This window comes from Somniosus microcephalus, chromosome 21 (assembly GCF_052327205.1).
Source record: "Somniosus microcephalus isolate GS21.2 chromosome 21, FLI_Smic_1.0, whole genome shotgun sequence".
NCBI classification, from domain to species: Eukaryota; Metazoa; Chordata; class Chondrichthyes; order Squaliformes; family Somniosidae; genus Somniosus; species Somniosus microcephalus.
The window spans coordinates 35,295,456-35,513,148 of record NC_141007.1 but is presented as its reverse complement, the minus strand read 5'-3'; the positions used below and the strand labels follow the sequence as shown (position 1 = coordinate 35,513,148).

The window sequence follows — 217,693 nt, the reverse complement described above, 5'->3', positions numbered from 1 at the left end:
GAGGGAGGGGGGCGCGCGGGAGAGGGGGGAGGGAGGGGGGGCGCGCGGGAGAGGGGGAGGGAGGGGGGCGCGCGGGAGAGGGGGGAGGGAGGGGGCGCGCGGAGAGGGGGAGGGAGGGGGGCGCGCGGGAGAGGGGGGAGGGAGGGGGGCGCGCGGAGAGGGGGAGGGAGGGGGGCGCGCGGGAGAGGGGGGAGGGAGGGGGGCGCGCGGGAGAGGGGGGGAGGGAGGGGGGCGCGCGGGAGAGGGGGGAGGGAGGGGGGGCGCGCGGGAGAGGGGGGAGGGAGGGGGGCGCGCGGGAGAGGGGGGAGGGAGGGGGCGCGCGGGAGAGGGGGGGAGGGGAGGGGGGAGCGCGCGGGAGAGGGGGAGGGAGGGGGGCGCGCGGGAGAGGGGGGAGGGAGGGGGGCGCGCGGGAGAGGGGGGAGGGAGGGGGGCGCGCGGGAGAGGGGGGAGGGAGGGGGGCGCGCGGGAGAGGGGGGAGGGAGGGGGGCGCGCGGGAGAGGGGGGAGGGAGGGGGGCGCGCGGGAGAGGGGGGGAGGGGCGCGCGGGAGAGGGGGAGGAGGGCGCGCGGGAGAGGGGGGAGGGAGGGGGGCGCGCGGGAGAGGGGGGAGGGAGGGGGGCGCGCGGGAGAGGGGGGAGGGAGGAGGGAGGGGGCGCGCGGGAGAGGGGGAGGGAGGGGGGCGCGCGGGAGAGGGGGAGGCGCGCGGGAGAGGGGGGAGGGAGGGGGCGCGCGGGAGAGGGGGAGGGGGGGGGCGCGCGGGAGAGGGGGGAGGGAGGGGGAGGCGCGCGGGAGAGGGGGGAGGGAGGGGGGGCGCGCGGGAGAGGGGGGAGGGAGGGGGGCGCGCGGGAGAGGGGGGAGGGAGGGGGGCGCGCGGGGAGAGGGGGGAGGGAGGGGGGGCGCGCGGGAGAGGGGGGAGGGAGGGGGCGCGCGGGAGAGGGGGGAGGGAGGGGGCGCGCGGGAGAGGGGGGAGGGAGGGGGGCGCGCGGGAGAGGGGGAGGGAGGGGGCGCGCGGGAGAGGGGGAGGGAGGGGGCGCGCGGGAGAGGGGGGAGGGAGGGGGGCGCGCGGGAGAGGGGGGAGGGAGGGGGGCGCGCGGGAGAGGGGGGAGGGAGGGGGGCGCGCGGGAGAGGGGGGAGGGAGGGGGCGCGCGGAGAGGGGGAGGGAGGGGGGCGCGCGGGAGAGGGGGGAGGGAGGGGGGCGCGCGGGAGAGGGGGGAGGGAGGGGGTGCGCGCGGGAGAGGGGGGAGGGAGGGGGCGCGCGGGAGAGGGGGGAGGGAGGGGGGCGCGCGGGAGAGGGGGGAGGGAGGGGGCGCGCGGGAGAGGGGGGAGGGAGGGGGGCGCGCGGGAGAGGGGGGGAGGGAGGGGGGCGCGCGGGAGAGGGGGGAGGGAGGGGGGCGCGCGGGAGAGGGGGGAGGGAGGGGGGCGCGCGGGAGAGGGGGGAGGGAGGGGGGCGCGCGGGAGAGGGGGGAGGGAGGGGGGCGCGCGGGAGAGGGGGGAGGGAGGGGGGCGCGCGGGAGAGGGGGGAGGGAGGGGGGCGCGCGGGAGAGGGGGAGGGAGGGGGGCGCGCGGGAGAGGGGGGAGGGAGGGGGGCGCGCGGGAGAGGGGGGAGGGAGGGGGGCGCGCGGGAGAGGGGGGAGGGAGGGGGTGCGCGCGGGAGAGGGGGGAGGGAGGGGGGCGCGCGGGAGAGGGGGGAGGGAGGGGGGCGCGCGGAGAGGGGGGAGGGAGGGGGCGCGCGGAGAGGGGGGAGGGAGGGGGCGCGCGGGAGAGGGGGAGGGAGGGGGGCGCGCGGGAGAGGGGGAGGGAGGGGGGCGCGCGGGAGAGGGGGGAGGGAGGGGGGCGCGCGGGAGAGGGGGGAGGGAGGGGGGCGCGCGGGAGAGGGGGGAGGGAGGGGGCGCGCGGGAGAGGGGGGAGGGAGGGGGGCGCGCGGGAGAGGGGGAGGGAGGGGGGCGCGCGGGAGAGGGGGAGGGAGGGGGGCGCGCGGGAGAGGGGGAGGGAGGGGGCGCGCGGGAGAGGGGGAGGGAGGGGGGCGCGCGGGAGAGGGGGGAGGGAGGGGGGCGCGCGGGAGAGGGGGGAGGGAGGGGGGCGCGCGGAGAGGGGGGAGGGAGGGGGGCGCGCGGGAGAGGGGGGAGGGAGGGGGGCGCGCGGGAGAGGGGGGAGGGAGGGGGGCGCGCGGGAGAGGGGGGAGGGAGGGGGGCGCGCGGGAGAGGGGGGAGGGAGGGGGGCGCGCGGGAGAGGGGGGAGGGAGGGGGGCGCGCGGGAGAGGGGGGAGGGAGGGGGGCGCGCGGGAGAGGGGGGGAGGGGGGCGCGCGGGAGAGGGGGGAGCGCGCGGGAGAGGGGGGGGGAGGGGGGGCGCGCGGGAGAGGGGGGAGGGAGGGGGGCGCGCGGGAGAGGGGGGAGGGAGGGGGGCGCGCGGGAGAGGGGTGGCGCGCGGGAGAGGGGGGAGGGAGCGCGGGAGAGGGGAGAGGGGGGGAGGGGCGCGCGGGAGAGGGGGGAGGGAGGGGGGCGCGCGGGAGAGGGGGGAGGGAGGGGGGCGCGCGGGAGAGGGGGGAGGGAGCGGGGCGCGCGGGAGAGGGGGGAGGGAGGGGGTGCGCGCGGAGAGGGGGAGGGAGGGGGGCGCGCGGGAGAGGGGGAGGGAGGGGGCGCGCGGGAGAGGGGGGAGGGAGGGGGGCGCGCGGGAGAGGGGGGAGGGAGGGGGGCGCGCGGGAGAGGGGGGAGGGAGGGGGGCGCGCGGGAGAGGGGGGAGGGAGGGGGGCGCGCGGGAGAGGGGGGAGGAGGGGGGCGCGCGGGAGAGGGGGGAGGGAGGGGGGCGCGCGGGAGAGGGGGGAGGGAGGGGGGCGCGCGGGAGAGGGGGGAGGGAGGGGGGCGCGCGGGAGAGGGGGAGGGAGGGGGGCGCGCGGGAGAGGGGGGAGGGAGGGGGGCGCGCGGGAGAGGGGGGAGGGAGGGGGGCGCGCGGGAGAGGGGGGAGGGAGGGGGGGCGCGCGGGAGAGGGGGGAGGGAGGGGGGCGCGCGGGAGAGGGGGGAGGGAGGGGGGCGCGCGGGAGAGGGGGGAGGGAGGGGTGCGCGCGGGAGAGGGGGAGGGAGGGGTGCGCGCGGGAGAGGGGGGAGGGAGGGGTGCGCGCGGGAGAGGGGGGAGGGAGGGGTGCGCGCGGGAGAGGGGGGAGGGAGGGGGGCGCGCGGGAGAGGGGGGAGGGAGGGGGGCGCGCGGTAGAGGGGGAGGGAGGGGGGCGCGCGGGAGACGGGGGAGGAGGGGGGCGCGCGGGAGACGGGGGAGGGAGGGGGGCGCGCGGGAGAGGGGGGAGGAGGGGGCGCGCGGGAGAGGGGGGAGGGAGGGGGCGCGCGGGAGAGGGGGAGGGAGGGGGCGCGCGGGAGAGGGGGGAGGGAGGGGGGCGCGCGGAGAGGGGGAGGGAGGGGGCGCGCGGGAGAGGGGGGAGGGCGCGCGGGAGAGGGGGGAGGGAGGGGGGCGCGCGGGAGAGGGGGGAGGGAGGGGGGCGCGCGGGAGAGGGGGGAGGGAGGGGGGCGCGCGGGAGAGGGGGGAGGGAGGGGGGGCGCGCGGGAGAGGGGGGAGGGAGGGGGGCGCGCGGGAGAGGGGGGAGGGAGGGGGGCGCGCGGGAGAGGGGGGAGGGAGGGGGGCGCGCGGGAGAGGGGGGAGGGAGGGGGGCGCGCGGGAGAGGGGGGAGGGAGGGGGGCGCGCGGGAGAGGGGGGAGGGAGGGGGGCGCGCGGGAGAGGGGGAGGGAGGGGGGCGCGCGGGAGAGGGGGGAGGGAGGGGGGCGCGCGGGAGAGGGGGGAGGGAGGGGGGCGCGCGGGAGAGGGGGGAGGGAGGGGGGCGCGCGGGAGAGGGGGGAGGGGGCGCGCGGGAGAGGGGGGGAGGCGCGGGAGGGGGGGGGAGGGGGGCGCGCGGGAGAGGGGGGAGGGAGGGGGGCGCGCGGGAGAGGGGGAGGGAGGGGGGCGCGCGGGAGAGGGGGGAGGCGCGGGAGAGGGGGGAGGCGCGCGGGAGGGGGGCGCGCGGGAGGGGGGGAGGGAGGGGGGCGCGCGGGAGAGGGGGGAGGGCGCGCGGGAGAGGGGGGAGGGGGGAGGGCGCGCGGGAGAGGGGGGAGGGAGGGGGCGCGCGGAGAGGGGGAGGGAGGGGGCGCGCGGGAGAGGGGGGAGGGAGGGGGGCGCGCGGGAGAGGGGGGAGGGAGGGGGGCGCGCGGGAGAGGGGGGAGGGAGGGGGGCGCGCGGGAGAGGGGGAGGGAGGGGGGCGCGCGGGAGGGGGGAGGAGGGGGGCGCGCGGGAGGGGGGAGGGAGGGGGGCGCGCGGGAGAGGGGGGAGGGAGGGGGGCGCGCGGGAGAGGGGGGAGGAGGGGGGCGCGCGGGAGAGGGGGGAGGGAGGGGGGCGCGCGGGAGAGGGGGGAGGGAGGGGTGCGCGCGGGAGAGGGGGGAGGCGCGCGGGAGAGGGGGGAGGCGCGCGGGAGAGGGGGGAGGGAGGGGGGGCGCGCGGGAGAGGGGGAGGGAGGGGGGCGCGCGGGAGAGGGGGGAGGGAGGGGGGCGCGCGGGAGAGGGGGGAGGGAGGGGGGCGCGCGGGAGAGGGGGGAGGGAGGGGGGCGCGCGGGAGAAGGGGGAGGGAGGGGGGCGCGCGGGAGAAGGGGGAGGGAGGGGGGCGCGCGGGGGGGGCGCGCGGGGGAGGGAGGGGGCGCGCGGGGGAGGGGGGAGGGAGGGGGCGCGCGGGGGAGGGGGGAGGGAGGGAGGAGGGAGGGGGCGCGCGGGGGAGGGGGAGGGCGCGCGGGGGAGGGGGGCGCGCGGGGGAGGGGGGAGGGAGGGGGCGCGGGGGAGGGGGGAGGGAGGGGGGCGCGGGGGAGGGAGGGGGGCGCGCGGGGGAGGAGGGAGGGAGGGGGGCGCGCGGGGAGGAGGGGGGCGCGCGGGGAGGGGGGAGGGAGGGGGGCGCGCGGGGGAGGAGGGGGGCGCGCGGGAGAGGGGGGAGGGAGGGGGGCGCGCGGGGGAGGGAGGGGGATGCGCGGGGGAGGGTGCGCGCGGGGGAGGGGGGAGGTGCGCGGGAGAGGGGGGGAGCAGGGGCACGAGGGAGGGGAGGGGCACGAGGGAGGGGGGGGGAGGGAGGGAGGGGAGGGGAGGGGGGGGCACGAGGGAGGGAGGGGAGGGGAGGGGAGGGGGGGGCACGAGGGAGGGAGGGGAGGGGAGGGGAGGGAGGGGAGGGGCTGGGAAGGCCGGGAGCGGATCTTTCACTTGCAGCTGGATTGATTGGGCGGCAGAGGCGGGAGGAAGATGACAGGAGGCGCTGACCATGTGTGAGCCAGACTGGAGCTGAGGCCCGGGGCGAGGAGAGCCGCGCGGCCCGCCGAAAATCGCCTCTCCTCTCCTACCCATGAATTTCTGTATGAGGATCTCGCTGGCTATGCTGTCGCCGCTGGCGGCTCTCAGGCCCAGCAGCAGGCTCCGGGCCTCCTCGCTCTCGCTGAAGGCTTGCAGCGAGTTGGTTTTGGCGATCACGTCGGGCTCGCCGCCCGCCCTTTCGTCCTGTTCCATCTCGGCCGCTTCGGGGCGGCTGTCGCTGAAAGCCATGTCGGGGCGGAGGCTGAAGCTGAAGCTCGGGCTGATAGCGGCCGCTGCGCTCCGACACCCTGCGCTGCGCTGGCAACGGCTGGCGTCACCGTGAACTCTCACCTCGCCGGCCCCTACTGCGCTCAGAGAGGGACAGAAAGCGCGGGGCCTCGCAGCGCGTTTCCAAACAGCGCCACCCTGCCGGCAACAGCAAGCACCAGGTCAACAAATACAGGAGGGAAAATACTGCTCCAACTCAAAGCTGACTACACTGCTGTGGGGAATGAGGGGTGTAATGTATATACCTTTAAGGGGGGAACTATCTTTTACAGCACATGTATACTGCAGTACCGGCAGTGACCACACCTGTAGATAGCACTGAGTAGTAATCTGTACAGATCAGTTCCACTGTGAGCCACTTTGAGTAAACACCTGTTGTACCGTTCTCCTGCAGTCTGTGTCTTATTATACACGGACACAACATTGGCGACAAGGCAAGTTCGAACCTACCTGCAACTCTGCATCACCTCCCAGGGAATCGTTCCTGGAGATCAGTGGATTGGAGGTCAAGGCCAGAGACTCGGGCGTCGACCACAGGCAACCGCCCAGTCAGCCAGCAGAAACTCGAGAATTGCGGGGGAGGCTGTCGAGAGCCAGGCTTGGCTTTCCAGTCGAGGTGGTCCAGCGAACGGGCTGGCAACAGGTAGTGCGCAGACCCTTCCCGGACAGCGGCGGGTTAGAGCCCGACTGAGCGGCACAGCAAAGGGCGGAGCAGCGTCGACGGGGGAGAGAGAGAGAGAGAGAGAGAGAGGGCAGAGCGCACAGGGCGCAGCCGGTGTTCAGGGGCCGAGCAGCGTCGAAGAGAGGGAGAGAGAGACGCGCAGAAACCCGCGAGGCGCCGCCATTGCCACGAGGACCGCCGAGAGCGGTGTTGGCAGCAGCGCAGGAGAAGCGCGCGAAACCTACAGGGCGCCGCCATTGCCACGAGAACCGCCGGGAGCGGCGTTGGCAGCAGCGGGGGAGGAAGGGAAGCGCGGGAGACGCCATTTTAAACCACACCCAAAATGCCGAAGAGTGGCAGTATCACCACATTTGACAATGAAGTCGAAGACTGGACTACATAAGTCGAACGAATAGAGGTGTACTGCAAGGCAAATGAGGTGTCAGATGACAAGAAAGCGTCGGTATTGTTAAATTTAATGGGTGCAAAGACGTATGGTTTATTACGAAATCCAGTAACCCCAACGAAGCCAATGGAAAAGAGTTTTGAAGACATAGTAACGATACTACAGGAACATTTAAACCCCACACCGCTGCTGATAGCAGAAAGATTCAAGTTTCACAAACGGAACCAGCATAAGGATGAAAGCAATGCTGATTATTTAACAGAACTGCGCAAACTATCGAAACACTGCCAGTTTGGAGCGGGACTGGCAGATACCTTAAGGGACAAGTTTGTGTGTGGGCTTCAAAGTGAAGGAACCCAGAAACGGCTTTTATCTGAAAAGGACCTTACGCTGGAAAAGGCTTTCAGCATTGCGGTATCATATGAAGCAGCAGCACGGGGCGCTGCAGAGATACAACAGAGACCGCAAGAATATGGCACAAACGAAATGTCACATAGAACAGAAAAGTGCTATCGCTGCGGCAGAACAACACACGACCAGAAGGATTGCTGGTTCAAAGACAAAGTGTGCAGACAGTGTGGAAAAGTAGGACACATAGCACGAGTCTGCAGGTCGGGAAAAAAAACCAGCAATAAGAAACCTACCAAAGAAAAGTACAAGAAGGTACATAAGATGACGGAGAATAGTTCAGACGAACAAAAGAGTGATAACGACTCCGAAAGCAGGGAACTGAGTTGTCTGAAACTACATAATGTGATCACAACGGAGGATCACCAAACCATTTGGGTCACTCTCAAGATAGCAGGAGTCCAGGTAAAGATGGAATTGGACACAGGATCAGCCCTAACAGTCATAAACCGACGGGACTACGAGCGGCTATTCTCACACATACCCTTGAGAGACACAAAAATTATTTTGAAGACGTACACGGGGCAAAAAGTCTACCCCAGAAACAGTAGCATCGGAAGCTGATGAACCAACCGACGACAGGGGGCCAGAATCGCCTCCGCACCAAGAGCAAGACACTCGGGAAAGGCGCTATCCAGAAAGGATCAGGAAGCCTCCCCAAAGACTGAATATATAAATAGACTATTTTCAGCTAATGTTGCATGTTAAAAGTGTTAATTGTAATTAGTTTGATATTTAATTGTTAAATGAGTGTTATGGTACTGTTAATCTAAAAGGGGAGGAATTGTAATGTATATACCTTTTAAGGGGGGAACTATCTTTTACAGCTCATGTATACTGCAGTACCAGCAGTGACCACACCTGTATATAGCACTGAGTAGTAATCTGTACAGATCAGTTCCAGTGTGAGCCACGTTGAGTAAACACCTGTTGTACCGTTCTCCTGCAGTCTGTGTCTTATTATACACAGACACAACAAGGGGGAAAATGGATTTTCAAACAACCTGTTTGAATGGTCGAAAGCAATGAGCACTCGTTAGAGGAAGTGAGGGCGAACATTTTGTAATATTCATTGGAATGTAGGTGTCGCTGGCAAGGCTGGCATTTATTATCCATCCCTGATTTTTATGATAGAACTAACTGGCATTCTGGACCACATCAGAATTGTCCTGGAGTCTCCAGGAAATAAAGATTAATCTCCAGGACACTGCTGTGAGCAACCCACAATAAAAATCCTAGGTACATCAAAAAGTGTGATTTCCCCCACCCCACCATTTTATTTTCAAATAGTGGAGACGGGATAAACAGGATGTTTTGACGGACAGTGAGGCATCATTCAATCGGGTAATTAAGGGCCTGTTTGCTTTCCAATTGGCACGGGAAGGCTGGATGCGTCGGGGATCAATGGTGGGGAGAAGGTGGTTGTGTGATGAATCCTCCAGGAATATGTCTAACCAGAGTTGGCAACCCTATTCAGAGGGCAGTTAAATGTCAACCACGTTGGTGTGAGACTGGAGACACATATAGACCAGACCGGGTACGGACGGCATGTTTCCTTCCCAAAAGGACATAAGTGAACCAGTTGAGTTTTTACGACAATCCCGAGAGCCTCATGGTCACTTTTACTGATACCAGCTTTTTTATTTCTTTTTAAACTGATTTCAAATTCTCAAACTGCTATGGTGGGATTTAAACACATTCTCTGAATTATTAGTCTAGGCCTTTGGTTTACTAGTCCAGTTGCATAACCACAACACTACCCTCCCCACCGAATGATGTGCCAGGGCTCGGTGTTGGAACCACGACTGCTTCTCATTTACATAAATGACCTGGACTCAGAAATTCAATAGTAATCAAATTTGCCGCTACCAAACTAGGAGGGGCAGTGGAATCAGAGGAGGCAACACAGAAATTACATTTGGACAAAATTAGTACAATGGGCAGAGAAATAGCAGACAAAATCTAATGCTCACAAGCAATGTTCCCTCTAATTTTTTTTTGGCTCGCGCAGCCCCTTTAACGGGCCGCATGGGCCATTCAAAATTCCGCACATGCACGCTTTTTCTATTTAAAGGCCCGCTCACTGGCTGTGCAGGACCTGCAGAGTGCTGCACACAGCTTAAAGGGAATGTTGCACACAAGTGTAAAGTACTGTTCACAGTTTAGAAAAAAGGCAGCGTAAGCTGAAATAGCTAAGGATGAAGTGGATAGAGAGACCTAGGCGTCTTAGTAGACTGGACACTAAGCATATCCAACTAAAGCAGCACAGCAGTCAACAAAGCTAACAGAACACTAAGTCAGAGTTGTTACAAAACTGTACAGTGCACGAGTCAGACCACACCTTGAGTACTGCATTCAGTACTGAGCACAAGGAAGACACTCAACCACTAGAGACAGTACAGAGAACAGCCACAAAGCTGATCCTCAGAACGTAATTTTAACCGATCTCACTGGACAGGAAACCCACAGGATCGGGTGGAATGCCGGTTTTGCACCCCGCCCAATATGAAGTACTTTTTGAAGTGTAGTCACTTGTACTGGAGGAAACGTGGCAGCCAGTTTTGGGCTAGTAGTTTATTACATTATCTGAACTCCTCAATGAGATTAGTGGTTTATAAAACTTAGAGAAAGAGCGGGCGAGAGAAAACCCACGGAACTCAGTCTTCATTAGACACATATGTCTATTAGGTGTGGTGTTGATCCTGGTTTCTCTTTCATTCATTATAATATATGGAATATGTGGTCATCCATTTATATTTCCTGATAAGGATGTGCCAATATAATTTCTGGCCTAATCACATGGCACACAAAAAATACGTTCATAACTGCAATGACACGCCAAAAAGAAAATCCCAAAATGTTAAAAGCACACTCTAGAGTATGTTCCTAGGCAGCAACAACTCCACGATTTTTAGCACACTCATTATTGCATTGGCATAAGTTGATGCCAGTGGTATTATATTTGCATTAAAATAGCTCAGACAAAAACTCATGCAAATGCATCAATGGGTGTAATAAAAATAGTGCACAGCAGGGATTGTAAGCTGACAGCACATCAAAGTAAAGCATTTAGGGAGGGACGATTAGTTTTCCAAGTACGTACCCAACAGTGGGAGCTTTGTCCATTACCAGTACATGTTGGGCAATTGCAGGCACACTGCCCACAGATCTCCAAAATGCACCAATGGTGGTCTAGGCTCCCTACCACCAGCGCCTACACAGAAAATGATCCCTTAGTAGTTTAGGTTGTCATCTCAGTCCCTCATGTTACTGCCTTGTGGCGCACATCAGACTGTGTCTCGGGATATTTGGGGTGTATTACATCCTGGCTGTCCATTACTTCCTTTAATATTTTAGTAAAATATGAGAATTTCTTATTCACAGATGCTTTGTCAGTTATATTTTGTTCACAGTTAGATACAGACATGTCAATTAATTTTTAAAACCGATGTCTTACTCCTCAACATAGTAAATAATTAAGATCCAGTACTACTTGTAATGATCAGTAACATGTCATTCTAGAATGGTACACTAGGTGGAGCTGTATGTATATAAGAGTGGGGCTACCCACGAGGCACTAGGCTACCCACAAGGCAGTAGTCAAGATGGATGCTGTATACTAGTCCACATGGCTGAATAAAGTGACTAGCTCAAGCTAGCTGTTCATAATGAAAACGTCTATTTATTTATGAACATAACATGGTACCAGGATTGGTAAAATCTGCTGAATATTGTGAAACACGACATGGAGAATTTAAAGCCACCGGAGGGTTTGAAACTCACGGGGAATGTTGACTGCAATTGGCGGACTTTCAAACAACAATTCGAACTCTACATTGCTGCCATCGGGTTCGGTACGAAGCCAGACACAAGGAAAATAGCGTTGCTGCTCACGGTTGCAGGCCCACCGGCGATAGAGGTATTTAATACATGTGTATTTGATCAAGAGGAGGACAGAGAAAAAATGGACGATGTGCTAAAGAAATTTGATACACATTGTTCTCCCAAAAAGAACGAGACCTATGAGAGGTACGTGTTCCATTCACAGACACAGCAGCAAAATGAGACTTTTGATAGCTTTATGACCGATCTGAAACTGAAAGCACAGACAGGTAATTTCTCTGAACTGAAATCATCCATGATTCGTGACCAGATTGTGTTTGGTATTCATGATAAAAAGGTCAGGGAACGTCTGTTGAGAGAAACCGAACTAACACTGGAGAATGCTGTGAAAATATGCCATGCCAGTGAGCTAGCTCAAAAGCACGCGAAGACTTTCAGTGAAATTAATAATGATGCGACTGTAATGAGTGACTGTGCTGCTGTCGGTGCTGTGTCCTACAAGTGGAAGAAATGTGGGCAGAACAGAAATGAAAAGCAATCGGAGGAAGGAATTTTTAATTGTAAACGCTGTGGTTATAAACACCAGTCAAGATAATGCCCAGCATTTGGAAAAATGTGCACAAAATGTAATGGCAAGAATCACTTTGCCAAACTATGCTTTTCAAAAGTAAAAACGAAGAAAGGGCAACAAATCAATGTGATTGAGGACACTGATTTAAGTGAGACATTTTTTGTAGGAATGGTGTCATGTGACAATATCAAAAAGGATACAGAAAATGTGCAGCCCTCAGGAATGGACAATGCTGAACATAAAATTAATGCAGTAAAACAGGACAAATGGATGATGACACTGCAGGTAAATGGAGCATTAGTTACATTGAAACTAGACACTGGGCAAAAGCAAACTTAATAAGTATGAGTAACATTAAAAATATGAAAGAAAGCCCAAAATACAGAAAAAGTCAGTACTACTAAAAAACTATAATGGACAGAAAATAGATAGCTTAGGTGTATGCAGACTTAAAGTGACAGTCAAAAACAAAGTGCATCATCTCATGTTTTCTGTTGTGGCTGAAGGACTTGATTCACTACTAGGTGACAAAGCTTGCGAGGACTTAGAGCTGGTCAAGAGAGTCTACCGTATAAACTGTGCCATAAGCAGACCAGATGACTCAGTGGATTCAGTAGTGAGTAATTTCCAGGATGTGTTCAAAGGATTTGGAGTTCCACCATTCACTTACAAGATCCAGCTAAAGGAGGATGCTCAGCCAGTGGTACATGCTCCATGGAGAGTCCCAGCACCCCTGCGTGACCGGCTCAAGAAAGAACTGGACAGAATGACCACACTAGGGGTCATCAGGAAAGTCGAAGAGCCAACAGACTGGGTTAACTCCATGGTATGTGTAAAGAAAAAGAACAATGATCTAAGAGTATGCATGGATCCAAAGGACTTAAATGCAAACATAAAACGTGAACACTACCAGATCCCAAGCGAGAAGAAATCACCAGTGAAATGTCAGGTGCCAGGTACTTCACAAAGCTCGATGCCTCACAAGGATTTTGGCAACTAAAACTGGATGAAGAGAGCACCAAATACTGTACCTTCAACACACCATTTGGCAGGTATTGTTTCCTCAGAATGCCTTTCGGGGTAATATCTGCATCTGAAATCTTTCATCGAGCGATGGAACACATAATTGAAGTTCTGGAAGGAGTTCGGGTCTATGTTGATGACATCATCATCTGGGGCTCCGCACTGAAAGAACACAATGAGAGACTGACTAAAGTGCTACAGAGCATACGCCGGAATGGACTGAAGCTCAACAAAGCCAAGTGTCAGTTTGGCATCCAGGAAGTCACTTTCCTAGGAGATAATCTATCTGGTAAAGGAATAGAGCCAGATATGGAAAAAGTAAACGCCATACTCAAAATGCCCCGACCCACTGACAAAAAATGAGTGCTATGCATCATGGGGATGATAAACTTCATTGGAACGTTCATCCCTAACTTGTCAGCCAAGACAGCCTGTCTGCGAGACCTGCTACATAAAACAAATGAGTTCGCATGGACAGAAAGACATGAACAAGAGTGGATGAACCTCAAAACAGTGCTGACAACCATACCTGTACTCACCTTCTTTGACCCAACAAAGAGAATCAAAGTGTCAACAGATGCATCAAAAGATGGCCTAGGCGCGGTCTTGCTACAAGCAGAGCGTGAAGCTTGGAAGCCTGTTGCCTATGCCTCCAGGTCTATGACTGACTCTGAGTGTCAATACGCCCAGATTGAAAAGGAATGTCCAGGCTTGGTAGTTGGACTAGAAAAGTTCCATGGCTACATATATGGACTTCCTCCCTTCACAGTTGAGACAGACCACTGCCCACTGGTTGCCATCATAAAAAAGAACCTGAATGAGATGTCTCCAAGGATTCAACGACTCATGATGAAGCTGCAAAGATATGACTTTGAACTGATCTACGCACCAGGCAAACACATAGTGTTAGCAGATGCACTATCCCGAGCACCCACAATGAGTCATGTGAGCTCTACTGAGGAAGACGTGGATGTTCATGTGAGTATGGTCACTGCTGCGCTGCCCGTGTCAGACACAAATTCAAAGCAAATAGCAGAGGAAACAGTAAAAGATACAGTGTTACAAACAGTAATAGAGAACATTCATCATGGTTGGCCAAAAGGTTCCTGTCCAAAGTACTATCACATCAGGTCAGAGTTGAGTGTCGCAAGTGGACAATTACTAAAGCAGAACAGAATAGTCATTCCACAGGCTCTACGTCAAGACATGCTGAAAAGGATTCATGAGGGATACCTCGGATTTGAAAAATGCAAAAGGAGAGCAAGAGACACTGTTTATTGGCCTGGCATAAGTAAGGACATTGAGAACATGATAGGCAAATGTGAGACATGTCAGAAACACCAAAACAAACAAGCAAAGGAACCAATGATAGTAGCTGACTTAGCAACAGCACCATGGCAAAAGGTTGGTATGGACCACTTTCATTTGAATGGTAAAGACTATCTAATAGTGATTGATTACTATTCTAACTATCCTGAAATGGCGCTGCCCTCAAGCACATCAGCAAGCAGTGTCATAATGCATGTTAATCCATCTTCGCCAGACATGGAATTCCCAGGGTTGTCGTTAGCGACAATGGTCCGTGCTTCAACTGTAAGGAGTGGCAACGGTTTGCAGCACAGTATGACTTTCAGCACATCACATCCAGTCCTTTGTATGCTCAGTCGAATGGTAAGGCAGAGAAATGTGTTCAAGTTCTCAAACAGCTACTGAAGAAAGCAACAGAAAGCAAGTCTGATCCTTATCTCGCCCTGCTGAGCTACCGAGCCTCACCTTTAGACTCTGGTTCTTCACCTGCTGAACTCCTAATGGGTCGCAAGTTGCGTACCACGCTACTCTGCTATGCAAAAGAAAAGCAGAGTAAGGAACTGAGACAGCGACTTCAACTGTTAAAGCTGAAACAGAAATCATACTATGACAAGTCATCCAAAACTCTGAAACCATTGACAAGGGATGATGTTGTCAGGATTGAGGATCCAGATGCATGGAACAGGAAAGCTACAGTTCTTGAAGAAGTAGGACCAAGGTCATACACTGTTAGAACTGAGGAAGGACAGATTCTCAGGAGGAACCGCCACTCCCTCCTGAAAACACAAGAAACCATCCAAGAGCAAATCGATGACAATGCCGCAACTGAATCTTGTCACTCACCACCAGAACAATCTAACACAAACACACATACAGGCTCTCATGAAAACACATCAGACTTACCTGTGCTGAGAAGATCTACACGTGAAGTAAAAAAGCCTGATAGACTTAATGTTTGAGTATAAAGTAAAGCTTTGAAAATGTGTTGACTGTTGTGAAAATGTTTATGTTTATAGAGCACTAACAAAAGTGTTACTGATATCATCTTTATCGTGTTTCTTGAAAGTTGATTGATATTGATTGATATTGATTTTGTTTAACCTCAAAGGGGGATGTAATGATCAGTAACATGTCATTCTAGAATGGTACACTAGGTGGAGCTGTATGTATATAAGAGTGGGGCTACCCATGAGGCACTAGGCTACCCACAAGGCAGTAGTCAAGATGGATGCTGTATACTAGTCCACATGGCTGAATAAAGTGACTAGCTCAAGCTAGCTGTTCATAATGAAAACGTCTATTTATTTATGAACATAATAACACTACTGACAGCAAAAAATGCCACAAAGTACCGCGATTACCTCGAGCCACTGGCTAACACAGCATAACTCTGAGAATATCACTTACCTTCCAATTTTCAGCCTGACTGAGACCTTAATATTGAAAAGAGCCATGAACATATTAAGAAAGAGTGATATTGCATTTATATAGTGCCTTTCACTACCTCAGGATGTCCCAATGCGCTTTACAGCCAATGAAGTACTTTTGAAGTGTAGTCGCTGTTGTAATGTAGGAAATGTGGCATCCAATTTGGATACAGCAAGGTCCCACAAATAGCAATGAGATAATGACTGGATAATCTGTTTTCTCAGTAATGTTAGTTGGGGAATAGATATTGGCCAGGACACCTGGAAGAACTCCCCTGCTTTTCTTCGAAATAATGCCATGGGATCCTTTACGTCCAAGTGAGAGGTCAGAAGGAGTCTCGGTTTAACGTCTCATCTGAAATGTCTGAATGGCCGATTGTCCTCTACCCTATAACCTTGCTTCATCTGACACATAGACCACGATTTTGCCAGCGCTCAGAGGGCGGGTTTGGAGGCAGGTCAGAGGTTAAAGTCGTTTTGATTGACGGCGGGTTCCGCACCCACCGTCATCCTGCCTCCACACAACCTTCACAAGTGTCGGGTCCCCGATTTGCGAATGGACCCGACACCTAGCGGCGGAAAACGGATTAAAGGCAATTAACTGCCTATTAACAGGTACTTGTGATCAGTTTTCAGGGTCTTTTTAGATTTTCCAGCTTCTGGGTCGGGCTTCACGACGTCCGGACAACACGCCAGGTAAGTGTGGCGTGTTGTGAGTCTGCTCTGATGTTTGTGAAAAGATGACAGCTGCAGAAGTGGTGTCAAGGATGCCATGTTGCTCATGGTGAGTTTCAGAGCAAAGAAAATGTTGGTTACTGCATTTTTAGTACATATACAGATTTCTTTAGCTTACAAGTTTTTAAATCCAACTGTATGTCCAGTGCCACCTCATTGGGAGAACCTGTCTCACCAGTGACAGATCACTTCTGTCATCTCACCTGCAGCTGCCATCTATTCCAGCAACATCGGAGCCAATGAAACAATCAGACCTTGGTCCTCCGAATCCTTCCACGATCATCCCCAACACCAACATCACCAACCTCATCACTAACCTTCTCCGCCATCACCTGATGCTGCACTGGACACAGGACATCAGTCCCTGACAAAATTGCTGGCCAGGAGGCCAGCGATGGCATCACCATGGCCAGACTTTCTTCACTTGATGCAGTAAACCCTGGCTGCCACATGATGCGCCAGGTTGACACCATCCCACGCCAGCACCGTGAAGCATCCCTTTAATGTCCAAGCCATTCCATGCACACACATCACTATAGTGGGGCGGGGTGGGGGGGAGTTATGACTGAACAATCACTAGAATTCAGTAAGAAACTTCTCAAAGTGCGCTCAGATTTGTCCAATAAGGGGCACTTTTTGAAAAAGAGATTTCACTGTATGACAACACATTACCAGAAACTTCACATGGACATCAGCTAAACCTTTCAAAGTGCCTACCCTTGTGTGTTGTTAGTTGGTATGCTTGCAGTAGAATGAGGGTGAGTGTGAGGGGTGGCTAGTGAGATGGGGAAGTGATAAAGTAGATAGAGAAGGTTGGGTGGAGTTGCAAGGTAAGTTGGTGTCCTGGGGAGGTCTCTTCCGCCCTTGGAAGGGAAGAGAACCTCCCTGCGTACTGTGACTTCCTCCATAAGCATACGGAGGGAGTCATTGGAGAGCCTGGGTGCAAGAGTTCACCTTTGTGCAGTGATTGTGTCAGTGTTTTCAGCACCTCAATGCTGTCAAACACTGAAAAATCAACTGTCAAAATAAAATTGTGCATGGTTCCTTTAAGGAAACCGGCAGATGACGCATCATCAAATGACATCATCAGACCCGCTTCCTGTTAATTGTCTGGTAAGCCCGCAGGAGGCCAATCAATGGAAAATCACGTCTGCAGAGCGGAGGCAGCTGGGGGCGGGACTGGAACCCGGAAACCAGCTGACCCGCCCCCATCCTAACACCGAGGAGAAAATCGCGGCCTTAGTCTTGACTCTCTGTTTAATACACCACAGGAGATCGACTAGTGTTATTATAAAAATCCCACAATATCAAATCAAAGTAAATCCAATCTGTATGCCATCATTTTTACTATAGCTCAACACTTTACTTATATAAGGAGGAAGGAACTTACACATAGCTGTGTTTAACAGATGACAATGAACCTTTCAAAGAAACATAGAAACATAGAACACATAGAAGATAGGAGCAGGAGTAGGCCATTCGGCCCCTTGAGCCTGCTCCGCCATTCAATGCGATCATGGCTGATCATCCAAATTCAGTACCCGGTCCCTGCTTTCTCCCCATATCCCTTTGATCCCTTTAGCCTTAAGAAATATATCCAACTTGAATATATTTAATGAATTGGCCTCTAGTGCCTTCTGTGGTAGAGAATTCCACAGGTTCACCACTCTCTGGGTGAAGAAATTCCTCCTCATTTCTGTCCTAAATGGCTTACCCCTTATCCTTAGACTGTGAACCCTGGTTCTGGACTCCCCCGCCATCGGGAACATCCTTCCTGCATCTAGTCTGTCCAGTCCTGTCAGAAGGGAGAAAAAGACCATAAATGGAAAGATAAATTACCTCTCTAAGATCGATTACATAGGAACAGATGTAGGCCACTGAGCCCCTCAAGCCTGTTCACTGAGATCATGGCTGATCTGTGACCTAACTCCATATATTGGCCCATATCCCTGAATATCTTTGGTTTACAAAAATCTATCAATCTCCAATTTAAAATGAACAATTGATCTAGCATCAATCGTTGTTTGCGGAGGAGTTTTCTAAACTTCTATCACCCTTTGTGTGTAGAAGTGTTTCCTAATTTCACTCCTGAAAGGCCTGGCTCTAATTTTTAGACTATGCCCCCTAGTCCTAGAATCCCCAACCAGCGGAAATAGTTTCTAAATATCTACCCTATCAGTTCACCTTAATATCTTGAAAACATAAATCAAATCACCCCATTACCTTTCAAATTCCAGGGAATACAACCCTAGTTTGTGTAATCTCTCTTTGTAATTTAACCCTTGGAGTCCAGGTATCCTGGTAAATCTACACTGCACTCCCTCCAAGGCCAATATATCCTTCCTAAGGTGTGGTGCCCAGAACTGCTCACGGTACTCCAGGTGTGGTCTAACCAGGGCTTTGTATAGCTGTAGCATAATGTCTACTCCCTTGTGTCATGAATCTTACCATTCATGTAGAAATGACTCATGAGATAACACTGGGTGGCCAGCTGGTGGCGCCGTCCAAGGAAAGTATAAATACTCGGGCATGGGCCCAGCTTGCTCAGGATGTTTTTGTAACCAGGAACTAGTGATGTAATTAGAGCTCATGGTTGTGAAACAGTTGATTAAAGCCTTGTTTTATACTCAACCAAGTGCTTAGTAGTTTTCTTACGTCACCTTATATTCTAGACCTCTAGATATAAAGGCCAACATTCCATTAGCTTTTTAAAAATTATTTTCTCAACCTGTCCACGACATTTTAATAATCTATCTGTGCGGTCTGCACAGAGCGGGATTAAAACGGAGTGTACTTAAGCAGAATGTATTATTTGGGAATTTGGAAAGAGTGCGAATTTGGAGAAGAGAGGGAAGGAGTTGCTGCTTTTTGCCTACACTACTTGTAGTGCTTTGTGTTACAGGTAGATATTTAATTTCAGTACCCATAACTTAATCTAGATCAAGTAAGTAGTCAAGAAACTACACTGTAAACTAAGTTACCTAATTACAAATTGAATTAAATAAAACAAGGTCATATAGGGAGGGCAGTGCAGGTGGTGTGCCGCAACTGTAGCATGTGGGAGTTTGTGGGGAGCATTGTGATCCTGGACAACCACGTTTGCAGTAAGTGCCTGCATCTTGAGGAACTTCAGCTAAGAGTTTTTGAGCTGGAGTCTGAGGTGCAGACATTGCAGGGCATCAGGGATGGGGAGAATTACCTGGACACTTTGATCTAGGAGGCATTCGCACCCCTTAGGTTAGGCAGTGGTACAGGTCTGGTTAGTGGTCAGGGACAGGAGGGTGTGACTGCAGCTCAAGCAGGTAAGGGGGCCCCAGGTGCAGTGCTGGAGGAGCCTCAGCCTTTGCCCTTGTCCAACAGGTATGAGGTTCTTGCTGCCTGTGTGGATGAGGGAAAAGCCTGCAGGATGGATGAGAAAGCTGAACATGGCACCTTCGTGCAGGAAGCCATTCAAGTGGGGGGAGTGAAAGAGAATGTAGTTGTGGTAGAGGATAGTATAGCCAGGGGGATAGATACTGTTCTCTGCAGCCACGACCGAGAGTGCCGAAGGTTGTGTTGCCTGCCCGGTGCCAGGGTTAAAGACATCTCCTCACGGCTGGAGGAGAACTTGGAGTGGGGGGTGGGAGATCCAGTTGTCGTGGTCCACATAGGAACTAACAACATAGGTAGAACTAGGAATGAGGTTCTGCTGAGGGAGTTTGAGGAGCTAGGATCCAAATTAAAAAGCAGAACCTCAAAGGCAATAATCTCTAGGTTGTTACCTGAGCCACGCGCAAATTGGCAAAGGGATAAACAGATTCGAGGTTTAAATGCTTGGCTCAAAGATTGGTCACAGCGAGCAGCCGAGGAGGAGCGGACCTAGCCGGGAACTGGAGCAGAGGCCAGTAAATAAAGAGCGCGGTCGGAGAGGGGCCTGAACTCACTGCGAGCAACCGAGGAGCAGCGAACCTAGCCGGGAACCGGAGCAGAGAGGAAAAAAATCCAGGAGTCCAAAAAACCAAGGAGTGACGTCACAGGACAGCAGGTAGGTGATTGTTTGGTGAGTATTAAGGTTTTTTTCTCTCTAACCTAGGACAGTAGTTTAAACTAGGAGCGGGAAACTATAACATACTGTATTAAATTTATAGCTCAACTAGTTAAACTAATTAATATAACTACAAATAATCGTTGATTAAAGACTAATTAAATAAATAAAATAAGTCTAGACTTATTTGGGAGGAGGCAGCGGAGCTGGGTGAGGCCAGAGTGGGAGAGGCAGCAACTCAACAGAGGCAGAATCCGAAAGAGTGATGTCAGAGTATAAAAAGTGACGTTGGCACAAGGGAAGGAGCTGATTGGTGAGTAGCTGGTGAGTGTTTTTTGTTAAGTTTTAAGTTTATTTCTGCTAAGTTAGTTCTTAGTCTATTAAATAGAGGCATGGCAGAGCAGCTCAGTCCCGTGGAGTGCACATCCTGTGCCATGTGGGAAGTCCTGGACGCTTCACGAAGCCTGGACGACCACATGTGTGGGAAGTGTCGCCAGCTGCAGCAACTCGAGCTCCGTGTTTCGGAGCTTGAGTGGCGGCTGGAGTCGCTGCGGTGCATCCGCGAGGCTGAGAGTTACGTGGATCGCACATTTCTAGAGATGGTCACCCCGCAGCTTAAGAGTATGCAGGCAGAGAGGGAATGGGTGACCACCAGACAGAAGAGGAGGACCAGGCAGGAAGTGCAGGAGTCCCCGGAGTGCATCGCGCTCTCCAACCAGTATTCTGTTCTGAGTACTGGTGGGGGCGATGGTTCCTCTGGGGAGTGCAGCCAGAGTCAAGTCCACGGCACCACGGGTGGCTCAGCTGCACAGGGGGGGAGGAAAAAGAGTGGAAGAGCAATAGTGGTAGGGGATTCGATAGTTAGGGGAGCAGACAGGCGTTTCTGCGGCCGTAGATGTGATTCCAGGATGGTATGTTGCCTCCCTGGTGCCAGGGTCAAGGATGTCACTGAGCGGCTGCAGGACACTCTGAGGGTGGAGGGTGAGCAGCCAGAGGTCGTTGTCCATATCGGTACCAACGACATAAGCAAAAAGAGGGATGAGGTCCTGCAGGCAGAGTTTAGGGAGCTAGGAGAGAGATTAAAAAGCAGGACCTCAAAGGTAGTAATCTCTGGATTACTCCCGGTGCCACGTGCTAGTGAGTACAGGAATAGGAGGATAGAAGAGATGAATGAGTGGCTGGAGAGATGGTGTAGGAGGGAGGGCTTTAGATTCCTGAGGCATTGGGACTGTTTCTGGGGAAGGTTGGACTGGTACAAGCCGGACGGGTTACACCTCAACAGAGCCGGGACCAATATTCTTGCGGGGGAGGTTTGTTAGTGCTGTTGTTGGGGAGGGTTTAAACTAGCTTGGCAGGGGGATGGGCACCAGCATATAGGAGTAGAAAAGAGGAATAAAGTGCATAAAAGAGTGAGTGTGTTGGATAGTACTAGAGAAGATAGTACTAGAGGCGGTAGTAGTGCCATATTAGAGAGGAGTAGATTAAGAAAGACTACGAAAAATTCAACAATGGGTTTAGAATGCATGTACGTAAACGCACAAAGTGTGGTGAATAAGGTTGGTGAGCTACAAGCACAATTAGCAGCGTGGCAATATGATGTTGTGGCAATAACGGAAATGTGGCTTAAAAACGGTGAGGACTGGGCACTTAATATTCAAGGGTACAAGGTATTCAGAAAAGATAGGGAAGGAAAAAAGGGAGGTGGGGTGGCAGTGCTGATTAAGGAAGACATTGTAGTATTGGAAAGGGAGGATGTTCTTGAGGGGACAAAGACAGAATCCATTTGGTTAGAGTTGAGGAGCCTATAAGCCTCCAAATAGTGAGAGGGAGGTAGAGGAGCAAATCTGCAGGGAAATCGCAGCAATATGCAAGAGCTATAGAGTGGTGATATTGGGGGACTTTAATTACCCAAATTATCGATTGGGATAATGCTAAGGTAAAGGGAAAAGAGGGGGAGGAATTTCTGAAATGTGTTCAGCAGAATTTCCTCGACCAGTATGTTCTTGGCCCAACTAGGAAGGAGGCATTGCTGGATCTGGTGCTGGGGAATGAGCTGGGCCAGGTCAACCAAGAGTCTGTGGGAGAACACTTGGGTACGAGTGATCATCGTATCATAAGATTTAGATTAGCAATGGAGAGGAACAAGGAACAATCTAGAGTGGAACTTCTAAACTGGAATAGGGCTAGGATCTAGCCAGGGTAAAATGGAACCAAAGACTGACAGGAAAAACTGTAACAGAACAATGGGTGATCTTTAAGGAGGAGATGTTCCAAGTACAGGCTAGGTACATTCCAACAAGAGGGAAGGGTAAATGGCTGTTTTTCAGACTGGAGGATGGTAGACAGTGGTGTTCACCAAGGGTCGGTGCTGAGGCCACTGCTTTTTTTGATATATATAAATTACCTGGATATTGAAATACTGAGTAGAATTTCTAAATTTGACGATGACACCAAACTTGGGGGTGTGGCAAACAGTGATGATGATACCAATCGACTGCAACAGGACATAGAAAGGCTAGCAGAATGGGCAGACAAGTGGCAGATGGAATTTAATACAGAGAAGTGTGAGGTGATGCATTTTGGCAGAAGGAACAGGGAGAGGTAATATACACTTAATGGCACAGTTTTAAAGAGTGTGCAGGGACAGAGGGACCTGGGAGTTAATATGCATAGGTCCCTGAAGGTGGCAGGACATATTGAGAGAGTGGTTAACAAAGCATATGGGATCTTCATAAATAGAGGTATTGAGTACAAAAGTAGAGAAGTTATGCTGAACCTTTATAAAGCGCTGGTTAGGCCACAACTGGAGTATTGTGTCCAGTTCTGGTCACCACACTTTAGGAAGGATATGAAGGCCCTTGAGAAGGTGCAGAGGAGATTTACCAGAATGGTTCCGGGGATGGGGTTCTTAGCTACAAGGACAGGTTGGACAAGCTGGATTTGTTTTCATTAGAGCAAACGAGGCTGAGGGGTGATTTGATAGAGGTGTACAAGATTATGATGGGTTTGGATAGGCTAAACGGGGAAAGGCTGTTCCCACTAGTTGATGGTACAAGGACTAGGGGACACAGATTTAGGGTTTTGGGCAAGCGATACAGGGGGGGCGTGAGGAAAAACATTTTTACGCAGCGAGTGGTGATGACCTGGAATTCACTGCCGACGGAAGTGGTGGAAGCGGAGACACTCGATGTTTTCAAGGGGAGACTGGATAGGCACTTGAGGGAAATAAACTTGCAGGGCTACGGGGATAGAGCAGGGCAATGGGACTGACTGGATTGCTCTAGAGAGAGCTGGCATGGACTCGATAGGCCGAATGGCCTCTTTCTGTGCCATTATGACTCTATGGCCTAGAAATTCGGTGGAGGCCCAAACGGGGCGCCAAGCTCGCCTGGGTGCCGGAATTACCGCTGCGAACGGAGCAGTTGCGCCCGCCGGAAATTCAGCTTGAGCGCCCCAAGAGGGACGCGGGGCGCTGCTCGAGGTGCCCCGCGTCCATCTTGGGGCGCTGAAACTGAATATCGCAGCGCAACATGCCACAGCACCACACGCTGTGGCACAGCGCGCTGCGGTACTGCAGGCCTTCCTCCCCTTCTTAAGGGGGAGGGGCCTGCACCAGCGCGATGACCGATCGCGAGTGCCGGCAAAAGAGTCCGGCACCGAGGAGAAGTGCCGGGCTCTCGGGACACAGCCGGCACTGCCCGGGTGGGGGGGGGGGGGATCAGGAGGCCGGGGACGGAGGTGCTGGCAGGCGGCCACCGAAAAAAATGGTCGCCCCGCACCTCCACCTTCATTTGCGCCACTACCGCCACAGGTAGGCCCCGTGAACCGGGCGCGATTTGCGAACGGCGTTACAGAGGCGGGCGCTACCAAATATCGCAATCGGGGCGGTAGCGGGGCGCTGCGCACACCGATGATGTCATCGGTGGCGGCGCAGCGCTACGGGCTAACGCCGTCATTAGCGCCCCACTAAATATCGCAGGAGGCATGACCAGTGGCGCTAAAGCCACTGAGTGCCGTCTTTAGGTGCTAACTGGTGGCGCAGCCCACCGAATTTCTAGGCCTATGACTCATAGAACAGGACACTCAGGCAATAATGAAAGGAGAATTTAAATATAGTACTCTGAGATGTGGATGGAAGGATTTAAGATATCATTGTCAATAATCTAGGATTCCAAAAATTATATTTGGGAGGAGGGCCACTGCGGGGAAGCTTCAAAGAAGCTTACTTATGGCTCAACTTGTATTTTACCCTTTTGTTCGTTAAATGTTTCTACAGCGATTTCCATTGTTGGGTGAGGTGGAGGGGAAAAGCATGAGTCAGTGTTCGCTGGATAATATATGTCAGGAATAAAATTTGTCTGTTCCATGTTAATAGGTATTTTGATACACTTATCATTCTGTCATGCGAGAAATATGCGAGCAGGCCAGAAAGGCATAATGTGTGGTGATCCAATTTCCATGAATCAGTTGGAATATTTAAAAAAAAATTTTGAACAAGAAATGATGAATTGCAAAACACAGGCTTGTCAACAACCAAAAGAACAGCAAACGTGTAATTTTCTGGGCCAAGCCTGGCAAGTAAGTACCACTGCACAACTCAACACCAGAAAGCAAGAGCTTCTGACAGGCTGCCATCATCCCAGTGAAAACAAGCTTTACTTGCTGCTTGACAGCATTGGTATTATTTCTGCTTTAATGTCTTGCCTGCAGGTGTGATGTTTGACCTTATTTGGCTTGTATAGGTTAAGTTTGACAATTATTATATACACTACCCTAACGATTAATCGAAGGAAGAAGTGATAATCCTGGCGGAATGAACACTGGAAGCATGCTTTTCTGGAAGAAGAATGTTAAATAGGACAAAATATAGATTTTTTGTTATAACTGTAATTTTAATCTAAAGATTAAGGATAGATAATTATCAATAGAACCAAATATAACAGTGAAGAGCTGAGGTTTGAGGTCAGGACTGCCTCTCCTCTGTCCTGTGCACACTGCATTAATCTTTATTAAGTGTTAGCTACAGCAGCCTGTTTTCTCTTCATTAAATGCAAACTTTATATTCTTTCAAGATCGCTTTATTCTGTATGATTTTCCATTTTTCACATCTTCTCTGATTAATACTAAAAGCTATCTATAGACAAACATCCGCCTATCAGTGAAGTTACTTTGCAGATATCAGAGTTTACAATTATGAAGACTTGGTAAGTGTGTTATTAAAACATTTCTTACCTCTCTTTACAGGTACACCTCTATATGTTTGCTGGCACTGTGGTGTTTATACCAGTGACAATTTGATTTAAATAGGCAAGACCATTCAATTCTGAATGCTGGAGTTCAGCTGGATAAACACTTGAACACTGCAAAATACATATGCTACAAGCAGACAGTAAACACAATGAAGAGGTCAAAAAGCATAATGTGATCCTGAGTACAGTCTAGGTTATTGCAACTGCTTCCGCAAGCCCAAATACCCCACCGAGTAGCCCAACTGGAGACTGTAAAAATGTCTGACTTGGGAATGTAGTAGTAAGTGTGACTGGGTCTCCAGCCCTCTCTGGAGGTGTGAGGCAAAAACATCAACATATCCAGTTTGCCTGTATTATTTCCATGCCTGTATATTTTTCGACATAAATACACACAAGTGAGATCACACAAAGACAAGTATGGAAACAATTTAAGTGCTTAGATATCCAGGGTGTGTGCAGAAAGCAAAACCACTAAGGAAATAAAGGCAGTGGGGGGGTGGGCGGGGGTTAGGGAATACACAGTATACAGGGAAAATACATTTAGTGATTCAGGTGCTGGAAGTGGTTGGAAGAAAATGATTCTCATTGACATCATGAGCCACAAGAGTTAAATGTCAAGCAGTTTGTCATCTGAACCACAGGAGATTACTTTCATTTTATCCAATCTTTCACTTCCACATATGCATAGAGAGAATGGCTCCACTTTTGAGTTAACCTACCCAGTGTAAACAGGGCAATCAATAGTGGGCCATAAATTGGGTTGAATCGCTTACCGCTCTGTTTCTGCTGGTGCTTCAGCTGCCGCCATCTTCGAAAGGGTCTTCCAATGGACGGCTGGAGCGACCACCTGTTTGGGTCCTTTTAGTATGCAAATCAGGATCCAATGCTATACATATGCACGCTCCGCCCATTTGTCCCAAGCAATAATTTCAGAAAATGGCCCCAAATCTGTTACTATGAATTTAATTTGACTAATGCAAAAGACAGACACAGGTTTACTCTCTTAAGAAAGACGTATGGCATTTGATACTTAAGAGACCTGTATGAAGCACCTGATAGAACATATAGTTTACGTGTTTGCTTTAGAAAGACAGCAATATCATAAACGCAGCACATGGTTTGGCACTGAGCCTCTCAGACCTGGAAGGTGACAGGTTCAGTCCCTGGTCTGTGCAGAGTTAACTGATCACAGTGGGATGTTACAACTGCTCTCATTGACACCAGACCAAGGAACAAAATAAAAATATTGGCCAGGAATCTTGCTCATGGTGCTATCAAGTCACCCATGCTGGAAATGCACGCATTGCTGGTAAATGAGGACAGGATTGGGTTCTGTAATGTATATACCTTTAAGTGGGGAACTATCTTTTACATCTCATGTATACTGCAGTACCGGCAGTGACCACACCTGTATATAGTCCTGAGTATTAATCTGTACAGATCAGTTGCAGTGTGAGCCACGTTGAGTAAACACCTGTTGTACCGTTCTCCGCAGTCTGTGTCTTATTATACATGGACACAACATTGGCGACGAGGCAGGTTCAAACCTACCTGCAACTCTGCATCACCTCCCGGGGATTCGTTCCTGGAGATCAGTGGATTGGAGGTCAAGGCCAGAGACTCGGGCGTCGACCACGGGCAACCGCCCAGTCATCCAGCAGAGACTCGAGAATTGCGGGGGAGGCTGTCGAGAGCCAGGCTTGGCTTTCCAGTCGAGGTGGTCCAGCGAAACGGGCTGGCAACAGGTAGTGCGCAGACCCTTCCCGGACAGCGGCGGGCTAGAGCCCGACCGAGCGGCACAGCAAAGGGCCGAGCAGCGTCGACGGGGGAGAGAGAGAGAGGGCAGAGCGCACAGGGCGCAGCCGGTGTTCAGGGGCCGAGCAGCATCGGAGAGAGGGTGAGAGAGATGCGCAGAAACCCGCGAGGCGCCGCCATTGCCACGAGGACCGCCGAGAGCGGCGCTGGCAGCAGCGCAGGAGAAGCGCGCGAAACCTACAGGGTGCCGCCATTGCCACGAGAACCGCCGGGAGCGGCGTTGGCAGCAGCGGGGGAGGAAGGAAAGCGCGGGAGACGCCATTTTAAGCCATTGGGAGACGCCATTTTAAACCACACCCAAAATGCCGAAGAGTGGCAGTATCACCGCATTTGACAATGAAGTCGAAGATTGGACTACATATGTCGAACGAATAGAGGTGTACTGCAAGGCAAATGAGGTGTCAGATGACAAGAAAGCGTCGGTATTGTTAAATTTAATGGGTGCAAAGACGTATGGTTTATTACGAAATCTAGTAACCCCAACGAAGCCAATGGAAAAGAGTTTTGAAGACATAGTAACGATACCTTAAGGGACAAGTTTGTGTGTGGGCTTCAAAGTGAAGGAACCCAGAAACGGCTTTTATCTGAAAAGGACCTTACGCTGGAAAAGGCTTTCAGCATTGCGGTATCATATGAAGCAGCAGCACGGGGCGCTGCAGAGATACAACAGAGACCGCAAGAATATGGCACAAACAAAATGTCATATGGAACAGAGAAGTGCTATCACTGCGGCAGAACAACACACGACCAGAATGATTGCTGGTTCAAAGACAAAGTGTGCAAACAGTGTGGAAAAGTAGGACACATAGCACGAGTCTGCAGGTCGGGAAAGAAAACCAGCAATAAGAAACCTATCAAAGAAAAGTACAAGAAGGTACATAAGATGACGGAGAATAGTTCAGATGAACAAAAGAGTGATAACGACTCCGAAAGCAGGGAACTGAGTTGTCTGAAACTACATAATGTGATCACAATGGAGGATCACCGAACCATTTGGGTCACTCTCAAGATAGCAGGAGTCCAGGTAAAGATGGAATTGGACACAGGATCAGCCCTAACAGTCATAAACCGACGGGACTACGAGCGGCTATTCTCACACATACCCTTGAGAGACACAAAAATTATTTTGAAGACGTACACGGGGCAAAAAGTCTACCCCAAAGGAAAAATAAGGGTGACCGTTATATATAACGGTAAGGAAACACCAAAACTAGACCTGTATGTATTGCAAGATGGAGGACCACCATTACTGGGATGTGAATGGATCCGGAAAATACAACTGGATTGGCATTCCATACAGGCACTGACTGTGGCTGACAAAAAGGATGACGACGTCACACCTGGGCGACTGTCAAAGATCCTAACTGACGCGAAAGAAGTGTTCCAGCAAGGACTCGGAACACTAAAAGGCATGACAGCGATGATTAAAATTGAAGAAAACGCAAGCCCAAAATTTTTTAAGGCCAGACCGGTACCTTATGCGATCCGCCCATCCGTCGAAGCAGAGCTGGAGTGTCTGGAACGTTCAGGTGTACTGTCCAAGGTAGACTGGAGTGAGTGGGCTACACCCATCGTCCCTGTGATGAAAAAGTCGTTCAGCAGCACGCCTGAGGAACCAAGGAAGGTTCGCATCTGTGGGGACTTTAAGGTAACAGTGAACCCGGTCCTTCACACCGTACAATATCCACGTCCGCGGATTGAAGATATTTTCGCCTCGCTATCTGGAGGGAAACGCTTCACTAAGATTGATCTGGCCCAGGCGTATCTGCAAATGGAGGTAGAAGAAGCATCAAAAAAATACCTCACAATCAACACCCATAAAGGTCTCTACCAATACAACCGGCTGGTATTCGGGGTAGCATCAGCTCCGGCTATTTGGCAGAGGGCAATGGAACAAGTCCTGCAAGGGATCCCAGGGACCCAGTGTTATTTGGACGAGATCCTGGTCACGGGCGAAAATGACAGTGATCACCTTGCCAACCTGGAGCAGGTGCTCACTAGATTGCAGGAATATGGGCTCCGAGCTAACCGCCCCAAATGCGAGTTTTTTAGAAAACTGATCGCGTATTGTGGCCACGTTATCGATAAAGAGGGGTTACATAAGTCCCCAGAGAAGATTGAGGCAGTAGTCAAGGCTCCAGCACTGGAAAATGTGTCACAACTGAAGTCGTTCCTCGGGCTGGTAAACTACTACCATAAGTTCTTGCCAAATTTGTCTACAATACTACACCCACTGAACACCCTACTGCAAACTGGGGTGCCATGGAAGTGGAGTGACGAATGTAGACTAGCTTTCCAGAAGAGCAAAACACTAATCACATCGAAAGAGGTATTGGCCCATTACAACCCGGCATTACCAATTCGGTTGGCATGTGATGCGTCACCCTACGGCATTGGAGCGGTGCTGTCGCACAAATTCTCGGACGGCTCAGAGAGACCAATAGCCTTTGCGTCACGATCACTAACCTCAGCCGAGCGTAACTACGCCCAGATTGACAGGGAGGCCCTCAGCCTAGTGTGGGGAGTGAAAAAGTTCAATCACTATCTGCACGGGCAGAAATTCACCTTGCTGACTGATCACCAGCCTCTTGTCTCCATTTTTAATCTGAAGAAGGGCGTTCCGGTGATGACTGCGCAACGACTACAAAGATGGTCACATTTTCTAGGGGCGCACCACTATGAGATTGAATATAAGGGCACGAAACAGCATGGAAATGCTGATGGGCTATCACGCCTGCCACTGCCTACTGCGGAGGAAGCACCAGCAGTGGATCCTGTCGAAATATTCCATTCGACTATAGTGGAATACCTACCGGTAACTAACGCTTGTATCAAAAAGGAAACCCGAAATTACCTGACACTGTCTCGGGTATATGATTTGACGGTGAAGGGATGGCCAGCACATGGCGACTCACTGTTGCCAGCATTCTCGACAAGGAGAGAACAGCTGTCAGTGTGCCGGGGGACCTTGGTGTGTGGATCCCGAGTGGTAATTCCACCCAAGTTAAGGGATAGAGTGCTCAATGAGCTTCATGAGGGTCATCTGGGAGGGGTAAAAATGAAAAGCCTAGCCAGGGCTTATGTGTGGTGGCCGGGAATCGATAAACAAATCGAGGACCTGACCAAGAGCTGCTCAGGATGCCAGAAAGTCCAAAATGCACCACCACAGGCCCCTCTACACCCATGGGAGTGGCCCTCATCTCCACGGCAACGGGTGCATATTGATTTTGCTGGTCCATTCATGGGCTCAATGTTTTTAATAGCCGTGGATGCGCACTCGAAATGGCCTGAGGTCATCAAAATGTCCTCCACCACCACGGAGAAAACTATTGCAGTCCTACGGACCATTTTTGCCAGGAATGGCTTGCCAGAACAGATTTGCTCCGACAACGGACCACAGTGTGTCCAAGAGTTCCGGAGGTTCTTGTAAAAGAATGGGGTAAGGCATTACACATCCGCCCGTATCATCCAGCCACAAATGGATTGGCTGAGAGGTTCGTACAAACCTTTAAGAAGGCAATAAAGGCTATGTACAATGACAACATTCCGCTGCAGCACAAGGTGGACAATTTCCTGTTCGCCTACCGGAATGCGACACATGCAGTCACCAACCAGGCCCCAGCCATGATGTTCTTTAACCGAAGGTTAAGATCTCGCCTGGATTTGCTCAGACCAAACATACGAAGAGATGTTGAGAGTAAGCAATTCCAGCACATCCATGAGAAGCCAACAAGGAACTTCAATGTAGGGCAACCAGTCTTGGCCTGCGACTACCGAACAGAAAAATGGCAGCCAGGAACGATATGCACATGGCAGGGCCCACTAATGTACACAGTGGACATTGAGGAGAGCATCGTGAGACGCCATGCTGACCAGATCCTAGAGTCACAGGAACAAGTCAATCCCATGCCTCGCCCATACGTACCTGGTGATGAACCCGACGTACAGGTCGCATCTACCCCAGAAACAGTAGCATCGGAAGCTGATGAACCAACCGACGACAGGGGGCCAGAATCGCCTCCGCACCAAGAGCAAGACACTCGGGAAAGGCGCTATCCAGAAAGGATCAGGAAGCCTCCCCAAAGACTGAATATATAAATAGACTATTTTCAGCTAATGTTGCATGTTAAAAGTGTTAATTGTAATTAGTTTGATATTTAATTGTTAAATGAGTGTTATGGTACTGTTAATCTAAAAGGGGAGGAATTGTAATGTATATACCTTTAAGTGGGGAACTATCTTTTGCAGTTCATGTATACTGCAGTACCGGCAGTGACCACACCTGTATATAGCCCTGAGTAGTAATCTGTACAGATCAGTTGCAGTGTGAGCCACGTTGAGTAAACACCTGTTGTACCGTTCTCCGCAGTCTGTGTCTTATTATACACGGACACAACAGGTTCAGCTGTGATATTGCCTTGTCGAATAGTCCACTGACACTGTTCAGGCTCACACATGAAGAAGAGCTATCTAGGCAGAATAATGAGGCTTGTGAGTAGACATGAAACCTTACCCCATCCCTGGTATATTACTATTTTCAGGAGGGATGAGGAATAATGGGAGAAAACTGAGGTGGAAAAATAAGCGGTTTCTTAAATTTGTTCACCAGTTTACCTTTATTACAATTCCCACATTACAACAGTGACTACACTCCAAAAAGTACTTAATTGGCTGTAAAGCGCTTTGAGACGTCTGGTGGTCATGAAAGGCGCTATATAAATGCAAGACTTTCTTTCTTTATGGGTTCTTATTCTTTCAAATAAAATACATGTAGTAATGGTGAGCTCAAATTTCTTTTTCTATTTGAAATGGCTACTAATTGGTTTGTGGGTCAGTGTGACAGCAATGAAGTATTTTTCTCTTGTTTTGTTCTGGCGGCTGTCTCTTTAAATCTAGTCATAATACACAAGGTGTTAACAGCCAGTTAAGCCAGTATCTTATACTAAGCCTATCCCAATGTAATGTTGCAACTTTTGCTCATGAGAGAAATTATTTAAACTTTAACAATGCTCTGTGGTTGGTTCAGTTTGTAGATGAGTGACAGTTCTTTATTTGAACGTCTGAATAGTCATACATTCAAAAGTCTCTTTTCCAGGGTATAAGAATAACGGTTCTGTTTAAATCAAGTCTGTTTGAAAAGCTCAGTGAAGAAACTGATCTGTTTGAAATCCTGAAAAACAGAAAAATCAGTTTGAATGACTAAAAAAACTGCTTAGATTAATTAGGTTCCCACAATGGTAAGCAAATCAAGGAAAAGAAACATTATTATTTAAAGGTTATTCACAAAGGATGTATTTTGTCCACCCGAGCATTAAGGTAGAAGGATATCTACTGCAAATAAATAAGTATTACATGACTTACTTATTTGCTCACTTATCTTTTATAAAATAAATTTACTTGATATTTGAAACTCAAAAAGATGCTCTCTTTCATTCAAAGTGAGCATCTTATGGAGGCACAGTCTCGCAGTTAAAAGCAATTACCAGACAAGATTTTCTGTTTGTTTCCTGGGTACATTACCGAAAGCTTACTTAAATGTCAAGGCAAAGTCAGGCACTCTCATGTATGGAGGGTTGAGAATCCTCCATGAGAGTGAACTAAAAGAAAAATAAAGAAAGACTTGCATTTATATAGTGCCTTTCACAACCTCAGGATGTCCCAAAGCACTTTACAGCCAATTAAGTACTTTTGAACTGTCATCACTGCTGTAATGTAGGAAATGCACTAAGCCTATCCCAGGCACAGCAAGGTCCCACAAACAGCAATGAGACAAATGACCAGATCATCTGTTTTTGATATTGGTTGATAGATAAATATTGGCCAGGACACCAGGGAGAACTTCCCTGCTCTTCTTCAATATAGTGCTATGGAATCTTTTATGTCCACCTGAGAGGGCAGATAGGGCCTCGATTTAATGTTTTATCCAAAAGACGGCACCTCCCAACAGTGTAGCACTCCCTCAGTACTGCACTGAAGTGTCAGCTTAGATTTTTGTACTTATTTCTGGAATGGGACTTGAACCCACAACCTTCTGACTCTGAGATGAGAGCGCTACCCACTGAGCCACAGCTGACAAATATAACAGCTGAAATAATCTAGGCTAGGGTAATGAGGAGAGAAAAGACCCCAAAAATGTCAGCATCAGCCATCTACTCTTCATATCATAAAAACTGGTCTCATTTTCTTGTTTACATTGCAGAATTGTAAAAGAAAATGGAATGTAACAAGTTACTGTAGGGTTTAGTAGATTGCGCACTATGAGCCGGATCTTGCTGTAAAAATAATGGCGTGTTAACAACGTATGCTGTTATTAATGTGCAAATCAGCCAGCAAGTTTAGGGGATTAAGAGATATGCTGTGAGTTGTGAATATCTACAACTTGCTGGTCAATTTACGCCGCTCCGCCGTTAGCTTTGCACAAGCGGCATCTCACCCTTAACCTCCCTATTGTTTTTAAGAACTTGTTGGATTTGCCCATTAAACTCACCACAGAAAGTTAAGTCTTGTAATTAACAGCGTAAGTACCTTTTTAATGATGTGATAATTGTTAATGCAATGCCAATCAACCTCTCTGGCCAGAAATTGAACAATTTAAACTGTGGAGTCTCATTCCATCAGGTAGCAGATTCTTCTTAGAGATTAAAAAAAAGCCAAATATAAAATTGTTCAATTTTTTCTTACTTTTCCTTTCTTTCTCTTTTTTCTCTCTCTCAAATCCAATCTTTCTTTCCCTCTCTTTATTTCTCTTTCTGTACCTGATTTGATTCTAATTCACCCTATTTCCTTCTGCACCATTACTCTGTTTATTTCTCAATCCTTAAATCTCATTGGTTAAGGTGATACACTGCTGGTCCCACCGTTCACTGAGGCCCCAGATGCCCTGTCGCCCATGCCATATCAGCTTGCACTTCCATCAAGTTATGGTAGAAAAAATGTTTCATATGCAACTCTGAATTGCACTGCAGACAACAGTGAGATTTGACCTTGTACTAAGTGCTAAAGCTACCCACTTGCTGCAGTTCACTCATAATTCGATTGGGATGTAACTGCCCATTAATTATCCTAAATATCCAACTGAAATACAAGACACCACAATTGTCAATACAAAATACATTAATCTAAAGCTCTTCCTAGCATCCAAACACAAGGTAAAGATTCAAGAGCATTTTTGCAAAGGGGACAGCATATGAAGGAGAAGAAAAGACGTCAAATCATTGAACCTCATATTTTATTCATGTGGTATCTTATTTTTCTTGCCATATTCTAGCATCTGGTGGAAGCCCTAATCTGTAAGAAACATAGAATCATAGAATAATACAACACAGAAGGAGGCTATTCGGCCCATCGCGTCCTTGCTGGCCCTTTCAAAGAACAATCCAGATAGTCCCACTCCCCCTGCTCTTTCCCCATATCCCAGCAATTTTTTGCAATTATGCCTCAAGTTAAACCTTGAGGAGCATCACAGGAGTAAGCCATATGGCCCCTCGAGTCTGCTCCGCCATTCATAAGTTCATGGCTGATCTTCAACCTCAACTCCACTTTCCCACTCGATCTCCATATCCCTTGATTCCCCTAGAGTCCAAAAATCTATCTATCTCCGCCTTGAATATACTCAAAGACAGCATTCACAGCCCTCTGGGGCAGAGAATTCCAAAGATTCACCACCCTCTGAGTGAAGAAATTCTTCCTCATCTCGGTCTTAAATAGCCGATCCTTTATTCTGAGACTATGCCCCCTAGTCCGAGACACTCCAGTCAGGGGAAACAACCTCTCAGCATCTATGCTGTCAATCCCCTTCAGAATCTTGTATGTTTCAATGAGATTACCTCTCATTCTGCTAAACTCCAGAGAGTATAGGCCCATTCTACACAATCTCTCATCATAGGGCAGCCCTATCATCCCATGAATCAATCTAGTGAACCTTCATTGCACCACCTCCAAGGCAAGTATATCCTTCCTTAGATAAGGAGACCAACACTGTGCACAGTACGCCAGGTGTGGTCTCACCAAGGCCCTGTACAATTGTAGCAAGACTTCCTTACTCTTATACTCCAACTCCCTTTCAATAAAGGCCCACATGCCATATGCCTTCCGTATTGCTTGCTGTACCTGCGTGCTAGCTTTCTGTGTTTTTTGCACGAGGACACCCAAATATCTCTGAACACCAACATTTAAAAGTTTCTCACCATTTAAAAAATATTCTGTTTTTCTATTCCTCCTACCAAAGTGAATAACCTCACATTTCCCTACATTATACTCCATCTGCCACCTTACTGCCCACTCACTTAGTCTATCTATATCCCTTTGCAGACTCTTTGGGCTCGAATTTCCAAGCCCCGTGGAGGCGGGTTTGGAGGCGGGAGTGGGGGGAAAATTGCAGAATCGGGGGGCACGAACCCTTCCTGCCCCCAACCCGCCTCCATGCCTGTTTCCCAGGAGGCGGGTACCCGACCTGTGCTGGGAGCCACCTCCCTGAGGCAGGAAGGGAATCAGTGCCAATTAACTGCCTGTTAACAGGCCTAATCCCTATTTTTAGCCCTGAAGTGTGGGCTGCCCAACGGGTCCAAACCACGCCAAGTTAGCGAGGCGGGCCGTCGGGCTGAAGGGCTTGGAGGGTTCGAGATGTCCGGTGTTCAGGTGAGTGATGGGTGCATGAGTGCAGAGGTAAGTGTGTTTGGTGTGTGTAAAGTGTTTAAATAAGTTTTACTTACCTTTACTTACTAATGCAGGCTTCCTTCCTTCAGGTCTCGGGAGTCCCTCATCACACCGGCACAGAAAGCAGAATGGCCGCGAGCTATCAAAAGTTGCAGCATTCTGCTTTCTGTTCTGGAGTGATTTCTAAATGAGTCTGTGGAGAAGGACACCATTCAGGATAAAGCAGCCTGCTTGATTGGCACTCCATCCACCACCTTCAACATTCACTCCCTCCACCACCGGCGCACTGTGGCTGCAGTGTGTACCATCTACAAGATGCACTGCAGCAACTCACCAAAGCTCCTTCAACAGCACCTTCCAAACCCGCGACCTCTACCACTTAGAAGGACAAGGGCAGCAGACGCATGGGAACATCACCACCTACAAGTTCCCCTCCAAGCCACACACCATCCTGACTTGGACCTGTATCGCCGTTCCTTCACTGTCGCTGGGCCAAAATCCTGGAACTCCCTTCCTAACAGCATTGTGGGTGTACCTACACCATATGGACTGCAGCGGTTCAAGAAGGCGGCTCACCACCATCTTCTCAAGGGCAATTAGGGATGGGCACTAAATGCAGGCCTAGCCAGCGACGCCCACATCCCATCAATGAATTAAAAAAAAGTCAGATTGTCAGTGTTTGACAGCTTCACAGAGCTGTCAAACGCTGATATTTCATCTGTCAAAAGCTCTTGACAGATGAAATGTCAATCCCTGACATCACCTGTAACCGGGTGTCCCTTAATTGGCCTGCTGAGCCCGCTGGGTGGGCTCAACAAGGTCAATCAAGGGAAAATCGCATGGGTTGGCCATAAATCGATGGAGGCAGGGCTACAACCCAAAAAGTGGGAGTCCCGCCTCCATCACGTCACCATTGACAAAATCCAGCCCTTTGTGTTCTCCTCACAGCTTACTGTCACACCTAGCTTTGTATCATCAGAAAACTTGGATACATTACACTTGGTCCCTTCATCTACGTCATTAATATAGATTGTAAATAGCTGAGGCCCCAGCACTGATCCTTGTGGCACCCCACTAGTTACAGCCTGCCAACCTGAAAAAGACCCGTTTATCCCTACTCTCTGTTTTCTGTCCGTTAGCCAATCTTCAATCCATGCTAGTATATTACACCCAATCACATGAGCCCTAATTTTGTTTAATAACCTCTTGTCTGGCACCTTATCGAATGCCTTCTGAAAATTCAAATACACCACATCTACCCTGTTAGTTACATCCTCAAAAAACTCTAATAAATTTGTCAAACACAATTTCCCTTTCATAAAACCATGTTGACTCTGCCTAATCATGTTATGATTTTCTAAGTGTCCTGATACCACTTCCTTAACAATGGATTCCAGCATTTTCCTGATGACTGATGTCAGGCTAACTGGCCTGTAGTTCCCTGTTTTCTCTCTCCCTCCTTTCTTGAATAGCGGTGTTACATTTGCTACCTTCCAATCCGCTGGGACCATTCTAGAATCTAGGGAATTTTGGAAGATCAAAACCAATGCATCCATTATCTCTGCAGCCACTTCTTTTAGAACCCTAGGCTGTAGGCCCTCAGGTCCAGGGGATTTGTTGGCTTTTAGTCCCTTTAATTTCTCTAGTACTTTTTCTCTACTTATATTAATTACGTTAAGTTCCTCACCCTCATTAGACCCTTGGTTCCCCACCAGTTTTGGTATGCTTTTTGTGTCTTCTACTGTGAAGACAGATACAAAATATTTGTTTAACGTTTCTGCCATTTCCTTATTCCCCATAATAATTTCTCCTGTCTCAGCCTCTAAGGGACCAATGTTTACTTTTGCTACTCTCTTCCTTTTTACATACTTGTAGAAGCTCTTACAATCTGTTTTTATATTTCTTGCTAGTTTTCTCTCATTCTATTTTTTCCTTTTTTATCAATTTTTTGGTCATCCTTTGCTGGTTTCTGAAACTCTCCCAATCCTTAGGCTTACTACTATTCTTCGCAACATTATAAGTTTCTTCTTTCAATCTAATGCTATCCTTAACTTCTTTCGTTAACCACAGATGGATCACTTTTCCCATGGAGTTTTTGTTTCTCAATGGAATGTATTTTTGTTGAGAATTATGAAATATTTCTTTAAAAAGCTAGCCACTGCTTATCTACCGCCATACCTTTTAATCTAATTTTCCAATCTACCTTAGCCAACTCACCCCTCATACCTATGTAATTGGCTTTATTTAAGTTTAAGACTCTAGTTTTGGACTTAGGCAAGTCACTCACAAACTTAAGGTGAAATTCTATCATATTATGATCACTCTGCCCCAGAGGATCTTTTACCATGAGATTATTAATTAACCCTGTCTCATTACACATTACATGATCTAAAATAGCCTGTTCCCTGGTTGGTCCCATAATGTATTGTTCTAGGAAACTGTCCCGAATGTAGTCCATGAACTCGTCCTCCAGACCACCTTTGCCAATTTGATTTGTCCAGTCTATATGAAGGTTAAAGTCCCCCACGATTATTGTATTACCTTTGTTACAAGCTCCTACTTTTTCAAGATTAATATTCTGTCCAACGGTATAGCTGCTATTAGGGGGCCTATATATTACTCCCACCAGTTTTCTGCCCCTTGTTATTCCTTATCGCCACCCATACTGATTCAACTTCCTGACCGTCCGAGCCAAGATCCTTTCTCTCTACTGTCCTTATATCATCCTTTATTATCAGGGCTACCCACCCTCCTTTTCCATTCTGCCTGTCTTTTCGAAACGTCAGGTACCCTGGAACATTTAGTTCACAACCTTGGTCACCTTGCAACCACGTCTCTGTAATGGCTATTAGATCAAACCCATTTATCTCTATTTGTGCCATTAGTTCATTTATCTTGTTACGAATGCTTCAAGCTTTCAGATAAAGAACTTTTAATTTAAATTTTTTACCATTATTCCCTGTTTTGACCTTATTCTCTGCTGCACTGCTACTGTTAAACTCTCTGTCCCTTCCTGTCACACTCTGCTTATTTTTACCCAAATTGCTACACTGCTCTATTGCCTTGATCTTTCTCTTTCTAACATTCCCCTCGCCTAACCGCTCCCCTCACTTTTTTAGTTTAAAGTCCTATCTACAGCCCTAGTTATTCGATTTGCCAGAACGCTGGTCCCAGGCCGGTTAAAGCGGAGTCATGCCAGTGCCCCATGAATTGAAATCCCTTCTTCCCACACCACTCTTTGAGCCACGCATTTAACTCTCTGATCTGCTTGACCCTATGCCAATTTGTGCGTGGCTCAGGTAGTAATCCAAAGATTATTACCCTTGTGGTTCTGCTTTTGAATTTAGACCCTAGCTCCTCAAACTCCCTCAGCAAAACCGCATTCTTAGTTCTACCTATGTCATTGGTTCCTACTTGGATTATGACAACTGGATCCTCCCCCTCCCACTCCAAGTTCTTCTCCAGCCGTGAGGAGATGTCTTTAACCCTGTGTAATGAAATCTGTTTGTCTTGCCTGTATTCATTTTGCACTCATGTATATTACCCTCCCCCACACTGTGTATAGTTTCACTTACACTTTCCTGACTAACCTGGAAGGTTCCAGGTCTTGGCTCTTGGCTCCGCCCCTGACTTCTCTTACATAAAGATCCCCGGATCTGTATGACTCATTCCTGTGAGCCAGTCGGTGTGTTGAGATGTTAGCTCTGATCTTAGTGATTAAAAGCCAACTTGTTAAAGTCTATAACTTCTAGTTTTGTGGTTATTGAAGGCACATCAATTTTAATCACTAAAGAATACTAGGATGGATCGACTCCTAAAACCAGAGCGTCTGGACTTGGATCCACATTCTGCTGAAGCATCAAATCAATTTGGACACTGGCTCAAATGCTTCGAACTCTTCGCGAGGGCCTCATCCGCTAGCGAGGTAGATAAACTGAGTCTACTGACTACTCGCGTTAGTCATCGGATTTATTCGTTCATCCGGGACGCCACCTCTTACACGAAGGCCATCACTATCCTGAAGGCCCAATACCAGAGGCCAGTAAACGAAGTGTACGCCAGACATCTGCTGGCTACACGCAGGCAGCGACCTGAGGAATCAATGGACGATTTCTTACAGGGCCTAAAGGACTTGGTCCGGGACTGTAACTGCAAGGCCGTGACGGCCAACGTGTACTCTGACGAATTGGTCTGCGATTCCTTCATCACGGGCCTCAAATCGAATTATATCCGGCAGAGACTGCTGGAGAAGGAGGTCCTGGACTTAAAAAAGGCAGTGGCCACTGTGCGATCGCTGGACGTGGCCCAGAAAAACTCTGACTCTTATTCTTCCGGCCATGCGGCCCTCACCGCCTCGTGCGCGCCGAGCGGGCCGCCATCTTGGAATCAGCCATCTTCCCCATCCAGGTCTCAGACCAGCTCTACACCACCAGAGTCCCCACACAGAAGTTCACCCAGGAGTCCTACTACAGCAGCAATGTCTCGAGGCCCGAAATGCTACTTCTATGGTCAGGCCAAGCACCCCAGACAACGATGCCCAGCGAAGGACGCTACATGCTTCAAATGTAAAAAAAAGGGGCATTTTAGCAAAGTCTGCAGGGGGAATCCGATTTCCAACTCCGTCACCACCTCGTGCGGGCCGCCATCTTGGGATCCGCCATCTTTTCCCGACTCAACGGCCGCCCAGGGCCCAACAGTCGCTTCGACCATGGTGGATCAATCCAGGCCACACCCGTTGACAAAATCCATGATGGACATACAGGTAAACGGGAATTTAACGAAATGTTTAATTGACTGTGGGAGTACCAAGAGTTTTATCCACCCTAGCCTGGTACGGCGGCACTCATTAACGGTAACCCCTACACGGAGCAGAATTGCTATGGCTGCTAAGCCCCACACTTCGGACATTTTGGGCTACTGTGTGGTAACACTGACTGTAAAAGGCACGGACTACAAGGATTTTAAACTCCTCGTGATGCCAGAACTCTGTGTTAATGTAATCTTGGGCCTGGACTTCCAGTGCCACCACGAAAGTGTCACGCCAGCATATGGCGGGTCCCAGCCGCCACTCACAGTCTGTGGCCTATCAACCTTAAAAATCAGCCCGCCCTCTTTATTCGCTAATCTCGCTCCGAACTGTAGGCCCATAGCGACCAAAAGTAGACGGTACAGTCTGGAAGACAGACACTTTATCAAGGCGGAAGTGGACAGACTCCTGCGGGAAGGCATTATTGAATGCAGTACCAGTCCGTGGCGTGCCCAAGTAGTCATAGTTAAAAATAGCGAAAAGAAACGGATGGTAATTGACTACAGCCAGACTGTTAATATTTATACCCAGCTGGACGCCTACCCTTTACCCCGCATATCAGAAATGGTCAACCAGATTGCGCAATACCGAGTCTTCTCGACTATCGACCTCAAATCCGCGTATCACCAGCTGCCCATTAGAACAGAGGACCACCCATACACCGCCTTTGAGGCGAACGGACGCCTCTACCATTTTCTCAGAGTGCCCTTCGGGGTAACAAATGGGGTCTCGGTCTTCCAACGTGAGATGGACCGCATGGTTGATGAGAATAAACTACAAGCTACCTACCCCTATCTGGACAATGTCACTATCTGCGGGCACAACCAGCAAGACCACGATCTAAATCTTGCGAGATTTTTAAAAACTGCCCTAAAGCTGAATCTAACCTACAACGAAGACAAATGTGTCTTCAACACAACTCGTCTCTGTATCCTCGGCTGTGTGGTGGAAGATGGGGTAATTGGACCGGACCCTGACCGATTACGCCCCCTAAAGGAACTGCCCCTGCCACACAATCCCAAAGCTTTAAAAAGGTGCCTGGGATTTTTTTCGTACTATGCCCAATGGGTGCCCAATTACTCTGATAAGGCCCGACCCCTCATTAAATCGACGTCCTTCCCACTATCAGCTGAAGCTCGGGAGGTTTTCACCAGTATCAAACAGGACATTGAAAGGGCTGCACTGTGTGCAGTGGACGAAAGCATTCCCTTTCAAGTCGAAAGCGATGCGTCAGACTTTGCCTTAGCTGCGACCCTCAATCAGGCTGGGAGACCTGTGGCCTTCTTCTCCCGAACCCTTCAGGGACCTGAAATCAGGCACTCTTCTGTCGAGAAGGAGGCACAGGCTATAGTGGAGGCAGTGCGGCACTGGAGACACTACCTAGCCGGCAAACGTTTCACCCTGCTCACCGACCAGCGGTCGGTGGCTTTCATGTTTAATAACAAACAAAGGGGGAAAATCAAGAATGACAAAATACTCAGGTGGAGGATCGAACTATCCACGTTCGACTATGATATTATGTACAGGCCGGGAGCCCTTAATGAACCCCCAGACGCCCTATCGCGGGGAATGTGTGCCAGCATTCATACGGACAAATTACAGGGTCTCCACAACGACCTCTGTCACCCAGGGGTCACCCGACTATACCATTTTATAAAGTCCCACAATCTGCCCCACTCCATCGAGGAGGTCAGGGCAATGACCAGAGCCTGCCGCATCTGTGCGGAATGCAAGCCTCATTTCTACAGGCCTGACCGTGCACACCTTATCAAAGCCACACGGCCATTCGAGCGCCTAAGTCTGGACTTCAAGGGACCCCTTCCCTCTGCCGACCGTAACGTATACTTCCTCAATATCATCGATGAATATTCCCGCTTCCCCTTCGCCATTCCCTGCCCAGACATGACCAGTGCCACGGTCATCAAGTGTCTCTGTAATCTATTCTGCATGTTTGGCATGCCGAACTACATACACAGCGATAGGGGGACGTCATTTATGAGTGACGAACTGCGCCAGTTCTTGCTCTCAAAGGGGATAGCCACTAGCAGAACCACTAGCTACAACCCCCGGGGTAATGGGCAAGTGGAAAGGGAGAATGCTACTGTTTGGAAGGCTGTCACGTTAGGCTTAAAGTCAAAAGGCCTTCCGACCTCCCGCTGGCAGGAAGTCCTCCCAGACGTGCTCCACTCCATAAGGTCTCTGTTATGTACAGCCACTAACGTTACCCCTCACGAAAAGATGTTCGTTTCCCCCCGGAAATCCACCTCGGGCATATCTCTACCCACGTGGCTGACGTCTCCGGGGACAGTACTATTGCGGAAGCACGTGAGAGGCCATAAAACGGACCCCCTTGTGGAAAAGGTACAGCTCCTCCATGCAAACCCTCAGTACGCCTATATCGAATACTCTGACGGGCGAGAGGACACTGTTTCCATAAAAGACCTCGCTCCCTCGGGGAGCGGAGAGAACGATGAGAGACTACCCGAGGAAGACCTACACCAAAAAGAGACAGGGCGCCCAGAGGTATCAATACCCAACTTTAACCTGGAGGACACTGCAGATAAACTGGAAGACACTGCGGAGGTCCGGACAGCGGAGGAACCAGAATCCACTCCCCTAGAGGCACCGCAACCGGCTTTGCGCTGATCACTGAGAACCGCAAAACCTCCTGACAGACTCACTTTTTCCAACTTTTAAGAAACATCACCCCGATGGACTAAATCTAAAGAAGGGGTGAATGTAATGAAATCTGTTTGTCTTGCCTGTATTCGTTTTGCACTCATGTATATTACCCTCCCCCACACGGTGTATAGTTTCACTTCCTCTTTCCTGACTAACCTGGAAGGTTCCAGGTCTTGGCTCTTGGCTCCGCCCCTGACTTCTCTTACATAAAGATCCCCGGATCTGTATGACTCATTCCTGTGAGCCAGTCGGTGTGTTGAGATGTTAGCTCTGATCTTAGTGATTAAAAGCCAACTTGTTAAAGTCTATAACTTCTAGTTTTGTGGTTATTGAAGGCACATCACCCTGGCACCGGGCAGGCAACACAGCCTTCGGGACTCTCTTTCGCAGCTGCAGAGAACAGTGTCTATCCCCCTGACTATACTGTTCCCTACTACTAGCACATTCCTTCCTTCTCCCCCCACTTGGATGGCCCCATATACCAGGGTGTCGTGGTCAAGTTGCCCATCCTCCCTGCAGTCCTTTTCCTCATCCATACAGGTAGGAAGTACCTCGTACCTGTTGGACAAGGTCAAGGCTCCTCCATCATTACATCCTGGGTCCACATACCTTCCAGACTCGCAGTCACACCCTCCTGACCCTGACCACTGACAACCTCTAAAGTATTACTTAACCTAAAGGGTGTGACTGCCTCCTGGAACAAAGTGTCCAGGTAAGTCTCCCCCTCCCTGATGCATCGCAATGTCTGCAGCTCGACTCCAGCTCAACAACTCTGAGCCGAAGTTCCTCGAGTTGCAGCCACTTACTGCAGATGTGGTTGCTCGGGATCGCAATGCTCTCCACAAACTCCCATATGCTGCAGTTACGATACACCACCTGCCCTGCTATCTCTAACCTTGTTTTATTTATTAATTAATAAAAGCTTTTATTCAATCGATATTTTAGTTTTATTGTTTGATTATTTTATCTAGTTTAAGTTATTAACTTAACAAGTACTAGCAAGTTACAGTTTCTCAGCACTTAAGGTAACCCCCTTCCCTAACTTAGAGAGCAAAGAAAAAGCTGTAATGCTCACCAACCAATCACCAATCTGCTCTCCTGTGATGTCACTCTTTGATTTTTTTTGTTGTTGTTTTTGAATCAGAGCCTCGCCACTGCCGCTGCTTTAATTCAGGTCTGTCCTCGGGCCGCTCTTTATCCTCTCACCGCTGCTGCAGCTTTAATTCAGGTCTGTCCTCGGGCCGCTCTTTATCCTCTCGCCACTGCCGCTGCTTTAATTCAGGTCAGTTCTCAGGCCGCTCTTTATCCTCTCGCCACTGCCGCTGCTTTAATTCAGGTCTGTCCTCGAGCCGCTCTTTATCCTCTCGCCGCTGCTGCAGCTTTAATTCAGGTCTGTCCTCGGGCCGCTCTTTATCCTCTCGCCGCTCCCACTGCTTTAATTCAGGTCAGTTCTCAGGCCGCTCTTTATCCTCTCGCCACTGCCGCTGCTTTAATTCAGGTCCGCTCTCAGGCCGCTCTTTATCCTCTCGCCACTGCTGCTGCTTTAATTCAGGTCTGTCCTCGGGCCGCTCTTTATCCTCTCGCCGCTGCTTTAATTCAGGTCCGCTCTCAGGCCGCTCTTTATCCTCTCGGCACTGCCTCTGCTTTAATTCAGGTCCGCTCTCGGGCCGCTCTTTATCCTCTCGCCGCTGCTTTAATTCAGGTCCGCTCTTGGGCCGCTCTTTATCCTCTCGCCACTGCCTCTGCTTTAATTCAGGTCCACTCTCAGGCCGCTCTTTATCCTCTCGCCACTGCCGCTGCTTTAATTCAGGTCTGTCCTCGGGCCACTCTTTATCCTCTCGCCGCTGCTTTAATTCAGGTCAGTTCTCGGGTCGCTCTTTATCCTCTTGCCGCTGCCGCTGCTTTAATTCAGGTCCGCTCTCGGGCTGCTCTTTATCCTCTCGCCACTGCTTTAATTCAGGTCCGCTCTCGGGCCACTCTTTATCCTCTCGCCGCTGCCGCTGCTTAATATAGTCAGCGAGGATGGGGTGATGGGCAAGTGGGATTTGATGTAGACAGATGCAGTTGGATCCGGACATCGGTTTTGAAGGCGGGGCAGGAGAGTATTGGAATAGTTATGTCTCTGTGAAGTGCCTTGGGATCTTTGTCTATGTTAAAGGCACTGTATGAATGGAAGTTACTGTTTTTTGTTGTCTGTTGTTGATGTTCTCAATATCTGGATGTTCGAAGAACGTCAGCAGCTGAGGAGCTGAGCTAAGGATGGAGATCGGCAATGTTACTGGGGTGGAAGTAGGCGGTCTTTGTAATGGAGTGGACGGAAGGACTCCAAGGACTCTGAACAGAGGCAGGTCGAGCAAATTTCATGTAGAAATTCATGCATTGCTCTGACTATGGAAATAACACAAAGTGAAAGTCACTTAACAACAACTTGCATTTATATAGCGCCTTTAACGTAGTAAAACGTCCGAAGGCACCTCACAGGAACGTCATCAGACAGAAATTGATACCAAGCCAAAGAAGAAGATCTGAGGACAGGCGACCAAACACTTGGTCAAAGAGGTAGGTTTTAAGCAGCCTCTTAAAGGAGAGAGTGGTGGAGTGGCGAACAGGTTTCGGGAGGGAATTTGAGCTTAGACGGCTGAAGGCATGCCTGCCAATGGTGGGGTGAAGGAAATGGGGGATACCAAGAGGCCAGAGTTGAAGGAACAGTGTTGAAGGAAGATTGTAGGGCTGAAGGAGGTTACAGAAATAGGGCAAGGCGAGGCGAGGCCAAGGATGAATTTGAACACGAGGATAAGAATTTTAAATTCTAACATTTATTTTCATATGATTTTATCTAATTGACTCTACCACAGAATTTCAGCTTAACACAACAGCTCTCCTGATGACTGGGTGATATTATCCACTGGGTAGCTGAGACTTTGGATGATTTTGCCAATGGGGGTGCGTCAGTGGCGGGACTGCTGCTTGTCAGGTTTTAGTCCCGCCTCCATCGACTTGAGGCAAACCCACGCTATTTTCCCTTGATTGACCTTGTTAAGCCTGCCCAGTGGGCTTAGCAGGCCAATTAAGTGGAAGCCGGTTACAGAGAACGTCAGCGTATGACATTTCATCTGTCAAAATTTGACAGATGAATTGTCATCGTTTGACAGCTTTGAGAAGCTGTCAAACACTGACATTCTCTGTTGTTTGGTGAGTTCTTGTACTCAAGGCTCACCAAACCTATTTCCTGAGCAGAAAGCAGGTGGTTGTTGCCTCGGAGAATGCAGCAGCCATTCTCTCATCTCTGCCATTGAGATGCCGGAGCCTCCAGATCCCCAACGATTGAAGCCTGCAGGAAGAAACAAAGGTAAGGAAACTTTCCACTCACCTCACATACTTACCTCTCCACACTTGCACCCATCACTCACCTCCACAACGCACTTTTGGATCCCTCCAACCCCCGCAGACCCACTGTTCACCTCGCTGACCCTGGCGGGGTTTCCCAACATCGGGAAGCCTGCACCTATGTTGGAAAAATGGGGATAATCCTCTTAACTTCCTGTTAACTACCTGTTGACAGGCAGTTAAGTGGCTGTAATCCCCTACCCGCCTCCAGGAGACGGGACTCAGCGCGGGTCGGGTACCCACCTCCTGGGAAGATGGCACAGAGGCAGGTTGGGGGCGGGATGGATACCCGCCCCCAGATGTTACCACTTTCCCGGCAGTCCCGCCTCCAAACCCACCTCCCCAGGGCTGGCAAAATCGCCCCCATTCAGACTAGAAAGTCCTCGGTTCGGTTTCCAGTCCCCAATTCCAGTTTGGTCATTGGATAGCTCTTCTTAGCCATTATGGCAGCAGAAGTCCTCCAGTGGACAGTGCACATGAGTTAGGAAAGGGAAAATTGTCTTATTTTCCTCTTCCTAATTACTAACCCTTTGGAAAGTGCAATGTCTGGACGTCAGGTGAAGCTAGGACCAGGCTCAGCTGTAATACCCCACAGGAAAAACGTGTGCCAACATTCACTTTCAATGCCAACACAGAGGTTGTGGCCACTTGAGGTACCAGAGCATGTCCGGTGCCTCAGCCAGTACACTCAGGAGGTGAGGGGAAGTAAATTGTCAGGTTAAAACAACTACCTTTTTCAAAACTTATTTCTAATAACACTTTTACATATAATAAATGTACTATGTTTAAAGCCATAAAATGTTTAGCTGCCAAACAACAAAACTAAGCAGAATATGTTATTTAAACACACCTAAATTCTTATTCCATCTAACCCAGCTGTGAGTGAATGGCATCAGCCTCATCAAACATTAGCACATAAATTACTGAGACCATGGAGCTGAACTGTTAATCCTTTTATACCTTGTTGATTATGTTGAACACAGAGCTGATTCAGCACAAGCAAAAATGGTGATTCAGCTCCAGTTAGCCAGTATTGTAAAAATATTGACGCATAATTTGCTGTCAAAATAATGGCAAGGCTAATAGCACTCGCCGTTATTTATGCACAAATGCTACCACAACTTCAGGCAGGGGCAGATGCATGGTTAAACACAGAAATCTAAAAGGTGCTGTCCAAGATGTACTGCTCCGTCATTAGCTTCAGGAAAACGGCATCTTGCTGTCTGCCTCACCATTGAAATGCATTGAACGGCGTGAAGTTTCTGTGCTTGCATGGTAGATACAAACTAGCCACAGAAAGTTAAGTCTTGTCAATTTCAGTCTAAGTATCCTTTTAACAACGTGATAAGTAGCAATTACTGCCAGTCAACCTCCCTGGCACTGAAAGTTAACTATTACAAATCTGGAGTCTCATTCCTTCAGGTTTTAATTGTTGTTGGAGATTTTAAAAATGTAATATTTAAAATTTATTTTCTGTCACTTTTTTCTCTCTCTAAATCAAATCTTCCTTTCCCTCTCTTTATGTATCTGATTTGACATTGCATTCACCCACTCATTTTACACTTCCTTTCAGTCATTGCATTGATAATTTCACAATCTTTTAATCTGGTTAAGTAGATACTGTACACAGTTCCTTGCCCTGTTCACTCCGGTCCCAGATGTCTCGCTGCAACATTTATCAGCTCATAATTTCAGCAATTTATCATGCAAAAAATTAAAAAACCTAAATGTGCAAGGGCAAGACTAACAGCAGACACCGTTAGATGCCCTGCCACAGCAAATTATGGCCCATTCTGCATTTATGATTAATTCAGAATAAATGAATTCCACCATTATTGTGGCTTTCATTTACATCAAGTGAACTCTAGCTCATGGGATTTCAAAAACTGGCTCTGCAAGAGTGAGAAAACACAGCTGTCATAATCCAGTCTACTTTCTGCCCTAGTGCTTCAATAGTGAAATAAATATTCTCTGATGGTCAGATTAAAATCAGATTGAAAAGGTCAGAACTTTTACAAAAAACATCTGATCATATACACCGGATGTTGGTATGAGTAGGTTTCTATGATATTGTTTTTGCATTTGCCAGCATTATTTCAGTACGAGCAGAACAGAAAGCTGAATTGAGGTTTGGGGTATAAAAACCCTAAAGTAAGAAGGTGGGACTAGTAGGGAGAGCAGTAAGTGAGGGAGGAATGTTGGCTGGGCCGCAGGGAGAATGTCCTACTCTTCTTCAAAGAGTTCCAAGGGATCTTTAATGTCCACCTTACAAGTTAAGTTTGCATTATGACAATGCATAACTCCCTCAGTATATCAATAAGGTATCAGCTATGTGCTCAAATCCAGAAACAGGGTTTGAACCCACAACCTTCTGACTCGGATAACGGTGCTACCAACTGAACCAAACTGGCACTTGTATGGGTTGTAAAAGTTAGGCCTCATATTATTCCCTCCTTACTGTATAAGCATCTGTTCTGCCTCTCGTCTATTGGCACATTTGAGATCACAAATCTAGCTTTTGGAGAATTAAAGTGCTACACCATGTGTTACAACTCCATCCCACATTAGATTGGAGCATTAAACTGCAGCCAAAAAAAAATTAAAATGGGCAGCAAATTGCATCCCCCAAACAAACAGTGGGTTGGATCTTGCTGGAAAAATAATGATGTGTTAAAGACACATGCCGTTATTAATGTGCAAACCGGCCAGCAAATTCAGGGAATGAAGATACGCCCTGAGTTGCAAATTTCCCGAACTTGCTGGTCGATTTACGCCATTTGTTTTGCACAAACGACATCTCACCAGTAGCCTTCCTATTATTTTTAAGAACTTGCTGGAATTGTACATTAATTGACCATTAAACCCGCCACAGAAAGGTAAGTCTGGTAAATAATAGCATAGGTACCCTTTTAACGACGTGTTAATTGTTATTGTAATGCTACTTAACCTCTCTGGCCCAGAAAAAGAACAATTGAAATTGTGGAGTCTCATTCCTTCAAGTAGTGAATTGTTCTTAGAGATTTAAAAAAAATTAAATTTAAGAAGAAAATTGTTACTTTTCCTTTCTCTCTTAATCCAATCTTTCTTTCCTTCTCTTTATTTCTATTCCTGTACCTGATTTGACTCTAATTTGAAAGGAATCATTACTAGTCCTAGCCCCTTTCAGGCTACCCCAGATCAGGTGTATTCCCCAGACGTTCACTTTCAACTAAAGTTAGAGGTAGCCGAATCCTAAAGATGCTTAATTGGGTCTAAAGATCCAGACTATCTCTCCCTAAAGGAAAGGAATGACCTGAAGATGTTACCGTCCTCCAGATAGCACGTTTAATAAGTTTAGCTAGACTGTAACCTTCCGGATATTATGAGGGTCCTGAAAACTCCCCCAGAATTCTGCAACTCCTCACTAAAGAGTGTACAGAGATTGAGTTTGCAAGTTTGATACAGAAGTACTATGTGAGACAATTCTAAAAAAAATATAAATTTATTAAAGAACCGACATGTAATTACAATAGGTATTTCAATCACAACATTAACAGTTCCAAATACAAAAAGCATACAATTCTTATCAGAGATCCTTATTCTCAAATCTTAACTTTTGTTACATTTTTACATTTCTTAGTCTTATTCCAAGATATCCATCAACATCAAATACAAGTACCTTTTTCCTCGAGATACAAAGAGTTGAAGACTTACAGAGCTTGCCTCTGAAGCCTGAGAATCACTTTGCCCCTTCAAGCGAACCTGTCTTCCCATTTGAAAGTCAAATTTTTATACCCTTTCTCAGTGGTATTTCCTTTGAAGTTTTCTGCTGATGTAAGCTAATTATCTCTAGTCATTTTTCAATTGACCCCTTCTATTCTTACAGTTATTTCAGCTTGTAGCATTAAGAATTACGTCTCCTGTGTAGGTGTCTCAAGCTTAACACAAAAACAATGTGATGGCTGTGCATCTATTTGATGTCATTCTTATGAAGGTCTTCTGTTTGTATCTTTTGCATTTAGAACACTTCAGCTGGTTGCACCATTGTCTTTTTAGTTACCTCAGTTGGTTGCAACACATAATCATGTCTCCGTGTTTCATTTGATGTCATTTTTACGAAGGCATGTTTCTTTAATTTTACGTGATTCTTTCCAAAGTGTTGGTTTAAAACACCTAACTGGGTATAGCATTGTGTACTTTCCAAGGCTTCAGACTTCCTGGAACCTTTACCCTTCTGCTTCAATAAGGCTATTGTCTCAGTGTCAACAACTTATCTTATCTCAACAGCCTGTATGCTGTTTACAGCTTTAGATTGTTGAGGCTTCCAGATTTTCAAACCCAGTTTGTCATGTTTTAATAAAGTCAGAATATTTCATAGAATGGTATATTTTTCTGAATATGGCATATTCCTTCACAGATTCACCCTAGATTCTTCACCATCATTCCTGTTTATTTCTCAATCCTTAAATATCATTGGTTAAGGAGATGCACTGTTGGTCCCATCATTCACCGAGGTCCCAGATGCCCTGATGCCCTCGCCACACCATTATCAGTTCACAGTTCCAGCAAGTTATGGCACAAAACATTTTCGAGCTGAAGGGTGCAAAAAAAAGTCTAACTTATGGCGTACACCATGAGATGTCCTGCTCCAGCAAGATTTGGCCCCTTCTGTTTATATTTGTGTGTCTCGTCTAGAATGACATTAGCATAAACTACACATGGCAGAACACATGTTTTTTTTGAAAATGTCCTCCCTTCTTCCACTCCTGGCATGGATTCATGGATACTGTGGTTTAGAAAGCAGTCAGAAATTATTTCAAAAGAAAGGGGCCAGTAAAAGGTTTATACAAATTACATTAGAGTCAGTGGCTGCTAAACATTAAGTAATGATCAGGCATGGGAGCTAACACATCATCACACTTAGAGTACTGTGCACAGTTCTGGTTTCCATATTATAAAAATGATTGAGGCACTGGAGAAGGTGTAAAAAAGATTCACAAGTATGATAACAGAACTGAGAGGATGTACTTATCAGGAAAGGCTGAGAAGGCTGGGTCTCTTTTTTCCAGAAAAGAGAAGGCTGAGGGGTGACCTATTAGAGGTCTTTAGATTATGAAGGGATTTGATAAGGTAGACTAGAGAAGATATTTCCACTTGCCCTATCACTTATATTAATAATAATTTATTAACCTGGATTCTTCCAATAAATTAAATCATTTACCACTATGAAAATTAATTGCATTGGAGTCCATCTTATTTGAATGCCATTCTGAGAAGCATGTAGATCAGTAAGTATGATCCCTATGAAATAACTCACCTCAAAAAAAGGCATCTTCTGTGCACTGTTTGTTGCAAAATCATGTGTTCTTTAAAACCATTTACAATTTCACTACAAAAGAACGAAGGAAATAACTTGTATTTATATAGCGCCCTTCACAACCTCTGGATGTTCCAAAGCATTTCAGAGATAATTAAGTACTTTTGAAGTGTAGTTACTGCTGTAATGCAGGGAAATGCAGCAGCCAATCTGCCTACAGCAAGGTCCCACAAACAGCAATGAAGAAATGACCAGTTAATCTGTTTCAGTGCTGTTGGCTGAGGGATAACTGGTGGCCGGGACACCAAGAGAATTCCTCCTGCTCTTCTTCCAACAGTGGAATGGGATCTTTTATATCCACCTGAGAGGGCAGACAGGATTTCGGTTTAGTGTCTCATCCAAAAGACGGCAATTCCAGCAGCACTGCACTGAAGTATCAGCCTACTTTATACGCTCAAGAGTCCCGAGTGGGGTTTGAAATAACAACCTTATGACTCAAAGGCAAGAGTGCTACCACCGAGCCAAGGCTGACATCTAATAACAGAGGAAACCTTTCCTCCAGGACCTTACATCCATTCTCTCCATTAGGTGGTACATTTTTCTTGTACAACCGAGTTGAATGATGTAATTGCAGAGCTTTTGCGTTCTATTTTCCCAAAACTAAGAAAATGCGAGTGACATGAATCAGTCATTCATGAAAGAAAGACTTATGAAATAATACTGAGTGGCCTACGGGTGGCGCTGTCCAGGGAGAGTATAAATACTCGGGCACGGGCCCAGCTTGCGCAGGACATTCTTAACAGGAACTAGTGAAGGACACAACTAGACCTCCATGTTGTAAAACAGTTGATTAAAGCTGTGTTTAACGCTTAGACCAAGTGCCGAGTAGTTTTCTTACGACAGTGAGTCAACAAGTTTTGCTGGGTGTGTTTTAATTCTAAAACTCAGCTCATTATAGTTCAAAAAGATGAAGCAAACCTTTGAGCATTTCTTTCATGAGATTACAAAACAGGTTTCAAGAAGCAGATTAGGACGTGGTTCCATAGGCGCTGATGACAACTTTAAAACGTTGAAAACATTTAGGAACATGCTCGGCAGCCAGTCAGCCTCTAACATTAGCAGGTATGACAAATGATGGGCCTTTTCCTTGCTGGCTATGATTTTCCTCTCCCTGTCACTTTATTGGATTCACATAGATTTATGATAGCTGCAATAATGTCCTGCTCTTCGCCCTTCAATGGCACCAATTGAAGTGAAAAAAGAAATAAGAGGGGCAAAGATGGAGTATGAGAATAGACTGGCAGCTAACAAAAAAGGGAATCCAAAAGTCTTCTGTAGGCATATAAATAGTAAATGGGTAGTAAGAGGAGGGGTGGGCCAATTAGTGACCAAAAAGGAGACCTACGCATGGAGGAAGATGGCATGGCTGAGGTACTAATTGAGGAGTTTGCATCTGTCTTTACCAAGGAAGAAGATGCTGCCAAAGTCATAGTGAAAGAGGAGGTAGTGGAGATACTGGATGGGATAAAAATTGATAAAGAGGTGACACTAGAAAGGCTGACTGTACTTAAAGTAGATAAGTCACCAGGACCGGCACGGACTCGATTCTATGAATTACAGCAAACCCTGAGCAAAACCTCTCTCAAATTACTTGAGAAAATAATGCCAGACCTATGTCCCCTTACAATAAGCCTGAAGCATTATTGGGGAGTGCTGGGGAGGCTAGCAAGCCTAATCACACAATTTGTCCTGTTTTTGCAAGTAAAAAGTTTTGCCAAAGTAGAGAGTCTAAAACATGCTGTGTTTGTTCAGTCCTCTTTCTAGTGGTGTGAAGAAACAGCAACGTGTCCCAATATCTCTGAGCCTTGAAAAGCTCCATCCTGAAGGGTGGGGTGAGCAAAACAAAAACAAAATAGAAAATACTATTTCCCAGGGCGGCTGAAAACAAAATCATACCCTGGTGTCCTTTCATCCAACTTGAGCGCTCCACAAAAATGCAAAAAAATTAACAATGGTTAAAAATAGTAAATGGAAACAAAATCAAAATAAGTAGAAAAAAATGCCTATTAGATGGGCATGCTCATGGCACAATGACAGTGATCAGGAAAAATAGTCACTGCAGCACATTACCAGCTTGACGGACATTGAAAGTAGTTACAGACAAGATTGCCATCTGCAAAGTTAAAATATGGATTTTGGTGGTCGTGTATTTTTAACCAATTGCAATTGCAGGGGAAAACTGTGCCCCATATGGCAACTAGTTGAGATGTTTGTTCAGCATAGAATGCTTTGCTCACCAACAACAGGCTTGTAACAAGTTGTTACTATGGACACGTGTCCGAGTAGACTCCAAGTATGAATCAGTTTTCTGTTACCCTCACCTTCCACATGTACCAACTCTCAACCCAACAAGACCACCCATTCCCCTCTTATCTCTGCAACATGAATGGCCCCAAGTGTCAAGTAATACATAGGTGTACAAGACACTCCCATGTTTATATCTGCAAAGCACAATGTATCCTGTTATTCTGTGTTCTAACAAGACATAAAGAAAACACAAATTGTTGTATAAGCCAATAATAATAAGTTATTTTGGAAAAGTGTATTTTTTAAAACAATCAAGAGCACACAATTACTTTCATAACTACTCTGTGCAACATTCAAAGGGGTTTGTTAAAACTGAAGAATTTTATGCAACTAGGTCAAAGAAAGAGAGGCTGAGATTTCCACCAAGTAGACAAGCACAATGCTGCCAAATAAAAGCACCCAGTCACTGCTGACTATCAAAATATCACATACAACACCCTGAAAATAGGTTGCTGCACACAGCAATTAAAGCAACATGAATTATTACAGATACAATGCCAATGGTATTTCTTGTGGGTTTATTTGCATGATTGAGCTGCTTTAGACACTAATACAACCAGTGAAAGCATGCTGCTGTGCGATAAAACCATTTGAACCATTTTATATGGGTTAATGAAAAATAGTCGGCTCCTGATAATTCAATGTCATTCCTTGAACATAAAAAATATTAAATTATCCAACATTATGAATTAGGCAGCTCTGAATTTACTTTTTCTTTTTAACATGTTCCCACACAACGTCATTTCTTTTAACAGAAATGCATACCCAGTTATTAAATTTCTTCTTCTTCTTTCTTCTTAGGCAGTCCCTCGGAACCGAGGATGACTTGCTTCCACATTAAAAATGAGTTCTCAGGTAACTGATGAGTCCAATGCGGGACCTACAGTTTCTGTCACAGGTGGGGCAGATGGTGGTTGAAGGGACGGGTGGGTGGGGTGCTTGGGTTGACGTGCGCTCCTTCCGCTGTTTGTGCTTGGCTTCGGCTTGCTCCCGGCGAAGAGACTCGAGGTATTCGGCGCCTTCCCGGATGCTTCTCCTCCACATTGTGCGGTCTTGGGCCAGGGATTCCCAGGTGTCGGTGGGGATGTTACACTTTTTCAAGGAGGCTTTGAGGGTGTCCTTGAAGCATTTCCTCTGCCCACCTGGGGCTCTCTTGCCGTGTCGGAGCTCCGAGTAGAGCGCTTGTTTTGGGAGTCTCGTATTGGGCATGCGGATGATGTGACCCATCCATCGGAGCTGATCGAGCGTGGTCAAAGCTTCAATGCTGGGGATGTTGGCCTGAGCGAGAACACGGACGTTGGTGCGCCTATCCTGTCAATGGATTTGCAGGATCTTGCGGAGGCAGCGTTGGTGGTACCTCTCCAGTGCTTTGAGGTGCCTGCTGTACATGGTCCATGTCTCTGAAGCATACAGGAGGGCGGGTATTACTACTGCTCTGTAGACCATGAGCTTGGTGCCGGGTTTGAGGTCCTGGCCTTCAAACACTCTCTTCCTCAGGCGACCGAAGGCTGCACTGGCACACTGAAGGCGGTGTTGGACTTCGTCATCGACGTCTGCTCTTGTTGACAGTAGGCTCCCGAGGTATGGAAAGTGGTCCACGTTGTCCAAGGCCTTGTCATGGGGGCAGTACTGTGTGGTGGGGGCAGGTTGGTAGAGGACCTTTGTCTTACGGATGTTTAGTGTAAGGCCTATGCTCTCGTACGCTTCGGTGAAGGTGTTAACGATGGTTTGGAGTTCGACCTCAGAGTGTGCACAGACGCAAGCGTCATCTGCATACTGTAATTCGACGACAGAGGAAGGGATGACCTTGGATCTGGACTGGAGGCGACGGAGGTTGAACAGTTTCCCGTTTGTTCTGTAAATTAGCTCCACTCTAGCGGGGAGCTTACTGAGGGTGAGATGGAGCATTGCCGCAAGGAAGATCAAGAAGAGCGTTGGTGCGATAACACAGCCTTGCTTGACCCCGGTCCCTACATGAATTGGGTCTGTGGTGTCAGGATCACGGCTTGCATGTCGTCATGAAGCAGGCGGAGGATGGTGACAAACTTTTGAGGGCAGCCGAATTTGAGGAGGACACTCCATAATCTCTCATGGTTGACAGTGTCAAAGGTCTTTGTGAGGTCAAAGGCGGCCATGTACAGCGGTTGGTGCTGTTCCCTGCATTTCTCTTGTAATTGGCACGTGGTGAAGTTGGTCTTGACTGCACTAAAGCACGTCGTGGTTGTCGGCTAGCTGCTGGATCTCCTGCGCTTTCTCCACCCACCACCTGTTCTTTAGGTCGCGTGTTTTTTGTTAGACCTCGGCCTTCAGGCATCTGTAGAGCTGCTTTCTTGCTCTCGAGTTGTGTAGCTGTTTCCAGATCAGGAATGCCTTGTGCTTGCGGCTTATTAGTTCCTGGATCTCCTGGTCATTCTCGTCAAACCATGCTGGTGTTTCCTGGTCGAGTGATCGAGCGTATCTTCACAGGTGCTGATTATGGAGGCCTTGAGTGCAGACCAGGCGCTGTGGACACTCTGTGAGTCGTCAGGTTGTTTGTGAGGCGCAGGCTGAATAGGGCATTTCTTAGAGGGGTATTTGAGTGCTTTGTGGCTACATTGATGGAGATGACAGAGTGGATTAGGCAGTGGTCTGTCCAGCAGTCGTCAGCTCCTGTCCTGGCGTGGAAGACCTTGCGGTCCCTTGCTCGGACAATGACGTAGTCCAACAGATGCCAGTACTTGGAGCGAGGGTGCTACCATGAAGCCTTGTACTTGTCTCTCTGCCGGAAGAAGATGTTGGTTATGACAAGGCCATGTTCTAAGCATTTTGTCAGGAGGAGGGTACCGTTGGAGTTGGCTTTCCCTACCCCCTCTCTGCCGATCACACCTCCCCAGAGGTCTGTGCCCTTTCCAACACTGGCGTTAAAGTCACCAGGGAGGATCAGCTCGTCACCCGTTGGGACTCGGGACAGGGATTGTTCGAGGCTGGAGTAGAATTCCTCTTTGGTCTCGTCTGTGGCTTCCAGTGTTGGGGCATACGCACTGATGACCGTAGCGCACTGGTTCCGGGCTAGGGTGAGCCGAAGAGTCATGAGGCGCTCGTTTATACCGCTAGGGGAGCCTCTGAGATGCCTAACTAGTTCATTTTTTATGGCGAATCCTACCCCATGGAGGCGGCGTTCTTCTTCAGGTTTGCCTTTCCAGAAGGTGTAGCCACCACCTTGCTCCTTGAGCTGGTCTTCCCCTGCCCGCCGGGTCTCACTTAGGGTGGTGATGTCAATGTCGAAACGTCTGAGCTCCCGTGCAATGATAGCAGTACGGCGTTCCGATCTGTCACTGTTGGGGTTGTCCATGAGGGTCCTGACGTTCCAGGTCCCGAACTTCATTTTAAAGGGTGGAAAATGCCTGTGCATGAATTCTTTTAACGTAGGGTGGCTGTTGCACACCAACTACCACATGGCTTGACAGAGCAAGGTCTTGCTCCAATGGCAAGGGGATCCAAGACGATTGGAGACCAGGCTCTGCTACAACGGCCTAGCACACACACACACATACTGCTACTGTCCTCCTCCCTCCGGTCTCTCTGACTGGGTTTTGAAGGAATGTATTGTGGTCCTCCCGACCTCGCTGTTGGCCCGTGCCGCACCTTCCCTGGGCCCCAACCCCGCTGCTGGTCCCTGACAAGATGGCTCCTGGGCTGGCAACTCCCTAGGGAGCTCCTTTGCCATCCTTAGCGCTTTCTCCCCTAGTCTCCTCTCTTCTGCTGTTTAAGTTCCCCTGCCTCGAACAGTGGGTGCATTTTATCCCTAACTGAAAGTTCAAGCTGCAAGGTTAAAGTTACCTGAGCCCACTGCCCATCCCCGACCTTGCCTGTTCTTTGTTCTCAGTGAGCACTGGCTCTTCACTTAAACTTAGCTCCCAAATTCCCAGACCTCTCTTCCATCAAGACTACGCTTCTCCACTGGACTAGTGGATCGCAAGTGGAGCTCGGGACCAGGGATCGCAAGAATATCAGTGCTAATTTAATCCTGTGAGAGACAACATCACTCATGTCCGAGGCCGGGACCCAAGAGCGAGGACAAGCCCAGCAGCAAGGTCAAGGCCCAGGAGTGGCACAGTGTGTATTAAATTTAACACTTCGGGCACACTACTAGAAAAATGTGGCAACATTTCTGCTCTACCTTGCAGATGATTTATTTTCATAAGTTAACTGTTTCAAAGATTAGACAGGAAAAGTTAACATTTTCATCTGTGCTGAGGAATATAAACTGTTGCTGCCACGTGGTCAACATACCATAGTCATGGACAGATGGTAAAGTGATATCGATAGCTTGTAATCAACATCAAAAACCACAATTTAGAAAAACTGATGCACATACTCAAAAGAACAACCACATACATTTTTGTTTAAAAACATGTTAGTCACTAATTAAGTACTAAAATTGTTATGAAGGATTTTTATTCTCATTGTAACTTTCAGCGGATGCCCATCCAGAAATAAACATTGTACAAATGTCCAATGTCAGAAATGCATTTTCGAATATAGGAAACTTTGCAGAATTTTCAACAAGCTTACAATTATAGATCAAACTACAGCACAAAACAACAGTATATACTTCACAAGTCTGATAGCAAAATACTGCGGATGTTGGAAATCCGAAATAACAACAGAAAATGCTGGAAAAACTCAGGTCAGGCAACATCCGTGGACAGAAATTTGAGTTGACGTTTCGGGTCGAACCCTTCTTCAAAACTGGAAAGAAAAGATAGATCGGAGGCAGGGCTGTGATCGGACAAAAGAATAAAAGAAACAAAAGAAGTAAAAAAGAGACAATAAAAGGTATTAGAAGCTAGACGAGATGGTAATAGGCTGAGATTGGGTGTAAAGTGTACTGGCAGGGCAAGAGATAGCTGCCAGGTGTGAGAGAGAAACAAAAGGAAAGGGGGAGGGAAAGGAGTGGAAAAATTACAAGAAAATTGTAAATTTGTAAAAAAGCTGCCACACCTGGCAGCTATCTCTTGCCCTGCCAGTACACTTTACACCCAATCTCAGCCTATTACCATCTCGTCTAGCTTCTAATACCTTTTATTGTCTCTTTTTTACTTCTTTTGTTTCTTTTATTCTTTTGTCCGATCGCAGCCCTGCCTCCGATCTATCTTTTCTTTCCAGTTTTGAAGAAGGGTTCGACCCGAAACGTCAACTCAAATTTCTGTCCTCGGATGTTGCCTGACCTGCTGAGTTTTTCCAGCATTTTCTGTTGTTATTACTTCACAAGTCTGCTTGATTCTGATGTTGATCCGCACGCTAGATAAAGCATCAAACCCGATGAAACAGAAACTGCTAAAAAGGCTTGCTCAGGAAAACAAATGATAAGCAACATGGATACATTCATAGCCTTTGAATACCAGAATAATTTTAGTTTCGCAATAACTCAGTTTCCAGTTGACGTATTATTAAATATTAAATCCTTTTATTTAATTTGTGAATACTGTTACAATAAACATTACAATCTACATTTCAACCTCCTGATATCTAAGATAGCTATTACATAGAGAACATTCGTATGTTACAAACTATGAAATAAAAAGGACTGAAATAATTATCTTCAATACTGGTTACAGGCAGTGGCTCTCAAAGGGTAACTGGTTTATTGTTACGCCATCTATGTACTAAGTAGAAAATGCTGGAAATACTCAGCAGGTCAGGCAGCATCTGTGAAGAGAGAAACAGAGTTAACGTTTCAGGTCGATGACCTTTCGTCACGGTGGCATAGTGGTTAGCACTGTTGCCTCACAGCGCCAGGGACCCGGGTTCGAATCCGGCCTCGGGTGACTGTCTGTGTGGAGTTTGCACATTCTCCCCGTGTTTGCGTGGGTTTCCTCCGGGTGCTCTGGTTTCCTCCCACAGTCCAAAGATGTGCGGGTTAGGGTGATTGGCTATGATAAAATTGACCCTTAGTGTTAGGGGGATTAAATACGTGGGGTTACGGGGATAGGGTGGGATATGTGTTGGTGTAGGGGGATCGGGTGGGATATGTGTCGGTGCAGGCTCGATGGGCCGAAATGGCCTCTATCTGCACTGTGGGGTTTCTGTGATTCTGTGAACAGTGGATTTGACTGTATAGGCTTGTTGGAATGAACGTCCTGTTTTTGTACTGCAATTCTGTATGATCATAGCGCACAAAAGCTTTCTCCCTATTTCTTTAACAAATTGGAGATTCCATCCGATCTTTCAAGCGCTCTGCTAACTTTTCCCCACAAAATTCAATGCACCCTATTGACCCTCATAGACATGCTCCAACCTCAGGTATAACTTCCCCTGGTACTTCACGACTCTGCCCACAGACCTGAGCTCTGGCTTGAGAATGTGTACATGGAGAGATCTGTTCGTTCCCTCTCCAGGCTGACGACAGCTTGTGCTGGAAAAACTCAGCAGATCAGGCAACATCCGTGGACAGAAATTTGAGTTGACGTTTCGAGTCGAACCCTTCTTCAAAACTGGAAAGAAAAGATAGATCGGAGGCAGGGCTGCGATCGGACAAAAGAATAAAAGAAACAAAAGAAGTAAAAAAGAGACAATAAAAGGTGTTAGACCTGATCAAACACGAGAAGGGAAACTGAAAGTAATGAAGATGAACAAGGTTGAAGAGCTAAACGGAGATCCCGTCGAAGAGCAGAACTTCTTCAAGGTAGGCATTCCTAGAAGAGGTGTGGCAGTGAACCAAACACTCTTCGACGGGATCTCCGTTTGGCTCTTCAACCTTGTTCATCTTCATTACTTTCAGTTTCCCTTCTCGTGTTTGATCAGGTCTAATACCTTTTATTGTCTCTTTTTTACTTCTTTTGTTTCTTTTATTCTTTTGTCTGATCGCAGCCCTGCCTCCGATCTATCTTTTCTTTCAAGTTTTGAAGAAGGGTTCGACCCGAAACGTCAACTCAAATTTCTGTCCACGGATGTTGCCTGATCTGCTGAGTTTTTCCAGCATTTTCTGTTGTTATTTCGGATTTCCAACATCCGCAGTATTTTGCTATCGTACTAGTGTTTGGTTCACTGCCACACCTCTTCTAGGAATGCCTACCTTGAAGAAGTTCTGCTCTTCTCTTCGACGGGATCTCCGTTTGGCTCTTCAACCTTGTTCATCTTCATTACTTTCAGTTTCCCTTCTCGTGTTTGATCAGGTCTAACACCTTTTATTGTCTCTTTTTTACTTCTTTTGTTTCTTTTATTCTTTTGTCCGATCACAGCCCTGGCTCCGATCTCTTTTCTTTCCAGTTTTGAAGAAGGGTTCGACCCGAAACGTCAACTCAAATTTCTGTCCATGGATGTTGCCTGATCTGCTGAGTTTTTCCAGCATTTTCTGTTGTTATGACGACAGCTTGTGCCTGTATTAGTAAATAACACGTGAACAATAGCCTTTCTGTTGTTTTTCAGCATCTTGAGAACAGAGCTCCAGTGGAGCAAAGTGATGCAGATACCGGTGTGCAACAAAGATGCACGCTCCAAAGTGAGGTTCCTGGACTCTCCAACATGTCTGAATTTAACAGTCTGAGGCTGTGACCCTCCTGCCTGCTATGAGTGTTCCGGCTCCCTAGTCTCAGGCCTCTCACTGTCTCACCACTTACACTTGCATGAAGAAGGGCACTACATAGTGTGGGAACTCATCATTGGGCACAGAATCATTCAGTCCACTGTCTTTCCCCTCTGAGGGACTTAGAAACTCTGCTGCCTAATAATAACAGCAAATTAAGTGAAAGCAACTCTCATTATCGAAAACTGACGTGTGACTTTATGTGCTGTCTATATATAGTGAGTATACACAGTATTTATAATTTATTTCTAATCACTCCTCTGTAAAGTACCTTGGGATATCTTACTATGTTAAAGGCATTATATACGTACACGTTGTTGCTGTTTAATACCGTGTTTAATACTTTAAAAAAATACTTGCATTTATATAGCAGTATGTCAATCACATTGAAAAGCCTCAGCGATGCACACAATTAATTACCTTTGGAATGCTATTTCCCACTTTTCGAAACAGACTTCGATAGAACTATCTTCATTCATACACCTTCCTTATATTTTTATTCACCCATGACAAACATAGGCCGATAATTTAGTCCTATTCTAATAAGACCTAACAACTCATATAGCTGAGATACCAGTCTTATCTATCAGAGTAAGAAAGTAAACAAAATGATGTACAGTTGAATTTTGTGAAAAAGATATTAAGACAGAAGTTAATATTTCAAACTTGCAAGTTATCACACTTTATTTGCTTGACAGCTACATTGTTATTGCAAATGTTATTTTGAAGTGTGAAATCACAGCTAAATTTCAAGCTTTAATGTTCAATGAAATCAGTCAGTAATAAGTATATTATTCATTTCTTAATTCACATTAAATAATATGACTTCTTTCAAATGCTAGTTTCTTGCTGTGTCATTTTTTTAAAGTCATTTAAAGCACAGATATTATTTGTGATGAGACAGGGACTATTTTTAGTGCTATGTGATCCAACAGTAGGATTGTCATTTATATGATTACTTAACTAAAGCTTTCATGATGCTTACTGATGATCCTCTGTACCCTGTCCCAAAATGATTCCAATGATTCAGGTAATGGAAGAGCTGGTAAAGTTTCAGTCGCTTCTCAAACCCCGCTACTTTGGGAATTTTGTTATGGTATGCTGTATAGAAGGCTGTGCTGAACCCTCCAAATATTCCAGATATTGCCAGTTCATACTCAGAGTGGCCATAGAAAGAGGCGGGATCAAAAATGACTGGACCATCTTCTACTTGTCCAATATTTCCTCCCCATAGGTCTCCATGAAGAAGAGCTGACGTAATTTCGATGTCATGAAATAGAGCAGGTATCTTCAACTGGAAAGCAAAATGTCAACAGTTAATGCCATGTAAAGAGGAGGCATGAATTGTGGTCTGGGGGTGTAGCTCATTGATGCATCCATGAACTGTGGTAAGTTTGGGTGTAAGCTTATGATTCCTCCACACAGCGAGTCCCCAAGCTCAGTTGGGCTGTAAGGTATCGGAATCAATCCCCCAATAGGAGGAGGTAATAGAGGAGGAGTCTAAATGAGCTGCTACCATGGACAGCCCAGTACAGGAAACTTTGGTTTATCCGGAGGTTAACTGTCCGGAATGCTCGAGCCACCGGCAAAAATCAGGAGCCGTTTCGTTAGTTTTTTTTTCTTTTCGTTGCTTTTTTTTCACCAGTCAGACTCTGCAAGGTCTCGCTGAAGCTGTTGCTAAGCTACAGAGACGCTTGCAAGGTACGGCCGACTGTTTAGAACCTGTTGCTAAGCAACAGGGTTTGTTGCCAGATACGGAGCTCAAAATCTCCGTATGTTTCAACATTAGCGCTGGTTTGTCCGGCAGTTTTGATGGGACAGCAACAGCTCGGTCCCGTCGGTGCTGGATAGCACAAAGTTTCCTGTACTTGGTCCAGTATTAGGGCTTGAACTCACAAACTTCTGACTCTGAGGTGAGCGTGTTCCCAACTGAGCCAAGTTTTAATGATGGCCATCACAATTATACAGTCTGTAAGAATCAATAAATAATTTGGCACAATAATCCTCTGAGCTTGTTGAGATTATTGTATCGCATTTACTTAAGTCGCTTGGTCAGGTTGCAGTATTAAAGATTTGTGTGTCACTGTATCTGTACCTGAAGCTTTGACCAGAGATCCCTTGCTTCACGGTCACCATATTCCTTTTCAATTAAATCCATCTGGATCTGAAGTCGTTGCCGAGCAAAGAAGTTAACCCAGTCACTCTGCCAGTCATTATTCTGATGAAAGAAAATTGAAGATTATAAAACAAAATGCCCAAATAATTTATTTTACTTCAATATTTGTCTTACAATTAGTGTTTTCCTGTTGGGCAAAAAATGAAACATTTTCTATCCACAGAGTTGTTACAATACTGCCAATCTGAATTTTGTATTATATACATAATCTTTGTACTTTCAGAAAATACAGACCACAATACCAGAACTGAGGTATTAAATTTGATGATAGTGGTGTGGTAGTATTATGTTTATCTATTCTGCAGACCGTAAGTAAGCATGGAACGAAAAAAAACCAGAGCTTCACAGAACATGTACAATTGCCCAATTGTTGTATTTAAACAATCTATGAAAATTCTTGAAGACAGATTCTTTCATAATGCACTTGGAGACCAGTATAATATCCTTGGACTGAACAGCTATCACGTGTGCAGTTTTTGTTCACCTGGATTACTTCGAAAGTCTTCACTGAATAAAATCACCAATCAAAGGATCAGAAGCTACTTCTCAATGACACCACAACGCACAGGTTGTAAAAAGCAGTAATAACATCCCCACTAATGCACTGCCACACTAGCACTAGGCATCAGTTCTAAAATCTTTTGATCTGTCAATACTGTAGACATGAAAACACCATTCATCTTGTTTCTGGTGCAGTCTTATATCTTAAATGCAGTCAACAGACTCCCTTCCTGGTGCTTCAGAATCATAGAGACATAGAATCATAGAACAGTACAGCACAGGAGGCGGCCATTCAGCACATCGCGTCTGTGCCGGCTCTTTCAAGAGCAATCCATTTAGTCTCACTCCCTGGCTCTTTCCCCATATCTGTGCAATTTTTCCCCTTTTGAGTATTTATCCAATTCCCTTTTGAAAACTACGACGGAGTCTGTTTCTACCACCCTATCAGGCAGTACATTCCAAATCCTAACCACTTGTTGCGTAAAAAAGTTTTTCCTCCTGTCACCTCTGCTTCTTTTGCCAATCACCTTAAATCTGTGCCCACTGGTTATTGATCCTTCAGCCATTGGAAGTTTCTCTTTAGTTACTCTATCTAAACCCTTCATGAATTTAAATGCCTCTATCAAACCTCCTCTTAACCTTCTCTGCTCTAAGGAGAACAACCCCAGCTTCTCCATTCTATCCACGTAACTGTAATCGCTCATCCCTGGAACTATATTACAAGGTCCTGGCAAAAGACTCTCTGCTCAGACATTGGAAAGCTTGCCTCAATTTCTGATTTCAAAGGAAGTAGGGTTGGACAATACTTCATAACAACATAAGAAACAGGAGCAGGAGTAGGCCATACGGCCCATTGAGCCTGCCCACAACCCTCTATTTATTGCTGAATTAGGATTCATTTTCTATTTGAATTCATTGACCAAGTCAGCATTCACTGCGTACGGTGGCAATTTATTCCAAAAGTATCAAGTTGTTGCTAAAAGAAAAAGCTATTCTGCTAATTGCCCCCTAATTTTAAATGTTAGAAAGGAAGATCGCTAATCATTGACCACTGTCACAGACCTCACTCATTCTGTGTTTTGTTTCAAAACTCCCAACAGGAAGCAATCTGAGAGTATTCTGAACTAAACCTTTTCTGATGCAACATCACAAGGTTCCATTTCTGTGACACTATAAATGGGTCCTACACCTGAATTTTGTCCCTAAATTGGTAATGTAATTCAGAATGGCACATAGATCACTAGTGTGAGAAATAGAAATACAGGTACACTATCCCTTATCCGAAAGCCTTGGGACCAGCTGAGTTTCGGTTTTCAGAATTTTTTCGGATTTCAGAAGGTATTATTATAAGACTGGGAAATTTGTATTTAATATAAATTTTAAAAGTTCAGGCTACCTCTTGCGACTGTTCCGTGTCTCATTCCCCTTCCTGCTTCTCTGGAAAGCCGGATATCGGCTGACTCCTACTAAACTGGCCCGCAAATCAGGTCGGGGGTCGGGTGGGGGGGAGAAAAGAATATCGGACGGGCCGCGGTTCAGGTCGGGGGGGGTGGTCGGGTCGGGTCAGGTGGGGGGAGAAGAAAAGAATATCGGACGGGTCGGGGGTCGGGTCGGGTGGGGGGGAGAAAAGAATATCGGATGGGCCGCGGTTCGGGTCGGGTCGGGGGGAGAAAAGAATATCAGACGGGCCGCTGCAGCTATCGGACTGGCCGCTGTGTTGTTGGGTTCACTCTCCCGGTACCTCCTTCACACTGCCCGGCTCGACCTGCAATCTTCTACCCAGGAGGGAACTCTGTGACCCTCTGCCCTGCTCAGCGTAAGTCATGCGCCACTCTGGTCATGTCGTGCGCACGACTTACGATGAATGAAAAAACTTTCGGTTTTTAGAGGTTTTCGGAAGTTCGGATAAAGGATAGTCTACCTGTACCACAATAACACAGTGAATGGGGTGGGGTGGCAGAAAGTGAGAGAGAGGGTTCCTGTAGGTTGGGACTAAGGCATTGTGGGGGCAGAGTAGAGCAAGCTTTACTTTATAGCTGATTAGCCTGCGAGTGTTTAATGTTGACATGATGCACAAAACAGCACAATATTCCACCTCTCATTACCAAGTCCCTCACCTTGCTGTACACAGAAAAAATGAAATATGAAAATAACCTTAGCTTGATGGATTGGGCTTCTGCAAATAGACCACGGAGATGATGTCAGCGCTCCTTGCAAAATGCCAGTTTCACAACATTAAAAAAGTAAAGGCAGTGTATTTATGGTCTAAGAAACTCAATGCAAAGCAGTCAAATTTGCTTATAATACCAAACTGGTAAGACAGTGGAAATGGAAGCAGCAGAATGAGTTGGACAAAATGAGGATATGGCAGATGATTAGCAGCTGAAATTCAGTGCAGATAAATGCAAAGTACTACTTATATGTATTCCATGAATTATATTGAAAATAGCTAAGGATAAAACTGAGAGACGTAGGGATTTTAGTGGACTCAATGCTAAATATGTCCAAACAATAGATCACAGCATTAATCAACAAAGACAATAGAATGTTGATCTACATAGCCATAACAACAGTTTAGTATTGCCTGTAAATTTAGAGGTAAGAAACAGCATGAAGTCCCAGTACCGAGTCCTGGGGCACTCTCCTGAGTTCATCACCCTAGCCTGACATTATTCCTCTAACTAGTGCCTGATGCTTCCTCTCTTTCAGCCAATTCCTTATTCACCTCCAGGTTTTACTGAATATATCTATTTTGGAAAGCTTGTGTAGCAGCCTTTCATGTGGAACTTTTGAGGTCCAGGTACATTGCATCATAGGAGGACAAAGGGATTAATTAAGAAAGGGAAAATAGAATATGAGAGTAAGCGTGCAAAATTAAGGCACATGGGATTGGGGGCAAGGTATTGACTTGGATAGAGAACTGGTTGGCAGACAGAAAGCAAAGAGTTGGAATAAACGGGTCTTTTTCCGAGTGGCAGGCAGTGACTAGTGGGGTACTGCAGGGATCGGTCCTTGGGCCCCAGCTATTTACAATATATATTAATGATCTAGACAAGGGAACTAGATGTAATATCTCCAAATTTGCAGACGACACAAAGCTGGGTGGGCGTGTGTGCTGTGAGGAGGATGCCGAGAAACTCCAGGATGATTTGAACAGGTTGGGTGATTGGGCAAAAGCATGGCAGATGCAATATAATGTAGATAAATGCGAGGTTATCCACTTTGGTGGCAAAAACAGGAAGGCAGATTATTATCTGAATGGCAATAGATTGGGAGAAGGGGAAGTGCAACGGGACCTGGGTGTCCTTGTGCACCAGTCGCTGAAGGTAAGCATGCAGGTGCAGCAGGCGGTTAAGAAGGCAAATGGCATGTTGGCCTTCGTAGCGAGAGGGTTTGAGTACAGGAACAAGGATGTCTTGCTGCAGTTATACAGGGCCTTGGTGAGACCACATCTTGAGTATTGTGTGCAGTTTTGGTCGCCTTATCTGAGGAAGGATGTTCTTGCCATGGAAGGAGTTCAGCGAAGATTTACCAGGCTGATACCTGGGATGGCAGGAATGATGTATGAGGAGAGATTGGGTCGATTGGGCTTGTACTCGCTGGAGTTTAGAAGAATGAGAGGGGATCTCATTGAAACTTATAAAATTCTGACAGGACTGGACAGACTAGATGCAGGAAGGATGTTCCCGATGGTCGGGGAGTCCAGAACCAAGGGTCACAGTCTAAGGATAAGGGGTAAGCCATTTAGGACAGAAATGAGGAGGAATTTCTTCACCCAGAGAGTGGTGAACCTGTGGAATTCTCTACCACAGAAGGCAGTAGAGGCCAATACATTAAATATATTCAAGAAGGAGTTGGATATATTTCTTAAGGCTAAAGGGATCAAGGGATATGGGGAGAAGGCAGGGACAGGGTGCTGAATTTGGATGATCAGCCAGGATCGCATTGAATGGCGGAGCGGGCTCGAGGGGCCGAATGGCCTACTCCTGCTCCTATCTTCTATGTTTCTATAGAGCTTTTCAAATTCTATCTGGCATGGCACATCCTTAGGGAAAATCAAGCTGATTTGTCAGGCAGGATTTGCCCTTTGGCTACTACTTATTGGTTTATTTCCATCAGGAGTTCATAGATTTCATCCACACCCTCAACAATATAGCATCAGTCTCTGGGGATGTGTTGGTTTTGAGCCTGACTTTCTTGTAGAACCTGCAGTGATGGCTTGCACACTACCAGTGTCTTCTCTAATGGCACTTCCATAAAGTAATCATTTAGTTTATGTTAACTATATTTTTAGTTTATCCTGTTCCAACCTTGTTTCCATCCTTTTGCGATCTCAATTCTTCTGTGATAATCCTCTCTTGCTACAACAAATTGATTTGAAGATCCTGGTCCTGATTTTCAGACCCCGCCACTACCCCTTCCCTACTTAAGGATTCTTTTCCAACCATATACCCCAGCCTTCAATTTAAGTTCCTGTAACTCGGGATTGTGGCTTTCTCACCATTAGAAGCCATCCTTTCAGTAGTTACATGCCCCCAAAATGTATCCATCTTGCATGTGTCAACTTCGCTCAATTGATAACACTCTTGCTAGTATCAGGAAGTTGTGCTTTCCCAGCTTTCTCCGGAACTTGAGCATGGAGTGATGTATTGTTGGAAATGCCGTTATTCAGAAAAGATGTCAAACATGGTCCTGCCTGTCTGTTCATATTAATGTAAAAGATACCATGGCACTATTCAAAGAGAAGCAGAGAGTTCTCCTAGGGTCCTGACCAACATGTACCCCTCAAGCAACACCTGAGAAAACAGATTAACTGATCATTTATTCTTTTGTTGTTTGTGCAACCTTGCTTGTACAAATGGGCTCTCACGTTTGTCTACAAAGCAACAGGATGTACTTCAGAAATTAGTTGTAAAGTGCTTTGGGATATCGTAAGGCACCATCAATGCAAGTGTTTTTTCTTAAGTCTCCTTCCTTGCTTTAAAAAGACTCCAAAAATTCTAACTTTTCAAATGTGCCTTGGTCTCCCCTCCTACCTCCCCACCCACCCACCCCTTTTCCAAATTCACTTGCTTCTTACTTGGAATCCTTCTTGCCATGCACCCCCCTCCCCCACCTCACCGTTGTTCCTTTGGTTTATGTAGCATATATCACATATTACTGTTTCATATTAAATACAAAGATAACAGGTACGTTGAGTGCTCTTTCCCCAGAATTAACCTTGATCCACCATTATTAAAATGCAGTGCTTTAAAGAAAATTCAGGAGTCTTTGCTTGTTTCAAAATTCTTTCCATTTTCCAGATGACGTCTACTTTGAATGCTATGTATATATACCATTTCAACATTCATAGTTATACTATTTCAACATTCATAGTTGTTCTCAGTCTGTTTGATCTTCTGCTATCAAGGAAGATCAAAAGTAAAATTGATATCTAAGCAACTGATGCACTGCCGCTGATCATTTTAGTGTGGGTAGTATATATTATTAAGGCTAGTGCATATGAAGTTTGTAAAGTAGTGTAGTAAGTCAAAAACAAAATCCATTTCACAAGATAAATACAGATGACAAAGATCTTAGGCTGATCTTAGCTCATCCATCCAGAAGCACCCGAAACTTCCCCCTCCAAGATGGCATTTAATTATTTCTTAAATGATTCTGGAGTTTTTGCCTCCACTACTTTACTTGTAAATCTATTCCATGTGTTGATCACATTTCGTGTTATCATCTTTGCTTGAAGAACTTTCTGACATTAGTCCTAAATTAGCCTTTTACTGCACGAACCTGTGCCCCTTGTCCTACTCTCCTGGTTTAGATTGAAGTAATTTTCTGAATCTACCTTTTCCATACCTTTTTACTGTCTTGTATATCTCTATAAGGTGATCTCTCGGCCACCCACTTTTAAGACTGAATAGCTCATAACTCTAGTCATCTGACGTCAAGAATCAGCTTTGTGGCTTTTTTCTGAACTGCCTCCAAAGCGTGAATGATTTCCTCGCTAACCAGTGCTCAAGTCTGACCATTGCACTATACAATCTTAGCATGGCTTCCTCTGACTTGTGTTCTACCTTGTTAGCGCTATAGTTCAGCATTCGATTTGCTTTGTTGATTGCTACTCCTCAGTGATTGGATGTGTTTGATCTGGGTCTTCTGGCCTAACTGAAATCATGCTGAATCCTGGTTCTGCAATCCAGACATTTGCGACCAAATTCAGACATTACGTCATGTCTGCTCCCTCAAGGCCCATTGTTGGGTTTTCAAACCCATACGAGAATCATTCACAATGGAAATCATAAATCAGCAGCAGTTTCTCAGGCTCGTTTGATTATTTCTGGAACATTTACACACGCATCAAATGCGATACGTTTTCTGATCCTGACCAATGCTTTTTATTTTGAATATTAACCAGACAACTCACTTCCCTTTCCTGTACTTTTTAAACCTATTCTTGATGGCCCCGTGTTTCGTACTTAATATTTTCTCCCAAGAATGGCATTCCAAGAATCGTTACACTCTTGTAACAGCATTTCATTGACCAATTCAGATATTAGGTATTTACAAAGTAAACACGTAAAAGTATTAAAGTCCCCACCACTTACAATGTCCATGTTTAAAATGGGCAATCGCTTATATCAGCCAAAAAGCGATAACCATTATCCATTTGCATTAATGTCAATTTCAAAGTTGTCGATTATAGCATCTTATATGCTCTGTTTATTTCAGGTAGAAACAGCTGTGTTTACTAACATTCGCACTGAATGTAATAAAAGAGCCTCTGGCAGTCTTTAATAAAGTATACTCTTTTGAAAAAATAACTTTTTATTTTCATCCCATTGAAATTATGGCCAATATAATTTTAAACTAATGACGGGCATATTGCTCAAAGCTGAAGGCATTAAAAGCGACTGTGATTTACTGCAGTGGTACACAACAGTGCTGGATAATCTCGCTAAGACTCCGCAAGAGCTTGCATAAAACTACTGCACATATTAAGGGTTGATCAATTTAATTTTTGCATAAAATCTTCTACAGGAAATCTATTAAACACTTCATTGATAATTTATCGTACAAAACAGGTCTCGATCAGTTAATGTTATTTCTCTTACTTGCTGCCCACCCGTGGAGGTGGTAAAAGAGTTTAAAAGTCTTTTTGGCAAATGTTTAGGCTAATAAGGGTTAGTAAGCAATGCTTTGATTTTAAAATTCTCATCCTTGTTTTCAAAGCTCTCTATGGCCTCGCGCCTCCCTATCTCTGTAATCTCCTCTAGCCCTATAACCTCCCAAAATATCTGCACTCCTCCAATTCTGGCCTCTTGAACATCCCCGATTTTAATCGCTCCACTATTGGCAGCCGTGCCTTCAGCTGCCAAGGCCCTACACTCTGGAATTCCCTCCCTAAACCTCTTCGTCTCTCTACCTCTCGTTCCTCCCTTAAGGCATTCCTTAAAACATATCTTTTTGCCCTAATGTCCTCCTGATTTGAATCGGTGTCAAATTTTGTTTGATAACGCTCCTGTGAAGCGCCGTAGGATGTTTTACTACGTTAAAGATGCTATATAAATACACGTTGTTGTTGTTGTAGTCTAGACTGTGTCTGGCCATCAGTGCTATTCGTGCAATGATTTTTAATTTTATTAACGCTGCCGCGTTATACTGGCTGTCACGTGTGTCGGGTAAATCGTGTTTGCACGAACACACCAGCTATAAGCAGTAGGGACTGTAATGACATTCTATGCTTAACTATATTTGGTAAAGTTATTTCCATATATACTGTACGAAGGCTTGTAGATATATAAAACACACAAAAACACCACACAAAGAGGTTACATTTTTACTTGAAGAAAATCAAAATAAACAAGCACTACCTTTACAAATACTTACTTTACACTGTGTGAGGACCATTTAAATATTTTCCTGTTTTATTTTTCTGTAAGCTGTGATGGGCATACTGTGAGTAACTGATTCTTTCAACAGGCTGCAATGGCTGTCCTCTATGGCCAGTTCCTGTAATGCAGTTGATTAATTTTGAACTTGTAATTTTCTTCCTTCCCTATTATAAGACACCCTTCAATCATGCTGCAGCCGCAGCTCCCAAGTTATTTCTCCCATCCTCATTCTGTTCAAAATCTTTTAGTGTGGATACTATCTCGATTGCAATTTTCAAATGACAAAACACATTTCAGTAGATATTTCAGAATGTAAGTAAGCCTAGAATAATTTGCCCACTTTGCCCAATAATAATAGCAAGAATTTGATAGGTGTGGCAAATCTCTGATATGAATCCACATCGCATCACTCTGCAATGGTCACTTGTGCTCCAAAGTCATACAACAGTATATTTATCTCAATTTATTATTTATTCAACTTATTATGTTCTTTACTAAAGTACACTAATCAAAGTTAGCTTATTGAGATGTACGATTATTCTACAAGATTCATAAAGAGAAGGCATTTACATTTGCAATTCAGAGGAGTCTATTCTGCAGTTACCTTATTTGTAATTCATTTCTAGATATGATTGCTATCCATATATTAGAATAATAATCTGCTAGTGTAAAAGGCAAGGACTTGTTCTTGTTTGAACAAATAAAAATGTACTCTGACACCACTTGTTTATCCTTATATTCCCTGTTATTCTGTCGTTCAGATGAGGTGTTAAACCGAGACCCCGTCTGCCCTCTCAGTTAAAGGATCCCACGGCAATACTTGAAGCGCAAGGGAGTTCCTCCAGCGCCCTGACCAACATTTGCCCCTCAACCAGCATCACTAAAACAGATTAGCTGGCCATTTATCTTATCGCTGTTGTGGGACCATGCTGTGCTCAAATTGGCTGCCGCATTTTCCTACATTATAACCGTGACTACACTTCACAAGTACTACGTAGGCTGTGAAGTGATTTGGGATATCCTGAGGTCATGAAAGCCACAAGTTTTTCTTTGATATCTAAATGTGTATATTTTATTTTTAAATGCACACTATTTTTACAGTATTTTTTGAAGAATCCATCTGAGCATATTAAAGTTTTAAATGAGTGCAAGGAAAAGAAAAATTAGCCTACCTGAGGAAGGTAACCACAGCAGGTAGTGATATGAAACCCAAACTTGTCCACATACTGGATTTCAGTGTGTCCTGGCCCCTTGCCTACCTCAGACAGAAAAAAATACATATTTAGACCAGTGCCTTTATACTTTTTATATGTGGTACAACCATGTTCATCTAATCATCTACTATTATTTTCCAAACACGATAGTGTGTTATCTACCTCTGCTCAACAGTTATTTAGACAATTATATATTTGTGTTCACTTAAACAATTCAGATGCATTAAACCATTATAAAAACAGTACAATCCCCTGTTCATAAATAGCATTCCATGTCTTGTGTTAATACCATGCTAAATAACTCTAGCTCATTCAGTTCAAACTAAAACATACATTTCAGTGTTACTTTGAACCGGTAAGGATTTCAGTCTTCTGTAAAGCAGAGCAATGTGCCAACGAGTAACCTTTCCCCAAGTTTCATAAACAAAAACAAGAACTACTTTAATATGCCATTTACAGTTCCTCACCTGCTCAGTGGTAAATTACTGTATTTCAGTCAGAGATAACTGTACCCTTTCCTCAGATGATTCTACATATTGTGATTAATCAATGAAAATAAATCTTACTCTCTTAAAGAGGGACAAAGTGTACTTAACTCTTAAAGTGCCAGCATCCTACAATGTATCCTCCCCTTTTGTACAAAAAGGAATGCAGAGCTTCAAAAGTCATAGAAACATAGAAGATAGGAGCAGTAGTAGGCCATTTGGCCCCTCGAGCCTGCTCCGCCATTCAATGCGATCATGGCTGATCATCCAATTTCAGTACCCGGTCCCTGCTTTCTCTCCATAGCCCTTGATCCCTTTAGCCTTAAGAAATATATCCAACTCCTTCTTGAATATATTTAATGAATTGGCCTCAACTGCCTTCTGTGGTAGAGAATTCCACAGGTTCACCTCTCTCTGGGTGAAGAAATTCCTCCTCATTTCTGTCCTAAATGGCCTACCCCTTATCCTTAGACTGTGACCCCTGGTTCTGGACTCCCCGACCATCGGGAACATCCTTCCTGCATCTAGTCTGTCCAGTCCTGTCAGAATTTTGTAAGTTTCAATGAGATCCCCTCTCATTCTTCTAAACTTCAGCGAGTACAAGCCCAATCGTCCCAATCTCTCCTCATACGTCATTCCTGCCATCCCAGGTATCAGTCTGGTGAATCTTCGCTGAACTCCTTCCATGGCAAGAACATCCTTCCACAGATAAGGCGACCAAAACTGCACACAATACTCAAGATGTGGTCTCACCAAGGCCCTGTACAACTGCAGCAAGACATTCTTGTTCCTGTACTCCAACCCTGTCATCCACAACCACCAGGTGTGATTTTTCCCCATTTTTAGCTGTTGGTGTCACTAAAAGATATATAGGAATCCAGGTTATGTAATTTATCAAGCTGAAAGCATTACATAGATTAGAGCAAAGTTAAATACTTTACCAACAGTCTGTGCATCTTTCTGCTGCTGCTCCTTAAGCTTTGCATTGTGAAGATGCAGATCTGCCAGCTGTTCTCCTAATGTAGCCATGTATCTAGAAGAAAAAACACCAGCACTGGAAATAGCATTTTCGAAAAGTATTTGAAACAAGCAAACCAAGAAGAAACATCATTTTTTTCACCTTGAGCAAATGATGCAGCTAAGATAAAGGTATTGTTGTTGATTGGCTATTTGGTACTATTTATAAGACACAAAGAATCAAAAAGAATTTTTTAAAGTCTAGTGCATGTCCACCATACTTTGTCACATGTATAAATATGTCATACTTACACTTCCAACCTTAGCCCCAGGAACTACTCTGCTTCCAGTTACCTGATAATAGAAAACGGAACCACTCCACGCCCGTTTTCACATTCCACCTCCCACTTTGCCCAACTGCTCTACTCCCAGGCTCCATGTTGCATCCCTGACCCGTCTCTCCCGAGTGCTCCCCAACTTACTGCTCCACAGATTACCTGTGATTAAATCACAGCAGATCGAATACCTTAGTGCAACTACACTATTATACAAATATCAATCCAAAGAAATCAGAGCTCTGAAATCACTCTCGATACCTAGAGTTATAGTACACATTTTAGCTATTTTTTCCACTATTTCTAAGCTACTTTTACGACAACAGTTGCTATCTTGTGCACCATACTGTTTTAACCTAATTAAAATCACACTGAAAAATTAAGGACTGAGACATCATTACAGATTTATGAATAAATCCTATGCAGCTGATCACTGAAATTCCAAAAACAATTATATATAACGGAGAGAAAAGAAACTCATATTACAGGGCAGTAATCTGATCAAAGGGTGTGAATAATGTCATGAACCAAGAGTTTGAAGCTTCAGTGGTTCTAAGGCACCTGAACCCCAAAACAATGCTGTATGGTTGAAATCGCTCTTCCATATACTTAAAAACAAATACACACTAAGGAGTTGGAAAAGGTTTTATTCCATTTTCACATTTTTGTGCAGATATAATTGCATGGAACATTCCAGCCATTAATTCATAATCATATAGCCAAATAGTTAATACCTGTGATGCAATCATTACGAGCTTATTAGAAAATAATTTATTCTGAGCATGGTATTAACCATAATAACATGTTTCTGTATTCACAAATAATAAAATGGAGGCATACATGTCTACAACTTTTTCTTTTCATTGTAATTGTGTCATTAAGAGTGAAATCCCAACTTTTACTTCCAGGCGCACATTAGCTTTCCAACTCTTGAAACAAAAATCAGCTTTTTACTTGGAAACGATGTTTTTAGTTTCCATTAATAAATTGGCTAGTTCAGATTGGACTTATGAAGGCGAGAGATGATAAGGAACGTTTTCAGTTTTATAGCTTACTTGTTTAAACTGTGAATATCTAAATGCTCCATAACAAACATTGCTCCACCGTCCGAAAGGCCGATCACTTTCACTGGTTTTGGTACTTTCACCGTGCTGGTTTTCAAGATCGTCTCCAGACTTGCCATTTCACCATCAAACATTCTTCTGGCCTGTTTCAAATAATGTGGATAGTGAAACCATGTTGATCACCAACACTGTCAAGAACAAAAGTACTTAAAGCATCACCAACAAACTAGAAAAGCTCAAGAGGCCCAATTGCAAAATTTAATATATATCTGCCTTTGGAACTCTCAGCCATGCAGTCTCACTGCCTGGAACTCTTGCCTCTTGTCATTCAAATGCAGAGTTAATTGCTTGCTGAAGCTTGCACAAGACAAACAAAAATCTGTAGATTTGTATGTTCACAGCAGCCACAATTGCTCTGAAGTTTTTCTCTGCTCCTAGCAACCACTAAGCGCAAATTTGTGAGACAGCTGTCCTTATTACAATTGTTTACACCCATTACACATTCTTATAAATTTTTTAAAAAGGGATTTAGATTGTTGCTTGAAAAAGAGGATTATTAAAGGTGACTGCGCAGCTTGCCGCTGACCTCGAAGAAAGCTGCCCACAAAGATTTAGCAGGCTCTGTGGCATCGATTTCCCCTGTTACGCATCAATTTTATTCAGGCACCATCTATAGGGGATCTGTGGTGTCCAGGAACAGTGAAGTCATCAAGCAGATTGAGCAGCCAATCACATTTAAGAATTCACAGACAGCAAACCAGGAAGTAAAAAGCATTGATTATCATTCACTTTTTAATCATTTTACAGAGAGCGAAATAAAGATTGGGACATAAGTAAGGTAGAAGGTGAAATATCATAAACTTAAAAAAACAATTAATCTATGGAATTTTTCTCGTGGAATGGAGGGAATGACACTCCAAACTAATAAAAATAGTTTTTCAGGCCCAGGGAGGTTGTTCAGCAGTAATTATGACTTAGTACGCCACTAAAAACTCAGCTACACCTTATTTAACAATGCATAACTTTTTCAATGGTTTTAACAGCAAGAATAGTGTGTAAAAAGTTGAAGTTCACGTCAAATCACTAATTCTGTGTTGATTGCTTCGTAAAAACTGCAACAGCACACTCTGTGGAGGAGCAGGGTATCAGTACAGCAACTTCCGGATTTCTGTGTTTAACTGCGCATGTGCAAACGCCAGAAGTTGCTGTCAGTTTTACACAGTAATGACGGCGTACGCGGACAGTTTTATCATCAACTGCAAATTCCGGGCCATAGAATTAACAGAATGTTACAATACAGCCAATTGATGGTTCCACCCAATCAATGTGAGGCACCTAATCTAATCCCACTCTCCTGCGCACTCGCCTTTAATAATCCTCTTTTTCAAGCAACAACCTAAATCCTTTTTAAAAGAATTTATAGATCAGCTTTGAAAGTTTGTGGCCAAGAATTCCATATTTTAATCACCCTATGTATTTTACTAACCTTTCCTTTAATTACATAGAATTTACAGCACAGAAACAGGCCTATTCCGGTGTTTATGTTCCACACAAGCTTCCTCCCACCCTACTTCATCTAGCCCTACCAGCATAGCCTTCTATTCCTTTCTCTGTCATGTACTTATCCAGCTTCCCCTTAAATGCATCTCTCTGGGTAAAGAGGTTTTTTGTGAATTCCTTATTGGGTTTATTAGTGACTACTTTATAGTTATGACCCCTAGTTTTAGATTCCCTCTTTGAATTTATTCTTGTGAAATGGATATGAATTATTGGCTGTATAATAGACTCCAATGTTTTTCCTATGATTCACGTCAAACTAACAGGCCTGTAATTACCAGTACTATTCATCTGACCTGAACTTGGAACATTAGCTACTTTTCTAGTACTACCCTTGTGTCAGCTGTGGCTCAGTTGGTAGCACCCTCGCCTCGGAGTCAGAAGGTTGTGGGTTCAAGTCCCACTCCAGGAACTTGAGCACAGAAAGCTAGGCTGACACTCCAGTGCAGTGCTGAGGGAGTGCTGCACTGTCGGAGGTGCCGCCTTTCGGATGAGACGTTAAACCGAGGCCCCGTCTGCGCTCTCAGGTGGATGTAAAAGATCCCATCGCACTATTTCGAAGAAGAGTAGGGGTGTTAGCCCCAGTGTCCTGGCCAATAGTTATCCCTCAACCAACATAACAAAAACAGATTATCTGGTCATTTTCACATTGCTGTTTGTGGGAGCTTGCTGTGTGGAAATTGGCTGCTGCTGTGTTTCCCACATTATAACAGCGATGCTACTTCGTTGGCTGTAAAGCGCTTTGAGGCATCCAGTGGCCATGAAAGGCGCTATATAAATGTCTGTCTTTCTTTCAATGAGCTGTGAAAAAGAACACCGTTCAAACTACCTCATTTCCTTAATTTTATTTGGCTTACAAATGTTGAAACACTCTTGTTTTTATTTTAACCATTTCATTACTGATCTCCATTCTTTCCATTATCTTGAATGCACACCCAAGCAGTGTGGGAAAGTTTTGGGTTAGAATTAATTCTCTACTATTCTGTAGCTAAGTATGAGAGCAGAGAGTGCCTTCACTACAAAACTAAAACCAACTTGTGATTGAGTCACCTAATGATAGATTAGAAGCAAATTCAATTTTACAGGTATTTCATTCTTGCTCCAATGCACTGTCTTCTGCTATTAGTAACTAAGTAAATTTTATAGAAAGTACTGCAACATACTGCTTGTTTTGAGCACTGGTTGAAATACTAAAAGCTCTTAGAAAATGTGGTTGTTTTTAGTTATAGAATCTTCCCAGTAGTCAAAAATTGCATTTATATAGTGCTTATAACGTCTTTCAGAAACATCTCAATATTTTATACACAATTAATGACCTTAAAATGCTTGTTTTTGGCTAGAAAGGTGACTGACAAATGCAGAAACCCATCACCAGTTTTGGGTGAGCTGCCCAACCTACTGAGAAGTCTACATCTGCAGCATTTCTGATTTCCGAGTTCAGAGTGTACATAGTCTTCCTAGCAGGACACTCCTAACCTAAGTCTAGAGAGGTATAAATGCAGGTTGGCAGAACCAAGGCTTAGGGGTTCCCAAGTGTGTATATGGGTACAGGATCTTAACTAGCAAGAAGCACATTTCTTACCAGTACAGAGCCTTCCACTGCTTGTCCAGCTACAAGAAGCCTACCTGTTGGGAAACTGGCTTGCAACATTATCTGGAACTGAGTGGGATTATTTGTTTCTAGTGATAGGATGACTCCTTCAGAATCCATTAGTGAGCCAGGCTAGCTGGCCAGTCGTTCATCAGCAGTGTCCTGAAGTCATGCAAATCTGCTGGTTTGGATATCAGATTAGAGAGTCTGTCCCAGAGAGCCAACTTGGTCCCAAACTTCCATCACCAGGCATGTCATCTTGGAGTTACTTCACTCCAAAGAGAGTCTCTGCAAATATAGCCACTTCTCTCCCTCCAAGGAGTACAGTCACTAATTGGCCATTAAACAACTGATAAGATCAGCCATAATCTTACTGAATGGCGGAGCAGGCTCGAAGGGCCAAATGGCCTACTTCTGCACCTATTTCTTATGTTCTAAGTGCAGGTATGAGCCCTCACCAGTTGGACAGCAAGCACTAGGTCCTCCTTATGAGCAGAACGCAGCGACTGCTGTCCTAATAAATCAAATTTAAAAATTAAGAGCTAAGTATAATGTTTGTGACGGAATATTGTCAAACAAGGACTTTATGGCTATAATTGCAGACAATGTACAATTTGCCATAATACAAATTCTGACTGGATGTCTTCTGAAAATCCAAGAAAATGTTTTCATTGGATAGCCCTTATCAACTGACTTAGTTACATCTTTATAGAATTCCAGCAATTTATGAGGCACATTTCAGTGGTTTTTAGATAAGCATTGATAACATCCAGTATGGTGTCTTTAGTTGTGATCCCCATTACCGATGTAGGCTGGGATTCCTTGCTTCACGATTCACTCCACTTTTGAATAGCTGGATAACAATTCTCCAGATTACGTTACAACTCCTTGGTTTATGGAACTCCAAAAACGATTAACCACCCACATCTTTTCCCTCTTCTTCACTGAGGAATCAAAAGTGTATCCCATTTAGTCCAGGTGTCTTGCAGACATTTAAATCCTTATGCAGAGGTCAGTAAAAAAAAAACACATGCCAAAATGCAATATTTTCTAGAACCAAACTACAATAACAACTTGCATTAGTAGTAAAACGTCAGAGGAGCATTATCAAACAAAAATTGACACCGAGCCTCAGAAGGAGATACAGGAAACTTTGTGCTATCCGGCACCGACGGGACCAAGCTGTTGCCGTCCCATCAAAACTGCCGGACAAACCAGCGCTAATGTTGAAACATACGGAGATTTTGAGCTCCGTATCTGGCAACAAACCCTGTTGCTTAGCAACAGCTTCTAAACAGTCGGCCGTACCTTGCAAGCGTCTCTGTAGCTTAGCAACAGCTTCAGCGAGACCTTGCAGAGCCTGGCTGGTGAAAAAAAAGCAACGAAAAGAAAAAAAACCTAACGAAACGGCTCCTGATTTTTGCCGGTGGCTCGAGCATTCCGGACAGTTAACCTCTGGATAAACCAAAGTTTCCTGTATTAGGGAAGGTGACCAAAAGCTTCATCAAAGAGGAAGATTTTAAGGAGTGTCTTAAAGGAGGCGAGATAGAGAGGTTTCGAGAGGGAATTCCAGAGCTTAGGGCCTAGGTGGAGCAATGAAACTCAGTGATGTGCAAAAGGTCAGAATTGGAGGAGTGCAAGGATCTCGGAGAGTTGTAGAGCCGGAGGAGGTTATTATTCAGTTTCTGGAATAGTTGTGGGAATAACTGTTTTAAACAGAGTTTCATCTTATTTTTAAACTAGTTAATCTCCTGTGGCATTGCTTACAGGAAGATGACAAGAGGTGAGCAGGGGCCTGGAGAACTGAGAACAGGCGCCAAGTGCGGGAAAACCAGGGCCTGATAATGAGAACATTAGGGGTACTTAGAGTGTGCAAGATGCCAGGGAAAGTGAGGCTACTGGGCCAGGAATAGATAGACTAGGTTTGGAGTCAGTTGGGGAGCTAGCGCAAAATTGTCTACTATTTTGGTTCTCATAGCTGACGGTCCTTGCTATCCGCATGACTGATAATGCAATGTGGTTTCCACAGACTAACAAGCTCACCAAAAGTGGTAATTTTTGAAAATAAATATAGCTAGAAATTAATTATTTTATGCATGGAGGGTGTTATATCATGTTCTTGCCTCTCTCCAGATGCGATTGGTTGCACCTTGTAAATTCCTTAAGCAGTGAAGTACTGTGAAATTAAATTCACAGCACAAACTTGGATTCCGTTACTAACACATTGACAAGTGAGTCAGGGAGTGAGTTTGAATATTCACCATTGTTACAAATAAGCTTTTTTTTAAAGAATAATACTGTCATCTCTTTCAATAGTGGTATCTGTGAGCAGACCTTCTTCCCAAAATCCAGAAATGCTTACTCTGCCCTTGCAGGGGTTCCAAAACCGAGATCTAAAAATTAACCCAATTCTGATATACTCTATTTTGGACTTTACATAGGTTCATACTGAATTTAGTCTATTCAACAAACAAAACATCACCACAGCTCTGAACTATCACAAACTAGAATTAGCTACAGTACTTATTTACAAATTGAACACAGAGAAACATCATGATTACATTAATACTAAGGGCAGAGATGCTGAACCTAATAAACTAAATACTCAGCCTACATAGGGCTTTTTATAATCCGTTCAAATCTTCTCATGACAAAGTGAAAATTAAGTGTCTGTTTTGCTAAGTTCTCGATAAAGTACTTGTGAATGCAGCCTCCAATTCTCACTTTAGCACAGGCTTGGTGTTCCTGAGATCTTCTCTACTTCGGTTTTTGGTAAAAGAGCAAGGAAAGACAGTCGATAAGCCCAAATTCTCCTTGATGTTTAAACCTACTGACATGCTGGAGGTTGCTGCACACCAACAAAGCAACACGAGTCTATTTTCACATAGAACAATGATAATATCTTAACGCTACTCTGGACAAAATTAAATTTTAAAAAACCATTATGAAAGACACGACAGACCATAACATATGGCTCGACAAACATTATCCTGATAAGAAAGGCAGGCACACCTGCCTATCAATGTTTATATATCTCCAGCCAACAATTAAGCATGCAGAGCAGCTGTCTCTCGCACATAAATTCGCACTTCACCCCATCAACCTGACTCTATTGCAGATCAAAGGATAAGACTATCTAAATTCTGCAACCATTTCAGATTTTAAAACCATAGTTCAGAACAGTTGGTTATATTTCATTTTAAACATAATGCAACCACAAATAATAGCTCGTTTCCATCACAAGATGGGTTCAGATGGAAGAGGCCCTTCAGCCCATTTTTTCTCATCCTTCCAGATTACCAACCCTGCCACCTTTCTATTCCATCTGACCAAATTGTTAAAAAGAGTAGGACCAGAGATGAAGCAGGTCATCTCGTACTCAAAAGTGAGGGACAGGCAGAAATGCTGAATGAGTATTTTGCCTCAGTTTTTACAGAGGAAGGTGAAAGTGGGAGTACTGCAGGAGTACCTGAGGAGGACATGAAAGAGTGACTAGTGGAGATAAATATTCAAAAGCTAATGAGGACTAAAAGAAGATAAATCAACAGGCCCAGAGGTATGCATCTCAGAATATGGAAGAAAGTTGAGATGACACGTGTACAAATTATAATTTTTCAAAATTCTTTGGAAAGGGGATTGGGCCAAAGAATTGGAAGGTTGCAACTGTTGCACCGCTGTCCAACAAAGGGGAAAGAGATAAGCTGGGAAAACAACAATGACTATACATTTAAAAAAACTTTTGAATATTTATCTCTCGTAGTCACTCTTCCACATTCTCACCAGGTACTCCTGCAGTCACACTTTCACCTTCCTTGTAAAAACTGAAGCAAACTACTCATTAAGCAAGCAAGGTCTCACAAACATCGAAATAGATAAATAGCCAGTTCATTTCTTTTACTGGTGGTGGTAGATCGATGAATGCTGCCCAGAACAACTGAGAGAGCTCCCTGTACTTCTTTGAAAACATGCCATAAAATGTTTTACGTTCACCTGAACAGGATGGTGGGTCTTGAACTTAACGTCTCATCTAAATGAGGGTGCTGCCAGCAATGCAGAACTGCCTCAATACTACACGAAATGGTCAGCCTAGATTACATGCGCAAGTTCTGGAGTGGGACTTGAAACCACAACCTTCTGACTCAAGAGGTGTCGCTGCTACGATTGAGCCATGCAGGCACATCATTTATTTAAGTAATGTGAGCATAGGCAAAAGAAAAACGATATAGAAGTTTGATAATACCAAATTTGGGGGAATGGCAAACCTTGAGGAAGAATGCACAAGATAGGTGGCAAAAGCAATCCAATGCAGCAGAGTAACATAGAGCATTAGGGATTCTAAGTACAGATATACAGATCTTTAAAAGTAGGAATGCAAGTAGAAAATGTCTTAAAAAGTCGCATTGAATTCTGGGTTTTATATACATAGAACCATGAATATAAAAGCAAATGAAGTGAAGCTAAATTTTTACAAGACATTAGTTAGGTACTGTGTGCATTACTGGGCATCCCATTATAATAACATTTTGCATTATAAGGTGGAAAAACATCCTTCAGTGCTTCACAGAGACGTATTAAAAAAAGCCACAGAAGTTATTAGAAGGGGCGACCAATGCTTGCTCAGAGGTGGATCTTAAGGAAGGTCTTAAAGGAGGAGAGGGAAGTGGAGAAGAGAAGGGGTTTAGGGAGGGAATTCAAGGTAATGTTGCAGGAGCAGAAAGACAAGCCATTGTTGGAGATGCTCTGCTACAATCGGATTGGTATGAATGGAACCAATCACTTGGCTGGAAAGACTTTGGGAGAAGGATGATGTGATCAACAGTTGATACTGAAGAAGGAAGCTGTAGACTGCAGGAAGATGTCAATAAATTGGTCAGGTGGGCAGAACAGTGACAAATGGAATTCAATCCGGAGAAGTGTGAGGTAATGCATTTGGGGAGGGCTAACAAGGAACGGGAATACACATTAAATGGTAGGACACTGAGTAGTGCAGAGGAACAAAGGGACCTTGGAGTACATGTCCACAGATCCCTGAAGGTAGCAGGCCAAGTAGATAAGGTGGTTAAGAAGGCAAACGGAATGCTTGCCTTTATTAGCCATGGTATAGAATACAAGAGCAGGGGGGGTTATGCTTCAACTGTATAAAACACTAGTTAGGCCTCAGCTCGAGTACTGCGTGCAGTTCTGGTCACCACATTACAGGAAAGATGTGATTGCACTAGAGAGGGTACAGAGGAGATTTACAAGGATGTTGCCGGGAGTAGAGAATCTTAGCTATGAGAAAAGACTGGATAGGCTAGGTCTGTTTTCCTTGGAACAGAGGAGGCTGAGGGGAGACCTTACTGAGGTGTATAAAATTATGAGGGGCCTAGATAAAGTGGATAGAAAGGACCTATTTCCCTTAGCAGAGGGGTCAAAAACCAGGGGGCACAGATTTAAAGTAATTGGTGGAAGGTTTAGAGGGGATTTGAAGGGAAATTTCTTCACCCAGAGGGTTGTGGGGGTCTGGAACTCACTGCCTGAGAGGGTGGTAGAGGCAGGAACCCTAACCACATTTAAAAAGTACTTGGATGTGCACTTGGGATGCTCTAACCTGCAGGGCTATGGACCAAGAGCTGGGAAGTGGGATTAGGCTGGATAGCTCTTTGTTGGCCGGCGCGGACACGATGGGCCAAAATGGCCTCCTTCCGTGCTATAACTTTCTATAATTCTATGAACTCTATTAAGGATGCAAAGAGGTGGTGGAGGGATAATGCACCAGTCACAGAAACTGCCATTTGTGACTTTGGTTAGGGCCATTCCAGTGGTGTGGGAGGAGCAAAAACCCGATTAGAAAGATTTAGTCATGGAGTTGCAGGGAAAGATGGCTGAGAATTGGGAGGAGTAACACATTCAAGCACTTTGAAGATGAAAGAAAGGTTGGAAATGTGGCACTAATTTACAAGCACAGAGGGGTTGAGGGTGTTTTTTTGAGGAAAGGTTGATGACAGCAGTTTTGAAAGGGAGGGGGGATAGTACCTGAGAAATGTCAGCTGGCATGGAAACTAGGAAAGGAAGTTGGGTGGTTACAATTTATAGGGAATGGGGTTAGGAGAGCAGGGGGTGGGTTCAGAGCTAGTTTGATTGGAGCTTCGTGGACAAGGGGAATGGAGGCACTCAGCAGCGATAGCTGAATGGATGGTCTCAATATTAGTCACACAGAATCCATCAGCTCCTTGCAAGTTGTTGGAGGCAAGGATGGTGGGAGTAAGAAAGAGGGATTTAAGGAGACGGTTGGCGGTAGAGAAAAGAAGCTGGTGATATCTTTGCTCTCTTGGATAATTTTGGAGTAGCATGTGGTTTTGGCAGAAGAGAGTGAGGTCCAACCAGAGCAGGCCTCTTTGGACGAGCAAACAAAGAGAGGCCCACGCCAGGGGTAATGACTGGATGGGATGGAGTAACGCTGTTGCTGGGGACAAGGACAACAAGGGTGGAGGTGAAGGTGTAGCTGAGCAAAATCAACAGCTGAAGAAATATTGTAGTGAATGGAAGGCCAAAGACTAGGCAGTTGAGACTTTGAAAAGTGCAGTTGTAAGTAATTTGGGGGTGAGCTTTTGCCAGGGACAGACGCAGAAGGAAGTGGGCCTGGAAGAGGGAGAAGGGATGTGGGTGGTGAAGGATACAAGGAAGTGGGTGATTGAGACCATTGGAGAGGCTATGGGAGATGGCCTGGTTGAGGGGTTGGCCATGAATATAGGTAGGAGAATTTATATGGAGCGAGTGATTGGAGGACAGTGAATTCAGAAGAAAGGGGAGCAGAGATGGAGAGTGAAATCAGTGAGGATGAAGAGTTGCTCAGTGCAGGAGCTGAGGGAGGATATCTTGGGGAGAAACTCAGTGTGTGCTGCTTCAGAGGCATCTGCCTGTCTTCCTGTCAATGGGATGGCCACGATGCAGATACATGTGCATAATAAAGAATTACAGCCACAAACTTGTATCCTAGCAGTTTCAAGCAGAAACACCCTTGGATTATGTATTTGTTTTTTACTATAACTTTGTAGGCTTACAAAGATTCCTTGTACCGGTTCAGTTTATTGTAAAAATTTACATTAGGTGACACTGAATATAATGCGGTTTGACTTGGCAAACATGACAGATCAAAGTGTTGATGGGTTCTGTAGTTTTTTATTCTGGTTATGAAACACCATCTTCATAGCAAAGATTTTAGTAATTCATTGGTTTTACTATTTAAGAATCTTTCTTAGTGACTAAATAAATGCGTTAATCGGTTGTGAATTCAAGAATTAGTTGCACAAAATAAAACTGGTATTTATTGAGTTGGTGCCAATCATTCTGAATATTTTTAAGTCATTAGTGGATCTTCTGGGTTGCCCACAGATCGACAGTACAAACTTCTCTCACAGTGTATTAGTGATGCTATGGGTATGAGTATGGGAATGTACAGCTTCCAGATCTTATGAAGTTCTACTTAGAAGCGTGCAGCTGCAGCAGTGATGTGGTGGGTAGCCTTACAATGGAAAAATCCGATTGAGACTCACTCAGAGGTAAATCAGCAGGGGCTTGTTGAGTAGTAGCCAGGAATAGGAACCCTGGTGAATTTTTCCCTCCCTAACTTGAAGGCCAAATGTAATTCTAAGATCTACTTGGCTCAGCTCATCACTGGATAAACTCGCTCAGCCATCAAGGAATGCTCTCGGTGTGTTTGTAACTAACTGAAATATTCTCAAGATAAAAGAAAACATTAGGTCACAAAAGAAACAGAAAAGGCAACAGTAACTTAAAAGGGCGATCACATTTTAAATTTGTTAGGAAAGGTTTTTGCCCTCTTGTAGATAAATCTTGTGGCTAAATTTTGTATTGCTTGTATTTAACTTCATCTTGATGCACAAATCTTTCCTTTCCCAAAAATGACAACCTGCCATTAAGCCCAGTGAAACTGCAGCTGAGCAACAGTCACGAACTTCAGGAGAGGAGGCAAAAAAAAACTAACTTTATTCCATAGAAATTTGCAGCACAGAAGCAAAAAAAATCCATCTTCTATTGTGACTGTCTGGAAAATGATTATATCTGCATTGTTTCTGCATCGTCACATCCAAAATAAAATGTGACCGAACCATTACTACCTGTAGAACAGGGTACACAAATGAAAGCCATAGGATTAAATCCATTTTTACAGACCTACATTTTACATTAATTTACAAACATACAAAAATGATGGGCAGGAAAAGACCAGCTGGTCCATCAAGCCTGCCTCACACTTGTGATGTCTGGAGCATCGGGACTAGACAAAGACTTGAATTTCACATTTCCCATTTACTTGCACATTCCTATTTTCGCCAAACCTCAATTAACAGGAAGTGTTACGCACTGATCTAAGAAATCCATTTCTGTTGCTGAAAAAACATACCTACTAATTTACCAAGATGGTTGTTGCCAGTACCACAGAAACGAAACACACAGAAACAAACATAACAAGGTTTATGTTTTCAATGAGGCACACAAACCTTTTTGAAGTATATATATATTTAAGTACAAAAAGAGGCTATTTTGGGCCATTGTAGCTCTGCCATTGCTGACTCCACACTAGTGATCTACTTTAGTCCTGTTTTCTTGCTTTTTCCTCATACCCTTTAATATTTTAATGTAAAAAAATGTTTTTATCTCTTTCATTTTGTGATTTAATCAGCTTCAATAGCCACTTGTGGTACTGTATTCCATATTTTAAATCTTTTGCACAAAACAATTTTTTTCCAACTTCCCGCTTGATATTGTGCTATTCCTAAGTGTACAAATACACGCATTAGAGTATTTTACACTAATTAAGTATTGTATTTACTGAAAGAGTACACAGCTGTGGCATGCTAGTTCTTCTCCCCAGATTCTCTCAGCCTAAAACACACCTGCTATGTAGCACTATTTCCCTCCCATTTTTATGTCACCATTCAAACATCACAGCCTAGTTGTAGATGAAAGCGGCTATTCGACCTAGGGTTGCCAACTCTCCAGGATTGCCCTGCAGTCTCCAGGAATTGAAGATTAATCGCCTGGACACAGCTGCAAGCATCCCAGGATAAAAATCACAGGGGCATTGAAAAAATTGTATTTTTTTCCCCATTTTCTTTGAACACTTTTATTTATTAGTTATAGTTACAGAAATATTGGAAATGGGAAAAATGCTGTTTGAGTACAGAGGATCATTGGAGATGGGAGGTGTAATCAAACCTCCAGGAATACATCCAACCAAAGCTGGCAACCCTAATTTTGCCCCATCTAAATTTATCCATCTAGAAAACCCCTAAACGTCCCCACTGCAGCACCTATTATTTTTCAAATGCTTCCAGGGTTTTCCCCCCTCCTATCTGGAAGTTTATTCCATACGTTGATCATTCCCTGTGTGAAGAAAGTATTGATATCAATCCTAAATTTGCTTTAACTAGTTTTGAACCTGTGCCCCCTTGTCTTACTCCCACAATTTAAAGTGATATTCAAGTTTTCCCTTCTCTAATTATCTTGTGTACCTCTACCTCTTTTCCAGGCTACCTCGCTTACCCTTCCCGGCAGTTCAGACCTTTTGACAGGAGATATTTGCTGTAATTAGTGTCACGGTTCTTTGCACTGCCTCCGGCACTCGAATGTCTCAAACAGGCCCTCCTCCCTCCCCATCCCCATCCCATCCCCATTGCGCACGCCATAGCAACATTCATACAAACCATAAAGGAAATGCATTAACCTGGCTTTTGTGATTGACTTTGACAAACACTCTTCCTGAATCCGTCTCATAACTCTGCCCTTGGCTAATACACCCGCCCCCTGCATAGCCCAGCTCTCTCAGACCAACTGTGTTCAGCTCCTGCTTCAGCAAACTCTCCATCTTCGCTCGCCAGGCCACGGGGACTTCGACAAGAAGCTGTCCATAGAACGCCTGACGCTAATATATATATATATTAAAACATTATTAATCCGATAAGAAATATTAAGACCCTGTATTCAAAAACTGTTCCGGTTAATTTTCTGGCGGCTGGCGGACGTTTTGATTTAAAACAGGCGCGATTTAAGATCCTACTCGTTGCCAGGTGAACGGCTTCTGAGAAACTACAGTTCCCACGATCCACCGCGGCTGCCGAGGACCCGAGCGATATGTAAACAACAGAGCCGAGGGGCGGGGCTGAATGTGATTGATAGAGAACTGGTCCAATCAACGAGCGGAAAAGGGGGGGAAGGGAGAGTATGAGCAGCAGGGCCCGCCTACATCGGACGGTGACCAATGAGGGAAGAGCCCGGGGGCCGGCTCAAGACGCCAAAGGGGCGTTGAAGCATCAGAGGAGGAGGAGGGGAAAAAAAAGAGCTATCGATGGAGTGACGGAGGAGCGTCTCAATCCGACTTTTAAAGTGGGGTTTTAGCCTGTCAGATAGATTGGGGAAAAAATATGTGCGACTATTTAAAATAGTTAGCGATATTAAAAAACAACAATCGGGGGTTGGGGGAGGAGTGGGGATTGAAGGGTTTTTGGGGGGATATTGGACGGCGAGTGCTGCCAGCGCGAGCTCCCAGAGGAATTTTTTCTCTGGAAAGTGAATGGTGGCGGCGCAGGGCGAGCTGAAACTTGTTTCATCAATTTTTACTTTTGTTTAACGAAAGGGAACTGTCGCCAGTCCGTGCCGACATGGAGCGCTGCCCGTGAGAGGATGAGCAACAAAGGCAGCCCGGTGAAGGCTTACGACTTTCTGCTGAAATTCCTGCTGGTCGGCGACAGCGATGTGGGGAAGGGAGAGATCCTGGCCAGCCTGCAGGATGGAGCCAGCGAGTCACCGTATGGCTACAACATGGGTGAGTAAACAGCAGCTCCCGTCAAACACAAACACACAACACACGCAGTTAGCACAGCGCTGACAGACAAATAGTACCTTTACCGTTTCAGGCTGTGGACTCGCTTTAAAGGCATTTAGAGTTGACTGGTCTCCCACTCAATTCGTTTTATTTGAGTACCAAAGACGCAATCTGCCACTTAATTTTTTTATTTTTTTTATTTTTATGAATGTAACCCATCTTTATTTTGCCCCAGATTGTGTTTTCATGCTTAAGCTGGACAATTTAAGCAAACAAATTACGTTTGAAAGGAGCATCCTTAATTTCTAAAATCAAGTTGTGTAATTCAAAACTTTGGTTTAATCAAAGACAACATATTTTACAGTGTTAATAGATGTTGGTACCAGATCAGTGCGGTAAACCACCTCACTGGCTTGGTATCTTGAGCATTTCTACAGCGTTAAATTAAAGTGAAAGGTTATCCAAAAAAAGAAAACTTGGTCTATTTCTCTTCATATCAATTTTACAGTGAAGCTATTTGCATGCAAAGTATTACTTACTGTTTAGTGGTGTAAGGACTCTATACATTTGCGTTCTTGGTGGAGCTTGGAAATCATACCTATTTCAATAAAAATATTTACATGTGCTTTGATTTTGGTTATTTAATGTGTTAGTGGAAACAGACTTTGTCATCTCTCTTTCCCAAGGTATTGCATTCAAATCTAGGTTTTAGAAAGCAAAAATGGGAAGGAACTGCATCACAATGTATATATTAACAACTTATAAATGGCATTATTGTAAGATTAAAGTGCAAGTGTGCTTATTCAAGACAATTAGTTGTAATGGGAAAAAGGTATCAATGTGTAACAGTGTGACTGTTATTTGTATCTGTTGGATTGTAGAATCTTGGTGCTATTTATCCTGAAAACCGCTTTATTTGGGAGAGCATTGCTTTCATTGCAATGTATATTTACTTTGAAAATTGACATTTCATTGGAATGGCATTCCTGATGTTTTTCAAATGTCAGACTTGTCTCATTGGAAGCAGCACTCTTGCTTCTAAGACAGAAAGTCATGGGTTCAAGCCCAATTAAGAGATTTGAGCACATGATCTTGGCTGACACTAAGGGAGTGACATATTGTTGGAGGTGCCGTCTTTCTGATGAGATGTTAAATTGAGACACCTCAGGTGGATGCAAGGTCCCCATGCACTATTTGAAGAGCGGGCGGGTGGAGTTCACCTGGTGTCCTGGCCCACTTTCTTTCCTCAATCAACACCAGCAAACACAGATTGTCCAATCACGTATCTCATTGCTGTTTGTGGGACCTTGCTGTGCACAAGTTGGCTGCTGCATTTCCCTACATTACAACAGTGACTACACTTCAAGGGTATTTAATTGGCTTTGAATCGCTTTGGTACAGCCTGACGTAGTGACAGACACTCCATAAATGCAGGTTTGTTCTTTTATAGCATTGACTAGCTGAGGAAATGTAGAATTATTCCACAACAATAATACTTGTGATTTAAAAATAAGTAGTTTTCAGAGATTTAAAATTTCCTTTTCACAGTGATATGTTGATGCGAATTTAAGTCTGTGTAACTACATTTGTTTAAATTGATTTTAATTTGGAGCAATTTCTGTGTATCAAAAATGTTGAACTGGTTAGCTTCTAACAATCTTCTAACTGTGATTCACACAGATTACAGAGGTTGATCCATTGTGAATTTGTGAACCAAATCTAAGTAAATTAAAATAAAAAGGATCTTTCAGATGGAATGAAGAATTCTGTAGTAATTTGATGGAACATGAGCTTTCGTTGACTTTCACATTTTCACTGTTCTATTTAGGAAGCATCACAGACAGATACACAATTGGTTGAATTTAAAGTCTCACAATTTGGCTGAAGTTTTGCAATCTAAATTGTATGAACTGCAATATTGCCAGCTTTAAATAAAACACAAATATGCTGGAAATAACAGGTTAGCAAACCTGTTTTTAATTTTTTTTTAATTTTTAGTATTTTTGCTGTTGTCAAAACAGATTGTATTTGAGGATCCAAGCTGAAGTAGCTTTTTACAATGTTGAAGATTTAACCTATACCATTCGATGGAAAGGGGATAAGATTCACTACCTTGATAACAATAGAAGAAAAACATGTGTTGATAACAATCAAAATGCAAAATTTATTAAGTCTGTTATTGTGATGCAAGTTGGGAAATCGACTGAACTTTTATGGACTGATGTATTGGTTTTTAAAGTTATGCCATTGATGTATTTTAAAAATATTGGTTTTCAATATGTCTCGTCTGGAATGTGTTGGTACATACTGAATTCAGATGATGAAACATGCCCATGTGACTCCAGTCAGCGGTGAACGAACGGCGCTTGCCATTCATTATGCTTACAGCTGCTCACAGACTTTTTGTGGGCTTTTGAGCATCAACTTGTGGTTATTGGGAGTCTGATATAGCGTGGCGTCCTCCACACAGAATCTGGGACCTGTATGAACAGGGCAAGCAACAGCATGTCTCTACAACCAATCCGATTGAAGAATCCTTACTGAGGCACGCAGAGTCTAAACCAGGAAGTGTAAGTTAGAATATTTAATTCAATATAAAATCATAAAAAGAGAGGGAAAGAAAGATGGGATTAAGAGACGGATAGAAAATGTAAAAAAAAAGTTTTTTATTTTAATTAAAAAAAAATCTCCAACAATAATCAAAATCTGAAGGAATGCGACTCCACACTTGTAAAAGTAAAATTTCAGTATCAGAGAGGTTGTTTGGCAATAATTAAGACTGATCACATTATTAAAAATTTACTTCCACTTGAATGGACAAGCCCTAACTTTTTCTGGCGTGTTTAGTGGGCACTATCGCCTAAGTACAGTAACTTCACGTCATTCTATGTATTTCAATACCGAATCTCTTGGAGAGATACCAGTGTAGTGAAGCTTGTGGAGGAGTTGGGCAAATTTGACAGCAACTTCCTGATTTTCGTGTTTAACTGCGCATGTGCGGATGCTGGAAGTTGCAAAATCTGGGTAAATGTGGTTGACTCTTAAAGCCCTTGGGGCAACTCTGGATCGGAAGTAAATACTGCCTTGCCAGTGTTGCCCACATCCCATGACACTCCATCAATTGTTTTGTGTTAGCAAACATCAACAAGTATTTAAAGCAATTTGTTTTGATAGAAAATAGAGAGCCAGTGTATACTGTAAAATTTGTTATTTTGTATTTACTTTTATAAGAATTCATTAATGATACTGTGCCATGGATATTTACTACAATGCATTTTGCTGAACCTGCAAATATCATTAGTTCATGTCAAGTCATGTCTTTGTGGTCGCTTATTCAAGATCTGTTTCTGATACTCAAGTCAACAAGAAATAGGCTACTTGATGTTGATGCTAAGGTACAACAAATCCTCTCCAAGGCTGGGAACTAATAGAGAAGAACATTTCCCCTGTTGATTGTCAAGTTTCAGATACTGGGAGCAGTTGGTAGCTGGCTTGTTTTTCCTGCCCCAGCTTCTGGATCTTTAATGGAGGCAAGTACCTGTTAAAGAAAAAGTCAAGGTTTATTTATATGGCTTTTTTTTTAGTGTCACTGCCTTTATTCAGTGTAATGGAAGGAAAATGCACTTCATCATCTAATATTGTGTGATGCTCTTAAGTCATTACCTCAAATTTGCTTCCACCACTACCATCGCCAGTGACTGACCTTTACTTCACTCGAGTGTTAACTGGAAATACTATCTCCAGCTACAACCACTATTGGAAGGGCAAATTCTTTAATTGCACTGTTGGGTAATTTTCACAGTTGAAGTGGCCATGAAATGAAAATTTCACATACCTACCGAAACAGTTTATATAAAAACAATCCTAGTGACCATACTGAAAAGGCATACGTGAGGAATTACAGTAATACTCTATTGCAAAATTCAATATTTGATACTGTGCTACACGTTGAAATATCTTGAGATTTATACTGGGACAGCAGATCTTGGGTTTTGGGTATGTTTAAATTTTACTATTATGATTGTATTGACCAATAAGTAATTTTTAAAAATTAGCAAACAGCAACTTTTTTTTGTTGCTATAAATGAGAATAGAGAAAATCCACCATAGTATGATATTGTTTCGAGTATAATAGCATATAATTTAATAATCCAAATGGAAATACACTTGTGTTATTGAATTATTAAATTGAAATGGTGTCATTTAACATTTGGCAATAAAATACCAAAGTTATGTTTATTACAAATTCCACAGTAACTGCTCATAACACTGTATTACCGGATCTTTATTTAATAATTGTACATTAAGCTTTCAGGGATGCAGAAGTACCTCTGTAACCAAACACAAAGATAACTTTAAAAAAAAAAGTTTCCTTTTAATTTGCTGCAAACTCTGACCTCTTAAGTGGTGCAGCATGCTGTTTCTCTTCAGATTTTGATTGTTGCAGCTTCCAGTTTACTTGCCAAACAGTGACATAATATAAAGTGAAACTGACAGGATTTTAGTTCAATACAATGTTCCTATTCCAGAGAACCATTGAAGGTGATGCATTTTGCAATACAATCTCATGTAAACAAGATGTTCATTTTTTTGTAGCTACTGTCAAATGCAGTTTTGATTGTAATTATCCATTTAGAGCATTACGGCTGAAGTGCTGAAGTTTTTTGTAACTACTGACAAAATAAATTTGAACTGCTCGTAAGGAGGCAGCAACGAGTGCCTCGATGGGCCCTTCAGAGGATGCCAAGAAGAGAATGGATCACCTTGGAAGTCCTTCTGTGCTTCACAATGGTCACTTATTGGCAGAACATGTGACTAAGTATGACAACTGGCCACTAGAAAGAAAAGTTTAACCAAATAGTATTTTTTTTTTTTCTTCGGCCAATTTGATTGTTCAAGCATTTGAGGAGTTGACTGAATCAGGGGGTTTGATCTTTGTGGACCCTCTGTAGCTCCGATATGTTTGTTTTTAATTAAGTCTTGGTCACACTGCTAGGTGAATTGATGAGGGGAAAAATAACTCCCAGTTGTGCAGCTGATGCCACCAATTGCATTAGATTTCCTTCTAGTTGGTCATGATGAAGCATCACTGTTCTTCAGTGAATCATATGTTTTATTCTGTTTTCAAAATCCTGTAGAACATATTTTCAAAAATATATCCTCTTACATGAAGAGGGACAATTTCACCTGGTGATTCAATATATAAGCTATCAATGGAAAAGGAGTAATGTTTTGTCGAACCTATTTCCTGAAGGGGATATTTGAATTTAAATATTTATATTGGGTTCGAACAATCTGCAATTCACAAAACATTGCTGCGTTATGTAGCATCAGTCGCCACTAAATTCCTGAAGTTAAGTATTTTGTTACTTCTGTTATAGGCAGGCATGAAGCATTCCTCAACTTCATAATTTACTCTCGACCTAATTGAATGAATCACTTAACATTGTTCATACACAAGACCATTTTAGCATGTTTGATACTTTAATGGATAGCTAGCTGGCTTCAAGTCAGAAAGCAGAGAGTAGGGGTAAAAGGTAGCTATTCACTGTGGCAGAAGGTGGGTAGTGGTGTTCACAATTTATATTAACAATTTAGACTTTGGAATCAAAAACACAATTTCTAAATTTGCGGACGACACCAAATTGGGGTGGATAGTCAATACTAAGGAGGACTGCAACAAATTACAGGAGGACATCAATAAACTTGCAGAATGGGCATATAATTGGTAAATTAAGTTCAACACAGATAAATGTGAGGTATTACATTTTGGTAGGAAGAATAGGGAGGTCAATTATCACTTGGAGGGTGCGAGTGTAGGTGGGATAGAGGGCTAAAAGGATCTCTAAGTACAAATACACAAATCACTAAAAGTTGCAACACAGGTTAGCAAGGCCATTTATAAAAAAAAAAGCAAACCTAGCACTAGGGTTTCTTTCTAGAAGTATAGAATTAAAAAGTAGGGAAGTTATGCTAAACCTGTATCGAACCTCACTTGGAGTACTGCGTAAAGTTCTGGTTGTCCTATTATAAAAAGGATATAGAGGCACTGGAGAGGGTGCAGAGAAGATTTATACGGGTGATACCAAAAATATGAGCGTATACATATCGGCAAAGAAGAACAGGCTGGGTCTCTTTTCTCTTGAAAAAAGAAGGCTGAGGGGTGACCTAATTGAGGCCTTTAAAATTATGAAAGGTTTTGATAGAGTGGATACAGAGAGAATGTTTCCACTTGTGGGGAAGAGCATAACTAGAGGCCATCAATATAAGATAGTCACCAAGAAATCAAATAGGGTATTCAGAAGAAACTTCTTTACCCAGAGAGTGGTGAGAATGTGGAACTCGCTACCACAGGGAGTGGTTGAAGCGAATAGTATAGATGTATTTAAGGGGAGACTAGACAAGCATATGAGGGAGAAGGGAATAGAGGGTTATGCTGATAAATTTAGATGAAAGATAGAAGGAGGCTCGAGTGGAGCATAAACACCGGCATGGACTGATTGGGCCGAATGGCCTGTTTCTGTGCCGTATATCCTATGTAATTTTCTGCCTGCCTAGGCAAGCAGTAGTAATATGTTCAAGTCTTTGGGAGTTTTGTTAAATATACTGGCAAACGGTAGTGATTCCAACTTACAGAGCAAGGTTACAGCAAATATTTTCAGCTTCTAAATGATGAAATCTTCACTATTATTCTAAATGGATTTATAGGCACTGCAGAAAGGTACAAGCCTTTATGTAAAGCTTTTTCAAAATCTTTGAATTGGAAATACAGACATGCATGCTTGTTTTCATTGAGGAATTTAAGATCAATAAACGGAATCGGGAATTAAGAGTACTCCGATACGGAATTTCAGTTATGAAAATGGATGTTGTTTGTTCCCACTTAGGAAGTCTTAATTTCATTGAATTGGTCCATAAAATTATGCATTTATAGCAGTCTTTTTAAAAAAAAGTTAGTACATAATAAAAATATTCTATGAATTGACCGTAGTATGCTAGGATAGATGTATACTGTTGGGCTAACTGTACAAAGGGTTTCAAAGCATGATCTATTTATCTGTGTTAAATTACTCTTAAGCAGTGCAATATTTCAGATGCACTGAAAATATAATGTGCTTTTGGGATATTTAGTTAGGGGGAAGCCATAAAAGTACAGATTTTCTATTGGAAGGACCCAAAGTCTTTTCTTGTTTTGTACTTTAAATGTAGAGCAGTGCTGGCTACAGCCTTTCAGGCAGAGGGTATTCAGTTTGAATGCATGAGTTGGCTGTCATTTAAATTCACTTGGCTCTATAGACTGAATTTTGTTAAGTGCTCAGCCAGGTTGCTAGATGGAACCCTTTGTGCTTTTGGAGAAGAGACAGCACTCCTTTTGTAGGCCACTTGCATTGACGACAGCTGTTCCATGTCCTAGCTGAAGGAGGAAGCTCGGTGTCAGAAGCCAGGATCGTGGGATTTAAAGGAGAAGCTTGGTTATAGGTGGGAATGTTTTTAATATAAATTACTCATCACCCTCCCTTTTTAGTATGACTCTTTTCTCTCCAGTCTCAAGATAATCCAAAAAAATGGGAACTTTCAGTTTCCAAGGTACCTTGGTGGATTTCGACACTACCCACTCGGGTGCTGAGCTACAGAAAGCACAAAGGTTTCCGATTCAATCACCTGTCTGTTCTCTGATGTGATGGTCTTCAGGGTACTACAGTTGGCTTCCATCCTCCTAAGCTTGCAAGGGGTAAAATCAACTGTGGTTTCTATTACTGATAGCTATCCAGTTGACCCCAACTAAAATGGCCAGCTGTGCATTCCATGTGATGACCGATTTTGGACTTGGCTATCATGTCCTCCATGGTCAATTAGCATGCTGACTCTCACTGTCCACACAGCCACTTAGGCAAGGTAATGGCTGCTGATGCATATGGAACTGTACTCCAGCATAAGCCACCAACTTGCAATAAAAATTGGAAGAAGAGATTTGTAGATTGTCTTTTTTTCCTCCTTTTGGTGATGTGTTATTTTGGTACTGCACTAAATGTTCTCATTTAGACATGACGTTATCAGTATTCAGGCCTGGAAAGAATGCCGATCTACTTAATTTCCAATGGAACTTCACCTAGCTGGTATCAGCTGAGCAGCTCCCAGCTGAGTTAGGAAATCAGAAAACGCCTTTTAATAAGAACCACGGATGAATAGTAGTTTATGAAAGGGAATAGAATGGAGCTTGGCATAATTATGTAGCTTGTAATCAAAGCTTCCTGGTCTTGTACAATCTGGGGTGAAAACAACATCTGCAGTTTTCCAAAAATCTAGGTGTCCGGCATTCTGATCTGTTTTCAGCTCTGTGACATGGTGATGTCATAATTATTTATAACACTGTTGTACCTTTTTGCTTTTTTGCTGTGTAACTATGACAACCCTGGTAATGTATGAGCACTTGTAGTAGTTGCATGATTGATGATGTACAAATTGTATTAGTAGTAGCTGTATGATCCTGCAATACCACTTTTTGTAAATTGGGAAAAAGGAAATGAATAGTTAGGAAAACTAATGATTTTCCTTTTGTAAGAGCTGCTTGGGAGACAGGGATTAAGTTGCCGGTGGGACTATAAATATGGCTGCAGCTTCCGTTAATGACCTCATCTTTACCAATCTGTCACAGATGAATCTGTCTGTGACAGTATTGGTAGGAGTGACCACCCTGTGGAGACAGTCCCATCTTCATACTCTCCACACTCTCCATTGTGTTACGTGGCACGATCACCGTGCTAAATGGGATAGATTTAGAACAGATTGAGCAGCTCAAAACTGGGCACTGTGGGCCATCAGCAGCAGAATTGTATTCGACTACAATCTGTCAACTCATGGCTTCCAACCCCGGTTCAATCAAAAGTGGAGCAGAGCATGCCAGGAGCAGCACCAGGCTTGCCTTAAAAATGAGGTACTAACCTGGGGAAGCCGCAACACAAGACTACATACATACATGATAAACAGCAGAAGCAGCATGCTATCGGCAGAGCTAAGTGATCCCACAACCAACAGTTCTGCCTCAACCAGTCATGAATGGTGGTGGACATTTAAACAATATGGGGGGAGGAGGAGGCTCCATGAACATCCCCATCCCCAAGGATGGGGGAACCCACGTGAGTGCAAAAGACCGGACTGAAGCATTCGCCATCATCTTCAGCCAGACGTACCAAGTGGATAATCCATCTCGGCCTCCCACCATCACAGGAGCCAGTCTTCAGCCAATTCGATTCACTCCATGTGATCGCAAGAAACGGCTGAGCGCACTGGATACAGCAAAGGCTGTGGGCCCCAACAACATCTTGGCTGTCGTGCTGAAGACTTGTGCTGCAGAAGTAGCCGCGCCCCTAGCCAAGCTGTTCCAGTACAGCTACAACACTGGCATCTACCTGACCATGTGGAAAACTGCCCAGGTATGCCCTGTCCACAAAGGGCAGGCCAAATCCAATCCGGCCAATTACTGCTCCAACAGCCTACCCTCAATCAGCAGCAAAGTGATGGAAGGTGTCGTCGACGGTGCTATCAAGCGGCACTTACAAATAGCCCAGTTTGAGTTCTGCCAGGATCACTCGGCTCCAGGCCTCATTATAGCTGTGGTCCAAATATGGACAAAAGAGCTGAATTCCGGAGGTGAGGTGAGAGTGACTGCCCTTGACATCAAGGCAGCATTTGAGCGAGGGTAGCATCAAGGAGCCCTAGTAAAACTGAAGTCAATGGGAATCGGGGGGGGGAACTCTCGACTGGTTGGAGTCTTACCTAGCACAAAGGAAGATGATTGTAGTTGTTGGAGGTCAATCATCTCAGCCCCAGGACATCGCTGCAGGAGTTCCTCAGGGCAGTGTCCTCGGCACAACCATCTTCAGCTGCTTCATCAATGACCTTCCCTCCACCATAAGGTCAGAAGTGGGGATGTTCGCTGATGATTGCACAGTGTTCAATTCCATTTGTAAGTCTTCAGATAATGAAGCAGTCGTGCCCACATGCAACAAGACCTGGACAACGGCCAGGTTTTGACTGAAGAGTGACGAGCAATGTTTGCTCTTTTTTTGGCCCACAAGGCCAATCAAAATTCCCTGCATGCGCAGTTTTTCTATTCATAAGCCAGCTCACCGGCTGGGCAGGACCTACAGAGAGCTGCGTGGCCGCGCAGCTAATAGGGAACATTGGTAACCAGTAAGATTCGTGCCACACAAGTGCCAGTTAATCTCCAACAAGAGAGAGTCTTAACTACCTCCCCTTGACATTCAATGGCATTAACCTCATCAAATCCCCCCACCATCAACATCCTGAGGGGGGTCACCATTGGCCAGAAACTTAACTGGACCAGCCACATAAATACTGTGGCTACAAGAGCAGGTCAGAGGGTGGGTATTCGGTGATGGAATACTCTCCACTTATCTGGATGAGTGCAGCTTGACACCATCCAGGACAAAGCAGCCCATTTGATTGGCACCCCATCCACCACCTTAAACATTCACTCACTCCCTCCACCACCGGCGTACCATGGCTGCAGTGTGTACCATCTGCAAGATGCACTACAGCAACTTGCCAAGGCTTCTTCGACAGTACCTCCCAAACCCGCGATCTATACCACCTAGAAGGACGAGGGTAACCGGTGCGTGGGAACACCAGCGCCTCCAAGTTTGTCTCCAAGTCACACACCATCCTGACTTGGAAATATAGTGCCATTCTTTCATTGTTGCTGGAAATCCTGGAACTCCCTAACAGAACTGTGGGAGTACATTCATCACACAGACTGCAGCGGTTCAACAAGGAGGCTCATCACCAACTTCTCAAGGCCAATTAGGGATGGGCAATAAACATTGGCCTTGCCAGCGACGCCCACACCCCGTGAATTAATTTAAAAAAAAACATGCTAAATTAATGCTGATACACTGTGGAAATTTGATGCAGAATTCATACTGGTATTGACATAATTTCAGCACCATGATCATATCAAATTGGCACACCAGCAGTGGTGGTTTACACTTGTCAGCAGTGGCTCTTGTGGAGGGAACAAGTCACATTTTTGTTTGGTCCCTGCCTTTTGGAGACCTCCTTCTGCCTCGCCTAATAAATGTAAAATAAATGAGGATCAGTATGGCCCAGATTTCGCGGAAAAATAACGGTGAGGCTATCGGTGCACACCGTTATTGAAGTGTAAATTGGACAGCAACTTCCAGTGACCGCACAAGCGCAATTAAACACAGAAATCGGGAAGTTGCTGTCCAAGTTGTCCTGCTTCCCCAGAAGCTTTGTTTGTTATATAAGATTGGGGGTAATATATTAGCATGGATGGATTGGTTAACAAACAGGAAAGAGAGAGTAGGAATAAACTGGTCATTTTCGGGATGGCAGGGTGTAACTAGTGCAGTGCCGCAAGGATCAGTGCTTGGGCCTCCGCTATTTACAATCTATATCACTGACTTTGATGATGGGACCGAGTGTAATATATTCAAGTTTGCTGACAGTACAAAACTAGGTGTGAAAAGAAGCTTTGAGGAGGCTGTATAGGAACATAGAAGTACGATAGCAAAATACTGCAGATGCTGGAAATCCGAAATAACAACAGAAAATGCTGGAAACACTCAGCAGGTCAGGCAGCATCGTGGAGAGAGAAACAGAGTTAACGTTTCAGGTCGATGACATTTCGTCAGAACTGGAAAAAGTTGGAGAAGTAACAGATATTTAAGCAAGTGTGAGGCAGGGAAAGGGTGGAGGAGAAGAAAGAACAAAGTAAAGTGTCTAATCGAAAGATGAGGTGCTGTTCCTCGGGCTTACGTTGAGCTTCGTTGGAGCAGTGCAAGTGGCTGAGGGCGGAGAGGTCAGAGTGGGAGTGGAGTGGAGAATTAAAGTGACAGGCGACCGGAAGCTCGGGGTCACGCTTACGGACTGAACGGAGGTGTTGCCGCAAAGCGGTCACCCAATCTGCATTTGGTCTCCCCAATGTAGAGGAGACCGCATCATGAGCAGCGAATACAGTATACTAAATTGCAAGAAGTACAAGTAAATCGCTGTTTCACCTGGAAGGAGTGTTTGGGGCTCGTGACTGTGGGAAGAGAGGAGATCAAAGGGCAGGTGTTGCATCTCCTGCGCTTGCACGGGAAGGTGCCGTGGGAAGGGGAAGGGGTGTTGGGGGTGATAGAGGAGTGGACCAAGGTGTCGCGGAGGGAGTGGTCCCTTCGGATTGCTGAAAGGGGGGGGGTGGAAGATGTGTTTGGTGGTGGGATCAAGCTGGAGGTGGCGGAAATGGCGGAGGATGATCCATTGAATGTGGAGGCTGGTGGGGTGAAAGGTGAGGACAATGGGAACCCTAATGTGGTTCTGGGAGGGAGGGGAAGGGGTGAGAGCAGACGTGCGGGAAATGGAACGGACACAGTCGAGGGCCATGTCAATCACGGTAGAGGGGAATCCTCAGTTGAGGAAAAAGGAAGACATATCTGAAGCACTAGTGTGGAAGGTGGCATCAGAGCAGATGCGATGGAGATGGAGAAACTGGAAGAATGGAATAGAGTCCTTACAGGAGCGGGGTGGGAGGAAGTGTAGTCCAGGTAGCTGTGCGAGTCAGTGGGCTTATAGTGGATATTTGTCGATAGCCTATCCCCAGAAATGGAGAAGTCAGAGAAGGGAAGAGTCGGAGATGGACCATGTGAAGGTGAGGGAAGGGTGGAAATTGGAAGCAAAGTGTATGAAATTATCTAGTTCCGGGTGAGAGCAGGAAACGGCACCAATGCAGTCCTCGATGTACCGGATAAAGACGTGAGGGAAGGGATGTGAGTAGGACTGGAACAAAGAATGTTCCACGTATCCCACGAAAAGGCTAGTTAATGTTGGTATTCAGAGGGATTTGCGTGTCCTTGTACACGAATCACAAAGTTGATGTGCAGGTACAGCAAGCAATTAGGAAGGCAAATGGTATGTTAGCCTTTATTATAAGGGGGTTGGAGTGTAAAGGAATGAGCCATACCTATTCAGAAAAATACACCATCCTATGAACAGAATTCTGACTTTATTAAAACATGACAAACTGGGTTTAAAAATCTAAAAGCCTCAACGACACAAAGCTGTAAACCGAATACAGGCTTTTGAGATAAGATGAGTTGTTAACACAAAGCTGTAAACACTATACAGGCTTTTGAAATGGGAATCGGTTGTTGACACTGAAACAATGGCCCTATTGAAGCAAAGGGTTGGAGCTTCCAGAAAGTCTGAGCTTTGGGAAGAACACAATAGCATAACCCAGTTAAATTGTTTTAAACCAACACTTTGTAAACAGGCACATGAAAGAGCACAATAGTATAATGTTAAGGTGTCATAAACCAACACTTCGGGAAACAGAAACACAGAACATTAAAGAATCATATGCCTTCATAAATATGACATCAATAGATGCACCAAGCAATCACATGGTTTTTGCATTGAACTTGGAACACATAGGAGACGTGAAGTCTGCTTACACCCAGCTAAGGTGATTTAAGAATTGAATACAAGTTCTTCGTAAATATGACCTCAATAGATGCACCACTACTGTCATATTGTTTTTATGATAAGTTTTGAACACCTACACAGCAGACCGAATTCTGCAAGCTACCAGCTGAACTGACTGTAAGAATAGCAGGGGTCAACAGAAATATGATTAGAGATAATTAGCTTACATCAGCAGAAAACTTCAAAGGATATATGTCGAAGTCTCGACTCCCGAGTAAGACTCTTTAAACACAAAGTATCGTTAAAGACAGGCTTTATTTGCTTGCAAGGGAAGAGTTGTGTAGTCAAGGGCTACATCAGACCTCTTCAAAGTAATACAGAAGTTGTAACATATTTATACAGTACAGAAACAAAACAGGCTTTCTATGCCACATGATATAGTATTGAATCATACCTGATTACAAAGGCACAGACCTTGCGAATTATTGAAACAACGTATTCCGGGCTGCGTTAGAATAACGAACAGAAATACCTTGGGATAAGATTAACTAATCCTTTATTATGGGATCCCTCTGTTCCTTCTGTTCTCTCACCTGTACCAACTGGGCCTGTGGGCCGATGTTTACCTTATCATGTCCTTGGCTATTTGTTTGGTGAATGAGGCTCTTTGTAAGCTTATTACAGATAAGGAGTACGTATGTAGCATTCCTAAATTGTCTTATTTCCTAGAGACTGGTTAGTGAATCATGCTGTCGGCCATTTAAGTTTTTATTCTATGCCCAGGAAGCCATTTTGTGTCTAAGTGAGAAACTGTACTTCCACATATACCACTGAAAAAGGTATAAAATCTAGAACTTTCAAATAGGAAGACAGAAGTCGCTGGAAGGGGCAAAGCGATTCTCGGCTTCAGAACCACTCTGTAAGCCTACAACTCTTTTGAGTCTCGGGTAATCAAAGATATTTGATTTTGGTGGATATCCTGGATTAGAAATAAGTAAGAAATGTAAAAATGTAACAAAGTTAAGATTTGAGAATAAGGATCTCTGATGATAAGAACTGTAAGCTATTTGTTTTTGGTACTGTTAAAGTTGCGATTGACCCACCAGCTGTTAATTGCATGTTGGTTCTTTAATAAATCTATATATTTTTAGAATTGTCTCACATAATACTTCTGCATCAAACTCGCAAACTCAATCTCTGTACACTCTTTGGTGAGGAGTTGCAGAATTCTGGAGGAGTTTTCCAGACCCTCATAATATCCGGAAAGTTACAGTCTAGTTAAACTTATTAAAAGTGCTATCTGGAGGATGGTAACATCTTCAGGTTGTTCCTTTCCTTTAGGGAGAGAGAGTCTGGACCTTTAGACCCAATTAAGCGTCTTCTAGGATTCAGCTATGTCTAACTTTAGTTGAAGGTGAACGTCTGGGGAATACGCCTGATCCGGGGTAGCCCAAAAGGGGCTAGGACTAGTAATTAGTACAGGAGCTAGGAAGTCTTGCTGCAATTATATAGGGCTTTGGTAAGACCACACCTGGAGTACTGTGCACAGTTTTGGTCTCCTTAATTAAGGAAGGATATACTTGCCTTAGAGGGGATGCACCAAAGGTCCACTAGATTGATCCCTGGGATCAGAGGGCTGTCCTATGAGGAGAGATTGAGTAGAATGGGCTTATATTCTCTGGAGTTTAGAAGAATGAGAGGTCATCTCATTGAAACGTATAAAATTCTTAGAGGGCTTGACGGGGTAGATGTTGAGAGGCTGTTTCCCTTGGCTGGAGAGTCTAGAACTAGGAGTCATTAGGGGGTGATTTTGCCGGCGCTCGGGTCAGGTTTGGAGGCGGGACTGCTGGCAAAATCAAAAAGATTGGCAGCGGGTCCCGAACCCGCTTCCAACCCGCCTCCAATCAATCTTCCCGGGAGTCGGGTCCCCGATTTGCGCAGGGACCCGACTCCTAGCGGCGGGAAGAGGATTATAGCCACTTAACTGCTTGTTAACGGGCAGTTAAGAGGGTTTTTCCAATTTTGACACTTCTGCGGGCTTCCTGACGTCAGGGAAACCTCGCCAGGGTAAGTGTGGCATGCTGTGGGCCTACTGTAATGTTTGTGTATAGATGACAGCTGCAGAAGTGGTGTGAAGGATCCAATGGGACACTGGTGAGTTGCAGAGGTAAGAAAATGTTGGGAAAGTAATTTTTAATGTGTTTAGAATTTTCTGTACGTGACAAGCTTTGAAGTGTTTGTGTAGTCCCACTTCATTGGGAGAACCTCTCTCACCAGTGACAGATCACTTCTGTAACCTCACCTGCAGCTGCCATCTGTTTTAGCCTAAGGAGAGAGTCACTCGAGAGTCTGAGTGCAAGGGCTCACCTTTGTGCAGTGATTGTCAGTGTTTGCAGCACCTCAATGCTGTCAAACACTGAAAAAGTCATCTGTCAAAAAGAAATGGTGGTGGCCCCTGAAAACCAGCAGATGACGCATCATCAACTGACGTCATCTGACACCGGCTTTCTCTTAATTGGCTGGTAAGCCCGCAGGGCGGGTTTAACGAGGCCAATTGACGCAAAATCGCGTCTGTGCGTCGGACGTCGCTGGGGGTGGGACAAGAACTCGAAAGGCAGCAGTCCTGCCCACAACACGCTTCTTCAGGTAAAATCTCGGCCATAGTCTCAGGATAAGGGGTCAGCCATTTAGGACTGAGCTAAGGGAAAAATTGTTCACTCAGCGTTGTGAATCTTTGGAAGTTTCTATCCAGGGGGCTGTGGATGCTCAGTCATTGTGTATATTCCAGACTGAGATCGTTAGATTTTTGGGCACTAAGGGATTCAAGGAATAGGGGATAGGGCGGTAAAGTGGAGTTGAGGTCGAAGTTGAGCCATGATCTTACTGAATGGTAGAGCAGGCTCGATGGGCCGCATGGCCTACTCATGCTCCTATTTCTTGTGTTCTTATAATGGTATTTCACCGAGAAAATCGGCATTGAAACACGTGTAAGGGCGTGAAGTTGCGGTACTTGCGTGATAGATACCCACTAAACTTGACAGAAAAAGTTAGGGCTTGCCCATTCCAGTGTAAGTAACTTTTTAATGGCATGATAAGTCTTAATTGCCAAACAACCCCTCTGGCACTGAAAATGAACTTTTTTTGCAAGAATTAAGTCTCGTTCTTTCAGATTTTAATTGTTGTTGGAGATTTTAAATAATTTTTTATAACTTTTTTGTTCTGTCTCTTTTATCTCTCTCAATCCCATCTTTCTTTCCCTCGCTTTATTTAGCTTTCTGTACATGATTTAGCATTGAATTAAGTATTCTAACCTGCATTTCCTGGTTCAGTCTGCGCGTGTCTCAGTAAGGATTCTTCAATCTGATTTGGTTATGGAGATACACAGTTGCTTGCCCTGTTCACACAGGTCACAGATTCCCTGTAAAGGGAACAGCACCAAAATGGCATTCTAATCACCGCAAGTTCCAGTGCAAATGCCCATAGAATGTCCACGGGCAAGTGTAAGTGTAATGAATGGCTGGCGCCGTTTGTTTGCCACTGAAAGCAAAATCCGGGCATATATGTTGGTTATTGCACCTGGTCCACTTCACCAAGTTGTACCTTCTAAAATGTGATCACCTCATTTATGCTTGCTCACATATCTAGTGTCTTTCCAAGTTTCAGAAGAAATCCGAGCACCCCTGGCTAGTTTAAGTATAACTTGTGATGAGCATTAAATGATATTGCTTATTGTGTTTCATCCACACTGACTCCCTTTCTATAATAAGAGCATGATGCCTTTGAAGAATCAGTTGTCATCATTTCTAGCCCTTATTATAAATCACAAAGTTTAAAGGAATCATTAGTTGCTTCTGATGTTTTTTATTTATATAATTTCATTCTAACAATGCTTTTTGTAACTGCATCTTTGGAGAACTGGTTTGGAACACTGAGCTCAATAGGAGTTGAAATTACATGTACAGGTAACGCTGAAATACCAAGATTAATGAGGATAACCCCTGCTGCTGATTTTGCTATGGCTCCAGTTACTCATCCATGTCAGGCCCCCATCATCAGCTCTTAATATTAAACAAATAAATTCAACTGGATTAGGCAGGTAAAGGAAACCAAAATATTTTTGATTACTTAGGTAACTTTAATTTTTTTTAAATGGTGCTGATGGCACTCTGAGTGTAAATGGTTTTGGTATTTCCTTTCTCCCACTTTTGTACATATACACCTCATAGATTTAATTTAACACTGCATTCTCAAGCACATTCTCTTCATAGGGCCTGCATCCTATTTAATATGAGCAACGCAGGACATCTGTTAATATCTATCTACCGCCCCATTAACCTGTGACGGAGACTGTAGGTCCCGCATTGGATTCATCAGTCACCTGAGAACTCATTTTTAGTGTGGAAGCAAGTCATCCTCGGTTCCGAGGGACTGCCTAAGAAGAAGATAATATAAAAACGATACTGTGGTCTGCATTTACTGGCTGTCACAAATTTTGTTTGACTCAAATAATAACAAACTACCCAGGACTCTGTAACTGATTACTCATAAAACTGTATCAATTGAACACAGTAGGCCCATCCAATCACTTAAAAGAAAATAAATAATCATAAATGGACAGCTTTTGTGACAAGATAGGACAGTGAGGTAGTGTAGATTGTTGATTTGGCAGTGCTGACAGTGGGAGCTGCGATTGGGTTTAGCAGGATATGCTGATAAAAGGAGAAATGGAGGGGATGGATGTTGAGCCCAGTAGTGGAGGCATTGATCAAGCGAACTACTTGCCTTGGATGGTGTTGAGCTTCTTGAGTGTTGTGGTTGCACTCATCCATGCAAGTGGTGAGTATTCTATCACACACGTGACGTGCATTGTAGGTAGTGGAGAGGCTTTGAAGGGTGAGGAGGTGAGTTACTCATTGCAGAGTCCCGAGCCTTTGCCCTGCTATTGTAGCCATGGTCTCATATGGCTGGTCTAGTTATGTTTCAAGTGATGTAGGGATTTCGTCCCCTGTCCAATAATTCGACCTGATCCCAAATTGGTTAGAGTGGTATATTATTAGTTCCACACCAGGATTAACACATGTAAGTGTGTAAGCAGTAGTTAACAGCACAATACAAGAATCGTAATGCTCGTTTCTGTGCTGGGTAAAGGTCGTGTTCGCTGCGCTCTGCTTCTGATTCGGCTCTGCTACCGGCCCTCGGCCAGGCATCTCTTTGTCCAGATTTCCCCTCTACCACCAGTCCGCTCGCACTAGTCTTTTTTTATACAGACGTTCGTAATATACACAACAGCAGTTTCTGCCAAATAAACACGACAGTTTTGCCAATCAGCAGGTGTTGCTCGTATTCAGCAGAGTGTCTGGGTTCCAAGTGACCGACTTTAGCCATGGCTGGTTTCACAAATGACTGAGTAATTTGTCCCAAATAGAAAAAAAACCTTGCGGGTAATAAAGATAAAAAGACAGGTTTTGCCTCCGCCCTGTTCCACATTGTTTGGTTAACAACTCTTGCTTAGTAGCAACTGTCAGTATAACAGAATTAACCCTTTTACCCTTGTGTTTCAATACGTACACTGCACACAATAAAAAGAATAACAGCCCATGATTTAAGACTACAGCAGTAACCCCAGGATTGTTAATGGTGGGGGACTCTGACGGTAGTGGCGCTGAAGGTCGGGGAAATAGTTGGACTTTCTCTTGCTCAAGCTGGCCATTACCTGGCACTTAGCTGGTGTGAGTGCTACCTTGCTGGATTTTTCCCAAGCCTTGTTGTGACTGGAGCTGAACACTGAAATTGCAGTGTACAGCCCTAATCCTGGCCTTATGAAGGGATGGTCATTGAAACTGCTGAAGATGGTTGGACCAACAACACTCCCCTGAGAACTCTTGCAGTGATGTTCTGGGGCTGTCTCTGCCACTCTTAAACCACCTGCAAGGCAGTATACAAAAGTAGAATTAAAATAACTACAAACAGATCACTTGGCTCTTTTGTTGACCAGAGAATGGTGTGTAATACATGATCTAAGATGATTTTTTTTTAAATATCTGGAATTGCTGTTATAGAAACTAGATAGATCACTTTTTTTGTTTCATAAATTGTGTGTTAGCTTTGTAATTTGTCAGTATTGTAGTTTATATCTTTGGTGTTGCAAATGTGGCCTCTTTGTAAATGTGTTATTTAAACATATCAATTATCTTAGATTAGTTTTCCTTTTTAAAAAAAAAAAAAATGGTTGTGCATTATCTGGAAATTATCCTTTTTTAAAGTGGTCTGTTACTGTGTACAAATTTAGAGAGTAGATGAATATGTAATGCATGCTTGTCTTGCTGTAATTCTTCCCTTTCCAGATTGATGAGCGTTTTATGATTTATGGACATTTTTGTTGGCTTATTTTAGAAGAGTGAGGGAACGTGCCAAGTTTTGAACGAACTTTACGGATATTTGTTGGTTAAACTTTGTTTTGTTCTTTCCTCTCTTTCAAATCTTCTTCCCCACCCCCCCCATGACAATTTTTAAGTAGCTTAAGGAATGAGTTGCCCCCTCATTTATTCCCTGAAAGAAGCCTTCAGATTTACGAGAATTGCAATGAGAGGATGTTGATGCTGTTTCTATCTGTGTGTGCAGTGTCCTGCAATTTTGTCAAGCACCATGTAGAGTATGGCAGAAAATCTCAGCACTGTAATTTTGCCTTTGCAGTCTGACAGGTAATATTATACACTGGTAAAGAAATGATTGGGGGCGGGGGGGGTGCGCGGATCAGCTTAGTTGTCTGGTTCCATGGATTTTCAAATCTCTTGGGATGAGTGCTAGGCAAATTCTGAAAATATTACTGATATGTAGCTTTTGTATTAAAATTTGCACTGTTGTGTGAACATATTAAAAATTCTGATTCAAAATGAAAGAGGAACTGGCTTGCAGCAATACAATATTATTGTGTTATAGATAACACCACTGCATGGTTATTACACAGTACAAGGAACTCTATTATCCGGCACCAACGGGACCGGCGTGGTGCCGGTTTATCAAAAAGTCCGGATTACAGAGAGGTATAGTTAAAAAGGTACGAGAGCTCCGTACACAGCAACAAATCCAGGCTTCCCTGTTGCTTAGCAACATGTGCAGGAACTCCGGCCACAGACCAAGCGTCCCTGTTGCTTAGCAACAAGTGCAGAAACCCCTGCTTACACAGCCAAGAATCAAGAAACGGCCACTAATATGAAGAAAAACTTAACTGAACCTACTCCTGAATTTTGCCGGTTAACCGAGATTCCTGGTTGTTTGGGTGCTGGTAAATCGAGAGTTTCCTGTATTTACAACAGTGACTACACTTTAGGACATCCGGTGGTTGTGAAAGGTGCTTTTTCTTTTTTTTCTCTCTCTCTTCTCTCTGGACTGGGTTCGGAGTTGGCTCACCTGCATGTGGCTTTTCTTGTTCTAACTGAAGGCTATTTCAAGCGGTTCAACTTTACTAACTTGGTTTTAATTACAAATTTGCGAATTATAACAATGATGTAATTTCCTGGTTTAACAGACTCTCCATTGGAGTACTAGTCTGGGAGGCAAATTGGAGGCAAGCTCCGTTTACTTCAAAGCAATGTGAACTCCTCCAGTCTGTTCAGCAAGCAGTTCCAAAAGTCATATCACTCATCATTTAAAGCTCTTTGTTAATACAAAATATAGGAATGGTGCACTCTAGATTTCAATTGTTCAGGGTTATTTTCAAGCTGCCAGAATTTGCTGTTTGGGATTATGTCATTGAGATAATAATTGCCAAGAAATCTCATATAACCCTAAATGTTTCTGTGAACCAGCAAGTCAAGGCTGATTTTAAAGCAGCATTTTGTTTCCCGGTCTAAGATGGCATGTCATCTCGTTATTCTGAAGCTGGTTCTTTCATCTGACCCTTTTCTAAGAATGTGTGTGTGTGTGTGTGCAGAACTGGTAATTGGATGGTCTGCTGATGGCTTGCAGAAAGCCAAAAGTTGACACTGGGCAGTTTTGTCAGTTTTTTTACAAAAAAAAACTTCAGAAAAACATATTGGCCCAGAAATTCAGGTCTCCACGGGTGAGTACGCATGGGGTACTCACCCGTAAGCCCAATGGAAGTGCCGGTTTCGTGCATGCGTGGGAAACCGGCACTTCCGTTCCCCTGAAAGAAGGGGTTCAGAGGTGGAACGCGTGCGCAGGAGAGGCTGCGCTGGCGCATCAAACTTACATTTTTTTTTGCAGGTTTTCCCGGCAGGGTAAGTCTCCAGAAGTTAGACATGTAAAAAGCAGTCGCAAGGCCTGCTTTTTACAAGGTAAGTGGTGAATTAATTAAAATTAAAACATTTTATCCACAGGTTTATTATTTTTAAATACTTTAAAGAAAGGTAAGTTTATTCTTAGCCCCATTAGAAAATGTAATTAATTTTTTCAAAAATTTAAATTATTGTTTCATGTAATTTATAGTTTATTTTAAAAATGTGATTTAAAAAAAAAATGAGGTTTTAGTGATGTTTTGGGCTTATAGTATTTATAGGTTTGACAGCCCTTCCTGTCAAACTTATGAATGAAGCATTCCATTGGCTCTCCATGGCTCATGTGATCCCAGGGGACGCATCGAACTAACTGCGCCCCTGGGATACGCAAGCACTGCGCGCCGGCATTTGGAGGAGGCCCAGGATCGCAATTCCACGGGGGCCCCAGCTCAACGGCCGGCATGCTAGGCAAGTGCAGGTCGGAGGCTTGCACCCGCGGGAAGCCTCCGACCCGAATTTCTGGGCCATTATCAAGGGTTGTTCTAGATTATCTGTGATTTTTTTTCTACTCAGAAGTATGGTTTCTATTCTACATTATGTAGAAATAGTATAAAAATCATAGTAAAATCCAGAGCACGTTAAGCTTCATGCAAGTTTTTAATACTCTGGAGATATAGAAAAGAATGAATGAACTTGCATTTATATAGAGCCTTTCACGATTTCCGGTCATCCCAAGATGCTTCACAGCCAATTAAGTACTTTTTGAAGTGTAGACACTGCTGTAATGTAAGGAAACATGGCAGCCAGTCTTTGCACAACAAGGTCCCACAAACAACAATGAGATAAATGACCAGATACAGGAAACTTTGATATCCGGCACCGATGGGACTGGCGTGTTGCCGATCTATCAAAACTGCCGGACATACAAAGTTAATGTTGAAGCATATGGAGGTTTTCATCTCCGTATCTGACGACAAACACTTGCTTAGCAACAGCTTCTCAAGAGTCGGCTGAAGCTGTTGCTATAGCTACAGACCTTGCAGTGCCTGACTGGGGGGAAAAAAAAGAACGAGAACTAAAAAAACTTATAGAAAACGGCTCCTGATTTTTGCCGTTAGATTGAGTATTCCGGACATACAACCTCCAGATAAACCAAAGTTTCCTGTAATCTGTTTTTGGTGTTGGTTAAGGGATAAAAGTTGGCCGGGACACCAGGCGAACTCCTCAGCTCCTCTTCAAATAGTGCCATGGGATTTTTTATGTCCACGTGAGGGGGCAGACAGCACTTTAGTTTGATGTCTCATCCAAAAGATGGTACCTCAAATACTGCACTGTAGTGGTGACTTGTATACCACTGCAAATTACATATTCAGTTTATAATGAAGCAGCCTAGAAATGATTACTTGAATGTGTCTCTGCTGATTTTTTTTTTTGTATAATTTTTTAGCCAATGCATGCCAGTTGTCAAGGGAAAAAACCTCAAAGCACATTAGATTATCCCAGTGATTGCAACAGTCTTTTTGTAGAGCAGGTTCTGAACAACCGGATAAGTTGTGTGTATAATAGTCTTCCTCACCCATATCAGCTGGCTTGGTGATAGAATGATTCATTGCTTTTGAAAGCTGGCTGCTCAAAATCAGTTTGACTGTTTTGGAATATCTCAGTTTTCAAGGAAATAAATATAAAATGCAACATACGCTGAAGTTCCTGAGCAAAAATATTGGTACAGTGTCAATTTCTAATAGTTTGATATATAACCCTGGTGATTGTAGTAAACAAAATAAAAGATTGTATTAGTGGACTTTGATTCAGCTACACTATTATTTAGCACTTTGTATTTTGCACTTGTATAGATAGAAATTCCTCCCTAGGTTAACTTTATCCTATGGGCAAAGTGAAGATTAAGGTGCAGTAAGCTGTTACTTGAGCAATAGTCTGTGCGTGGCCCATTGATTAAAATTCCACCCTGGTGTCTGGATTGAGAACCAAGATTCTCTAGGCGACCACAGTAAAGTTTATTAAAAGGCCAGTTAAGGGCACTTCAAATTAAATTCCATGTAATTTTGAAATGATTTTACTGTAAAACTGCATAAAGAACTATTATATTGCACCTCGTACATCCTCCGGACATCCCAAAGTGCTTCAGTAAATTACTTTTTGAAGTGCAGTTACTGTTCTGTAGGTGAACAGAATGTTGAATACTTCAATATTTGTAAAAGGTTTAGTTGCCATTTGTATAAGACCTGTTGGTAAAATAAAACATGCAGAATACTATACTGTACAAATATATTTAGGACCTGACAAACTCTCGTAGCTTTATCGTACAGTAATAATGTTTTTCTCTAACCATAAATCATCACCCTGGTACAGTGACTGAAAACTGGTCAATATAATTTCAGTTGGACCAAGATTGCTATCTAGGGACTGTCGAGTGACTGTCATCTTATTTTTACTGTAATGATTGTTTAACTGTTGATAAAATCGTATCGTGATGGAAAGGATGCCATCCTCAAATTGCCTGTCATTGACTCTTTTTGTTTACAAAATAACTTAGTGATTTTATTTATTTGTTAGGATAGTGTTTTAAAGTACTATATACATCTGATATCTCCTTTGCAAATTGGAAGTCTTTTTAATGGAATACTTGCTGAGGCACCAATTTGTTCCTCATACAGTACACAAATCTTGCTAAATGGTTATGATTGGATAAGTAGTGGCATCTTTCTTAACATTAGTAGATTTCTCGCATGTAGCCTGAGACCTAGGGCTCGATTTTAATAGCCCTGAGGAGGCGGGTTTGGAGGTGGGTCGGCAGCGAAAATCAGAAAAAATGGCTTCAGACACCCATCCCGCCCCCACGTGATTTTCGTGAGTGTCTGGTCAGATGTTCCCAAACTGACCTGACGGAAACCGGTGGGACAGGTAGTTAAGGCAGTTTACGAGCCTGTTAACTGCCTTGCTAATCCTATTTTTATAGTGGTTTCCCATTTTTGTGCTTCTGGCTCCTGTTTCCCGTCTTGTCAGAAACACGGCAGCTGCAGGAGACGAGTTTCTCGGACATGAATTGTAGTCATTTTAAAAGCGCTCCTGTAACGCGGCTGACATTCAAATGCAACAACTTTGTTGTTGGAGGTTTGGGATAAGATTTTGCAAATCTACTGACCTTGTGACTGTTCAAGCTGACATCCATCTGCAGTGTTACCTGATTGGAATAATTTCAGGCCACTTTGTGCGCTTGCAAGCTTCTTGCCTCAACTGAAATCTATAGCAACGGGATGGGAACCATTTACATCCTCTCATCCTGGTCGTCAGATTCGGAGGAAGAGCAGCTGTGGCAGCACCACAACCAGCCAACCTCCTCCTCACCCACCTGATGCTGCACTGGACTCGGGGCCTCAGTTCCTGACAAAATTGCTGGCTGGGAGGCCAGCGATGGCATCACCATGGCCAGTTTTTCTTCACTTGATGCTGTAAACCCTGGCTGCCATATGATGCGCTAGGTTGACACCATCCCACACCAGCACCGTGACTTTAAGGTCCAAGACATTCCATGTACACACATCACTATAGCCGGGGGGGGGGTGTGGTGGGTGGGGGAGGGAGTTATGACTGAACAATCACTGGAACTCAGTAAGACACTTCTCAATGTGCGCTCTGTCCAATAAGGGACAGTTTTAGAAAAATAGATTTCACTGTATGACTACACATTACCAGAAACTTCACATGGACATTGGCTAAACCTCTCAAATGCCTACCCTTGTGTGTTGTTAGTTGGTATGCTTGCAGTAGGATGAGGGTGAGTGTGAGGGGTGGCTAGTGAGATGGGGAAGTGATAAAGTAGATAGAGAGGGTTGGGTGGAGGTTCAAGGTAAGTTGGTGTCCTGGGGAGGGAAGAGAACCTCTGTGCATGCTGTAACTCCCTCCATAAGCATATGGAGGGAGTCATTGGAGAGCCTGGGTGCAAGTGTTCACCTTTGTGCACCGATTGTCAGTGTTTGCAGCACCTCGATGCTGTCAAACACTGACAGATCAACTGTCAAAATAAAATTGTGCATGGTCCCTTTAAGGAAACCGGCAGATGACGCGTCATCAGATGACTCCATCAGACCCGCTTCCTGTTAATTGGCTGGGGCGGGCTTAATGAGGCCAATCAAGGGAAAATCACGTCTGCAGAGCGGAGGCAGCTGCGGGCGGGACCGGAACCCAGAAACCAGCTGACCCGCCCCCATCCTGCCTTCAGAATTAAATTTGTGGCCCTAGTATGCAGTTTCTGATTATTACTGTGACTTTTAGTCTCTAGGACTTGAATCTATCCCAATTCTCTCCTAAGTAAAATTCTGCAGATGCTGGAAATCTGAAAAACAAACAGAAAATGCTGGAAACACTCAGTACGTCAGGCAGCATCTGTGGAGGGAGAAACAGGGTTAACGTTTCAGATTGATGACCTCTCGTCAGAACCAATTCTCTTTACTGGCTTTAATGGTCCCAAATGCAATGATTGTGTACAAGGCTATCCAGTTTGCAGTAGATAAGAATCTATAGCATAAAAGCACCATCATTTGGCAGTAAATTTACACTTTCTCTTCGAGAGGCAATACGAAATACCCGCTGCAGAAAATTGAAATAAAAATAGAAAATTGTGCAGCACAAAAGACTCTTCTAACAGGTTCTGTGCAATTTAAGTCTTGCCTTCCCAATTTAATTTTCCGAGGGAGATGAATAATCACGTGTAATTTAGAAAGAGTCCTTGTAAAAAGGTAAAACTGAAGGTAATTATCTGTTTAATAATTCAACCCAGGTTCATATCTAATCTAAAAGAGGCTTGTGCTGAATGCTATCAGTATCACTCTGGGTGCCACAGTTGCAAGACTGTCATTTTCCAGCACCTACATACTTCAAAAAAAAGTAGGAAAAATTGTTCCATTTTTGAGTTACTTAGTCTTTTTACACATTGATGCCTAAGAGGCAGAAAATGGTGTTTTACTGGGACTTGTGCTTTTGTTATCTTTGAAACACGTTCATTCAATTAATAATTATAGAGCATTGTTGCTTTAAATAAAAACTGTACGTCATCTAGTTTCCTTTGTACTTTGGCAGCAATCTGGAGTCATGTTTGTAGAAGAACATCATGGGACGCCAAACAAGTTTATTATAGTTCAGTTGATTCTATTGTATTTGTATAGAAGGCTGACTCGTAAGTATTCATAATTACGGTCACCATTTATACAATATTATATACAATACAAATAAATCTATATCCGGAATTATTGACTTATGGATAGCAAACTGCTGATTGGCACCAACCTCTGACTCGGTAAACAGGCAGGAGTGAGCTGCAGCTGTAATTGGTCTATTTTAGGTAAACCACCACTTTATGATGTGTGTTTTGTTTAGATACTTTCAACGTAAAAAGTAATTTTTTTGTAGTAGGGTAGAGCACCAATTTACAATCCTGGGGGTTGCGAGATTCTAACTGAAACCAGTTAATCATAAACAAAACCCATGTAATGAATTGGGTGGCTTATGGAAAAAATTAGAGTTTTGACATCTCAATTGGAAAAAATATTGCAATGTTTAAACCCACCAACCAATTTATTACAATAAATTATTCTATTCCATTGCCTTGAAATAACCAAATATAAATATGAAGTATTCATGCATAGTATGTTTCTGTTTACCATTTCTTGACCAGCAGAACTGGCAGGCAGCCATTTCCCTGCTCTTCGCTCATGCTGCTGTTGAGCCAACTAAGTAAACAGGATTCCATCAGATGATGAATTATGTTGAATAGTGTCTACATTGCAACATAGAACATTAAAAAGAACTGCGTAGTTGTAATATAACAATTTACAGTGTCCTGACAGTATTTTGAAGCATTATCAATCACTGCAAAAATGTCTATTTGGTCCAGTTTTCCCACACCACTGAGTTACTGATCTCAGCCCTGTCTCTGTGGTGACATGCTATGCACTTAACCTGATAAATGGAGGAAGAAAAATTCTATGGGGACATTTTAAGAATACCCTGTAAGCTGCACTTTGTTCTGCGTGACCTGTTTCTTTAAATGCGTGGTCCCATTAAATTTCTGCGCATGCGCGTTTTGTGTACCTCCTAGAAGCTGGTCCTGAATATTATTGGCTGAGGCCACAGAGGGTTGCTCACTTGACTCCGAGACAACACTTATTATGAGGTTTGGGAAGTAAAAGAAATGAAATTAAATGTCAAATAAAAAGAAAGAGTTAAAAGTAGGAAGAGTCTATTAACTGCAGCAGAGCTGCACTGAATATATTGCCTGTTAATGTCAGATGGTTCTCTTGTGTCACACATTTCGGAAGATTGATAACCCAGTACCTGATTTTCGACACATTTTTTGAAAAGGCTCAAAATTCAATTCCTTGTCCCATCGAAATAAATGAATATATAATGTTTATGGTTGATATAGCTACAGTCGTTGTTTATCCGGGAGAAAATTAACAGCCACTTGGACAAGCATGGACTAATCAAGGAGAGACAGATTTGTTGAGGGCAAATCGTGTTTGACTAACTTGATCGAGTTTTTTGATGAGGTAACAGAGAGGGTGGATGAGGGCAGTGCGGTTAATGTTGAGTATATGGACTTTCAAAAGGTGTTTGATAAAGTACCACATATTAGACTTGTTAGCAGAATTGAAGCCCATGGGATAACATGGATACAAAATTGGCTATGGGATAGAAATGTGTTTTTCGGACTGGAGGGAGGTATACAGTGGAGTTCCCCAGGGTTCAGTACTAGGAGCACTGCTGTTTTTGATATACATTAATGACTTGGACTTGGGGGTACAGGGCACAATTTCAAAATTTGCAGATGAGACAAAATTTGGAAGTGTAGTAAACACTGAAGAAGATAGTAATAGACTTCAAGAGAACATAGACCAGCTGGTGGAATGGGCAGACACATGGCAGATGAAATTCAATGCAGAAAAGTTTGAGGTGATACATTTTAGTAGAAAGAATGAGGAAAGACAATACAAGCTAAAGGGTACAATTTTAAACATAGAAGATAGGAGCAGGAGTAGGCCATTCGGCCCTTCGAGCCTGCTCCGCCATTCAGTGAGATCATGGCTGATCATCCAAATTCAGTACCCTGTCCCTGCCTTCTCCCCATATCCCTTGATCCCTTTAGCCTTAAGAAACATATCCAACTCTTTTTTGAATATATTTAATGAACTGGCCTCCACCGCCCTCTGTGGCAGAGAATTCCACAGGTTCACCACTCTCTGGGTGAAGAAATTCCTCCTCATTTCTGTCCTAAATGGCTTACCCCTTATCCTTAGACTATGACCCCTGGTTCTGGACTCCCCGGCCATCATAAACATCCTTCCTGCATCTAGTCTGTCCAGGCCTGACAGAATTTTATAGGTTTCGATGAGATCCCCTCTCAATCTTCTAAACTCCAGTGAGTATAAGCCCAATCGACACAATCTCTCCTCATACGTCATTCCTGCCATCCCAGGTATCAGCCTGGTGAATCTTCGCTGCACTCCTTCCATGGCAAGAACGTCCTTCCTCAGATAAGGCGACCAAAACTGCACACAATACTCAAGATGTGGTCTCACCAAGGCCCTGTACAACTGTAGCAAGACATCCTTGTTCCTGTACTCGAACCCTCTTGCTACGAAGGCCAACATACCATTTGCCTTCTTAACCGCCTGCATGCTTACCTTCAGCGACTGGTGCACAAGAACACCCAGGTCTCTTTGCACTTCCCCTTCTCCCAATCTATTGCCATTCAAATAATCTGCCTTCCTGTTTTTGCCACCAAAGTGGATAACCTCACATTTATCCACATTATAGTGCATTTGCCATGTTTCTGCCCAATCACCCAATCTGTCCAAATCGTACTGGAGTTTCACGACATCCTCCTCACAGCTTACCCTCCCACCCAGCTTTGTGTCGTCTGCAAATTTGGAGATATTACATCCAATTCCCTCGTCCAGATCATCATTAATATATATTGTGAACAGCTGGGGTCCTAGGACCGATCCTTGTGGTACCCCACTAGTCACTGCCTGCCACTTGGAAAACGACCCGTTTATTCCAACTCTTTGCTTTCTGTCTGCCAACCAGTTCTCTATCCAAGTCAATACCTTGCCCCCAATCCCATGTGCCTTAATTTTGCACGCTAATCTCTTATGCGGGACCTTATCGAAAGCCTTCTGAAAGTCCAAATACACCACATCCACTGGTTCTCCCTTATCTATTTTATCAATTACATCCTCAAAAAATTCCAGTAGATTAGTCAAGCATGATTTACCTTTTGTAAATCCATGTTGACTTTGTCCAATCCTGTCACTGCTTACCAAGTGCTCTGCTATTACATCTTTTATAATAGATTCTAGCATTTTCCCCACTACCGATGTCCGGCTTACCGGTCTATAATTCCCCGCTTTTTCTCGACCACCTTTTTTGAATAGTGGGGTAACATTAGCTACCCTCCAATCCATGGGTACTGTTCCAGAGTCTATCGAGTTCTGGAAGATGACCAGCAATGCATCTACTATTTCCAGGGCCACTTCCTTAAGTACCCTGGGATGTAGATTATCAGGCCCTGGGGATTTATCGGCCTTTAGTCCCATCAATTTTCCTAACACCATTTCCCTACAAATACTGATTTCTTTCAGTTCCACCCTTTCATCAGGCCCTATGTTCCCCAGCATCTCTGGGAGGTTATTTGTGTCCTCCTTTGTGAAGACAGAACCAAAGTATGAATTTAGTTGGTCTGCCATTTCTTTTGTTTCCCATTATAAATTCCCCTGATTCTGACTGTAAGGGACCTACGCTTGACTTCACCAATCTTTTTCTCTTCACATATCTATAAAAGCTTTTACAGTCAGTTTTTATGTTCTCTGCTAGCTTACTCTCATATTCTATTTTCCCTTTCTTAATTAATCCCTTTGTCCTCCTTTGTTGACTCCTAAACTGCTCCCAATCCTCAGGATTATTGCTTTTTCTGGCCAATTTACATGTCGTCTCCTTGGATCTTATGCTATCCCTAATTTCCCTTGTTAGCCACGGTTGAGTCACCTTTTTTGTTTTATTTTTATGCCAAACTGGGATGAACAAATTCTGTAGTTCATCCATTCGGTCTTTGAATGTTTGCCATTGCCTATCCACCGTCAACCCTTTGAGTGCCATTCCCCAATCAATCCTACCCAACTCGCTCCTCAGACCATCGTAGTTTCCTTTATTTAAATTGAGGACCCTAGTCTCTGAGTCAACTACTTCATTCTCCATCTTAATGAAGAATTCGATCATATTATGATCGCTCAGACCCAAGGGGCCTCGTACAACAAGATTGCTAATTAATCCTTTGTCGTTACATAATACCCAGTCTAAGATGGCCTGATCTCTGGTTGGTTCCTCGACATATTGGTCCAGGAAACCATCCCGTAAACGCTCCAGGAATTCCTCCTCCACAGTATTGTTACTAATTTGGTTGGCCCAATCTATATGTAGATTAAAGTCACCCATTATTGCACGCTTCTTTAATTTCCCTTTTAATGCCATCCCCAACCTTCGCCTTACTGTTTGGAGGTCTATATATCACTCCCACTAATGTTTTTTTCCCCTTAGTATTTCTCAATTCTACCCATACAGATTCCACATCATCAGAGCTAATATCCTTCATTACAATTGTGTTAATCCCTTCTTTAACCAGTAATGCTACCCCACCTCCCTTTCCTTTTTGCCTATCTTTCCTGAATATCGAATACCCCTGGATGTTGAGTTCCCAGTCTTGGCCATCCTTGAGCCACGTTTCCGTAATCCCAACCAAATCATATTCGTTTACCTCTATTTGCGCAGCCAATTTGTCCACCTTATTACAAATGCTCCTCGCATTAAGACACAAAGCCTTCAGGCTTGTTTTTTTTAACGCACTTAGACCTATTAGAATTATTATTTACTGTGGCCACGTTTGATTTAAACCGTTGATTTCTCTGACTGCCACTTTTGTTTTTCTCCTTCCTATCTTTTGTTTTTAATCCCTGTTTCCCTTTCCTCTGTCTCCCTGCTCAGGTTCCCAACCCCCTGCCATTTTAGTTTAAACCCCCCCCCCGAACAGTGCTAGCAAACCAAGGGGTGCAAGAAGAGGGAGACCTGGGGGTGTTTGTACACAAATCTTTGAAGGTGGCAGGACAAGTTAACAAAGCAGTTAATAAAGCATATGGGATCCTGGGCTTTATAAATAAAGGCACAGAGTACAAAAGCCAGGAAGTTATGCTAAACCTATATGAAACACTAGTTCAGCCCTAACTGGAGTATTGTGTCCAATTCTTGGCACCACACTTTAGGAAGGATATGAAAGGCTTTGGAGAGGATACAGAAGAGATTTCCTAGAATGGTTCTAGGGATGAGTGATTGCAGTTACACGGCTAGATTGGAGAAGCTGGGGTTGTTCTCCTTGGAGCAGAGAAGGCTAAGAGGAGCTTTAATGAAGGGTTTAGCTAGAGTAAATAAAGAGAAACGGTTTCCAGTGGCTGAAGGGTTGATAATGAGAGGACACAGATTTAAGGTAATTGGCAAAACCATCAGACATTTTTTACGCAATGTGTGGTTAGAATTTGGAATGCACTGCCTGATATGGTGGTGCATACAGATTCAGTAGTAGCCTTCAAAAGGGAATTCGATGAATACTTGAAGGAGAAAACATTGCAGGGCTATGGGGAGGGAGCAGGGGAGTGATACTAACTGGATTGCTCTTTGAAATAGCCAGCGCTGACTTGATGGGCCGAATGGCCTCCTTCTGTGCTGCACTATTATATGATTCTATAGGTGTAGTTATTGTAATCTAGCTGAACCTTCAAGGGAAACTAAAGCTCAATTGTGTGGACAGACTGAAACATTACTGACTACTGTATTATGATGTATTTTTATTTTGAATCTACATCGCAGCAGTAACTGAAGTTTTCCTACATTTCTACAAATGCAGTTGTGGTCATTTTAGTAATTCTTGGGATGAAGTGAAAGCAGGAAATTCCTGTTGCATATACTTCCTGTAATGGACACTGACATTCATACAAGTAGTGTTTTGTTTCAGTCCTTTTTGGAGAACATTTTTTGTGCTACTTAACATTGTATGACCAGAGAACATCATGAATTGCAGCATTTGGATATTGTTTACGTCCACAAAGAACTTGTAAAGGAAAGGTCTGTCCTTAGTTATGTTATCCAAGCACAATTGCCTCTCTTCTTGCAGTTCCCAGCAATACCTCCATTAGACAATTGAACGTCCGTTGGGTGGAAGTCCTTTCCCAACCCACCTCAGCAGTGATCTCACTCTTAAGGAAAATCTTTTTTTTTCAATTGAGAACAGCCCGTTGTTGTTTCAAATCGAATTTTAAAAGCAAGCAAGGCCTCTGAAGGGAACAGATAGAAAGGAAGGTAGGAGGGGGGCCCTCTGGCCGTTCGCCCCATTGGGGGTGGGGGCTGGTGCGGAAGTGGGGGAGGAGGAGTGGATGGATGGTTTATACCAGTGAAATACTACCCTGTCAAACTGCCTAAGGGCAATCTCTAAAATGTAAATGTTTACCATGTACAAAAGAAAAAATCCTGTCTTGGAGATTTGCAATGTAACCTCAAATAGCTTTCACTCCGTCGCCCCCATTAATCTGGTTATGAAGCTTATATGAATGTTTCCTATTGTACTGTATCCATGTACAGACTTGCTTCCTCATTTTTCATTATTGTTGATCTGCAATGTGTCTTTTTGGTATGCATGGCATTGATCTGGAATGCTACCTCCAAGTGCTTGATGAAAAGGAAACCTGTGGTCAATTTTTGATTATGGAGGGTATGGAAGATTGGAAGATAAGACTCCCACTTTTTAAGATATTTCTCTCTTCCCTAATTCCTCCTGATCTCCCCATGCCACATTCCATCCACTGCTGCAAAGGTGGGCAAGTTGCTGCTAGTCTTTCACCTACATTGCTCTGAAACCAGCTGTTGGGAGATACGAGAGCAGCTAGGGAATGACTCTTGCTCCATTGACGTGTTTGGTCTGCTCTTGCTGCCTTCACCCAACAGCGTTTTGAAATTGCTAACTCAACACGTGCAACAATGCTGGAACCAATCTGTGTCTCCCAAGCGTGTTGGTACTGCAGCATGCTATGCATCAGTATAATTTCTTCACAAGCATGTGACAGAATTGCAATAAAAATGATTCATGGCTATTTTCCCCCTCCCAAAATGAGAGTGATCATCTTTAATGTAACAGTTTGTTAACCATGCCTGAAACATTATTTTTGACTCAAATAATACAATTGCAAATTGGTGTTGAAATGTAATGTTCTGCGTGTTTCAGTAGATCCGATGTATGAGCGGCATCCTCTCGTCAGTCCAATATAAGTGCCATATGTGGACTGATTGTTCAAGATTCTATGAGTTCAGTCTGAGCTCTGTTGTGTCTTGAAAATTAACTTGTAGCGTGTAAAATATGCTTTGTGTTCCTGTTGTGCGGTGCAGATGCTCTGCTTTTTGTTAGCAGGTGGCTTTTCCTTGTATTGAAGTTTTATAATAGGATTGGAAAACCATATGAGCCAGCTGTCTTGTGTATTTTTTCAGTTCATTTATTAGTTGTGTTAGTTAAAGTAAAATCAGAAAAAGTCTGCGTGTGTGTGTGTGCGTGTGTGCGTGCGTGCGTGTGTGTGTAGAATGCATCCAAATAATTAGTGTACAATATTGGTAGCATTTAGCTGATCCCTAACGTGTAATGGGAAAACCTGATCCCTAACGTGTAATGGGAAAACCGTATCTGCCATGCGGGGGGAAAGGGGTCTTTTGCCAAATTCAAATGCTGGTTTGTTTAACCTGCCATCCTTATAACCCCGAAGTGCTTTAATTTCAGATTAATTTGCTCTCCTTTATAAAAAAATAAAAAATAAAAATTAAAAAAGTTACATAGGGCAAGATTCATATTTTGAGGTAATTACTATGTTTTTGAGTCTATGGGAGGAGGTGGGTCATGTCCTCCTGGATCACAACTCTATAGTTTTCAGACAAGCTGTCTAAGTATTTCTGAAATAATTTAGTTACTTCAACAAAATATCCTAGTGAAATGTAAATTTAGGACATCTGTAGTTCAAGTAAAATCATAAACACCTACATTTACAACTATTAAATGGCCTAAGATTTTGATCATTCAGCTACTTATGTCTAACATTGCCCCTATTGGTTATATTTTTGACTTTTTTAGCAAAATTATTGACTGGCTAAAAAAAATAACATTGTTTCAACTTTACTGCCTATTCATGCACAAGAAGGCGAGCCTTTCATTTTGAAACTGGAGTGAAGAAATCCAGATTTTGTTTCATTTTTGTGTGAACTTGCTTTTTGGTTATCTTTTATATTTATTATGAATGCCATCTTTAATATAAACAAGGAAGATCTGAAACAATACAGGTAAATAACTTACAATCTGGAGTTATTTATTCAAACTTTTTAAACGTAGTTCTCAAATTTTGGCGAGTTCAGTAATGTATGGACGATTGGGACACCACATTACATTCCTAGAGATAAGTGAACAAATATATGCTGGAAATTTGATTTATTTCCTCATTGTTTGGTTGGTTTAGCCTGTTCATTTAGATTGCTACAAGCTAATGGTAAGCTGTGCAGTGACATCTGTTTTATTTTAGGCTATTATTTTTCATTAGCATGATTTAAATCTGGGTTTAAATGGCAACTTTATTTCCAAATCTTTGGCTGTTAATTAAACAGGACTGCTTGTGGTATCAACCGAGCTCATTTGGGATAACGGCGCTATCTGTGACCTTTTTACTGTACAGTATTTAATGGTATTTCTTGATTGGGGAAAATCAGATAATTTTGGCTTTAGTCACAACACCAGTTAATACTGTTTGGGCTCGAGTTGTTTAGTTTATGGTGCTCTTTGACATCTTTATATGCGCAGTACAAAGATTAAAGTAAAATTGCATACATGCCATATTTGCATGTTTATAATGAGCCTGAATTGGCCTCTTGGCTACAGTTAGTGTGTGGTTATGAGACCAGGAAAAAAAGGGAGTGGTGATATTTTGAAAGACGTTTTCGTACCCTCGGCCAAAAAAGTGTAATTTAACCATGATTTTTAAGTGGTTATGTTTGTTTTATTCCACACTGGGCCGCTTTCATCAGACTTGTGTACACCGTGCAGTAACTTTGTCCATACTAATGGTTTCCTAAATTGAAATCGCAGTCTTGACTGGCATTGACTTTACAGTATGTCTTTTTGTGAGAAGGCGCAAAAAAACCATCTATTTGAGAACTGCACAAGAGAAAATCTTAGCTGATCAACCAAGAAGCGGACTTAAAAATATCCACTTAAGTTAAATGTGGACAGTATCATTCTGCCCTGTTGCATGCACAGGAAAAATAGTTCTTGAATCTTTTTATATATTCCGCATAAATGAAGTCCGAATTCCTGCCTTTAACATGAAAATATGCTGAAAGAACAGGTTGTTAACCTGATCCCAGACCAAAGCCAGTCTTCAGCCATCTGCCAGATGGTGTATAATGATTTTCCTCCTTCACACTGCCACACTCCACACTGCTTTATTAAATTTTGGCTTCTTTCAAAAATGAGCAGAGGTTTCTGTTTTTTTAAATTTACGTCCCCAAAAATACTGAGGTATCACTTAACAAATTTAGCTCTTATTTTATTTCTCCGACTCGGCATTATTCCCCAGCTGACCCCATTAGATGATATTTGGGCTCCATAACCTGGGTGACTTCAGAGGTATGGAGAAATATGACAATCTATAAAGTTGAATGACCATCGAATATTTTTCTCGGTCTTTCCATCATTGCCAGTAGCACTAGCACACAAAGGAGAAACTCTTTATAGATCAGTATGATTGTTTGTTTATTCCTGCATGGCTGCCCCTAAGTAAATGGAGAAAATTTAGTAACATTAGTGTATTTTATTACTGCCGCCAAATAAAATACCCGTTTATCACTGGAGGTAACTATGTTTGCTCTGTAGGAGGGTATGTTGTTTGGCAACAGTATGTGTGTGCTGAACAGAGCTACTCTTGGAATGTGCAGCCCTTTAGTTTGCTGCATTCGCAGCAGTGGTTCTTCGAACTATTCTCCAGAACAGTACAGCTTTCCACATATGGAGCTTTTGCAGGAACCTGATCTGATTAGGTGGAAAATTGAAATTAGTGCTATGCTTTGCAGTTTTACTATATGCACTGATTAGAAACCTGCCAGGCCACTGTTCCACGTTTCTTGGAAACTAACTGAAGAACATAGGCCAAGGAGCAAGTTGCCCACTTGTGCTCTAGGCCACAGGATGCTTATGGCCTGGCAGCCTGTACAGAGAAAGGAAAACATAAGAATAGAGGGATTTCTCCCCCTTCAGAAGAGCTGGGGAGTTATCCCTGGTGTCCTGGCCAATATTTATCCCACAATCAACATAACAAAAACAAATTATCTGATCATTATCATATTGTTGTTTGTGGGAGCTTATTGTGCAATTGGCTGCTGCGTTTCCTATATTACAACAGTGACTACACTTCAAAAGTGCTTCAATGGCTATAAAGCACTTTGGGAAGTCCTGAGGTCATGAAAGGCGCTATATAAATGCAAGTCTTTCTTTCTGTCTGTCTTTCATTGCCCTGCAAGTGGAAATATCATCTCTACGTCTATCCTATCAAACACTTTTATAATCCTAAAGACCTCTATCCGGTCACGCCTCAGTCTTTTTTTTTCTAGATTGTTCTTTCGTTGAATACTGTATTGTAGGTTTCTGTATATGGATTACAGCAATAAATGGACTTTGTAAAGAAAAATGATTGGGCACATAAATTACAGATTTTAATTGAGGTATCCTAGACATCGACGTCTGCCCTTGTTGACATTAGGCTCCCGAGGTATGGAAAGTGGTCCACGTTGTCCAAGACCTTGTCGTGGATTTTGATAATCCGGGGCAGGTTGGTAGAGGACCTTTGTCTTACGGATGTTTAGTGTGAGGCCCATGCTCTCGTACGCTTTGGTGAAGGTGTTGCTGATTGTTTGGAGTTCGACCTCCGAGTGTGCGCAGATGCAAGTGTTGTCTGCATAATGTAATTCGACAACAGAGGATGGGACGACCTTGGATCTGGACTGGAGGCGACGGAGGTTGAATAGTTTCCCGTTTGTTCTGTAAATTAGCTCCAGCTCCACTCCAGCGGGAAGCTTACTGAGGGTGAGATGGAGCATTGCAGCCAGGAAGATCGAGAAGAGCGTTGGTGCGATGACACAGCCTTGCTTGACCCCGGTCCATATGTGATTTGGGTCATAAGAACATAAGAATTAGGAGCAGGAGTAGGCCATTTGGCCCTTCGAGCCTGCTCCGCCATTCGATGAGCTCATGGCTGATCTTCTGCCTCAACTCCATTCACCGGCCCTATCGCCACATCCCTTGATGCCTTTACTAGTCAGAAATCTATCGACTTCTGTTTTGAATATACCCAATGACTGAGCCTCCCCAGCCCTCTGGGGTAGAGAATTCCAAAGATTCACCACCCTCTGTGTGAAGAAGTTTCTTCTCATCTCAGTCCTGAGTGGCCTACCCTTTATCCTGAGGCTGTGGCCCCTGGTTCTAGACTCCCCAGCCAAGGGAAACATTCTCCCAGCATCCACCCTATCAAGCCCTGTAATAATTTTGTATTCTTCAATGAGATCCCCTCTCATTCTTCTGAATTCAAGAGAATACAGGCCTAGTTTACTAAATCTCTTCTCATACGACAGTCCCGCCATCCCAGGAATCAATCTCGTGAACCTTCATTGCACTCCCTCTGGTGGAACCGTTGGTCAGGATCACGGCTTGCATGTTGTCGTGAAGCAGGCGGAGGATGGTGACAAACTTTTGAAGGCAGCCGAATTTGTGGAGGACCCTCCATAATCCCTCACGGTTGACAGTGTCGAAGGCCTTTGTGAGGTCAAAGAAGGCCATGTACAACGGTTGGCGCTGTTCCCTGCATTTCTCTTTTGTAATTGACGTGCAGTGAAGATCATGTCCATTGTGCCCCTTAGTGGGCAGAATCCGCATTGCGACTCTGGGAGGAGCTCTTCAGCCACCGGGAGAAGGCGATTGAGGACTGACGTTGCAAGGGCAGACATCGATGACTAAGTCCAACACCGCCTTCAGTGTGCCAGTGCAGCCTTTGGTCACCTGAGGAAGATAGTGTTTGAAGACCAGGACCTCAAATCCAGCACCAAGCTCCTGCTCTACAGAGCAGTAGTGATACCCGCCCTCCTGTATGCCTCAGAGACATGGACCATTTACAGCAGACACCTCGAAGCACTGGAGAGGTACTACCAACGCTGCCTCCGCAAGATCCTGCAAATCCATTGGCAGGATAGGCGCACCAACGTCTGTGTTCTCGCTCAGGCCAACATCCCCAGCATCGAAGCTTTGACCATGCTCGATCAGCTCCGATGGACGGGTCACATCGTCCGCATGCCCAATATGTGAGACTCCCAAAACAAGCGCTCTACTCGGAACTCCGACACGGCAAGAGAGCCCCAGGTGGGCAGAGGAAATGCTTCAAGGACACCTCAAAGCCTCCTTGAAAAAGTGCAACATCCCCACTGACACCTGGGAATCCCTGGCCCAAGACCACACAAAGTGGAGGGGAAGTATCTGGGAAGGCACCGAACACCTCGAGGCCTAGAAATTCACTATAGCCCCGTTTGGGACACCAGCCTCGCCAGGGCGCTAAAAGTAGCGCCCCGGAAGCAGTCGCGACCGCCCGCTGGAAATTCAGCTGGAGCGCCCCAGAGGGAAGCGCGGTGCTACTGGAGACCTTCCTCCCCTTCTTCAAGGGGAGGGGCCTTGTGCAGCGCGATCTGGGGCCCAGCTGGGCCCCCGAGGATCGAGTGCCGGCAAAAGAGCCTGGCACCGAGGAGAAGTGCCGGGCTCTTGGAACGCAGTCGGCACTCCGTTGGGGGGGGGGGGGGGCTCAGGAGGCTGGGGACGGCAGCGCGGAAAGGTGCTGGCAGGCGGCCAGCAACAAAAATGGCCGCCCTGCACCTCCTTTAATTAGCGCCTCTACCGCCGCAGGTAGGCCCCCCCTGAACCGGTCGCACATAGCGTCCGGCGTTAAAGCAGGGGGCGCATCTAAATATCGCGATCAGGGCGTCGGGGCACTGCGCACACCGATGACGTCATCGGTAGCGGCGCAGCGCTAACGGCTAACGCCGCCATTAGCGTCCTGCTGAATTTAGCGGGAGGCATGGCCAGTGGCTTCCGACCCACTTAGCGCCCTCTTAAGGCGCTAACGGGTGGCGCAGCCCACTGAATTTCTAGGCCCAAGTCTCTTCACTGGGAGCAAGTGGAAGCCAAGCACCCCACCCACCCCTTCCCCCACCTGTGACAGAGACTGTAGGTCCTGCATTGGACTCGTCAGTCACCTAAGAACTCATATTTTTAATGTGGAAGCAAGTCATCCTCTGTTCCGAGGGACTGCCTAAGAAGAAGGATCCTAAACAGTTATGATGCACATAAATGCATTCATAGACGTTACAACACTGAAACCGGCCATTCAGTGCAACCAGTCTGTTGGTGTTCACCCTCTATGTGAACAAATAATTCTAATCACATTTACCTACCCTGTTCTCGTATCCCTTCAACCTCTTTTCCTTCATCCACCTATCCAATGTTAACATAGTTTCTGCCTCAACCACCAACCCTGAAAGTAAATTCCACAGCGCCTCAATTCTCTGAAGTTTCTCCTGCTCTCTGTTCTAAATCTCTGATATTTACAGAACAATATTTGTAGAGTAGTGGGGCATGGAACACACCTGAAGTTCCCGACATGGTGAATTTTGTCATTGTGGAGATGGAGAAAAGGACCTCAACAAAGTGGCAGTTAGTAAAAATGTAAAACTGGAATGAAATTAAAAAATATATTTTATTTCACGTTTAGAATTAAATCAGTTATATTTTTCCAGGAAGATCATTAAAAACTGTTAAAATAGAGTTAAGCAGCTTTAAAGAAATCATAACTACAGTATTATTGTTCATTTGTTTTGGTTTTGCAGATTTGCTGGTGCATATTGGTATTTTGTAGAAAAACTCCTGCTAAAGTTGTACCCTTAATAGAATAAGGACTTTGTGGCGGTACCACTGGTTGTCCCTTACATTGAGACACATAATTCCCTTTAACTTACTTATGTATGTATAACTTACCTGTTGGGGCCGTTGCCCCTTTAACTTACCTGTTAGGTCGCCTCTTAAAGGGGCAACGGCCGAACGCGCTGACGGCACGCATCACGTGACGCATGCGCGCCGGCCGCCGACCCGACTCCGTCTTCCAAGACGGCCGCCGGCACAGCCCGGCCTACTGCGACTTCGGCTGCATCGGCCAGCCGACGGGAGCGACGCAATCTTCCGCCCCCGCGGCAAGCACCGGCACAGCCCGGCCTCGCGACCTCGGCCTCAGCGGCCAGCCTCCGTACCGGGAGACGCGCTGACGCAACGACGCGGTCACGTGACGCCCCAAGCGCGGGCAAATGCGACGACGCGATCACGTGACGCCCAAGGCGCGGGAACACACAGCAGAGCGTGATGACGTCATCACGCTCTCCACAGGACTGCGAACTCAGTCCTCGTGGAGTCCCCGCTGGGACAAGACCTACACCACGGTGCTCCTACAGTCAGCCATCTTACCTGCTATCTTACCTGCTGTAATTAGCCTGTTCCTGTAAGTAAACAACTTATTTATAGTTCGTCGAAGTCAAACTCTCTTATTTAGTGGCGATCTACACGAACCGCTACAACTTAATAGAATATACGTGAATGTACACCTGCATGTACCGCTTTTTAAAATACTTATCTATATACTCTTGCATGTGTAATAGCTTCATAAAATGTGAATGTACTTTCTTGCGAATCCATTTTTTTTAAAACCCACTAAGTAGCTTAATGTTGGCACTGGGCCTTGCATTTCTCCAGGCAAATTGGTTAAAGTTTGACTTTCTTTATGTGCAAAGTAACCAACTAATATCAAAAGCACTGGATATAAAGTGTGGGGCAAAAGTGATTTGCTTTGAAGTACTTGCAGAGGTTTGCTGCTAAATCAGAGGTCGCAGTATAAGCCATGTGGTCTTTAGTTGGTACCAACCTTTGTCTCGAGCTCACCGATTTCATGGTGAAGCGTAGCAATGTGCAACACTAGCAGACTGCATCTGTTTCAGTACAGCCATATGCTAAAAATACAATCGTGGGAAAAGCTTAAAGGCTAAACTTCAACTCCAAACATAATACATAAAATGAAATCAAATAAATTATATAAATAACTGACTGTATCACCCAACATCTGCTTTAAAGGGATTTTCCCTGGTCCTGACTGAAGCACAATCTCTGAAATCCTGATAATGAACTTTTTTGTCCCATTAGTAAATAACAATAAGGCCCAACTCTATAAGGAATAGTTCAGAATAATAACAAAAGGTGAATGTGGATGAAAAACTAAGGAACAGAATTTAACATAAGCCTTGCAACAAAAAATCAAAAACAAACCACCAAATTACATAAAAATCCTTTTTTAATGACTTTTTATCATCTGCTTTTCCAGAATTGGCGCATTTGCCTTAACCTCCAGTCTACTTACATTTAAGTGGTTCACAGCTGCTACAGTGAAGACGGATTGGGATAAGGTGCCTGTGGCTATTCTTAAATAAATGAAATAGTTTCTTTACCAACATCTTGGGATTACTCGTGCAGCTCAAAAGTCTTTCCAAGTAATCAAGAGAATCTTTGGTAGGACAATGGAGCTACTGTGAATCTTGAAAGTGACTGCCAGGAAAAAAACTTTCTTGAAGCATAGTTAGAATCTGCCACAAACCGTGGAAACCACAACAAGAACCACTGTAACCGACAATAGTGATGTTAACTGGAACAGAAACCTGGCTGTAAAGTATGCAATTTAAAAAATGCTAAATGATTAAATGTAAAGATGTACATGACAGTAGAATGGTGCATCATCATTAAATAGTATCCCATAATTGTGGCACAAAGTTAGTAACATAGCTATTGGATTATTAGTGAATTGGATGCTTTTGGTGGTACATCAGTAAAATGCTTTGTCTGCTATTAAACCAGTATTTAGGTTTGAACAAATTCCACTGGTGCATTTGTCGGTGGACCATGCAACCTCTTGACTAAGGAAGATAATTTGGATGTAGATTGATTTCGGGAAACAAAAGTCATCCTAATTGAAGTTTTTTTAGGATTATTTTTAAATCAATGTTTGCAAAATGAGTTACACAGATGAATCAATTTAATATTTGCCGTAGTAAACTATAGGGGTAGAGAAAATTGTCACAGAAAATTTACTATATTATTGGACCTGATTTCTCCCCCCTTCACTACAGTCTAGTTTTTTTTATTCCTTTCCTCATCCTTGGAGAGTAAACAAGCTGTAGAGAGTTGAAGCAAATGAATGTAAACATTTAACTTAATAAAGCCAATGATTGTGTTTCTGTTTCAGCACCCAGCTACACCTGCCAAACTAATCCTGCTTTACTAAAACCAGCAACAAATGCACACCTCCTTCGTTGCTCCTTAATTTCTACATCACCGTATTTATGACCTTAACTTTTAATAATGGCAGATTTAGTTACCATTTGAATAACTAACCACAACATTTTGTGGAACTAGATCAAGTCACTAATGGTGTTTTTTTTTTCTCCCCTTCCCCTCCTTTCAGGCTGTCCTGTGCCATGCAGCATTTCTTAACCTGCTCCCAGATCTCTGCCAGTGTGTCACTTAAATCAGCTGCCAAGAAGCAGCAGAGTAGCCTGGGACCGGTGGTCAAGGGATATGAAGATAGTGCAGGAAGGTGGAGTTGAAGTACAGGAAACTCTTTGGTATCCGGCACCGACGGGACCGGCGTGTTGCCGGTTGATCAAAAATTCCGGATGACGGAGAGGGTTATCTACCGAGGCTATTTTTAACAAAGAAAAATAATTTAAAAAAATCAAGAAATGTGCAGTATACAGTAATTGGGTACTCACCTACAGAATGTTGTGTTAAATGGATGGTGGAAGATGCTTGATTAAGTACAGTACTGCCAGTTGAGGGTAATGCAATGCAATGACTACCAGCAGCGTGGGAGACACACAGTATCCCTGTAAAATGGCAGATCAGAAGAGACTACCGGCAGCGCGGGAGAATCGGACTCCTGTTACAGGGGTATTGAGGTGTTCCGACTTCCGACAGTGCCAAGAAGCCGAGTAGTGGCAATTTGGAGAACTTCCCCCACTGACTAACTCGGCCACCGCGGGAGACTCGGACTCGGCAACATTGCCAGTTATTGAGGTGTTGTTTTTGGAGTGAGAATTTTGCCGTTTAAACGAGAGTTTCCTGTATAAGATCAGCCATGATCTTATTGAATGGGAGAGCAGGCTCGAGGGGCCATATGGCCTATTCCTGCTCCCATTTCTTATGTTCTTATGAGTGTAGACTGTAGGGCAGAGTTTTGAAGCCTCAAAATGGTGCAGCACCAAAAATACATGATCCAGTGTTGCTGACGCAGTTTTACCTAATCATGATGGCATCAGACACATTATTTGAAGGCTGTAACTATTTGTAACACCAAAGTTCTGATTGGTCCCCTTGGAGGGCAAGACCAGATTTCTGATTGGTCCCCTTGGAGGACAAGACACACCCAGCAGTTTGTTTGGGATGTGTAATTAGATCCTGCCCCCCCTGCTGGCCACCAACTGATCCCCTGACCTTCTCCACACGGAGCCGAGGAAAGCGTGGCGCTGCAGGCCGCAACTGCAGCGCGGTTGGGTACTGCGCATGCGCAGCTCCGGTATACAGCGCACATGCGCAGAATGCCACAGTGGTGTTCGTGCAAATAATCACAGCATTATTTGAAAGCAAGAAACCAAATCCATCTTTCATGAATCCTGAAAAATATTTTTGCTTATAAATTAGTCTCTTATAATAACATGATGAATAAAGAATGTCCCCAAAGAAATAAATGTGATTATCAAGCTGTTGTTTGTGTGATTTTAATTACTAAACTGTGATAGTAAAAATTGATCTCAGTCCTTTTATTTTAGGAAAACACTTATAGGCCACAGAATTCTCCAAATTTCTAATTAAATTTATTTGTCAGATACTGTAAGAAATTTCTTTGAGAGTGATGTAACTGTCACAGCGACTGAAATACTCAGTTTAGACCTGGTGCAATGCTACTAGTTCAACCACAGAAGCTCACACAAAGAAGTGCACGCACACACACGCCAAATGCGACTTTGAGCAGCCACTTTGGCCTCAACACTGGCAGAAGACAGAAAAAAAAATCTGAATTATAACAATCTACATTTATATAACGTTCCTCATGCAAAAGAGAATCTCCAAGGGGCAGCAAGAGACACGGAAGGAAATTAAGAACTTTAGGTAAGGAGACTGCATGCATGATCAGAGAAGCTTTTAGGAGGCTTTTAAAGGCAGAGAGAGGTTTTCTAAAACCACTCTGCCTCGCTCTCTGTCCCTCAACAGGAAAACACGGCAGTGATTTCATATACAGCAGTGCTCCCACCCACCCCCCAAACAACCGTGAGATGAATTACTGGTTAGTAGTGTTGGTTGAGGGAAGGTCTAGCTAGTCATGTTTGCAGCAAATAGCTCCTGTTTCCTTATTGATTTATGTTGTTGAGTGTAGTATAATCAAACCCATTCCAGGTAAAAAGTTCTATGAATAACACTTGTATTTTTCTTTCCTGACAGGTATTGATTACAAGACGACAACAATTCTGTTAGATGGACGTCGGGTGAAATTACAACTCTGGTAGGTGCCTTGCAACAGTGATGGATAGAAGCTAATTCTTGCATCTATCTTCTTGCAGCCTGAGGATTTGTTTCACACACTCTCCAATCAGGTTTATACTGCCTAAGTGTAATGAAGAGGTTTCCAAACATAGTAGAAGGGGAGCTGTTTCAGGAAGGAGCTTTTTATAGAAGTCAGCCAGGAATTCTTCCAGGCCTGGAACCTTGCCACATTGTAAGGACTGAAAACCTGAATAACCTTCTTCAAGGTGATGGGAAAATTCAGCAGAGCAGAGTTTTAATCACGGCAAGTGGAGCTGTACGTTGCAACTTATAGAGCTCATAACAGAAATTACAAAATTCAGAGTTAATGTCTAAAGACTCTGAGATCACCATTAGGATAGTTCCACTCGAGGCATGGGGAAGGAGCCGATCCAGCTTATCTCCATGCTCGTAAAAGCTTTCCAGTTAGACCTTCCAAAAGCAAGTTCAATGCCATCTAGAAAACATCAAACAATTCTCAAGTCCAGCTAGCTTCATAGGTAGATTTTAACCTTTGAATCCATTCTCTGAAATTGATCTTTCCACACAAACCTACCTTCTCTGGGAGCATGCTCTGTCCCAGGGGTACGGTTAAACTCCAGAAATGAAGGCAGACTTTCCTGAATCTCCTGCAGATCTCAAAGAATGTAGACATTAAATCACCATCTACTAGACTTTTCTAGAAGCTCCAGTATATCCAGACTAAAGGCCACTGGAGCATGATCTGAAAACCCTATTAAGCCAATTGACCAGGAGGTACCCATAGAGACCAGGACTCAAGTCAATCCTACAGTGGATTGGAATAAACCATTGTGTTGAAAGGGGTTGGATTAAATTTACAGTACACATCCGCAAAGGTAAATGCCCCACTCCTGCAAGAAAGCAGCACCATTCACAGAGGAGGTGAACTACTCCCTGATAGTTCATCTAATCTGGGATTTAAGACGGTCAAAATTGCCACCCACTGTTGTAGTTGAACAAAGGAGCAAAACGAACAAAGTGCTCTGAGATCAATGTGAGAGAATTGCTGTTAGCAACATAGATATTAGGAAGTCTATTGGGCATGTTCGACAGACAGGCAAAAGACCACAAAGTAACAATTCTGCTTGTTTACTTAGACACAACCCCAAAAGAGAGGTTTAAATAAGCATAGTGATTCCTCCCCCTGCCTCCCTCTAACTTGGATGAGTGACGAGAAGCAAAAATGAGTGGCTACTCCGCTATGATGGAGCTTCTCGCATTTTTCTTCCTTGGTAAAGACAGATGCAAAGTACTCATTTAGTACCTCAGCCATGCCCTCTGCCTCCATGCATAGGTCTCCTTTCTGGTCCCTAATTGGCTCCACCCCTCCTCCTACTACCCATTTACGATTTATATGCCTATAGAAGACTTGGATTCCCTTTTATGTTAGACTGGCCAGGAGAACATTGGCGTAGTCGAGTCTGGAGGTTTAAAAAAAAAAAGATGGATGATGGGCTGAGGCAAGGTCGGAGATGAGCGATATTACAGAGGTGGAAGTAGGCGGTTTTGGTGATAGTGAGGATATGGGGTTGAAATATGGATGTAGGATGCCGAGGTTGCAATCATTCAGGCTCCGCCTCAGACAGTGGCCAGGGAGGGGGATGGAATCGGTGTGTAGAGTTTGTGGCGAGGGCCGAAGACGATGGCTTTGGTGTTCTCTATATTTAATTGGAGGCAATTTCTGCTCATCCAATACTGGATGTCAGACAAGCAGTGTGTCAAATCAGAGGCAGTCATTTCCCCTCTTGTTCCTAATCCCCTTATCTGCAGCCATATAGGAAGGCCATGATGGTCATTGAGCTGCTGAAAGTTGAGGGAGGCTAAAAAAATATATAAAATAAACTGCTGACAAGGAAGCTTTTTAAATCCTTTCGATACCTTCTGTATCTTAGCCTTGTGGCAGTGGGGGAAGGGAATGCAAGCTTTCACTTTTCACTCTCCTTTCTTGGTTCATTTTTATTTTATCTTTACCTTCTCGCTTGCTTCTCCTATCCTATATATTTTATTCCTTTTGATTTTTATTAAAATTTCCTTTTCCTGATCTTTCAGCAATGTCACTGCCACATATGGAGGTTTGCAGAAAGGAGGGAGCAGTGCACTGAAGCAGTGGGATGCCACTGACATTATTCTATCTCACGCTGAACTCCAGATGCTGAGTTGGAGAAGGCCAGGAGAGACTGCTGAGTTTGTTGGAGACCACAGACAGAATAGGAAGTAGGCCACTGGGGGGGATGTAGAGAAGATTTTTTTTTAATGCAGTGTTGTAAATAAATACAATTCCCAACTGGGGATGCTTGGCTGCAAAAAAAAAAAAATGAAAAAACAGCAAAGCTGCCAGGTTGGCAACGGCTCAGCATAGCTTAACAAAACAGTGTGGTACTGATTTTATACAATAGCAAATATCTATCATTTTTGTTTGTTGCCACCCAGACCACTGGATTGAATTATAGATTTGTTGTGCTATTAGCTATCTGTTCTGTGATTTGGATGTTGTGATTGGATTTGACTTTGGTTTAGTGAAGGGTTCAGCTGTAATAATGTAGAGTTATACATACATGCAGGCAGTAACTGCATTACCAAACAACGCAATATTAGATGATACCCATACAGCAGTAAATGGCTGATTCTACATTGAGATTCCCTATGTTTGAAAAACAAACTTTTAGGGTTCCCATCTATCATGTTTGTTTTTCAAAATGTAATAATATGAAATAGTGCTTGTCAAGGAATTAAGTTGCTCTTTCTCCTGATGCTTTATTTCCAATTCAAGATTAAATTGTATGTTTTTCAAAAAAAAAAAATAGGTACACAGTCACACACCAATTCAGTGCATGCCACTGCAGTAACTAAGGTTAATTACTGCAGGAAGAGTTTGCCTGGAGTGGAATTTGTGAGTTGATAAATATTAGAAACCTGTTTGATAAAGAATTTTGATTTTTGGAAGTAGTTTAAATAAAACTGTAATTTCACAGAAACTGGTAGCATTCCTGTTTATTACAAGCTTGACAGCCATAATAGATTTAGAGGGAGAGTCCTTCGGGAATATATTTAGATATATCTTTTACTTCTAGTATAGCTTCTCAGTTCCTCTATATTATCATAATTCTGGTAATTGTATAGTTAATTTTTTTAAGTGGAATTTGTATTTGCACTGTATGTCATTGCTAACTTATTCATAGTTCCTTAATACAGCAAAAACTCTCAGATAGAAATGTTACACATGGAAGTACAAGAGAGAGGTGTTTTTTTTTCTGTTCCAACAAATGAGCTGTATTTAAACCCATAAAAGAAAGTGGAGTTTAAAATGGTTAGCTTAAGAAGCTCCTTTCTTTGTATGAAATTTTCAGAATGTAGTTTACCTCTAGGTAGATTATATGAATTTTGATGACATTCATTTGGTTTCTGCATAAATGTCATTTTCTCGCAGAACTTTGCATTACTGGGTTCCTGCATATCCCATATACCCAGACACTGTCAGCAGATACCTGATGTGCTTAAGGGGATTCGGGTGATGAGCAAGCTTCCTGCATTCCAAATGTGCTTTTGACTCTTCACTTGATATTTATCCTCCCTGCTCGTTCAATGTGCCTCAATAAAATAGTGTTGTTTCCTCCTATTTAAGTTCATAGACTAATTATAGGGCACGCGGGAGGCTCGGGCAGCCCTGCTTCCCAATAGCATCGTCAATGTGCTAGATTGCCTCCTTCAAGCAGACTCAAATAGCACGGATGTTAACTGTAACCGATGCAAGGGTATAATGTTTTTTTCTCTTTTTTAAACTTTTCCTGTCAATCTATATTGCTCTCATCTTTCATTCCATCACTCAGCAGAATAGAGTTTTATGAAGGCTTATGAAGCAAGTGGCATGAAGGATATTGTAGAATCAGAGGTGTGAAGCATGTGGCAAGGGAAAATTGATGTTATGTTTCCAAAGATCTCATTAGTCCAGAGTAACTACATAAGCATTAAGGTACTAGCTGGGGAGCCCCGCGTTGCGAGGGCAATTTTGGGGCGCTTGGTCTCCCTGCCCCTGTGTGTCCCCCCTCTCCCTGTCATGTCCTCTCCCTGTCCTATCCCTCCCTCCCCTCCCCCCTCTCCCTCCCCTCCTCTCCCTCCCTCCCCTCCCCTGTCCCTCCCTCCCTCCCCCACCCCCACACCTACCCTCCCCTCCCCCACTCCCCTCTGTCCCTCTCTCCGGCCCCTCCCCCTGCCTAGCGCCTGAGGCCCGGAGCTGAGGTCCCCGCGTATCGCGCGGCTGATGGACGGCCGCTGTGGGCGGGCGGGCGGCGCGAGCCCCCCGCGATTTCCCGAGGCTCGCCACCCCCCCGCGATTTACCGAGGCTCTCCCCGCCCCCCCCCCCCCCCCATTAAATTGTTATTTAATTCCCTAACACATCATTAAAATATTTACCTTAGTTCCCTAACACACAAAGTGTGGGGGGAAAAATTGTGAAAAATCAACATGGCGGCCACTCACCTCGGTTCAGAAGGATAAGGCCCGCCCACACACGCACCGATTGGTCGACCGGTCAGGTCACCGAAGCGTAGGATTGGTCAATCGTCGAGTCACTCGACACTCAACTGTAGGAAGGAACCCGCCGTCCGATTGGTGGACCTCGACGTCACACGGTCGCTAATGAGATGCTAATGAGCGGAACGCTGAACGTTTTTGGGATACCGCGGGTGGGATTTTTGTCTGGCCGAAACGTAAATACGCCTATGACCGGTCCGGAATCGCAAGCTTTCTTTTGAGGCGACGCGCGCGTCGGTACGCTCTAAGTTTCAAACGTATAGAGAACGGACAGACAGACATCGGGACAGACAGAAGAGCCGCTTTATATATATATAGATTATGATCATTTGGTTATAACCATAATAATCACATGTTGCTACCTCACTCCTCCTCCCACCATGCTCTGAATTTGTTTTAGTTTAGAGGTGAGGGTTTTCAGCCAACTGAAATACAATGGCCCAGAATTTGCAATGGGTAATAATAGCAAACGAACAGCATTCACTGTCATTACCACTTTAAAACTGACCGCAACGTCAGGATGTAGCGCATGCGCATCCTAACACGGGAATCCTGAAGTTGCGGTCTGTCGTTCGCTGCTCTGACACTGGCTGCGCTTTTTTTCTTAAAGTTTGTTCATCTTTATTTCAGGTTTGCCGTTGCCCCATGTTAGAGCCCCAATCTTTGTTTTGCGCTCTCTCTAACATTTTTTTAAAAGTTGGAACCAAAGGAGCTTACCCACTTCCTGGTTCACTGTCTGTGAGAATTCTGCCTTTTGATGGCTGCTTAGACAGCTTGTTGATGTCACAGCAGCTCATGTTAGGGATTCCTTATTTACTTGCGTGGATTTCAGTTATGCGTCAGAAAAGCCGAACTTCTCGCCGCAGATTGTGAGATCTTTGTGGGAAGCTGACTTCCGCGCCAGCGGCGAACGCCTTTGCTTCACCGCTGACCGCAAATTACAGGCCAATGTGTACAGTAAGGAAGTAATTTGCGATTTTGAGTTTCATTCATCAGGTAATCGCTGAAATTGAATTAACTACCATTTGTAAACTGTGCTTTTCCCATGGGAGGGGAAATTAAGACTCTGCACTCCTTGATCACATCTGGTTTCCCCCCACATCTGCTCAGACATGACAACATTATAATTTCCTTGGCCCTAAGCTCTGGAATTCCCTGCCTAAACCGCTCCGCCTCTCTACCTCTCTTTCCTCCTTTAAGATGCTCCTTAAAATCTACCTCTTTGACCAAGCTTTTGGTCACCTGCCCTAATTTCTCCTTATGTGGCTCGGTGTCAAATTTATTGTCTTATAATACTCCTGTGAAGCACCTTGGGACGTTTTACTGCGTTAAAGGTGCTATATAAACACAAGTTGTTGTTGTTACTACTACTACTCCCTTATCTCCACACTGACCTCACCAGAATAATCTCTTCTGTGAGGTTCATCTCCTACTTCCTTGTCCTCCACTCATTCCAGCTCCTAAGTATTTAACTATCCCTCCATGGCCCAATGCTCGCCGACATCATCAACTGCTGTTATGAGATCGGGGAAACCCAGAAGAATGGGCTTCCCGAACGTCCTACAGTGTTTAACTGCAGGACTCCTTCAAATATTTTTCTGTCAGTTTCCTGTCCAATGCGGGGTGGGGGGGGGGAATGGGGAATGCGTCTCCAACCCACCTCGTACGTGTCCATTGCTGTTTTTACAGCAGGGGGTTTTGTTTCGTGTGAGTGTCCCACCTTGGAGAAGTAGGACGCTTCATTAACATATTTAAATCAGGCACCCACTGCAATTAGGAGCCTGATTTTAATTTAACAGTTGTCGCGCCGTTTTCCCCAGGGCTCGGGAAACCTGGCAATGAAAGGGAGGTGGGCGCTGCTGGCTCAAGAAGGCAAGTGCCTTTTACAGCACTTCTTTGGGGCCAGGAGGAGCAGGAGTGCTTCCCCGGCCCCTCAAGGAAGCCTTCGGCCTCCCCTCTGCCGATCACATCCTTTCTGCCGTGCCACAATCACAGACCTTCCTACCCCCATTTCCCGCCCCGCCCCCAACCACCCAAGCCCTTCTGTCTCGCTCCCTCCATGGGTGGCCAATCTCCCTTCCCCTCCCCCAAGCCCCAATCTCTCACCCCCAATTGCCGGGGACCGTCTGCTGCTGGTTTTTCCCGGCCAGCCTGTCAATTTGGCCGGCTGCCGGGCGGGAAATGGAAGCAAAAAATTATAATGTCCCCAGCCTTGCCGGGTTGTTACTGCCCTCCTCCCGCATCTTCACTGCCTCCCCGTAAATATCGAGGCCTATAAGGCTCTGCTGCTACCTCAGCCCTAGTGCCACTGAAACTCAGCCACACCTCCAGACTTAATTTTGCCATGCTCCTCTCACCACACTACCCTACAAGAACAGCATCTCCTCCAGAACTCCGCTACACTCATCCTATCCCACGCAAAGTTGCACTATTTATCATCCCTATCCTTGCTGACCTTCATCTACCAACAGATCAACCTTCAAAATCCTTAGCTTTATCTTCAAATTGCTATGCAGCCTCTCTTTTCACTACCTTTGTAATTCTCCCAACCTTTGTACTTCCTCTAGCCCTACATATCTACCCTCGCCCTCCACTTTTCTAATCCTCATCTATTACACATTCCCGCCTCATTTCACTCGATCATCTGACGCCCACACTCTGGAACTCTTTTTAAATCTTTGTTTTTCTACATCTCTCCCCACCTTCAAAATCCTCTGTAAAACCTAACTTTTTCAACAGCACCTTCAGCCACCTCTTTTCCAATTCCTGCATAGATCGGACCCTCAACTTTAAAGCCCCTTGGGGCATTTTGCTCCATTAAAACCACTACATTAATAGAATCATAGAATGGATACAGCACAGAAGGAGGCCATTCGGCCCATCGAGCCTGTGCCGGGTCTCTGCAAGAGCACGTCGGCTAGTCCCACTCTCCCGCCCTTTTCCCCGCAGCCCTGCAAAGTTTGTTCTTTCAAGTACTTCTTCCCTTTCGAAAGCCACGATTGAATCTGCCTCCACCATCCTTTCAGGCAGTGCATTCCAGATCCTAACCACTCGCTGTGTAAAAAAGTTTTTCCTCCTGTCGCCTTCGGACCTTCTGCCAATCACCTTAAATCTGTGTTCTCTGGTTCTCGACCCTTCCGCCAATGGGAACAGTTTCTCTCTCTATCTACTGTTTAATACGTTTTTTGTTTTTGAATTAGAACAGCAGCAGTAATAATAATAGTACAGTGAAACCTGTACAAACGGACACTCATTGACAGTTCCAAATAATTCACGTAATACATACTTGAAAGCACGGACACTCGCAAATTACAAACTACGGACAGCTTTCAATGCATCAAGTCCGTTTAGAACTTAAAACATGGGACACAGCCTGACATAACTCTTTAAAATATTCAAAGTATCTGATCTGTATGTGATTCTGAAGATCGTGATTCCTTTCTGTTCCTGGTTTCGAGTGCCCCACAGCCGCTTTCTCTGCCGGTCCGCACTCCCTTGACTGCGCGTGATCTCCGAAGGCGTGCATGTGTGTGATCTCGGAAGACATGCAAAGGATAGTGAACAACAAGAAAGACACTCTACCAACCTTTCCCTCCCCACCCACCCACCATCCGCCACCACCTCTCTACATTTCACATAGATCAGCTAATCCAGCACAATCCAGAATTGAATCTGGGTCTTTATTGTTCAATACCACACTGTGAGATGTTTGCTCACTAAGGCATTGAGAGTAGGAGACTTCTTCACATTATTAATGACACTAAAAATGGGGTACGGTAATGCGGAGGTTGGGGATGGCATTAAACGGGAAATTAGAGACGCATGCAATTAGGGCACAGCAGTTATCATGGGTGACTTTGATCTCCATATAGATTGGGCTAACCAAATTAGTAACAATACTGTGGAGGAGGAATTCCTGGCGTGTATACGGGATGGTTTCCTGGACCAATATGTCGAGGAACCAACTAGAGATCAGGCCATCTTAGACTGGGTATTATGTAATGAGAGAGGAATATTTAGCAATCTTGTTGTGCAAGGCCCCTTGGGGCGGAGCGATCATAATATGATAGAATTCTTCATTAAGATGGAGAGTGAAGTATTTGACTCAGAGACTAGGGTCCTGAATTTTAATAAAGGAAACTACGATGGGATGAGGCGCGAGTTGGGTAGGATTGATTGGGGAATGTTACTCAAAGGGTTGACGGTGGATAGGCAATGGCAAACATTTAATGATCGCATGGATGAACTGCAGAATTTGTTCATCCCTGTTTGGCATAAAAATAAAACAAAAAAGGTGAATCAACCGTGGCTAACGAGGGAAATTAGCGATAGCACAAGATCCAAGGAGAGGACCTATAAATTGGCCAGAAAAAGCAGCAAACCTGAGGATTGGGAGCAGTTTAGGATTCAACAAAGGAGGACAAAGGGATTAATTAAGAGGGGGGAAATAGAGTATGAGAGTAAGCTTGCAGGGAACATAAAAACTGACTGTAAAAGCTTCTATAGATAAGTGAAGAGAAAAAGGTTGGTGAAGTCAAGCGTAGGTCCCTTGCAGTCAGAATCAGGGGAATTTATAATGGGGAACAAAGAAATGGCAGACCAATTAAATACATACTTTGGTTCAGTCTTCACAAAGGAGGACACAAATAACTTCCCAGAGATGTCGGGGAACATAGGGTCTAATGAGAGGGAGGAACTGAAAGAAATCAGTATTTGTAGGGAAATGGTGTTAGGGAAATTGACAGGATTGAAGGCCGATAAATCCCCAGGGCCTGATAATCTACATCCTAGGGTACTTAAGGAAGTGGCCCTAGAAATAGTAGATGCATTGCTGGTCATCTTCCAAAATTCTATAGACTCTGGAACAGTTCCCATGGATTGGAGGGTAGCTAATGTTACCCCACTATTCAAAAAAGGTGGTAGAGAGAAAACGGGGAATTATAGACCGGTAAGCCTGATATCAGTAGTGGGGAAAATGCTAGAGTCCATTATAAAAGATGTAATAGCAGAGCACTTGGAAAACAGTGACAGGATCAGACAAAGTCGACATGGATTTACAAAAGGTAAATCGTGCTTGACTAATCTACTGGAATTTTTTGAGGATGTAACTGGTAAAATAGATAAGGGAGAACCAGTGGATGTGCTGTATTTGGACTTTCGGAAGGCTTTCGATAAGGTCCCGCATAAGAGATTAGCGTGTAAAGTTAAGGCACATGGGATTGGGGGCAAGGTACTGACTTGGATAGAGAACTGGTTGGCAGACAGGAAGCAAAGAGTTGGAATAAACGGGTCTTTTTCCGAGTGGCGGGCAGTGACTAGTGGGGTACCGCAGGGATTGGTCCTAGGACCCCAGCTATTCACAATATAGATTAATGATTCAGACGAGGGAACTAGATGTAATATCTCCAAGTTTGCAGATGACACAAAGCTGGGTTGGGCGTGTGTGCTGTGAGGAGGATGCTGAGAAACTCCAGTATGATTTGGACAGGTTGGGTGATTGGGCAGATGCAGTATAATGTGGATAAATGCAAGGTTATCCACTTTGGTGGCAAAAACAGGAAGGCAGATTATTATCTGAATGGCAATAGATTGGGAGAAGGGGAAGTGCAACGAGACCTGGGTGTCCTTGTGCACCAGTCGCTGACGGTAAGCATGCAGGTGCAGCAGGCGGTTAAGAAGGCAAATGGTATGTTGGCCTTCGTAGCGAGAGGGTTCGAGTACAGGAACAAGGATGCCTTGCTGCAGTTGTACAGGGCCTTGGTGAGACCACACCTTGAGTATTGTGTGCAGTTTTGGTTGCCTTATCTGAGGAAGGATGTTCTTGCCATGGAGGGAGTGCAGCGAAGATTCACCAGACTGATACCTGGGACGGCAGGAATGACGTATGAGGAGAGATTTGGTCGATTGGGCTTATACTCGCTGGAGTTTAGAAGAATGAGAAGGGATCTCATTGAAACTTATAAAATTGTAACAGGACTAGACAGACTTGATGCAGGAAGGATGTTCCCGATGGCCGGGGAGTCCAGAACCAGGGGTCACAGTCTAAGGATAAGGTGTAAGCCATTTAGGACAGAAATGAGGAGGAATTTCTTCACCCAAAGAGTGGTGAACCTGTGGAATTCTCTACCACAGAAGACAGTTGAGGCCAATTCATTAAATATATTCAAGAAGGAGTTAGATATATTTCTTAAGTCTAAAGGGATCAAGGGATTTGGGGAGAAGGCAGGGACAGGGTACTGAATTTGGATGATCAGCCATGATCTCATTGAATAGCGGAGCAGGCTCGAGGGGCCGAATGGCCTACTCCTGCTCCTATCTTCTATGTTTCTGCTTGTCCATTACACCATGGAAGTGCAGCTGTGTGAGACTTCTGCCTGGCGTAAGGATACATCCCTAACCCCATGCAAATCTTCCATGTTACGGATCATTTTAATCATTTTGGCAGCTTCCCTAGCCTTCACCTGGGACGCTCCCTGTGAGTGGCTGGATAATGGCTGCAGCTGGGCTTGGGCATCTGCCACAGTACCGTTGCGAGCAGACTGGGGACAGAATGTGATTTTTTTTTTTTAAGTGCTTTGCATAGGCTTTCAAACCCTTTCATTTTCAAACTCCTCTCTCTTCCCCTCCCCACTGCAACACACGTAGCAATGCTGGACACCAGGAAAGTGCCATGGCTCCTTGCACCAAAGTTGCTAAGGCTTAAATGATGGGAAGTATTTCCTATCATTTACAGCTAATTCTAATTGGCTTGTATGCTCAACGTTACTTCCAGTGAAAAATGACAAAAGTGGCAAGTATGAGCAGGGAGGCAGCAGAATGAATCCTGAAGAATTTGTCAATTCGCTACACTTGAATTACACTGGCTCTCCAGCTTAACTTAAGCCGAATATCTAAGCCAAGAATTACATTGATGTATCCATAATTATTTTCTGTATTCCACTTCATATAAACGCTCACTGACTGCCACAATAATCAGATAATCCTCCACAGACAAGACATAATTAGTGATGTAGTGACCTCTCTATCTAATTATAACCAGGGAGAGAATCCGTCCCTGGGACCAGATAGTGCAATATGTGCCTGCTAGCCGAAGTCAAATGCCGTGCTCTTGATTTCCTATAGCCTTAAGCAATGAATGGGGTGGTAGGGGGAGCAGTTTTTCCTAATCCTATTTAATTCTGAATATATTTCTATTTTGGGGCAGATTTTCCTGTTCCTGAGACTAATGGTTCATCTGGGCAAAGTGAATACAGGAAAATCAGGCAGGGAGTGCACTTCATTTTTTTTTGACTATTTAAATAAATTAATGAAAAATTAGACAGGCTCTATTAAGGACATGCGATCCTCTCTATTATTTTCCCGTATTCATAATGTCCAGACAATTCAATAGCCCCAGAAACCGGAAAATTTCTCTCAATATCTCTATATATTATATTTGGTGCCATGCTTTATAACATAATCCAAAATATATGATACCCTACCCATTGTAAATGTTGCCCTCTCCTCGGGTACTGCCCCCTCCCATTCAAAACTGCATCATCACCCTCCTCAAAAAAAACTCGCCCTCCGTTCCTTCTGTCCTTGCAAATTACCACCCCATCTCCGATCTTCTACCCTTCTCAGACGTCCTTGAATTTGCTGTCACGTCCCAAATCCATACTCCTCTCTCCTGCAACTCCCATGTTTTGAGTCTCTGCAATCAGGTTTCCACCCCTGCCACAGCACTGAAACAGCCCTAATCAAAGTTACAAATGATATCATCTGTGACTATAACTCCTCGTGCTTCTCAACCTCTTTGAAGCCTTTTACGGCCTTCCAAGGCTTCTCCTCCGTTGTCTAGCTGAGTGGGACAGCCTGATCTTGCCTATCCAATCATAGCCAAAGCATCTCCAGAAATGCCTTCTCCTCTCAACCCATTACCTCTGAATTTCTCCAAGGATCTACCCTTGGCCCCTTCCTCTTCCTCATCTACCTGTTGCCCTTGGCGACATCATCCGAAGACATGAGGTCAAGTTTCACATGTATGCTGACAACACCCAGTTCTACCATCTCTCTCAACCCCCTCCACTGTTTGGGTTGTCAGACTACTTGTCCGACATCCAGTTCTGAATAAGATGCAACTTCCTCGAGTTAAATGTTGGGAAGACTGAAGCCATTTGCTTTGGCACCAGTCACAATCTCCGTACTCTTCCCTACTTATTCCATCCCCTCCCTAGCTGCTATCTTATCCTCTCTTCCACCTCTAACGCCACCCATCTCCACCCCTACTTCAGCTCATCTGCCGCAACCCTCATCCGTGCCTTAGTCACCCTTCCAACCATCTATTCCAATGTTCTGGATAGCCTCCTAACTGCTACCCTCCATAAATCAGCTCATCCAAAACTCTGTTGCCATACCCTATCCTGCACTAAGTCCTGCTCGCCCATCATCTCTGTGCTCACTGATCTTCGTTGGCTTCCAGTCTCCCAATGCCTCAAATTTAAAATTCTCTGTCTCGTATTTAAATGCCTTCATCCCTCCCTATCTCTGTAACCTTCTCCAGCTCTCTAAATCTCCTGAGAATTCTACATTCCCCTAAATCTGGACTTTTGTGCATCTGCCACCCCTTTCGCCCCATCCATTGGCGGCCGTGCCTTCAGCCATCAAGGTCCCAAGCTCGGGATTCCCTCCTTAAGTCTCCTTGCCTCTCCACCTCCCTCTCCTTTTTAAGATCCTCCTAAAACCACCTCTTTGATCAAGCTTTTAGTCACCCACCTAATATCTCCTCCATTTGGTGCTGTGTTGATTTTTGTCTGATTACACTTCTGTGAAGTGCCTTGTCATGCTTTCATATGTTAAAGGTGCTATATAAATGTAAGTTGTTAGCGAAGACTGGGAAAAATGGTCCCAAATATTTCAGGTTGTCTTCTCTTCCTCGCAGCTCCCACTATACTGTATTTTTGCACTGGATAATCTTTCACAATCACTGTCAAAATGCTTTCAGAGCAACAAAGGGATTCTGAACAAGATGCTGCAGAAGGCAGGTCATCTTGCATTCCCGATCTTATACTCGCAAGTCTGTCCTGTACAATCGGGACATGTGATTCTCTTTTTCTGATGATGGCAAGTGTTCTTTCTTTCTGTTGAAGTATTTTTTCAAACTATGGAATATTTCATGTTTCACTGTTTCATTTTATCTTCAGGGATACATCTGGGCAGGGCAGGTTCTGCACCATCTTCCGTTCCTACTCTCGAGGAGCCCAGGTAAAAAAAAAAACCTATAATTTCTTGTATTGTTAAATTAAAATATGTATTATTTAACATGTTGTCTTCACAAGCCGGTCCTGAGGGTATTCCTTCTATCCACTAAAAGAATGCACTTCGAAACATTTACAAAGATTACATAAATAATTCATTTTTGATCTGGGAGGTAGAAGAGCAGATAGTAATTTCTCTGAAAAATAAACCAATTCAAAAAAAGGTGATTCTGCCCATCCTGTGAAGAGTAATTATTTGGTGTGCAAATCTGCTGTCAACACACTCAGGATTAAAATGTTTCTTTATTTTGGTTTGGGAGTGGCATCATTATTTATGTGACGGATTTAGGTTTGGCAAACGATTCTGGAATGTCCTGAAGTACTTCAGTATGTGTTTACTGTGCATGGATCTCTCTTCCTGTTAAATGAAGAGGAATATAGATTAATAGAAATTAGCCCTTCATGGCTTTGGCTTAGCAACATGGAATAGCCTATTATTGCCAGCTTAGTGCAATAATGTAAATTTCAATTGAAATAGTGATTTCAGATTCATTTGTCACTGTTTCTTCAGTAAACTAGCTGCTACAAATAAAGGAACATCAGTGTGCATGAACTAGTTCATTGAAGATTTCATGTTGCTATTTATTCAGTGTAACATGACAATAGTCTAATAGAAAACCCAGATGTTCCAGTTTGAGAAAATATTGTTACCTTGATCCTGTTTCTTTTTGGGGAGACAGTATATTTTTGCTGTAGTATTCATTGGCTACATTTGTGGCTCCTCTGTTCTCTATTACCTCATTTCAATTTATAAATCAAATGCTGATTTCTTAGTGGTGCACTGCATGGCTACAGGTAATAAAGAATTGTCTGTGTCTCATGAGGTCAGCTTGCATATGTATACCGATGATGCCCAGCTCTAATTCGCCACCACTTCTCATGACCCTTCACTGCTTCCGTGCTGTCGGACAGTTTATTGAATGTTCGGACTTAGTCACAGCTTCCTCCAGCTATTTGCTCTGAACACCTGAAGACATCATCTTCAGGCCCCCGCCACAAACGCCACCTATTTCTAACTAACCGTGGGAGTGCTACATTGTTGGAGGTGCTGTCTTTTGGATGAGACGTTAAACTGAGGCCCCATCTCCTTGCTCAGTTGAGTGTAAAAGACCCCCTCAACATTATTCAAAGGTGAGCAGGGGAGTTCTTGAGACCAACATTAATCCCAATTCTGGCCCCTTGCACATCTTTGATTTTCATCACTCCATCATTGGCAGCCAGGCCTTCTGCTGCCTAGGCCGTGAGCTCTGGAATTCCCTCCCTAAACCTCTCCACCTCTCCTTTTAAGTCACTCCTTAAAACCTACCTCGTTGACCAAGCTTTTGGCCACCTGTCCTAATATCTCTATGTGGCTCGGTGTCGAACTTTGCCTGATAATGCTCATGTGAAGCACCTTATGATGTTTTTACTACTTTAAAGGCGCTATATAAATGCAAGTTGTTGTTGTATTTCCCTACTGACTTCTGTTTATGACTCAGAATTTTGGAAGTCTGGTCACCTCATGTCCAACTCCACTATTATTTAATATACATTCACAAATGCTCTTCTGCAATCTCATTTAGTCACTGCACGACAGCTCAGGTGTGTTCTCAATTTTTCATCTTTGGCAGCTAGGGAGGCTGGAGGGGAGATGGGGGAAAGAGAAAGTATTTATTGACGGGTAATGAAAGTAGGTAATGTCATAATGGATCCTAGTACAGATAGTAGAGGGGATTTGTCAAAGGCTTGGAATCGGGTCATGACGTGTGCAATGAGAATACTTTTTTTTATTTATGGTTTTAATTTTTCCTATATAGGCCTCTCAATTTTGGTCTGTAATTGCCTGATCTAACTCTGGAGGAAAGTAATGAGATCCCCTGGATGAGGCTGTCTCACTTAATTTAGGTTGATAGCGCCGAGTGCTGAAACTTAATATATTTGTGTACTCAATTATTAACCTAAATCGCTAAAGATTACATTATATTTGAAGTATTGAAACAGTATTTGGTCAGATTGAATAAGTTCTGTTTTAAAATACTAGATATTATACTGTGGTTGGCGCAAACATTCTGTTTTTCCAAGCTAAAGATGGCTGTATTGGTAGAGAAGATGTCAGCCTTGGCTCAGTGGTAGCACTCTAGCTTCTGAGTCAGAAGGTTATGGGTTCAAGTCTCATTTCAGAGGGAGTGTTGCACTGTCGGAGGTGCTGTCTTTTGGATGAAATGTTAAACCGAGATCCTATCTGCCCTCCTCAGGGGGACGTAAGTGATCCCATGGCACTTTTTGAAGAAGAGCAGCGGAGTAATCCTGGTTTCCTGGCCAATATTTATCCCTCAAGCAACATTGCGAAAACATTTGTCTCATTGCTGTTTGAGGGATCTTGTGCACAAATTGGCTGCCGCGCTTCCCTTCATTACATTACATTACAACTCTAAAATAACATTTGTTGGCTGTAAAACGCTTTGGGATGTCCTGACTTTGTGAAAGGTGTTACATAAATGCAAATTCCTTCCTCCCTTTTCCACCCCATGCAGTGTCAAACCAAGGGACCCCTTCAATCTCCTGAGCACATTTTTAAACTTACCCAGATTTAAATGTTTAGAGAATGCACATGCTCTCACTCGGGCTGAATTATATTTTAACCCTTTGGAGCGGTGCTCTGCGCATGCATATATGTACATGTATGTAGAACTCCTGAGCATGAGAATTTTAGTTGGAGCGAGGCAGTAACTGGTTTCAGACTTGTAGCTGCAGTATAAATTAATCAAGTTGGGCAGTCTCAAACCGGTTTATAGTGCGCGCTGTTATACCGCACAAAACTGCCCACAATGCAGCACTAATTGGCACCTCACTTGGAGGGAGGTGGAGCATGATTGGCGGATGTGACTAAAATAGCTGTCACACTGATGCAGTAAAAGGTATTATTTTGAGTTTGGGGTTAAGATGCATTATGGTCACTATGTAGACAGATGTAACCCATGAAGGGAGTGCTTCACACTGGAACTGTGGGGGAAAAAAGTAGGAACATATGTTATTACCAGCACTGACCTTCCTGACCCTGTTGTGCAGAAAGTCACCAAACAAAATTAGCCATATTTGTAATTTGATCTTGAAAATTGAGACTGAATTTTATCCAAAACTTAAAGTGCTGAAAACTTTAGATATATGTACTCAATTACTAACCTAAATCACTAAATATTTACACTAAATTTACACAATGTTGGAGCATTATTTTATCAGATAGCATCAATTCTATTTTAAAGTAACTGATATTGCAGCCTGGTTGGTGCAAACATCCTGTGGTCCAAGCTAAAGATGTCTATTTTGGTAGAGAAGCTCAGTTACAGAACTAGGCTGCATGTTCACATGGATTTGTAATGTTGAGGTTGATTGTAATGTATTTACTTGTCTTTAAATCATGATGTTATGATCTATATGAATTTTATACTTTTTTTTGTTAGTGGCTGTCTTGTATAAACACAGCTTAGCTTTCATACACTAATTATTTTAAAAATTGGACAGAATATTTTTTTAGAAGGACCAAAAGCCATGTATGTTGCTATGTATCAAAACATTGATGGTATCTTAGAGCCCAGGAATCTAAACTAATTTCCAAAATAGTTCATGCAGTATAAATTTAAATTAATATGTATGGGTAGGTGAAGGGCATTTTCTCACACTGGCAGGCATATTGATTTAGGCCTAGAAATTCAGTGGGCCTTGCGCCCACTTAGCGCCTAAAGAGGTCTTTTGCGCCGGCGGGGTGGTAGCGCGGAAATTGAGTGCAGCGGTATTGGCGGCGGTAGCCGTTAGCGCTGTGCCGGGATCGGTGTGCGCGGTGGCCCGTAACGCCCCGAAACCGCGCCGATCCCCATATTTATTTGCGCCCGCCTCCTCCGAAGCGGGAGCGAACAGAAAACGGGGCCGTCCTGCTGCCATAGTGGGGCGCTTTAAAGCTGAAGGTGCGGCCGGCCGCTTTTTCGGCAGCCGCCTGCCCGCACCTCCTTCCCCGGCCTCCTCCATCCCCCCCGCGGCATTACCGGCTGGTTTCCATGGAGCCCGGCACTTCTCCGTTGTGCCGGGCTCTTTTGCCGGCACTCGCGATCGGGGCTCCGGCCGTTGCAGGCACCTCCCCCTTAAGAGAAGGAGGAGGCCTGCAGTACCGCAGCCTGCCGCACCGCATCGGGTGGCGCTGCGGCAACTAGCGCGCTGATATTCAGTTGCAGCGCCCCAAACGGAGGCGGGCACACCCTGGTATAGCGCCCGCTTCCGAATTGGGGCGCAGAAGACAAATATACGGCGTGCGCTAATGCCTCCCCGCCCAGCGCTAACTTTTGGGCGCGAGCGAGCTGCCCGCGCCCAGGTGAATTTCTAGGCCTTAAAGTTTATAAATCAAATCATGGCACCCAGATTCTAACATAAGTGAGACATAGCAGTTCTATTTTTTATTTCAAGTCTTATTTAAGTTGGATGTCTGTTGGTGGAACTCGTGATTAATAGCATTATTCACGTGTGCTGGGATTACACACCGCCTGGTCTAAGATGCTTGATGGTTTCAATCAGGATCTTTCAGAGAGTCAGCTAATGACACCAGCATGAAGGAAAGTATTGACTTTAAATTAATGGATGTTTGTAACAGTTTCTTATAAAACTCGTTAGATCTCTGCCTATAAATTAAAAGATGCTTTAATCCCTTAAGTGTTTGAAATGTTTATATTGTGCTTGTAAATTTTGTAAATAAAGGACTGTTAATAAGAAGTAAAAATACTAAGACAAAGACAAAGCAAAGAGCCTGGTTGGGAGTCAAGCCACTGGGCAATTCCTCAAATATGACTCACATATGATGATTTGTGATACTTTCTGCTATTAGAATAACTTATTTCTGTGTAATAATATTGGTTTTTTGGAACAGACAAATTCATTCTAAAAATTATTATATTGTGTTGTCCAGCACCAACAAACCTCAAAAAGGATTTATGTACTAAAAGGCAGATTCACATAATTCTGCATGAAACCGTTTTCACTGTACCTAAATTTCATACAGTATTTAATTTGCTTATATTTACAGTTGAGGACAAAGTAAAGATGCTGAGAAAGACAACGAGGAAGGAATAAAAAATAAATGTCGTTAATAAGCCATAACAGTGTAGCCAAGACAAAGGAAAGAGCCTGAGAAACAGGCTACATAATCGAAGGAAGAAACAGAAGAATAGAAATGAGGAAAGTTTAAAACAAGAAAAAGGAGTAATGAATGGGGGGAAAAAAAACGTGTGAAGGAAGGGATGGAAGTACATTTTTAAGTGAGAAAGGATAGGCATTTGTAGCCGGAAAGGTAAGTAGGAGAATGTCTTGTCGTAAAACTGTTTTTTTTTGGTGAGTTGTAAGACATTTAGTAAACAATTGGATTTATGCATGCTTTCTTTGAAATTCATAGGGTGTGATCTTGGTCTACGACATTGCAAATCGCTGGTCATTTGATGGTATCGACAGGTGGATCAAAGAGATAGATGAGGTAAGGCACATATCAAATCTAGTGGTTCATGAGCGATGGTGACTGAAATAAATGCCAAAGTAGAAGCGGGTCCATTTTATTGGAATTTCTGTTGGAGACAAATGAGCCTGTTATTTCTGTTCCGATTTACACAGTGAAAGGCACTTTGTGATTTTAACTGTATTTTTGTGTTATTGGTGCATTAAACTGTAATACAGAAGTTATTATTATGATGGATTAGTTCAAATAGCATTCCATTAGTAAAGTTATGACCCAGTGAAAAAAGAGTGGGTATTCATAAATTGAAGACAAGCTAAAAGCAAAGCAAGGTGAATGAAAACAGTAACCTTGCTGACAACAGATTAGTTTAACCTGTACTGTGATATGTTTTGTGTTGCATTTGTTGTATTCATGAATTTCCTTTTGGTAGGTGTCGAAATCTCGACTCCGAGTAAGACTCTAAAACACAAGCAGTACCGTCAGATTGTTAGTTTAATTTTTACTTGCACAAGGAGAAGAGCTGCCTGGACAAAGGCTAGGCCAACATCTCTAAAGAACATCAGCGAATGCAGCATATTTATACACTCAAAAAAAGCAAGCGTTCCATAAATCACGTGTAATGGTATTGTATCATTTTAGTTTGCACAAGGACAATCAAAAGGTCAGCAGGACAGAAATATCTCCAGACAAGGTTAGGTAATCATATATTCTGTCAGGAGGTTCTGTCTGAATCTTGTTACCAAGATGATTTGCTTACTCATGCCTGATCATCTTGTTACCAAGATGATTAGCTTACTCAATAGTTTTGCTTCTTTGTCTAGCGACAATCATTAATAGTTTATCTATTCTATAGTCTTATGCCTCCCTTGTGCTAGTGAGTCAATTATAGCTGTTATCACATCCTCAATGTGGGTGGGTATTATGAAAGATCTCTTGGTCCTGGACACGTTGTGACATAGTTACTTTTTCTTGCTTTAGCTACAACCTAAGCAAGTTTGTTGTTTTACTTGGCCATTTTATTCTACCCAGCATGCTAAGTATAATGTCAATTTCCACATAGGGTAGTACGTTGGTGTACAAACAAGCTGATACATGCAGCGGTAGGACAGAGGGTTGGCCCTGCTCTTTAATCATCAGCAAGCTCTTGGCTTTGTTCTGCAGAAGAACCAACAGGAAGCTGGATGCTTCTATAGAGAGAGCTACGGATTAGAGTGGCAGTGGAAGCAGGTTACCTCTGATCTTTTCAACCAGATGCATAGTGCAAGGCAACTGGAAAGCATTGAGTGGGAGGGAGTCTCTCTCTCTCTCTCTCTCTCTCTCTCTCTCTCTCTAAGCCAGCAACTCATATGAGATGGCAGCATCCCTTTGATACATGCGTAAGCTTGAACGGTGTCATCAGCCATGTACTTTCAAAAGGGGTTATGGACATTAGTAAGGACTCAATAATCCAATTTTCCACTCTCAAATGTGAAATGCTAAGACCGAATCCAGTTCGCTCTTCCCTGCCCCCATTCCCAAGCCTTTACTATCATAAAACTAGGATTAGCTAACTTGGGGGACACCAAGTGCAACCTTACTGGCCTATACAGTTGCCACACCACATAGTGCATTGACCCACTGAACCATTGGAGGGAGGGCAAGTGCATTTAGTCAGAGACTGCAGAGACATTATTAGGTTGTCAAATTGGCAAAACAAAAGATTGTAAAAGTTAAATTATTTTAATCCTAAAAATTAAATGCGACATGTTGGAGAATTTCCTCCGTGGTTACCGTCACAACAAAGGGTTGTTAGTCCGGCGACAATAACTCCTCTCATGATTCACACACGTGTGGTTTTTATAATGACAAGCTTTATTACATTGACTAAACAGTATTAGATTTTATATAATTGAAATACAGTGTTATATTAAATGACTATGACATGCAAATAATACAACCTGGTTCCCAGGCCAAGCCACCTTTGGCTCTAGGCTGCCTGCATGTCTGTGGGTATCCCATTGACCCCGAGAGCGCTCCGACCCCCAAGAGAACCACACATCCCGTGTTTCCAAGGTGTGGAACGACCAGCTCAAGCCCTCCAGGCCATTCGCAAGGCTGCGTGGATCCTGACCACCCCGAGAATGCTCTCCTGAGAACAGGTTCTATTCTTGTACTATAATACAACCTTGGCCTGTGCCTGTGTACTACGTAGTTGCACGTTTAGCTGAGGCCGCATTTTTAGGTGTTAATCCCACTCGTAATCTTTTCGGCCTTTGCCTCTGTTCTACAAGCTTTGTTTATAATACAGTAAATATGTAGGCCAGTCTTTATCTCTTCCTGTAGTACATGGTGTCTTGGCAACTAGTCACTTATCAGGGTATGAGGCTTTTTCTCGACCTGGGTGTTTAGTAATCTGTGTCCTTACATTTCCAAACTGTTTGTTATTCATACATAGAGGCAAGATTCAAGTTCCCTTTTCTCCCACATTTGCTCTAACATGAAAAATGCTAAGGGAAGGGATGCTGGGATACCTTGACCATTTAAATCCTCTTCAAGCATTCCAACAGGACACATCATGAATATGTTTTCTAAAAATTATAGAAAGAAAACTCCTCACTGTGCTGACAGTGGCTCAGTAGATGTTTAAACATCTGTTCTAAAACAAATGCATATTGTACACCGCTATCTAACCCCTGTTTACAGACACAGTTACTGCATCTAATTGGAGACTGTTGTCAAACTTCATAATTATAGTTTAAAATGTGAAAATACAACATCTTTTAATCCTATCCACGAATTTCCTATCCAAATTTAATGAAAAGTGGGTAAAATATTGAAAACACTATCTAGGTTGGATATTGCCTGTAACACAGTTTGTGTTTGTTATAACGTGAGTTAGAATTATAGGCTCTATCCATGCTAACTAGTACAATCAATAATATCCCAGGATATAGAGAGGAAATCTTATATTATTCGAGACAAAACCCACATTGTTTTCAAGGGCAATCGTCATTTCTAGAGTTTAAATACTAGAAAATTTGTGTGGAGATTTAGGAACATTTATGTCTTTGTAATCGCACAACTTTTGATGATTTTGGAATTTCTGTGGGAAGAGTCAATGGTGACAAAAGTACTACAGATTAAACAAACCTGTTTTTCAGCATTTATACTGCAACTACCCACTCGCACACTCTTCCAACAATGTGACCTCTGATTCACTGGCAATGATGCTGGTTTTATTATAATGTCATGATTATGGCAAAAGATTCAATGCAATAAGTATGCTGATCATTTTACAACTCTGCTTATTTGGTAAAATGAGGGAACTTTGATTTTTCTGGATGGATGAACTAAAATGGGCCCAATGGCTTTCCTCATCTGTAACTATCTTGTGATCTATTTTAAAAAAAGAGTGAATGGGAAGGAATTAATTCACTGTGACTCTACATCTGAATCAAACTGTTGTCCTGGTGAGTTGTGGGATTATCAGGACTTGAGGCCTTACAAATGCTGAGCAAAGAAGTCCACTTGTGTTTGTAAACTGTCTGCTTTTCCCTGGATTATGCAGCAGGAATTTTTCACACACGGCAAAGATTAATTCGTGGCCAAAAAGATAAATGTCAAAATGCATTGACCATTTCCAGAGCTACTGGCTCACTAGCAGTGTTCAAGCAGGGCCAAAACTTGTATGGCATGGATAGGGTTTGGGAATTTCCAAAAACAACATTAGCTGTATGCAGTCGTTAGGAGTTCTGAGAGAGGAATCGGATGTGCGGTAGTCTCAATCAAGTTCCTAGTGCAAATGGGCTCATTGTGCAAAACTGTCCTTAATTTGCCATTAAATGGACACATTTGGCAGTCACAGCCAATCGGCTGGATCAAACACTCTGCAGCTGGGGTGGGAGGTACATCAACTAAAACTCACTCCTGCTGGCAGAATAATGCTCCCTGTTAACTAGTCACATTGAGAAATAATGGCAGTCTTTCATGTTGGTTTCTTCTGATCTGGAGCTAGGAATTTACATACACCTGTCAATCTGCATCCTTCCCTCACCAACAGCAATTAACTTCTGAGTGTCCACAGGATGTGCGATTTGCAGCAATTAGACTTTGTGGTTTAAAGGGACAGGCCTAGTTAAACACAGTTCCACTTTAACTGCAGAATAATATGTTGTGCATTCCATGCTATAATGCCCCTATGGTTATAAAATGGCATATCATCCAATTTACCATGAGTAACACCATTGAGATCCATTTGTTTTTATAAAATATCATTCGAGACCACCTATTGGTTATACATGTATTATTATCTAACAAATTTAGCATTTAATAAACATATCTGTCTCGATCGTCTTTCAGCCTTCATATTACTCATCAAAACAAGAACCAGTTGCAAAACCAGTAAACCTAAGCAATAAATCAGTTGGCAATGAAATGACAGGATGCCCTTTTTCACTTTGATCTGCCCACGGAGTGCTTATTACATTGTCGCTTTCTCTTCTTCCTTCCCTCAGCATGCCCCAGGTGTGCCTAAGATCCTGGTTGGGAATCGTCTTCACTTGGCCTTTAAGCGGCAGGTATCTACAGAACAAGCTCAGGCTTATGCTGAACGGCAAGGCATGACCTTCTTTGAAGTTAGCCCTCTGTGCAACTTTAACATCATTGAGTCATTCACAGAACTGGCAAGGATCGTGCTAATGAGGCATGGAATGGACAGGCTCTGGAGACCAAACCGAGGTACGATTTTTGTTTTCTTAATACTGTTAAGTCAGGGAAATTTATTTTTCTCAAAAACTGCAAGATCTGTAGGTTTAATAACAAATTGACAACATTTTAAAATCTGAACATAATCACAGGATCTTCATGATTATACTTTTGTATCTGTATTTGTTGTTTCTGTTGGTGCAAGCTGATATCAGTACAAAACAGGAGTGCAAGTCCTAGCTTTCAGGTGCCTCCCTCGTCATTGATTTCATCCCCGGGTGGGCACTCAGGCTAAACCATGGTGGGCTGTCGACTCACGCTATACTTCAAACCTCATATCCATTACAGGTAGACTACCTTTTATCCGAACTTCCGAAAACCGAAACCCTCTAAAAACCAAAGGTTTTTTCGTTCAGCGTAAGTCGTGCGCACGACATGACCAGAGTGGCGCACGACCCCCCCGCCGACCCCCCTCCCCCCCCCCCCCCCCCCCGTGGACCCCGCCGACCCCGACCCCCGCCGACTTACGCTGAGCAGAGGGTCAGCGTAAGTCGTGCGCACGACCCCCCCGCCGACCCCCCCCCCCCCCCCCGCGGAACCACCTGACTCTCTTTCAAAGGCTCGAAAGCAACGAGAGCTCGGAGCCCGCGGCGGTGCCGGCCCCTGTTCCGACCGAGCACGACGACCTGTTGGTGGAAATGCGGCACTTCATTGCATTCCAGGCTAGCAGCGACGGACAAGCCACGACTGCGGACCCCCCTGCGGGCCGACGCCCGGACCCCCGCCGACCCACCATCCGAAATTGTCCGAAAACCGAAACACGGCTGGTCCCGAGGTTTTCGGATAAAGGATAGTCTACCTGTATCAAGGCAGCTTATTTCCACTTTGCAACATCGCCTGCTTTCTCCTCTTTTTGCTCCCACCACCATTGAAACTGTTACCCACGTCTTCATCGCCTCTGGACTTGATTTCTCCAATGCTCTTTTTGCTGACTAAACCTTGTCCCGCACTGTCTTGCTTGCTCATCATCCCCTTTGTCACTAAGCTATGCTGGCTCAGAGAGCATATTTGAGGATAAGCAATCAAATTGTTCCATCCCTCTTGCCTCTCTCAAATCCTCGTTCTTTATTGCCCCCCCAAAGCTTCCATTAACTTCTCCGTCTATAGCTAAAACTGTTCACTACTACAGGATCACCCTGGAAAGCGAAGATAACCGTCCGCTTCTTTTCTCCACTATCTGCTGTCTCCTGCCCCCTCCCCCTCCACTCTCGCCTTGGATAACAGTGCAAGGAGCTTTATGGACTTCTTTGTCATTAAGGTTGAGAGCATCCGTTCAAAGGAACCCCCACCCCAGCCCTGAAATCGCATCTCAGTTTCTCTCCTATAAAGAAAAAAAGAAAGACTTGCATTTATAGCACGCCTTTCATGATCTGGGGATGTCCCAAAGCACTTTACAGCCAGTTAAGTACTTTTGAAGTAGTTACTGTTGGAATGGCGTCTCCAAGCTCACCTTGTCCATGAGGCTCACCTACTGCTCTCGATCCCATTCCCACTAAACTGCTGACCACCCAGCTTCTCTTCCTGGACGCTTTGATAGATGACATTGGAAATGGTTTCCCCATCTCCGATATTGCTCCCCCTCCCCTTCACCACCAACGCCCCCCCCCCCCCCCCCGACCCTCTGTCCTTGCAAACTACCACACATCTCCAATCTCTGTTTCCTCTCTGAAGTCCTTGAATGTGTTGGTTTGATGTGCTATCACGCCAAAGTATGACGAACCCTATTTTGACTGGTTGAAAAATCAGACCTGAATATCATTTGCAGCCAAAGTCTGCTTTTGTTTCATATGTTGCTACCTATCTCCTCCACTCCTTGGGGTGGAAACGTTGTAGTGGAAGATTTGTTATATTCTGACTTTAAGTTTTCTGATGCTGAACTGGAGCCCAGGATTCCAGCTTTCAGCAGAGAATAATAATAAAGATGAAGTTCCCAGTAGGGGAAAATTAACTGATGAGTGACTTATAGGTCATGGTGTGCATATCATCATTTTAAGAGCTGGATAAGTCCAATTTTTTTCTTTGGCAACTTTCAGTACTTACAAGCTTCTGGCCTCAACTCCATCAATCTCCCTGGCTGTCATCTTTGGCTAAACCTAGAGGGGAAGATCCTTGGCATCTGCTCAACCCCATGCTGCGTTTTCTTCCCCACATCCAAGCTGTTGCCAAGAATGCATTCTTTCACATCCTTAAGATTGCTTGTCTCTGCCCCACCAGCCCTCCTCACCAATCTGTGTGTTCATTACCTCGAGGCACGACTTATTCAAAGCTCTTCTTGCTGGCTTTCATCCTCTACAAACTTCAAAACACTGCAGCTAAATTCCCTTCCTCAAGCAGTCAAATACTCCCATCTTTCTCCGCCTTTACTGAGCTTCCCTGGCTCCCTGTGGCTCAGCAATTTCAAGATCCTCGCCTTCCTTTTCCACAACCCTGGTCACACTTTCTGCTCCTCCAGCACTGGATAACTCCACATTCCCATCTCCTCCATTCTTTCTCTTGCATGCCCCTGCCCTTTGTAATTCTCAAAATCATTCCACTTTGATTCTTCTGTTTCTGGTCCCCAATCCTTCTCCTCCTCCTCCCAATCTTTGTTTACTTTTTATCCTTGCTGTCCATCTATTTCCCTCCACCCCTACAAGACCTGACGCATTTTTCTTTACAAAAAAAGCCCTGAAGAAAAATGAAGTTGTTCGCATGTCTGAAATGACTTCTGTTTACTGGTTAGTGTGTAGTAAATTGGTAGTTTACAGCATTATACAGGAAACTTTGATATATCCGGCACCGACGGGACCGAGCTGTTGCCGATCTATCAAAACTGCCGGACATACAAAGTTAATGTTGAAGCATATGGAGGTTTTCATCTCCGTATCTGACAACAAACACTGTTGCTTAGCAACAGCTTCAAACAGTCGGCCCATACCTTGGAAGCGTCTCTGTAGCTTAGCAACAGCTTCAGAGAGACTTTCCAGAGCCCGACTGTTGGGGAAAAAAAAAAAGCCACGAGAAGGAAAAAAAAACCACGAGAAGAAAAACAACCTAACAGAACGGCTCCTGATTTCTGCCGGTAGATCGAGGTTTCCGGACTTACAACCTCCGGATAAACCAAAGTCTCCTGTATATGAAAATCATGGTTTTCCAACAGTATTTTTGTCATAGATCCATTTGGATAGAAGCGGTAATTTTTGGAAAGTATATCACAAGTTTATAGGTCTGTAATACAGAAAGATTGTGGGATTAATTTCAGAATTTATCGTAACAGATTTTAGTGAACCAGCCCTCCCTCAAGAAGGGGATGTAAAAACATATTACCCATGTTACCAATAATCTTGTAGGTAGCACAGCAGTTTGAGGGTTAACTTGCCCAGAAATTTAACTTCTAACTGATTTACTCAAAAATGTTTAGTCTTGATAAATGTGACCTGAATTATCGGAAGTCTATGTGAAGAACCTGGTACAGGGTAGAGAATGTTGAGCTATTAGCTACACTGTCAAATCAGTCCAAATGACAGATTGAAAGTCTGCTGTACTAGATGGGAAACCTAGCTCTGGAATGCAGTGTACTGCCACCATCTGGTGCATGTCCCAATGAACTACATACCATACTTTCACATTTTACAGTAGTTCTCTATTTAAACCATAGCAGTTTTGCAGTCAAATCTCCAGGTGAGAGTTATCCTCCTGAAACTTTTTTCTATTGTATGGTAGATGTTCATATAGTTAGGGCAATACCCATTCAACCCAAGTTGAAGACTTGTATTTCTCATTCTGCTGTCTTTTGGGTCACATTCAGTGATAAAGATGATAGCAGGTTTGTTGGACACATTGCTTGAGGAAATTGGGGCTAGGCTGCAGTTTGGGGCGATTGTGCAGCAGCAGTGTTTTCAGTTATAATTAAGGATATTGCAGTTTTCAATTACAAATATTTTCATCTTTGTTCTATTATTTATTATATCAGTGATTGCAGTGCCTATTATGTATTATGACATTCTGTTTCCTTCAATAAATTATTTACTATTTAGTACTTGGTTGTTCTTGATTGTAACTACTCCTAGATAAATAATTTTTATAACTGATCTACTGTTTTCTTTGCAGTGCTAAGCCTACAGGATCTCTGCTGCCGAGCCATTGTTTCATGCACACCTGTGCATCTAGTGGACAAACTGCCCCTTCCTCTTGCCTTAAAGAGTCACCTTAAGTCTTTCTCTATGGCCAATGGATTGAATGCCAGAATGATGCATGGACGTTCTTACTCTCTCTCAGCTAATGGCAGCAAACAAAATAGCCTGAAGAAATCCAAGATCATTCGCCCTTCCCAAAGCCCAACACAGAGCTGCACTCGGAACAGCTGCAAAATCTCTTAGCTACAATCTACATCTGAAAAAGAAAATTTGACCACTACATATGCAGCCCGAAAAGCTGGTGTCTCAGCTGTTCCCGTGAGAGAACCTCTTCAAAAACTATATTTGTAAAGGGCCCATAAATTGTAGGTTCAAAGTTTGCACAAGGGAGTGAGAAATGATGCTGCTAGTTTAAACAGTGATTGTGAAAGGCATGATAGTCACAGGGATCTCAGATTCTCCGTTGAGAGTGTTTCAATTGAGGTAGGTGAGAGAGTTTGATTCACGGTAGTTCAGTGTCAAAAACAAAACTACATTTGTCCATTTTTGTGTGAGCCAGACAATTGAATAGTCTCTGATTGCATTAGATTGGAGGAATTAAGCATGTGTGATGTTGCTGAGTATGTAAAGTGATACTGGGAGTTGGAATTTTAATTGCAATGTATGCTATACTGTATGTTAGTTAAAACATCCTTAAATATTGCAGTCAGAAAATAGATCCTGCTGACAGTTAAAGGGCCTATTTCTAAGAATACAGTTTGCCATGGCAACTTGCTGACACCTGTAAAAATAATCTTCAAATTTATATGTAAAAATCATATGCTGAAAAATACTATTGAACATTTGTATGTTAATCCATTTCCAAGTTGCTCTTGTGGTTGTTACTGTTGTGGATTAATATTACTTCAGTGATTTGTAAATATAATTTTCCTTGTGGGACTATAGTTTTGTTTTTGTACAGAAACAAAAAAAACTATGAAGTACAGTACTAAGGGAATAGAAATGCCAAAGATGTCCTTGGTAGAAATGTTAACAGTGTGGGGGACAAAGATTTCTGAGCTAATTATCCATAATGTTTTGTAATTAAAACACTTCATTTGAAAAAATCTTTCTGGGCATAAGTGTACTTTGAAATAATTTTAAATGTGCCTGTTTGATAAAGATTGACATAATGCTGATGGTAGCTCATTTATTTTAATGGGTTACAGGCTGCTTTACACCCTGGGCCATTGTTACATGGTGGGTTTCATAAACGAGATGCTTCTATTACAAAGAGTAAAGATGCAATCTCTTTTTTAAATATCTACATCTTGATGAAATGTAGATAGATTTCAAGAGTGGAATAACTGCCCAGTAGTCCCAGTGCCGGACTCTGAACTGCAGTATCTACGTTTGTATTCCCAGCCTGAGTCTTGACTGGTATTTTGCCTCGATAGCTCTCGATGGGAGAGATTTGTCTGTTTTTGTTTGTGTGCCAAAACAAAGGGAGAAGAGGCCTGCCAGGACCAGTCGCACCTACAGAGGTGCACCTGATGTCAGTCAGTTGTAATATGTTGATGTTGATAATATCTGTGGAAGAACTCAACCACTTGGATCCATCCTATCTTCCACTCTGTAGGATGATCTCTGGTGGATTTATTTTTTCATCATTGTCTGGCCAAGATAATTACACAAACTCAAATAAAAACACTTTACTTTTTAAGTTAACCAAAGCCTTTAGCAGCAGATCACTGCAACTTTAAAATGTACAGGATATTTTACGTGTTAATTTGTAATAAAGATGTATGTACCAGTATCAGTTGAATTTCTGTATAAAAACAATTCTCTATCGTTTTAGCTACTGAGCCACCAAGTATTATAAACTTATTACAGTAATTGCAGGGCCCTCAACTATATGTATTTCAAGGTTACATATCAGCGTGTGTTATATACAGTAACCTCTTAGGACACAGCCACAGCATATGCTAATTACAAAGTGTGCCCTTCCAAATATTTCAAGTTTCTGGTATGGGTTTTGATATCGAGTGACAGGATTGAGTTATGTGTTATCCTGGTTTATCAAATTTGGGTGCAATGCACATTTTCTGTCACCAACATTGAACCCAAACAAAATACGCAGTTCTTACTTGACTTTGAATCTTATTCGTTTTTTAAAATTACAGTGAGCTGCTGTGGCATGTAGAGTAGCATGTTGGCACACCAACACGAGTCCACAGATTTGTGCGCACAATCCCTCACACCACTGACTACGTATTTGCAGCTGCGTTGCGGTGGTGAGCTAGCGAGCAAAGATCAGGTGAGAATCATTTTTACACTCAACAGATTAATCGGCTAATGACCTAAACCTCCAAGAGTTTTCAATAAGATGACAAGTCAGGTGGAACTTCTCCACTCAAAGGGTAATAGAGTTGTAGGGAACGCTACTGAAACACAATATAAATGTATTCTTAATTAAATTGGATACATTATAAAGGGATTGAGGAATATGGTGGAAATGACAGTAGGTTGGGGGTTGAAAAAAGACTGGGTCTGTTGAACCTAAAAGACTTCCTGTTTCTAAAAAAAAAAAAAATCTCGTGCACAGAAACTGCTTACATTTTGGTAAGATTAATTTTTAAAACACAATTTAAAACAATTAAAAATAATTTGACTAAATGGTTCAGAATTGTTTTAAATGTGAATCATTTTACAATGCCTGAAGAATAATCGGAGTGCATTTTCCAGAGTTTAATTATGGCATGCAGATTTGGAATAAACATTTTTACATGCCACATTGAAAAAACATGAAGGCAGATCTTGGGCCCTTGGCCATTCCCATACATTTAGTCAGTGGCTACTGAGCAGCACTGGCAGAGACCTGGCTTCTCTTTTAGTTATGGAATGTTGTGTGGTGCATGGAAATCTGAAAAGGGAGCAATATATGAATTGCTAGATGAAAAAAGACCAGGGTCCATCTAGTTCGCTCCTACCATGTCATTTAGAAAGGCACGGATTAATCAAGGACAGTCAGCATGGATTTGTTAAAGGAAGGTTGTGTCTGACCAACTTGATTGAATTTTTTGAGGAGGTAACGAGGAGGGTTGATGAGGCTAGTGTGTTTGATGTAGTCTGCGTGGATTTTAGCAAGGCTTTTGTCTAGGTCCCACATGGCAGACTGGTCAGAAAAGTAAAAGCCTATGGGACCCTAGAGAAAGGGGCAAGTTGGATCCAAAATTGGCTTAATGGCAGGAAGCAAAGAGTAATGGTTGACGGGTGTTTTTGTGACTGGTAGGGTTTCCAGTGGGATTCTGCAGGGCTCAGTACTAGGTCCCTTGCTTTTTGTGGTATATATCAATGATTTAGACTTGAATGTACGGGGCATGATTAAGAAGTTTGCAGATATTGGCCATGTGGTTGATGGTGAGGAAGATATCAATGGACTGGTCAGGTGGGCAGAAAAATAGCAAATGGAATTAAATTCGGAGAAGTGTGAGGTAATGCATTTGGGGAGGGCTACCAAGGCAAGAGAATACACAATAAATGGTAGGATACTGAGAACTGTAGAGGAACTGAGGAACCTTGGAGTGCATGTCCACAGATCCCTGAAGGTAGCAGGACAGGTAGATAAGGTGGTTAAGAAGGCATAAGAGACACTCCTTTATTAGCTGAGGCATAGAATATAAGAGCAGGGAGGTTATGCTAGAACTGTATAAAACACTAGTTAGGCCATAGCTAGAGTACTGCGTACAGTTCTTGTTACCACATTACAGGGAGGATGTGATCGCACCAGAGAGGGTACAGAGGAGATTTACGAGGATGTTGCCAGGACTGGAGAATTTTAGCAATGAGGAAAGACTGGATAGGTTGGCATTTTCTTTGGAACAGGAGGCTGAGGGGAGACTTAATTGAGGTGTATAAAATTGAGTGGTCTAGATAGCGCGTATAGGAAGGACCCATTTCCCTTAGCAGAGAGCTCAATAACCAAGGGACATAAAAGTAATTAGAGGGGAGTTGAGAAGGATTAGAGAGGAGTTAAGGAGCAATTTTTTCACCCACAGGGTGGGGGGGGGGGGGGGGGTGGGTTCTGGAACTCACTGCCTGAAAGGGTGGTAGAGGCAGAAACTCTCCACATTTAAGAAGTACTTGGATACGCTATTGAAGTGTCATAACCTACAAAGCTATGGACCAAGAGCTGGAAAGTGGGATTAGGCTGGATAGCTCTTTTTTTTGGCCGGCGCAGACACAACGGGCCGACTGGCCTCCTTGTGTACTGTAAATTTCTATGATTCTATGCTGGCACCTGCATGATGTTGACTAATTGCAGCAGCGAATCAATTAGTCTACAACACACCAATGTTCCCCTTATTTTTTGGGGGTGCGCAGCCCTTTTAAGGGGCTGTGCGGCCCATTTAAAATATCACGCATGCACACTTTTTCCTATTTAAAAGCCGGTGAGCTGGCTGTACGGGAGCTGCAGATGCTATGTAGCCGCGCAGCTTAAAGGGAACATTGCAACACACCCAGACATGACATGAGGAAAACCCCCGGGATGGGGCGCTTTGGAAACCATAGGTCCAAATAATTCAAGAAAAATGAAAAACAACTTGCAATTTTAATGTAATACGATACTTGGTGGATTGTCTCACACTATGTGCAGATGTACCTTCCATTGTGTGATGCCTGCCATAAGCCAGCAGGTGGTGTATGTTGCCAGGTGTAATTCCCTGTAAAGTTGTAATTTCATAATAAACTGATGAACCTTTTTATGTAGTAGTCAAAACATTTTCATGGGGATATCATTGGATAAAGCTTGCAGTTATTTTATCAGTTATGGATCAAGCTGAAATAAAGTTGTGACTATTGGTAGAAATGGTCAACTGATCAAGGCATTGCACTTTGATGTATATTTTTAATAGCAAAAATCAAGGTTAAAATAATCGTGCAGCACACCATCAAGGTTGTAAAGCCTAAAAGGAAAAGACAAGATGCATCAAGAAATAATAATTAGATTATGTCATGGTTGGGTTTTAAAAACCTGTCGGAGGATAGCGAGATTGAAGAGGTAAGGAGGTCCACAGTTTTGAGGTCCCAGGAAATAATGAATCAGATTAGGGGGCTGCTCAATGAGACTTGATTTCCACACGGAGGATGTAGGGAGGGAGAAGAGAGTATCGGATGGTGTTTTTGCATCTTGGAAGAAACGAGAGGCAAATTCAGAACAGCACTGATTAAAGTAGCAATGGAGAGTAGAGGTGAGAGGGATTTCCTATATGATGAGCCTTTTCTTGTTTCCTGCCGAATGTGCGGTATAAAACCTCCATCGCACAGATAAAAAGATTTTTTTATAAAGCAATAAAGAATGTTCAAACAGTATTTCAGCCAACTTAAGACAGCCAAGCAAGACACATTTGGTTTGCAGAATGATTTGTTTTAGAGTATCTGCACGAGGCAGATATGAGAAAGTGGTCAGAAGAGCACAATTGTGAGGAAATCCAGTGTAGGAATTAGGACAGCAGATATGGAAAACATCTGGGAAAAAAGCTGAATTGCCAGACCAATTAGTTATATATGAGGCCATTTAGGATAGCAAAGGACTCCGCTTTAGGTGGCAGCCTGAACAGTAAATGAGTTTTGCAAGTTTTGGGTTAGCCAGCAGTGCTGGTCGCTCCCGTACAAGCAACAGCTCCAGCTGCCTCTTCCTCCTCTCGCCAACCTTCCCAGCTAGTGCACCTGCTGGGGGCGCACCCTGCCAACATCCTTCCCATCCCGCTCACCCTACCCAGCACTGTACCCTTGGAAATAACAACAGAAAATGCTGGAAAAACTCAGCAGGCCAGGCAACATCCGTGGAGAGAGAAACAGAGTTAACGTTTCATGTTGAAACCCTTCATCAGGACTGAAAAAACACAGGAAGTGAAACAGATTAAAAGGCCAGTTTGGGGGCTGGGAAATGGGGATGAAAGAACAAAAGAGAAGTGAAGAGACATTAAGAGGTATTCAAAACGAGACAAGATGGTGATAGGACTAGTAAAGAGACAAAAGACGGCTCTAGATGAGGTGTGAAATGCACTGGCAGAATGAGAGACAGCTGCCATGTGGGAGAGAAAAAAGGGGGGAAGGGCACAAAACAAAGGTGTGGATAAAAAATATATGTAATAGGGGCCGAGGTTATGATCTGAAATTGTTGAACTCGATATTGAGTCCGGAAGGCTGTAAAGTCCAGCATCCGCAGTATTTTGCTATCGTACTGTACCCTTGCATCCATGCCAACGTGCTCCTCTGCTGTTAGGGTGTTTCTCAGTGAGATCAGCAGCCATGTGTGCAGAGGAGCCAGCTATGCGGCGTTGCTTCTCCTTCAAATAATGCGGGTACTATGGAGTGCCACACAATGAAAGCATCATGGCTGCTTCCTGGATAATGGCCAATGATGGGCATAATAATAGTTCTGTGGTCAGATAGCAGCTAAACAAAGTTGAGTGCAAACCCTATCCATGAAGGTCATGGTGTTGATGTGAAGAGCTCTCATAACAAAATGGGTGCCATCTATAACAGTTCTGATGAAAGGTCAATGACCTGAAATGTTAACTGTTTCTCCGCAGATGCTGCCTGACCTGCTGAGTATTTCCAGCATTTTCTGTTTTTATTTGGGTGCCATCTATGATGCCTTGCACTCAAAGGAACCATGTCACTTTATAGAATTGTATATCCTGCCCCCAATCACCCATCAGAAAATGGGCAGTCTGTGGTTGGATCATGCAAGGTCAGGCGCCCAATTTTCTGACCTCATGCTCACTGCCTGTGAGGCCTCATTTCAGCGGCAGGACAATATTTTTTGGTCAGATAGGAAAATATGGGGGTTATCTGATCATTTCAGATTTCCTATGGATGTACTATTCATCATCCGTGACAATTATCAGTTTGTTTGTGTTGCTAACCACCATTGACGTCATGCACCCAAACCCTGTTCCTTCATTAAAAACAGTGGAAGTTAAAGTTTAAAGAGAAAAAAAAACAATTGGAGTACAAGAGGGCACATAACATCATTTAGCACTTTCCACTCAGCCCTTTCCACAAACCTTCCACGGGGGTTAACTCAGATGGACAAATGCCAGTCCATACTGCCCCTGATTACCATTGTCTTACTGACTTCTAACAGGAATTGAGAATTTGACTGAGTTGCAGTTTCCAGCTTCTCCTAACTATAAGCAGTCATAGCCCTGCAATTCCAAATCATAGAGCTTGGGCCAGTTCATACAAACTGTAGCACAAAAATTTCAATTTTTTTAACTCTGGGAACATTATAAATAGATGACGGGGATGATTACTATGGAAGTGTGTTTGGCTATACAGTTACCTAGGTCAGTAGGCCTGCCTTTGGATCGGACACTTTAGCTGGCTTTGTTTTCATTAACAACAGAATGTGAGTTTAAATAAATTTATAATTAGCTGAAACCGCTGTCAGAATAAATTTGATAGGACTTCAGATGATGAGACTTGATAGCGCCTCAGAACCTTTTGGGGATGGTTTTGAATTACTTTTATTGTGCTTGCCTGCCAAGCACGCTCGTCAGAGTTGAGGAAACTTGCAAGCTTGAGAAATCCACTCTAGACAAGGCAATCATGTAAGCCTGTCAAGCCTTGCCGTTTAAGCATAGCACGTCAGTTTAAACATGGTACTGAAGTACTTTTAATTCATTTTATTTTTCTCCTATTTGGAGACTGTCCAGTATCACTTCCTCTTCCAGCAAGAAGGCATAGTCTGAGCCATAGACATCTCCACAACCAATAATGGCATTCTATGATTAGCCCGCAGGTAACATAATTAAAGCAGAATTAAATGAATATCGTTAGTGCGTCTTCTCCAATGATTGAAAACTTCGGGGGTAGGCTAGGAACTTTTAGCTACGGGCTGCCTGTTTCTCGCCTGTGCACCCTGAATCAATTTTCAGGCAGGAGGCTGTTTAAAATGCAATTTGGCGTCTTACACCTGTTGTAGGGCATCAGTTGCAATTTATGTGGAGAAATAGGCAGAGCATGCAGGGCGCACGCTCATTTTACTTTCTCCAGGTTCTGAGAGGTGTAACTGGCAGTCCTTAAAGGGACCGCACAGGAGGCCTCTCCAAAAAGGTACGTTTTTGTTTTTTTTTAAAGATTTTTGCAGGGCCAGGAGAAACAGGAGTTCCCCACACAAAAACATCCAACCCACTGCCAGCCCATACTCATTTCTACCTGGCAACCGCGCACAACCCCCCCGCCCCACAAACAGACTTTACCTGCAGGCTGGTTATGTGTTACACCTGGCCAATATTCCACCACAGGAAACCGTCAAACTGCAGTGGCAGCACCCGTGTGCCGCCCGCAGCTCATTGAGAATAGGCCTCACTTATGCCTAAACCTGAAGATTGTTTGGGGCTCCCGACTGCTGCATTGGGTGGGCACAGCGCTGATATCAAGCCCATTTGGCACCCAAGTAGAAAATCTGCACGTTCATAGCCATATGGTGGACCAACCAGAGCTGAGGACTGACTAAAACTCAACCGAGTGAGAAAGCTAGTCAACTGACAAGTAGCTTGGAATTTAACTTTCAGTTTAAATGAGAGTTGAGCACAAAGCTATCTGAGTTACTAGATTGCCCAGGGACTTATATTTAAACTACATCATATAATTGCAAACAATGGCCTAGAAATTAGACTGCGCTGTGCCCATATTACAGGTGTAAAATGGGCACCGGAGAGTCCAATATGGTTGGCGGGCGGGCGTGCACGTGCTTATTCCGTGCCGGAAATGCTCCACCTGCCATATTGCTTAGGACTGCTCAAATAAGCATCCAGGAGGCACGTCTTCAAGTGTCATTAGGCCCATTGCATATATCAATTGGGGGCCTAATGACTGTTTCAGGTCCCTTTGCCAAATTGGTCTGTGAATGTGCCGTGCATGCTGCAGTCAGTTTTTTCGGGCACTCAGCAACCAAACCAGCAGTCCTGGAAGGGACCGCCGGAGGCTGCCATACAGAAGGTAAGATTAATGTTCTTTATTTACCTTACTGTGGAGCCAGCAGGAGCCTGGCTCCACGTTAAATCTGAGGACTGCTGCCGGCCAGCGCGCACCTATTCCCGATTGCTTAACCCCCCCACTCCAACCATACACCCACCCCGCACCACCCCCGGACTCGACTAACACCCTCAGCTGGCATCTGAGCCAGCCATGTTGCTGACCTCCCTCGATGGGCGAGCTGCCTCTGGAACACGCATCCTGTTGAGGAAGGCGGACCAATTTTCTGTGGCCGTGCCGCCAGTCTCATTAGACGCTTCACCCGGATAATAACATAAGAGCGTAAGAAATAGGAGCAGGAGTAGGCCATATGGCCCCTCGTGCCTGCTGCCCCATTCAATAAGATCATGGCTGATCTTCTACTTCAACATTACTTTCCTGCCCTAGCCCCTTATCCTTTAATTCCCTTAGTGTCCAAACATCTATCGATCTCAGTCTTGAATATATTCAACGACTGAGCATCCAGAGCCCTCTGGGGTAGAGAATTCTTAAGATTCACAACCTGCTGAGTGAAAATTTCTCCTAATCTCAGTACTAAATGGTGAACCCCTTATCCTGAGATGTTCCAGTACAGCTACAACATTGGCATCTACCTGACAAAGTGAAAAATTGCCCAGGTATGTCCTGTCCACAAAAGGTAGGATAAATCCAATCTGGCCAGTTACCATCCCATCAGCCTACTCTCAATCATCAGCAAAGTGACGGAAGGTGTAATCGGCAATGCTATCAAGCAGCACCTACCAATAATCTGCTAGCCAATGCTCAGTTTGGGTTCTGCCAGGATCACTCAGCTCCAGACCTCATTACAGCCTTGGTCCAAACATGGACAAAAGAGCTGAATTCCAGAGGTGAGTTGAGAGTGACTGCCCTTGGCATCAAGGAAGCAATTGACTGAATGTGGCACCAAGGAGCCCTCTTAAAATTGAAGTCATTGGGGATTGGGGGGAAAACTCTCCACTGGCTGGAGTCATACCTAGCACAAAGGAAGATGGTTGTGGTTGTTGGAGGCCAGGACATCGCTGCAGGAGTTCCTCAAAGCAGTGTCCTAGGCCCAACCATCTTCAGCTGCTTCATCAATGACCTTCCCTCCATCAGAAGGTCAGAAGTGGGGATGTTTGCTAATGACTGCACAGTTCCATTTGCAATTCCTCAGATAATGAAGCAGTCCATGCCCAAATGCAGCAAGACCTGGACAACATCCAGGCTTGGGCTGAAAAATGGCACGTAACATTTGCACCACATAAGTGCCAGGCAATGACCACCTCCAACAAGAGAGAGTCTAACCACCTTCCCATTACATTCAATGGCATTACCACTGTCGACTCCCCCACCACCAACATCCTGGGGGTCAACATTGACCAGAAACTTAACTGGACCAGCCACATAAATAAAAACAGAAAATGCTGGAAATACTCAGCAGGTCAGGCAACATCTGTGGAGAGAGAAACAGAGTTAACGTTTCAGGTCGATGACCTTTCATCAGAATACTATGGCTACAAGAGCAGGCCAGAGGCTGGGTATTCTACAGCGAGTGACTCACCTCCTGACTCCTCAAAGCCTTTCCACCACCTACAAGGCACAAGTCAGGAGTGTGATGGAATACTCTCCACTTGCCTGGATGAGTTCAGCTCCAACAACTCTCAAGAAGCTTGACACCATCCAGGACAAAGCAGCCCGCTTGATTGGCACCCCATCCACTATCTTAAACATTCACTCCCTCCACCACCGCACAATGTGGCTACAGTGAGTACCATCTACAAGATGCACTGCAGCAACTCGTCAAGGCTTCTTCGACAGCACCTCCCAAACCCGCGACCTCTACAACCTAGAAGGACAAGGGCAGCAGGCACATGGGAACATCATCACTTCCAAGTTCCCCTCCAAGTCACACACCATCCTGACTTGGAAATATATCGCTGATCCTTCATCGTCACTGGGACAAAATCCTGGAACTCCCTCCCTAACAGCACTGTGGGAGTACCTTCACCACATGGACTGCAGCGATTCAAGAAGGAGGCTCACCACCACCTTCTCAAGGGCAATTAGGGATGGGTAATAAATGCTGGCCTTGCCAGTGATGCCGACAACCCGTGAATAAAAAAATAAAGACTATGACCCCTGGTTCTAGACTCTCCAGGCTGGGGAAACAGCCTGACACTCCTGACCCTGTCAAGCCCTCTAAGAATTTTATACATTTCTATGAGATCATTTCTCATTCCTCTAAACTCCAGGGGATATAGGCCCATTCTACTCAATCTCTCCTCATAGGACAGGCCTCTCATCCCAGGAATCAATCTAGTGAACCTGCGTTGCACCCCCTCTAAGGCAAGTATATCCTTCCTTAGGTAAGGAGACCAAAACTGTACACAGTACTCCAGGTGTGGTCTCACCAAAGCCCTATATAATTGCAGCAAGACTTCTTTACTCTTATACTCCAACCCCCTTGCAATAAAGGCTAACATACCATTTGTCTTCCTAATTGCTTGCTGTACCTGCATGTTAACTTTCTGTGATTCGAGTACGCGGACCCCCAAATCCTTCTGAATACCAACATTTACTAGTCTCTCACCTTTTAGAAAATATTCTACTTTTCTATTCTGACTGCCAAAGTGGATATTTTCACATTTCCCCACATTATACTCCATCTGCCAATTTCTTACCCATTCACTTAACCTGTCTACTATCCCTTTGCAGCCTCTTTGCATCCTCCTCACAGCTTACTTTCCCACCTAGCTTTGTGTCAGCAAACTTGGATACATTACACTCAGTTCCCTCATCTAAGTCATTGATACAAATTGCAAATAGCTGAGCCCCAAGCACTGATCCTTGCAGCATCGAACTAGTTATAACCTGCCAACCCGAAAATGACCCGGTTTTTCCTACACTGTTTTCTGTACGTTAACGAATCCTCAATCCAAGCTAATGGCCTGTAATTTCCGATCGGAGGCTTCCTGCGTGCGGAGGCCTCCTATCGGGAAAAAATCTACGCCCTTACCTGAGGGCTCCCGAGGTCCGGCCATTTCCGATCCTGGGCCTCTCCACAGTCAAAATGTGCAGTGTCCACGTATCTCAGGGGCACATGCGGTTCGCAAGCGTCCCTGGGATCACGTGGGCCATGGGGAGCCAATGGGAGAAGGGAATCCCCCTTCATACTTTTGACAGATAGACCTGTCAAAGGTATGAATGGGAGTCACTGAAAAAAACATTAAAACGTTAAATAAATTTTTAAAAAACCATCACATTTTTAAAATGAGTTAAAATTACATTAAATTAAGGGGGAAAAATTTGGTTGCTTTGCGCCTCCCGTTTGCGCCCTAAGTGGGCGCTAATGGGGCGCCAAGCAACTAGCGCCCGGGCGTGGCGATGTTTGTGCCACTCGCGAAATTGACCAGAGTTTTTGTGGCAGCGCTAAACACTACCGCCACGATCTCCTGCACCCGCTGATTGTGACGTCAGTCGAGCATGCAATGCCTCGGTGGCGCCCCGGACCGGATATTGAGTGGCGCCCCCTTTCCGCATGCCGCAAGCAACGACAGGGAGTCTGGAACATTTTGCAGTCGGCAAGGGGCTGGGGGAGCACTATTTAAAGGCGCCCTCTTCCTGCCTTTTTTGTGGTAGACATTTTTGCACCACTCATTCTGACAGAGAGAGATTCTGAGAGAGAGAGAGAGAGACTTCTGCAGAGAATCAACACTGTGTGAAGTAGTTTTGGCTACTGAGCATCACTTTGCAGGTTCTTTTGGATTTGACCTTCATTGCATCAATTATCAATAGACTTGGGGGCTGCACTGATTCGGGGCGTCGTCCTGCACCTGCAGAATCGGAGGCAACAGAGATACAGAGAGAGAGTGGCAATCATGGCCAGACAGAGGAGGGTCAACAGGCCTCTGCACAGGAGACCTTACCCTCCCAGGGTATTCCGGGAACAATTCTCCTACATTAATTTGTCTGAGGAGCAGTGTTTGTGCAGGCTGTGCTTCAGCAAGGAGGTGGTCACTGAGCTCTGCCACCTGCTGCAGCCAGCTCTGCAGCCTCAACTGAGGACCAGGACGTCTCTGTCAGTGGCAGTGAAGGTCACAGTGGCTCTGAATTTTTATGCCACTGGCTCCTTTCAAACAGCTACTGGGGACATCGCCAATAACTCCCAGTTCGCAGTCCATTGCTGTATCCGGGAGATGACAAATGCTCTATAAAAGGAGACGCCCCAGGCCAAACAGCATGAACGCGCATTGGGCTTTGCGAGGATAGCAGGCTTCCCCATGCTGCAGGGCGCCATTGACTGCACGCATGTGGCATTGCGGGCACCGCATGAGAATGCAGAGGCTTTCCGAAACCGCAAGGGGTTCCACTCCTTAAATGTCCAGTTGGTCTGTGACCACAGATAGCTGATACTCGCTGTCAATGCCCGCTATCCTGGCAGCAGCCACGATGCTTTCATCCTGCGCCAGACTGGTGTGCCAGACCTTTTCCAGGCAGCGCATCAGCCAAGTGGTTAGCTCCTCGGGGACAAGGGTTATCCACTCTGCACCTGGCTGGTGACACCGCTCCATAATCCCAACACCCCTGCAGAGCTGCGGTACAATGAGAGCCATATTGCCACCAGGAACATCATTGAGCAGACGATCGGCGTACTCCGGCAATGGTTCCGCTGTCTGGACCACTCAGGAGGAGCCCTGCAGTACTCGCCTGAGCGAGTCTCCCTCTTCATAGTTGTTTGCTGCCTTCTCCATAACCTTGCAATCCTCAGGACCCAGCCAATGCCCCCAGGCCTTGGAGCACCACCGGAGGAGGAGGAGGAGGAGGAAGTGGAGGAGGATGATGATCAGCAGCACCAAGGCGGGAGGGAGGCCCACAATGTTGAGACTGCAAGGGCCGTCCGTCAATGGCTGATAACAAGCCGCTTCTAGGCCCGTACTCAGGAAATGGCTTCTGGCACAGAGAACAACATGATGGAAAGCAACCTGCAACCCCTATAGCCGGCCAAGGCAGCAATGATTCCAAAGGCCAAACATGTACATTTTGAAAACTACAACTTTTTTATTTTACAAACTCTGTGTGTGTCATTTATTCATGACAAACTAATAGAAACAAACACAACAAATCATCCAGGGGTCACAGGCTAAGGATAAGGGGTAGGCCATTTGGGACAGAAATGAGGAGGAATTTCTTCACCCAGAGAGTGGTGAACCTGTGGAATTCTCTACCACAGAAGGCAGTAGAGGCCAATACATTAAATATATTCAAGAAAGAGTTGGATATATTTCTTAAGGCTAAAGGGATCAAGGGGTATGGGGAGAAAGCAGGGACCGGGTACTGAATTTGGATGATCAGCCATGATCGCATTGAATGGCGGAGCAGGCTCGAGGGGCCGAATGGCCTATTCCTGCTCCTATCTTCTATGTTTCTATGTTTCTAAATTAACATAACTGGTTCTCACAACCTGGAGATAATGGCGAAAACAGTAAACAAAAGTTATCAGGCGAACCTCGCCCTTTAATAAAGACATTCCTGTGGCGGAACCACCAGAGGATTATGGACAATTGTATATAATTCCTTTTACAGCAATGTAGTATAGCTGGGGGCTGCACCTTTAATGTATCCGTTAGCTGTACTAGGGCTTCTTTCCTGTACTCCACGTGATGACGTCATGCCGTCCGTCACGTGATCGCTCAACGGTGGGAAGAACGTGATGACGTCATGACGTCAGAGCTCGGAACCTTCTAGCAGTAGAGCTCGGAACCCTCTAGCAGTTGAGCTCGGAACCTGCTAGCAGTTGAGCTCGGAACCTGCTAGCAGTTGAGCTTGGAACCTTCTAGCAGTTTCCAGAGAGGCTTTCAAGCAGACCAGACCTATTTGCATTGTATCCTACAGTTTCCTGTACAGCTTCGTTTGTTCATTAAATTTTATTGTTTTTGATTTTCTGAGTCGATCTCAATTCTTCGGCTAGGAACCCCAGTTCCTACATTGGTGACCCCGATTTCTTCGAACAATTTTCGTTGAAATTACATCATGGACACGAGCGCCGTCACCCTCAAACTGCCGCAATTTTGGGAGCAACAACCGGCCGCGTGGTTTTTCCAGGCGGAAGCCCAATTTGCAATCCGGGGAGCAGCAGCGGATTTGACCCGTTATTATTACGTGGTCTCCGCCCTCGACAGCGCCACTGCCTCGCGGGTCATCAGCCTCCTCGAGAGTCCACTGAACGATGGCAAGTACGAAGCTTTAAAAGCATGTTTACTGCATATTTTCGGTCTGTCCAAGTCGGAGCACGCTTGCAGACTTATCTCCATGCCCGGCCTCGGGGACTCAAAACCCTCAGAGCTCATGAGCCAAATGCTCACGCTTTTGGGCTCGGAATCGCAATGTTTTCTGTTCCGCGAGCTGTTTCTCTGTCAACTACCAGAGCCAGTACAGACGGCCTTGGCCAATTCCGCGATCACGGATTGTGCTGAACTCGCCACGGAAGCGGATAAAATATTCACCGTCTCACAACAATCTTGTGCAGCCACGAGGCGCCCATCCCCCACAAGAGCGAATCCGACTCCTCCTCCTGCAGGCTGGTGTGCATACCACGCTCGTTTCGGCGCGAAGGCCAGAAATTGCCATCCACCCTGCAGTTTCTCACCAAAAAAAAAGCCTACCTCAAACCAGCGGTTTCTGAGAAGATCAATAAGGCCTAAGGGACGCGCCGGAGTTGCGATGGCCGTCGGGTCCGCAGGGAAACTCCTATACATTGCAGACTCCCTGTCAGGGCGACGTTTTCTCTGTGATACTGGCTCCCAGTGCAGTATCCTACCAGCGTCGAAGCTAGATCTTCAATCCGGCGGTCAAGGTCCCCCCCTTGAGGCAGCCAATGGTGCGGCCATTCGCACGTTCAGAAAGCGTAGGGTCCAGTTGAGTTTTGGCAGCCAACGTTTTGTTTGGGAGTTCATCATGGCGAAAGTCTCACAGGCCATCCTGGGGGCAGATTTCTTCTGCGCAAACGGGTTTCTCGTCGACGTCCGACACTGCCGGCTAATCAGTGCCTCCACTTTTCACTCGGTCCCCTGCCACCGAAGCACCGCGATGTCTTGGTCAGTTGCCTGTGCAGTCCCATCTCCAAATTAGTTCTCTCGTCTTCTCAGTGAGTTCCCTGAGCTCACCAGGCCCACATTTTCTCCTTCAGTCGCGAGGCACGGTGTGGCGCACCACATTGCCACGACAGGATCCCCCGTTTATGCGAGAACTCGAAGGCTGGAACCCGGTAAACTCGCGGCCGCCAAGGTGGAGTTCCATACAATGGAACGCCTGGGTATTATTCGACATTCGAATAGTCCTTGGTCCTCGCCATTACACATTGTTCCTAAGCCGGGCGGCGGATGGCGACCATGCGGCGACTACAGACGCCTGAATGAGGTTACCACACCGGATCGGTACCCAATTCCTCACATTCAGGATTTTTTGGCCCATCTGGCAGGGAGTTCCATCTTTTCCAAAGTAGACCTCATCCGAGGCTATCATCAAGTGCCCGTGCATCCTCAGGACGTCCCCAAAACTGCTGTCATCACACCTTTCGGGCTCTTTGAGTTCCTTCGTATGCCGTTTGGGCTGAAGAATGCAGCACAAGCCTTCCAACGTCTCATGGATTCCGTGTTGCGTGATCTGCCGTTCATCTACCTAGACGACATCCTTATTGCCAGTAACTGCACGAAAGAACACATTACGCACTTGCGTACCCTTTTTTCTCGTCTCAGCCAACATGGCCTTATTATCAACCCGGCCAAGTGCCAGTTTGGGTTGCACAGCATTGATTTCCTGGGACACAGAATCACCTCAGAAGGCGCCGTCCCACTGGCCACGAAGGTGGAAGCAGTCACCTCGTTCCCTCTTCCTCAGACCGTCAGGGCCCTCCAGGAATTTCTGGGAATGGTCAATTTTTATCATCGGTTCATCCCCAAGGCGGCATTGTTGATGCAACCTTTGTACGAGGCCCTCAGAGGTAAATCGGGCAAAGACCCAATCGATTGGACACCCCAGATGGACCAGGCTTTCCTCGACACTAAGAACGCTTTGGCTGCTGCGACCATGTTGGCACATCCCCTTCCAGGCGCAACCATTGCCCTTACCACCGACGCATCTGATTATGCCATCGGGGCAGTACAGGAGCAGTGGGTTGACGGCACATGGCAACCACTGGCTTTCTTCAGCCGCCAATTGCGGAAGAACGAACGCAAGTATAGTACTTTTGATAGGGAGTTGTTGACATTATTTCTGGCCATCCGCCATTTTTGCTTCCTACTGGAAGGACGCCCATTCACGGCTTTTGTAGACCACAAGCCACTTACTTTTGCGATGGCCAAGACAGCAGAACCATGGTCGGCACGACAACAACGTCATCTTACGTACATATCTGAATTTACAACCGACATACAACATGTCTCGGGCAAAGACAACCTGGTGGCGGATTGTCTCTCCCGCGCCCAGCTCCACGCAGTACACCTGGGAGTCGACTATGTTGGTTTGGCAAAAGAACAGAAGGCAGACCCTGAAGTGCAGGCATACCGGACCGCACCTTCCAGCTTACAAGTGGCTGATGTCAGTTTCCAGGCCGCAGGGACCACACTCCTGTGTGACATCTCGATGGGCATCCCACGTCCAATCGTTCCAGTCGAATGACGCAGGAGAATTTTCGACACTATCCACGGGTTGTCACACCCTGGCATGAGAGCGTCACAACAACTCATGGCAAAGAAATTCGTCTGGAAGGGCATGCATCTCGATGTCCGTGACTGGACCAATACCTGCGTGAGTTGCCAGGAGTCCAAGATACAACGCCATGTTAAGGCCCCAGTCGCCACTTTTCCGGTTCCGGAGCGTCGGTTCGACCATGTGCATGTGGACCTGGTTGGTCCTCTCCCTCTCGCGGGTACACTCACCTCCTCACCGTGGTAGACCGCACCACCAGGTGGCCAGAGGCAATTCCTTTGGTTGCCACCACAGCGACAGACATCTCCAGAGCCTTCATCTCATCGTGGGTAGCTCGGTTCGGGGTACCGGCTGACATCTCCTCCGACCGGGGGCCTCAATTTACCTGTGAACTTTGGAATGCCGTAGCTCAAGGTTTGGGCACCAAGCTTCATTGTACCACCGCCTACCATCCACAGGCGAACGGTCTGTGTGAAAGATTCCACAGGTCCCTTAAAGCCGCACTGCGTGCTAGTCTCCATGGGCCTAGTTGGGTGGACAGGCTCCCTTGGGTGCTGCTAGGTCTTCGCACGGCGCCTAAGGACGACCTGATCTTCTTCAGCAGAGCTGGTTTACGGCCAACCACTCAGAGTGCCTGGCGATTTTCTTCCTCTTCACACGGAACCCTGGTCCCCAGCTCAGCAGCTCGTCAGCCACCAGGAAGCGACTAGGAATTTCATCCCAGTGCCTACGTCGCATCATGACCTGCAGCGCTCCCATGTCCCGGTGGATCTTAAGAGCGCAGAATACGTGTTCATTCGGCAGGATGCTCGCAAAAACCCGCTCAAACCGCCTTACACAGGTCCGTTCCACGTCATCTCGTCAGGTGACAAGTCCTTCACAGTCGACGTCGGCGGTAAGCCTGACCACATCTCCATTGACCGGTTGAAACCGGCGCATCTGGATCTGAGCGAACCAGTCGTCACTGCTCAGCCGCCTCGTCGTGGTCGTCCACCGTCGACTGCCGGTCCAGTACAGCCACAGTCATCCGCCGAGTCGCCAGTGCCCGCCTCACCGGGTCGACCACAGCCGGCCTCTTCTTCTCCTCTGCCTGCGGCGTCATCCCAACCACAGCCAACGGCCAGTTCGTCTTCTAGCGCTCCGTTCCAGCTGCCGGGGTATCGCAGTCGGTCGGACAGACTCGTCAGACCCCCTTCTCGCCTTACCTTCTCTGTTAAAAGCAATTCTGGGGGGGCGCATGTGGCAGAACCACCAGAGGATTATGGACAATTGTATATAATTCCTTTTACAGCAATGTAGTACAGCTTGGGGCTGCACCTTTAATGTATCCATTAACTGTACGAGGGCTTCTTTCCTGTACTCCGCGTGATGACTTCATGCCGTCCGTCACGTGATCTCTCAACGGCGGGAAGAACGTGATGACGTCATGATGTCAGAGCTCGGAACCTTCTAGCAGTAGAGCTCGGAACCCTTTAGCAGTTGAGCTCGGAACCTGCTAGCAGTTGAGCTCGGAACCTGCTAGCAGTTGAGCTCGGAACCTTCTAGCAGTTTCCAGAGAGGCTTTCAAGCAGACCAGACCTATTTGCATTGTATCCTACAGTTTCCTGTACAGCTTTGTTTGTTCATTAAATTTTATTGTTTTTGATTTTCTGAGTCGATCTCAATTCTTCGGCTAGGAACCCCAGTTCCTACATTCCCAACATTTCTGGAGACCTCCTACTTTTTACCCTTCGAGGGTGATCTCTATCCCTTGCGCACTTCTCCCCTTCCCACCCTACTGCTCCTCCGTAATGGGGCCCCTGTGGCTGCAGCAAGGCCGGTGGAAGGCTGCTGAATGTCAGATGCAGAGACTACAGATGCCCTTGAAGGACGGCCTCGACCAGCTCTGGGCCTGGAGGGCCCGGCTGCAGACTGCACCAACTCTGCATGGGCGGCAGCAGTCTGGGCTACAGGCAGTGGCTAGTGCAATGGGGAAGTGACAGTGGTGGCAGCAGGAATACTGTCATCCTAACAGAGGACAGCACCTCCCTGCTCGACCGACACACTGGCACTCCCATGGGATAGCACCTCAGCATCCGGAGCAATCTGCTCGAGCACAGATTGCTGGCCTGCTGCGGCGCGGTGAGAACCCCGGGGAAATGTGTCTGAACCAGCGACAATGGCAGCAGTCAGTGCTTGCGAGGCCTTAATCTGAGTCTACATGAGAACAGTCTGAGATTGGATCACTGCAGCCAGTGACTGAATTGCAGCACTAAGCAGTTGCGTTGCGTCCGCCTGTGCTGCAGCGGAGTGCTCCACACTCCTTGCCAGTCCATCAATGCTTTTGGGCACCCTTCCCATTGCACCCATGAGCTAAGTGTGCATGTCCACCACCTGGGTGTTCATTTCAGCGATGAGCCGCTCCTCCTCTGCGTCCAATGCAGCAGGACTCGCTGGCCTGCTCTCCCTCCGGGGAGAAGGCCCCCGAGCTTCCCTACCCCCATCGCATTGCTGCAGTCTGCTGGGTCCCGGAGCTTCACCCTCATCAGACCCTTCCCCCCTGCTCCCCTCCAGGGAAGACATGGTCCCAGTGTGGGCATGGGCTTCCTCGGGAGAGGGTGGCGCTGAGGCTCCGGCTTCCTCTTCCTCCTCGCCTGTGGCGTCGCTCCCACTGGCTGCTTGAGGGCCCATCTCCTCAGCTGATGAATCACCATCTGAAAGCAGGGAGGTACAGAGTGGCTTTAGCATCAGGACAGGGGGGCAGTAAGGGAGCAAGGACTGGAGCGATTTAGTAAGTTGCATTGAAAGTGTAAAAGGCTGGTGTTGTGAGGGACAAGTGGAATGAGAGAGGAGAGAAAGCTGATGACCTTACCATTGCTGTCCCGGACGGGGTCGACCTCTCCAGCGGCGACGGGACCGATCATCTGGCTTGTGATGATCCTGTGGACGCGCGCCTCAAGATCGCTGAGGCCGCCCTCCACCCATCCGTTGCTGCTGTCTCCTGTTGTGAGATAGCTTGGCCTGCAAGAAAAAGGACGGCATCTGAGTAAATATACAGCCACGTGCTTGCCGGATGTGCCTCCCATAGTTGAATAGCCCTTAATGTATGCAAGGTGTGGAACGTGCGTGTGTGTTTTATGAGATGGCCATAGGTCTTGGATGAGTGTTGGGCATTGGGGTTTTAACACCCTCTGGCCATAGAGTGAGATTGAGATGGAGGGATGGAGAGGTATTGAAAAGAAGCCACTCACCCTGACGACCCGAGTGAGGTCATTGAACTTTTTGCGACATTGCGTATGGGTCCTGGGCACCATGCTCCTGGAGGAAATGTGATGAGCCACCTCCCTCCACACTCTTCTGTAGTCGTGTGGCAATGGCCTCCTGCCACTCTCTGGGTACAGTATTGATCTTCTGCGCTCCACCGCGCCAACCAGAGCCACCAAGACCCGGTCACTGAAGCGCTGATCTCGTTCCCTCACCCTCTCCATTGTTCTTTCCAGCAGATTTGATGTACAGGTCTTTCCAGGCCGAGATTCAAGGCTGCAATGAGCAGGATGTGGATGGAGCGCAAGATCGACCCTCCCCTTTAAGAACTGGCCGGCGCCAGTGTGTCTGTGTTCCATTGCTGACTGTCATAACCTGAGCTTCGCCAGCGCTCTGAGTTAGCGCCTCGCTCCTCGGCCTTTGCGCCTTAAGACAGGTGTGTAGCGTTTGATTTAGCGCTCCAATCACCTCCAGGGGCGATAGAAGCCAAATTTACAGTCAGAGGTGATCATTTGCACCAGTCACGAAACTTGGAACCCGGCCGATAATTGCGCCCCAAATGGGGCAATTCCGAATTTTTGCCCCAAAATATTTTAAACAAAAATTTAATTTTTTGAAAAAAATTATTAAAGTTTTTTCCGGGGCTAAAAATAAACTTACCTTTTTTTAAAGTATTTTAAAATTATAAATGAGTGAAAAACTTTTTTTTTTTTTACTTTTTTAAATTCTTATGCTGTCGTAAGATTTTTAAGTGATTTCAGCGGGCGGAGGTTCTGCAGAAAGTGGAACTCTCCGCCCGCAGAAGCCCTTCTCCAGGGCAGACGTCTGATCTGTCAAGAGGATTCTTGACAGATCGGAAATGCCGGTTTTCAGTGCATGCGCTTCGCATGCCTGAAACCGGCATTTCCAATGTCCCTACTGGTGTGTATGAGGCATGTAGATCAAATCAAATCAACTTTTATTGTCATTGTTAGTGCACAAGTGCAGTACAACGAAATGTAGGCTTGCGGCTCCCGAGAGTGTACATTTAGATGAAGACATTTAAACATTCAACATACATTTGGCTTGTAATACATTAACATAAACGTAACCATAATAAAGTGCATTGGCAGATGCGCAGGCTTTAGAGTTTATTTGTGGAGTTCAGTAGGATGACAGCCCTGGGAAAGAAGCTGTTCCTAAATCTGGTCGTACGGGCGCGAATGCATCTGTAGCGTCTCCCAGATGGCAGGAGGGCGAACAGACTGTGGCTGGGGTGGGTAGTGTTACGTCCGTGAATAATTGAGACACGGACAGCAGGAGTGAACAAAATAAGTCTTTACTGGTGGAAGTCCATAGTGAAACTAAAAACACAGAGGCTCACTAGCGCCTTTTATACAGGGGTGGTCACTGCCGGTACTGCAGTCTGAGACCAGTTATTCTCTTAAAGGTACATACACAACAATTCCTCCCCTTTTAGATAAACAGTACATAACATTCATTTAACAACTAAATGATAACTAATTACAATCACAATTACTGTTGCTAGATACATTGGTTAAGTTTAAGCAATTATAAGTTCAGTCTTTGAGGAGGCTTCCTGATTCTGTCTGGATAACGCCTCTTTGGGGTATCAGGTTCTTCTCGCAATGTTGAGTCGGGATCAATGTCGTTGTTTGGTTCATCTGCTTCCAATATTACCGGTTCTGCAGTAGCTGCAATTGGAACGTCGATTTCATTACCAGGTGTATCAGATCGTGGTGTGGAGTTGACGTTTTCCAGTGACTCTAGAATCTGGTCAGCATGGCGTCTTACAATGCTCTCCCCAACGTCCACGGTATACATGAGAGGTCCTTGTCGTGTACAAATCGTTCCTGGCTGCCATTTCTCAGTGCGGTAGTCCCGGGCCAAAACTGGTTGACCTATCTTAAAACTCCTGGTCGGCCTTTCATTCATATTCTGAAACTGCCTGTTCTCCACATCTCTTCTGACGTTTGGCTTAACCAAATCCAAGCGGCATCGTAGTCTTCGATTGAAGAACATCATGGCTGGAGTTTGGTTGGTAACCGCATGTGTCGCATTCCGGTAGGCAAACAAGAAGTTGTCCACCTTGTGTTGCAGGGGTATATCTTCATTACACATTGCCTTGATAGCCTTCTTGAATGTTTGGACAAACCTCTCGGCCAATCCATTAGTGGCTGGATGATATGGGGCAGATGTGTAATGCTTAACACCATTGTTCTTTAAGAACCTCCGGAACTCTTCAGACACAAACTGTGGTCCATTGTCAGAGCAAATCTGTTCAGGCAGCCCATTCCTGGCGAATATGGTTTGTAAAACTGTGATCGTTTTTTCCGTGGTGGCTGAGGACATTTTTATTACCTCTGGCCACTTTGAATGTGCATCCACCGCAATTAAAAACATCGAGTCCATGAAGGGACCAGCAAAATCAATGTGCACCCTTTGCCATGGAGATGAGGGCCACTCCCATGGATGCAGAGGAGCTTGTGGTGGGGCGTTTTGGACCTTCTGGCATCCTGCACAGCTCTTGGTCATCTCTTCGATTTCTCTATCGATTCCCGGCCACCACACAAACGCTCTGGCTAAGTTCTTCATTTTTACCCCACCCAGATGACCCTCATGAAGCTCATTGAGCACTCTATCCGTCAACTTAGGTGGAATTATTACTCTGGATCCACACATCAAGGTTCCTCTGCACACTGACAGCTGTTCTCTTCTCGGCGAGAATGCTGGCAGCAGTGGTTCGCCATGTGCTGGCCATCCCTTCACCATTAAATCATAGACCCGTGATAGTGTCGGGTCATTCCGTGTTTCCTTTTCTATGTTTGCGTTCGTCACAGGGAGACATTCGACTATGGTCGAGTGGATCCACTGCAAGGTCTTCTTCTTCCACCGTCGGCAACGGTAGACGTGACAATCCATCAGCATTTCCATGTTGTTTAGTTCCTTTGTACTCGATGTCATATTGGTGTGCCCCGAGGAAAAGGGACCATCTCTGCAGCCGTTGTGCTGTCATTATCAGTACGCCCTTCTGAGGGTTGAAAATGGAGACAAGAGGTTGATGATCGGTTAGTAGAGTAAATTTTTGACCGTGCAGGTAGTGATTGAACTTCTTCACCCCCCACACTAGGCTGAGGGCCTCTCTGTCAATCTGGGCGTAGTTACGCTCGGCAGAAGTTAACGAGCGTGACGCAAAAGCTATCGGACTCTCTAAACCATCAAGGAATTTATGTGACAGTACCGCCCCAATGCCGTAGGGAGATGCATTACACGCCAGCCTGATTGGCAGTGCTGGGTTGTAGTGAGCCAAAACTTCCCTTGAAGTGATTAAGTCCTTACTCTTCTGAAAAGCATGCTTACAATCATCGCTCCATTTCCATGCTACCCCAGTTCATAGCAGGGCGTTCAGTGGGTGCAGAATTGTCGACAAATTCGGCAAAAACTTATGATAGTAATTCACCAATCCGAGGAATGACCTCAGTTGCGACACATTTTCAGGCGCTGGGGCCTTAACAACCGCTTCAATTTTGTCAGGGGACTTATGTAACCCCTCTTCATCAATCACGTGGCCACAATACGATATCTGTTTCTTAAAAAATTCGCACTTGGGGCGGTTGGCTCGCAGCCCATGTTCCCGTAGTCTAGTGAGCACCTGTTCTAGGTTGTTAAGGTGTTCACTGTCATCTTCACCTGTTACAAGGATGTCGTCCAAGTAACACTGAGTCCCCGGAATCCCTTGCAGGACTTGTTCCATCGCTCTTTGCCATATCGCCGGAGCCGATGCTACTCCGAATACCAATCGATGATACTGGTAAAGACCTTTGTGAGTGTTTATCGTGAGATACTTCCTAGAGGACTCTTCAACCTCCATCTGCAAATATGCTTGTGCTAGGTCAATTTTTGTAAAACGCTTCCCTCCAGACAGTGAGGCGAAGATGTCTTCTATCCTTGGAAGAGGATATTGTACTGTGTGAAGGACTGGGTTCACCGTCACCTTGAAATCCCCACAGATGCGAATCTTCCTTGGCTCCCCGGACTTATTGCTTAACGTTTTCTTCATGACAGGAACGATGGGTGTCGCCCACTCGCTCCAGTCGACCTTAGACAACACGCCCGCCTTCTCCAGATTCTCCAGCTCTGCCTCGACGGCTGGGCGAATTGCGTATGGTACCGGTCTTGCTTTGAAAAACTTGGGAACTGCATTCTCTTCTATTTTTATCGAGGCGGTTACGCCTTTAAGCGTGCCCAGTTCTTGTTGAAATACCTCTTTGGCGTTAGCTAAGATTGTTGACAATCGTCCAGGAGTGACGTCTTCATCTTTTTTACCATCCACCGTCATTGCATGAATGGAATGCCAATCTAAGTTTATCTTCCTGATCCATTCCCGTCCCAATAACGGTGGTCCACCATTTGGCAGTATGTAGAGATACAATTTCCGTATTTTCTTGCCATTGTATTCGACAGGCACCCTTATTTTTCCTCTGGGGTATACTTTTTGCCCCGTATACGTCGTCAAGACGATGGGTGTCTCTCTCAAGGGTATGTGTGAAAATAGCCGCTTGTAGTCTCGTCGATTCATGACGGTTAGCGCTGATCCTGTATCCAATGCCATTTTAACTTGGGACCCTGCTATCGTGAGGGTGACCCAAATGGTTCGGTGATCCTCTTTTGCGATTACATTGTGAAGTTTGAGACAGCTTAGTCTCCTGTTCCCGGATTCACTATCGCTCATCTGGTCTTCGGAACTACTGTCCGTCATCTTTTGTACTTTCTTGTACGGTTCCTTAGTAGCCTTTTTGTTGACGCTGGTCTTCTTCCCAGACCTGCAAACTCGTGCAATGTGTCCCATCTTCCCGCATTGCCTGCATATTTTGTCTTTGGACCAGCAGTCCTTCTGGTCATGGTTAGTTCTGCCGCAGCGATAACATTTTGCAAATCCCCGTGTCATTTCGTGGGTGCCGTATTCCTGTGGTTTTTGTTGAATTTCTGCAGCTCCCCTGGCTGCTGCTTCATACGATACTGCCATGCTGAAAGCCTTATCTAGCGTCAGCTCTTTTTCTGAGAGTAACTTATTCTGTCTTCCTTCACTCAGGAGTCCACAGACAAATTTGTCCCGTAGGGTATCTGCCAGTCCTGCTCCGAACTGGCAGTGCTTTGATAGCTTGCGTAGTTCCGTAAGATACTCAGCATTGCTCTCATCTTTGTGCTGAGTTCTCCTGTGGAATTTAAATCTTTCTGCTATCAACAGCGGTGCAAGGTTTAAGTGTTCCTGTAGGACAGCAACAATTTCGTTAAAACTCTTCGCCTTCGGTTTGGCTGGAGTAATCAGGTCCCGCAACAGGCCGTACGTTCTAGCGCCCATTAAGTTTAGCAATATCGATGCCTTTTTCCCCTCCGCTATTTCGTTTGCCTCGAAATATACCTCGACTCTTTCCACATATGTGGTCCAGTCCTCTATTGTATTATCAAAAGCAGTGATACAGCCAGTCTTCGGCATCTTGCAAATCTAAAATGGCGCCTCCTGCGCTTTGCCTTCTTCCCTGATTTAACAAAATGGCGCCTCCCGCGCTTTGCCTTCTTCCCCGCTGTTGTTAGCGCTGCTTTCCACGGTTTCTTGCGCGTTTAATATTGATTTTTTTTCTTTTATTCTGGGTTCGACCTTCAATAACGTCGTCTGAGGTGCTGCCGAGTTGCAGGTAAGTTCGTTTCTTACTCGTCGCCAGTGTTACATCCGTGAATAATTGAGACACGGACAGCAGGAGTGAACAAAATAAGTCTTTACTGGTGGAAGTCCATAGTGAAACTAAAAACACAGAGGCTCACTAGCGCCTTTTATACAGGGGTGGTCACTGCCGGTACTGCAGTCTGAGACCAGTTATTCTCTTAAAGGTACATACACAACAGGTAGGGTCTTTGATGATGGACCGTGACCTCCGTAAACAGCGTTTCTGGTATATGTGCTCTATGGCATCGGTAGGCATCGGAAAATACGGGCCCATATATTACCCCAAATCCCATAAGCCCTAATCTTGTGTAACAACCTCTTATGTGGCACCTTATCAAATGCCTTTTGAAAATCCAAATATACTACATCCACTGGTTCTCCCTTACCTACCCTGCGAGTTACACCCTCAAAAAGCTCTAATAGATTTTTCAAACACGATTTAACTTTCATAAGATCATATTGACTCTGCCTAATCATATTATAATTTTCTAAGTGCCCTGTTACCGTGTTTCTAATAATAAATTCAAGCATTCTCCCAACTACTGATGTCAGGCTAACTGGCCTATAGTTCAATAGCAAAATACTATGGATGCTGGAAATCCAAAATAACAACAGAAAACGCTGGAAAAACTCAGCAGGCCAGGCAGCATCCGTGGAGAGAGAAACAGAGTTAACGTTTCAGGTCGAAGACCTTTCGTCAGAACTGGAAAAAAGCAGGAAATGGAAAGCAAGTTTAGGGACTGGGAAAAGGGGGAGGGGATGAAAGAACAAAAGGGAAGGTCAGTGATAGGATAGAAAGCAGGAGAGATTAAGAGACATTGAGAGACATTAAGAGATATTCAAGGCGAGAGGAGGTGGTAGTGGGACAGGTTGAGGAACAGAGGATGGCTCTAGATGAGGTGTGAATTGCGCTGGCAGAATGAAGGACAGCTGCCATGTGGGAGGGAATAAGGCCAATCAAAAAGTGTGGATAAAAAAAAGGAAATATATATATGTGATAGGGGCTGAGGTTATGATCTGAAATTGTTGAACTCTATGTTGAGTCCAGAGGGCTGTAGAGTGCCTAATCGAAAGATAAGGTGCTGTTCCTCAAGCTTACGCTGAGCTTCCATGGAACAATGCAAGAGGCTGAGGACGGTGAGGTCTGAGTGGGAATGGAGTGGTGAATTAAAGTGACAGGCCACCGGGAGCTCGGGGTCCACCTTACGGACTGAACGGAGATGTTCCGCAAAGCGGTCACCCAATCTGTGTTTGGTCTCCCCAATGTAGAGGAGACCACATCGTGAGCAGCGAATACAGTATACTAAATTGCAAGAAGTACAAGTAAATCGCTGTTTCACCTGGAAGGGGTGTTTGGGACCCTGGACAGTGGGAAGGGGGGAGGTATAAGGGCATGTGTTGCATCTCCTGTGCTTGCACGGTGTAATGAAATCTGTTTGTCTTGATCCTGTATTCGTTTTGCGCTCATGTATATTACCCTCCCCCACTGTGTATAGTTTCACTTCCTCTTTCCCGACTAACCTGGGAGGTTCCAGGTCTTGGCTCTTGGCTCCACCCCTGACTTCTCTTACGTAAAGATCCCAGGATCTGTAAGACTCATTCCTGTGAACCAGTCGGCGTGTTGAGATGTTAGCTCTGATCTTAGTGATTAAAAGCCAACTTGTTTAAGTCTATAACTTCTAGTTTTGTGGTTATTGAAGGCCCATCAATTTTAACCACTAAAGAATACTAGGATGGATCAACTCCTAAAACCAGAGCATCTGGACTTGGATCCACATTCTGCTGAAGCATCAAATCAATTTGGACACTGGCTCAAATGCTTCGAACTCTTCGCGGGGGCCTCATCCGCTAGCGAGGTAGATAAACTGAGTCTACTGACTACTCGCGTAAGTCATCGGATTTATTCGTTCATTCGGGACGCCACCTCTTACACGGAGGCCATCACTATCCTGAAGGCCCAATACGAGAGGCCGGTAAACGAAGTGTACGCCAGACATCTGCTGGCTACACGTAGGCAGCGACCAGAGGAATCAATGGACGATTCCTTACAGGGCCTAAAGGACCTGGTCCGGGACTGTAACTGCAAGGCCGTGACGGCCAACGCGTACTCTGACGAATTGGTCCGCGATTCCTTCATCACGGGCCTCAAATCGAATTATATCCGGCAGCGACTGCTGGAGAAGGAGGTCCTGGACTTAAAAAAGGCAGTGGCCACTGCGCGATCGCTGGACGTGGCCCAGAAAAACTCTGACTCTTATTCTTCCGGCCATGCAGCCCTCACCGCCTCGTGCGCGCCGAGGGGGCCGCCATCTTGGAATCAGCCATCTTCCCCATCCAGGTCTCAGACCAGCTCTACGCCGCCGGAGTCCCCACACAGAAGTGCACCCAGGAGTCCTACTACAACGGCAATGTCTCGAGGCCCGAAATGCTACTTCTGCGGCCAGGCCAAGCACCCCAGACAACGATGCCCAGCGAAGGATGCTACATGCTTCAAATGTAAGAAAAAGGGGCATTTTAGCAAAGTCTGCAGGGGGAATCCGATTTCCAACTCCGTCACCGCCTCGTGCGTGCCGTGCGGGCCGCCATCTTGGGATCCGCCATCTTTCCCGACTCAACAGCCGCCCAGGGCCCAACAGTGGCTTCGATCACGGTGGATCAATCCAGGCCACACCCGTTGACAAAATCCATGATGGACATACAGGTAAACGGGAATTTAACGAAATGTTTAATTGACTGTGGGAGTACCGAGAGTTTTATCCACCCTAGCCTGGTACGGCGGCACTCATTAACGGTAACCCCTACACGGAGCAGAATTGCTATGGCTGCTAAGCCCCACACTTCGGACATTTTGGGCTACTGTGTGGTAACACTGACTGTAAAAGGCACGGACTACAAGGATTTTAAACTCCTCGTGATGCCAGAACTCTGTGTTAATGTAATCTTGGGCCTGGACTTCCAGTGCCACCACGAAAGTGTCACACCAGCACATGGCGGGTCCCAGCCACCACTCACAGTCTGTGGCCGAGCAACCTTAAAAATCAGCCCGCCCTCTTTATTCGCTAATCTCGCTCCGAACTGTAGGCCCATAGCGACCAAAAGTAGACGATACAGTCTGGAAGACAGACACTTTATCAAGGCGGAAGTGGACAGACTCCTGTGGGAAGGCATTATTGAATGCAGTACCAGCCCGTGGCGTGCCCAAGTAGTCATAGTTAAAAATAGCGAAAAGAAACGGATGGTAATTGACTACAGCCAGACTGTTAATATTTATACCCAGCTGGACACCTACCCTTTACCCCGCATATCAGAAATGGTCAACCAGATTGCGCAATACCGTGTCTTCTCGACTATCGACCCCAAATCCGCGTATCACCAGCTCCCCATTAGAATGGAGGAACGCCCATACACCGCCTTTGAGGCGAACGGGCGCCTCTACCATTTTCTCAGAGTGCCCTTCAGAGTAACAAATGGGGTCTCGGTCTTCCAATGTGAGATGGACCGCATGGTTGACGAGAATAAACTACAAGCTACCTACCCCTATCTGGGCAATGTCACTATCTGCGGGCACAACCAGCAAGACCACGATCTAAATCTTGCGAGATTTTTAAAAACTGCCCTCAAGCTGAATCTAACCTACAACGAAGACAGTCTCCAGTCTGGAAGGAGAGAGGTAAAAAGTAATCCAAGTGTGACGTCACCAGAAAGCGGGTAAGTGATTGGTTGGTAAGTATTTCTCCCTTTTAAGCTTAAATCTCTTTGGTTTATAGTTTCTAAGGTGTGATAGTCACCATCTAGAATCGGGGCAGAGGATATTTAAGAATAATATTAATAAATTTAATTAATTACATAGAATGGGAGATCAGGCGATGTGTTGCTGCTGCAATATGTGGGAGCTGGTGAATACCATTGATGCTCACGGTGATCACATTTGCAGTAAGTGTTGGCTGCTCGAGGAATTCCGGCTCCGTGTTCAAGAGCTGGAGTCCGAGCTTCAAATACTGAGACACATCAGGGAGGGGGAGAGTTACCTGGACTCTGTGTATCACGAGGTAGCCACACCAATTAGATTAATTAATGCAGATGTAGTCCGTGGCCAGGGTCAGGATGGTGTGACTAGAAGTGAGGCCGGTACGGGGATCCAGGAGGTAGTGTTGGAGGAGCCGCAGCCCCTGCACTTGTCCAACATTTTCGAGGCTCTTACTCCCTGTGGGGACAGGAGCAGGGACTGCAGGGAGGATGAGCAACCTGGCCACAGCACCGTGGAGCAGGGGGCCATTCAAGTGGGGGGAGTTAAAAGAAATGTTGTAGTGGTAGGGGATAGTATCGTTAGGGGGATAGATAGAGTTCTTTGCAGCCGAGAGCGAGAGTCCCGTAGGCTGTGTTGCCTACCCGGTGCCAGGGTTAAGGACATCACCTCTGGGCTGGAGAGAAACTTGGAGTGGGAGGGGGAGGATCCAGTTGTCGTGGTCCATGTTGGTACCAACGACATAGATAGGACAAGGAAGGAGGTTCTGCTGAGGGAGTTTGAGCAGCTAGGGGCCAAATTAAAAAGCAGAACCACAAGGGTAATAACCTGAGCCACGAGCGAATTTGGCTCAGACAAATAAAATTAGAGAGTTAAATGCGTGGCTCAAAGACTGGTGTGGGAGAAATGGGTTTTGCTTCCTGGGACACTGGCACCAGTACTGGGGCAGGAGGGAGCTGTTCCGTCGGGACGGGCTTCACTTGGCCAGTGCTGGGGCTAGAGTCCTGGCGGATCATATAACTAGGGCTGTAGAGAGGGCTTTAAACTAACTAGTGGGGGGGGGGGGGTTCCTAGAGAGCAAATAATAAAAATGACAACAGAGAAGGTCATAGACTTAGGTAGCAGTGGGGAAATTAAAAACCAGAGCGTGTCAGGAAGGGGCAGAAGGTATGGAGTAAAAGGTAAAGTAATAAAAAGGGCAAAAGCAGGAACTAAGTGTCACAAAACATCTTTGAAAGTTCTCTATCTGAATGCACGTAGCATTCATAACAAAATAGACGAGTTAATGGCACAAATAACTACATATGGGTATGATCTTGTGGCCATTACAGAAACATGGCTGCAGGGTGACAATGCCTGGGAATTAAACATACCAGGTTATTTAACGATCAGGAAGGACAGGCAGGAAGGAAGGGGAGGTGGGGTGGCTATGTTAATAAAGGAAGGAATCACTGTAATACAGAGAAATGATATTGGGTCAAAAGATCTGGATAATGAAACAGTTTGGGTGGAGGTAAGGAATAATAAGGGGAAAAAAACACTAGTGGGCGTAGTCTATAGGCCGCCGAACAGTGGCAACTCTGTTGGACGGAGTATCAATCAGGAAATAGTTGAGGCTTGTAATAAGGGAACATCTATAATTATAGGGGATTTTAACTATCATATTAATTGGACAAATCAAATTGGGCAGGGCTGCCTTGAGGATGAGTTCATTGAGTGTATTAGGGATGGGTTTCTTGAGCAGTATGTAACTGAACCGACCAGGGGGCAAGCAACCTTAGATCTGGTCCTGTGTAACGAGACGGGATTAATTAAAAATGACCTAGTAAAGGATCCCCTTGGAATGAGTGACCATAACATGGTTGAATTCCATATTCAATTAGAGGGTGAGAAGGTTGGATCTCAAACAAGCGTGCTAAGCTTGAATAAAGGAGACTATGAATGTATGAGAGCGGAATTGAGTAGAGTGGATTGGGAAAATAGATTAAAGGGTAAGACGATACATGATCAGTGGTGTACATTTAAGGAGTTATTTTACAACTTCCAAAAAAAATATATTCCACTGAGAAGAAAAGGGTGTAAAAGAAAAGACAGCCATCCATGGCTAAGTAAAGAAATTAAGGATAGTATTCGACTAAAAACAAGGGCATATAAGGTAGCCAAATCTAGTGGGAGGATAGAGGATTGGGAAAATTTTAAAAGACAGCAAAAAATAACAAAAAGATTGATTAAGAAAGGGAAGATAGATTATGAAAGGAAATTAGCAAAAAATATAAAAACAGATAGTAAGAGTTTTTATAGTTATATAAAAAGAAAAAGGGTGGCTAAAGTAAATGTTGGTCCCTTAGAGGATGAGACCAGGAAATTAATGGTGGGAAATATGGAGATGGCAAAAACACTGAATGAATATTTTACATCAGTCTTTACAGTAGAAGACACTAAGAATATCCCAACACTGGACAAACAGGGGGCTAAAGGGGGGGAGGAGCTAAACACGATCAAAATCACCACGGAAGTGGTACTTGGTAAAATAATGGGACTCAAGGCGGATAAATCACCTGGACCTGATGGCTTACATCCTAGGGTCTTGAGGGAAGTGGCGGTAGGGATTGTGGATGCATTGGTAATAATTTTCCAAAACTCCCTGGACTCAGCAAAGGTCCCGGCAGACTGGAAAACTGCAAATGTAACACCTTTATTTAAAAAGGGCAGTAGACAGAAGGCTGGAAACTATAGACCGGTTAGCCTAACATCTGTGGTAGGTAAAATTTTGGAGTCCATTATTAAGGTAGACAGTAACAGGACATTTGGATAATCATAATTTAATAGGACAAAGTCAGCATGGTTTTATGAAGGGGAAGTCATGTTTGACAAATTTGCTGGAGTTCTTTGAGGAAGTAATGTATAGGGTGGATAAAGGGGAACCAGTGGACGTAGTGTATTTAGACTTCCAAAAGGCATTTGACAAGGTGCCACACAAAAGATTATTGCTTAAGATAAAAAATCACGGGATTGGGGGTAATATTCTGGCATGGATAGAGGATTGGCTATCTAACAGAAGGCAGAGAGTTGGGATAAATGGTTCATTCTCAGACTGGCAATCAGTAACTAGTGGTGTTCCGCAGGGGTCAGTGCTGGGTCCCCAACTCTTTACAATCTATATTAACGATTTGGAGGAGGGGACCGAGTGTAACATATCAAAGTTTGCAGATGATACTAAGATGGGAGGGAAAGTAGTGAGTGAGGTAGACATAAAAAACCTGCAAGGGGACATAGACAGGCTAAGTAAGCGGGCAGAGATTTGGCAGATGGAATACAATACTGGAAAGTGTGAGGTTATGCACTTTGGCAGGAAAAATAGTAGAGCAAGTTATTATCTTAATGGCAAGAAACTGGAAAGTATTGAAGTACAAAGGGATCTGGGGGTCCTGGTGCACGAAACTCAAAAGGTTAGTATGCAGGTGCAGCAAGTGATTAAGAAGGCCAATGGAATGTTGGCTTTCATTGCTAGGGGGATAGAATATAAAAATAGGGAGGTATTGCTTCAGTTGTACAAGGTATTGGTGAGACCGCACCTGGAATACTGCGTACAGTTTTGGTGTCCATACTTAAGAAAGGACATACTTGCTCTCAAGTCAGTACAAAGAAGGTTCACTCGGTTAATCCCGGGGATGAGGGGATGGACATATGAGGAGAGGTTGAGTAGATTGGGACTCTACTCATTGGAGTTCAGAAGAATGAGAGGCGATCTTATTGAAACATATAAGATTGTGAAGGGGTTGGATCGGGTGGATGCGGGGAAGATGTTCCCGATGATGGGTGAAACTAGAACTAGGGGGCATCATCTTAGAATAAGGGGCTGCTCTTTCAAAACTGAGATGAGGAGGAACTACTTCACTCAGAGGGTGGTAGGTCCATGGAATATGCTGCCCCAAAAAGCTGTAGAAGCTACATCATTACATAAATTTAAAACAGAAATAGACAGTTTCCTAGAAGTAAAGGGAATTAAAGGTTACGGGGAGCGGGCAGGAAATTGGACATGAGTCTAGGTTCGGATCGGTCATGGCCCTGTGGGTAGCGGAGCGGGCCCAGGGGCCGTGTAGCCTGATCCTGCTCCTAATTCGTGTGTCTAATTCTGTTAGATTCAGGAGATGGTTCTGGGATAGTGGATTGGCGGTTAGGATCAGATCAGCCATGATCTTATTGAATGGCGGAGCAGGCTCGAGGGGCCGATTGGCCTACTCCTGCTCCTATTTCTTATGTTCTTATGTTCTTAAATGTGTCTTCAACACAACCCGTCTCTGTATCGTCGGCTGTGTGGTGGAAGATGGGGTAATTGGACCGGACCCTGACCGATTACGCCCCCTAAAGGAACTGCCCCTGCCACACAATCCCAAAGCTTTAAAAAGGTGCCTGGGATTTTTTTCGTATTATGCCCAATGGGTGCCCAATTACTCTGATAAAGCCCGGCGCCTCATTAAATCGACATCCTTCCCACTATCAGCTGAAGCTCGGGAGCCTTTCACCAGTATTAAACAGGACATTGAAAGGGCTGCAGTGTGTGCAGTGGACGAATGCATTCCCTTTCAAGTCGAAAGCGATGCGTCAGACTTTGCCTTAGCTGCGACCCTCAATCAGGCTGGGAGACCTGTGGCCTTCTTCTCCCGAACCCTTCAGGGACCTGAAATCAGGCACTTTTCTGTCAAGAAGGAGGCACAGGCTATAGTGGAGGCAGTGCGGCACTGGAGACACTACCTAGCCGGCAAACGTTTCACACTGCTCACCGACCAGCGGTCGGTGGCTTTCATGTTTAATAACAAACAAAGGGGGAAAATCAAGAATGACAAAATACTCAGGTGGAGGATCGAACTATCCACGTTCGACTATGATATTATGTACAGGCCGGGAGCCCTTAATGAACCCCCAGACGCCCTATCATGGGGAATGTGTGCCAGCATTCATACGGACAAATTACAGGGTCTCCACAACGACCTCTGTCACCCAGGGGTCACCCGACTATACCAATTTATAAAGTCCCGCAATCTGCCCCACTCCATCGAGGAGGTCAGGGCAATGACCAGAGCCTGCCGCATCTGTGCGGAATGCAAGCCTCGTTTCTACAGGCCTGACCGTGCACACCTTATCAAAGCCACACGGCCATTCGAACGCCTAAGTCTGGACTTCAAGGGACCCCTTCCCTCTGCCGACCGTAACGTATACTTCCTCAATATCATTGATGAATATTCCCGCTTCCCCTTCGCCATTCCCTGCCCAGACATGACCAGTGCCACGGTCATCAAGTGTCTCTGTAATCTATTCTGCATGTTTGGCATGCCGAACTACATACACAGCAATAGGGGGACGTCATTCATGAGTGACGAACTGCGCCAGTTCTTGCTCTCGAAGGGGATAACCACTAGCAGAACCACTAGCTACAACCCCCGGGGTAATGGGCAAGTGGAAAGGGAGAATGCTACTGTTTGGAAGGCTGTCACGTTAGCCTTAAAGTCAAAAGGCCTTCCGACCTCCCGCTGGCAGGAAGTCCTCCCAGATGTGCTCCACTCCATAAGGTCTCTGTTATGTACTGCCACTAACGCTACCCCTCACGAAAAGATGTTCGTTTTCCCCCGGAAATCCACCTCGGGCATATCTCTACCCGCGTGGCTGACGTCTCCGGGGACAGTACTATTGCGGAAGCACGTGAGAGGCCACAAAACGGACCCCCTTGTGGAAAAGGTACAGCTCCTCCATGCAAACCCTCAGTACGCCTATATCGAATATTCTGACGGGCGAGAGGACACTGTTTCCATAAAAGACCTCGCTCCCTCGGGGAGCGGAGAGAACGATGGGAGACTACCCGATGAAGACCTACACTACAAAGAGACAGGACGCCCAGAGGTATCAATACCCAACTTTAACCTGGAGGACACCGCAGATAACCTGGAAGACACTGCGGAGGCCCGGACAGCGGAGGAACCAGAATCCACTCCCCTAGAGGCACCCCAACTGGCTTTGCGCCGATCACTGAGAACTGCAAAACCTCCTGACAGACTCACTTATACCAACTTTTAAGAAACATCACCCCGATGGACTAAATCTATAGAAGGGGTGAATGTAATGAAATCTGTTTGTCTTGATCCTGTATTCGTTTTGCACTCATGTATATTACCCTCCCCCACTGTGTATAGTTTCACTTCCTCTTTCCCGACTAACCTGGGAGGTTCCAGGTCTTGGCTCTTGGCTCCGCCCCTGACTTCTCTTACATAAAGATCCCAGGATCTGTATGACTCATTCCTGTGAACCAGTCGGCGTGTTGAGATGTTAGCTCTGATCTTAGTGATTAAAAGCCAACTTGTTTAAGTCTATAACTTCTAGTTTTGTGGTTATTGAAGGCCCATCACACGGGAAGGTGCTGGGTGAATGGGAAGGGGTGCTGGGAGTGGTAGAGGAGTGGACTAGGGTGTCGTGGAGGGAGCAGTCCCTACGGAATGCTGAAAGGGGAGGTGAGGGGAAGATGCGTTTGGTGGTGGGATCACGCTGGATGTGGCAGAAATGGCGGAGGATGATCCGTTGAATGTGGTGTAGGGGGTGGGTGGTGTGGGTTGGCGTGTACACCCAGTCAGTTATGCCTCTGACTGTTTGTGAATAGTTCGAATCGCTCCCACGCCCCTGGGTTCTAGACACCGGACTTAGGTACAGGCGGCGATACAGAAAAAACTCGAGTAGACAGGTGGTTTGGATGTGAGAAAACCAAGATTTTATTGAAATAGAAAATTAACACAAACTTATGAAAAGTTACTAGTATATAATTACAGGCAAATACAAAATATACTTATACAGGGAATGGGGAACACACGGCACATCGAGGGAAAACAACTATCTTAACAATCCCCTTATCCTTATCCCACCCCTTATACCTAACTAGATTAAGCTATGAAGGGCCAGAATTCATGCTCACCAATCAAAGGTTTGCTGAATTCAAACAACGGTGGGGCTTGGGGTTCGCTCTTTGTGCTCTCTGGGACCTGCTGTCGTCACGTGGTCTTGGGGCGCTGCAAGGGCGTCGTCCAGGTACAAGTACCCCAAAGTTAAAGTCTCTGCTTGGGTACTTTACCTCACAGGGATGATGGTTCCTCTTCCTCGGGCGGCAGTTGGAGTTTGCATGAAGATAGTCGCAGGTCAGCTGGACTGAAGGCCCGATTATTCGAAGCTTTTCTTCAATCATCTTTCTATTCGTCTTCTTCACCACCTCGCCTCATCTCGTCTCGCCTCGCCTGGCCTGGTTTGTCCGTGTCCGCCTGGTGCAATGCCGGGCGTTCCTGATGGGATGGGAAAGGCACGGGCAGTGGCCAGGCGGTAAGCGCGGGATGAGGGAAGAGCAGCAGCCACGAGGGCGAGGGGCTGGAGCCAAGAGCAAGAGCAGAGAGGAGAGCGTCGGTTGCTAGTGGGCTTACAATTATACTCCTTCAGATGGCTCTTATCTGCGCGCCAAATCAGGTTAGTTCATTGTCCCAATCTTGGCGGGCTAGTTAAATAATTGTAGCAATCTAAACTAACTGTTTTTAGATGGCCGGTGATCGCACCTACTGGCCTGATTATCGAGCTGTTTTGTTAGTGCAGCTTAACGGCCTGCCCAGCTTCGATGGCTTCCTTAAGCTGTTTCCGATTATTTATGCAAACAACTTGATGGCCTCAAGTATAGGCCTAACTGGTTTTGGTCTGTCTGCGATTTGGCTTAATGCATAATTCAGAGTCCTGCTGTCTGCTTTTCAAAATACAAAAGTCTTTCTTCACAGAAACTGCAGCTTAGGTTTCGATTTCCCCAAAAGCTGCTTGTGCCACAGAGTCTGTTGTGTATGTACCTTTAAGGGAATAACTGGTCTCAGACTGCAGTACCGGCAGTGACCACCCCTGTATAAAAGGCCCTAGCAGGTTTCTGTAGTTTCAGTTTCCAGGTTGTCTCCATTCAGTAAAGACTTGTTATAATCAACTCCTGCAGTCCGTGTCTCAATTATACACAGACATAATACTGGCGACGAGTAAGAAACGAACTTACCTGCAACTCGGCAGCACCTCAGACGACGTTATTGAAGGTCGAAGCCAGAAGAAAGAAAAAAAAAATAATCCAAAGGAACTCGAGAAACGGGCGTCGACCGCGGGCAACCGCCCTCCAAATCATCGAATTGAAAAGTTGCAGGAGAGACTGCCGAGAGCCAGGCTTGGTTCTCCAGTCTGTGGTTTCCCAGCTAATCGGGCTGGTGGCAGGTAGTGCACTGATCCTTCCTGGGCTGCGGCGGGCTAGAGCTCGATCGGGTGGCTCTGCAACGGGGCCGGGCAGCGAGTCGGGAAGCAAAGAGAGAGAGAGAGGGTGGAGCGCACAGGCCGCGGCCGGTGCTTCGAAGCCGGGCAGCGTTCGGACCTAAGAAGAGGGAGGGAAGTGTCCCAGAGGGTCCGCTCCACGACGGGAACAGTTCTTCAATTAACAGAGCAAATATTGAAGCGCGATAGAAAAATAAAAATACCGCGGAGAACAGCGTTGGCAGCAGCGGCAGCGGCGGGAAAGCGCGGGAGGTGCCATCTTAACTCGGCGGGGAAGAAGGAAAAGCACGGGAGGCGCCATTTTGATCCATCGGGGATGAAGGAAAAGCGCGGGAGGCGCCATCTTAGATTTTCAAGATGCCAAAGACTGGCGATATCACTGCCTTCGATAATGCAATAGAAGACTGGACCACGTATGTGGAAAGAGTCGAGGTATATTGCGAGACAAACGAAATAGCCGATGAGAAAAAGGCATCGGTATTGCTAAATTTAATGGGCGCAAGAACGTACGGCCTATTGCGGGACCTGATTACTCCAGCCAAACCGAAGGTGAAGAGTTTTAACGAAATTGTTGCTATCCTACAGGAACACCTAAATCCTACACCGCTGCTGATAGCAGAAAGATTTAAATTCCACAGGAGAAATCAGCATAAAAATGAGAGCAATGCTGATTACCTTACGGAACTACGCAAGCTATCAAAGCACTGCCAGTTCGGAGCAGGACTGGCAGATACCTTACAGGACAAATTTGTCCGTGGACTCCTGAGTGAAGGAACCCAGAAGAGGCTACTCTCAGAGAAAGAGCTGACGCTAGATAAGGCTTTCAGCGTGGCAGTATCGTACGAAGCAGCAGCAAGGGGAGCTGCGGAAATACAACAAAAGCCACAGGAATATGGCACCCACGAAATGACACGGGGATTTGCAAAATGTTATCGCTGCGGCAGAACAAACCATGACCAGAAGGACTGCTGGTCCAAGGACAAAATATGCAGGCAATGCGGAAAGATGGGACACATTGCACAAGTTTGCAGGTCTGGGAAGAAGACCAACGACAACAAAAAGGCTACTAAGGAACCATACAGGAAAGTACAAAAGATGACGGACAGTAGTTCCGAAGACCAGATGAGCGATAGTGAATCCGGGAACAAGAGACTAAGCTGTCTCAAACTGCACAACGTAATCGCAAAAGAGGATCACCGAACCATTTGGGTCACCCTCATGATAGCATGGTCCCATGTCAAAATGGAATTGGATACAGGATCAGCTCTAACCGTCATGAATCGACGAGACTACGAGCGGCTATTCTCACACATACCCTTGAGAGAGACATCCATTGTCTTGAGGACGTATACGGGGCAAAAAGTATACCCCAGAGGAAAAATAAGGGTGCCTGTCGAATACAACGGCAACAAAATACAGAAATTGTATCTCTATATTCTGCAAGATGGTGGACCACCGTTATTGGGACGTGAATGGATCAGAAAGATAAGTTTAGACTGACACTCCATTCAGGCACTGACGGTGGCTGGTAAAAAGGATGACGACGTCACTCCTGGACGATTGTCAACAATCTTAGCTGACGGCAAAAAGGTATTTCAACAAGAACTGGGCACTCTTAAAGGCGTAACCGCCTCGATAAAAATAGAGGAGAATGCAATTCCCAAGTTTTTCAAAGCAAGACCGGTACCATATGCAATTCGCCCAGCCGTCGAGGCAGAGCTGGAGAATCTGGAGAATGCAGGCGTGTTATCTAAGGTAGACTGGAGCGAGTGGGCGACACCCATCGTTCCTGTCATGAAGAAAACGTTAAACAATAAGTCTGAGGAGCCAAGGAAGGTTCGCATCTGTGGGGACTTCAAGGTGACGGTGAACCCAGTCCTTCACACAGTACAATATCCTCTTCCAAGGATAGAAGATATCTTCGCCTCACTATCTGGAGGGAAGCGTTTTACAAAAATTGACCTAGCACAAGCATATTTGCAGATGGAGGTTGAAGAATCCTCTAGGAAGTATCTCACGATAAACACTCACAAAGGTCTTTACCAGTATAATCGACTGGTATTCGGAGTAGCATCAGCTCCGGCGATATGGCAAAGAGCGATGGAACAAGTCCTGCAAGGGATTCCGGGGACTCAGTGTTACTTGGATCTGTGGTCGAGGTCAGCAGAGAGTGCTCTGGGTTTGGGTAAGTGTGAGTTAGGGTAAGTGGGGTGTTAGGTCCTCTTTTCAATCTTTATCTCTGTGGGTTGTAGTTAATAAGGCCTTTCTGGTGCAGAGTGACTGTTGGTAAACCATTTAACTGGTGTAATTAGAGGGATTGATTTAATTTAAATCCAATAAATTAAAGGGGATACTAGCATCTATAATTGGGCAGAGGGTGTCCATAACTAACAATAAAAAATTTAATTAATTACATAGAATGGAGCAGGTGATGTGTTACTGTTGCGAGATGTGGGAGCCGGTGAACCCCATTGAGGCTCACGGTGATTACGTCTGTGACAAGTTTCTGCTGCTACAGGAACTCCAGCTCCGTGTTGATGAGCTGGAGTATGAGCTTCAGACACTGCGACACATCAGGGAGGGGGAGAAGTTCCTGGAATCTGTGTTTCAGGAGATGGTCACACCTATGAAGTTAATTAATTCAGATGTAGCCCATGGTCAGGGACAGGACGGTGTGACTACGAGTGAGGCAGGTACGGGGATCCAGGAGGTAGTGTTGGAGGAGCCGCAGCCCTTGCTCTTGTCCAACAGGTTCGAGGTTCTTACTCCCTGTGGGGACAGGAGCAGGGACTGCAGGGAGGATGAGCAACCTGGCCACAGCACCGTGGAACGGGGGGCCATTCAAGAGGGGGGAGTAAATAGAAATGTTGTAGTGGTAGGGGATAGTATTATTAGGGGGATAGATAGAGTTCTCTGCAGCCAAGAGCGAGGGTCCCGTAGGCTGTGTTGCCTACCCGGTGCCAGGGTTAAGGACATCTCCTCTGGGCTGGAAAGAAACTTGCAGTGGGAGGGGGTGGATCCAGTTGTCGTGGTCCATGTTGGTACAAACGAAATAGATAGGACTAGGAAGCCGGTTCTGTTGAAGGAGTATGAGCAGCTAGGGGTCAAATTAAAAGACAGAACCTCAAGGGTAATAATCTCTGGATTATTACCTGAGCCACGAGCGAATTTGGCTAGGACAAATAAAATTAGAGAGTTAAATGCGTGGCTCAAAGACTGGTGTGGGAGAAATGGGTTTTGCTTCCTGGGACACTGGCACCAGTACTGGGGCAGGAGGGAGCTGTTCCGTTGGGACGGGCTTCACTTGGCCAGTGCTGGGGCTAGAGTCCTGGCAGATCATATAACTAGGGCTGTAGAGAGGGCTTTAAACTAACTAGTGGGGGGGAGGTTCCTAGAGAGCAAATAATAAAAATGACAACAGAGAAGGTCATAGACTTAGGTAGCAGTGGGGAAATTAAAAACCAGAGCATGTCAGGAAGGGGCAGAAGGTATGGAGTAAAAGGTAAAGTAATAAAAAGGGCAAAAGCAGAAACTAAGTGTCACAAAACATATTTGAAAGTTCTCTATCTGAATGCACGTAGCATTCGTAACAAAATAGATGAGTTAATGGCACAAATAACTACATATGGGTATGATCTTGTGGCCATTACAGAAACATGGCTGCAGGGTGACAATGCCTGGGAATTAAACATACCAGGTTATTTAACGATCAGGAAGGACAGGCAGGAAGGAAGGGGAGGTGGGGTGGCTATGTTAATAAAGGAAGGAATCACTGTAATACAGAGAAATGATATTGGGTCAAAAGATCAGGATAATGAAACAGTTTGGGTGGAGATAAGGAATAATAAGGGGGAAAAAACACTAGTGGGCGTAGTCTATAGGCCTCCGAACAGTTGCAACTCTGTTGGACGGAGTATCAATCAGGAAATAGTTGAGGCTTGTAATAAGGGAACATCTATAATTATGGGGGATTTTAACTCATATTAATTGGACAAATCAAATTGGGCAGGGCTGCCTTGAGGATGAGTTCATTGAGTGTATTAGGGATGGGTTTCTTGAGCAGTATGTAACTGAACCGACCAGGGGGCAAGCAACCTTAGATCTGGTCCTGTGTAACGAGACAGGATTAATTAAAAATGTCCTAGTAAAGGATCCCCTTGGAATGAGTGACCATAACATGGTTGAATTCCATATTCAATTAGAGGGTGAGAAGGTTGGATCTCAAACAAGCGTGCTAAGCTTGAATAAAGGAGATTATGAAGGTATGAGAGCGGAATTGAGTAGAGTGGATTGGGAAAATAGATTAATGGGTAAGACGATACATGATCAGTGGTGTACATTTAAGGAGTTATTTTACAACTTCCAAAAAATATAGGCCTAGAAATTCAGTTGGTTGCGCCAGCCAGTAGCGCCTTAGGAGGAGTAGATGTCGGGCGCTAGGCGGCTAGCGGCCGGGCGCAGCGCGATCTGCGCCTCTCCCCAACTTCACTCACGATTTAGCGGTGGCGCAAAGTCTTTGCGCACGCTCAGCTGCACGTGCAGATCCTAACGTCATTCCTCGTGCAACACCCTTTGTGCGCCCCAAACCGGAAATTCAGTCGCGACGCCCTCTTGTGCGCCTGGCGCCCCTAGCGACTGGTAGAGTGGAACGGTGCTCAGTCGATGTGGGGCGCGGGGGGCGCAAATTAAAGGGCACTCCTCCTGCACTAGAAAAGGCTGCCATTTCGCAGCACTCCTTCTTGAGAGACAGATCTTTGCAGAGAGACCAAGGTAGAGAGGTTTCTGCTTTGGCTCAACACTCGGACAGGTACTTGTGGCTTCAGGCCACAGCTTTCCACTTGTCTTTGCCTTCATTGACATATCATTGTTTGCTAACATATAATGGGGGCTGCAATGGGTGCAAACGCTGGCCTTCTCCATTGCATCCAAAGGGCTCACAGACGCCGTGAGAGAGTGGCAGTCCTGGCTAGACGGAGAGGGGGCAACAGGCGTCGGGAACGGAGGCCTTACCCACCCAGGGTATACCGCCAGCAGTTCTCCTATCTCAACATGTCTGATGAGCAGTGTGTTCGGAGGCTGCGATTCCGAAGGGAGGTGGTCACAGAGGTCTGCCACCTGCTTGGTGGTGATCTGCAGCCACATCTGAGGAGCAGGACGTCTCTGTCGGTGGCAGTGAAGGTGACGGTGGCTCTCAACTTCTATGCCACCGGCTCCTTCCAATCCGCTACTGGAGACATTTCCAACATCTCCCAGTTCGCCGTGCATTGCTGCATCCGCCAGGTGACCAATGCCCTTTTCAAAAGGAGACATCAGTTCATCTCCTTCTCCATGGCCCTTGCCAAGCAGCAACAGCGTGCAATGGGCTTTGCTGCATTCGCGGGCTTCCCCATGGTGCAGGGCACCATTGACTGCACGCATGTGGCTTTGCGGGCACCTCTGGAGAATTCCGAGGATTACCGCAACCGGAAGGGCTACCATTCGCTCAATGTCCAGCTGGTGTGTGACCACAGGCAGCTCATCCTAGCTGTCAATGCCCGCTTTCCAGGCAGCAGCCACGATGCCTTCATCCTGCGCCAGACTTCTGTGGCAGACATGTTCCAGGCCCAGCCTCACCCACGAGGATGGCTTATCGGGGACAAAGGCTATCCTTTGTGTACCTGGCTGATGACCCCGCTCCGTGCGCCCAGCACCCCTGCTGAAGAGGGATAAAACGAGAGCCATCAAGTGACCAGGAACATCATTGAGCAAACAATCGGCATCCTGAAGCAACCGTTCCGCTGTCTGGATCGTTCCGGTGGAGCCCTACAATATTCGCCGGAGTGAGTCTCCCATTTCGTGGTCGTGTGCTGCATGCTGCACAACCTGGCTATCCGCAGGACTCAGCCACTGCCACCAGAGATTGGAGGACCACCTGAGGAGGAGGAGGAGGAGGAGGAGGAGGACCAGCACAGGAGGGAGGCAGAAAGTGCAAGGGCCGCCCGTCGCCGGCTTATTGAACGTCGGTTCTAGGCCCCCTCTCAGGGAATGGCTTGTGCCAATGTCAGCAGATGAATGTAGCCGCTCCAGAAGCCCTCAGCCGTGCAGGGCAACCAGGACTTGCCAAAAAAAACATGCACAGTGCAATTTAAGAACATTAATTTATTGCAAACCTCTGCCCTTCCCACATTACAACCTCATGTGGAGAAGCCCCCTCCAAAAACACAAAACTAACAGTCACAGCCTTACAAAAACAAAGAAAGACACCAGTCTCGGCCTTACAAAAACAAAGAAAGACACCAGTCTCGGCCTTACAAAAACAAAGAAAGACACCAGTCTCGGCCTTACAAAAACCACAAAGCATTTGTGCAGACCTTCTACTTTTTGCCCTGCGAGGGCGATGCCTTTCGCATCCTTGCCTGGCCCCTGCCCGCCCTGCAGCTCCTCCTCAATGGGAGCCCAGTGGCTGCAGCAAGGCTGGGGGAAGGCTGCTGAGGGTCAGATGGCGAGACGGCAGATGCCCTTGGGGGTCGGCCTGCACCAGCTCTAGCCCTGGAGGGGCCGGCTGCTGACTGCTCCAACTCTGCTTGGGCGGCAGCAGTCTGTCCAGCGGCTCGTGGCAGCTGCAATGGCGGAGTGGCAGTGTCGGCTGCAGGAATGGTGCCAACCTGACAGATCGCAGGTGCTCCCTGGTCGCCTGATACATTGGCACTCGCACGGGCCAGCACTGCAGCATGCGCAGCAAACAGCTGAAGAACAGACTGCTGGGCTGCTGCTGCGCGGCGAGTGCCCTGGCGATGCCTGGCTGATCCAGCGAGGGTGGCAGCAGTTAGTGCCCGTGTGGCCCTGGTCTGTGTCCGCATGACAACAGCCAGTGAATGGACGGCACGACTGAGCACTTGGCTCGAAGCCGCCTGTGCTGCCGCGAAGTCCTGCAGACTCCTGGCCTGTGCTGCACTGAATTGATCCAGACTCCTGGCCTGTGCTGCTCCAAATTGCTGCACACTCCCTGACAAAGACTCAATGGAGTCAGGCATCCTTGCCACTGCAGCCATGAGCTCATTGTGCCTGCGCTCAGCCTGGACGGCCATTTCCTCCAGGAGCCGCACCTCCTCTGCGCTCACCGTCGCAGGACTGGAGGCCGCACTCACCCTCTGGGGAGAAGTCCGCCGAGCTTCCCCGCCCCTCCCGCGTTGCTGCAGCCCGCTGGGCCCCGGAGCTTCACTCTCCTCCGACCCTTCCCCCGGCTCCCCTCCAGGGAAGACGTGTCCCCTTCATCGCCATGGGCTGGCGCGGCTGAGGGTGGCACTGATGGGCCGGCTTCCTCTTCCTCCTCCTCGAATTCGGAAGCGCTGACAGTGGCAGTTTGAGAGCCCGCCTCCTCACCTGGCGATTCACCATCTGAAAGCAGGAAGGCACAAGAGTAGCTTTAGAGTGAGGACAGGGCGGCAGCGAGGGAGGCATGAGTGCTGCCATTCACTGCATTGGTCGGACAGTGGCAAAGGATGCTGATCTGAGGCGCAAGTGGAACGAGAGAGGTCAAAAAGGTAATGCCCTTACCATTGGTGCCCAGAACAGGGTCGGCATCTCCACTGGCGACGGGGCCAATCAGCCAGCCTGCCATAATGCGCTCCACACGCTGGTCGAGGTCGGAGAGCTCTTTGACGTCAGGGCGGCCTCCCCCGGTCTCACTTTGTTTCCGCCGGTTGTGCGCCACCTTGGCCTGCAAGAGAAAGGACAGCCTCTAAGTACAGTGTCAAGCCCTGATCTTGCCTGCACTGCCTCCCATGGTGGAATAGCCCTGACAGAGTCAAGCCTTGATCTTGTCTGCACTGCCTCCCATGGTCGAATAGCCCGTACAGTGTGTAAAGTGCTGAATGTGCAAGTGATTTTCATGACAGTCCCATAGCTGCTGGATGAGGGCTGGCCATTAGGGCTTTCAGGTCCCTTTGCCCATAAAGTGAGGTGCACATGCAGGGATGAGGAGGACACTGGAAAGGGTACTCACCCTGACAACCCGAGTGAGGTCGTTGAACTTTTCCCGGCATTGCACAGGAGTCCTGGCAACCACGCTGTTGGAAGACACCCTGTTTGAGACCTCCCTCCAGGCTTTCCGGTAGGCGCTGGGCAGCGGCCTCCTGCCACCTTCTGGGAACAGAACATGGTGCCTGCGCTCCACTCCGCCAACCAACACCCTCAGGTCACCGTCGCTGAAGCGCTGCGCTCTCTCCCTGGCCTTCTCCATAGCCCTGGGCGTTGCACAGATGAAGCAGAAGTGGTCAGGCCTAGGTTGAGGGCTGCAGTGTGCAGGGCGTGGCAGGCAAATAAATCCACCCTCCCCCTTTAAGAGCTGACCGGCGCCAGAGTGTCTGCCATCAATCAACAACTCGCCGCACCTGCGCTGCGCCCGGCTTCGGGGGTATCGCTCAGCACTGCCGGCTTAGCGCCTAAAGATAGTCGTGCATCGCCTGTTTTAGCGCAGCAGCAACCTCTTGGGGCGATGCGACTGAATATCGGCGAAGGTGGCGAGGCTTTGCGCCGGGCGCAAACTTTAGCGGCCGCCCGACTTTAGCGCGCCAAACGTGGCTATACTGAATTTCTAGGCCATATATTCCACTGAGAAGAAAAGGGTGTAAAAGAAAAGACAGCCATCCGTGGCTAAGTAAAGAAATTAAGGATCGTATTCGACTAAAAACAAGGGCATATAAGGTAGCCAAATCTAGTGGGAGGATAGAGGATTGGGAAAACTTTAAAAGACAGCAAAAGATAACAAAAAGATTAATTAAGAAAGGGAAGATAGATTATGAAAGTAAATTAGCAAAAAATATAAAAACAGATAGTAAGAGTTTTTATAGTTATATAAAAAGAAAAAGGGTGGCTAAAGTAAATGTTGGTCCCTTAGAGGATGAGACCGGGAAATTAATGGTGGGAAATATGGAGATGGCAAAAACACTGAATGAATATTTTGTATCAGTCTTTACAGTAGAGGACACTAAGAATATCCCAACACTGGACAAACAGGGGGCTATAGGGGGGGAGGAGCTAAACACGATCAAAATCACTAAGGAAGTGGTACTCGGTAAAATAATGGGACTCAAGGCGGATAAATCACCTGGACCGGATGGCTTACATCCTAGGGTCTTGAGGGAAGTGGCGGTAGGGATTGTGGATGCATTGGTAATAATTTTCCAAAACTCCCTGGACTCGGCAAAGGTCCCGGCAGACTGGAAAACTGCTAATGTAACACCCTTATTTCAAAAGGGCAGTAGACAGAAGGCTGGAAACTATAGACCGGTTAGCCTAACATCTGTGGTAGGTAAAATTTTGGAGTCCACTATTAAGGAGACAGTAACAGGACATCTAGATAATCATAATTTAATAGGACAAAGTCAGCATGGTTTTATGAAGGGGAAGTCATGTTTGACAAATTTGCTGGAGTTCTTTGAGGAAGTAACATATAGGGTGGATAAAGGGGAACCAGTGGACGTAATGTATTTAGACTTCCAAAAGGCATTTGACAAGGTGCCACACAAAAGATTATTGCTTAAGATAAAAAATCACGGGATTGGGGGTAATATTCTGGCATGGATAGAGGATTGGCTATCTAACAGAAGGCAGAGAGTTGGGATAAATGGTTCATTCTCAGACTGGCAATCAGTAACTAGTGGTGTTCCGCAGGGGTCGGTGCTGGGTCCCCAACTCTTTACAATCTATATTAACAATTTGGAGGAGGGGACCGAGTGTAACATATTAAAGTTTGCAGATGATACTAAGATGGGGGGGAAAGTAGTGAGTGAGGAGGACATAAAAAACCTGCAAGGGGACATAGACAGGCTAAGTAAGTGGGCAGAGATTTGGCAGATGGAATACAATACTGGAAAGTGTGAGGTTATGCACTTTGGCAGGAAAAATCGTAGAGCAAGTTATTATCTTAATGGCAAGAAACTGGAAAGTACTGAAGTACAAAGGGATCTGGGGGTCCTGGTGCACGAAACTCAAAAGGTTAGTATGCAGGTGCAGCAAGTGATTAAGAAGGCCAATGGAATGTTGGCTTTCATTGCTAGGGGGATAGAATATAAAAATAGGGAGGTATTGCTTCAGTTGTACAAGGTATTGGTGAGACCGCACCTGGAATACTGCGTACAGTTTTGGTGTCCATACTTAAGAAAAGACATACTTGCTCTCGAGTCAGTACAAAGAAGGTTCACTCGGTTAATCCCGGGGATGAGGGGATGGACATATGAGGAGAGGTTGAGTAGATTGGGACTCTACTCATTGGAGTTCAGAAGAATGAGAGGCGATCTTATTGAAACATATAAGATTGTGAAGGGGTTGGATCGGGTTGATGCAGGGAGAATGTTCCCGATGATGGGTGAAACTAGAACTAAGGGGCATAGTCTTAGAATAAGGGGCTGCTCTTTCAAAACTGAGAGGAGGAGGAACTACTTCACTCAGAGGGTGGTAGGTCCATGGAATATGCTGCCCCAAAAAGCTGTAGAAGCTACATCATTACATAAATTTAAAACAGAAATAGACAGTTTCCTAGAAGTAAAGGGAATTAAGGGTTACGGGGAGCGGGCAGGAATTTGGACGTGAGTCTAGGTTCGGATCGGTCATGGCCCTGTGGGTAGTGGAGCGGGCCCAGGGGCCGTGTAGCCTGATCCTGCTCCTATTTCGTGTGTCTAATTCTGTTAGATTCAGGAGATGGTTCTGTGATAGTAGATTGGCGGTTAGGATCAGATCAGCCATGATCTTATTGAATGGCGGAGCAGGCTCGAGGGGCCGATTGGCCTACTCCTGCTCCTATTTCTTATGTTCTTATGTTCTTATGACATCCTAGTGACAGGTGAAGATGACAGTGAACACCTTGCCAACCTAGAGCAGGTGCTCACTAGACTTCGTGAACATTGGCTACGAGCCAATCGCCCCAAGTGCGAGTTTTTTAAGAGATGGATATCGTATTGTGGCCACGTGATTGATGAAGAGGGGTTGCATAAGTCCCCTGACAAAATTGAAGCGGTAGTTAAGGCTCCAGCGCCTGAAAATGTGTCGCAACTGAGGTCATTCCTTGGATTGGTGAATTACTACCATAAGTTTTTGCCGAATTTGTCCACAATTCTGCATCCACTGAACGCCCTACTACGAACAGGAGTAGCATGGAAATGGAGTGATGAATGTAAGCGGGCCTTTCAGAAGAGTAAGGACCTAATCACTTCAAGAGAAGTATTGGCTCACTACAACCCATCACTACCGATAAGACTGGCGTGTGATGCGTCTCCCTACGGCATTGGGGCGATACTGTCACATAAATTCCTTGATGGTTCAGAGAGGCCGATAGCTTTTGCGTCACGCTCGTTAACTTCAGCCGAGCGTAACTATGCCCAGATTGACAGAGAGGCCCTCAGCCTGGTGTGGGGGGTGAAGAAGTTGAATCACTAACTGCACGGTCAGAAATTTACTCTACTAACTGATCATCAACCTCTCGTCTCCATTTTCAACCCTCAGAAGGGCGTACCGATAATGACGGCACAACGGCTACAGAGGTGGTCCCTTTTCCTAGGGGCACACCAATATGACATCGAGTACAAAGGAACTAAACAGCATGGGAATGCTGATGGATTGTCGCGCCCACCGTTGCAAGAAGAACTGGCAGTGGATCCAGTGGAGTTATTCCACTCGACTATAGTCGAATGTCTCCCTGTGACGAATGCGAACATAGAAAAGGAAACACGAAATGACCCGACACTCTCCTGGGTCTATGATTTAACGGTGAAGGGATGGCCAGCACATGGTGAACCACTGCTGCCAGCATTCTCGCCGAGAAGAGAACAGCTGTCAGTGTGCAGAGGAACCTTGATGTGTGGATCCAGAGTAGTAATTCCACCCAAATTGAAGGATAGAGTGCTCAATGAGCTTCATGAGGGTCATCTGGGTGGGGTAAAAATGAAAAACTTAGCCAGAGCGTTTGTGTGGTGGCCGGGAATCGATAAAGAAATCGAAGAGATGACCAAGAGCTGTGCAGGATGCCAGAAGGTCCAAAACGCCCCACCACAAGCCCCTCTATATCTATGGGGAGTGGCCCTCATCTCCATGGCAAAGGGTGCACATTGATTTTGCTGGTCCCTTTATGGACTCGATGTTTTTAATTGCGGTGGATGCACATTCAAAGTGGCCAGAGGTAATAAAAATGTCCTCAACCACCACAGAAAAAACTATCACAGTCTTACGAACCATATTTGCCAAGAATGGGCTGCCTGAACAGATTTGCTCTGACAATGGACCACAGTTTGTGTCTGAAGAGTTCGGAGGTTCTTAAAGAACAATGGTGTTAAGCATTACACATCCGCCCCATATCATCCAGCCACTAATGGATTGGCCGAGAGGTTTGTTCAAACATTCAAGAAGGCTATCAAGGCAATGTGTAATGAAGATATACCCCTACAACACAAGATGGATAACTTCTTGTTTGCCTACCGGAATGCGACACATGCGGTTACCAACCAAACTCCAGCCATGATGTTCTTCAATCGAAGACTACGATGCCACTTGGATTTGGTTAAGCCAAACGTCAGAAGAGATGTGGAGAACAGGCAGTTTCAGAATATGAATGAAAGGCCGACCAGGAGTTTTAAGATAGGTCAACCAGTTTTGGCCCGGGACTACCGCACAGAGAAATGGCAGCCAGGAACGATCTGTACACGGCAAGGACCTCTAATGTATACCGTGGACGTTGGAGAGAGCATTGTAAGACGCCATGCTGACCAGATTCTAGAGTCACTGGAAAACGTCAACTCCACACCACGATTCTGATACACCTGGCGATGAAACCGAAGTACCAATTGCATCTACCGCAGAATCGGTGATATTGGAAGCAGATGAACCAAACAGCGACATTGATCCCGACTCAACCTTGCCAGAAGAACCTGATATCCCAAAGAGGCGTTATCCAGACAGAATCAGGAAGCCTCCTCAAAGACTGAACTTATAATTGCTTAACTTCAACCAATGTATCTAGCAACCGTAATTGTAATTGTAATTAGTTATTATTTAGTTGTTAAATGAATGTTATGTACTGTTTATCTAAAAGGGGAGGAATTGTTGTGTATGTACCTTTAAGAGAATAACTGGTCTCAGACTGCAGTACCGGCAGTGACCACCCCTGTATAAAAGGCCCTAGCAGGCTTCTGTAGTTTCAGTATCCAGGTTGTCTCCATTCAGTAAAGACTTGTTATAATCAACTCCTGTAGTCCGTGTCTCAATTATACACGTACATAATAGAGTCGAAGCTTTTAAAATCTTGCAGGCTTTTGGTCACGAGGTTGCGGATGCCATCTTTGGGTACCTTTTTTTTTAAATGTCCATTGCAGGGTCCCTTTTATTAATAACTAGCTGGGGGTGCCCGCGGTGCCGAGGCTTTTTCGAGGGCATGTTGTTGTTGGAAGAGAGAGAGAGAGCGACTGGTGGGGGGGTGGGGGGGCGGAAGAGAGAGAGAGAGCGACTGGGGGGGTGGGGGGGGCGGCAGAGAGAGAGAGCGACTTAGCGGGGGGGAAAGAGAGAGCGCGACTGGGGGGAAGAGAGAGCGCGGCTGGGGGGGAAGAGAGAGAGCGAGTGGGGGGGAAGAGAAGAGAGCGAGTGGGGGGGAAGAGAGAGAGCGAGTGGGGGGAAGAGAGAGAGAGCGAGTGGGGGGGAAGAGAGAGAGAGGGGAGCGAGAGTGGGGGGGGAAGAGAGAGAGCGAGTGGGGGGAAGAGAGAGAGAGAGCGAGTGGGGGGGAAGAGAGAGAGCAAGTGGGGGGGAAGAGAGAGAGCGAGTGGGGGGGAAGAGAGGGAGCGAGTGGGGGGAAGAGAGAGAGCGAGTGGGGGGGAAGAGAGAGAGCGAGTGGGGGAAGAGAGAGAGCGAGTGGGGGGAGAGAGAGAGCGAGTGGGGGGAAGAGAGAGAGCGAGTGGGGGGGGGAAGAGAGAGAGCGAGTGGGGGGGAAGAGAGAGCGACTGGGGGGGTGAAGAGAGAGCGACTGGGGGGGAAGAGAGAGCGACTGGGGGGGAAGAGGAGAGCGACTGGGGGGAAGAGAGAGCGACTGGGGGGGAAGAGAGAGCGACTGGGGGGAAGAGAGAGCGACTGGGGGGGAAGAGAGAGCGACTCGGGGGGATGAGAGAGCGACTGGGGGGGAAGAGAGAGCAACGGGGGGGAAGAGAGAGCGACTGGGGGGGGAAGAGAGAGCGACTGTGGGGGGGGAAGAGAGAGCGACTGGGGGGGGAAGAGAGAGCGACTGGGGGGGGAAGAGAGAGCGACTGGGGGGGAAGAGAGAGCGACTGGGGGGGAGAGAGAGAGCGACTGGGGGGGGAAGAGAGAGCGACTGCGGGGGGAAGAGAGAGCGACTGGGGGGGAAGAGAGAGCGACTGGGGGGGAAGAGAGAGCGACTGGGGGAAAGAGAGAGCGACTGGGGGGGAAGAGAGAGCGACTGGGGGGAAGAAGAGAGCGACTGGGGGGGAAGAGAGCGCAACTGGGGGGGAAGAGAGAGAGCGACTGGGGGGGAGAGAGAGCGACTGGGGGGGAGAGAGAGCGACTGTGGGGGGAGAGAGAGCGACTGTGGGGGGGAGAGAGAGCGACTGTGGGGGGGAGAGAGAGCGACTGTGGGGGGGAGAGAGAGCGACTGTGGCGGGGAGAGAGAGCGACTGTGGGGGGGAAGAGAACTCCCTCCCCCTCTCCCTCACACTCCCCCCCCTCCCTCACACTCCCCCCCCCTACCTCACACTCCCCCCCCTCTCCCTCACACTACCCCCCTCTCCCTCACACTCCCCCCTCCCTCACACTCCCCCCCTCTCCCTCACACTCCCCCCTCTCCCTCACACTCCCC

General features: G+C 45.5%; 3 protein-coding genes across 5 annotated transcripts in view; 1 reads left to right on the top strand and 2 right to left on the bottom strand.

The window, feature by feature from the left end:
• tbcd (tubulin folding cofactor D) overlaps window positions 1-5,667 on the bottom strand; it is a 354,778-nt gene extending 349,111 nt beyond the window's left edge. The window contains exon 1 of the mRNA XM_085963427.1: window positions 5,350-5,667. Within this exon, the coding sequence (XP_085819553.1) occupies window positions 5,350-5,548 (199 nt within the window). The 5' untranslated portion in view covers window positions 5,549-5,667. The remainder of the gene's footprint in view (window positions 1-5,349) is intronic.
• A 54,011-nt stretch (window positions 5,668-59,678) lies between these two features.
• Window positions 59,679-89,489, bottom strand: fn3krp (fructosamine 3 kinase related protein). 2 transcript variants are annotated; one of them, XM_085963425.1, is made up of 7 exons: window positions 89,312-89,407; window positions 80,388-80,528; window positions 76,428-76,579; window positions 75,022-75,113; window positions 73,554-73,636; window positions 63,914-64,036; window positions 59,679-63,112 (listed from the first exon to the last, which is right to left on the bottom strand). In XM_085963425.1, exons 3-7 carry the CDS (start codon window positions 76,568-76,570, stop codon window positions 62,774-62,776), a joined length of 780 nt encoding a protein of 259 aa, XP_085819551.1. In that variant the 5' UTR covers window positions 76,571-76,579; window positions 80,388-80,528; window positions 89,312-89,407; the 3' UTR covers window positions 59,679-62,773. The 2 variants fall into 2 exon arrangements, with proteins under 2 accessions (XP_085819551.1, XP_085819552.1); XM_085963426.1 differs by lacking the exon at window positions 80,388-80,528 and having other exon boundaries at window positions 89,312-89,489.
• Window positions 89,490-89,867: 378 nt separating this feature from the next.
• On the top strand, window positions 89,868-168,860 carry LOC147102701 (ras-related protein Rab-40B). Of its 2 annotated transcripts, XM_085963423.1 has the most exons (7): window positions 89,868-89,970; window positions 90,221-90,409; window positions 135,863-135,923; window positions 149,678-149,738; window positions 155,205-155,282; window positions 159,755-159,977; window positions 164,094-168,860. In XM_085963423.1, exons 2-7 carry the CDS (start codon window positions 90,268-90,270, stop codon window positions 164,360-164,362), a joined length of 834 nt encoding a protein of 277 aa, XP_085819549.1. In that variant the 5' UTR covers window positions 89,868-89,970; window positions 90,221-90,267; the 3' UTR covers window positions 164,363-168,860. The 2 variants fall into 2 exon arrangements, with proteins under 2 accessions (XP_085819549.1, XP_085819550.1); XM_085963424.1 differs by lacking the exon at window positions 89,868-89,970 and having other exon boundaries at window positions 90,090-90,409.
• Window positions 168,861-217,693: the final 48,833 nt, after the last annotated feature.

What these genes read in the sequence shown, in the direction of transcription:
- fn3krp (XM_085963426.1), bottom strand. Translation starts at nt 89,452, where the DNA reads ATGGAGAGTTTGCTGAAGCAGGAGCTGAACACAGTTGGTCTGAGAGAG. An exon ending in AAGTCAATCACAAAAGCCAG is followed by an intron (nt 76,580 to 89,311) that starts GTTAATGCATTT and finishes TATTTGAAACAG; the next exon opens with GCCAGAAGAATGTTTGATGG. An exon ending in GCTGTGGTTACCTTCCTCAG is followed by an intron (nt 64,037 to 73,553) that starts GTAGGCTAATTT and finishes TTCTTTCATCAG; the next exon opens with AATAATGACTGGCAGAGTGA.
- LOC147102701 (XM_085963423.1), top strand. Translation starts at nt 90,268, where the DNA reads ATGAGCAACAAAGGCAGCCCGGTGAAGGCTTACGACTTTCTGCTGAAA. An exon ending in CGGGTGAAATTACAACTCTG is followed by an intron (nt 135,924 to 149,677) that starts GTAGGTGCCTTG and finishes TTTTATCTTCAG; the next exon opens with GGATACATCTGGGCAGGGCA. An exon ending in GCTCTGGAGACCAAACCGAG is followed by an intron (nt 159,978 to 164,093) that starts GTACGATTTTTG and finishes TTTTCTTTGCAG; the next exon opens with TGCTAAGCCTACAGGATCTC.